At 43.4% G+C, this 209,161-nt stretch overlaps 6 protein-coding genes and 1 non-coding gene across 21 annotated transcripts; 4 read left to right on the top strand and 3 right to left on the bottom strand.

Annotated features, from left to right (window-relative positions):
• The first annotated feature begins 3,440 nt into the window (after window positions 1–3,440).
• Window positions 3,441–12,213, top strand: atg9a (ATG9 autophagy related 9 homolog A (S. cerevisiae)). 2 transcript variants are annotated; one of them, XM_053845138.1, is made up of 20 exons: window positions 3,441–3,587; window positions 3,833–3,870; window positions 4,407–4,558; window positions 4,682–4,725; window positions 5,316–5,380; window positions 5,477–5,626; window positions 5,822–5,963; window positions 6,200–6,340; window positions 6,417–6,537; window positions 6,600–6,775; window positions 6,851–6,973; window positions 7,824–8,011; window positions 8,302–8,455; window positions 9,195–9,374; window positions 9,590–9,802; window positions 10,457–10,683; window positions 10,757–10,874; window positions 11,033–11,288; window positions 11,352–11,482; window positions 11,561–12,213. In XM_053845138.1, exons 3-20 carry the CDS (start codon window positions 4,456–4,458, stop codon window positions 11,567–11,569), a joined length of 2,541 nt encoding a protein of 846 aa, XP_053701113.1. In that variant the 5' UTR covers window positions 3,441–3,587; window positions 3,833–3,870; window positions 4,407–4,455; the 3' UTR covers window positions 11,570–12,213. The 2 variants fall into 2 exon arrangements, with proteins under 2 accessions (XP_053701113.1, XP_053701112.1); XM_053845137.1 differs by lacking the exons at window positions 3,441–3,587; window positions 3,833–3,870 and adding an exon at window positions 4,021–4,158.
• A 967-nt stretch (window positions 12,214–13,180) lies between these two features.
• On the top strand, window positions 13,181–13,253 carry trnak-uuu (transfer RNA lysine (anticodon UUU)). Its single transcript has one exon. It is a non-coding gene; the product is annotated as a tRNA-Lys (tRNA).
• Window positions 13,254–13,353: 100 nt separating this feature from the next.
• LOC128747122 (uncharacterized) lies at window positions 13,354–30,724 on the top strand. 2 transcript variants are annotated; one of them, XM_053844725.1, is made up of 10 exons: window positions 13,357–13,909; window positions 14,124–14,217; window positions 14,291–14,409; window positions 14,473–14,521; window positions 14,590–14,674; window positions 14,859–14,962; window positions 15,032–15,437; window positions 17,151–18,484; window positions 18,639–28,911; window positions 29,001–30,724. In XM_053844725.1, the coding sequence occupies exons 1-8, from the start codon at window positions 13,860–13,862 to the stop codon at window positions 17,153–17,155; spliced, it is 912 nt and encodes a 303-aa protein (XP_053700700.1). In that variant the 5' UTR covers window positions 13,357–13,859; the 3' UTR covers window positions 17,156–18,484; window positions 18,639–28,911; window positions 29,001–30,724. The 2 variants fall into 2 exon arrangements, with proteins under 2 accessions (XP_053700699.1, XP_053700700.1); XM_053844724.1 differs by having other exon boundaries at window positions 13,354–13,909; window positions 15,032–18,484.
• Window positions 16,234–46,938, bottom strand: LOC128747121 (microtubule-associated protein futsch-like). Of its 4 annotated transcripts, none has more exons than XM_053844720.1 (23): window positions 46,549–46,938; window positions 32,979–33,117; window positions 28,557–29,803; window positions 26,151–27,034; window positions 21,106–25,805; window positions 20,999–21,037; window positions 20,805–20,923; window positions 20,563–20,737; window positions 20,288–20,427; window positions 20,021–20,147; window positions 19,911–19,946; window positions 19,555–19,697; window positions 19,358–19,484; window positions 19,140–19,285; window positions 18,635–18,761; window positions 18,540–18,566; window positions 18,364–18,476; window positions 18,088–18,220; window positions 17,881–18,020; window positions 17,657–17,780; window positions 17,421–17,579; window positions 17,180–17,342; window positions 16,234–16,635 (listed from the first exon to the last, which is right to left on the bottom strand). In XM_053844720.1, the coding sequence occupies exons 1-23, from the start codon at window positions 46,857–46,859 to the stop codon at window positions 16,547–16,549; spliced, it is 9,408 nt and encodes a 3,135-aa protein (XP_053700695.1). In that variant the 5' UTR covers window positions 46,860–46,938; the 3' UTR covers window positions 16,234–16,546. The 4 variants fall into 4 exon arrangements, with proteins under 4 accessions (XP_053700695.1, XP_053700697.1, XP_053700696.1 ...); XM_053844722.1 differs by lacking the exon at window positions 46,549–46,938 and adding an exon at window positions 44,553–44,803; XM_053844721.1 differs by lacking the exon at window positions 46,549–46,938 and adding an exon at window positions 41,824–41,943.
• A 1,475-nt stretch (window positions 46,939–48,413) lies between these two features.
• ccr6b (chemokine (C-C motif) receptor 6b) lies at window positions 48,414–51,291 on the top strand. 2 transcript variants are annotated; one of them, XM_053845473.1, is made up of 2 exons: window positions 48,414–48,507; window positions 50,114–51,291. In XM_053845473.1, the coding sequence occupies exon 2, from the start codon at window positions 50,124–50,126 to the stop codon at window positions 51,189–51,191; it is 1,068 nt and encodes a 355-aa protein (XP_053701448.1). In that variant the 5' UTR covers window positions 48,414–48,507; window positions 50,114–50,123; the 3' UTR covers window positions 51,192–51,291. The 2 variants fall into 2 exon arrangements, with proteins under 2 accessions (XP_053701448.1, XP_053701449.1); XM_053845474.1 differs by lacking the exon at window positions 48,414–48,507 and adding an exon at window positions 49,986–50,041.
• Window positions 51,292–57,187: 5,896 nt separating this feature from the next.
• On the bottom strand, window positions 57,188–93,226 carry LOC128747489 (peroxidasin homolog). 2 transcript variants are annotated; one of them, XM_053845409.1, is made up of 23 exons: window positions 93,026–93,226; window positions 81,397–81,468; window positions 79,874–79,945; window positions 77,566–77,637; window positions 74,323–74,394; window positions 72,913–72,984; window positions 72,204–72,373; window positions 68,668–68,785; window positions 68,435–68,604; window positions 67,756–68,028; window positions 67,406–67,681; window positions 66,226–66,338; window positions 65,931–66,087; window positions 65,136–65,244; window positions 64,023–64,180; window positions 62,844–63,850; window positions 62,280–62,776; window positions 62,078–62,212; window positions 61,477–61,685; window positions 60,318–60,435; window positions 60,128–60,251; window positions 59,814–59,927; window positions 57,188–59,427 (listed from the first exon to the last, which is right to left on the bottom strand). In XM_053845409.1, exons 1-23 carry the CDS (start codon window positions 93,220–93,222, stop codon window positions 59,272–59,274), a joined length of 4,461 nt encoding a protein of 1,486 aa, XP_053701384.1. In that variant the 5' UTR covers window positions 93,223–93,226; the 3' UTR covers window positions 57,188–59,271. The 2 variants fall into 2 exon arrangements, with proteins under 2 accessions (XP_053701384.1, XP_053701385.1); XM_053845410.1 differs by lacking the exon at window positions 77,566–77,637.
• Window positions 93,227–94,394: 1,168 nt separating this feature from the next.
• Window positions 94,395–199,833, bottom strand: myt1lb (myelin transcription factor 1-like, b). Of its 8 annotated transcripts, none has more exons than XM_053844270.1 (22): window positions 199,561–199,833; window positions 199,075–199,297; window positions 160,944–161,045; window positions 157,966–158,011; window positions 156,356–156,389; window positions 129,115–129,578; window positions 124,242–125,405; window positions 121,179–121,313; window positions 117,457–117,547; window positions 114,320–114,427; window positions 113,455–113,681; window positions 112,721–112,998; window positions 107,669–107,896; window positions 105,436–105,551; window positions 104,176–104,244; window positions 103,850–104,062; window positions 101,107–101,328; window positions 99,858–99,952; window positions 99,467–99,570; window positions 98,874–98,921; window positions 98,173–98,235; window positions 94,396–96,981 (listed from the first exon to the last, which is right to left on the bottom strand). In XM_053844270.1, the coding sequence occupies exons 4-22, from the start codon at window positions 158,009–158,011 to the stop codon at window positions 96,841–96,843; spliced, it is 3,846 nt and encodes a 1,281-aa protein (XP_053700245.1). In that variant the 5' UTR covers window positions 160,944–161,045; window positions 199,075–199,297; window positions 199,561–199,833; the 3' UTR covers window positions 94,396–96,840. The 8 variants fall into 8 exon arrangements, with proteins under 8 accessions (XP_053700252.1, XP_053700251.1, XP_053700245.1 ...); XM_053844274.1 differs by lacking the exon at window positions 199,561–199,833 and having other exon boundaries at window positions 94,397–96,981; window positions 103,850–103,933; window positions 104,000–104,062; window positions 199,075–199,473; XM_053844272.1 differs by lacking the exon at window positions 199,075–199,297.
• Between the last annotated feature and the right edge of the window lie 9,328 nt (window positions 199,834–209,161).

The following is a 209,161-nucleotide window of genomic DNA, read 5'->3' as shown; positions in this document are numbered from 1 at the left end:
CAATATTATAATGTGTTTAATATCATTAAAACTGGCTTGTATAGCTCCTCCTTGACATTGTAACATAAATTAAACACATGAGACTGGAATTATATTCCATTATGGTTTTATTATTGATCAATGAATCTGTTCATGAATGGTGGCTTAAAAAGAAAACTGAATTGGAGTGCCCTTGATTTTGACTATCTAAATTGATTTCATATCTGCAGCATCAGATTTGACTTCAGACTTCATTAAAAGAAATGTCTAAATGTAAAGAGAAGAGGTAAAATGTCAACATGTCCTTGCCTTCATGCCATCAGGAGCAGGCATCTTTATGGCAGCGTCAGTCAAAAAGCCCCCAAGGGACGGAAATTGATATCTAGATTGCACACTCAGACATAGGCAGGATAGGAGCAGTTGGAGCACCCAAAAATCACACACAACATGCGATGCCCCCAAAGGCACCGGTTTGACCAATAGAATCTGAATCAGCCAGATGGCTGCTGTGTGTGTGTGTGTGTGTGTGTGTGTGTGTGTGTGTGTGTGTGTGTGTGTGTGTGTGTGTGTGTGTGTGTGTGTGTGTGTGTGTTTCTCTGTGAGGAAGCCAGGTGCAGCCATCAGAAGCCCTGATGGCAGTGTAGAATACAGTAGTGTGCATCACTTGTGTCCCCCTGCAGCCCTGGAGGCCTGAATGGGCCTCCTGAATGTGTGTGTGGGCTGTACCCTCCATCATTTTCACGGGGACATTTCAAAAGCTACACTCAACAATGGGGCCTCTCGCTGGGTTGGACGTGTGTAACAGTGGCGGGGGGTGACTGAAGAAAACACATATAAATGCACATAAACACATAAATGAAGGCACGAAACTTTGGCTGTATGCTTCCTTCTAACCCCCAACCCAGAGGGCATGAATTATTTAACTCGTTTATATATATTCTGAACCACAGGAGGGCGCAGCGCTGACTGTATTAGGCCATTTATGAATAGTGAAACAATCATGAAACTTTAATAAGTATGTACGTACAAAGCCTCATGTCCTCATGTGCCAGTCAACGGAGCAGTAAACCAATTCACATGGAAGTGTTATGTTAGCTGGAGGTTGCATCTTGAGGTCACTCTGCTCTCTGCACATCCAAAGGGAAGTGTTTGGGTTTTTGGTTGGGCAGCCAAAAAGTCTTTTATTCTCCATCTTAATATGGCTATGAATGACAACTGAAATAAATGGTCAAAATGGCCGTGAGATTGAGTATATTTATTCAAAATTAGGGAAGCAGAAAGTGTGTGACTAGCAATAATAGGGACTTTTACTTCATTTAATTGACAGTAACCTTTGACCCGTCTTCCCTAAACCCACCTTAGACACCTGGAGAGTTCTTAGTCAAACAAATAAAAAGCAAGGGAATGTACAGGAGCTGAAGCTCCTTCTCAGCTCTTGTATCTCCGGGGGGACAATCGCAGCGCTATTTCACTCTCCTCCTACACATGTGTGATGTCATAAGATCTATATGAGTCATGCTATCAAACCTGGCAAAAGCATGAAACAAAACACCACTTATTTGAAGGCAGAATATCACCTTACTTTCAGATTACAGTCCTTGATACAACATTCACCTTCCCCAACCACGTTTAGAGAAAATACTTGTGGTGCAGAAAATTATGGTCAGGTTCTCTCAAGAAAATTATGGTTATTTAAAGAGATATTTATTAGCATTTAATTATGAAGAAAATAGTTTAGAGAGTGAATTAATATTTCTTTGTAGTTGACATGTTCGTTGCTACCTTCTTCTTGCCTTGGGTCAGTGTTTATACACGCCACCCACATACAGGAATCTGCCGCGTCAAATTAAGCATTTCCATTAAAATGATCTCATCTTGATTCCCCAGTGCCTCACTGCCATTGTTGTATCCCCACCTGCCACACCCAACCCCCCCCCCGCCTGGCAAACACAGCATTACTCACCGGCTGTATCGCAGCATCACAGACCCTCACTAAAGCAAATGAGCTGTCAATGTCGCCCCCCTGGCTCCCCACAGACGGAGGGGTAATTTAATCGGCCAGCTATAGTCCGCAGAAAGTGAACACAAAACAAATGATTGGTTAGATTTGGCAATAATAAGTGGAAATAAATTAATAATAAAAAAACACTTTTCACATCAAATGAAGTGATGATGAGCAAACAAACCTTCTCGACAGGCAAGTCACTTAATCCTTACAATGTTTTGCACTTTTTATTCAAGTAAACTTGAAAAGCTTCATTTGATGGACAGATTGATAAGACTAAATCGCTTATATCATAATTTCTCTCTGATGTCTATGGGCAGGAACTGTTGTGACACACTTTCTGTGGGATTAAGTTGAATGACGCTTAATCCTCATCACAACAGATTAAATTACCCAGATCACTATAATAACTGGATTACATGGACTCCCGCCCCCTGCCCATCAGTAAACATGACTGCGCTTCATAAAGTGTAAAGCAAACAAATGCCCAACATGGACTTTTTGAGTGGGAAGGTGTTCTGATACAGGCTTCTAGTTTGAGGCTCCAGTGGTGAATCTCAGCAATGACACTTAATGCGATAGATAATCAGGAGAGCAGCGAGGGACATTGGTAACCCTTGACCTTAAAATCAACACTGTAGGAAAGCAAAACATTTGTGTAACCCAGAAAGGTATTTTTTTAATCAGAAAAAAATAAAATACTGCAGCAGTAAAAGTAACTGTTTTTCTCTCTAAGCCATCATTTGTTTTAGTTTATAACATAATATTATATGATTTAAGAATTTATAGCTATTATAGAACCTATCTATTACATGGCACAATCACTACACATTGGACGCTGTTTGGTTGCTTCACCATAAAACAAGGATGTTATATGAGCTTTTTACATCATATGTCCACTCTTGGCTTTATATTACCCAGTGCGAGATGTTTTTGATCCTATAAAACAGTTTTAGTTTATTTTTTCATCCTTATATTCCCCTGTTAAAAAAATTACATTTGTTTTCCTAAATTACATTGATATAATGTTCATGTCCATCTCCTTTGAACACAATTTACTGCCACATATGTTAAACAGTTTCATCTTCAGGAGGACATAAATATATACATTTTAAGTAATTAGATCCTTGCCCACAGAGGGAAGGGAGGAGAGAGGAAAATATATATATATTTGTAATGTATTTTGTATGTATGTATTTGTAACGTATTTTGTATGTTTTTTTTTTCATTTTCATAGTTGATTCATTTTAATTTTAGAATTTAAATTTTGAGTCCAGCCTGGTGCACTTCCACAGATGGCCAGAGGATGTCAGTATTACACGGTAGGCCTCGCTATAGGGCGTGTCACAAGGCATCCCCAATGTGCGCAAACCCAGGTATAGCCCGCCTCTTCGCGTCTCTGATTGGCCTCTTTCATTTTCAGGCATGGAAACGTAAACCTCATTGGCCAGTGACCAGTCCGTCACGCGTGACGGAGAAACAACATCGATGGCTGTTGTGAAAATGAAACCGATCATGTATGACTTCTAAGAGGACGCGGACGATCCGAATACACGGCGTAACGACGACATTCACCCGAGTGACGTGTTGGCTGAACGGACTGGTCAGTGTGAGCTGCTACTTAACCGGAGAATTCTGTTAATGGCGTCAAATTGCGGCCTATGCTGAGTGTTTACGCTACTAACTCGAATCACTGTAGGCTTCGTCAGTGTTTACACTTTAAAGACACCAACATAAACGATTCAAATAGTAATATATGGAGTCATTGAACTATAAGTTTAAACGCTAAACTAAATCCTGCTGTCCTTTTTTTTTTTTTCAAATAACCTGCATACTTCTTGTGTTCAGCTCGAAACATCTGGGAGGAACCAGTAACAGCAATGGAGGTAATATCGTTTGCATCTTACTAAACCAGTCAGTTTGGAATCCATTTTTAAATAAAGCACTGTTATTTCCAATATGTTGAGTCATAAAGGACGTGGCGCTAAAAGGAGGCACAACCTGAGTCATAAAGTAGGAAGCTGCTTTTGAGATAGGTCTGTGTAGTGTGAACTGTAGCGCACAAATGTGTGGCTAAAGATTTGCGGGGAATTTGCAGGGACGTGCATTTTTACAGTGAGAATGTTGTCAGATGTGGAGGACGCTAATCCAGTGTGTCAAGACTGTGGCACCAGGTTTGACAGTATTAGTGAGGAAACTATTGGTGTAGGTTTAACTTGCGACAGATTATTTCATAAAAAAGAACTGGTTAGAAAATTGTGTTGGCCATGCTCGAAGGGAAAAAAATCTGGTTAAAAATTGAAATAGACTTTTGAATCACGTCTGGTTTGTTCCATCAACAATTTGTTTGCCATTTCAGGTGCATGATTCTGTGTGTGAGTTACCTTGTCAGTTGCTAACTTTGTCTTGTTACTTTCTCAAGGCTGCAGCCGTGTACCTACACACTTCTTGAGACCAAGGCGGCCGTCACCATGTCACACGTGGACGTAGATTATCAGCGCCTGGATGCGTCGTACGGCGACGATGCCCCGGGAGAAGAGGACCTGTTGATGCACGTGCCAGAAGGAGCGAAATGTATGTCTCACCTACACCAACACAATCATAGAAATATGTGATGATTGGAGCTTATGTGTGATTATTATGACACCATTTCTATTTTTATTCTAAAAAGCTTGTACTTTTTAACGTGTCTTGCAGCTCAGTGGGATCACATTGAAAACCTGGATCTGTTTTTCCAGAGAATATCCTTTTCAATGATGTCATTGGTTTTATTATTGCTTAGTCATGAAGGTGGTAGCTCCTCACTTCAGAAGGATGAAACATAAAACCATTTAGAACAATTAAAAAAACAGAAAATAACTACAAAAGCGCAACAATACAATTTCTTTAACTCTTATTTACATTATTGGAATCACAATATGTTGCTGTGAGTACGACAATGTGATATTTGTTCAGAGGAGCCATTATTTCAAGGAGAATAAAAAAATCACACAATACCGATGCAGTGCTATGAGCATGAAAACAAGCTCATTGTTATAAACTGAGTCCAGTTTCACCTCAGCCACAGTCCAGCAGAGGAAACAGCTGCTCCTTATACAACTCCAGTGTACAGAAGGAGGTCAGTAGTATTAACCACAAATCACAAAAGCAGCAGACCGATATATTATATAAAATATTGGTCAATACATTATTGTGCAAACAAGATTTATTTTTCTTACTCCCCTATAGTCAGTGACTAGCACTGACTATGGTGGAGTACGATACGAATAGTGGTTAGTTGCAGCCTTAAATTTATATCTTTCTCAATTGTTCTTTCCTTGACGTCTTGTACGTTTATAATCTGCATCAGAAAAATGGATTCACCTGCATGCTGCTAGGCGAGATCTTTGAGCTCGTGTACGTATACGGAATGTTTGATCCTGAAAGATGAATGTTTATGAGAGTGGAAGGAGGTAACGTTCTGCTCGTCTGCCTCCCCCCTTGTCCATCCAGTCAGCTGCTGTTCGTGGTGGGCTTCACTGTATTCCTAGCCAACTGTGTAGACTATGACATCCTCTTTGCCAACAAGTTTGTGAATCACACAGATTCTTCGAAAGTCACTTTGCCTGATGCTTTCCTCCCTGTGGACGTCTGTAGTGCACGGTGAGGTTTTGAATTACTCTCTGTTTACATGGCATGGTATTTGTTCCAACTGGATTTGTGAGCTTGTGTTATTATGGTGCATCATGTAACAGCGCCCTCAGTGGTATCCTGGAGTTGCTTTATTTACAGCTTGCATTTGTTGCTGAACTAAATAACCGGCATGTTATACAATGAAACCCTTTATTTGTTCCGCAGTATTACAAACAATGCCTTTGTGATTTTCGTGTTGATCATCTCCGGTGTGTTCTGGCTTCACCGGCTGGTGAAATTCATCTACAATGTGTGCTGCTACTGGGAGATCAGATCATTTTACATTAACGCCCTCAAGATGACTATGGTAAGAATTTATGGTTGTTTCGCATTAGTAAAAAGTAAAAAATATTACTTTTAATATTTAAACCAGATGAGATGATGGGCCCAGGAATTTCAAATGGGAAGTTGTTTTTAGTTTTAAGCCAGAAAAATGAAAGATTTTTCGAGATCTCACTAGCACTTCTAGAAAAATGACTTTTTCATGGCAAATATGAGGGTAATCTCCATGCAAACTATTGACTGAAACTCTGAACTTTTTAGTCAGAGCTTCCTTATGCAACGTGGCAAGAGGTCCAGGCCCGAATAGTTGAGATCCAAAAGGAGCACCAGATATGCATCCATAAAAAAGAGCTGACGGAGCTGGACATTTACCACCGCATCCTTCGCTTCAAAAACTACATGGTGGGTTTAGGGAACTTTATGAGACTGTGAACATGCGACTCCAACCACGGCCCCCATAATGCAGTTTTCTCCTCAGGTTGCTATGGTGAATAAATCACTGCTTCCTGTTCGGTTTCAACTCCCCGTCCTTGGCGACGTAGTCTTCTACACTCGTGGTCTGAAGTACAACTTTGAGCTCATCTTTTTTTGGGGACCAGGTATGGTAGTTGTACGTTTGGTCGAAACCTAGTATCGTGCCCTAATATCTTTTCATTTTCAGGCTCTCTTTTTGAAAACGAATGGAGCTTGAAACCAGAATATAAACGAGGTGGTAATCGCCTGGAGTTGGCTGACAGATTAGCATCGCGAATCCTGTGGATCGGTGTCGCCAATCTGCTGCTGTGTCCTGTCATTCTTGTGTGGCAAATCCTCTATGCCTTCTTCAGCTACACTGAGGTAGAGTGTTGAGGTGACGGCTGCCGCTGCTTCGATTGTGCTTGTCAACAAGCCGCAGACTCTCTGTGTTTGTAGGTGATCAAACGGGAGCCTGGTTCTCTTGGGGCGCGACGTTGGTCTCTCTACGGCCGGTGCTACCTGCGCCACTTTAATGAGCTGGACCATGAGCTCATGTCACGCCTGAGCAAAGGATACAAGGTGAGCTGTTAACTCATCTGTCTCATAAATAAACACCAATTATGTTCAAAACATTTCTGCTCTTAGCCATTGATGACTGTTTTTTGATGCTGTCGGTTGTCGTGTAGCAGTTTATGATTCATGTTTAGACTGTTACTTGTTATGGTGGGGTGTAAATTTGTGAATGTCCTGCATTGGAAACACATATAAACAGGGCCCCTTCAGTAGCATCCTGCTGCTCACTGACAAAATAAGTGAAAACCAGCTAATATATGAAGCATGTTTTTATAGTGTAAATTGCCGTAACTATGTTTGAAACATTTCCAAAGGCTTTTTAATACGAATACTTTTAATACTAAAACTCCATCTAAAAATATTGAACTTTGCTTAGATACTCTATACAGATACTCTAACAAGGCAAGACCAAAATGCTTGACATTTGACTCAAACTTGACCTTTTCACTGTGATAAAATAAATAAAACTTCAAAAGCAGACTGAATGTGGGTTTACCTGTGGTCTGAAGGTTTTCCCTGCCATTCAGGAGCCTCTATGTCGAGTCTCCTGTGTGTCTGCTATAGAAACTGACGCTACCGCCACCGTCTGTCCGACTGTGCTCATTGCATGCTGAAAAATGTAGAAAAATTATGGATAAAACATTGAAATGACAGCGGGGATGAAAATAGGCCCCACTGCCTTTTCAGTTGTCCTATTGTCAAACCAAAACTAGTCTGAAGATCATCGACTTGAGTCAGCCCCTGTTAACTGACTCGACTGGACTTGTTGCTCTGAAAACCTTTAATGCAAAAATATTATCTATATACAGTTGTTTCCTCTAATCTGCTTTGCTCTTCTGTATTTATTATCTTCCAGCCAGCATCCAAGTACATGAACTGCTTTCTTTCACCGCTGTTGACAGTGGTAGCCAAGAATGTAGCGTTCTTTGCTGGTTCTGTTCTGGCCGTGCTCATCGCGCTGACAATCTACGACGAGGACGTGCTGGCAGTGGAACATGTCCTGTCCTCCATCACGCTGCTGGGAGTGTGCATCACTGTCTGCAGGTGAGACACTCACATTTAAATAATGACTTCAATGGTTGAAAGTGCTGTTATGCCAGTTGTTGCTGCACAGTTTGCCTCGTTTTACTCATAATTGATCCGAAGTTAGCTGAAAAATCCAAACATAATTTGCTGTCTGAAAATCTAGATCTTCCTGGATTAGATTATAGTAGTTTTAAATGCTGAATACTGTTTGTTTTGATTAGTTATTCTGCACATATGTTTTTCACCTCTTATTCCAAACGTGTTATTTAATCATCAGTAACAGCACACGGCTCTGTTCTGTCCTATAGGTCTTTCATTCCAGATCTGAACATGGTGTTTTGCCCGGAGCAGCTGCTGCGAGTCATACTGGCTCATATCCACTACATGCCCGACCACTGGCAGGGACACGCTCACAAGTACAAGACCCGCGACCAGTTCTCACAACTCTTCCAGTACAAAGCAGTGAGTTTGTGTGTCTGACTCGAGTGTTAAGCTGTGTCCCATTCCTCACCGTAACACTCGCACTTTAACACTAGCAGTTGGTTTTGAGTGCCCTCCACTATGAAGTGTCCTCCGATGACGAAGTGAAGTGATTGACTTCCCTAAGAATTGGGACAACACTTCACGATGTTACGCTTTACACGTAATGTAAGTGAACATGCCATGCGTAAAGACAACGTGTGAATGGCTGTGTAGAGTTATGTTTCCTGCATATGTGTATTGATTTGGAATGCCGGCGTTTTTGCAACCTCTTGCATCAGCGCTGATAATCTCACTGGGTTTGGTGAACCAGCGGAGAAGAAATGGGTGCGTTGCGGTGATAGATTTGTTAGAGGTATGACAATGTTAATGTTAGCATGGATGCTAGCCGACTGTTGTTTATTAAGAAGAAATAAAAACATACTTTTGTACGTCCATGTTGCATTGGCCATGTTGTCAGACATGGTAGACCATTTGTGTTGATACCATGTGATACGACAGAAAGTAAACAAGCGGAAGAGTAATCCTTGTCCACTTCATTTCAACTCGGTTTGTTCAAGTGGTGAACAGCGAGTGCCCTTGGTCTTAAGAGTATTGGGACTCTCTCACACTTGAACGCACACAACCCAGTGTTAGGGTCAAAATGAGTGTTAGGGTGAGAAATGGGACACAGCTGAAGTCTCTCCTGATGATCTGTGTTGACCTTCCTCTCATTTGCCAGGTTTTTATACTAGAAGAACTTCTTAGTCCTCTGGTGACTCCCATCATCTTGATCTTCTGTCTGAGGAGAAAGTCGCTGGAGATTGTTGACTTCTTCAGGAACTTCACTGTGGAGGTCATTGGTGTAGGAGACACGTGCTCCTTTGCTCAGATGGACGTCCGGCAACATGGACATCCTGCGGTGAGCGAGACTTGTAACCTCACTTCTGATCCATACCTGGTCGTTGGTACCACAGTGTGCCCAGTTAACTTTCATTTTTGGACTCTGATCTGTTCTCTCACACCATTTCATTCTCTGAAAACCTTGTTGGAGTGACTAAAAGTTAAGTGAGGGTTTGTTCCCTCAAATTGCACTGTCAAAATTCTAAATGTGTTGATCTCTGTCTCCTCATCCAGTGGATGTCTGAGGGTAAAACCGAGGCGTCCATCTACCAGCAGGCCGAGGACGGGAAAACAGAGTTGTCCCTGATGCACTTTGCCATTACCAACCCTCAGTGGCAGCCGCCTCAGGAGACCACACACTTCATCAGTCAGCTGAAAGAGAGAGTGCAAAGAGAAGCCACTGGGACGTCAGACATCATCCATCCACTCTCTTACTCAGAGTCAGAGGTATGGACTCTCTAGCCCAGTATTACTTGAGCTCAGTGTGCCATACACACTGCTAATAAAGTCTGAACCTTGGCCCCAGTCCAGTGGCTTGTAACTCGTGATGGGCTGATAAGGCTCCCTATTTTCAGGGGCCACTAGATGGCACTCTTGGGTAAAAAATGATGTGAGGTTTCATTGACATGGTTGCTCACATCCAATGATTTTTAGAGCACAGGTTGCCATCTAGTGGCCTTTTAACAAAAGGTGTTGAACATTATTAATATTGGGGTTTGTTTTGCCATTACCCAGCATGGAACGGTCTGATTTATTATCCCCTATTTATGCTATTATTAACAAAGATAGTCACAGGTGTAGTTATGCCATGTTGTTATAAAAACAAGCTTGTGTATTTAATAAAATGTATGTTCAAATATAAACCGTAAGAGAACTCAAAAGCAAAACATGTATGTTGAACAATACATTTATTCATTTTTCTGAAATGTTTTTAAGATATTTTTATTTATGGCTGACCCACACATTTTTTTTTTAATTTTACAAAGTACGAAATAAAATTTTTGGTGTTATGAACATTTTTAGTTTTATAAAAACTAATGACATCACGGGCCACACTAATCTAATGCCTCCCTCATTCTCTTTTTTTTTATTTTTGTAAAGCCAAGGAGCCTCATTGCAAATCTTCTGGCCGGACCTTTGGGCTCCGTCCATTTCGGGTGCGACACCTCTCTGACCCACCCTGCAGCCACTGGCGTCCGAGACGGAGCATCAGCCTTGCAGTCTCTTTCACCTGTCAGCAGCAGCATTCAAATGAAAGCCAGCGCGGGTCATGGCCTCAGGACCTTCGGTCAGACTTCAACCGTGAGCAGAATGATGGCCAGCTCTGGGTACTGAGACAAAGACTTTCAAACATGCCTGTAGAAGGGGCTTTTAATAACGTGGTTTTTCGTCTTGCCTCAGGGCCGATGCTCGGACTGTGAGTTCTGGGAGCAGTGCGTGGGAGGGTCAGCTGACTAGCATGGTCCTGTCTGAGTATGCGTCCACTGAGATGAGCATCCACGCTCTTTACATTCACGAGGTAAACAACATCTTTTTATTTATTTATTTATTTTTAACTCATTTGCATCGTCACTTACATTTACATTTTGACCAGGGTCTGCACGAGTGCAGGTCTGAGGCCAACTGAAGTTCCTTCACACCTGATCTTGTTTTTTCTCATGTCTGCGTGGCGTGCAGCTTCACAAACAGCAGTCCCGGAGCGAGCTCTCTCGTCACACCTGGCATCGGCAGGATAGCGACGAAAGCAGTGACAGCATTCCTGAGGAGGTGAGGAGCGAGCCTCACAGGAAGAACCTCCCACGTTCCCAGACCTTTCCCATCATGCCAAGTCCCAGCGCCATTCCTCCTTCTGCCTCAGCCTCTGGCAATACTTCCGCCAGCCAGCAGGAGGCTTCGCCACACAGCAACACACAGCTGCTGAGAGCGGGGACAGGTATCAGCGCTCCTCGAAACTTTTGAGCTGACGTTATTAATCTACATGTCTCTCTGCCTGCAGGAGCTGCTGGAAATGTGGGCGGCTCAGTTGGAGCAGCGCTTGGTGGTTGGTCAGAAGGTGCAGATCTCAGACACCATGAGGCACTACCAGAGGAGAGCTCCGAGGACGACATGCCACCTCATATTCACAAGGTCAAACCTGTGCTTTTAACAGCTTTTTAAATCTCTTCTCTTATATTTGTCGCCTCAATGACGTGTGTCTCCCTTCAGGTTACATAACGCAGCTGCGTGAGCACGTTCCTACTACTGACCCCCGAAGAGGAAAGAGGAGATTTCATCAATATATTCAGTCTATGACAAAAAAACTCATGTGACTTTTAACGTTAGAATCGATCACTTTCGGAAAGGGAATGTGTTGCTTTTAAGACAGAAGCCTTCATCTTTTAATGTGGGCTGAAACATGAACCAGCTCACTTTTAGAGAGTTCCTTTAACATTATAAATGTGAAGTGCAATTTCTTTTTTTTTTGTTAGCAATGGTTAGAGGGTGTTTTTTTAAAGCACCGAAAATTTCCCAAAATATCCCCCGAGCACAAGTGCATGGTTGTCACCCACTAATGCCACGAAATGCTCATCATTTTTTATGATTTGGTTTTCTTTCATTTTTAATTGTACAGAAACACTTATGCACTTTAATGTTTCTTGAGGAAGGGACAGTTGTGTTTCTGTTGTGTCAAATGTTATTTATCAATCTACGGTGCCACAGTGACTGATGTTTCATGGCGTCGGCGGTAAGGTGTCAAATGCCTATTTAAATGAGTGGAATAACAGGTTGAGGCAAGTCTATTTTATTTTTCTGCCTGTTTTGTATTTTACGTAGTATTTTGTACAGATGTAAATCCATCCATTAAATCAACAACCGTATTTTGTGAAGGGCATTTTTCCTTGATTTGAATGTAACAACTGTTATCGGGGCGTCATGTTATTGATTCTAGTGATAGGTAGATGAGGTGTCATGAAACAGTGTCCTAATTTTCAGTGACCACTCGGTGGCGCTTTTGGTTTATAAAGATTCCAATGAATTCATTAGATTAGACTGCCATCATCAATACTGGCCTCTGAAGAAAAAAACAAACACCTGTGATCGGTTTGACTTCTTCTGAGTTGGAAGTGTCAACTACGTCGTGGTTTCACAGTCAAGTCATTTTCTCCACTTGATATGAGTGAGGGCATTAGATGGAGATTCTCACTCAAAGTCTACTTTTCTACTTTTACTCTTCTTTTAACACAACAGTATTTTTCATCTAGTTGGCAACAGCGAATTGAAAAATTACACAAGTCAACAAACCACAAATGCAGAAATGTGTTCTTTCAAATAACAATACACAAAATCTAAACATTTAACAGCAAAGGAATGAATAATGATATGATCACGATACTTTATTTATTGACGTTTGTCAATTTATTATCGACAGTTATCAGATTTAACGAATTGTGTTATTTACATGTGTACAAATAGTTAATAAAGGCTCAAAATGGTACAATACTTCAGTGAACTCAATGAGCACTCGCTTTAAACAACTTCCTAAACGCATAACCTAAACAGTTCATACGATTGAAATATGAAGTTGACGAAATATTGGTCAACACACAATTCTCACCGGTAACTATCAGTCACTCCTGAGTTTGAGCGTCCGGCTTCGCGGCTAATGCTAAGCTAACACGACACGAACGAGTGTCAAGGGAGGCAACACTCCACTATACCCCTTTTCTTCGTGTGGCTCGGCTTAACGTCATTCCTCAATAGAGAATCGATACACATGAAACGAAAATATAGAACAGATCAGTAGTAAATGCCAATATATATCCGGGCATGTTACCACTGAGCAGGGCCCGGATAGCTCAGTCGGTAGAGCATCAGACTTTTAATCTGAGGGTCCAGGGTTCAAGTCCCTGTTCGGGCGTCTGTTTTTTTTTTCTTTCAACCAGGGCGAGTTATTGTTACTATCCAAAGCGAGTTACAGATACCTTTAGAGTAACGATAACAGTGCGGTTTTTAGTTCATGTAATATCGATCTTTGGTGACTCAAAAATCAGTCCGGGGAGATGTTACAACGACATGATCATGAGGGTGGAAGTGAGTGAACAAGTAAAAGCAAATTCCGTTGACCAACGTGGAAAGAGATGGCTGCTACAAACACACGTTAACGTATTTCTTTTTTTATTTAAATTATCAACAGAATGTGTTCTGAAATAATTTCTTTCAGTACGAGGCCATAATTCCAACGTCTTTCGGTTCCTTGAACGCACCTCGCTGCCGTGGCTTGGCGCGAGGATTCTACACCTGGAGCTAGTTAGCATAGCCGAGCGTTGAAAGAAAGAAAGAAAGAAAGAAAAAACACTTTCTTTCATCAAACCGATACTTTTTCGTAGCATATATTTGTTAATTTACAACCAAACGATACAAACATGCCTGTCGCTTTATGCTAGGTATAAGCTAGCACGTAGAATTCCACAACATTAGTCAGTGAATTCAATATATTTAGCGTTTGCTAGCAAGTTCCTAAACTATGAACCACTTGAGGATTATTAGAGACGTACTCCACGCAGCTGAAGACAGGTAGGTTCTTTTTTAAATGTACCCTTTCTTTAAATAGACATAGTTCAAGAAATAAAGAGAAGAACAGTCCTTATTTGTCTCGAATTTGTGTATAAAACATACATCATGTATGTTGGGTTCTACCAGACAACCTGAGGCGCATATGTGAACCAAAACCTAAAGTTAAACTAAGGCTGCTTTTGCATGTTTTCTCTAACTAATCTTATTTTTTCAGACGGTCTGGCTCGTACAAGCGTTCCAGGCCTCAGTTTCTTTCTCAGGGAGCATCCCAGGATAGAACCAGGTCATCCCAACAGAACTCACTGGAGGCATGTGGGGCTGCATCATGTCTCCTCACTGGGAGCCAAACATGTACTAAACAATGGTGTTATTACTATCTAGGGCAGTGGCCCCAAATATTCTGGCCATCACAGCGCAAGGCCTCCCTTGTCCGGCGGTTCAAGAGACACAATGGACTTCCTGGGTGCGTTTACTGAAGTCAAAAAAGAAAAGTCTGACAGGTAATGTACTATATTTACTCATGTATTTCAATGGAATCTATCATGAAGTCTGTCCAATCATAGTCAAGTCTTTGCTGAAGAATGTCGGCATATTCAGGAAACTTTGCACAAGGTAAGTTATGAATTACTGAGTTGTTTTACTTCTGAATTCTTGGTGTCATCTGATGCTCTTATTTTCAGATCCAGCAGTTTGTTTCTGACACCAAGGAGAATAATTCGATAAGCAAAGGTGTTCTGGAGAAGATTAGTGATCTGTCTTTGGCCGGTCAGTTTTGAATCACAACTGTTTTTTGCTTTAAAAATGGTTTCCATGCCGTTGAATTCAAGACTCGACTAGTTTGACATTTCACAAGGTAGTACTTATTTAAGATCACTAGGTGGAGCCATTTCTGTGTGATAAGTATTTTACGCAGTAGTTGAGTTACTGCTGAGTAAATGTGATATTTCAGTGCAAAGCGGCCTGAACAGCCTGTGGCGTCACATTACCGGTCACTTGGACGCCTTATGTGACAAAGTGAAAACTGTGGAAGAAATTGACGTCAGAATACAACAGGTAGGTGAGGAGTTCAGGTTTGGTTTTGTCTAGTTTGTTCAACTGATATTTAATAGCTTGTTATTTCAGAGCCAAGACGCCATAATAGACCTGGGACAGAAAGTTGAAAGTTTGAAAAGTGCCATGGAAAGTCTGAAGAAGGACCAGGTGCAGCAGCGGGAGAAGCTGGAGGAGGTGTTGGAGCAGCTCAATACTTTGGTCTCCGAGTGGTTAGCTAAACCAGCCAAGGCTGTGATGGTGGACAAAGCGGTGCAGAGATCCCCTGGAACAGACGATAGGCTTAAGGTTCCACACGGTGAGATTGAAAACATCCCTCATAGTCCTCATGTCTGCGTCGCAAAGAGAAGATCTCGGAACACCATCAGGAAGAGCAAAAAAAGGCCACTGGTTCTCCAGGGTGATGAGCCACCTGATGTGGCTCTGAGCAAACCACCTCAGAGCAGCCAAAAGGACTTGAACGTGAAAGGTAACGCAGGTGGGTCACCGGGGTCCAGAGGGGCTGAAGGCTCGGGGCGTTTCTTCACCTATATAGGCTGCTGGTCCTCTGACAGTGACAGTGACAGTCGCGGTCAGGGAGTCAGCAGAGACGTCGCAGCTTATGGCACCTGCCTGACCCAGACTCGGAGGGGTTTTAGATGTTAGCCCTGGTTCACTGAACAACTGCTGTATTATTCACATGTTCCCACAAGCTAAGGAAAATAGCTGGCACGTCTCTGCTTTTTTAGTGAACGAAATCAAATGCATATTTAAAAGCATTAGCACGTGAAGGAAGACATTTGTCATCTCAAAGCTTAATAATATATTTCGCCCCTATCCAGGGCAAAATTCCAAGTTTGAAATTTCAGTTTTATAGGCAAGCAAGAGGAAGAATTTGATGAGTCATGAGTTTTGTTTGAAGACTCCAGTCAATCTGGTCCATGTTTTCAACCTTCACACCTGGAAGAAGCTGCTCAGTTAAGATTAAAAATGATTCTGGTGAAATTGGCGTGTTCCAATTCATTCTGGATATATTTGCCTGATGAGAAAATGTATTTCAGTTACACCTAGCGGCCGATATACAGACTTCAACTCGCCGACAGTGACAATTGATGAGCTCCTCAAACAGCAGCCATGCGTTAATGACGATATAAACTAACTGCTTTGCATCATCCTCTTATATGACGTCATCACCCCTCGTCTTTTAGTAGGGAAATAAAGATAGCGCTGAATCATCTGAAACAAGTTCTCCCCTAGTGACTCACAGCACAGATCCATGACAAGAGAGACAATTTTCTTATTTTACTTTATTCTGTAACAGATTTCTCTTGTACATATTTACAAAATCTGGCAGCATATTCATCACTGCTGATCCACGTTGCTATCTACACACATTTATCCTAAAAACTTATCAAAACTGTACAGTGGAGTTACAAAAATCTTTGGAGTGGAGGCAAGACTTCATTTTGTACAGTTCACATTTGATTCATGCCACACAGCTAAACTGGTGCTAGTGAGTGAAGGGATCTACATCTCCAGGTCTGGTGGTAGATGTCAAACATGTTCTATATAAAAAAAAGGAATTCCTTGAACTAGCAATGTCTGTGGTCAGAGAACCTCTACAGTCCAGCGCTGACTCAGCTTCCTTTCGTCAAATGAGCTGAGAATCACTTGGTTCTTGTCGTACTGATGGCCTCCTGCAACACCAGAGAACATTCCACATGTAACACTGCTTGGCTCATGGAGAGTCGGCGCCTTTTCCCATCTATTGTGCAGTGAAACTACCATTTGCAAGTCAACAATTCAAGAGGAAAAATGCAAGAAAGAATATAATAAACTCTCCTATCGATTATATTAACACAATATATACTTTTTTATTTGACATGAGACATGAGAATTTCTTCGGTTAACATTTTACATACATTCAAGTAGTTTTCATACCTCAACTAACCGGTAAGCTTTTAATGTTATTTTTCTTTGAAATTTAAGACGATTCTCGTGTTATATTTGGGATGAATTGAACACATTTTGTGAGCTAATATTTTAGGATTACATCCAAAAAACACCCAAAACCCTTTTTCCCCAGCAATACAAAATTCTACCAGCAGATGGCGCTGTTTGGCGCTAGTCATAACTGAAGTAAGTTGTTGCGAGTCTCAAAAAATGTATTTGATGCCGTCTTCTTGTTTAAAAAAAAACTCTCCTCCCATAGAGTGATGGAAAGGAGCTGTGCTTTCTCACCTTTGACCTCCAGCACCAGATCAGGCTTCAGGTGGTTGTGCACCCGACCGTCAGCACTGATGTTCCACAGCTGGTTCTCTTTTCCTCGCTCGGGTGAAACACACAGCCGGCAGCCGGCCATCAGCACGGTGCCGGAGGTCTCCAGGCTACAGTCCTCCAGCAGCTGCACACAGAGATCAGCGTCAGGTTGAACTGGATCACTTCCAATTTCCACAGTGAAGCACAATAGCCGGTCCAGTACCTTGCAGGAGAGGTGACCGTCTCGATAGAGCCACACCTGCTCGATCCCCCTGGTCTCCTCCAAGGCCTGGACCCTCATCAGCTTGACATCGTCCAGCGTTCCGGTCAGTGACATCAAACCTCCTGACTCCTTGTTGCGCAGACGGACGTTGGCAGGTTTCTGTCGGTCAAAATGTTACTGTTGAAACCACAGCACAGCTGAATCCATGACTCCAGTTGTGTTTCTGTGCTGGGTACCTGGATCAGCGGCCGCAGAGATCCGACTTTGCTCCAACCGGTGAGCTTGAACCAGTCAGTAACTTCACCGGGCTGCAGCAGAACCTGCCGGCCTCGGTAGTTACTGCCTTCGTACAGAACCCACCTGCAGATGAGAAATTCAACAGTTAGAGTCTGCCTGTAATGATGCATTGCTGCCAACAGCTGCACCCTGTAAAGGGGCACCAGGAAAGCGAGTCACTTACACGCCGCCCTCCACCACTAGGGAGCGTATGTGTGCATCAAATCCCCCATGCAGCAGACTGACAGCTCCGCCTCTGAACACCAGGCGGCGCCCTCGGCAGCCGACTTTGCTGAACAGCACCACGGAAGGTAGAGACAACTCCTGCACGACAGTTCAGAAGGATTAACGGTGATTTCAAACACACACGCACTCTCACGCAAACACTCACATGTCCGACAATCTGTACGGAGCGAACTCTGGAGTCTGCAGACTGGAAGCCCATCAGCTCTGGATTGGCGTAATCGCCCTCCTCCAGCAGGTACGTTTCCCCTGTGAACTGGTCGCCTTCAAAGAAAATCCAGCTGCAATACACATCACAAGTCACAGCACAGTTACACAGCAGGAAGTTGAACCAGGACAGTCCAGCAAGACCATAAAAATAGGGCAAAAATATGTTTTAAAATCAATATTTTTTACAAGGTCAGAATGGAACGGTCGATCTCACCTTCCTGACAGAACCCTGCATGACTGGATATGGAATTCTTCTTCTAGAGCTGCTGCGCTGTCTTCTAAAACCAGCCGCCGACCTCGGAAGTCCGGCTCGGAGAACAGATGCACCTGGACAGGTAGACACACTGGCATGAGCGAGAACACACATCACGTGACAGGAGAAAGTCGTACCTTGGACGGCGCCCCCATCAGTGGATCCTACCAGATCGAATAGAAAAGATGAGCAATGACTGAAGCAAACAACAACCGAGTCCATTTGTTCTTACACAGAAGACTGGCTGTATGGACGCTATCTTGTAGTTCGCTGCTCCCCAGTCTTCAGGCTGCAAGTACAGGCCTTTCTCCAGCACGTAGAGCTCACCACTGAAGCCAGGCTTCTCAAAGGCCACCCATCTGAAAGTGACGCATCAGGTTGGTAAGCTGCTGCTTTCGTATCTTAAACGCTGCCTAATGAATTGAGCATGACGCTTGTAAAGCTTGGTTGTTAGAGACATGACGTGAATCCATGCTCTGATAAGTTAAGTAAACCTCAGTCTCATGGAAAGCAACTAGCAAAAGAGCTTTCTCATTGGTAGTCAGGCGTAATGCAAACACTGTTTTGTGTTAATCAAAGGCGGCTCCTGTCCCAGTCGTAAGGGTGTGTCAGTCATTCGTTGTCATGCATCAGCAAGGATAATGCGAGTCCAGCTGTTTGTGAAGCCTGTTCTGACGATCAAAGTGTCCCTCAATAATGGATCAGGTTCTTTTGTCTTCTGTCATTGTGTCACTCACACTCCCGACATGACGTTAGCAGACTGCGTTTTCATCCCGTGGCCCATCTCCTCTGTGTTGAGAACCGGACCCATCACGTTCACACTAAGGCCCAGTTCGTCCAGGTTCTTCTCAGAGTAGAGTTTCATATGTGGGGAGAGAAAATCCTAGGGAGAGCAAGAACAGCATGAAGCCTCTCGTCGTGTGTTAAAAATCGATCAAGTGATCACGCAAGTCACCGTGAGAAGAGGCCGCAGTGACAGCAGTCCGTCCTCTGACGCTCCCCAGTCGCTGCAGTGAGGATACTCCCCCTCCTCCAGGAGGTACTGTTGCCCCGCAAACTCAGCCTCCTGGTATCCAACCCACCTACGACATGACAAGTACTTAGGCCTGCACCTCCCAACTGTCTCAACTGTGATGACGAACGATCACTCACAGACCACCCAGGATCTTCAGGGACCCCACTGTCGGGAGCGTCCTCCTGCTTTGTTCATCGTCCAGCTCTGTGCTCAGGTCGTACAGTTCCTGGTCCACTTCAATAGTCTCTCCAGTGAAGTCGGGTTTCTCGTACAGTATTGCCTGCAAAGTGGTGCCTTCATGAGTGTGGGTCATTTTCTGTTCAGACAATCTCTAGACTGCGCTGCTCTTTAGGTGGAAAACCTCACTTTAATGTGTTTAAGTGAAATACTGACATCTACATGGCAAAACAGTGAACCACAGACACTATCTTGTTAAAGTTTTAATTCAATGTAATACATTTGACATACATACATACACATTTGAGAAACCCACCTTAACCTCCTTCGGACGTTCGACCCGGATCGGCCCCTGCGAGATTCACAAGAGCGTCCATTAAGTGCTGTAATATTAGGAGTCAGACATGAATATATTCTTAAGCTTACTATTCTGAGAGGTCTGATTGAGCCAACGAAGGGTTGGGGGAATCCCCAGGCCTCGGGACAGGGGTACTCTCCAGCCTCCAGCACGGCTAAAAACCCCCCAAACCCGGGATCACTGTACACCAACCACCTGAAGACATGAGGAGATTTAGATGACTAGCTGAACTTGAAAACCCTTATTGTTACTTTTATTTACTTGTTTTTAAAGTGGAGTGAACTCAACATAGCTGTGAAAGGTGCTCAGTTATATATTATAAAATATATATTTACACTCCAGAATGGACTTTAATGGAGCCAGTAGTCTGAGGAAGCCCATAGGAGCCGATCTCCACTGTGTCGTCGCAGTATGACATCACTCTCCCCATTCCATTGACCTCTGCAAACAGGTCGATTCTTGGGAAAGTGTAGTCCTGGGAAACACAGGGGTTACACCGTTAATGTTAAAGAGCAACATATCAGTCCCTTTCATTCCGGTGAAGACTCTTGAGCATAGACGCCGCCATCCTTTAAGAATCACGTTGGTCAAGCAGTGGTGAGATCCTCACCCTGACTGCCAGTCGTAGAGAACCAATAACCATCGGTGACTTTGCTGGTTGACCCATCTGGTCTGGGGTGCTGGGAGCTTCCTCTTCTGCCCACATGTTCTCCAGGTGCTCAGTGGGACCCTCCTCCAGGGCAATCACTCTCCCCTGGAAGCCGGGTTTCTCATAGAGAAGCCAGCTGCAGTGGGAATAAAACATCCTGTCAGCTCGGTCTTCACGAGTCTTTCAAGGCCTTCGACACTCACCATCCTCGGACGACCCTCACAGATATGACCGGGGACAGCTTCAGTGCAGTGGCATCCTCTAAATCACCGTGGATTTCAAACGCTTCTCCTTCAAACGCACCACGCTGATGTATGACAATCTGGAGACATGATTGACAGCCCAACTGAAACAGCCATTTCTAATGGATCCTTGCTATTCAGTCACAAAGTCCTACCTTTCCAGGTCTTTTGTGGAAGCCTCTTACTGCAGGAACCTGTGTGCGAGTCGGGTAGACGGAAGAATTAATATTAATATCCCCATCAAAAAAACTGAAATGCCCACCTTCTTCTGTGAAAGCTTCTTCGGCAAATTCTTCCGGACGTTGTTGTCGGGGAGAAAACGGTTCCCCCAGACTTTCTTCTCTTGTTTACTCTTTTGGTTCAGGTCAACCGTTGTGTTGAGAGTCTGTTTAGTTGTGGTGGTTGTTGTCGGCTCTGTTTTGCTCACCTTGAGGGCCGGGGAGGTGGAGCTGACCGTGGACCCGTCCACTGCTTCTTCACTTGGACCTCGAACTTTCACATCCTCATGATCTGTCCGGGCGCCATTCACCTGTGGCTCAACAGTCATCAGTCCAAACGAGGTCGACCCCTCGTGGTTGTTTGGAGAAAGTGGGCTGTGTAAATCTGAGGCTGCTTCCTTCTGACCCTTCCTGGAGGTTTGTGGGGAACTGAGCAAGCTGGACAGAATTGACATCCTTTCTAGACGGGACTGTCTCTTTGGTAGCTCTGGAATCTCTCTCTTCTCCTCTTCTGCCACGACTGCAGCTTCGACCTTGCCGTTGACCTTGGCATGCGAGTCAGGTTGGTCAGTAGGTGGTGGTGTTGAGTGATCTTGTCCACGTTTCTCCGCTGACCTCCCTTCTCTGTTGGCTGCGTTTTGTTTGATGACCATTGCCGGTGAAGGATCTCTGGTGCTTCTGCCTTGTTTCCGTAGGCCGAACTGAAATTCGGCAGGATCGAACGCTTTCTCGAAATGATCTTCTTTGATGGCCGGCATAGCAAACGGAGGGGAGGGAGATTTCTTCCGAACGTGGCGTTTCGGAGGCAGTGAGAAAGGAATGCCGCCTTCTTTGATGCTCCGGATAAAGTCGTCCAAATCATCCTCGTCCACAGATTCGTCCTCGCTGGCCGACATGTTGATTCGTTTTTTGCTTTCTTTCTTCTGCTTACGACTGTGTTCCACGTCCAGCCAGCTCGAGGGAGCTTCACTCTGAAGCTGCAACTGACTCGTGCTTGGAGCGAGTTTCAGGGAGTCCGGTACTTTTACAATTTTTTTCTCAGCAGTTGGAGCAACCAACAAAGTCGTATGAGATTTACATTCAATTGTATTTAGCACAGGTTTTGACTCGTCTTTGCCGCCGCCGACCGCTCTGACCTTCTGCACTGACACTTCATCATTCTGATCGTCTTTGTTTTGGTCAACTTTACTCTCATCTACAACAGAGTTTTCCAGGATTTCGACTCTAGATACAATGATGTTTTTTGTGGGTTCCTCCATCCGAACATTGCTGATCTCAACGGGCTTGAGGTCATTTGGTTCTTGAGACTTCTGCTCCACTCTCACCTGGGTATCGAGTACAGATTCATTCTGATCTTCTTGGTTTTGGTCAACTTTACTCTGATCTACAACAGAGTTTTCCAGAACACTAGATACAGTGATGTTTTCTGTGGGTTCCTCCATCTGAACATTGCTGATCTCAACGGGCTTGAGGTCATTTGATTCTTCAGACTTCTGCTCCACTCTCATGGATTCATTCTGATCTTCTTGGTTTTGGTCAACTTTACTCTGATCTACAACAGAGTTTTCCAGAACACTAGATACAGTGATGTTTTCTGTGGGTTCCTCCATCTGAACATTGCTGATCTCAACGGGCTTGAGGTCATTTGATTCTTCAGACTTCTGCTCCACTCTCATGGATTCATTCTGATCTTCTTGGTTTTGGTCAACTTTACTCTGATCTACAACAGAGTTTTCCAGGATTTCAACGCTGGATACATTGATGTTTTCTGTGGGTTCCTCCATTCGAACAATGGGCTTGAGGTCATTTGGTTCTTCAGACTTGTGTTCCACTCTCACCTTGGTATCGAGTACAGATTCATTCTGATCTTCTTGGTTTTGGTCAACTTTACTCTGATCTACAACAGAGTTTTCCAGGATTTCAACACTGGATACAGTGATATTTTCTGTGGGTTCCTCCATCCGAACATTGCTGATCTCAACGGGCTTGAGGTCATTTGATTCTTCAGACTTCTGCTCCACTCTCATGGATTCATTCTGATCTTTTTGATTTTGGTCAACTCGACCCTGATCTACAACTGAATTTTCCAGGATTTCAACACTAGATACAGCAATGTTTTCTGTGGGTTCCTCAGTCCAAACATTGCTGATCTCAACAGGCTTGAGGTCATTTGGCTCTTCAGACTTCTGTTCCGCTCTCACCTTGGTATCGAGTACAGATTCATTCTCCTCACCAACATCTTTCGACTTCAGATCAGTTTGCGTCATGGCTTTGTCTCCTTCAACACTCATGCGACACTCAGAGTCCTGTCTTGTCTCTGGTGTTAGCATAACCTCCAGGTTTGTTTCAGCACCCTCCTCACGTGTAGCACTCAGCTCAACACCGTCAATGCGCTTTGGCTCATCTGGAACTTCTTCTGCGACGATTTCGTCAGGGAAGGTTACAAGCTCAATGCTGTTTTCCTCTGCGTTCGTACCAGTACATGTTGCATCTGAAACAACGGGAGTGTCCAGTGGTTGTTGGTCATCTCGCATTTTTGCTTCATCCTCAACAACATGCGTTGTTACTCCAGCATCTTCTCCACTCCCTGTTTCTTTCACACCACCCTCTGCAACATCAGGTTCACTGTCCTGGATTGTATCCTCAACATTTGTTACATGTTCGTCATTCGGTTTCTGAATCTTCTCGTGTTGCTCGCGGACTGGCAGCTCCTTCACCAGATCGTTTCCATTCACATCTTCGCTTGCCAAGATTTGTTCTTTGTTGATTTCATTATGAGCTTCAACTGACTGTTGGTTTTCCAGAACTTCTTGTCGACTTTCATTACTGACATCTGCCTGCAGACATCCAGAGTTTTCCACCGCCTCCTTCATGTCTTCGAGATGATCAATTGATGGCTGCTGGTCAACATTCATCTGAGGAGCCACCTGAAGAACAGGGTCAGGGTAAGGGTTGGCAACCTCTTCGTCTTCAGATGTTTGATCCTCAGATTCACTTTGGTGGTTCACTTTCAGCTCGACATTAGAGGTTGAGCTTTCAGATACTGTGTTGAGGCTTCGCTCATGGTTCGCCACATCAGATAATATAATCTGGTTTTCCATGTCCCCCTTTGAAGCTACTAAACTGGATGTGTCTACTTTACTTTCATTAGGCTGAGCTGACTGTGTTTCCTGCTCCTGTTTGGACTTGGGAGAGTCCTCCACATCTGATTTTGTCCTGCTTTCATTTCTAACTTCAGCAGTAGGTGGTGGACTTGTCTGCGGAGAATCCACAGGATCAATGTGTGTCACTGTATCTTTTATACCCAGAGTTTTCTCTTCCTCGCTCACAGACTCGAATGTTTTCTCTACATTCTCCGTCGCTTTGGTGCCATTTTCCTCCACGTGGGGCTCAAGCTCTGGGGAGTGCTTTTGTTCATCCTTAGCCTCGATGTTGAGCTCATCCTTCTCGCTGCCATGCCCCGAAGTCATCTCCTCATTTGAGTCTTCTGGTGCTTTGTCTAGTAAAATGGCGTCTTTGTCCAGCTGACTTTCAACATTCTGCGGTGGTTTACAGACAACGATAGGCTCTGACTGAACATCAACGTCAGGATCCCTACAAGCTTCGCTCTTGACCACATTACTCTCTGTGATGAGGTTACCGGTTTGAGTTTCAGGTATTTCACTCTCCTCTTGCACATCTTCACCAGGCATGTTGGCTGAGATTCCAGGATCTTCAGGATCAGACCTACTTGAAATGGTTGTCATGTCATCTCCCAGATCGGTTTGCTCACCTTGGACGTGTTGGGATGATAAGCCTGTGGCCTTCTCAACATCTGGTCCCCGACACTCTTCCTTCTCCTCACTTTGAATGACCTCATTACTTGCTGTGATGACATCAGTCTTTTGAGTTTCAAGTATTTCACCTTCACCAGGCGTGTTGGCTGAGGTTTCAGCTTTCTGATCTTCAGGATCCGAACTATTTAAAAAGGTTTTCATTTCTGCTCTGAGTTCAGTTTGCTCACCTTGGAGGTGTTGAGGTGATGAATCTGTGACGTTGACCTGAGCAGGTTCCTTCTCCATGTGTTCCGCTGGTCGACATTTCTCCAGGTTTAGATCTTCATTGCTTTTATCTGTGTTTACCTCCACCACCACTGCATCGTCTGTTTTTGGCTCAGGCCCTTCAGGTTTACTGGTGTCTTTTGGACGCTCTTCAGATGCAGCTTGTGGTTCCTCTTCAGTCTTTATATCAACAACGCCTGCAATAGACTGAGGCTCTCCATCAGTTTGTGTTGTTGTTATCGGCTCATTTTCAGTGATATTATCATTCAGAGCTAACGGTTCCCTTTCCTGCTTCACTTCCGCCTCACCCTCAGCAGAGCTTGGCTCGTGGCTCGATAGTTTTTCAACATGCTCTTCCTGTTTACAGAGAGTTTCATTGCTAGCCTTTGAATGATCCGCAACACCAGCGGCTGTTCTGGCAGTGGTTTCAGCGACTTCTTTTGGTTTGGACGCAGCAGAAACCTCAGTGGTGGGAGGCTCTTGTTTTTTAGGTAATAATTTATCTAAGATTCTCTGACCTCTGGTTGGAAGTTTGCTCAAAGGTGAGACATCGCTATTGTCCATGGCCACTTTCTTTAGGGGTTTGTCTGCGGGTTTCTGCAGCTTCAACACTGCTTTCTCAGTCTTTGTAGGTGTGTCACTGGGTTCCCGCCCGTTGGCCACCACTGCAGCCTGTTTGGATGTCTTGCTTGACAAAAGCACTCCTGTTTGGGGAGGAAAAGAGAAATGATTCATCTTCACCAGAACAAAAAAATGCTCAGATATGGAATCGAAACAAACAAAGCAGCAGATAACTGTCAACTGAAAGTGCTTTGATAACTCAATCTGTGTAAGCTCACTAGCACATATCGACCTCTTTCTGAAAGTCAAACCTTGTTCAAATATAGTGCAGCAGTAAGTCTGTGTATTGGCATGCAACAAGAGAACCGATGAGCGGATCGACCCTTGTGTCACACCGGCCACAGTGAGGAAGCTATTTTACTTCCTAGCTCAACCAGATTGAAGTGAAGAATTCAATCACAGTCAAACGACACGCTTCAGTGTCTCACCTTTGTTGGTGCTTTCAGACTGTGTTTTCTCGATGACCTCTCCCTCCACTCGTGCCCCAAACCCCTTTTCTTTGACTCCATCTGAACATCTTCCAGCCTCAGCTTCACCTGTCTCCAGCAACTCATCGCTCTTCTTCCTGGCTGGTGATGAAACCGGCAGCCGACTCCGGGATGCCAAGGAACTTTTTTCCAGCTGCTGTTTTTTCTTGGCATCCGGATCGTCGGTGTCTGTTTGCAGTGTGCTTTTCCCGGTGCTGTGTTCCTCACCACCGTTGAGCATCTTAACTGAGACTTTATCATGTCTTGGCTTCAGGTTAACCTTCTTTTTGGTGGTTTTAGGAGAAGGCTCTACTTTTACTTTCATTGCTTCACTGGTGTTTCTGGCTTGCTTCTGTGTTTTGGAGTCATCAGCTCCTAATGATTTATCTGGTGTCTCCTGGGATTTTAAATCTGTGTCAGATGTTGGCCTTTTGGGGATTCTGGACTTTGACCCGAGTAGAGTTTCGTCCTTTACTGTTGCCGACTTAGAAATGCTGCTTTGTTCCTTCAGCAGCGGCGTGTCACCGGAGGCTCCTACTTTTATGGAGCTCTTTGTCTCTGTGGTCACATTCTTGGCCTTCTCTCCACTGGCTGATTTCGGGGTCTTCAGTCCACTGACAGGGACATTTCTGCTCTCCGCTGCTGCCTTCCCACCTCTTTTAGAGGCTGTGCCACTGGCTCGCCCCATGGACACCGTGGACCGCGACTTTGCTCGCTGCATATCTGAAGTTTCATCAAAGACGTCTGAGTCCTCGCTGGTTTCTACACCTTCAGGAGTGCTTCTGTCAGCTGTGATCGCATTGGCTTCCTGTGGTTTCCCATTGTTTTGGTGGAGACTGGGCGATCTGAAAGGAAAGGGAGGGACAGCCATTTTAGAATTCACACAGAAAACTAAAGTTGTGGAGTCAGTGAGAAGAAGAATGACCGTAAGTGCTGAGGAGCAAAGGCAGTTGCCTCCAAAATCCACATCAGAAGAAGGTATGAAAATAATAATATAGAAAAACAGTGCAGTAATCTATAACTCGAATCAATGTCAGGTGTCCAGATTGCTATGTCAAGGGGACTGAGGTCAACACCAAGGGGCGGCCATCACTCTGTCCTCGACTCGAACGGTGTCACAGGTGGGATAGGAACTGAAAGTGCATCAATGCTTATCAGTAAGGTGCTGTTTTCATGAGAGCAAGCGACCAAGTGCGCAGTACAGATGGACTCGCACGAAGGACGACTTCTCAGCCTTGACCAGGCACACTCGCATACCGATGGCTCGGCTGTCGTGACTCCAAATACATGTAAAAGTGGGGAATTGAACTGTACTGTCCTGTAATAACTGGTTCTCCGTTTCCCCAAATGTTCTTTTCCTTCAGTCATTTCGTCATGCTAAAGTGGCTAGAACAAATGTGTAAGAGCTGTATCACCTCAGTTGTTAACGAAGCTCTTAATTGTATTTTTCAAGGCATTATGAGTCATTATGAGTCACTCTCTCCTTGTTCCTCTTGCAGGTTCTGACTGGATTATACTTTCACAAAATTCCAATTCCATTAACATGTTGATGTTTCAGGTTTATAATCATCATATTAAAAAGATGAATCCATTGCATTACTACTACTACTGTACTACTACACACGAACACTGGCTTATTATTATTATTGAGATGGCAAAAGTAGGTTTTCTACATTTCTGGTCGATTAAAGGCATGAGTTGCTTGATCATTGACTAAACTGACTCAGTTTAAATGCAAAACTGTGTTTAATATTAAACCAGTGTTAACCTGTTTGCAGTGGCATTTTCTATTCATGTGTAAAGAGAATAAAAATCACACTCGGCACTACCATGAAGTAACACAGAAATAAGCTTCAACATTGTATTTTTGCTGTTAAGACTCTCCGAACTAACTGTTTTTTCATATTTTCTGTCTGATGTTTTACCACCTGGAATGTACAGTAAGTCGTTTTTTTCTTCTCCTCTCTGAAAAACTTGTCTCTGACAGCAACGCTGAAGTCAAACAAAAGTGTGTACAGTGAGTTGCTTGTCAGGTTCCGTAATGACTAACACATTGAGGTAGGGAATATACTACACTAAAGGCAAATACTAGCCTCTCAGCTAGAACTGGGAAACATGCTTCTGGTCAAGTGAAGTAGATTCAGCTGGGCGCTGAAGCGGCTCTTTTTTTTCCTGAGCAGATGTACAACATATGAATATTTCAGTGCGTCAGTGGAGGTTTCACTGGTATTGTTCACCTCAGGAACAATGGGTCCCAAGAATTTAGAGCTCATGTTGCAGCAGACTTTGCTGTTTCTGTCTGCACCAGGTTCAAAGAGGCTTTTCAAAAGTAACCACACAGAAGAAAAACAGGGAAGAGAAACTCACCGCTGTGCTACTGTTGTGTCCAGAGTATTTGAAGTGGAGTCTCTTTTGTAATCCCCTGCAGGCAGCTGATCCTCGGCTTCACTTGGCTCGGGGCTAACGTACACTTTGTGAGCAAAAACCTTGCTCCTTGAAGGCAAATTCACAGTTTTGCGCGTCACTCGGATTTCGTCCGATTTGCTTTTCTCCTGAAGGGAAGTTTGTCTTGGGACTGCAGTAACAGGTTCCTGTGGCTGTGGTGTTTGGACCTCCCCTTCGATTGCTGCCAAGGCAGACTCTGGCCCGGCGCCCTGTGCCAGGGTGGAAGAAAAGCGGCGTGCTGTGCCCTCAGGCTCGTCTTCAGGAATAACAGTGACAGGTACGGCCAGCACGGGAGGCGAGTCAGCTCTGGAGACCTCCTCCCTTTCACTCATCGGATCCTTTTCTTTCACCACCTCCCTCCCCCAGTCCTCCTCCTCTCCCAGGTGCGTTTCCACCCAAATGGCTTTGTGAAGATGGCCAGGTGATTCTGCTTCGGGCTGCTTTTCTGGCGTGGTGACGCTCTCTCTGGACAATATCCGACCCCGAGTCACTGACTTACTGCTCACTCCTTTCTCCCCCTGTTTTTGTGACCCAAAAGTGATCCCCTTCAGGATGCTGCTATGGCTCTTCTCTCCAACCTTCACAACTGTTTTCTTTGACCCTAAGCTAATAGAGGTCAAATTCGGCGACCTTGGCCCCCCGAGTGACTTGGTTAAAGAAGTGGGAGACAGGCACACGGCAGCGTTCTTGGTGGACTCCTCTGTTTTCTTGTCATCCAAATGAAGCTGCAGCCTCTTGCTGACCTCCTCCACCACTGACTCGGCAAAACCAGCCGAGGAATCAATGTCCAGAGCAGAGGGGCTGTCATTCCCGGAAATCCTTTCACCCTTGGCCGTCACCCTGCTGAGGCTGACCTCCCGCACGCTGCTCCTGCCGCTGCTGTTGCTGTCGGCGAACGGCAGATCTGCGTCGTCGGTGAGCAGCGAGGCCATGCTGGACCCGCTGGTGTTCTGGTTGCTGTCCTCGCCATGTCCAGGCCACGTAAACTCTCCAGAAGGAGTCGGAGTCTTCAGCCGGTCGTCGTCTTCTGGCGATTGTGGAGACAAGGGGGACTTCGGAGAGGTGGCTTCGCTGGAAGAAACGGAATTCTGGCTGTTCCGGCTTTTTCGTCTTTTGGGGTTGAAGAAACTGCTGAGTCGGTCCAACATCCCTTTCTTCTCCTCCCCATTCTGGAAAAGGGCGGAGTGAAAAAAAAAGGTTAATGTTGCTGGAAATCTAACAGAAAGTTCCTTTATCTTATTCCTTTCATCTGAGGCAATAAAGGAACTCGCTGGAGAACTGAGGTAGACTGTCTGGCCTGGGCCTCTTCCCTATTTTCAGTCACTAGTGAAAGACGGTGACCATAAGTGTGGAATGGAATCAGACAGCAAAGCTCTTCCTCCACAAGGATGGACTGATCCAGAGTCCTTGCATGATGTCGGGCCAGTTAAGCTAAACCCTATTCCCAACTGGAACCATGGCCCGGGACTTCCACCGGACCAAAACCTTTCCCACTGTCACAAGATGAAATCCATACGAACTATGAGCAGAGGCTGAGCATTCCCTTGACATTCCAGCACCAGGACCGAGCTATGATGATGCATGGGTGAAGCAAGTATTTCAACAGTCTATATGTTAAACTGATAATGCTGGAGCTTATCTACATCCTTGCAACATCACCTGGATGGCTAAGATACTTGTTGCTCAATAGTGTCCCCTAAAGCTCATCCCTCCAATTTCCATCATGCCATTTCAACAGCTCAGGGTTGTGTGCTACGTCTGATCCGTAGATATTATATTTTCGGGGAAAACAGGGCAGACAATTTCCTTCTTGGAGCTGAACAGGAAGAGGTCAGACACAGCCCTGAGACAGCAAATAAGGAGTCAACAGCTTGTGTCAGTTAAACACAAGTCAAATAAACAACTGCAAACAAAGGTGTAAAGAAGAATACTGTTCTGAAATGAACTAGTGAACATAAAAAAACAGCTGCCTAAGACGGGTACTGCTTCATGGCAAGTTTAATGGTTACAGTTTATCACAGCAGAGAATTGTATAGGACGAAAAATGAAGCACAAAAATGAAAAAAATATTTCATGTAAATATGTGAAAAAACAAGCGAAAATTCCAAAACCAAAATAAACCCACTATGAATCTCAAGTACACATTGAGTACATGCCATATTCGACAGTGGGATAGTCAAATGTCACTTCAGATTATGCTCCAAAAACAACCTTTTTGTTTCAAGCTTTGCTTTCCTTTGATAGTTATTCTGTCTTTCTCTTTGATGTTCTACTCGGCCTTATAACTCCTACAGTCAAACTAGTCACCACAGTACTGACTGGCAGGACCGCGGTGAAAAGTCTATGTAAAACAAGACAGAAAAGAAAAGTGACTTTACGTACCATTTTCCCTTCCCAAGTTGAGTCCAATGTCTAATTCATACTCCCAAAGTCAGAGAAGGGCTGATGTCCCTCGGAACAATGCTTTTCCTGACAGTCTACTGTGAACACTGGCTTCAAGTGCTGGTGCCTGTGTCAATAGCTGACTGCGTCTTGCTCGAGGGCTCGGCCATTTGCATGGTAGTCACGGTGCGAAACAAATATGGGTCGAATTGCAAAACAAGCAAGCCATAAGGTGGAAGTGAACAGATCGCAATGCCACGCCCTGGATCATTGTGAAGTGAATCAAAAGTCATCCGCTATCACAAGCAATCTCTGGAGAAGAGGAAGACCAGGCTGCTGCGATCGAAGGTCGGAGCGCGGAGCAGGAGGACAATAAAAGTGAAGCGCTCAATCACGGATGGCCACAAAAGGGCAAGAGAGATTAAATCAGAGCAGGACGTCACCAAGGTGTGAGACTGCGCCCCTGAGTAGCTTCCACTCATTCAACTCATCCCACAGTCCAACACATAAAACTAGCAAGTATCCTGGGTTTACCTGACCTTCTGTCCCTCACAGGCAGTTTTTAGCATTAGCGGCGTGTTTACCCAGAGCAGTGATAAATGTCAGGTAGGTGGAGAGAGAGAGTGCAGCCTCACGCTACTTCAATAGCAGTCACATGATGGTCCACTTAGATAGCAGGTAGTGTGGCTCAATGGCGCTTAATCCAATCCATGCGTGGATTATTACTGGTGTTCCAATTTGAAATTATTAATGACAATTAAATCCTATGGCTGCTCCGAGTCTGTAATCCAGCAGAGCAGGTCTGACTGGTTTGAGGTGAAGGAAAACAGCCCTGGGATGATGAGATCCTGTGGGATGAAGTGCACGCGTTCTCAGTCCCCGACACTGAACAAGGGATTTAGGAAGTCACATGTCTGGTAGAGCAACTTCAAACACAGAGGCTCCCAACATCTATCTAGTCTCTGCTTTGCTTTGGAATCACAAGGCGGGCAAAAATCACTGTCACCTTTGGCATTTATTGCTATTGCATTCTTGATATTTTTATTATATTTTATTCTTTATTTCTAGATATTGTGTTGTTAATATCAAAAGTTTTCTTAGGAGAACGTAGCGGCAGGAAGTAGTTGAAGGCCGGCACTGCTGTTGCTCTCAGTGAGTCTCAGGGTCACATCTCACATTTACACAAGGAAACAAACTGTGAGTGAACTGTTGAGGGATCATGGCTACTTTACAGTCACAGCAACACATCAAAACTTGAAGTACGTTGTTAGCGTGCTAGTAGCATGCTAATGCTAATCAGGGCACAAATAATGTTTAAGTACAATGCATGACTTTTAGCCCCAGAGTGCAAACTACACTGAGCATCAAACCCATCTACACTAACAGTAAATATGAATACATATTTAAAGATACGAAAACTATTCCATTTCCAGTTCACTTTAAAGTTTTCCTTCAACCAATGACAAATCTCTCATAAAGTTCATAGAATGGTTTAGATCTTTCAAACAAGATAAGAATTCTGAATGAAAAGAAAACAACTGAATGATTCTACTTCTCTACTCTAAAACAAACCAATGTAAACAGTTTAAAAGTTCCTTTGAAACTCTGATGACTTGTTAAGAATCTATCAGAAATCTGTGTTTCTGTCACTTCAAAATAATTTTTAGACTCATTTGTTAGCAAAGCATGTATTCTGTTTTTAGATTCCATAATGATAACTAGTAAAAAAAAGCTCTATATTTGATGAATTGTTTTTTTTTATTTAACTCATAATGCATGATTCATGTGGCGTAAATTTCTAGCAAACTTTTTCACTAAATTCCCTCTTAAATAAAATCATAAAAATGCAAAGACATCATGACACGTTTCTAAAAATAGAATGAAATATGTGGCATTAGCCAGTGCAAACATACATTCATTCAAACAACTTTAGCGCTCAGGAAAACTTCAATGGGAACCAACCTTGAAGAATTTGGAGGACTTGGGACTCATCGGGTGATTCATGTCGAAGCTGATCACAGAGTTGGACTCCGACTGTAGGTCCCAGTCCGAGTCAGTCCGGAAACTGCACTCAGTGGAAACACTCATCTGGTCAAAGCTCCTGGTCAAGAGAGGCAGGAAACAGAGGGAGAGAGAGGGCGGGAGAGGAGAGGAGGGTGGGGGGGGGACGGTCAGGAGGAAGTTATGTCACGAGGCTTTGTTTACTGTATTTATTGAAATTCTTCAACAAAGTGAAATATCGGCTGGTTTCATGCGACTGAATGAGAGAGCGGAATCCGACCCCGCCTCGCTGCTTTAGCTAAAAACACACAGACAGTTGGTGGGCAGAGCAATTAGAGCCACATGGAGGATTGTGGCGCACGCGTGAGGCATGACACGGCTTATCTGCCCAGTTTGGAGCGCTGCTCTGAGAGCAGACGACTCACACCCAGTCTGGATCACAACACTCCCAACAGACAGCCAGACAACATTCCACCTTGGTAAACAAGAGTGGTTGTTGTTTGCCTTCCAGTTTGGAATATAATGGTTAAATTTGACAGAGGCGCTGACTTCCAGGAGCCCTCATACCTGACTTATCACTGAGATATGACAAACTTGTGAAAGCAAATCACGAGAAGTGCAGTAGGAGAACAGGTTCAAGAGGTCAGAGACCGACTAGTTAGTGCTGAGCTAGCCAAGTCTGCAGGTGGCAAGTTGGACTGTGGACCGTCTCCAGAAGCTTTTGTCAGAGAAGCAGTTCCGCTCATAAAATTTGAAAAAAAAAAAAAATATATATATATATATATATATATATTTTTTTTTTTTTTTCCTTTTAAGATTTGCTGCTTACCAAAGATACCGAGGAGGATTAGGGCCAGAGAAGAAAAAAAAATAGCAGAGGTCTGACTTAAAGAAGACTTGAGAATTCTCACTTTAATCTCAGAATTTTGACTTTAAAGTGAGAATTCTGATTTCAATTTCTCATTTCAAAATCAGGCTGCTGCTGCATGAGCTCCAACAACAAATCTACACGTGGGTGTTGTGCTGGCAAGTTCTGCAACACTACTGCCCCCTGCTGTCTGCAAGAGCACATTGCGTCAATATTTAAAAGGGTATCAAATGAATCCACCTATCCTTTTATATTTGCAGCCAGGTCTGAGTCGTGTGGGTCCAAGGCTCTCTCTCCATTACACGATCCAATTACATACATAAAGTGAAATTATGTGGAAAGAAATATCAGTAAGGGGGGAAATGAGCTGCTTGGCAGAGGTCTGCGCTCTCTCAAGTGCTTGTCTAGATGAACATGGATTGGTCCAGACGTCTGTCGACATAGAAGAACAACTGAATAAAACAGAAGGAAGTGAAAGTCCTGGATTGCGAGGATTACAAAAACATAACTGTTTCAATAAGTACGAGTCGAAACCATAGTCTAGTCATAGAGTCTGAAGGTAGAAATCATTTTACTTTCCGAAATATGACTGTGTGGCGAGGACATCACAAATGACGCTGAAGTAGGTCCGTGTCCTAGGTAGGTCCGAGTAGAGGCTCCTGACCGAGTGTGGAATATTGTGTGTTTAGTCAGATCTTGCAGAGTAAAGTAAAATACTTTACTTATTTAAAGACGCTTTTCTCAACAAGACCAAGCCAGAGGGTGAAGACTAGGTCAAAAACTGTCTTGCGATTCTCTTGAGCACCAGCAGGGGGCGGAATAAGACCGATAAGAACCCTGTAGGCTGCTCAGAACTAACTTGATCAAGTGCTATTAACATGACAAGTTGCCTCACTCTTTATGTATCCCTAATAACATAACACATAAATGAATACACAGAATGATTCTATGTTGGGGGTGAACACCGGCAGGTGTGTTGAACTTCCTGCAGATGATCTCACCTCATTTGATAGTCATCGCTTCATAAACCAAACAACTGTGTGTGTTGAGCCGGAGCAATATGAACCCAACAAGGATGTGATGTGTAAATGACAAGAGTACACATGCACATATCGCCTTCCATCTGCTTTATTTATTTGTATTACTGCAGTGTAACTGTCGTGCACTCGGACACGCCGCTCTAAATGAAAAAAAAAAAAGTGCCATAGTTGGTCAAATGACAAGGCAGCTGCTTTTGGCTGGCAAGTCTGATGGTGCATCTTGCAGTGAGCGTAGGAGCGAGCAACAGGAAGCAGACCTGGCGAGAAGCTCTCTGGATCAAATCCAGATCACCTGGTTGTTCCAGATTTTAATGTCATGTTTTTGTTTTGCCGTTGTATGTAAGATGACGATACGTTCTTGTGCGCCACTTTCCAACAGATAAACTTGCACCACAACACCGCAGCCAGTTGACAGAAAAGCACTCGCATTTGGAATCGGGGCTTCATGCTGAAGTGAGGACGAGCAGGAATGTGACAACACGGGGTTAATTTGTCGGCTGCCTGTAACGGTCTGAAGCCGTCGACGCCTCCAGCATGTGAATTAATGTCTGGTCTGGCGCGGGATTTCACATGTCGGATGTCTGCAGCTGCAGATGGATGACAGCACTTTCACACACTCCAAACTGTAATCCTCAGAAGAGAACTTGACCAAGGTGAAGCGCGAGCTGTCTCAACACCAGCTTCCTTTTTGAGCAGTGAAGCTGGTGGTTGAAATGACTGGGTAATGTTCCTGCAAACAAGCGTCCTCACACCGATCACTCCGGGCATGTCTTCACCTGCCTGTGCATTCAAACGGCGGCTGATTCACAAGCTACTTAACCTTACTTTCACCACCATAAAAACACAGCACCTCGTTCGATTCAACACTAAGCTGCGCTCGGTCGTTCAGTAAGACTCAGAAATCTCAGCAGACAAAGAGGCAACTTTGAAAATAACATCAGACGATTTACACTGTCACAAATGTTGCCACAGAAACAGCACAGAGATGCTGACTGTCTTCTATTTAGACTGAGAAATGAAATAAAAATGATATACCTCCTGTTCCCTTTGAAGGATAAAGGGGGCAGAGATCATCTAAAATATTTTTTTTTTCTTTATTCGTAGACAGTATTGCAGAAAAAGACACAAGTGTGATGAACAAAAAGGGGTCAAGCTAAGAGCCTTGTGGAACTCCACATCTTGCCCAAAGGGAATAACTGAATAACATGCAGTGATCTGTGATGTTCAATGATCCAAGCGCACAGATCTATGTTCAGAACCAGCGGGACTAAAAAAATGGAACCAGTCTTGTAGTCATTAAGAGAAAGTCAAGACAAGGTCAAGGTTATAACAAATGTGGATCGAAAACCGACACGAATTCCAGAAGAAAACAAGCCATTCGACCTATTTGAAGTGAGGCTACCTTGCTAACTACAGCACTGACCCGCTGCTCCTTTCAAGCCTTCGACCTTTGACAATGAGGCCCAGGAGGTGTTAGCACCAAGTCATGAAAGTGGGTGGAAAAATTGTGAAAAACGAATGGCAGGATCGGTGACCTTTGACCCCGGGTTTTGCAAAGGCAACGCCTTCAGCTCTGCACTTTTATTACATGATTCCGAACAGTGCCAGTGGTGTGAAAATGTTCCTTCACCCGGTGAGAAGGGACCCGCTGCGACTTGTCCGTTGTCAGTTGCGCCACAGACAAAAGCTTGGAGCTCACAACTGCACCACTGATGTTTACTTTTGTTTGTTTCCCCATGACAACTCCACACTGTCCCCAAAAATTCCTCTCGTGAAAGATGCTGAGACATCAGTCTGCGAGTCTCTTACTGTAACTCCGCCAGAAAGTTCACAGCAACGCAACGCTTCTTATCAATGTAGGTCAAACTGATATGTGGCTTCCAGTTCGCTGAATTTAGCGCCGTCATCGGAGGCGTTTAGCTCGGATCACATGATGTTAGCTTGCTAGATTATCGCGCCTGACCCCAGCTAACCAGTTCATTGTCCTTTTAATCTACACACAGCATTCGTCCTTTGAAGGAGGCTGTCCTTTGTTCAGTCGGATGAGCAGAACTGACCTGTATTTTTGCCACTATGGGCCAAGTGGTATGGATTATTGCAAAGTTACTTTTATTTTGACTTTGCAACAGATACTGTACTCAGTCTTGACAGACTTTGGAATTTCAAATTTGGCACGAATGTCTACTATTTGGCAGATTTTAAAGCTTGAATTAGCACAGTCATTAAAATTACTTTTGTGCACGTTGGACTGGCAGAGGAGATGAGTAATGTAATGAAATTTCTGATGTAAATTATTAGGCAAAATATTGACCTTTTGGTGTGAGCCTTTTAATAGATTTATGCAGAAAGGACTGTAGTTTTGAAAGTAGACATTGTTGACTTGACTTACTAACTCAAGTAATTCAATGGTTGGAAGGAATGGAAGGAATAAGATACTGAATTAAATATCATTTTTCAAATGGAATATTTTGTGTTTGCTCAAGTTTCTCTGCTCCAATCTCTGTGACTTGAATAATATCGCAGACCTGAATGTACCGTAACAGAGCTTTCACCACATAATATTGTACTTTATTAAATTATTTTACAATTTTATTATTATTTTATTATTACTTATTATTTTATTATTACTTATTTTGTAAGTATTCATTAAATCACAGTATTCCTTTTTTGTAGTTTCACAGAAAACATACTAGCACCTTAAACATGCTAAAAAAAAACATCAGAAGTAAAATGCATTTTTAATATATCTCACCTAAAAAGGGATTTTGGTGATTTTGCAAGATTAATAACTGGATAAAGAACGCAATACTATCCAACATTTTTCAGGCGACCAAGTGAACGAAAAACTCTTCCAAGTGTGTGCCATGTAGAGCAAGTCCATACTGGATACTTTGCTGCGGTAGCTCTTGCTTCACACCGCGTGACCTCCCATGAACCCGTCAGCAGTCGGGACAGGTAATACGTCAAGACTCTGAGAAGAAGAATGTTCATATTCTTAATTCCACAAATCTGCCGCCCGGAACAGCTGCAGCTCTATTGTTCTTGCTCTGCTCCTGTAGCTATGTTTTCAGATCACGCCTCGACACCGAGCCACCGTCTCCAGACGTGTGCAGACGGAAGAGGTGCAGGTCAGGATGTGCTCCAACACAAATTCGTAATTGGGTGACAACGTAGCTGTGGAACACACTGGCACACGCGCTGGAAAGACCTGGATTCTGACTCACCCTCGGCTGGGGTGAGTCAGTCGCCCTCTGAAGGAGGGTTTGTAGTTGAAATTACGGGAAAAAAGGACCACAACGGAAGATAAATGTGCTACTGTGGGGATGGGACTGCACAGCTGGTGCAGGGTTTGTGCTTCCAAAGTTGGTGCGGATCCAATCTGAGCGGATCCTGACCAAGAAAACCTTTTACTATCCAGTGCATGTTTGCAAAAACTACAACTAGCACTAATAAGAGTAGCATGAGTGTGAGTTGGATGCGATAGTGAGAGCCAGCGGGTGTGTGTGTTTGGGAGTGCCTGGAACAACTGCAGCCGAGTGCAGATGTTGGGCGGGTCGGCAACAGCCAGTCGGCTGCAGCTGCTGGACTTCCCCAGGGTCCAACATGTGCGGAAGCTTTTCATGTGCTGAGGCTTGATCGGAACTATTACAATCAAAGACCTTTCATATATTATACTTTCATCTTTAAGAGTAACTGTATAAAAGTTTAAATGTTAAAATATGGTCATGGGGGCAGCAGTAGCAGCACAGAAGCCCAACGTTGGCTTTCTCTGCTCACTTCATTGACTGAGTGAAGCATTTTCACCTCAGTTCACTTTCATTTGGCACCAACTTAAACCCTGCACGCGACAATCACTTGCCTGTCAGGTGGCCTCAAAACACAATTCCAAGTTTTAATAACAGGTTGTTACACAGCATCGGCTGACCGGAACAACACAATGACCCACAATACTCTTTTATTTTCCAGTAGCAGAGGCGTTGCATAATACCAGCGGGACAGTCAAACCCACTCCCTTCATATGCAAGTGCTCAAGTGCTCATGTAACCTTCTTCATCGGAAATCCAGCAGGTACACATTGTTCAACTGAAGAGCGAAGGAAGGCTGTGTTTGCTTTTCCTCATGTATGCTGTTCGCCTGCTACGACTGTGGCGCCACTAAATGAGCAGGGAACAAGTTGTTGTGATGCAAATTTAATGTCACGCACAAAGCATTTTTCAAGCTAAAAGCGCTTCCTATTGTTGCTAAAGGTGAATATCTGGTTGCTCCGGTCGCAGGTGCTGCACATGCTATTATTTCAAAACAAAACGCATTATTCAGAGCTGAGCTGAGCTCGGTTTCTGATATAGAATCATCAGTCATATGCATACAGTGGCTCTCTGTGGTTTATATCAGACCACAATAAAGGTGTTGTGGCTTGTCCTCAGCAAACCTGCGGGCAAAACAATAACGTAGCGATTGTAAGAAGAGCTTTGTTCAGAAGACTGAGAATGTGTGTGTGTGTGTGTGTGTATTTTCTGGATAAGTTTAAGTTTCACTGGTTTGATTCGGCCTGCGATGATCAGTTGATGTCATCGATAACGTTGACAACAAAAATGTGTCGATGTCAAAATCTGTGCGTCGTGTTGACCGCAGGATGGGCATCGAGACCTGGTTGTTATTATGAAGCAGTGAGAAACATTAAGGAATCATTCAGACATGTTAATTCCTGCTCCTTTAACTGGTTCCTGACTGAGGTCCGACGCCAACTGGCCACCATCGCTGCGCTCCCCAGGCTCTGCGTCACCACCTCCGGCTGACCGCCACAGTCACAGTCACGGAGGAGTTCGAGCGGCAACGGGTCGTAGTGTGGCTTTTTTTGTTTGCAAAGATAACGTGTCTTAAGGATGAGCAAACCCCTTAGACACCATGGTAGAATGACGAATGAGTGTTCCATGTTTGGTCTGTGACACCACTCACCCTCGAGCTAACAGCTAGCATGTCGGTTAGCACGGAGCTAACTTGTAAGAGGAGAGTGATTTGTTTTTTATGGTGTCACACACGTCACATCTGCGCTACGAGAGTGTTTTTTTTTACAGTAATGTATTGAAGTGTCCTCGGTCTCTCTTCCTAATAATAACCAGAACTGAATTGATGTAGATGTTGATCAGATATTTTACATGGGATACATACAGTATATGTATAGTGATGATTTTAAATTCTTCTCTGTCCACTGGTTTATGCTTCATGCTTCACAGGGTTAATACATGCTCCTGGATTATGTGTCATTACGTTAATATACTAGTCTAATAATGTATGGTGTCGGAGTATCACAGTGAGATGATTTGAGCAAGTTAGTTAGTTGCTGCCGTTGACACGATTATGGTGTTTGTAGAGAGGGAGAGAAACATGACAGGAACATGACAGGAACTGCTCGCGGAACTAAAGTTCGCTTGTGTCGCCGGACACCTGATGGGACAGACTGGGTGACAGCGGTTGCAAATGAGTGAAATCTGTCATCTGACATGTCAAAATTCCCCTCTTTGCTTCCTTGTTTCTCAGTCGCTTGTTGGCTACATTCAGTTCAAGCTAGCTGCGATGGAAACAATTTGTGGGAGGACGTTTGTCCTTTCAGGGGTGAAAAGACTTGATCACTAACTGGTGCGACTTACACTCCGGAGCAAGTTACAGTCTGAAAAACACAGTATCTTGAATCAACAGTAAGTAAAAAGGCCTGACTCCACAGTTGTTTTTGTAAAACACTTAAGCAAAGACTCCAATAACAGCCGAAGCCCTTTCACTTGATAATAACAGGTGAGGCTGTTTGCCTCCAGGTGTCGACGCTGTTGACACCTGATTATGTAAAAGTAGATGTGACCATGCAGGTGGATTCCAAGCGTCAGTCTTCCTGCACTGTGGCAGCAGGAGCGACATGCCTCAGAAACATGCGACTCATTAGCTCGCAGAGCGAGCGCCTCACGCCAAAACAGAACTTCCCTGGTATAGACATTGATTTCGAGGCTGGTGCTGAAATTCAGCACAAGTCACGTGACTCATCGCTGCTTTCTGGATCGGTGGTTTTGACGGTCAAATAGCACGGCTGACGACAGACTGGTTCTTCCACAACTCATCATTAGAATGGCTAAAACCTGACCATTTTGTTATAGATTCAATGAGACGCGTGACTATTACATGGCTCATTTCATGAAAGATCTATCTGAGAGTAAAGAAAGACATAGGCAGCGGTTGACTGCTTTGATGTGTCCACTTTTTAAATCTCCAATGAGAGTGGTTACATCACAACAACCCTCTTCACCTGTAGGGTTCACGTACTTTGGCTTCACTGACTCACATCACTATGAAAGGTCTTACATCACAGATTGATATCGCCCCGTCAGCACCAGCCAGCTGGATCTGATCAGTTTGACGACACGTCCGAAACTCCCCTTCAGGACTAGCGCACAGCTCGAGTTACAAAATCTTAAATAAAAAAAAACTACTTTTCTGAATTCAAGTTACTTACTGTAAACTATGTACTGTAACAGCTCAGGACCTCTTAAACAGAAACATAATCTTTTGGTACGCCTCATTTGAAAAGCCTACATCTCCTCATTTTGCTTTTAGCTTCTCCCTTCAGGGGTTGCCACAGCGGGTCATCTTCCTCCATCTCACCTGTCTTCTGTCTTCTGTAACTTCACCTGTGCACTTGGGCCCCTCTCATCACACACATGTATTCCGTCTTACTGCAGCTAACCTTCATTCCTCTCCTTTCTGAGTCATACCTCCACCTTTCTTTCGTATCTTCCACTTGCTCCCTGTTCTCACCACAGATCACAATGTCATCTGCAAACATCATCATCCAAGGGGCAGCACACCTCACCACTGTCTCACACCTGGAATACACTGCACCACTCCAACATACTTCTCTGCCACTCTAGACTTCCTCACACCACAACTCTTCTCTTGGCACTCTGTCGTACACTTTCTTCAGGTCCACAAAGGCACAATTCAAGGTTGGATATTGATCCTAAGTAAAGAAAAATAAATTGATGGATCACATCAGTACATTTATTTCATCACAGAGAATTGTTCAGTGCTTCCACCTGTAGACAGGTAAAAACATTACTGTCTGTTTTACAAACCACTCATGTCCAGGTAGCTCCAGAACAAGTTACAGAACTTTGCTGAGCCCATTAACAGATAAAGAGTCGATCATCTGAAAATATGAAACGCTGGGTGAGGCTTTTTTTTTTCCGGCGAACTGCATGAGAAGAACAACCTGTTTGAGGCCCTCAAGCTTTGGTTCCAAAAAAAACAGCCAATAAATTATCGCAACTATGAAGAATGTCTTCTCTGATTCGGGGGAATTTTGCTGAATAAGTGAGATAGCACAACCAATGAGGAGATAATGATGAACTGAGGGAACTTCAAAACAAAACATTCATGGATTTGCATGGCAATATTGTCTATGGAATTTTGTATATGGCTGCAACTCTTGAGCAATATGGTGTGCAAGATTAGCGATGACTCAGTTATCCAATTCTTTCTAGTGAGAAAAGGTCCGTACAGTTCTGGATTGGTTCTGAGCAAGAACATCGTCGACTGGTTATTAATCATGTGAAAACAAGCACAAAATTTGGGCGTATGAATCATCCTGCCTCATCCACACTTCGAACCAACCCTCGCCGAGACGACCTAATAAACAACTTCATCATCCAACTTTTATTTGCTTCTTGGATTACGCTGGCAGAAACTCTCATGTCTTTTAGGCAGTTCTGCTAAAAACAGCTACGAAAAACCACAAACAAGTCATTGTTCCAGTATGGTAGCTGAAATAAATATAGTCGAGGAGCTTGCCCTGAATCACCACTTGTCTTCTCTCCGAAGACTACCAGCTTCCCCAGTGCAGTTATAGAACCAAATTATACCACGAGACAACGAATAAAACCACATGAAACCTGCCCCTTTGTTCCTTAATGCCAGCTACACCAGAGGATTTGGTATGCTAAAAAAAAAACTTCACCCAGGAACTATTATTGAAACTGGTGGCGGCTGAGTTTCCCTGGAAACACGGGGGGGGGAGGCATTTGTGTCAGATATGAGTGAGTCATGTTATAAAATGGAGGAAGGGGGGAGCTGCCAATTTCACTTTAGGGCAATACAAGTTCAGTGAGTTACCAGGCTCCGGGACATTGCTCTGTTAGCATGTGTTTAACAGGTCGGCGCTTGCGGTGAGGCGAAAAGGTGTTTCACCTTTGTGTTTTTCTTTGGAAAAACTTGATGTACTGGAAGTTGGCAGTAAGGCTGTAGGCTAGTGTTTTACTAGCTCTAGCACTACTGCACTGCCGTCAAAACCAGAAGCTGACCACTGCGAAAAAAAATCTTTTTAGATTTAGAAATTCCTACTATTTCTGCGTGAGCTTTCTTCACTGACAGTTGCTCTGAGATGCTGTGCTACATCCTCAGATGGCATTTGACATGGCAGTGACAGTAGCTGATGGCCGTCTCTCTTGAAACTGTTTCATGATGAAACTTAGTGGAGTGACTCCAACATCATTATTTGTTTATGTTTAAATATAATATATATAAGTGTAATATAAGTGAAGAGATGAGAAATTCAGTGTTTCACATCTCTGATAGAAGCGGCTGGTGTCTGACAGACTGCTCTGCCAGTTTTATTTAGGGGTTAAATTGAGCCGTCCGTCTGCTGTATCTCATGTCTCTTAACAGTTGACTTGAACTATGGACCAGTCTGGACACATCATTTAGTCATATTCTATTCTTCAAATCATGAGACAAACTGTCAGTTCTTTGTCTTGTGTGATTAAAAACCTTTTCACAATTCCCTAAAATGGTTGTTTTCCATTGCTTTATTGAAGATTTCACTAATACTTTAGAATTTGTTGACGGTCCCTAACTCATAGCATTAGCGCTGCCTGTGAGAGTGTGTCTGCGATCAGTGAACCCAGTCAGTAGGGGAGTGTTTCGCCGAGGCACCAGCGCAGCGGGAGACCTGCATGTGTTGATGTGAACCAAGGCAGACGACCGTGTCAGGAAACCTATGAGGACCACTCCATCTAATAAAATAAACACGGATCCAGAGAGTCAGAGTCGACCAGTGTCATTATCAAAGGTTCCAAACAAATCAACAACGCCGAAAACATAGCCAAGGCAAAGGTCCTACTTAAGTAAAAAGTATTGAGCATTCGTCCAGTTACATACCATCATACATACCATACCATCTCCGCATGTCTGAATATGCTAACCAGTTAGCCTAAGAAACTGCAGTGCCCATAGGAAAGCAGGTCCAAACTCCATAAAGGACTCGTTGTTGATCTGAACACAGATTTACCTCTAGCTGCCATCATGACTTCAATAACAGCGACTGAAGTCAAGCTAGCTAGCATGGACAATGGCATGACTTTAGCATCAGCCGTTTCCTATTCTGGAGTTTCATTTCATTTCAGAGTTAAAATATGAAAAGTCCACTTTCTTGTGGCGCGACGTCACAAAAGTTAGCTCCAGTCCACATTCCGTGTTGCTACAAGGTCACATTAGAGAGTTAAAGAAAGTGCAGAGACACACATATCTCTTCCAAAGATTAGATTATTTCACAACATATCAACTTCGTAGCAAGAGAAGAGAACATACTGCAAATGTGACCAGCTATCAAGTTGGAACAGGTAGCACTTTTCCTCGCTCCCTCAGCACATGAGTGTGTGCATTGTGACATAACTCAGCCTGAAGACACTTATGAGCTCATTCCTTTGTTATCTGAGAACATAGACCAGAAGAGCCGCTGCTGTTTGCTTCTTCAGACTGCTACGATGACCCACACACCCATGTACGCAAACTTACAATCTGAGTTGCAGCAGTGTCTGCTATGTCAAATACAATTGCTTCGACAAACAACTGATAACCGTGAGGCAACCTCGCGGTGGTTTCAGCAGTGAACAGACAGCAGCTCAGATTCCTCTAAACAGGCGAGTAACGGTCAGAAACAAGAGTGAAACGTATTGAAAAATGAACTCAAAATGAACTATAGAACAGCACTTTAGTCAACAAATGTTGCTCATTTAAGGTATGACTTAAATGTGCTGGAAAGGTGATCTGCATATAGAATTATCAGGTGTAAATACACATCAATATAAAATGGTGTCGTACATTTCCAAAAATAAATAAATAAAAACAACAACTGTTTCAAAGCTAAAGCAGTCATCACCAAGTGCAGCTCATACGCAGAGATAAATGAAGCGACAACACAAATATTTGACTCTACGTCAATGGCACACATTTAGAATCGCTGCATTGGTCATGTTGACAATGAACCAGTCGGGATGTAATATTAACCCAACTGTGAAGCGCAGTGGCGTCACACCCACAAGGCAGGTTTTCTTTCTTCTGTACCTGACAGGCAACACTCATAACAAAAACACCAGTTAATCTGGGTCAACCTGCCGTCAGCACTAGTCGGAGGATGACTCCGATCACGGTGAAATATCGAGGGAGGGTTCATGAGAGATCTGCGGGAACCATTAGAGTAAATGAGAAGTTGTGAAAACACGCCTGTCAGAGCCATGTTTAACTTGTCACTCACCCAGAGCGAGTGGCAGCAAGAGTCAACCGAGTCCACATCACATGATTCTGTCACATCGGATGACTAATTCCATTAACAAAGTCAAACAACATTCAACTTGGACTTTACCACCTAAGATTCTGCCATTAATGCAACACATTATTATAATACATTTTGCAGTCTTTTAGATGTAACAAAGGTTTATTTCAGAAACTAACAAACCAGTCTAAGAAAAAGCTTTTGAAATTTCCACTTGAAAAGCCCCTGATATTCCGATTTTTTTGCATGTTTTTTAAATAAAGGTCGTTTTTTTAAATTCAAGTCAAAGGATTATTCCACTGTTGACTGGCGCAACCCGAACTTGAGCGCACGCTAACCTCATGCTAAGTCACAGGTGAAGTCCTTGAAGCAAAGTTCATTTCAAAATGGCATCTGAGCTGACTGGGGCTCCTGAGGGAAACACCTAAGGGCCAAATACAACACTCATTCTGTGTGATGTCAGTTGAAATACTAGATCAATAAATTAAGGCCTATTAAAAAAAAAAAAAACAGAATATAATGTAGTTTTAGTGAGATTAAATATTTGAATTTCTCAATAATATTTACATTGTCAAATTCTCCAACTGTAAGACTAATAAATGTTATATAATTAATATTTCTTAATCATTCAATATTACATTCATTTTAATAATTGATCGTTACGTTTTTAGATTTTTTTCATATTGGGTTTGGTAACACTGTTATTTTTTTCTTTTTTATCTCCATGAGTGTATTGACACAAGTGGTTTAGCTGATGATGCTAACAAAACTTGACATATGAACATGCGATCATGCGTTATTTAAAACGGTTTATGATTTTAAAAGTACATTTCGAAACGTACGAAAAAGTGTAAGACCATATGCTTTAATAGGTAAATATTAGTTCAATATTTCGTGTTTGTTTTTGAGCCATACAATAAGTTGTCAACAGTGAAGTGTGACCATAAAGAGAGACTTGGGACTTGAAATGGTTTTCATGGAGTCATTTCATGAACTTTAAACAGGAGGTAAGAGAAACCTGTTGATGCTCACATGCTGCTGCTGAAGCTGTCCAGCTCGTCAGCCTCGGACAGGAAGACATCTCCACCTTCCTCTCCTTTCTTCTTGGACTTCTTTCGCTTCAGCTTGAAGGACAGCATCCGCTTGGCCTTCTTCTCCTGCGGTGAAGTCGGGGCGAGTCCCCCGAGCAGCGTGGCGGAGTCGGGGCTCTGCGGTGAGGACAGCGAGCTCTCCCGGGGCGCGGTGGCCTCTCCATCCCTCGCGCGCTTCTGGTCCTTCACCTCCTTGTCGGGAGACTTGAGCTTGAACAACTTTTTCACTTTCAGGGTTCCGGACTTGCTCATGTTGCTCCGAGGTTCGAGTGGGTTTCGCGAGCGTTCCGCCAAAGCAGCAACGAATCACCAGGAGAACCAGCAGAGCGGGTTGCTGCGGCGCTTTGAACGCACCACCAGGTGTTCGTGCAGCTGGAGGTAACCATGGGAATCAAGCGCACTTCCGCCCGAGACCTTCAGAATAAAACGCAATACATCAATGAACGGAAACGTCGGAATTAAAAAAAAGTTTAAAAATGTAAACAACAACAACACCGAAACATTACAAACACTATACAACATAAATATAAAGCTAAAATATGAGCGTTTAAATGTGAAACTCGCGCTGCCTGCGCGCAGAAGGTGTGTGCCCAGCAACCAATGAGCAGCCAAGAGGTTTTTCCAGTCACATAAAAGTGGAGGTTTTTCATGTGACTGGATTATTTATTCTCCACCTCCTGGAAACAATGTGGCATCCGTACCAAACTTGTCAATGATCTCAGTCTAAAATGAACAGACATGCATGCTCTAAAGACATGTATCAGGAGATACATTCCCCCATAGAGACAACTGCATTTTCTCCGACTGTTTCCCTTTTGTTATTTGTGGTCATTAGAAGCTTTCCTCTTCACCGCATCATAATCAGAAGGTGGGTGGCGGGGAACAACATAGAGGTATGCCCTTGAAGGCACCATGCTGTAGATGTCCTCAAAAGGCAGTGAGTAGGTCATTCAAACTTTCTCAGCATAAAAAAAGTCTGCTCCATCCTTGTGAGTGGCTCTGCCAACTGGAAACCATCTAATCCAGGTAAGCATAAGGTATTCATCCTCTGGAGCTAAGATACCCAGGAAATGCTCCTGAAACCCGTATCAAGCCCATGAAAATCAAAGCACGACCTCGGTAACTCTTAGGATACTCACATTGGGGCGACAAGAAATGGTACACAACACGACTCTTGCCACTGAAACTGAAGCTGGGCCTAGTGTCCTCCCACGAAGACGACATGTTCCTGCTCCCAAAGCAAATGCTTCATGGCCAGGATGGAATCCAAACCCCAGCACCCCCCAAAAGTGGAAAACCCTGGTCTGGATTGATGTCAGTCGATGGCCCCATTGAAGTTGGGGTAACCACCACAACCAAGACTGCTACTGTTCAGGCACAGAGACATGTCAACCATGAGAACGGAGGGCCACCAAGCATCCCCCACCTCACACCCCTGTAACATTACTCCTTTAAAAAATGATTCATGTGTTGCTTGTATCTTTGATGGATTATCATCGTCGAATTTGGTTCACTATAAATGCCAATTCTACTGCAGAACAACAGCACTCCCTAGTGGATAAAGCACGCACCGGTAATTATGTTGTAATCCAATAATATCTGAAAGTCTGTTATAGTCACAAAGGGAGACATGACAGTAATATCAGTGATTTTTCAAGTGTTGTGTCTGTGACTGACTGGTAGACTGGGATCTACCAATTGGGTCTTCAGGCAAGCACACGTGCCAAATAGAGAAGCTGACAACAGAGGCTGCAGTCAGAAAAGTAGGATGTGTGTGGCCTTAGAAATGCTCACACACTGGTGAAAACAAAATCAGGAAGACCTGTGAGGCAGTTCGAGTCTAACAGCAGCAGCACAACTGTGACGCCGGAATCTCAGCTCTTCATCCTCCAAACGTCAAGTAAGAGAATCCTCAATATTCTTGAGATTTTGAGAGAAACCTCAGTTTTAGTCGACTGAAAACCACTTAAATATTTTCCTCCTTGTGCTATGTGTCATAACCTGTGTGCCCGTAATTATGATTTGATCTACCTCTGCCGCTCCCCGAGTTCAAAACTCTGCAATTAAGATGAAAAGACAGGATGGAACTTGATTCCTGTCAGTGTTTTTTTTTAACCTAAAACATTCAGAGTAGAACAAGTGAAACACTGCTGACAGGCTGTTCTCGCTCAAGAACAAACCCACCGAAACGTTCCTCAATAATAGTGAGAAAATATGCTCATTTTTTTGGTGAATCTGATGGTTAAAAAAAATAAAAGCTTTTAAATGATCAATTTAGGGGAAAAAAATGCAGGAAGGTTGTGAGTTCAAACCCAGCTTTGTAGCAACTCTGAGTTTGGATGAAACTATGAGCATCCAGAGGCCAATTCTTTACTTTTAATAGTGCGAGTGGTTTGTCTCCATGTGTTCTCGAGTCACGCGTCATGCTAACCAACACGTGAATTGAATAACATCTGGTTTTGATGAAGACAGCAAAAATTTCTCCCCAAACTTTGCATGCATTTCTGCACGTGTCTACTTTCACTACTGAAAAGGAGATTTTTTTTTCATGTTTGTGTGCACCACACCCTAAAAAAACCCTCAAAATAATCTAGTGTATATTTCTCCTGATATATATCTTCTAGTGAACCAAATCCTGTTTGCAGTTCTTCAGGGTAACCAGCCCCTGTTCTTTAACATTATTGACACAATATCTCACAACATTAGATGCAACTCAGCATCTTCTGCTGAATCTAGGAGTGTAATGTGTATCTTTCCCCCTGTGTCCATTTCATTTTTTCCCTTTCAACATTATAACATTGTCACTTTATTAAAACATGTCTTCCTCGTATTAGAGTTACATTTATTGTCAAAATACAAGTATAGTTTTGCAGAACAACATTTGTTCATAGGCAGTTTCAGATTTCTCGGCACACCGTCGTTTTTGGGCACGTATGAGTGACGGCTCCTTCATGGACTCAACTGGAGACTTCATAACACCTATGAGCCCACCAAACCGCGGCGAGCGATGACATATAGAGAAGCCAGAGTGCTGCATCATTTTGTTTTTATAGATGTTTGCAGAAGGAAGTTGGAGCACATGCAACACAGGCCTCAACAAACAAAAAGCAGCAGTGAACAATGAACTTTGAGACTCTATTTTCACCAGAAAAGCGCACATCTTCGTGAGACAGAGATCAAAAACTATAGTTTGAAACCGCCTCCATCCACCAGAATGGTGTCACTGGTAACCACACTGAGTGGTGAACTGGGACATCAGGTGTAGAGAGTTCACACGTTTTGCTGACAGACACTTTATTCTGCCAACGAGGCTGTTGTTTTGACGCATATGCTTGGCAATACCATCAAAGGAAAGAATGAGACTTTCATTCAGGCTTTGAAGACGCATTGAGCACTTACAGTCAGACACTGCTGAGGAGCTGAGGTGTTTCTGGGTATGGCCTCCTCCCTCTTCCAGTTGGCTTGAAATGCAAATGAATGTGTGTTTTTTTCCCTGTCCTGCTCAGGTGTTGGAATATGACTACCGCCACCACAACGCCGGACTACTCTTACGAGGACGGCGTCGGAATGTTATGCAACATTGAGCCGGATCCTGCCGCGGAAATAACCCAGACGATCATCCACTCCGTCATCTGTGCCTTCGGCCTCTTCGGAAACCTTCTGGTCATCACCACCTATGTGTTCCACAAGAAAGCCAAGACCATGACGGACGTGTACCTCTTCAACGTTGCCATGGCCGACCTGATCTTCGTGGTGGCTCTACCTTTGATCATTTACAATGAGCAGCACAAGTGGTTCATGGGCACCGCGGCATGCAAGATCCTGAGGTCGGCGTACAGCATCAACCTCTATAGTGGGATGCTCCTGTTGGCGTGCATCAGCGGGGACCGTTACGTCGCGATCGTTCACGCCAGGCGTTCCTTTGGCTCTCGCTCCAGTGCCCTGATCTACAGCCGGGTCATCTGCCTGGTGGTCTGGCTCTCCACCGCAGCGCTCACCTTGCCCACGCTCATCTACACCAAGCGCTTTGAGGAGAATAATGGCAAGGCCTCCTGTGAAATGTCCTTTGACAACAATGAGACCGCCAAGCTCATGAAAGTTCTGGTTCCAAGTCTGCAGATGGGTGTGGGCTTCATGCTGCCTCTGGTGGTGATGCTGCTTTGCTACTCCAGCGTCGTCTTCACCCTGCTGAGAGCGAAGAGCAGCCAGCGGCACAAGGCCGTGCGCGTGGTTCTCGCGGTGGTGGTGGTTTTTATCCTCTGTCACCTGCCCTACAACGTGACTCTGCTGGTCCACACCACAGTTCTATTCACCCAGAGAGATTGTGGCGAGGAGAAACTGAAATTCCAAGTCCTGACCATCTCCAGGAGTGTGGCCTACCTCCACTGCTGCCTCAACCCGATTCTCTACGCCTTCGTCGGAGTGAAATTCCGGGCCCACTTCAAGCAGATAATAAAAGATTTGTGCTGCTTCAGCAAATACTTCATCTCATCCACTCGCGCCTCCAGAGGAACGTCCGAAATCTGCATCTCGGGCGTCAGGATCTCTGACGGCTCAAACCATGTCTCATCCTTCAGTGCATAAAGTTGTTCCATGGACTAAGGAATGTTTTTCTGTATAAAATTTGCTTTATTGCGCAAATTAACTTGTAATGCAAAAAAAATAAAGAACCAAATAAGGCATCTGTCTGGGTTTAAACTTTTTTTTTTTAGGTTAAAAAAATGGTAATGTTCTGCCCTCTAGCGTCCACCACCGCTAACAGCACATACTGTCTTACTGACCCAGAAAAACATGAGAACACAGCGCCGCTGACCTCGTCAAAGTGTGACGCAATCTTATCAGACGGAAAAAGTGAATACAGAGTTTCCTATTGAGTAAGAGGAAACAGATGACTATTATTCTCTCTGTCACTGGCTCAACTTCATCAGGCGCCGCATGATGAACTCACCTCCAATGACAAGATCATCTGAGGCTCCTCGGAAGAAAAGAACCCCGAAATCTAATTCAGTTTAATGTGCAGTTGTGTATATACACTCTGAGACAGTGGTGGGGGCAGCAGCTGACGCAAACAGGCGCAACCTCCGCAAGATTCTGACGCGCTCTCCCAACAGAAGTGGATCCCAAAAATAATTTCCCCAAACTACTTGATCAGTAGTGGCTTCCTCTGGTTCTAGGAGACACACCACCTTGTAAAGTGGTTTGGCTCATTCCAGGTGAGCCGTGCCAGCCGGCTGTAAGTGGCGACAGGCCCTTAACTCCAGATCGGCTGAACATGTCTTCATCTCAACATCTGGAGCTGTGCAGTGAAGTCACTGTTTTGTCTGACACTAGCGACGTGATTCATCCTCTGGTGTCTGTGCTGTCGCGACAGAGGTTGGCACAGCTGCCACTCGCGAACCAGATGTTGCCAGGCAAAAGGATTGTGTCATTTGTGACATTGCCTTTTGTGTCACTAAGTTTGCGAATTGCAATATCAGCTGAGAGGCAGATGATGTCAGTGAGGACCGCGAAACCAGGGAGGCAGTCAAACTTCATGTCTGAGTAGCGGAGGGATTATCGCACGGGTCAGACTGGGCCCTGCTGGGCTGCACAGAGGAATCCAGGATAGTTACGTCACGCTATTTCTCAAAACAGTCACTTCTTTCTTTTTTTCCAAGCGTCATTATTTAATCGACAAATTGTGTTTTGTCCAGCGCCAGAAGGTTTTAAACTAGACAGGCAACCTTAGTCAAATCCAGGTGCTGAGAACCGGCCAAGCAACTGAGTCATGACTGTAAATCAGCTTTTTCCAATGCTGGTCCAGTGCACTTCCTTCTGAGCTTCCAAATCTGAGCTTTTATTCTGAAGACGTCTGTAAATAACGTCTGAGTGATGTTCAGTGGTTATATAATCTGAGATACCACTCAGGGAAAATAGGACTGTTTACAGGCTCCTGGTATCTGACACTGAAACACTTACTGTCGTGGCAATGTTGATCTCACAATAGGGGGAGACAGATAAGAAATACCTATCGCCAATATAGTCATAGAAAAGAGTAATGTATTTTCTCATACAGTGGTACCTCAGATCTCAACCACAATCCGTTCCAGATGGCTGTTCGAGCGATTTGTTTGAAAGCTGAATCAATTTTTCCTATTACAGTTAGTGGAAAAAGAACTAATGCGTTCCAAGCCTTAAAACAGGCTTCTGTAGGAGTGAATGTAGAGTGTCTGCTGCAGGTGCGCTGTTCCTCTATGTGTGTGGCCGCTGCATGTGGGAGGGGTTGCCGAGTGAGTGACGTCTCTCCAGAAGTGAAGAGGTGCCCGGTGCGTGTCCAGCTCTGAATGTGCGCTTCTGTGCAGTTTGGCTGTGACAAAGTCATAAACCAAGTCACGCTCTGTCCCAGACTCGCCTCATCGCTGTCCCAGCTCCAGCCCACAACAGGACATCAAACCCTGGAGTGGAGGTGTGGAGAGCGAGCACCTCCCCTGTGACACTCTACCACGGTCCAGTGTGAAGACAGGAAAGGTTTTACACCTCAATATGAAGAAAAAACAGTCAGTAAATGTAGCTAACGGGACACGTCTGCATACAGAGTCTGCGTCATACACAATAACAAAGCACGTCGTGGGTCAGCTGATCGGTCCGCGCACGTTATGTTTTTTCTGGCTTTTTTCGGGGGCGTTCGAGTTCTGGATTTTCGTTCAAAAAAATCTCCAAATTTTTTGTCCGGGACGTTCGAAAACCGAGGTACCACTGTATTTATTTACATCATGATCCACATAGTGTGAAGATAATATAGCATGGAGTTTTAGCATCACAAAATGAAAAATAGGTTCTGACCGCCCCCTGGTGTCAAAGAACACCGCTTCGTACGAAGTACAGATAATTTGGGAATAAATTCGATTTAAACAACAAAACATCAATAATGATCATCGTTACATGAAAACAATAACAATACATTAAAATAATATATAATTTAAAAAAAAACTTTTTTATTTTTATATTGATATTTCTACATTTTTAAATAATACATATGAATTATAGTATATTTAAAATACTTGAAACAAGGTATGAAATTAGAAAATAGATATCAATATAAAAAAGAACTGAATTTAAGATTTTTAAAAGTCACAGTAAATCACAGTGTATTTACAATTAAATCACCTATTGAAAGGCAAAACACTGCAGCACACACAACTATTTTATTTGACATACAAAACATTGATTATTCAGCTACACTTTTTGTGTAGCAGCACCTCCACTCCTGCAGGGGGCAACAGAGAGCAGTGATAGAAACTGTGAAAGAAGTTGGCTCAAAATCAAACAAGCATACGCGGCACCCTTTCTTGAAGTGTTCTGATCTTAAATTTTAAGTCGGTCAGGGGCCTCGACATATAAATCAACTCATTGTTCACGGCCCCAAATAGCCATCTGTGGTCATCACTTTGAAACAACACAGTGGGTTATAGAGCATGAAAGAACCGCGATAAATGAGGGACGTTCGGGACAAACATGCGCATGTTCAGACAGTGAATGAGTCTCAGTGAGATGTGAAAGAACAGCTATAATCTTGAGTGGAGGGGACTTTTCTGGGACAATGGGAGGCCGTCTGGAGGATTGTCAAGTTCACAGATGGAGTACCACCAGGGAGGAACCTCCTCGGGGGGCGATTACTGCAGCAAGTTCCATGCCAGCTTTGATGAGCTCCACTTTTCCACTGGCCTCTTTTTTGGGGGGGGGCAAGTCTGGGAGAGAGAATGTATCTATCAACATCAATCAAGTTAGTCATCGGTTCCAGAAGATCCCGACCATCAGAGCCGCGGAGGCTTTCAGAAATGTGAGCTAGATCACGCCGAGGCGAACCATAAACATCTTCTGCGGTCACTTCTTTGGGTTTTTTAAGGTTTAAACTCAGAGTCTGACATGTTTAACAAGTCTGGGACGGGGAGAGGACTGGTGTGTGAAGCGGGGAGAGGGGGGGCAGAAGATGGGGGGCAAGGCGGAGGAGGCTGATTGCTGCGGTGGGAACCCAAGAAAAACAAAGGAGTCTCAGTGATGATTGTGTGAACCTTCTGCCCATGTTGTTTCTTCTCAAACCAAAAACGTTCTTTTCTCTTGCACCGTTATTCACTGGGAGTTTTTATCACCGAAGAAACAAAAAAAAAACTTCGATTTCAGTTTAACGTTTCAAACTTACCTGTGTTTTCCTCATGTCAACAGCATCAGTCATCCCACCAATAACAGCGTTCTTCCATGAGGCGTCGACCAATCAAATGTGAATATCGCGATATGCAAGATGTAGATCTCGCCTGAAAACAAATATGGCTTCCACGATCACGGAGCCGCGAGTCCCTGAAGCCAAGAGAATCTATGAACTTCAATCTAATTCAGGGCAATTCATGGAAACAAGTATCATGGCACTACGATGTTGGGTGTCCTGCTGAAAAAACAAAGGGTCCGATGTCTCCTGTTTTTCAGTGTAGGTCGACCGTAGGACGCCCAGACGCCCCTCGAGCTAGAAGCCTGCTTTCTGGCCAGTTAATAATAAGAAACAAAACCATCTCAGCCGTCTTCAGCAGCACAGACCAGGCTTGACAAATTAAAAAAGTAGTTTAGAGGTTGAAACATCGTGTGTCAGATATGGAAGCCCATTTCCGCTAGGTAAGAAAATGAAAGAATAAAAGCTTAAAAACATGGACAAAACAGCTGGGAACAAAAAATCACCAGAAACAGCAAGTAGTCATTATTAAAAAACAAATACACATTGAGATCGACATGATATGATTCATACTTTTGAAACTTTCATTTATTTATTTAAATAGTTAGGACATATTTTTCTTTCTGAAAAAAAAAGCCTTTCATTTCCTCATGTATCATTCACCAAGCTTCCCATGACAATCTCTGTCGCTTAATAAAGTCACCTTCAATAATTTAATATAGAAGATAATAATAAGAAAAAGCAGTTAGAGATGGGCCACGTATTTTTCTGTGGCACAGCCGGAGAGGAATTCTTGTGTCTGGCCAGTTTACTCTGCTGGTATGCAACAGAAGTAATGCTGCTCTGCTTCAGAGCAGGGACTCCATCCAAGCACTTTCTGGCTCTCAATCTGATCCAACAACCTCGGAATTCCATCTGCACAACTACTGTTTAGGCCAGAAATTGATTTAAAATACAGTAGAGCAGATGTGAGCACTGTTTGTTCTAAAAAAGCCTAATTCAAAATGAATTGGTTAAACTAGACAATTGTGACATTATTAGTATTTTCATCTATCTAAAAGAGCCGGTTAAAAAATCTCTGTTTATAAACAGAGTCTCTGCTGCGTCATTGCTAAAACCCCTCATAAAATAGTAACCAAAAGCATGTTTGTAACACCATTTCAACACCTGAAATAATATATATTCTTACCTGCACCTAAAAAAAGAGGACGACAGGTGATGGATATGTTCTGCTTCGAACGCACCACGAACTGCGGATGTTTATCTTTATTTATTTCATCCTGCATTTTTTTTGTACTGCCATTGAGATAAATTGTATTATTGTTGTGCATTTTTCATGTGTTTATTCCGTAAGTATAGGATTTTATTCATTAAAAAAAACAGTAAAAAAAAAAATATATATATTTATAGAATTTATTGCGTGTAAATTTCGACTCATAAGGTATAAATTAAATCATTAAACATATTTTGAATAGGGGTCAAACAGTGAATTTAGATTCAAATACAAAACCATGGAAAACTTTATCATTTGCAACAGATAAAAAGTTGAGCTGAGAGCTGAACCTGTTTCCCTGCTGCGGGACACACTCTTTCATTCTGGATGTGAAAAAGACTGAAAGCGAACTGGGCTCAGGTGTTTTCATTATAGGGGTAATACGTGGTGTATAATGTTTCACAGTGTCCGTCAAGTTCTAAATCACTCCCTAAATGGTCGAAACTTCTAAGTGCCCCTGAGCAAACGCTCCAGAGGTTAGGAGCTCCTGTCTTTTCCGGCCTGGCAACAAGATGAAGGTTCTTCTTTTCAAATCTGTGCAGACGCTGGAAACCTCATTTCCTGACCTGGACTTGTACCTGGAGGCTGCCTCCTTCTACAGACAGCACCGGGACCTTTGGGACGGCCGTAGGATGTAGCTGGAGACGGGGCCCGGGTGGAAGGTGGTGTTGTCATCACGCCTTCAAGCAAGACGTGCTCAGAGTTGGAAGCGTCCAGGTTTCTGAGGGGAAGACGGGCTTCCAGACGCGTGTTCGCAGACTGGTTCTGTGAGTGCATGGTCTGTCTGGAGGAACAGGAGAAGCCAAGTCAGCTGAGAAGTTGTCAGGTACCTGAAAAGTAGGTGAACGGACTGTGGACCATAAAACATACATAGTGTGACATCATCAGCAGGTGAGAATTTTCATCCATTTCTTGTTATTTTTGGATGTTCCTTATATTGTAAGGCTCATTCTGAGTTTGTGCACATTTCGGGGGCATTGTAAAGGACTGAAAACTGCAAGCATCATCTGTACTGTGTTATTTGCTCTGGATTTCTCCTTCGGTCAATGATCTAAACAGCATCACAAACACAAATCCAATGTAGTTATTTTTTTATTTATTGTCGAGAGGCATACATTACAGTGCAAACCATTCTTTGGCAAACATACAATACGAACGTCATGACAGGTTCAGGTGTATATCCACTTTGACCTCGGCGTCGGTGGAAGCACGTTCAGTCTTGCAAAAGCAGAGCATTCCACCGACACGCTATTTTTAGGAGGGACATGTCAAAACTAATACAATGACGACAACATGCGGAATAATCTCATCTGGTAACAAAGACAATCTCACAGTGGTTTGGCAGCCTAAACTTGGGACAATGAGCCAAAATGCATTGATGCTGTTACTTACTGAATAATAACTAATATAAAAATACTATATTCTGTTTAAAAAAAAAAAAAACCATGACTCGTATATTCATCTGCAGTCCTCAATGAAATTGCTGGTTAAATATGTGAGCGTGCAGCGATGGTCACTTTTCACTTCTGAGGAAAAAGTATAGGAAGAATACAAGGCAAAATAAAATAGGAAATATTGCCAAAAGTAAACAAGTTTCTGTTACGGGGTTGCAGTGTTGAGGGAAGCAAGCACCAGGCTGTGAGTGAGTGGAAGCTACAAACCTATCCAAACCCATTAGATTACTCATCCCGCCAGTGTGTCTGGATCCGCTGGCTTCTCCGAGTCTCTCCCGGATGACAGAGCCCGGGAGAGTCCAGACACACAAGGTCAGTCACGACCCAGATTCAGGCAACACAAAAGATGAGAACACCACTCATCTGCTCCCAAAGAACCCACATCGATTCAGTCAGCCGGGTTCACTAAGTGAGTGAAGAAGGCAATATGACACAAATACTACACAATAGCACCCATATGGTTGTCGGAGTACAAACAAGCATGTGAGGTTTTCGACGTCTCAGTACACGAGTACACACATTTGCATAGTACAAAAGCCGTTGAGCTCTATATTTACGAGGACATCTGTACAACCTGTATTTACACACATTTGCACAGATGTGGACGTGTGGCGGGTTCACCCATGTGATCATTCGTTTGAAACCTAATGTGTCTTCTAGGCCGCACAAATCCTCGGTCACACCAGCCTCACGTACGCCCTCATATGGCTTCCATTAGAGTGGAATGAGGGTCAGAGGGTGAGAGAGGCCCGTCCTCCACATACACACACACACACACTCGGCTGAATGACGTCACGCTGCAATGAAAAGTTTGGAGGCGAAACACAATCTGGGTCGACATGCTATGTTAATACTGCACCAGAGTTAATAACACAAAGGCAAAAGGTCGCCAGCATCGGCGTGAAAGTCCTTCAACGGGATGGACTGGGTGGGACGAAGACTAATACTAGTGTGTGTTTGTGCGGTCGGTTCTGTGGCAGATATCCGGGCCAGCACACACCCACCTGTACGAATCAAAGTGATTCTACTGCACTCAAGAGGGAAACGTTTGGGTTAAAAAAAAAAAAAAAAAAACTCAGTAGATAGAGACAAACATTTTCAAAGGGCTTCACATTATGTTCAAATGCAGGCATTTTTTTTTTTTTACAATTCCTGTCTGGAAAGAGAAACCTCACTAAAAATCACTGCTCAGTCCTGAAGGAGCAAGAAACACACACACACACATATATATATATATATATATAGTTTGCTTTCCATACAAAAGACAATACTTTGAAGGTTCTTTGTTAGTGATTAAATCATTCATTTATAAACAAAGCGGGTAAAATAGCACCAGTATTCGGCATCTCTAACCTGAGAAATATCTGTGAGAAAAAACAAAAACGGCCGCCTCCTGGTACTCCGTCCCTCCCTGGTTCCGTCACTGCGCAGAGGATCTCGATGTTCCACTTTCAGGGAAAGGAGAAGAAGTTGGCCCAACTTGTTTACGATCCACATATCCGTCTGCCCGTCGGAATAAATCCGTTTAGTGATTGCTGGCAAGGAGCCAGCGGATTTATACGTCTCCGGTTCAGGCAATGAAAACATAAAAAAAAAACCTCCCCTGATCATAGGAAATGAATATAAAATAAAGATGAGGCTATAGGGTCTGATGAGGCTATTGATGGTCAGCCCAGCGTGCACAGTCTCGTCCCGTCCGGATGTCTGTGTGCGAGTTTATCGGCGCGTCCGACAGGCTCAGCCGTGGCGGACGCTGGATTGTCGCTGCTGCTTCTTCTTCTTCTCGTGACTCGCCTGTTCCAGACACACGGGGCAGCAGGAGCCTTTTAGCTTGACCGGCTGTTTACAATCTGTGGATGGACAGGACTCCACGAAGCAGGTCACTTGGGCATCCTGGCAGGAAACAGATTATCATGTCAGAACCTCCGAACAAGAGAGCAAGCTGAAGCGTGTGGCAGTGCGCCAGACTAAACTCAGGATTAGTGTGATCGTCGACGGGTCACCGACTAGCTACGGTTCGTCGTCTAGTCGGCATATGACGTGAACGGGTAGACAAACCATTTTATTTGCTGAAAATGTGTGTGTCCTTTGATGCGGCCTTTGATGTGTGAATCGTTTTGTCTTATGCATTTCTTCTCTTCTCTGTGACAAATTTGCGAGTCGACTGTTGACGACTACGTTGTCTAGTCAGTGCAGCCGAACATGGAACTGTGCATACACACTCAAGGGTCTCGTTCGACCCTGAAAGATGAGCAAGACATGAAGTCTGCGGAGCATACTTTGCATTCACATATGGTGCAGGGGTCGTTCTTCCAGCGCTCCCCGTCCGTCCGCTCTCGTCCCTCGTTGTCAGTGCAGTCGGTCTTGCTCAGACGGGCTTCAAGTCTTTTAATCTGCAAATTGGACAGGAAAGGAAAAGTGGAATCATATGTGGTGTAATGTACTGAACACGAGGCAGACCAGGCCTGACATACACCTCCATGTTACCTTAGAAACTATGAAGTTAGAGACACATTTTTGAAGATATTTTTTGACCATTTCTCTCAAATCTCGACTGTTCTTCGGTGACAAGAAAAGAGGGGGGAACTCAAACCTGCTTTCGTAAACTGGTGATTGTCTTCTGCATGTCCAAGACGAAGTCCTGGAACTCGTTGTTCTCAGTGCTTTTTTTGGATGTCACAGTAACATTGAGACGTTCTCTGGTCTCCAGCACAGTGCTGCGAACAGAAGGGCGACTTGTTAACACACCTGATGTGAACGGTGAAATCACACCTGCGACTCACTTGCTGCTGAGGTCCTTGGTGTTGACAGCCGGCTGACTGTCTTTGTAACTGTACTCTGTTGACCTTCTCCCTCTGAAGTGATAGGACAGTGCGTTGAACTGGCCCTTGGTTCTGCAGTCTAATGGAGAGACAAAAAAAACTATAAGGAAAAGTCGCAAAATATATTAAATTCCGACACACTCTGCGTCTAAAGCGCCTTTAAAATGTCAATCTGATTTGAGTGCTGCGGTCAGGTGAAGGAAAACCTTGATCCTTTCAAAGCAGGGTTGCTGTAAATGGCAGCACATAACCGGTGATTAGAGCGAGACCTGGCTGCCTGGAGAAGATGTTATCGTAGGGAGAGGAGGAAAAAGGAGTGAGGATATTGTTTGGCTTCTCTCGCACAAAGTGGCCCTGATGCTGAACCTGTGTACGTCTGGGCCGCTTCCTGTGTTCCTGAACATCGAGCGGAGGAAAGGCAGCGTTGCATGAGATGCATGAAGGAAAACAGTGTATAGACTTAACCGGTAGATGGTTTTCAGTTGTTTGTTTCCTGCTGTTCTTTACTTTAATAGTTAATAGTTGACAGTAGACAGAGTTCTACGTAGACCAAATATGAATTAGAAGCATTGCTATAAATAAATAAATAAATAAAGCTGAAAAAAACGCATTAGTATAGTATATATAGTATAGTATTTTTTCTTCAACAATTTTAAGTGATGAAATACAGCTAAAATATCTTGGTAACAACACAACAAACAAAAAATAGATTTTAAAAAAATTATAATAAAAACGTGACTAAAAAAACTGAAAACCTTACATTAAAAATTATGCTCAAAATGTGGTGTATTATTAAGAATAAAGCCAAATAATGTCAATTAAGTAATAAAATTTACTATAAAAAGTATTTAAAAAATGATCAATTAATTAATTGGAGCTTAATATCATCAACAAAAAAAATACAATTTAATAAATGAACTTTTAAATATGAATGAAAAATTATAGATTATAAGAATGATGGTGGGGCCTTGGCCCCTTGAGTCAGGCAACGGCTTAAAGCGGATACAAGGTCATTTGTGTACAACTCCTTAAATAGACATTTAAATGCGTCTTTATGAGGCACATAATCTCAAGTGTACGCTCAGTGCATGAACAGGCCGAACAGACAGGCGAGTCGTACCCTCGCAGCAGTCCTGCCACATGCGCAGGTCGATCTGGGGGACGTCGTCACAGCTGCCGTAGCCGTGCGGAAGCTCTGCCACTCTGAAGACGTCGTGCTGGATGCGAGTGATGTTGTCTCCGTTGTCGCACAGCACTCGGGTCAGAGAGGCCTGCTTGAGCTGGGTCAGCTGCGCAGGGGTGAACACGCCGGGGTTCTCATACCAGAACCTAGTCAGGACACAGACTTGTTTCAACAACTTGGAGCAGGAGCTTTTATGCATCGCCCACTCACTTCCAAGTGAGGTTGGCACAAACATTGATACCCTGAATAGTATCAACACTCAAACTGATTCTATGGTGAGAATACCATAGTGTCAAAAAAATACGATCCTAAGTCTCCAGGGCTTTTGAAAATACACAGATATTTGGGTTATTTATTTTGTATTGAAGTGAAATCAGTCTTGTTTTTTATTGTCTTGCTTTTAATCTGATTTAATTATTTATTATTTAAAGCTATCACATTGAGTTGGCAAGTTTAGCATCATGACTCTTCCAAGTTTAACGTTAAAACCCAGTTCATCCTGGTGATATTTGCGATGGTGGCGGTGTGGTTTCTGTACCTGTCTCCGTCTCGCAGACGTTTGAACTGAGCTGCCAGCAGACACATGAGCGTCGGCCCCAGTCTACTTCCTGGAACCAGATCTTCGGCCATGAGAGCGGGGAAGAGGTCCACGTTCAGGGGGGTTCCGTAGAGTCTAGAAAAGACGACACATCAGAGGGTCAGGTTTGTTTATGAGTCGACAAGTGTCGTGTGTTTATCACCTCTGAAGCTTCTCTCGGACGCTGGGATTCTTGATCTCGTTCCTTAGGTCATCAAAGGTCTGAGCTGAGGTGAGGTTACAGAAGGTCCTGTAGTCGTTGTACGGGGGGATGCCATGATCCCGTCCCCGCTGTATATTCATGGCGGCGAGGTCCAGCGCCACTGCGTGAGCCATGGAGAACAGTCTCTCCGTCAGCTCGGTGTTCAGAAGCTGAGTGGACACACGCATTTTGCCGGCGACGCCGAAGAGCCCGCGAAGCAGCGGGTCGATCCCGCCTTCGTTCACGATGCGGAAGGGAGAGAAGAAAGCCCGGTGAAGAGAAATGTGTCCCTGAGGGATCGGCTGGAAATCCTCGTCCAGCCGGTACAGTATGGGGTTGATGAGGGTGTGGCCGAAACGAAACGCAGCAGTGGCGAAGGCGTTGAAAATTCCAGAGTTCACATTCGGGTCGTATCCCGCGTACTTGCCCATCATCTTTACGCCAGGCTCGCCGAGTATCTGGAGGGAGGAAATGAGAGTCAAGCGAATACATCATTATTTGGGAAAGTGAGGATAAATGACTCACTTTTGGCAGCCAGTGACTGTAGGTGATGTGCTGCATCTGCGCCCCGACAATCTTCCTGGCTTCATGGTAAATCGTGTCTCCGTCCCAGTGGGGGTTCAGCCTCAGCAGCTCTGTGGCGACTCGGTTATGTTCCCGAAACCACACTGTGTGCATAGCGGTCAGACCCAGCTGCTCGTTGGCGCGGTGGTCTCCCGCTAGGAAGCAAGGAATGGGACTCTCATTCTCGTCCCTCATGCACTCGGTGGGAGGCCCGGTGGCGAACGGCAGGAGGGGTTTCCCCGTCCTCTGGATGATGCCTTGCCGCAGCAGCCCCCTTTGACTGGCCAGATCCCGGATTTCATCGGACTCGTGCCGGGAACTGCCGTATACGTTGGAGGCGTCGATGTACGAGGTGAGCTGGTTGATCTGCTCCCGAGGATAGACGCTGTTCATGAGGAGCGAGGTCATCCCGCTGCCGCACACGGGGCTGGAGCGCACGAAGAACATGCAGCGGGCGCCGCTGCGGAGCTGCCGCTGATCGTTGGGGGGGAACTGGATCGGGAAGCAGGGCGGGTCATTGGTGCAAGCTTGGGCGCACAGCTGGCCGTCGGAGAACCGCGACTGGCTGAGCGCCGCCACGGTGGAGTCCAGATCGTGGTCAAGAAACTGACCCCACTGCATCAGCATGTGCGTGTACTGGTCGTCGGGGGTGATGGTCTCCGTTCCGATCATTATGGTGGACACGAGCCTGGGCAGCGGCAGCCTGAAGCCGTTATGCTGGCGCTCATTGGCGCCTCGCGGCAGGTTAAAGCCGTTATCGTAGACGGACTTCAGGAGTCGCTCGAAGGCTGTGAGCGAGGCGCCCCACATGGGGTGTTGAAGGTTGTTGCAGGTGCCGTCGTGCGTTCGGTACTTCTGGTGGAAGCAAATGTCGGAGCAGTTGTTGAAGCGCCGGTGGGCGGTGCAGCCAGATAGGTTGGCTATCACGTCCAAAAAGCGAGGGGACACAAGGTCGTTGTAGCGGAACGCTGTGAGAGCGGAAAAGCAAACGGTCAGAAGATCGATAAACCAGAGATCAACACCCTGAGATCAAAGGCAAGGACGGAAACAGATCGGGATAGTGACAAAACAGGAAAATGGACACATCGGATGCTTGGATCAGGTGCATAGGTGGAGGAAAACAGTTTCCTAAAGCCTCACCGGTTCCATTGGTGTCAACCATGAGACCTTGGTTGACGTGATTCTGGATCAGAAGGAGTGTCTGCTCGAAGATCTCCCCAGCTCGAGCTTGCTCCACGGTGTAGGGGTCTCGCGGGTAGCGGAAAAGAGCAAGGAGCTCCCCTGGGGTCCGAGGCTGACTAGAGGGATGAGGGTTGGAGGTGTGGGGAAAAGAGGGTGTGACAAGGAACACTGATGAAGGAGAGAATGTTCAAACCTATGCAGCGACATGTTGACATCTGTTCACGCAACACATTTGTGTCAGAATACTAACAAGTATACCAGTTGCACTCAGCAGCATGTGACACATGAGCCACCAGTTAAGGAGGAACTCTGCCTGTGTTTGCCATCAGAAGGGGATTTGAAGAACCCCCTCATCTGTCATGAGGTGACCGGAGTGTGAGGCAGTGTGTACTTGTGTCCTCTTCCTGTGCGTGTGCTTGTGTGGGCAGGCCACACGCGTGCCAAGAACAACACAACTGCAGACCACATCACTCAGCAGCACGGAAAACAACTCTCATGTAGAGGCGCCTACACTTGACACAGATGGAAAAAAAGTCATCATCGCTTCTACTATTGTCTCAATATGTTTTTTTTAAATCAGGAAATAGGTATTCTTCTTATGGGAAATGTCAAGTGAAACTAGTATAAATTCAAATAACCTTACTTATAAATTAAGGCTGGGACTTTACTCAAAACAAAAAACAATTGAAACAAAGATCTGCTCCACATTATACAGTATGATGCCAGAATATATTTATAAATCAAATAAGCAATGTATTTAAAAGCAAAATAATTTTCATGGTTTTGTTTTGACGGTCATTTTCACTTCATCCACATGTTCCTTTTATCTCTGGTGCTGTTGATATCAAATCCTCATGTCACTCTGAGCAAAAGCCAAAGATAGTCCAGGCAGCTCTAGAGTGACATTTCTATATTCAAGATTAGTGAACAAGCATCTGTCCAAAACACACACAGGGAGATGATTCAGTCTTGGCTGTGATGGTAGAAGAAACATGAAACGCTGCCAGTTATGAGGCCGATATTTCGATCCTGTGTTAGCTTACAGCCATCTGCGAGCTTGTCACATCTTACCCATCAAAGAGTCGTCTCCTTGTCGACTCGATTGCGCTGTCCACGTTTCGGATGGCCTGCTCGATCGACGTCCTCACGAAGGTGTCGCCCTCTCTGCTCACAGCTGGAACTGCGAGACGGAAATAAGGAGTCAGGAAAACGCTGTGCGAACAAGCTCCTGGTCATTTCTGTTTCAGCGTCCACCTGCGAAGCTCCAGTGAACACATTCCTGGCACCAGCCTTACCCCGGCGAAAACTGCACGACTGCGAGTCCAACAACAACTGAGCGCGCTGATATAGTTTATGGCTCCCGAGTTGAGGGCTGCGGTCTGATCTGAGTAATCTCAGCAAGAAAAAAACAACAACTGACAAAAGGAATCTGGGAGAAATGAATAACTCTGGGCGCTGCACTGAGAATATTTACACACCACTGACCAGATAATTCACCAAGATTCAGCGGTGGGATTACAGAATAGAACCAATTCAACAACAGAGAATGTTTTAATTTTCATTTCTGAGCCCGAAGTGAGCTGAGGAAAAATATCTTGAGAAATACTACAATCAGAGGAGGGACTCGGTTCATTGAAGTTTTATGATAAATTAGTAACAAGTTAATATTTGACACCACAATGAGCGAATTCATTCATTTAGTCACCTTGAATATGGATGTTTTGCTTATGAAAAAATAAGAAAAGTTAGATGTGATGGACAAATTATTTTTGACCCTTATTTAACCCAAATAAACCTATTTAAAGTCCCAGCCCGAACAGTATACAATTCTGAATGAGGTGTGCAGAGGAGTGCGATGGTCATTACCGTTGACGGTCAGCACCATGCCAGCAACCTGATAACCAATAGGGTTCCGGGCAACACATTCGTAGCGGCCAGCGTCAGCGGTGCCAACGTCCTTGACCTCCAGGTAGCCCTCCACGCTGATGTGGAACTTTCCACTCTCCGTCACCTGCACGCCATCCTGAGGAAGAGAGGCTGGGGGTCAAAGGTCACGGTACTGGGGGACCATCACATTCTCCGATCGACGGGCCGAGCGGCGAATGAAAGCAGCGGTGAGGCGCCGACGCCTTTCTAAAGCCCCCCGGACCGGACGTCTAACCTTGTTCCAGGTGAGGACTGGCTGTGGCTGACCCTGAGCGCTGCAGGGAATCTGGACGTCCTGGCCAGACTCCACCGTCATGTCCCTTGGAGCATTTGTGAAAACAGGCGTTACTGAATGAGTTAAACATACACACACATGCGCATGTGTTAATGATTATACACCGGCAGTGGACATGTCATTTTTAGAAGTCAGTCAATGCAGAAAAACTAAAAATCTCATTTTTTAAACTCCATTAAAAGGTCTGCAAAACATTATGCAGCTTTAAGTCAAAGTGCAGTTCAATGGAAGCTGAGTCCTTCTGAGGAAATTGTGCGTCCGCGACCAAAAACTGCTTTTGATTTGTGTCAAGAGGGTTTATTAGTGGCATTATTTCAAATTAGAAACATTAACTGAAATAAATGAGTCCCACACGCTCAAGTAGAGTCACATCCAAGTCAAACAGCTGTTGGTCATGAACGTACCAAATCAGAGCGCGGCCGACAATGTTCGGCATTGTTCTGCTGTGACTCACTGGCCGTCCGAGCCGCTCAGCAGCTGAGACCTTGCCGTCGCACCTGGGAAATCCCCGCTTTATAAGAGTCACTTTCAGAATCGCCGAGCTCTCATTACCCCACAGTAAATCGGTCTTTTTTTTGAAACGGTACACGCAGTTTCACTCCTCCTACATCGCAGCAGACACAGGTATGTGCCCACAACCTCTGGAACAGCAATAAAAGAGGAATTTGTTCATCCCTGCTTTCACTTTCCTGTAATGTGCAGTCTTTTCTCAGCACTCCAGGGATGAGACAGAGCAGCGATGCACACTTGTTGCATTTACAGTACCTCGGCAGTGAGGGGCCATTACGCAACATGTACTTTGTTCCATGTTAACAGCCATTACTACATGGAAAACATGGTGTCATCTCAGGATTACAGGCTGCCATACTTTACAGGCTAAAACCTGGCCTGTAATTTCAGCGACGCACACACCCTGTGGATTTACATTCGCCTAAGAGTGAGGGGACACCGGTTTACCTCATGTATAATCTGACGTTCTTATGAATGAAGTCACACAACAGTTTGACTAAAATAACCTGAAAATTGGGTTGATTTTATCCCATTAAAATCCTCAGTGTCATGACACAGAATATGCACAGCCAGATCAAGACAGCGTCTACCTGAGCCGCTGTGCTCTTACCTCGCTGCTGGATGCTGAGCTGCACCGCGATCCGCACCGTTCCCACAGGGCTGACTGCCTGACACTCGTACTGGCCCTCGTCATGAGCAGCCACCCGAGTGATCCGAAGCGTCCCGGAGGACAGCACCACGTGGCGCCGGTCCAAAGGTAAGGAGCTCCCTCCACGGGTCCAGGCGATGACCGGCTGAGGATTCCCTGTCGCCTCGCAGGCGAAGTCCACCGTGTGACCCTCGAGGACGGACTGGTCCTGAGGTGTGACGGTGAAGTGGGGCACAGCTGGAGAGGCAGCAAACACATGAAGAAACACGTCTCAGAAAAACCCCAAGCTCCACTAAGACTGGACCAGCCACCTTGCACGATGATGTAAGCGGTCGCATGGATGGTGTCCACGTTATTGGACGCGAAGCATGTGTACTGCCCGCCATCAGCCTGGACCACGTTTTGAATGTAAAGCCCTCCCGAGGGGGTGATGTTGATGCGAGCGTCGTTGGGGAGCGGGGTCCGGTCTCCTCTGGTCCAGGAGACTCTGGGCTGAGGTTGACCGGTCGCGCTGCACTCCAGCGTGACACTCTCGCCAGCCAGCACTTCGGTGTTCTGTGGCTGGATCACAAAACTTGGCCTCGCTATGGTCAAAGATGGAAAAAGAAAAATGTGAGTCAGACTAAAACAGAAAACCCTTGACGCTACTTAAACTCCTGGCCATATTTGGCAAGTGACAGTAGAGTCGGAGGCAAGTATGTACACAGTGGGAGCCTAAATGTTTACAATCACAGAGACAGGAAACGGACAACAACTGCTCCTAACAGGGGAGGGGGCTGCGCAGCAGAGCCACCCATTACCCTGGTGATGACCCCAGTTCATCTCCTTCTTAAGGCTCCCACAATTGCCCCAATAACACGCCGGCTTACAGTGTGTGAAAGTTCCCATCTCCACCCTTGGTCTCCGGTAGTTCAGGTGTTTTGACCTAGTTGAACAGTGGACTAAGCAAATGCTGCAACTTTTACGACAGCTACACTTTACAGTACTCACAGGGAGCTCCGAAGTATCTCAGCGTGACTTGTGAGGTCTTGACCTCTCCGGCTACATTTTTGGCCATGCACTGGTAGACTCCTTGGTCCGTCTCCCTGGTGTCTTGGATCATCAGAGTCCCATCCTCGAGCAGGTTCAGCCGACTGTCATCGCGCATATTCAGAGCATTGCTGCAGACGGAACAGTGAGGTTACTTCACACTTCAAATACTACATTAATGAAGCGTTTCATACTTGTTCCTGAGCCAGATGATTTGTGGTTTTGGGTTGCCTTCTGCCCTACATGTAAAGTAGACCGTGTTCCCCGAAGTGACGTCAACGTCCTGGGGCTCGGAGGTGATCCTGGGGACCTCTGGTTAGAACAGAATTATGAACGTCCAGTCAGAGAGGGGCGAAGAGCTTGGACCAGGGAGACTCAAAAACATTTCAACAGACGGTTTTAAAGCCAAAAAAGAACATTTTATCTCATGGTAAGAACTGTAAAATGACTCGAATAAGCAAACTAAGAGGATAAATCTGAACTTTGAACTGTTCTACAAATTTACATGAACACACATTCACGACTGGACTTCAATAATTCAGTTTCTCTGCCAACTGATGAGAGCAATGTCCAGGTGTTTCTCGCTAGTCTGGGTCGGACTGAGCAGCCTGGTGGTCTCACTTGACAGCTGCATCATGGTTTTGAATTAGACTCGCTCTAAACATGTGCCACAACACTCCAAAAAGAAGCTTTTTAGTTGAAATAAAATGGTTTTCCGGCTCATTTTCTAATGTGATAAACACTGAAGAAACCAGGCTGCAGAAGCATGCATGAGTCTTGAGCTGTGAAGCTTGGCTACACTGACAAATCAGCTGTGTTTGGGCAGCCCTAGTGCGTGTGAAGGCCCGGCTATTTTCTTCGATGTGGTGATGTTCAAGTCAAATCTTGTCTGTAGCGACACAGTCATCAACACAGGTTAAGGAATAACAGTACCGGGACCATAAATAATGGGGTGGCAGGTCTATTGAGGGTCCAGGGCTTCACGCTCTCACATGTCAGGCGGACTTCAGCTCTGGACCCCGGGGGAGAAACTCAAATGACTCTTTAATTCCTGCCACTCTTTTCTAAGAAACAAGGTTAAGATACGGACTGATGCTGGAGTATTATAGAGCAGAAATCCACGTCTATAGTGAGTCCATATTCGGCTACGAAAAAGCAACCTGCACTTTTGAAATACTTCTAGAATGAAACCAACTTCATCACTAACCTTAAACGGTCTCACCCTCAGCCAGTCACACAGCAGCAAACTTGAATTGTTAAAAATCCAACTTGCTTCTCTGTGATATTGTGACCACATATATAAATGTATGTGGCTTCCTATGAAGAGTTTGACCACAGAGTTTCGTGACAGACCGACCTGTTAAAATGCAGCCTGTGTTTCTCTGACCACATCTGGTGGACACATTTCAACTTAGACTCAATTTGCATCCATGTGATGCGAGTTCATCTGTGCAGCACCAGCAGGAATTTCTTACCCCGTAAAAACAGATCAGAAACTGTTGTTACCCCATGTTAATTATTGTAGTTATAAAGTGCAACGGCCTGGAAACCTGTTGGTAGAAATGAAGAGAGCGTCTCGCCTCCCCGAGATGTTGATCAGATCATCGCAAGCAGGGTGGCTGTTTTGACAGCTGCAGAACAATGGTGTTTACGGGGGAAACACAGACGGATGTTTGGAATGACAAGCGCCTCTTTCCAGCAGATTTTCCTCCCATGCTGCAACGCTGCAGACTCAGATGAGGTGACGCAGGTTAGAGTGAGCAAGAGCGGGCAAGTCGGGGCCAACAAATTAGCTGCTGGGATTAAAGTGTGGTTGAGTTACAGCTGCATGCCAGGCTCGCACTTCCTGACGCGGAGCAGTGAGAGCTGCGGGACACACTCGCTGCTAACCACCTGTTCCTAAAACCATCTGAAAGCTAGCATGGACAAACAGTAACAGGATCCGTCTTCCCAAATTGGTGCGACACACTTTAAGATGTTTTTTTTTTTTCTTTTTTCTGAAACTGAAAGTGGCTTTGCTGCAGCGATTTGGCAACACGACACCCTCGCTCTGATGGTGGAACAGTTAGACTGAATGAAGTGTTGAAAGGCTTGAGAACGTTTAGATTTCACGCTTATGACTTCCAGTCCAGTGCGCGCTAAACGTCAGTGAAAAAAGCCAATCACCAGCGCGTTCATAAAAGCAGCGCGCAGCTGCTGCAGGTGGGGGTCTGCTGGAGGAGGGGCCTGGGACACATCTGGTGGTGTATGAGCAGCGAAACAGCTGCAGACATCAGACACAATGAGAGGAGACACCTGTGTGAGCGAGTGGGTGGGTGAGACAGGGTGACTGAGCTCTGCGACAGGTAAACAAATGGGCAGTGGTTTAGGGGCCTCTGCTGCAAGCAAATGATGTAACTGTGACTTGGCACAGTTACTTCTATGTAGTCTGAGAAAAGTATGTCTCTGGCCTCACGACTTGCTTCCAGCTGGATTTCTCCTCCCAGGAGAATAAGCACAATAAATGATCTGCTTCCTTCATGTCTTATCAACGTGGCTTAAGATCACCACAGCTAGCTCCCTGCCTAGCCACTCTCAACACTCATCGGCTTCTTACTTTGACAGAGTAAGGTACTGCTTTTCATTGAGTCCTATTAAAGAGAACTGTAGCAGTACTGCTCTGAAGCCAAGGGGTTTCAGCCTCAGCGCTGCGTTGGTGTCGTAAGGAAGTAGGGACGACCTTTGAACTTTGCTGGGCAGTATCTTACTACGCTGTCATGTTTGTGTACTTCGCCTCACTGCCATCTTTAGTTTGGTCTCCAAGCGTATTTCATAGTTTTTAAAAATTTGAAACATAACTATAACTGAAAATATAGTGCAATATTTTGACAAATAAAAACAAGACTAAATGGCTGAAAAATAAAAAAGTACAATAAAATGCCTCTTATTTGAATATCATCTTCACTTCAGCCACATGTCACTTCCAGTCTTGCATTCTTTAGCGCAGCTTTGGAGTCTGACACAGAGGAGGAGACAATGGTTGGTGTTACACCGGCGGATTCTGCACCCCTGCCGAGCACCGTGTCCCAGCTCAGCAGGAAATACATCGCAAAATAATGTATTTTTTAAATAATGAATGCACGCTAAAATCACTTCAGTGATGAGTTTAAATTACATTTTATGCTCATTTGCTATCAAACATGTTCTATTTCTGTATTTGCTAGAGCTTGATTTTCATTCTGGGGACTTAGTAAAGTGAATATCTCAAGAAAACAATGACATTTTAAGGTAAACCATGCACTCATCAAACACGGCAGTAATAGTCTGTAGTCACTGAGTTTGTGTTGCCAAAATCGTGGTGAGAAGGTTAAACAGAATTGTATTACGAAAAAGCGAACGAAATAGAATTTTCAATGAGTAAAACTGGACTCATGGATGGATGACTAGACTAAAAATACATACATTCCAGTCCATGTTGCCTAAGTGTCTGTCTGAACCTGCCTCAAGACAGATACTGTACTTCCAGGTAACACAGACATTTATCTCTTCAGAAGAACTGTCTCCGTGACAATGGCTCTTGACTGAACCCACAGTTCATTGTTGGGCATTTCGGCACATTATTGTTGTATTTTTTATTGTTAATAATCGTGAAGCCTGAGTTACCAAACCTTTCACCTTTTTCTTTCCATCACCCAAATATCTAAACACAAAGAAGGGAGAAAAAGAGACAAAAAAAGACTTCATTCCATACCACAGTTGAGCTCCTCCGCGGTGAGCGTGGCCACCGATCGTCCCTGCAGACGGCTGGGATAGTCACAGGTGGCGGCAGCTTGAGCATTCCCTGACTCGGCGTACTGCTTCAGCAGGTCAGCCAGCCAAAGCAACTCGCAGTCACAGTTTAATGCATTGGAATCCAGCCGCCTTTACACATAACATGGAGACACAAAGGGAGCATTTAGCCCTAATATGTAAATTGGATAGCTAGACTCTGGCGGATCGTGCACTGAAACACGTCTGGCGTGGCTCGTGGGAGCAGAGCTCCGTCTAGAAAGAGCAGGTTTTATCCCAGCTTGGACTTTGCAGTTACATGACATTGACACTTTGCTTTTTCACCATTTGAGGTGGCCGCTTTGCGGCTTCAACTGCAGTTCTATTCTTTTATTTCAAGACAAGAACTGTGGAGAGTCTAAGAATGAGAGATTGACAGGAGCACTTTTATCACTGCAATACCTGCTAATGTGAACGGCAGGAGACCCTAATAGAGAGCAGGATATGACAAGCTCCTGGCCGCGTGTCTGACAGAACTCCACTGTCGGCCAAAACAGTGTGAGAGGAGCGCAGTGTTGTTGCACGTGGTATTTAACTGATGAACAATTGATACTTGCTGTAATAGCAGCCCGGCGGGAATTAAATAAAGACTTGATTTGTCACACAGCTGTTTCAGGAGCTGGCTGACTTACAGTCTTTTCATGGCCTGCAGATGAGAGAAGGTTCCTGGTACCAGCTGGGTGATTCTGTTGTTGTGCAGGAACCTGAACACACACACACACACACACACACGTATCAGTCATAGCTGCTCAAAATAGGTCAACTGCAGCTGGAGCTGACAGACACAGTCAGGAACAAATATATTGTTTTTCCAAAGATTTGTTGCTAAATCCTAACAAGCAAGAATTGAGAAATTAAATCTAGAGAGAGAACATCGGGTCATTGGGGGCAAATAGGAACCAATGGCTGCACTGCTGCCTTTAAAAAATAGTTTTTACAGGTCTATGTAGCAACAATATATTGTACTCTTGATAATTTAAATTCTTATCACAACATCTACCATTTAAAAAAAGATGTCTTTTTATTGATAAAAAAAATGCCCATCTCAAAATAATATTTATAGTAATAATAATAATAATGGAGTTGAATTGGAATTGTTTTATACCCATGAAGTCAACAGCTGCATTTCTCATTTTTCTGTACATTAAAAAAGAATTGAGCCCATACGAACGAAAGAGCAGCCAAATTAGAATTAAGTTTAATATTTCTAATGGCAAAAATTCAGACAGCTCTTGCTCGGATGGTTGAACATCTAGAAGAGTCATTGACACAGAAATTTAAGACGAAGCAGACCTTCTTGATCATCCTCTAGTCACACCTTCAATGTGAAGCTGGTTGGTTTGCCTTCAACATCTCTGTTCCATCACTGTCTCACCGGGCCACTCATTTCTGAGCTTGTTCTTTCTACTCATTCCCAATGTCGGGATCCTGTTGTGCATCACTAACCTAACACAGATGCCACCACGAGCAAGGAATCGACCACATCGCTGTTTAATCGAGTCCTTAAAAAACTTGTCCATCATGTAATCTGTCATTCTGTACCGTATCTGTTTCCGCTGCGCGGCTCTTTTCATGCTAACAACACCCAGATGTGTTCTTAACCCTAGAAGAAACACTGCAATGATCACAGCAGAACCAGAACAGTGGAACTGAAGCTGAATAAAAGTTAAAATAGGAGACAAAGTATTTCTAAATTAAGTAATTGTAGCCTCTTAAAAATATAAATGTATATGTATGACAATAATCGCAGCAAGTTAAGTACGCTGATGATGAACATTTTTTACTTATATATTTATTTTAAAAGCACTGGGGGAAAACCTTTCACTGATCTACAGTCATTTGAGCTTCAGATCAACTTGACATAGTTTATAAAAGCTAGATAACAAGACTGGTTCACACTCTATTGTAAGATAAAGCAGTATCAAGATTTGTCTTTATTCCCAGAGGGTCAAAGCACACAGTGTTCTTTCGTGAAGCAAGGTCGTCGTCTGCTGCTTTTGGTCCCACTTCAGTCAATGAAAGCAAATGGAGCTGGCACTTACAGCCGCTCCAGCTTTGGTAGATGAGTAAACGATTCTGGCTCCAAAGAATCGATGTTGTTGAAGTGCAGATACCTGGAACGGCAAGTCATAGACAAAGCATGAGGAGATTAGGGATCAGAGCGTGACAAAACACAAGTTCCAGTAGGGAGCAGGTTTAATCTGGGCTCACTGCTGAGAGCACGGCTGAGGGTGAATGAAGACGCCACGATGCTCAAGCTCAGGGTGCAAAAACCAGCTCATGCAAACAACAAATAAATCACACAGGAGGGAGAGAAGCACACAAATGCAAACAATGAGAGGGGAAATGTCAATGGAATTCAGTTGATATTCCCACAATCTGACTCCATCTGAACACCTTCAGCAACAGGGCGTTCGTAGGGTCCTCTTTGCTCCATCAAGACCAGCTGGGTGGGACTTCGGGTGGAGGCGTTCATGTGTCTTGCTCATGAAAGACCTGAGTGACAACAGTAAAGAGGGTCTGTTTTTGATCTACCTATCCATTAACCTCCCCTAGTTCTCCCCAAGAAGAAGAACTCGGTCATCCAAGAAAGCCATTGCATCACTGGACGCCCTTGGTGTCGTGTTCTTTGTACGACTAACTCACTAACTTTTTACCAACTGATGTCCTGTCTGAACAATCCTCTGTCCTGAAACTCAAAGCAATACTAAAGTGAAACACGGAACAGCTGTATATATGAAGTGGAGATAATGCGCTAATGTTTCCACAGAACATCTACAAGGGAGAGTGTGGTCAGATTCAAAGATAAGAGGAAGTTAAATAACAATGAAAGGATCTATTTTGACTTGTTTTGAAGTCCATAACGCCACAGCTAGCATACAACGTGTATGTTTGACAAACAGCATTTCTGAATCTATCACTGTAAATACTATTCTATTATTGTAAAAATAAATGAAAATTTATAAAGCATGTTCCATCTTGTAAACACTTAGTACATTTAACACATTAGTTTTTGACTTTATATTTGAATTGCAATTGGCCAAAATGTGGTGTGAGTCCTTTGATGTGTCCTTTGTGAAATAGTGCCATACTTTGCTTGCGGTGGTCAGATCACCTCAGACACAGTATTTCTCTCCTGTTACTGCGGAATGTACAAGAGAATGTCAAATTCAATAGTCAAGTATAGTCTACTAGTTATTGCAGTCTTAAATTAACCTGACTTTTCAGGAGACTATTCACTGTGAGGATCTATCACCCGTAACAAAAAAGATTTAAAAAACAAAAAAATGTTTATTTTGCATCAGTTTGACAATAGCACAATAAATCACAATGGTGGCTATATTCAAGTTTTTATATAGCTTAACAGAATTTAAACTTTATATAATATATAAAAATATTATCTATAATAACTTGTAACTTAATTTAAACTAAAGCCCTTTTAATGTCTTGAAAATATAAGACAATAGCGAAAAACATCCCTGAACAAAAGCAAACAGATGCTTTTGTTTGCTTTTGTACAGGGATTCCTCCATGTTTGTTGTTGTTGTTATCATCCTAGCTGCCATGTGTCGTGTGCATCAGTATATATATATGTATATATGCCCTCAACATCAAGAGGAACCAGCTGAGGTGGCTCGGGCATCTGATCCGGATGCCCCCTGGACGCCTCCCTGGGGAGGTGTTCCGGGCATGTCCTACCGGGAGAAGACCCCGGGGAAGACCAAGGACTCTCTGGAGAGATTATGTCTCTGGTCTGGCCTGGGAACGCCTCGGGTTCCCCCGGAAAGAGCTGGAGGAGGTTTGTGCGGATCAGGAAGTTTGGGCTTCCTTGCTCCGAATGCTGCCTCCGCGACCCGACTCCAGATAAGCGGCAGAAGAAGGTGAAGGTATATATAAATATATAGTGGTGGGACTTTTGTGTTTTTAAAGGATCAGCATATTGTGCTAAGCATTTTATTATTATATTTAATTTATTTCACAATAATTCCATGACATGTACCATTGTTATTGGTTCCACGAGTCCCAGCAGACCCTCAGGAAAACCGCTCCCCAGCAAAAAGGGAGGCTTCATTAAATAGGTGTACAATCTGCTTTTTGCCTTAAGATATCGGTCAACTGTTGCCGTGCTGATTTTTTTTTCCCCGGACATCTGACTTTGTGTTTTTGGGTGTTGGCTGAAGTATTTGTTGTAGGCAGGCCAGTAAAAAGAGACAACAGAGTCCAGAGAGGAAAAGTCGTGACGTTGCCAAGAATAAACTCATTTCAGAGTCACTTGATCATCACCCCTCCCCCTCTGGCAACTCATCCTGGGACCTGGTAGGGCAGCGAAGAGTAGGAAGAGGGACAACTTTCATTCATATTTCTGTCTGGTTTTGGTGGGGAAAAAAAAAGAATGCTCGACACAGCGAAATACAGAAAGGTCATCGAGTTTATCACTCCCTGCGCACACAAACATGACTCAAGACTCTGGCATCTGTGGGAACTAATAACGCAATGAGCCCCAGAACGTGTCACCCACATATAAAAACCTTCATTATCAGGGCAAATTCAAAACATGTGCCAGGCACCGTGCCCAGTGGGAGATGTGTGGAACCGACATTTGTTTTCAGCTCATGTCGTAAGAATGAGATACAGCGAGGCTCCTCCCGAACTCTATTTTTAAAGTGCAGAACCGTAACTACAGCTTCACTGGAAACAGAAAATATGGAACATGACTTGAACTTAAAACACTTGATTTTTATGTTGAAATTCCAACCCAGAACTGTTCAAAAGTAGCCCTGATGAGTCACAATAAATCATAACTGGGTCAGGTATTTTGTAAAAGCAAATAAATCAGAGTCACGTGACTAAAGGAGAGCAGAAGGGCGGCGGATTCACGGCGCAGAATAAACACCAAGCATCTGTCTGCAGCTCCACACAAGGAGCATGTTGCCAACACTTGGTTCCCACTGCTAAACGCCGCGCTGATGCATATCTGACAAAGTGGCCACAAAACATGCGATTCATGCACAGAGATCAAAGGGGTCAGCGCTGCAACGGTGGGTGCACACATGGCATGCGTGGTGAAAAGAAAAGTGGAGGCACACGGAGGGCAAAATGAGGCGACGAGGCTTCGCGTGGTGACAAAGAACTGGTTTCATCAGAGCACGGCGCAATTTAAAGAGATTATAACCGACGACTCCACAGTCTGGTGGTGGACGCAGCCGTGTTAGAAGGAAGCGGACAGACAGTGGGACAGAGCAGGAGGGGCGGAAGAAAGGGTGGCGAAGGTGATGGTCACTTACAGTTGCTCAAGAGACACAAGCCCCTTAAACGCTTGTCTGTCAATTGATTGGATTTCATTCTTGTACAAATAGCTGGAAGGAGAGATAATCGGCAACATTAGTAACACACACACACTGAATCACCTTGATTGTGTTTGGTTACCGTGGAAAGTACCTGATGAACTCACCAATGTTCTGATACGTATTAGCGAAGCACAGTGTTTGTCAGATTTGCCACTCGCATGGAGGTTATTTGACAATAATAACACAGTAATTGAGTCTCATAATTTCCAATGCCCACTAGCAAACTAGAGCATGATATCACATCATATTTTGGTCATAAAGTTTCTATATAACAATTTAAGATAACCACAAATATCGGCAAATAACTAGGCAAAATGATCGGCACTGTGCATCTCTAATAGGTAGTGTATCAGCTGTTGAGAAGGACAGAAGAAATGTGTGCAGAAGTTGGCGAGTGAATGCTGTTTTGCAGTGTTATGATCACATGAGTAGAGTTTAGTCACACCGGACATAATTCAAGTCAGACTCCCTGAGAACAACTGTGTCATGGAAGTCCAGACAAGCAACCTCCGAGGAAGAAAACAGATTTTTAAAAAAATATAAGAATAATAAAAGCATGACATCAGAAATTCCTTTGCATATTCCTCACTGACACAAATCCTTGCAGCGCGGGCATGTTCCCATACGTGTTGCGGAAATGTGACACTAGAAAAGCAAAGGCTCGCAGCTGTCTGACCTTTCATCTCCAGTCGTTTTACTTCACTTTCCGCCATCATGCTCGCGGAGAAGGAGATTGAGATAGAGATCTCGGAGTCACGCATGTGATGCTGAGCTTCGGAAAAAATAAACACCCTTTTCATCGGAGCATGCCGCTTTGGTTGGAGCCGTTTCAACGCTATCTGGTTTCTCCAAATAAAAAGCTCTCGCGTCAAAGGCAGAGATCAAAGGTCACGGATGTCAATGATGTTCAGCAATAATCCAGTCCAGATTACTTAATAGAAACAGATAGAAACACTCAATGATAGTGCATTAAACATGATAGCAACAGATGCAATTTAACTTTTACCACAGGATTTTTTTTTGACATATGCAGTATATTCATGACAAAAATATTTTTAAATTACACCCTATATTTTGCAATGACTAAAAAGTAGACATAATTTATGAAACATGTTATTTCGGTTTTTTTTTTCTTTCTTCATTTGTCAGATAATTTCTTATCTTAGATGATATTTTTGATATTTGTTTTTGATATTTTGATTTTGTTTGCATTTCATATCACACACATCCAAGTGTCGGTCGAGGTCTACTATCAAATGTTTACCATTTGGCTGAGCTCGCAGTAAACAGGTTAAATTACCTGCCAAATTGTTTTGTTTAAACCATTTTCACAGACAATAAGCTACAAATGATGTATTTCGAAAAGGCCATGATCAATTTGTAGTTTGTCACTAGGAGTTAAATCAAGTTGAAACTACTAAAACTACTGATCTACTAAAGCATGGCAACATATTGACACTTGTCAAACCATTAATTTATTAATTCCACATTTTTTTCTTTCATATATTGCAAAACTAAAAATATATCATGCAATGTTCATACAGTTCAACTAAAAAACCTAGTATTTAAACGTCTCTTGCACGTTGTTTAAGTAGTACATTGAGTGAATACAAACAGTCTGAATGCATGAGTGGCAAGAAAACCTTCCGTGACCCCGTCTGACCCCTGAGTTAGGACGGTCGTGGGAGAAGGCGCCGTTGTATAACTTAGGATAGGGAGTTGACTTGTCTGTGATTTAAAGCAAGTCGAAAGGTGCGACTAGAGATACAACAGCCTGTGGCTACACAACACTGAGTCAGCACGGGGGTGAGGAGTGGTGGTGGGCTGGGAGAGACTTTAGATAAACTTTAAAGACAGGCCCGTCTCTAATTAAACCTGCCCGTAAATAGCTGTGAATTACAGTGTGACGACACGGGATGTATGTCGGGAAGGGCTGTGTTCAAGGGTCATCGGCGTATTCGCTCCTGTAGCTCTAAACCAAACCTGAGTTCCGCAGAAGTTTCAGACAACAGCTCCGTCTGTGTCCAACAAACCACATCAGAGAGCGAGTCATCTATGCCGACGACGTCTAAGCAAACACAACATTAAGAAATTCCAAGGACTTGAGAACCTTTCGCCACAACAGACTGTCTAGACACGAAACAGATCAGAGAAAATCAGCAAAAAGCTCTTCTGCTGACTCAGCGCGTGAAAGACACGACCCGAGTACAGCATTGTATCCATCAAAAAGAAAAGGGAAACTTACAGATATTTGAGGTTTTCCAAGTCTTCAAACGCCCCCCTCGGGATTCGTCGGATTTGATTATTATTGAGGAGTCTGCAAAGAAAGCCGAGTCAGTGGGGCACTTTTATTGTCTGGTAACAAAGTGAGCGACCACAAAATTGCACGTCTGGCGATTTGGCGCGGCTGTCGATCAAACCACAGAGATATATTCTTGTAAATGGAATCTCTCACAACATGAAAATGGAGTAGCATGAAGTCATTATATTTCAGCAGACACGATGAATTCAATACCAATAAAATAGACACAGACAGTTTTGCGAAGGCATCCTTGAATTCAAAGGAATGATTTTGTTTGAGGCGAAAGGTGTGACGCTCAGAGACAGTAATAGATACGGACGCACGATAAGGCTTAGCCTAGCATTGTTAGCTAAACTGACGCTAGCTGAACGTAAAAAAAAAAAAAAAAAAAAAGGGGACGCAATGATGCTGATTTTTTGTGTGGAAAACAGAGCAACATCGGAAGAATAAAGTGATTTAAATGATCCTTGCTAGCCTCCTGATGATGCGACATAAATATAAATATCAAATGTAATCCTGATCAGCGCGGCATCATCATCGCATTCATATTCGCGTTGATCCATTAGGTAACCAATTTATTGGGGCACGCCTATACAAAAGGTCTCCCAAGGATAAAAATATTTGATCTATTTTGAAAAATTACAAAAAGTTGGCGCAATTTTTTTTTTTAATCCATCATCCAGTTGAACAGAAACCTATTTCGGGGACAAAAAAGTGAAGTTATGGAAATAATTCTGTTCAATAGGAACAAAAATCTCTGGTGTGAATTCAGACGGTGCTCCTTGTGTCAATCCAGAATCATGGTCCCAATAAGCATCGTTCTTAGCCGCGCATGTGTATCGTCCAAAGTACGGTACATTCACACTGGAACAACATGATCTAATGTAGTAAAACTATTCTACAAGTGTATGACAGCATAAGAGTTTCTTACTCGCACGAAAGTCCTGACAATAAACATGGACCAGCCATATCATTACAGCTGCCTGATAAAATGTTCCAATTGTGCATCCAAAACCTCCACTCTCACGGGTTATTCTTGGCCATCGCTGATCGAAAGTGGCAGCAGTTACTACACATGGCTGTCCACTATAAACCTAAACATCTTCGCACACAAGTCTCAAATCACAGAGCTTCAAAGAACAGGTAGTGGAGAGGCAAATATTGAAATAAGGTGAGGTGCGATCCACAAATGAAATCCGGGTTTGAGCGTGTGAATCCACCAGCTATTGACCTGGACAGACGATGGCTGCCCACTGTGGGAAAAAGAAATTCCTCACCGATGCCGCTGCTGACCTACATGTGTAAAACCACAAGAATTCCCCTGCACGTCTAACACAAACAGAGGAAGTGACAGTTGTTCAGGGCGAGCGCCGCTTCAAGTGCCTCCGACCGCCAGCAGGGTGAAAATCTTCCGACCTTTGATGAACATATTTGTTTGTGCATGAGGAACCAAGGCAAAGACTCACAGTGTGTTGAGGCTCTTCAACCGTCGGAACGATCCCGGCTGTAAATCCTTGATTTTGTTGAACCTCAGGTCTCTGGAAGAGAAGACATTGTGTGTTGAAGGCAACTTTTAGTGTCAGGTTTGTTGACACTACTTTAGCTGACACACCTTAAAAGATAAAGAGAAGTTTATTTAGGTGGGTTTGGTGAATCCATACAAGGCTCCTAACAAAGAAAATGATGTTATACAACTGAGTGATTTGGCTGCCAGGAGACTGATAAAGCACTGAGAAATTCATCACCCTCCTCCTGCAAGATAACCTCCCACAGTAACATGCAGCGCTGTGCACGAGCATTCCTGTTGGCTCCAGACTCCACTCCGTAATAATGCAAAACGCTCAAGACAAAAAGGCTCTTCACCACAACTCTGGTTCTGAATTCCACCCCGATCCCGCAGAGGAAATCAAGTTTATCAGCCGTATTTCATCACAGAGAACAGCATATGTGCGTTTATGAATCGTACCCCTCTTATATTTCGGTGAAACTATATGAGCCAAATAACAAAATGAACTGATTTCATAGCCAGTGAAATGTTTATGAGACGGTCAGCCTGTAAAAGCTGCCACATATGGATTCAATCAGCGTCTTTCATATACTGGTTTCCTTTTTCTGAAGAGTCCAGACTGAGAAACACGCCTTTGTTCTTCGCATCCGTTTTTAATACCCTCATTGAGAATCACTAAAACATAATTGATGGGCTGTTGCTACTGAAAAAGTGTGGCGCATGGGCAGCACATGCAGCCACATTCATTGTCAGGGAAGGTGAAGGGTCGCCATGGAGGGAACAGGGATCACTGCGAGGTGAAGAGGTACACCGCCTTCAGGGAAATATCTCTCTGAGTGTTTGGGCCCGGGGTGGAGAGTGCGCTTCCCAGGCGTGCTGAGGCGAAGGCTGTCCTGCCTACTGCCTGCAGCCGAGAGGGGTGAGGGCACGAGGGGAGCAGGGGGGAAGAATCGCAGGTTCAAGCAGCACTTCTACATGACAAAGCATGGAATTTTTTCCCATGCATTCCATTGGTTTCTTCGCCCCCAAATTAACCGACTAAAAAGTGCTACAGAACTCATTGAGTAAATATTTCGATCCAAGTATATTTTAAAATTTTGTTGGTGAGCGACTTTTGAGAAGTGGCACAGAGTCAGAGAAGGTTCGGCGCCCAGTACTGACAATGGGATGCCAAACTTTCAGCTACAGGGATGCCTTGAAAAAAAAAAAAAAGAGAAACTGGGCACCCAGTTTTTTCAGAAGGAAAAAAAAACTCCCTAAATTTCTGTTCAAGTCCCGGGTAATTCCTCTGAATTATAATGCCTTCGTGGAACAGCGACATTGCAATGGCTGGGGCCATATTTTTAACATCATAACATTTGCATTCGAAACTATAAACAACAGTTTACAACACTTACTGAAAGCCTTTTAATCTGAGGAGCGTTTTTTTGGATTCTATGGTGGTAATAAGTGTTGCTGAACCGGGAAAAAAACAGAAGAAAGTCAGCATTAAGCAATCCACTAGGTTTTCCAAGGAAACGCTGCTGGAGGTGATTAAAAAGAAGATGTTTGTTTTCCTAGACTACAAAAAAAACAAAACAAAACTTGCATGCCCACCTGACGCACCTTGACTGATATGAATCCAGTTCAATTTGCATTGCGTACTGCTTCATTTAAGATACTTAAAAGTTACATTTAAAAGGATAATTTGGCCTTTAAATAATGTTACACAATGATATTTTTTTATCAGTAATAATTTGTGGAAAAGCACATCTTCCAGCAAAATTTGTTACGCTGTTCATACTGTGGTTTATTCTTTTCAAATGATATTATTTTCATTGTTAAAACAAGATCTGGTCCTCATAAAGTCTTCCCCCCTAGACTAGGCAAAAAAAATGTCATTGCCATGACAAAAACTTTGCTCTATTTGCTCCTCCAAATGCAGGGTGTAGAATAGTTATGAAAGTTCTGGGGCACCCTCTTAAAGTCGCAAACTAGAAAGAGAACAAATGAAACATTGTTTATTTCACTGTAGGAGTGTTCCATCTGAAGGCACAAGAACGGATTGTGAAGAGACGTGGCGCGCGTGAGAGTGAGTCAGTCAACAGCCGGAAAAACATACAGGAAGGGAGCTGATCAACGCGAGGCATTCTTCAGCTGATGGCCATTGAGTGACCACTTTATTTGTGTCGCTGAGACGCTGTGCAGGTTTGGCATTTTATCACGTCTTATCATGCGTGTCCAGGGACTCCTTCGCTCGGTTAGCTCCGCTTTTAATGGCACTGCACCAGGGGGACTATAAATCAGCCAGATACGATCCAGGTGACGGACGAGAAACCATTTCTTCGCACTCTGTTAAAAGGAGGTATGCAAGTATGCAGGTCCCTTAAATCCATAATGAGGGAACCATGTGCGTTCCAGGAGTGAGGACAATGTTAGCGGCAACTTCTTTAGGAAACCAAATGAATCATACGGATGTCAGACAAACAAGAAAGCACAGAAGACAAATACATATTAAAATATCTATTTTAACAAAAGTCGGTGGGGAGGAGAGATACAAAAAATACGGATGCACAAAAATACTTTAAGAGCGCAATATTGATATTTCATTGAGAAATAGTCTGACATGTTCGTGTTTTTCCAATGGCTAGTGTGAAATTACCGGATGCAACACCTCAACACGAGAAAACAAATTTAGTTAGCAACACAAGTTCCCCTAAATTATTACTTCATTTTACATTATTGCCTTACATTTCAGCAATCTCCAAATATTTAGCTGCATAGTTTAACTAAAAAAACTATATTACCTAATGTATAAATATTTCTAATTGACTGAGGCAACTGTTGGACTGTGAAACATTCCGAAATAACTGCACTGAATTATTCAGTTTTTACAAAAATAATATGATACGTGCTGTGAATGACACAATTTTGATTCCCCACTTAAAATAATGGCTCTAGTAAATAAAAAACTACATTATCCTGGTTCACAATGTATCGTAACAGCACTCCTTTATCAGTATATGTACTGCATTACCAGATTTTGGCCAGTGCACATCTTGCGATACAATGTATATCCCAATACAGGAGGGTTGATATGATACATTGCGACATATTATGATGCTGTAAGTTCAGCAATATCGTGTAATGAGAACCATCTTTTAAAGGAGAAACTCAGATAATGCGGTACAATATCATGTGCACAAAAAAATACTGTTATATACATATATATATATACATATGTAAAACTTTATAGTATAAAAATGTCACAAATGCAGCAACATATACAAGTATCTATGTATTAAATATTGATACAGACAACTTAAAATATCAAGACAATGTCACACAATCACGTACTGCCATATTTCAGTAAAAAATATTGATTCAGTTTTGCGGAATCAAGTATCTATATGTTCTTACTCATCTAATACACAGCCCTGTTTGCTCCTCAATAACTCCACTAAATGATGGATGAGGATTTTACTATATCATCTACTGGCATATATGTGTGTTCCAACATGTTTCAAAAGCCTGGCTGACAAAGGGAATGAAGTATTTCTTGAATAAAATACATCCTGAATAGATTCTTCAATCCTCAAAGAGGTAGATGTATACCACAAAACAAAAGGGGCACCGGCAGATGAGGCTGTTCTGACTGAATCGACAGGGTAATGCTCGGCTGGCCAGCTGTGTTTTGAGAACACTGTCATAAACAAAGACTCAACTCCACTTCTCAAACAGCCGAATCAGAAGTGCTGCCAAAAGTATTTAAAGATGGCCATGTAATGCCCAAAATGAAAAGACTTCTGCGGTCGGTCATTGAGAGTAAGGAGCGGAAAGAAAAGCTCAGTTGCAAAGAAAATGTGATTAAACAAGATTGGACAACAATGTCCGCATCAAGAGATCGAACTGAAGAGAATAGGCTTCTTTAGCTTACACAACATCGTGTTCCCACCAGTATACTTGTTTATTTTTCCTTATATAGGCTTTGTTACTTGATTTTTCGGTTCCATTTAGACACTGTGGAGTTAGCATAATTTTTATACAGACTAAACATTTCTGAATGGAATGTGGAAAGTAAACACTAGCTGGTTATAATGTTGGCATATGTTGACGCTACAAAAGCATAAATGCATAAACACAATGCAAAGCGGATGAATAATGCCTTTCTTGGACCAGGAAGAGCAAGAACATTGGCCACAGGAACTGCTTGAATTCAGGCACAGACCAACACCGCACACTAATCCGGTGGGTTTCATGGTCGACATCAGAAGGTCACTATTGTACTTCAGATTCCAGCTCCAGGGGGGGCGCACGGATTGCTACGTTCGACACGCTCAAAGTCGCCATGACAGAGAGTGAACTTTTGGAATGACAGGAAAGTGCTGACTAATCAAATCGGAATTTTATGGTCCGCTATAAAGGAGGCAGATCATCGAGTGTTCTCATATTAAACATGACCACTAGAATTGGACTTGTTCATGCTGACTTCCGAAACTTCTAATAAGAGTGATACAGCGGGGAAGACAGTATGACCATACCTAGTTTAGAGCCCCCTGCGCTCTTCTTTATAAACCATATTCCCAGGATCTCAACATGAAATTGTGGCTCGAGACGTGGGTTTGCTGAATCAGATGCACCCAGTTAGAAAGGCCACTGTCTCATGATATCCTTGAGCTTTGTCTGAACCTTAACATTGCAAGGCCTGCAGTACATAGGCCATATAAAGTATAAAGCACAGGAGGTCCTTTCTTCCTGTGGCAATAAAACTGTACAATTCATCCCTGAAAAAAACGACAGTGAAGGATTCTTTGGCACGTTTTTCTGTTCACTCTGTCCTTGAATCTGCATTTTCTTGCACATTATTTCTAAACTCTTCTGTATTACTTTTTGCACTTTATAATATTTCTTTTCGTTTCACTGTGATATGTTGTGTACAGAGCATGTTACGGACATAATTTCCCTTGGGATTAATACAGTTTTCTGATTCTGATATCCATCAAATGACTTGTGAACCGGCTGTAGTCCCATTTGCCCAAGTATCGAGTCCATCATGACTTATGCAATGGGCACTCCAGTTTTCATGCCCTCCTTCCCTGGTTATTCAGCGGCCCCCTCCTGATTTAAGTCAAATTACTGTGCGATTTATGGGTGGGGTGCAGCGGCATCAAGAGAAGCTCTTGAGGCGCTGCCCCTACCACAGTATTCACTGCCGTAAGCAGTGACTCGTTGCTTCATTCAGACATCAAATATGGTTCAAAAGAAGGTCACCATAGAAACTACACATTGCACTCACAAGCTCGTAGTAATAGCTAATGTTATTGATATATGCTGAACTACGCCTCCAGACAAAATCCCGTCCCGTAGAAGGGACGATAAATAAAGCATGGGAACTCTGCAATGGCAACAATGTGTTGTGATGCCGAATTCCCCCACAAGCGGTTGGTCAGATGCCCTCAACATGCTCCATACCAACACACAGCAAGTTCATTCCAGCCTTTACATTGATTTAATATGTAATATAACATTACCATTAAAGGCTGAAGTCCAGATCCTGAAAATGAACCTAAATCCCTATTTAAGCACCAAGAACGGGTTAAATTCCATCAATTACTTGGACTGATTCTTTCTTGTAATTTCTATAGAAAGTCTGTGATTCAAGAATTACCAATGAATTCTCGCCTCCCTCCGCACTGTGAAATGGAGATTACTCTTTCGAAGCCTTCAGACTTGCATGATGTCATTCCTATAAAAATGTGCCGGGCTTGGGAACATTTCGGAAAAAATATTGGTCCGCAGTCACGTCCGGAAACGGTCACAAGCCACAGTAGAAGCTCTGCATTACGATTCTAATAGATTCATATTTCCTAATAGTCTTCTGTGTATCTTTTAGTGAGATTTAGTTTTGAAGGTGTTGATGTACACAAAGCCAGTACTAGTTCAGAACCTCTCCGCTTCACAGAGCTACAATCCTGCAGCGCAATAAAAACGGTCATAAAACTTCACCACTACTTTGCCGAACGTCCTCCAGGCTCAGAGCCACCAGAGTTCCCATATTTATCCAAGATACATTTCCAGGAAGTAATTAAGGGGAAAAGTTAAACATAGGCATTTAGAAAGAGGTCAGCAGAGTTCCTTTCAACAACTTTCCTGGGCTGAATCGTGCTGAGTAAATGGGCAAATCTTCTGGGACTTTGCATTCCATAAAGCAGCAAGTTCCTCGAAATGCCTCGCTCTGGCAAATTCCACACTATACAACTCCACTTTTTCCACCGTGACCCAATCATACCGCCGTCACTCAAGACCTGACAGATTCAGGAGCCGCTGCATAGCGAGAACGGCCGGTCACAACAGGTATTCGGGGTTGAGTAAGCCCTCCGCAGTGAAGGTCGAGGCGAGCAGTGAAATCAGGCCACGGTGACACTGTGACGCCCACACCCTCCCGGTGAATGGATTAAAAGCCTTTCTGCTCCCACAAACACACACTTGACTGAAGCATTCGTGGACAAGCACCACTGACTGACAAGACAGACAAATGAGTCCGGTCTATTTCAACATTCATTCACTTGAAAGGCCACAATGAGCTTTTACAAACCCAAATGACCCGTTGTGGGTTGTGCGTCTGGGCGTCCACCCGTGTCCATAAATAGAAGTGGTCAGGTAAGTACCTTTTTTTTCCACATTTCCCGACTAATTTTAAGTCCAACATCCATCCTTACATCTCCTGAAGCCACACCTCCAGAGCAACAAAGCATTGACTTGTTAATGTTTTCAAATGCCTCATTCACAGGTAAGAAAAAAAAAACATAGGTTTGTTGTTTCAAGTTGTATCTATTGTGCATTACATGGATTCCCACGGCGCTATATCCTTCAGGTGGTCACCCACACAGGAGCTGCTCCAGGATTCTGTATTCTTTAGCAGTAATGCCGCCCTACACTCGGCCTGCACGATATATCGCTAAAAAAAAATGGCAATTTTGATTCACCCTTGTGTCTGATTTAATTTTCAATTAACTTTGATTCGTATTTAATTTACAAACCGACTGGATTTGCATCACAAATGCTACTTTCCTTTGTGAGTTCTATACTCTATACACTACTTTCTGAGTTCCCATGACGCTCATGGCTCCACCTTCAGCCAATGACGAAGCGCACTGTCGTCACGTGTTACACTCGTGACGTAACGCGGTAGTGATAGAAACTGAAGGAATATGGATGACAAACCCGGGAACTAGTTGCGAGAATCAGCCCACCAAACAGTCTCAAAATGAACTTGTACCTGAAACTGTTGAAAGGTCCGGAGTGGAAAGTTTCATAAATGCAGTGCTCTCTGTCTCGGAGTCCCGCTACAAGCAGCCAGTATGTAAATAGTTCACAGACATAGCAACTGCGACGTCTAACATCAAATTACCAGTAAATGTTTTTTTTTCTATTTTTCCCTCCTTGAAGAGGTATGTAAAATGAATAAAAATGAATACCCTGCACCAGACTTTTCGCTAAGATTTTGAGACATGGTGTTCCAATATCTGTCATGGGGGAGAGGCAGGATGATCGCTATGTGTTGCCAAAGAAACCCTCCAAAATAACACAAGGATTTTAGTACGTTTTGTACACAAGAATTTCACAGTTTTCTTCCCATTAACAGTATCAAACATCCCATAAATAACAGCCATGGCTGCGTCGGCCAAGTCATTGTGAATAAACGAAAGATTTCACCTGAAAACGAATATATGGTGCCCACAATAGCAAAGGTGTAGGTCCACAAAGGCGTGAGAATCTGCGCGTTTCGAGGTAACTTGACAAAATTACTGGATAGAAGCAGTCTTTTTAAGGAAACCAGCGGATTTGTACTGTGATCCCAGCACTGTACATGCACTCATGATCCGAATTTTAGGGCAACCAATTTCTAGTCAAGCCCCCCCCCCCACCCCCCAAAGACGCCCTGACGCCTCCACACTGAGATTTCACCCCTCTACACTTCAATACATTGTGGAAGTGAAATTTGCAATATCATAGGTCCCTCAGTGTCAGTCAATGAAATTCCAAATTCAAATCATCAAGGACAAAAAATGCCCTTAGGCGTTCACCTAAATAACACCTTCAACACCGCTTCCATCAGCCAACATGAAGATATAAACAAAACAAAACTGACGGAACACGATCTGCGACAGCAGGAGCACAGCAATACCTTATCTCACTTTTTCCAATCCTAACCAAGAAAGCAACTGGCAACGGCAAATAGAATACATGAACCCGAACTCACTCAACCCTCGAGGCAACAGGTCATCCACTGAAACTACTTCTTTAAATTCCATACTTTAAAACTGCATAAGTTGGGAGCTTGGGAGAACTTCTACATGCTGAACTAGAGGAGACTCTGGCACTCATCAGCCCTGCAGATACAGTACACTGTGTATACATGAGTGGGTACTCAAACCTTCTCAGAATGTGAGCTTCAATGGCTCCTGCAAATCTTTCAAGACTCATTAATCTTCCTTCCCATGGTGCGAGTGCAGGGAAGCTAATGTTTTGAGTAACGGACCAAACTGTAGCACCTCTTTGTTTCCTGCGGTTGGACTACAGTAATATAACTGGATACAGAACACACACAGAAAACACTGAATTCAATTGAAAAAATATTGAAACTAAATGAGACGTTTTAACCACCAAACGAACAGGACCAAACCTAAAACAACTGCTAAACTATTTTGTTTTTTAATTGGGGAAACTTCACCTCCTCTAAATTCCTTACTTGAAGTGTCATCATGGCGTGGAAACATGATTTACCATCATGCCTGAAGCAGACTGTCCTTGGAGAAAACAGCTGAAAAACACATGCATGCCAGAGAAAAAGCAGGAAAAAAAAATCTGGGAAAAACGTCTACATTTTTTGGTCCAATTGTCATGCGGAGAAAAAAAAAAACTGTTGGCGCACTGCCGCTGTGTAGTAAGCCAAGACTGTTTAATCTCAACTGCACTGACCCAGAGAGCAGGAGAGAAGGAAGTTTTAGGGAAAAGGACAGTGGTGTGATGAATGAGGGAGTCTCATAAACGCCCTAAGTTTGGATTTATTTCTACTCCTTACCAACTCTATTTCTTTGCAGTTTCAGGTTATTCCAAGAGCTGGCATTAAGGTTCAGAAAGAGAGCACCATTTAAAACTCAGTTGCCCTCCCACTTTAAAAAGTTGATGCCCTATGGCAACACCTCATTTTTATTCTCGACCTGGAACGGGGTGGCAGGAAGTTCCATCATGTTGTTGATAGTAGAGATCGCAAACAGCGCCTTTGTAAACAGGACAGCTGCCAAGCCAGAACAGCTGCCGCAATACAGTCACACCATCCGGGTGCGTTTGGTGTCAAGTATGGGATGGCTTCCTGTCAAAAATGTATCCACCGCTAGCCTTTAAAGGTGTCGCTGCCAGCCAGTGAGATTCGACGGTGAAGGTTTAGTTTAGCACCATCACGCTAAAATAAACCTTCTGACTGTAGATTGGCCACCAGATGCCGCTATATACCAGCGTACTCTTGGTGGCCTAGCTTCAATTGAAAATCGAGCGTCCATTTTTTTTCATGTTTTGCAGACGCCCAGACTCCCTCCTTGCTAAAAGTCTGGCTACTTGGGGTGGGCACTTCTCTGTGCTTATGGTCTGCGGGAGGCAACCAGAGGGCATAGAAGAAACGGGGAAAAAGCACTGGGAGAACTGAAAGGAATCCTCAACCTTCAGGCCGCATCCTCCACTCTTCAAGAGAAGACCCCTGACGTACCGGGGAGGCGACAAATGACACGGCTTCAAAGCTCACCAGATGAAAGCTCTGCAGCTCCGGTCAGCCCTCCAGCGGATTTAGCTTCATCCTACAGAAAACCTAAACAATCCTTTTACAGCAGTGCTTTAATGGGGGCACTTGGGCCGGGCAGACCCACAGTCAGGATCATCCAGGACAAGGCGAGGCGGGGTTCCTTCAAAGCTGCTATTTTAAGGTCAATTGTTAAGTGAAGTGTGATTGCAGAGGCCAATTCCAAACAAAGGGCCCGACATATTTGGGAGATTGAACTGATGTGGAACCCTGTTGGCTGGAGCCAACTGTGTAACAGGGTCATCGCAACGGTCCATTTGACACCTAGGGCACTTAGCGTTTCCCAAGAAAGAAAGTGTGTACTCGCATAAACTCAACCTAAATACACAAATAATCCAGCAGTTCTGTGATAGTTTCATCAATATCTGAAAGCAGCTCCACACAACACTCACTCACTTCCTGTTTACTATCCAAAATAGCACGACTGAGATGTTCCCAAGATTGTCCATAAACGCAACAGACAAGCGTCTATTTCGGGATTGGATGTTAATGACCACAACAGGAAAATGGTAATTGGCTTTCCAACTTATACAAGGGACAAATTCTTCGGTTGTGTGGAGGGACACTCCAGCCACCACATAGTGCCGTAATGGTGTTGGAGGAAAATAAAACCAGAGAAAAGTCAGAGTAAATGACAATAAGTTCATGAAAACTGCTTGGTGAACTCCCCACATCAGGGTGATGTCATGCTGCCCTTGAGCAACGTGGACTTTGTGCTGCTCTTGTCAGATGGAATTAAACCACACAACTCTGGGAGCGAAACCTCAAAAACTGATGATGTAATGACTTCAGCTGTGCACTCCTTGTTGGGTCACACGACACCAATTTTGCTAGGTGCTCGGTTACACATCATGGATGTTCTACTGTTCTTCAGGTATCAACACATTAAAGAAAGAGCAGAACTTGGTTCTGCTGTTACTGTACCAGCGTCCATTAAATCCTGTCTACTACACTGTATTGATGACTCGTGCAACAACCTACAGCCCCGACTTTCCAAAATTCAACCAAAAATAGCTTTTAAAATCTCAATTTGAATTGTCATTTAATTGTGAAAACATGAAAAAAAAACTCTCCAAAACTCATCAGAAGGTCATGAAGAAGGTGAGGACGAGCAGTTGACCTATGAATGAATGAAAAAAGAAGCGTCCACAGAACATTGCCAGTTCCTCACAATGGATCTTGAGACACAAACTTCAGTAAGATGCACAATAATACACTTTTATGACTCATCATGTTTGCACTGGTGATGGACAGTCACAGGTGAGCAAGTTGAAAAAGTGTGGACCCCCCAATATTTGTGTTCCGTTGAGTTGAATTTCCAAATTATTTTGCGTTATATCTGCAGTACAGAGTCTGGCTTCAGACCTTAAAGACACCCCTTAAACTAGCGTCTACTTCCTTAAACTCCAGAAAACTTCTCAGACAATGACCCACATCCCCAGCTTCATATAGCCACTGAGAAAGCACCAGTTTCCACCAGGTTTAAAGCGGGGGTCTCCGAAGACAACAGCTCTGACCCTCCACAGAGCTGATCCCTCCTCCAGCTGTGTGACCCCCAAAATCCTGATCATGAACCCCCGCAGCTCACTGGCAGGTGCCACCAACGACCTCAGAAACCGGAGCAACCGTGAAGCGAGCGATTCTAAACGAAGCCAGATGTTAGGAACGTCAGACACCGGGCTGCTTCCACCTGACCCCGGAGCCGCAGCTGGACGCTCCCACTCCCGTTAGTTGTGAGGGGAAAGTTACTCACAGAATGGTGGTCTGCGGAGACACTGATGGAACCGTCTCCAAGTTTAAATGCATACATCTCACGGTGGTCCGGAAGCACAGGCAGCGGCTGGGACACGAGAGCGCGGAGTGCGCGCCGACGAGGAGCAACAACGAGGCTGCGGCGAGCAGACGCGGAGAGAAGAGCGGAGCAGCCCGCAGCGCCATTTCCAGCGCCATTAACGCCGAGCAGAGCAGCAGCTGCAGGCTAACGGCGCTAGCCGGGCTAGGAGAGGGAGGGAGGGAGGGAGGGAGGGGAGGCGGAGAGAGGCGTCCCCCAAATCAGTCCGGGACTCCAGCGGAGCTGAGTCTGTTAGAACCCGAGCCTCACCTCAGTAGAAACGTCTATTGAAGCCGGGAGCAAGGAGGAGAACACCAGTTGCACACGTCACTTTCCCCAAAACTACTACATCTGATGGGAACTTTTTCAGAAATCGAAAATGTCTTTGTACGTAAGTCATCCTGCAACAAATAACGAACCATTTTATTGTATTGTTTTTCTCGGTATAAATTATCGTTCAGTAAGCTCAGCTCAAATAAATTCTTAAATATAAGAAAAAAAAAAAAAAATCAATAACAAATAAATACATTAAAAAAGAGACAAAACATGTCAATGAGTGTATTCATAGCACCTAGAAATACAGAATATGAATACATATATAAATATAAACATAAATACGTAAGAAATAAATAAAATAATTTAATAAATAATAGAGAAATACATTAAAAAGAAGAACAAAAAATGAATTAATTAATAGAACTCAGAAATAGTATTTAAAAGTAAGGTAGAAATAATCCTCTTGCAATATTGAAAATTTGCAGACTCATTTATTTTTAAGTTGTATCTAAGCATCGATTTTCATTTAGTTGAAGCATCACAACATTTTTAAATACATTTTAAATACCTACATTTCAATTGTTTTCTGAGAATTTTACCTCTATATCAAAACAGATATTCGTCACCATAAATACATTAAAAATATGTTTGTAATTGTTGTTTCTCCTCGGAACAAATGTGATTCGAGTTTTTTTTTTCCATTCACATCATGTTCCCTTGTTAATTAAAATAAATACAATGTCAATAAAAATGAATACAAATTAAACATGTAAATGACTCAAGAGTGGATTCATTTAATGCATCTAATTTAAAGTCAGTTGTAATGTATTCTTTTCATTTTCAGATTTTATTTACGCAGTAATAAAATACAATGATATGGATCATGCTCAGAAATAAACCACATATGATGCAGAGTGTGCCTCATGTTCTTTAATATAGCGCCCTCCAGAGGCAAAAGATGGTGGTGTTGCTACTGACTAGATCATGTTTCTTAAATTGAATCAAGAAGACTGCCAACTTTCGCCATCGTCCACATTTGTTTTACTTCTCTTTACACCCGTCCAAAAGTATCTCACTTTACTTTGAGTACCACGTTATATTAGTTTGTTTTTGCTGCCGCCACGAGGCAGGAAGAGGAATTACACTCTCGAGGCCCTTTATTCCTCCTGACTAACGCGATTGAAAACAATAAAGGACGTCGTTCTACAGAGCTCTGGCAACACATTTTTCCTTTATTCAGAGTAAGATGTGTCAACATCCAGCATGACAAAAATTGTACAAAGTTCACAATTTATAAATTAAATATCACAGCAACTTGTGATCTCACACATTTATAGCAAAATTAAAATGTCAACAAATCCATGCTGTGTAGTACAAAAATAAATCAAACTTCAGTTCCACAGAGAGCACAATAGTTTATACAAAATCCCGTCTTTGTTAATGGAAATCAACCAGCTGGAGGGAAATAAAAGCAACCTCGGATGGATTCACGATATTTCCGATGAGAACTCTAAACGTGTGACCTGCCTGGATCCATCACAGAAATGAACTGGAAATGAGAAATAAATAAATGTACCACCGTCGTACGAGCAGCCAGTTTGTGCTTTAGAATCCATTTTCCATTTTCAACCGATGATGAGAATTAATTGAAAAACTGGTACTAGCTATTACTCTACTGAAGCGTTACTATATTGGCGAGAAAGCTGCAGACACGATGCTGTGGAAAATGCAGTCATGGACGATGAGTCCTGGAAGAGGACGGGAAATTACAATAGATGAGATTAAATCTGGTGGACGACAAGCACCTTTTATTAGTTCTCAAAAAGGCAAATTCAGGAAAAAAGGTGGCTGCTATCAGCTAGAATGGATGGAGGCGCGAGTACGACGCCGGCGTGTCACATCATGAAGGTCTGGTTTCACCAGCGTAATTCTGCTTATTTTTTTCTTCAAAAACTTGAATTGATTGACTACTTTATCCTTTGTACAGTGATTAGATATAAAGTGCTGCTGGGGGATAACTTCATCTTCCTAAAACATAGCAAAAAAAAACCAAAACAGAACATTAATAATGTTTTTACACTTGATAATAGCCTACAGTAAGAACTGCTATGGTTATAATCCGCCTGATTTCAAGTCCAACTCTTCCTTTGCCAGTGATTCTACATCCACATCTCTCCGAGCGGTGAGTTGCTCCAATCCTGTGCCAAAGAGGTCACCTGGAAAAATTGCACGCCGCCGTATGTTAAGGATAATATCTTCAAGGACAAGTGCAAAAAGTCTTCTGGCACGTAAGTGGGGGACAGTGACCCTGTAAGTCCCGCTGTCTATAAATACTCTTTACAAAATCTTCGGAAACCCTCCTTTTAATCTCTCGGGTTCTGCCTCTGTAAAAACATCAAAACATGGAAACGAAGGTGTCCCTGTGCAAAGTACAGAAAGAAATGAAGTCCAGTTTCCTGCTCCTTTTTTTATTTTTTAAAAAGAATTCCTCGTATTAAAAGATTTGTATAAAAATCATTATTTTACATATATTAAAAATGTCGCCCGCCGCTTTTTCCTCTTTTTTTTTTTATGAACAAGAAATTGCATATACCCAACCTTTATATTTTCTTTTGCAGATTGCATCTTGTCAAAATCTAAGGAAGTGATTTTACTCGTGGTATTGCTCCGACTTTAGTCTAGAAATTGAGCAGATTGGATTTCGGGAAGAAAAAAGGTCTCACTCTTTCAAAAAAAAAAAAAAAAGTCATTGTCTATTCACTTGTTATTATTCTCTGGGAATTGGTCGGGATCGCCACCATTGGGTTTCCGTGTGATGATGTTTACGATAGAACTGTTCATTCATACATTCATACAAACATCATGTCAGTTTCCTCTCAGCACCAATTGGAAAAAAAATCCCCCCACCTACAGCGATGCATCTTTTTTTTTCTTTTTTTTTTTATCGTCAAACACAAACATTTCTCAAGCATTGTCAGAAAATAAAGCGATTGCAAACCAGTTCTTGCTTTTGAACAATCCACACGCAAGAAGAAGAAGAAGAAGTAGAAGAAGAAAACATTTAAGTCCAGAAAAAAACCCAAAGGAAACTCGTCCTGCAGCGTTTGAACGTCACTGTCCTTTTTTTTTTTCTGTCGTCAAGCGATAAAAAGATGTTACTGTTACATTACTGTTCAGAAATATACACTAAAAATGTGCATACATGAGCAGCTAGAAACGACACTATGTCAGCTCTTATGAAAACGTACAAAATGTGAATGTCCTCAAAAACTAATCCGCTGCTTCCTCTTCGCTCTTCAGAACCCGCCACTCCAGAAAAACAAGATCTTTATAAGCTTAATACCTCTTTTTTGTCGAAGGAACAGAAATATATAACACTATGTCACTGCTCTGATTCACCTGCAGAAGGTAAGTTGACGTCCCACCCTCACCCCGCCCGCTCCCCCCGCCCCCCCGGTCTGTTAGACTTGGATCCCTTGAACGGCTTGCTTGATGTTTTCCAACAGGGCTTTGTTTTCTGGACTCTGGTACTGGTCCTGGTTGCTGTAGATGTCCGTCAGTGTGGTCACGTAAGCATCGAAGTTCTGATCGATCGTGGGCTCCTGCGGCAGCAAAACAATACACGTCACTTTCATCTGAAGCTCACTGTGTTTGGTTTATTCATTTCTTTGAGAGTAAAACTCCAAATATTCAGAGTCCACTGGTGCGCTTCTCTCGCGGTACAGTAGCTGTGTAGGGCAAATGTCAATCACAATACAGAACGCATGATAAAAAAATGAAAAGCTAACGTGCGATTACAAAAATGAACTCACAGTTACGAAAATAAATGTGCTATTTCAAATATGAATGTGCAGTTACAAAAACTACTGCGCAATCACGAAAAGGAATGACAGTCATGGTATAACAAAAACAAATGTGTCATTTGGTAAACAAACATTTTACGAAAATGAACACACAATTATGAAAATTGACGTGCAATTCAGTTAGTGTGCATTTCCAAAAACTCTCAACCGCAATTAAGAAAAAAAACAAACAATTTCGAAAGTGAATTCGGAGTTACGAAAAAGAATACAAAAAAAGAACTTGCGATTATGAATATGACCGTGCAATTACGGATATGAACTTGCAATTACGAAAAATCACTTCAAATTACAAAAAAGAACTTTTTACGAAAACAAACAATTGCGAATATGAAAAGTGCAGTTACAAATCCAAACGCACAATTCCGAAAGCAGATGTGCAATTGAACATGCAATTACAAAACTGAACGGACGATACGAAGCGATTAAAAAAACGACTGCAGGGTTACGAAAACTAACACGCTATTACAAAAACCAATGCACACTTGAACGTACAATTACAAAAGGTGCATGACCATGCTGTGAGACGTGACACAGAGGTCTTATGAATTGTCTGTTTACAAACAGTTTTATCTCATCACTGGCATCTACCTGCAAGGCGGGGCAGACCCCTGTGCGTTTGTTTTTGTAAACATGACTCCATTGTTGTGGTTGTGCTTTTTGATTTGCCCTGCAGAGCCACCGTAGGACTCCGATGTTTGAACCTAGGTGAGGTCAACATGATGACCACGACAGTTTATGCACCACATCCGGGTTCAGAACAAGTGAGAGAAACAGGAGCAGGTTTCGACTTCATGAGATATTAAAGAGGAGGCAAAGCTCACGACAGAGACGATGTGTTTCTGAATGTTAGACAAGACCAAGCTGAGCTCTGAAAAGTGGCAGACTCGCTCACAATGGACTGAAAGCTCAACACAAAAGAAGACGCCTTACTTGCTGGTGCAGCTGTAAGCAGTTGTTCCTCATGGGAGGCTCTTTGTGTTCCAGGGACTTCTGCTGAGAAAATTGGAATCTCTGTCAGTGTCCACCTGCTTCTGAACCACCTTCACCAGAAATGCATGGCACAGCCTGTATAACCATCTGAGACTTGTTCAACATTTCAGCAAGATCTTAACCACTTTCATTCTCTCCACTGCCTTCTCAGGTTTTAGATCCTCCCCACCGTCAATAGAACAACGTGTCATCTACAAACAAGTTTGTTAAAGAGGGACGAAAATACCGGAAATAATTACGGAAAAAAATCTCACAAGAACAGAAGAGCGCTCAGTTAAAGTATCTATAGCAGGAAGAAGTTATTCATGAGGATGGAAGCTGACATGAGACACACAGTTAAACTCCCAAGTGTGGTGGAACATACTCCTTCATCTCCATGCAGGCGTGTCAGTGAATATAGGCAGGAGATTTGGCAGGAAAAGCGCGGCAGTCCTTTCACAACTCCCTCTCACAGTTTGGACAGACAAGCCGTGCTGCACATTTTAGGATGGAGCATGCACACTGTGCTAGTTCGCCATGGGCTCGCCGTTCCCGATGGCCCTTACCATATGAGGGAGCTGGACATTAGCTAAACTGTTAATCAGTGACTGGCTGAGGTCGGCCAGCTCATGCAGCAGAGATTCATTTTGCTGTTCAATCACCTTGTTTTCATCCTCTATGGACTTCAGGCTGGACTCCATGGTGGTGATCTGAGGAGAGGAGGACGGAGGTGTTACAGGGCGGCAAGGCTGGAGGGCTGTGTTCAGATTCAGATCACGATTTAAAAAAAAAAATTAATAAAAATAACCAAAAAATACAAATTTAAAAATTCAAAATAAATAAGAAAAGCATTACACAGCACTACAAATAAAATCACATTTTTTTACTCTCATAAAATAAATAAATAATTAAAACTAAGATTAACTGCTTTTGTGTGTTTTTGACTGAAGGATTTATTCTCATATTTATCGATTAATTTCATCACTATTTAGTAATGGACTGACTTGTGGGGCTTCATGGTCCCCTGTATTCATTTCCAGAGCCCACTAGATGGTACTGTCGGCTCTTGAATGTTGTTCTTAAATCTTAAAGCTTTTTCAAAACAGAAGCGCCACCCACTGAGCTCTGAAACTCAGGTTTCATGAAGCCTCAGAACCGCTGTTTCCTGCGGCGGTCCACAACTCGTGGGTCGGCCCCCCCCCAAAAATGGCCCCTCTGATTGGAACCCGAGTCTTCACACACGTTCGAGCTTCACCTGCGTTCTGAGCTTGATCATGTCGGCCTCCACCTGCGAATTGGTTTCACTTAAATCTTTGATTTCGTCGTCCAGCTGCTTCATGTCGTCTTCGTGCTCCAGTCCTGCGGAAGAGGGCGACTCATTAGACGGCGTGACGATTGAAAGCGACACATGTGCGGACGCCGAACTGGTCACTTCTGCAGGCGGACTAGCAAAGGTCATTCTGCTCGACAATCTCAGACAAATCGCATTAAGATCATGTCACATCCGCTTATGAGATGAAGTCCGGCTCGGGAGGAGAGCCACAACCTGGTGACATCAGACAGGCAGTGAACCAGAGGGTTTACTGTATGTTCTGTTTGGTTTTCGCTCCACTTCTGTTGTGTTGCAGAGGGAAGGCTGTAGTTACCGTTTGTGGAGCGCTGCTGCTTTATTGTCAGCATCTCCACCCCGGAGAGCCGAGCTTTCCTCATGGCAGAGGTGGCGCGTGGACAACCGGACAGACTGTGGGAGAACAGAGGACTGAGGTCAGAGCAAAACCACAAGTCCACTTTGATTTCAAAATGCAACACATTCAATGAGTAACTGCCATTTTTACACTATCTTTGTATCTAAAAATGAATAAAAAAATAAAAATTCTGACGAAAATATCATGTAACAAAGTGCCTTTTCTCTAAAATCATATATTTACCAATAGTTCTGTAATCTATATATTGACTACTTCAAAAAAATCTTCCAATATTTATGAGTTATTCTGAGAATCTTTAAATAAAATGAAATGATAAAATCAAACAACATATTTAAAGAATGTAATGTGATAATGTAATTAAAATTTCCCTTATTTTATAAAGTTTAACTAAGAAAAGACAAGTTATATTTAAGAATATACAGTATTTGATTTGTCCTACAGTGTTCTGGCCTGACAGCACCTCACAGTATATAGGAAATCATTGCTTCCCACAGTGTTCCAGGTTCCTAGGTTCGGCACAGGTTCTTCAGAAACCGGTTCCATTTGTCTCGGCCTGTTTTGTGTTGTGACTATAGCACATGGGGCAGAAATGTGTACGGTTTTGGGAAGCATGAGGGCGGTGACAATGGAGCGTACAGTAGGTAGCGTGAGGGACCTGATGTTTCACTGATGCCGGGTGTCTAGCATTGCTGGTTGGGTCGTGGCCCATTACAACGATGAAGTACAAGAAAAGAGGACTCCAGAACTATAGAAAAGTTTGTTTTCGTTGACCAATTTATTGGCACCAAAGCTGCGTTTGAAAGTGACGACTTAGGCTGTGATGTCTTGTTGCACATGGTCTGGGTTGGGTCAGTTATTTTGGCCCATATTCAGGGGGAAACCCAAGAGGAACCGATCTTACAGGATGTGATTTGGTCTGTCTTTGTGGGGTGTCCTGAACGCAGCTCTGTCGCTCTCTCAGTCTTGGTCTTTGTGTATTGTCTCCAGGATTCAATGAACACTCGCACCTTTTGTCATGTTGTAAAATACATCGCTCAGGAAGGTACTGTAGTTTTCGTCGATTCTAAATGAAATGGTTTGAGTTCAGCATGAGTGCACGTCATGTAACTGTGAATTTGTGTCATTCTATATTGACCTTCAGCGATCTTTAGGAGAGGTTCTAGTTTTTTCTGCAGCAACACGGGCCCACCTGCGATGCGTCAGGAAGCTCCCACTGACGTGACCCGAGCCGTCGCAGCCCGGCGTGGGGCACGACATCCCCTCCGTCTTTCCGGACTTCCATGTGAACTGGATCCCGTTCAGATACCCGTCTTTTTGCCTCTTGGCTGCTATGGGACATCCCGACGCGCTTCTGTGGGAGGCGTACTTCCCCGTCACGTGACCTTGGCCATCGCAGCCTGGAACCGGACACCTGAAGGCGATAAAATCAAACGCTGGTCAGGTTTATTGATCCCTCTTTATTTCTTCTTCTTCACACCAGTTAAAGATTTGCCATCACTTTTATTGGCCCGTGAATCCAACTCTCATCCGTCCTTCATCATCTGTCCTGACACTCGCCTTCAGTGCCAAAAAATGCTCAGACCTCTTCCCGGCTTGTTAACAGTTAACAACAGTAGGTAGCTTCATAGCTTATGGATGAGATTATATCTTAATATAGCTTCGCCCCTTGCAGCTTTCCCTCTGGTTAATAACTCACCACATACCTTCTGACTTTTAAAACATTGGCCACCATTAGCATTCATGTTGTGCTCTAGTTCTGTTAGCATCATTCGTGTTTTTGGACTCTGGAACCTTCTATTGACTTTCATGTATATTCAGTTCACTATAAAGAGCTTACACAAATTTCACCAACATATTGCTAACTGCATTTTCTGTCGCCCAACTTACACTTTTTTAAAATGATTTAAAGGTATATTTAGGATATAATGATAAATAATAAAAAAATATATTATCGCCATTACATGAATATAAATAATTAAAAGTGACATTGAGAGGGAATATTACAAAAGGTGAGCACAATGTAATTGTCAATTTGTCTTTGTTACTACTGCAAATCTAAAAATAAAAAAATTCTAGAATGAAATCGTGTCTTTATTTCTCTTTTTATTGATCTCAACTCTTCATTCTCAGGTGTTTTCACAGAGGATCTTTAATTGTCTTAACAGTTTTAGTCCCCAAAATCATTCTTTGTTTTAGAGCAGAGGCTCAAACCGACCCAGTGAGTGCGGGTTCTTCTTCCAACCGAAGAGGCTGAAAGAAAATCCTGCAGCCACGGTGGCCCTCTGAGGACCGGTTCGAGACCTCTGTTTTCAAGGCTCAACTGGTTTAAGACTTCCAAACACTCACTCATCTTATCTTCAAATGTGTATCTGTTGATCTGGCACAGACTCCATTCAATCTCCAACTGAGTCCAGAGTCTCCTGCTATAGCTGGAGGCCCCTGGCATGCCAGATTCCCTTCTATTATATCATATCATACTTCTTATAATACCTTGCTAGTAATAGCTCTCAATCTAAAACCCACATTGCACTGCAGCAGCTGAAATTCAGCCGACAGTTAGGAGCTGAATCGCATTAAGTGCGTTTCTGTTATCTGCTGTCGCCGTGTAAACAAACAAAAACTACGGTTGCAGCTCACACAGCTGGCTGGTCAGCACAGCGGTATATTTATAGAAGCAGGCTCTCTGTCTCACATTGTGGCTGCATTTAATTTACAAACACACATCCCCTCATTTTGACAGCATTACCCTGCATATCCATCCTCCGACAGAATGATGAATTTAAGAAAGGCTAAGTGTGTTGTTTGTGCTCTGCACCACCAGAGAAATCAATGCGGCTGCAGGCCAAAAAAGTCCATTGAGGGATTTAGGTAGTCCAATCAATCTCTCTTCTCGGTCTCGCTCTCTCTTCCTACCTGTGCGTCTCCGGGATTTCACCAGAGACTGCACAATCTCTCTGCTCTAAACTGCACTTCTGAAGCTTCCCCTGCACCTTCATCCAGCAAGGAAACTTTAAATCTCTCACACATTCATCATGGTGTCTGAGCGAGACCGAGCCAGACACGGAGTTGGTGCAAATAATATAAGGCTATTACATCGCCATTTTAGACCTGTTTTTAAATGTAAAAATATATATACAAATATATATACAAGCAAAGAAACCAAACATGAAAATGATTCCATCAGGAATATATGACAAAAAACTAAAAATATGTGACGATACAACAGAAGTCGATCAAAGTTATCTACCGACTTATAAAGAATTTGTCAAAAAATGGTAACAATTTATATTGGGGAACACATATTAACTATTTATAAACTCATTATGTGCTTATTTATCATCAATAATCAGTTATTATGGTGTTGTTTACAGCAAAATCTTGTTGACTAATTCTGGATGAAATGGAATCAGGCATAACAAGACACTAATAAGCAGTTTAGAACGATTCATTGCAGGCCAATAAGCTGCTAACACACATAAATACGTTGTTTATTAATGGTAAAATATGTTCCCTAATCTAAAGTATGACCCAAAAAATGGCAATAAATAAAAAGCTATGCATTTTTAGAAAGTTGAGACCTTATTTATTTATTATTATGGTTATTACTATTATATAGACCACTATTCAATAAAATGTAAAAATAATTTAATAATTATCTGACAATGTATGTGAAATATTTAGTCCCGTGAATTTAAAACAATATATTGACCAAGCATAAAAGAAATATCTGTTTTTGAGTGAAACTTCAAGTTTGAGTGAAACTTCAGAACTAACTTGAACACATCATTCAGCACTTTCTGAGCTTTAAAACTTTGGGCTTTAAAACTTTCCTTTGGAGAATCTGCTACACAATCCTCCATGTCACTGGTCGGAATTTCCCAACCCAATACCAACACTGTGATTTGACCATGAAACTTGTGAGGTCAGAATACCTGATAGGCTCCTGGTCCTCCTTGTTCTCTTTGCTGTGGATGATCTTGATCCCACTCTTTCTGGCTCTTGGACACCCTGAGAGACTGTAGAAGGAAGACAGCCAGTTAAAACCCTGAGAGAAGACAGGAGCCGTGTCAAAATGTGGGCACCTTCTGTGAGAGGCGTAGTTGCCAGTGATATGTCCAGAACCGTCGCACCCTGGTGTCGGGCACCTGGGGCAGAAAACACAACAAAGGGCTCAGGGTCTTCGGGGAAACAGTGTTGGGGAACGGGACGACGACAGATCAATCTTGAAACCACGAAGGTGACTCATCACACGCCTTACTTGAGCTCTTGCGCGTTGTTGGCCAGCATGCTTCGGATGCTTTTGTCTGCTAAGGGACAACCTGAGAGACTGGAACACACCGACACAACAGAGGAACGTCAGGAGCCGTTAAACTTGGGCAAACAGACACAAAGTATTGGAGCGGTGAAGTCATTTCTGATGTTCATATCCTACCATAACACTGCTCCCTCTAATGGGAGTCATGATCAGTGAACTTCAAACACACTTTGATTCGCCACCTATTCTTACAAGCTGCTCTGTTTATTGAAGCTAGAAGCTTGTCTTGTTTGAACCCGTGTTCTAATCCGTTCATGTTAAAGGAGTTAAATCAGAGGTTTCCTGGATGAATAGTGAGATTTTAGTGCGACTAAAAAGTTTGAGTCCCGTCCCAGTAAGGAGAGAACTACAAGGGAAAATGAATCTGAGAGTCAGCCTGCAGAAAAGTGAGTCACGCCTTCGGTGTGAGGCGAGATTGTGGGGCACCTGTCACCAGATAGACAGATATATGAGCCCACAGTGTAATGCAAACATAAAGAGAGCTTTTCTGCTGTTTCTAGCTTCACAGTCTGCAACTGTGCTCACGATTTAAAACAGTTTTTGCTTAGATTTGACTACTAAATGTGAAACAGAGGCTGTAAAAAGAACAAATCAACAGGAAGCCAAAGCTTAAAACCAGAGGAGGATGTTTCATAAACATGGCGAACAGCAGAGGCGAAGAACAAGATGCAAACAACCAAAGAGCCTTAATCCTGAACAAGTTTAACGGGGGTGTTTGGAATTACAATACACAATGTTCCGCTTAATTTACATCAAATTACTTCCGTCGTCTTCGCCTTGATTGAGATGGCTTTTTGAAAAGTTGGAATTAAGAGTCGCCTCGCCTCTAGATTTCCATTTATTTTCATGCGAAACAGCTTTGTGAAAAATTCCCAAGCAGTTGACACACTTATTTAAAGTGTCAGTTCACCTGATGTGGAGCTATAACTGTTGCAGTTCCTTATGGGGGTGATGAAAAACTTTGTAGTTATTCACTTTTAAATGCTTTAATAACAGGACCAAGAAATAATTTTCTGAATTGATCAGTACACTCAGATAAGGGGTCCTCAATAGACCCCCAAAAATGCGCTAAGAAGTATTGTATCAAAACCTTCACTGAATAAAACCCTGAAACATTTGGAACTGGAATTATCATGTCGTGCTCCAGTAGCATAAGAGCGGGGTACAGTACGGACAGATGTAGAAGAGATGTGGAGCCCTTACGCTATCAGGTCCTTCTTGCTCTCCTTGCACTGGCTGTACTTGGGTTTGGGGCTGGGCATGTTGACCTCAGTGTAAGCGCGGTCGTCCAGCAGGTCATGGAAGGGATCCAGGTCATCCTGATGGAGAGAAATCTGTGAGCAAAGATCCTTTAAATAACACCACATTTATTCCACACAAAGAACCGGCTGCAATTCCCCCCTTTTATCCGTAGATGGCGCTGTGGTGTAGAGCCTCTGCCACTGCTGGTTTAAAAGCTTTGTCTGCAGTGCATGCAGTGGGGCCACAGCGGCTGTTGATGCAAATCCTCTTTTTCCTTTCTTCCCTGCCCGCAGTGTACGTACAGTAATGCCCATAAAGAGACAGGTCCAGATACAGCCCAAATTATCCAGCGCTCAAGCTGTCTGTGAGAGTGTCTGCTGGGTCAGCCAGCCAGCTCCTCCAATTAAAGGAGCCCAGGCTGAGAGGCAGACAGGCAGGCAGGGGAATGACACATGCATACACACACACACATATATATATATATATAGCAGAAAGTAGGCGAGGAATGGAGCACATATATATATATATATATATATATATATATATATATATATATATTTATTTATTATATTGATCATTGTATATATACAGTATACACACACACGCATGCCTGCCACTTTCATGGAGACAAGGGAACAGACAGTCCCGAGACATGCTCTCGCACAACACATAAAGAGTGCACGAGCATATGCCTGTGCACGCCGACAGATGCACCCAGCAGTGGTGCATTGATTTCCAGCAGTTCTTTGATGAGATGAGCTATTCCGATTCTCTCCCAAGGTGCTGCTTTGCATAATTCATTTTGGTGAGGAGCGAAATGTAAAAACAGAAAGGCAGCATGTGGGGTGCACGACACAAACACAGCACATAGCTAAACGCTGACATCCATTAACATGCAGAAGGATGCTTCCCCCCTGCCCCCCCCGCCAGAAAAGCTCTTAAATATGATTTTCTCATGATTTCAATTATCACCGAGCGTCAGACTGGAGGAGGCGGGAACGAAGAGACAGTCAGAGCAAATGTTTGACTTGGACACACCGTGTTGAATCAACGACGAGCGGCAAAACCCCCAAATACTTGGAGCTTTACTCCAACCATCTTTTATTGATTGAATTTTAACTTAAAGTCATCAAACTCTCTCGCAATAGATGCATATAATGTCAAGAAAATTCTGTATAACTAGTGCGTATCTTAAAGCATAAAACTCCATCATAAAAGAGTGGATAATAATGAGTAATACATTAATTAAAATGTGAGTTATGCGAAGCATATTTCTTATTTTCAATTTAGGGGGTTATGAATTTAATTACCAACATGAATACAAGCAGGACTGCTTATATTTAGAGTATATTTTGTTATATCTCTGAAATGCTCCTGTTTTTATCATGACTTTTTTCCATCTTTTCAGAGTGTGTATTCACGTATTTATCAGACTAGAACAGACCTGGTAAAGGTGCGGCCTCGGGGCCTCCTGTGGCCCTTTGACTGTAATTACGTGGCCCTTCTGGAGTCAGAGTAAAACTGTGAAACTGAAACTATTTTTTTTGTTTGTTCATTGTGAGTTCAACTCTAATATACCTGTTTTATTTTATTTGTGTTTAGTCCCTCAAAATACAATGGAATTGAAAATATATTTCGAAATTCACACGACGCAAGAATCTTTAAGTAGAATGTGTTTTATGTAGTTTATTAATAACACATAATAACCTTGCTTTTTTTTTCTTTTTCTTTTGATTCCTTCCGTTCTTCTGTTCTGTTATTCCGTTGTTGTGTTCCCTCAGTATGCAATGTGGCTCCTGAGGAAAATGCAATTTTCCACCCCTGCAGTTGTATTCTTCAAAGTAACTCAGCAATTTTGGACAAAAAATGTCCATATTCATATGTTTTTTTATGCATGTTAGTTCATAATTTTCTGATCTTATAAATAAATAAATAATACATTGATTTTTTTCCAGCAAATTGATTTCTTTCCACCAGTCTTGAATGGAAGGGATCCGATATAAAGATCTGATATAGAAACATGTTTTGTTTTTTTCTTGCACATTTTTTCACCCACCCCCACAAATGGTGAGCCACTGTCGCTCTTGGCATTGAGCGCCACAAACAAAGGTGTGTTCACCCCTCGCCGAGCTGAACGTCACGTACATGAGGGAGCACACATTGACAGGTATCATCCCGACTGGCCTTGCTTTACCTCTTTATCGTCCTCGTCTATGTGTTTGATCTTTGTGTAGTCTACGGGCAGGTCCCAACAGTCGGCCGTGTCCCCCATGCTGTAGCAGCGGGAGCCCAGCAGGGCGGCTTGCCTCTGGGGGGACATGGGCTCTAGAGGGGTGAGAACCGAATCCCCTCCGACGCTGCACAGACGCTTGGTCATACTCAGGTCCAAAGTACCGTTCTCATCAACATCTAGACCGGGGCTCTGGAAGATGGTGCGTGCGCGGGTCAAGTCGGGTCAGTGTATGTGGGTCGAGTGGAGTGTGAGTCAGGTGGTGAAGGGTAAAAGGAGAACACATGGAGGCACAGATGGAGAGAAAGGATAAAGAAGAGAGAGACTTTGGATTAAATGGCAGTTGAACATTCATATTCTTGAACAAAACATTAATGATAAGCAGGTGCAGTAATAATACTTAAACAGCCGCTCACACGTGTCGGAATACCCTTAGCGCACAATTGTATAAGACACCCCTCTGTGAGCCTGCTCCTTTCTCTTCATCTCTCTCTCTTTCCCTCCATCCCACCATGTTGTGTGAGTCCTCCTGGATGCTGTGCAGAAGGGCGTGTGCGTGTATGATTTTGTGTGTTGTCTGATGTGATGTGAGCAGACATCGCAGGGAGGGGAGGGGCAGAGTGCAGGGACAGAGGGTTAGGGGGCGACAGTGTGACGGGCGGCAGTGGCACTAGAGGAACTCCACTGCTGTGAAATCCAAAAATAAAGGATGAAATAGAGAGCTGTTTCCGTCACAGGGAGAGACTCTGCATCGGAGTCAGAGTTACAGCATTGATGTTGGGTGGAGTCTCCAGAGTTAGTTTGTCATCGGAGTTCACAAGGGGAGAAGCATCGCGCCATGTTTAGGGTCACCCTCAGCTGTCATCCTGCCACAGGCTTGGTGACCCGGGTGTGCCCACAGGTGAGTCAAACGTAGCCTAGCTTCCTTCAGTTGTCAAACACTGGTTTCTAGAACAGTTAAGTCCAGAATCATGCAGTCAGATGACAGACTCCATACTGAACCCAGCGGTGCTGAAGCTTTTGCAGTTCCTCCATGGTGACAGCAGAACTGGACCCGACATCCCAATTGTTCTATTTTTGGTATCAATCTGTTCAGTCCTGAACCATGACTCTAGTCCCTACAGACACTACTGCAATGACAACTATAAACCATACATGGTATTGATTTACAATGTGTAGTAAAATAGCATTTAAAACGTTATTGATCATGAAAACGTAAAAATTGTGGCTGGAAACTGCATAGTGACCAGGACATGCCAGCCACAAATGGATAGAACGGTCATAGATGATGCTGGATTATCAAGTGATGATGCTGGACACAGTTCTGCTAAGCGTTCTCATTGTACTGCATAGTATTACTCCAGGTCACCTGCTACTTCCACTGTGGAGATGCCACAGGAACTCAAGTGTTTGCTTCAGACGTGTTGGACCCTCCCTTTTTTGGGCTGAGATTAATTTTGTTTCATGAAAGTCTGGACTATTAGTTTACCCGCTGCACCTGAATGTCACAACTACCACGACTTTATCAATTTTCGTCAATAACGTGATCTAAAATCGACTGAAGATTCCATCGGATGAAAGCAGTTGCGGTCAAAATAACAAAAGTTGCTAATGGCAATGACTTAAATATTTAACTGAGAAATGGACAAAAATGAATTTGCTGAATAAGGAATTCACCTTGTCTTTTTGGACCTTCACAAAGCGATACATCAGTATGCCGTGTTTGACACCAAGACAACTGAGGCCCAACATTTCAAGCTGATGGTGAATTGACATCATGATTTGCACTTATTCACTTCAGGAATGAGAGCTGTAAACAAACAACGCACCCTGGAATTCTTCTGGTCCTCCACTTATTATCTCTCTGGACTCCTTCATCTCATCTCCCCTGTCCGCCTCATTCCTCCAGGCTCGCCTTCACGAGCAGGATAACCCGGTTTAATGCTGATTCTGACCGACAGTGTCCCGAGGGAAGGATGGTGTCTGATGCCAAAACCCCTGTGACGCGCTCTGACTCACTGGCACGAGGTGATACATTCGGAACTCGGCACGAATGCCACTCCCGACTTCCACGAGGAGGCGATAAAATAAACACCTCTGCTTTATTATTCTGCGGAGATGTCATTCATCAGCGAATGAATGGACGATAAAAGAGCCAGTAACAATACGAGGAACGTGAAGGTGCTAAACACAAATTGGATCTGATACTGTTGGAGAAAACAACTCTGTCAAATACAGGCTAATGCTGAGTTTATCTGTGGTTTTAGGTGGCTGAAACAAGATAGAGGGGATAATCTACAAGTGCATGCATCACCGTGAGTCATCTCATGAATATGCCGGATGAACTGCCCCCTCCTTGTCAGCAATTGCGTTGCATGTCACCGCCCAATTAGCGCGACCCACCCCATCATATCAAATTAATGAGGATGATGTGTGAGGATGCGCCACACCTCCTTCATTAGAATGCATCTTTCCTGTCTCCTCTGGAAACCCCTGACCCGCGTCGCCATGGTAATGCTGCGAGGAAGGAGGCCGCAGAGCAAGAGGTCACTTGCTAATTTGAGGGAAATTACTTCTGCCCACCTATTGCAGTCTTAAAAAAAACCGCCTTTCATGAATAGTTGGCTCACTATTTAACTCAGTTTCTCTTTGCTTTGTTAAAAGTGCGTTTTTTATGAGTACTGGGCTGTAGTGTTGCCATGGGTTGAAGAAGCAGGAGGTCCATCGCAGCACAAATCTACTGTACTGACCCCAAGAAGAGACTCACTCGGTGAGAGACAATTCTATTGGTATCGAAAAAGAAATTTAGAAAGCCTGGATGACCACCTTTTCATGATAGCAATGAACAAAAAAAAACCCACAAAAAATAAGCAATTTATTAAATGTAGGCATTTTCATGATGTCATTATTTTTATTTTTTTATTTTAAAGGATATGATATTTGAAATATAGTTTGTCCCCCCCAAAAAAATTAAAAAAAATAAAATTATTATTTTTAAAATGTATTATCAATTGCGGAATCTCCATCTCAGGACTAAACAGAACTGTAATCCCTTCAAAAAAAATCTCAGTCAATAAAGCATTGAATGGACAGATGTCTTTGAAAGAAAGAAAGTGTCGCTTAGCTTTAAAAAAAAAAAGGGAGAATGAATGTGTGTGTGTGTGTGCAGGTTCATCAAACACGGGGAGGAACGCTGCGTGCCACGAGCTGAGGTGTTGAGATGAAAGAGGATGAAGAGAAAGGGGGGAAAGCTGTGTGAAGTCTTCCTATCCTGCCCTCAGAGCATCCTGCCTGTCTCGCCTTGGAGCAGGAGGACAGACAATGAAATGATTTAGGGAACAGAGGAAGTCCTGGCGGCTGCAGGCGTTTCTTCCAAGTTTATTCCAGCCCACGCTTTCTTCACCTCCACCTTTCTCTTGTCCCTTTTAGGAGCCTCTCTTCCCCACTTTATTTTCAATTTTATCGCCGCGTGTGCTGTCAACATTAGCATTAATCCAGCATTAGGGCGCCGCAGTGCGCTCTCGTTCTGGATCCCATTTTCCAGCTCGGCATCTTTGGCACAGATAATACCAGAACGGTGTCACCTTATCTCCTCAGAAATGACACACTGGGCTCACGCCGTGTCAAACGACGCCTCGTCCTGCTCCTATCTGATCCCCAGGTGGAAAATAAAAACCTGCCCCGCTGTGACCCGAGTGTAAGACACATACCTGGATCTTTGATGGGATGTCTGTGTGGGGGTATGCATGAGGCGCGCACAGCCAAAATCTCCCTACTGTTGTCAGTTTTCACAGCTAACGCGGGAATAATAAGGAAGGCCCAGAGATTATCTCGCAGCGGAGATCTGTGTCCTGACAAGGTGAAGCGAGTGCAGTAGTATGAGGCCGCAGTGTCGGATCAGGAGAGGCTTTTGGCTTCCCCACTTTGTTCACATGATGGTGCTCTAACCTCAACACAACACGATAAGCGAATACTATCTCTGTCCATGGAGGGATCGCAGAGGTGAATCAAAAAGATGTTACAGTTTAAATGTGAGGAGCTCATGACCGTCTTCAAGAACTCTCCAGCAGGTTTTTAAGAAAAAAAGTGGTGACTAAATGCGACTTGGTGACACTCGAGACCAAGGCGACTTCCTCCCACCTCTCAGGTTGTGTTAAAAAAAGTAGGGCAGACTGCTGGGGGAAGGTCTAAAGTTAATATGGCGGATGAGAGAGGCAGAATTGCAGCCCTTTTTCTGGAGTTGAAGTGTAAAAACATAGTTGGACGCCACTGTATGCAGGTCCAACAGATCCTTCAGAGGCACTGTCAACTCCCTGAGTCTTAAATTCCTGCAAACTATGACCAGCTTTCTTCCACTTCACCTCTTTTTAATGATGAATTTTCCCACACTGCATACGTCAATGTGAAATCTGGGCTCTGATTGGTTAACACATCACGACTCGTCAGTGTTTGATGTAACAAATGTCGCTCCGAAACTTCGCTTGAAATTCACTAAAGCTGTGACCTTGACACCCCGAATGTGCTACATCCCTCATGCTTTTATTGTAGTGTGACATTTTGTCGCAGGTAATCGCACCTCTTCACTAACTTTATATGCAAATCACTTTCTGTGCGAATGTACAGTTTACAGTTAACAACTGAAACTTTGCCTCACAGAGAAAAAATGCCACATTCATTTCATCAAATCAGAGGGGGAGGCAGTCTGGTCCAGCAAACTGGGGGGGGGAAGCTGGGGACACCCTGGACAGGTTGTCAAAGGGGACATAAAGCCAGACAACCCATGGATTCATGGAAAACTCAAGTTGGATTCAAACCCTTTTTGTGTGGCAGCAGCACTACCCTCCATGAATTCCATGTCATGAGTGCAACTGTTTCAGTCATTATCGAAGTGAATTGTACGACAACACAGCCAACTATAACAGAAGCGAGGCATCAATCTGTTTGCCTTGTGTTTTTTTGAGTACTAAAAACTGGAGCTCATTGATAAAGAAGTGTTGGGTGTGGATGTGTTCCCACCTGCGAGCACAGATCAGGCGCCTTCCCTCCCATGCTGTGCGGCATCTCCCTGCATCTCGTGGACAGGTTGAGGATGGCCGTGGCCGCCATGTGCGCGGCCTCCATGTCGTGGCTGTAGTCGAAGCTGCTCTTGCTGCAGGTGCTGCTGGCGCTACTCCCGCCACCTCCTCCCATGCCGCCGCCTCCGCCGCCGCAACTGTGGCTGCTGCTGCTGCTGCTGGGCGCGTAGGTGCTGGTGGTGCTGCTGGCCGAGCTGGAATTCTTGCAGTAACGTTTGGCTGCAGGACATAAAATAGCAGACGCGTGGCATCATTTGGATGTGTTTACCAAGGACTATCGCTTAAATGACATTCACTGTGCTATGAATAGAAACCAAAAATGTCACATTAGCCCAGAAATCTGAGTTAACTATGTATAGCCATGTCTATGTGACAACAAGCTTGCTGTAAATAATGCATCTTTAAATGCGAGTCATCCGCTTCTGTTCCTCTCTAGAATGGATTGTAGGGGAGTTGAATGTTGTCGGACTTGGGGCGGGTGGTTGGGGACGCCACACACTCGTGTTTGTATTGGGGAAGAAACCGGAGTCCTGGATTCAAACCCGCGACCTTGTGAGACAAACTAAACCACCTTGAATGGAACTATGGTCACGTGTATAAGCCTGGTAGCCGTGTGTTAACATGCTAAAGAGTTTTACATTTTAAACATGACTTCAATCTGAAATAGGTCCGTACCATCATATCCTTTGGGGGACGTGTCCCTGTGCCCGTGAACTTTGGGTGCGATGGCCCTCTTCCCGTACACTTGGTGGTTGTTGGAGCTATCGAAGGCGCCGTAGTCGAAGCTGGTCTTGGAATACTTCTCCAGCTCCTTGGCCAGGTTGGAGCGAGGCGTGCTGGTGGAAACATTGTTCTTGTCACCATACTGTGGATAGTCCAGTTGTTTGACAAAGCACATAGGCCTGGAAAATAAATGACCAGGGGGTGGAAGTTGGACCGAAGCACTCAACATTGCCCAAGGGAAGAAAGGGGGATGAGTTGAAGACGGGCAGATGCACAGGGATGGGCAGACAGTTGGTACTTTGCGATTAAAAAATGGAGATGCTTCAGATGTTCTGATGCGAGATCAGTGCTGATGGATAAGGGTGTCCTCTTTAAAAAACATTTAGTGTTGCATTTCTTCTTTTAATATTCTCCTCTTTCATTCATTCCCCGACTCAAGTCAGTCGGCGTCACGGGATGTTCAGTTAGATATAAATATGAAACCTACAATTACTTTTGACTTTTCATCCCGGCGTTTTCATGACCATCAAAAAAAAAAAAAAAAAAGCCTTTGCTGTGACAAACAAGGCGAATTCCAGGGAAGAAAAAGAATCTAATAAAGTGATTTGCTGCGAATAGTGAGAGGGGAAATGAACATGCAGGCCGTTTGAAGTAGTCTCAGGGGGCCGAGGAAGATAAATAAAAACACAAAAGCACGACTGAGAATCTCTTTTGAGAGTGAAAGGACGACGTGATGGAGACTGATTTATTCATCATCGAGCAGTTGTCTTTCATTCAACTCAACATTTACTATGGCTGCAACAGGAGCGTGAACTACCTTAAGACTCGGTCTGATGCCTGACTGGACTTGACCCCGTCGCAGTTCTGGTGCTTCTCTTGAGCTTTGGCCAGTTTCTCTGCAGCCGCAATCGGACATCCCGACAGACTGGGGGAAGAAAACAGAGCTCAGGAATCTCAACAAGAGCTGAGTTTGGAAACACAGACATGCGAACATGAATACGAACATGGAGACGCTTCTCGACGAGACAAATGTACTGCGCGGCTCGGGGGCCACGTGAGGCCATTTGAGATACATAACATTCATGATACAAATGTCTAACTGCATTGCATCAACTTGTACTCTTAAAATACATTACTACTTACTCACAACAGTTACTCACAAAATATGACACAACTTTGCTTTTAGTTGTCTCAGATCTGGCTGCTTTGATTTTTCTGTTTTTATTCTTGTCGTCATTTAACACACTAAGAATATTTTTGAATCCAATTAATGCTTTCAAAGTAGAATAATAACCCTTATCATTAATAACTCTGTAATAACCTTCAAATCTTACTGCAATATTGTTACATTTATTCCTCCCAACTTTCTGGATTTTAAATGAAAAAAAGGCCTGTTTGACAAAGCTACGCACAAGGAGAATGCGTGAAAATTAATTGAATTTTGAGCTAAAGGTTGCTCGCTCCTGCCGGTAATTCACTTGCTACTATTCAAGTTTTCCTTACTGTAGTCAAGACTGCATCGAGACCAGAGCATACTGAGACAAAGACCACGTCTGAGAACAAACTGCATACAGTATACAGATAGACATTATTTCTTACTTCCCAAAAACAGTGGAACAAAACAGTAGTTCGGTCTGTAGTCAGTTTGGTCTTGGTCTCTCCGTGTGTCGGCTACAACTGAAGTCGTATTAATATTCCAAGTTACTCAGCAGTCTGTTTGTGTATACAGCAGTTGACCTGCTTTCAGAGTCTCATCGACTCCAGAGTTGCGCTCTCCACATCCATGTGGCAGCACATCACGTTTCAGATAGAGGTGCCATCAACTTCCCACACGTCCGCGCCGACTTCCACGCTGCTTGCCACATGTTGGTGTGCAGTACTGTAGAAGGCTCTGACAACTAACTGACCGAATGTGACAAAGGTTCATGTTGTCATCCTTAACCTCCATTATTCTCCATCTACACTGTCAACTCCGGTGTGTTCAGCAGCTCTGACAATGGCCCCGAGCGAGCGCGGAGTCCAGCAGCACCTGTGCGCTCCAGTGTTTGGCATGTGTGAGGGCTTTTTTTTTTGTAATATAATAAAGGATAAAGTTTAGATGCATATTTAGCTCCATGGCCGTGTCACTAAGCAACAGCTCGTGTCCTCGCAGGTCTGCACCTCTGCTGTCACCGCGGCTGAGTGGCAGAAAGGTGCTAATGGCTGCTGCTACGCCCCGACTCCCCGAGCATCTGCTGCGGGTGACACTTCTCTCTCACCGTCACCTCTGCCTGTCTGACAGCGCTGGCATGAGGACCCTGCTATTTCGGTGTCTCTCTGCGAAGCCGCACCTGATAGATGCCACTTTTTGCCCGGAGCTCATAAATGATTTATACCGGGGAATGTGAGATTTGCTGCATTTTAATCGGCACCGGCTCAACAGCTGTATATGAATTATGGCCGAGTGTCTCGTTATACAAGAAGGACTTTATTATTAGTATTATTTTTTTGGACAGCACAGGAGCCATCCTTGCTGCATTCCTTCGATGTATTCAAACCATTCCTGGTTAGTTTTAGACTCTAACTTGAAATATAAAACAGGACTTCTTGAATGAATGGCCCTAATGCCTTTTAGGGAACATGCTGCTGCAGTGGTGGCGAGGAAGTGGTGACCACCTAACCTGAGGCCAAGTAAGGACAAAGACCAGCGCAAAGATGAGGCTTCATGAAACAGTGTCCTGATTTTCAGAGGCCACCAGATGGCACTGTCTGCTGTAAAATGTTTGGACTTGAACCATGAAGCCTCACATAACTCATCAACCCATCACTACAGAGCAAACAAAGACATAGGCAAGCCCAAAAATTAGATGGGGCAAGACCAGAGCAACCCCTAAACTGAACCACTTCCCCAAATCTGAGACCAGATGAAACCTAAATGCAGTTGATTCCTAGACATATCAAGAGTTTAAAGGGCGAGACTGTGTCAAGACCTAGAAAAATGAGGGACAAGATCAAGTCCAAATGCAGGCGATAACAAGATAAGACTTAGATGAGGAGAGACAGAGTTGAGAGCACACCAAGACCAAGACTTCAGCGAGGTGAGTCCGTGTCCAGACCAACCTTAGTACTGAACACTTCGAAGGTGCTGTAGTTGTAGCTGGATTCTGTCCAGCTCCTTTCTCTGGTTTTAGCATGTACATTCTTCTATTTGCCATCCAGACAAACCTAACCAAACCACCAAAATCAAATCCGTCCCGAGGATTGAGACCAAGTCTCGAGAAAGACGTGGTCTTGAGACAGAGACCGACGTAGCCTGTGGTGATCTCCAAGGTGCAGGGCCTCAACTGCAGAAGGATCATGAGCTGGTCTAACAGCTGAAGAAGACAACTGTTCTCTCCTTTCTCTTGACCATTATCCAGGATCCTGTGGACAACAGTTCTTTTGTTTTGGAAAGGTCTACCACAGGGAGTCCTCCTCTTCAGCCTATCAATTGCCCTCTTTTAACGCTAGCCTCTTCATTTACCAGCTTCCCTTCTTTCATCTCTAACATCCTTGGTCCAACATTGTGTCTCCTCTTCATATATCCAAACCCTCAGGTCTCAAAGCTGCCTCCCTGATCTACATCCTTCCAGAGACGCTTCAAACCCACAGCTATCAACGCTGCTTTTTTCCCATTTTTTTTCTTCCAAATTTATTGAGATAAAATTGGATTTAAAATTCAATAAGTTCACAGAACAGGAAAGGCGAAATTTTGATAAAATGACTTGATACATTTAGAGTAAAAGTCATTTCAGAACAGGTGATCACGAGACGCTTGTGAGACATACTTGTGTCGAGGATTTCTAATGTCTCACTCACTGAAAACACGCAGACAATGACAATAGAAAGCACAAAAAAGTGATGGAAACAGAAAACCAAAGCGAATCCGACGGTGAGGAAAATGAGGGAGGGGCTTCAGTCACAGCCGCCACTTACCTTCTGTGGGAGTTTCGGTTGCTATTGACATGGCCGCGTCCCGTGCAGCCAGGCGTAGGACACTTAAGAACATTCTCATACATAGCCACGACTTCGCACGGACAAGAGAGGAGTGAAAGACAGGGAAGGTTAGGAGCCCCTCGCAATCACGCAAGAGCTTTATTAGTCTGTGAGCAGCCTGACATTATAAACATCATTAAGAAATGAGCTTGTGTGAACTCTGGTGACCCCGTCTTCATTTTAATGAACACCCGTTTGAAAGGGCAGGCGAGGTTTCCCGCCATATTGCTTCCAATTTCCAATTAGTATTCATGGAATATGCACAGTCATGAATAAAAACTGCCATTTAAGTTCCACAAAGAAGGACGGAGCTGGAAGTCACACAAGTGGAGGGAGGATTTTTTTTATGTTTTTGGGGGGGGGGGTGAGGGGGTGGGAGGAGTGTCGAGCAACTGCGAGCAGTCATGCAAAACACAAGTGGGGGAATCAATGAAAGAAGCTGGCAGAAATCAAGCGCCTTGATAGAGTGTGCTTTGTTATGGTCTGTCAGTTGTTAGGCTGCAGGACGCGCTCTTCAATACCATTTACCATTAAAACAGTCCATAACTGTCTCACGTCCCCTCGGCGACCGGCCAATTAGATTAATGATCTATGGACGTCCGAGAAGAGCCGCCGGAGATGCGCAGGCATGGCTGCGGCGGGAGGGAGGGGTCGGCTCCACGACCGGAGCGGTGCCGGGCCAAAACCCATCGGCATCAGCTCCATCATTATCACCCCCTTAAACTTTAACCCCTCATCATCCTCTTTCCTTTACATACTAATGGGTGTTCTGTGGAGGTAATTGGACGGAGTCTGCCACCGCCACACGCCACAAGCCAATACATTATGCATAATGCACTCCGTCCCCTCGGATGAGGGCAGGGAATGAAAGGAATATGTCCATAGGTAAAACGGTGGCGTTGAATCGGTGGACTCAAATGGACATGTAATGGCTCTCAAATGGAGAAAGAACAAGCATTTTAGACTTCAAGTTTGTATTTCTTACAGTCTTATTTAGTCTATACCTTTGACTCCCTGCTTTATAATAAAATAATAAGGAAAATAATAAGGAAAAATGAAGAAAACGGAGCATAACGATAGGAAATGAAGTCAATAATGAAGTCAAGTTCCTGGTGCTGTCAGGCTACTGAATGTTAGACAGTAGCTGCAATACAGTTTATTTGTTTATTTGTACAACTTCTGGACTAGTATTTATCTAATATTTATTTATTTTTGGACATATAGTTTTGTTTTTGGAAACCAGAGGCCTCAGACCGAAATTTTGTTGCCATAATATAGTGATATGTTTTTGTGCAATGACAATAAAGAAAGTCTAAGTCTAAGTCTAAGTCAATAAAATCAAATGAATAAATAAGCTACTACTACTACTATGACTTGAATTTTATGAATTCCATTATAGTGCATCTCCACGTTTGTATTTGTAAAATGTAAAATTATGTATTTTATTTATATATTTTACCATATATTATATTCAGTAACTGAAGTAATAATTTCACAATATGCTGAAGATTTTTTCAGACCAGTTAAATAATCTAGTCTCGTCACATATTAGGAGAATGTGACTGATAATAATAATAAAAATAATAATAATACTAATACTACTACTAATAATAAATAAATAAAAATAAAAATAAAAATAAAAATAAAAATAAAAATAAAAATAAAAATAAAAATAAAAATAAAAATAAAAATAAAAATAAAATTTTAATGACTATTATTTTACATGAATATTAATTGCCCACAGGGAAATATTTTTCAGATTTCTCCACAAATAAATTGGAGATTCCTTTTACAAGTTGAAATGTGCACTACTACTACTGCAACTGCTACTATTTGAGATTGACATGATGCGGTCATGTGATTCAGACGTTCAGCTCTGATGCTGAATAGCTTCCTCTTTTTCTCATGTAATACAACAAATAAATAACACGGTGCGAGGAACGATCCCACACCAGCAGCAGATGTGCTACAAATTAAATGTTTATCAAGACAAGAATAAAAAGAGCTTCGGCGAGCAAACAAGAGAGGGAATTAAAAATAATTTTGATTTAATTAAATCATAATTTTTCAAGTGTCCCAAGAAACTGACTGGCTGCTCTGTGAGATTTCACAATTAAGTGAAGCTTGCGCATTAATAAAACATATCGCTTCCAGTGTTTTAATACGAGGAGATGCTGTCAGGTCGACTTGGGACGTGTCCTCTGTGTAACCTTTAACCTCTCATTTTCTCTCGCATTTATTTAGACTGTTTGAGCGAGCCAAACATTGGGGTGAGGACGCCTGTCCATCATGCCTTCATCCTCTCTGGTCTCATTTCTGGTCTTCTATTTCGGCTTTGTGATCTGTGTCAAGTTCAGGAGGTCCGACCGACGTCTCATGTCTGACTGACAAGTTCACATCACAGCCGGACCTCTGCGCGAATGAGGCGAGTGCAGAGAACAAGACTCATCTGTGACACCGCTGCTCTTTACAAGCCGCTCTTTAATGGAATCTAATTCCTCTGCCATTATTAAACCCCTCTTTTATTTTCGATTGCAGTCCGGGTCACGCCAGATCATAACTTGATTTTCACGCTGAGTTTAATGAAACGTGTAAATGGGGCTTTTTATTGAGAAGTTTGCACAAGGTGAATGAGACTAAATAGCCGGGGTGAGATCTCTAAAAGGGAAACTCACTGTTCATTCAAGGCTAATGTTTATAGCCACTTCACTTGATTCGTGGCTCATTGATACGACACTGCCAGTCTATTCTTAGGACTTAATTGAGCGAAGGATGCAAATAAATGAGTCCGATTTATAGGACGGACCGTGTTGTCTCCGTCGGCGAACCGAGATGTACGCATGCTATTTTTCAATGACAACTCAAGCGTCACTTTGGTCATTTAAACTGTGATTTAGAGGTGTTTTAAAGAAGATTGAAAGAAAATAAATGGTTAAAATTTTGCATGAAAATCATCTAAAACCTTTAAACTAAATCTAAATTTGGACTTTTATTGTCTTCATTTCCAATGTTCTAGTCAATATAACTATAGTACAATAATATTAACAAAATAATATTTATAGAAAAGATAGACAAAAGTTATGGTTGAAAATTTATATAAGATCTTTAATTTATAATTCAATACTCCTTGAACTACAGTGCCAGGATATCTATTTATTTATTACTATTTTTACGACAAACAAAAGGTATTAAAATAAGCTCCGACATCCTGACTTTGACCGCAAAGATGTGAAAGTTTGCTCTGCCATTTGCTCATGCTCGCAGTTCATGTGATAAGAAGGGATTAAAAAAATAAATAAATATGAATATGTTGGTTGTGCTTGAATGCTGAAGCATGCAACGGGTTAATAAAGCTTAGATAAGAGAATCAAAAGTGGAGTTTCAATCATGGGTCCTGCGGTGAAGAACGTCGCATGCATCCGTCAGTGACTGAGCGCTCTTGACCATCCAAGCAACGTCAGTGTCGCCGTTCACACGCCACTAAATCCTCATCTCCCAACTCATCCACACGGCACACTGGGCAAGCAATCGGCCAGCAGAACTATGGCCCCATGCAGGAGGTCACGCGACAGCACAGCTGAAAGCCGTCACCTCAAAACACACTCTAAATACACGGCACGACAAACATGCAGTTTCCACGTGGTGAGATGTGTAGTGCTTACTCTCAGGGGGGACCCTGTCTTTGTGCGGGCAGCCCGACAGGCTTCGGTGATGGGGGTACAGGCCGGTCACGTGACCTGTGCCGTCACACCCGGGCGTCGGACAACGGCTCTCCTTCTTGTCAGCACGTGATGCATCTGAGCAGAGAAAGAGAAGTGGAGTGATGTAAAACTGTAAAGTGCAGTAGAGGGCTTTAAAGAAGGTTCAAACAGAGCTTTCAAATACACAAATACAGTGAACGACAAAGCACTGCTCTCCATCAGGACCCTTCACTTGCATGTTGTTGAGGTCAAATCTATCGTCTTTCTCCTTCCCAAACTAGGTTCTTCTATTTCTTCCAGGCCCACATCAGATATGGTTTCCACCAAAACACTGTGATACCAGTGTGTGCGTGCCAACTGGCAGCGTTTTCAACAACAGCCCTCCATTTTTAGCCAAAACCTTGAACTTTTGCGAACATAGCTGTCAAAGTCAAGGATTCTTTATCACAGGCTTTTCAAATCTGGGCTCTTCAAATTGATTTAGAAGCTTTAGACCATTTACTAGCCATCAACCAAGTCATTTCTGCCACTATAGATTTCACAAGTTTATAAAAAGACAACTTTATTTGGAATTGATTCTGTTCCTGTCACCTCCCCCAGCTATTCAAGACCATTCAAAAGGGGCTATCTCTTCTGTAACCTGAATCAAGGACAGGTGGCGGTAATGTAATAAGGGGCCACATGTCTTCATTTGGAAACTGAAAACCCCAAAAAGAATGAACCTGACTTCAAGCAAACACTGTTGGGGCAAACAATTGTAAACGTTAAATGTGCTCAATATATCCGATGAAAAAATATACGCAGCATTGTTACTTGAATAGCATTTGTGTTAGTCGTTTTTTCATTATGATTTTTTATTTTAATTTTTTGGAATGTTGCGATGCTTTTTTTTTGCGTTTTATCATGTGAGGTTTTGGTCTGCCATACCTGGTTGGGACAAAATCGGTATAACCACCATCAGAACTCATGGCTGCGATTAATAGTAAGCTTTTGTATGGACGCAGAATCACAAGGGAACATGAATGACGTGGGTAAAAGAGCGGAGACCCCAAAATAAAACCATCTATCCGCAAGGGAAGTTCAGGAATACCAGGCATCAGTTTGTGAGGGAACAATGGATGGAATGGACGAAGGTCCTGCTGAGTGTTGAGGGGCTTCAGGGTGAGATAAAAGGTGATTGTGTTGGCAGTGCCACACTCTGGGATCGCTTCCATTGGTCAGGTTACGGGTCGCTAACATGCGCCCCAAGAAGGTGGTCTGCCATTTTTTCCCCCCTGGTGGGTCAATTCCAAGACGACGATTTAAAGAACAGTGCAGCAGGTAGCTCAGGGATCATGCCACATCCCTTTAGATTTGAGCAACAGTAGCTGTTTTATCATTGAAATGCCGCGGCGTGTCTGGGAAAGGCATCGTCCGGACACAGGACTCCATTTTGTGCGTGCCTCATTATTACCCTGACTGTTTGCATTTGGGCGAGTATCCAGTTGATGATTCCCTTCAAACTCGCACGCACACTTACATGACGTCCCCATGTGTTTGCGCTCCGCACTCCCATTGCAGTGAGCGGCGGCGGCCAAGTTGAAGCGTATTAGAAAGCAGGGGATATTGATTGTGGCCGTGGACGCCGCACGCTTTGCATAGCAAATGGCCCCCATTACCATACCGTCTCTGGATAATTAATGTGCAGTCAGTGCGCCTGCCGTTCGTTATCGCTCATTTTGATACTCTTCAATTTTCATCTCAGCCTCGTGCTTCCAGCAGGAAACCACCCCGCGACGGCCGTGTTCTGTTTTATAAGTTGCGCCAGAACGGCGGTCATCGAGCGCCTGCTGCTATCGTGGGGAGACGTTATCGCCCGTGTCTCATCCACTCATTATTCCGACATTAGTGGCGCACATGGGCTCTTGATATTAACATTTGAGTGACGTGTATGTCGCAGCTGTGGGTTCTGTATCTCACCGTCATGATTTAGCACTGTATTATTTGTTGCTGTCGTCTAACTAAAAACCGATTTATATTTCTGAAGAACACATCAGGTGAAGGCTTGAATGAGGGTCAGTGAGCAGAATGACAGGTGTTCATGACCACCACGGTGGTTTAGGAAGTGAGTTTGGGGAGAGTTTACAAATACATATCCTTAAGATACTGGACAGCAAAGAGCGAAAAAAAAATCATCAAATCTCTGGTTAGCAAAATGAAAAATTGTTGGAACAAACACGCCAGTGAGCAAAATTCCAGTCATAAATAGAAGAAAAATTCATACAAATATACGATAAAACACAGACGTAAGAATGAGAACATCCTCCCACCTCGCAATTGATGGAAAGGAAATAGGCATCATTATCAACCCAAAATTCCTCCTTTACTTCCTCCAAAATGAATTCATCCTACAGACAGCAGACCGCTGTTTTCTAGCCTCCTTTCCCCAAGTGCCCAAAATAGGTTTAAAAATAGGCAGCTTTACCCCAAGCTGCATGGCAGGGATGAGATTTGCGGTCCTAACAGGCCGTGCAGATTGCCATTACTTATGCCTGACAAGCCTACCCTCTGATGTTTCCATGCTGGCCTATTTTAACAACATAAGCTGATGCTGCCGCTCCTGCTGCTACGAAAATGTGACTTTCCAAATTGGGTGAAAAAAAAAAAAAAAAAAAAAAACATGTCCTGGGGGTACAGTAAGGTTCCCAAAGTGCATGCGGGACATCCAGCTCACGCACATAAAGAATACACCTGATGTTCTTTATATGAAATGTCAACGGCAAAATGTGACCATCTAACACATCAAGTTGCAGATGGGTGGCGCCAAGAAAATGATGCTATATTCGTCACTCTCACTGAGACGATGATCAAGGGGGTCATACCATTTTATCACCAGCAGGGTACGACAAACAAGAGGTAGTTAGATTATATTCCTCGGATAGTTCAGCTTTATTTCTAATCCAGGGAGAAAACATAAGATGGCAAAACTATAAGACGACTTTCCAGCTGATGTCTGTTGAATGTAAATATGGACGGGACACTCACCTTTGTGGTAGAAAAGCTTCTTCATACCCTCAGGAAGTCGTGCCTTTCGTTCAACACCGTAGGCATGTCGCGGTCCGTGCTCGTCGTGGTGGTACCGCACTCCGTCTCTTCTGGCGGCCTCGGCTGCCATTTTGTCCCGCATAGCTTTGGCCCGTTCCGACTCTAGTGCAATGGCCTTTTCTAGCAACGAGAGATTTCCCTTCGTCATGTCGAACACCTCCTCCGATCGGTCCGACGTCACCGAGGCCGTGTCCTCGTCAAAGTCCCGGTGATGGTTGTGGTATCGATCGCCCTGCGAACAACTGGAGAAGGCCTTGGATCGCGGGCTGAGCTGCTCCTCCAGCTTCATCAGATTGTCCATGTCGGAATAGTTCCTATTTAGCATTCGCCGGTCCTCGTGGCTGTGATGGAAGTCGTCGTACCCGTGATGCGGGGGCTGCTGATTCACATCCCCGCACTGATAATGATTTTGTTGGGACGGCCCGTTACGGTCAGACGTCTTGGTTTCGCTCAGTTTGCGAGCCAAGTCGAAGCATTGGTTCCGTAGGCACTCCAGACTGCTGAGACACACCTCCTCGTCACTGTTCTCCAGTCCATTCGTGTTCTTTAACTGTCCACCACTGCCATTGTGTGCACTCCCACCATTGTGAGAACAGTCATTATTGTCCTCGCCAGGTACTCCCTCATACTCCTGTCCGTCCAAATTGTCAGACAGAACCGCACCGTGGCCTTGAGCCAAAAGTTTCAGGGAATCCACCGTCTCTCTAACTACATCACTATCCACGTCTAAACTTAGATCCCCTCTTTGTGTTTCATCGCCCTCTTCTTCCTCCTCTTCTTCATCCTCCTCCTCTTCGTCCTCCTCTTCTTCCTCCTCATCTTCTTCCTCTTCCTCCTCCTCCTCTTCCTCTTCCTCCTCTTCCTCCTCCTCCTCCTCCTCAGCGCTGTGCGAGGAGTTGCTGTTCATCTCAGATTCGGTCAAAGCCCGATTAGCAGCGTCCTCTGCGATCTTGCCAAGGTTGAGCAGAGACTTGGCCACCAGTTCGTCGTAGTTCTCGTACTCGTCGTTGTTGTTGTCGTCCTTCTCCGCGGTGGGGCCCGGTTTAGTGTTGCCGCCGCCACTTCCGCCGTTGTCCTCGCCGCCCTCGCTCATCTGATCATCGTCTATTGGAAAAGAAAGAACAAATGTCCTGTAATTTCATTTCCTTCATTCTATTTTACTGCTAAATCAGATTTCTGAGTTCAGTCCATTTAAATTTGATAAAGAACTCTGGTTCCACCAATAATTTACTTTGAGACTCTTAATAGCAGCTGCTGCGCAGAGTGAATCGTAAAAGGGAAATGAAATATTGAGACAAAAAATGTTTCCGAGGAAAAAGATCAACAAAACATTGTATTCATTCTGCATGTTCTGATGGCACATTGTTGAAAGAAACTAAGCAGAGACCATTTTTCCCTCCAACAACACATCAATATATTGCAGGCTGAAGGCAAAACTGAAGCCCCAGTGTCATGACAGTTATGTTTTAAGACGACTACATAATTTAAGGTGAGTCAGAGGTTCATGAGATGTTACAGTTGATGTTACATGAGATGTTCTTCAGTTACAAGACTCAGTTTGTAGTGACGAAAGAGCTGAGCCAAAATACAAGTTACTACCTCCACCTGTGGCCGCAAGGTTTGGGTAGCGACTGAAAGGTGGGTAACACGAGGTGGAGACTGGACTCTCTTTTAGAGGTAGTGGACTCATCTAGGACAGACTCAAAGTGAAACTGCACTCCACAAGGCAGTGAGCTAAAGCATCATTTCAATAAGATAAGCATTGGAAACTTGTTGAAAAATTCATTGAAATTTTCTACCATGGAATAAACAAGTTTTCCAACATTTCATCTTCAATTTAAATGCAACCTGAAGAGATGTGAAGGGATGATGAATTTACTGTGCATTGCATTTTACTGAACAAACCAGTGACATTACATTCATTCAACAGTAAAACAGCACAATGATCCGTTACCTCAAAGATGAACCGGTTCATGATCTAGTTTGTCCGAAGAATCCCTCTCACCATCTAATTGATTTTGACTGCGAGAGGTGAGTGAACCTCTTCTGTCAGTAATTTCAAGCACTCTCTCCTGGAGCACTTGCAGTCTCCCCTTTCACATCTCGACTAGCTAGCAACAAAGTGGCGTCGGGACCCATCGCACGTCTCGCCACTTTTAACTTCCGACACGAGAAAAAAAAAAGCATGATGAGTTGTGAAGAATATTGATGCAAATACCATAATGTGTGTGAGGATCCTGAAGAGAAGGGCAATCGGGATGCTTAACCCTTTCCCCTGCACCTTCTATGGCCATTACCTCGCATTGCTACTGAGTCGCTACAATTGTGGCTAAAATGCAAGGAATTTGAGACTTCAGAGACATCTACGATCCAGGTGTTTTTATCTCCTTCAGACCAATTCCAATAGGGACCAGTGTCGAAACTTCACGAACAAACATGAGCCCTGACAGCCATAAAACCCACCATTTTCAAGGTTTAGATGTTTAAAATGGAGAATATTTTCAGCTAAAACCTAGTTCTTTTCGGCAAGTTCTAAACAAGATGTGGAGGGAAACACTCGTGTCTACTTTTTATTGTCCTCAAATAACAGTAAGGCAACGCTGATCCAGGGGGGTTAAGGGCTTCGGTGGTGCAGCGAGAGGGAGCAGTCACAAATGAACGGGCACACATCTTGACAGCAGAAGCCTCGCTGCACAGACCTCTCGCCCCAAGGGCTTAATTTTTGACGCTGAAGCACCCGACACGTGGAGGCAATTTGAGGAGCAATCAAGGTACACAAAAGGGATACGGAAGCGAAACAGATTAAGGGAGGGAGACAGTTGCGTCCCTTGAATTGAAGGTGGATTAGCCACAGAGATGCTCTTCCCGCCGTGAAACACAGAAGCTCCGGGACGCCGCCTCTATTACATTACAGGTGATAGGAATCTGTCCAGTGGCCAGAACCGCTGTCTCGGGATGAGCATATACGGAAATGTTGTCCAGCCTTTCTCACTGCGGCAGATTAAACCGCCGTGGAGCATTCTAATAATGCAAACAAGATTATGACTGGAGTGTTGAGGTGGGCTCAGAGAGCTCATCAAAACCCACCCTGCCAGTGACTGCGGCACATTGTGGCATGTGTGAAAAATACCTGGTTATCAGCTACAAAACACCGAGAGGGAGGCTGTTGACAGCTTGTGGCAACCGTCCACCGTCTCAGTGTTAAGGCCTCCTCTGTGGACTCTAATGAACCAGTCAGTAGAGATGTTTTCACATGTCTGCAAGAAAATACGGCTGCTGAGATGCCACATCAACACTTTGGGCGGGCAGAGCGCCGCGCCAAACAGGGTTAACACACTCCTCTCTCAGACCTTCACTTCTAATTGGACTTGAAGGCACTGTCAGGTCCAATTGTGATGCGGGGGTGCAGAGCAGAATCTGCTGGAGAGAAACCTGCCAAGTCTGGTGCAGGGCAAATAGGGGGATGATAGCATATGGGGCGGATGGTTCTCAAATCCTGGTCCCAAAATCTAGATGGAGTCTTGGTAATCTTGTGGCTATCACCTATAGTGTTATAAAATATGATTCATAAGACACTCAGTATTCTGAATAAAGAAGCTCAAGGTTCACTTATGAGATTTGATCCAACAGCAGGAGAGTCAACAGCTTTTAAAGTATTAAATTAAATTGTGAAACTTTGGGTTTAAACTTTAAGATGGTGAAATAAACCATTGCAAATAATGGTTACTTGGGGAGGGGACATTTTTTTAAGGAGAAAAATAGTTTTTTGATGAACATTTTGGCAGGAAAAATATTGAAAAACAAGTGAAAAAGGTACCGGGATTCATGAAAAGAATTAAATAAATATTTTAAAAAGCTAAGACATTATTAAGAAACTAAAATATAAAAATTATGAAACGAAAATTTAGAGGAGAAAAAAAGTGTTTTAAAAATGATACTGTTCTGAAACCAAAAAGAGTAAATGAGATATGTATTTATATTATAAGCCTGACACATTATACATTATAAACCTGAATGTGAATGGCGCCAGAGGGGGGTTGTGGCCAATATACCAAAGTAGCATCGTAAAGCAGGCATCAAATTATTAAAATAAAAATTGATTCAACAGCGCAAAGTTGGTTGTGGTTAGCTTTAGCCACAAAAGGTGTTAGTCTATTGTTGTTGACTCTATTGACCCTCTGATGACCACAGTTTCTCAGGGTCCAGGGGGACAAGAGTGCTTGAACCAAACACATAAAATCGATACACAAACATGACTACATCTCAGAAGAAAACATTAGTACATTATAGCCATTAGTATACGCTCATTCCCAGCCAGCCAGGGCTGTAGAGAGTCAGAGACTTCTCAGGTGAAAGGTGAAGAACACTCCAGATCTGATGTTGGTCATTGGTGAAGCCGAACAAAATGAACAAATGGATCATTTGTAGAGTCACTTTTTGATTCCAGTCTTCAGAGTTCGCACCATCCAAAGCAAGAACAATGACGCTGAACTTACCCAAAAGTCTATCCCACTGTGCAGGAACGTTTTCACCAAATAACATTAAACATGCAAATGAATGAGTAACATAAAGCAAAAGTATCAAAAGAATACGAGATCACAGACACGCCGTGGCAATCTTTCATCTCATTCCAATGCAAAACACCATCAGTGTTTGAACGTGTCCAAAGTCGGCTCATCAAATATGGAAATGGAATCCACACAAATGCAAATGTGGGAACATTCAAAATGTTATTTTACATGCAGGAACCTTTCGGGCGTCCTGGCGTGAATAACAATTCGACCAAAAGGACAGAAAGAGGAGAAAGTTTCACCTCGCCCTCGACTCTGCTCTCCGTCCTCCTCTTCCCCTTCTTGGTAGTCCACCTCCGTCACTGCCTCCTCTTCTTCCTCTTCATCGACCGCTTCATTTTCCCTCTCCTCCTCTTCCTCATCCTCGTCCTCCTGCTCGACCTCGACCTCTTCCTCTTCATCCACCTCCTCCGCCTCCCCTCGCTCCATCTCCCCCTCATCTTGCTCCATTTGCTCCTCGTTGTAGTCCATGTAACCTTCGACTTCCTCCTCTTCCTCCTCGACCTCGCCCTCTTCCTCCTCCTCTACGGCTCCCTCCTCCTCCTCTTCCTCTCGGTCGTCCATCTCCTCGGTTCCATCAGTCTCGTAGCATTCCTCCATCGTGGAGTTGTCCATGTCATCTAGGTAGCTGCTCCTTTTCGGCGACGTTTCCAGGGTTTGCCTGTCGAGGCTCTTTCGCTTCTTTGCCTGCGGGCAGCCGTACACACTGCAGAGGAAACCAAAAGATTTTGAGCTCAGATGTGGCTTTCTCATGATCATTAGTTTAAATTGCATCATGTCATCATGGCATGCTATCCTGTCATCTTGCTCTCCAGTGAGGTACCTGTGTTATGATCAGTGCGATGAACTAGTTGAACAAGGTTTATAGTGTCTAAACCAGTTTGGTGTCAAAAGCATGGATGGATTCCTGTGTGTTGATGTCTGTGTGCTCGGGTACTAGTCCACGTCGGCACAGGCGCGCTCAATAAAAACCGGCGTTGGAAGTGGGATGGAAGGTTGGATGCTAGTGTTGTAGTCTAAACCACCTAACCTGGCAGTAAGTTGGGACCACAGCATGCAGAGACCAAGACCAAGATATTGAGAGCCTAACCCCACAACCAATGGAGGGTTGAGACCAAGACTGAGTCCAAACTGAATACAGAAGCATAGGTCGATGAGTCAAATAGACACGTATGTATTTCTGACTGGTGGCCTTGCCTTCCTTAATGGTCTTGACTCAGTATCAGAATCTCAAATCCTTGGTATTGGACTGGGTTTCTGGCTGCAGTCTAAGGTTTGGTGATCTCAACTACAACACAACACATTTTCAGGAGTAATCAACAGGAATAGTCGAGGAAACCTTGAAGAGTTTCGGTACTTAAGAGGACAAAATTTGAGGCTAGGTCACTCTGTAAGAAGGCTTGAACTCTGCGCCATTCTTCGGTTAAGAAAAAAAGTAAACCAAAATACTCAGCTTTGTCCCTTATTGTCTTTGTTGAATCCAAGAACAGGACCAAGAAGACACAAAACCCTCCCGCTTCTTTTATTGTTAATACTTCACCATTCTTCATTTCCTCAAACAGGAAGTAGTTTTATTCTTTCTTTGAGTCACATTTATTTATTTCATTTTAGATGACGAGGACCTATGACTTTAACCAAACACTTAAAGCAAGGAATGATGGAAGTAAAAGGAACCAGGGAGGTTCATGGATGTGGCGACTGAAGACATGAAGAGGAGGCTTCTTTTACACTTCAGAGCTTCATGCATGTGGTCAGAAACATTTGACATGAAACGTCATCGGGCATAAAAGTAAGAGGGATTCTCCGCTCTGTTTCCATTTCTGCGGCCTTTTCTGAGAAATCTTTGGGCAATAAGCCAAAAAAACAAGCAAGACATGTGAGCATCGTCGGAACACCCACGTTTGGGTGATAGCAGGAACCCACCACTGGTCTTGTATCACAACAATGGTACGTGTTTAGCGATTTGATTTAAAAGGTTCCGTTTGCAACCTTTCAACCCCACAAAGTCGCACACGACTCATACGTCACAGAACCAAGACTAGCCCTTTTTCTTGGGGAGTTCCGCTCATGAGAACGCTCGTGTCAGGAGGAACAAAGCCTGAGATTATTTCCACAGTCATTTATATTCAGGAAACACCGATTTGGTCCCGAGGCGATAGAAAATCAGACTGATACGCCCTTGTTCTGATGTGAACCCAGTGCGGCAAAACACGTCGGCATTCTTTCGAAAAAGAGGCAACCTGTGTGCAGATTAATTGAATCTCGCTACGCCGCCGCAGATTTTAATGTATTCTCGGAATCTCCTCGGTTACACAGGGACAGATTCTAATCTGATTATCTGTGTATTCGCCCTTGGTATTGATCACATGGGCTTAATCCATATCGCGGGTTTGAGACGTTCACACTCCAGGCACCTCACACCGCCGTGTGAGAGTGCGTGTGTTTGGAATGCTAATCTTTGTCAATGGTAGCGACAAATAAAAGTGTTGTCACTTGACTGTGGTGACTTTTCAAAACAGCCACATACGTAGTTGTCGAAACCTACTAGATACAAATGGCAGGTGATGGTTCAGTTCTCGTTGTAGTTTAGGATTTGGTCTACTCCCTCAACAGTATTGCATTTAAGGTCATATATATAGAAGTGCATAAAACCTATATGGAGGTCCAAATCAAGACCAACCAAAACCAAATCTTACTAACCAGCCAGTGCCCTTGAATGATGCCAGAAACGTTTTCTTATCAGTCCAGGTTTAGTTGAAATAGTCTGTCTGTGAAGGAACTATTAAAAGCCGGAGCATTTCGACCCACCATTCTTGGGCCAAGACAGCGGTAGAGAGGGACGATGCTCTCTGTGTGGGAACAGCAACACGATCGGCTGATGCTATGAGGAGTGAACAGGCTGGTAAATAAGGGAGGGTGAACACCTGTCCTGATCCTTTTGTTTCCCAATAGGTAAGTCCAGCACCTGATAAGGATAAGCCTATTGAATCGGTCTATGTTTCACTCTTTCATACGGACCTGTTGGTTCCAACTGTGTCTCCTAGTTGGTACAGTCGGTTGTGATCACCCCATTCTATGGCCCATTGACCTTACTGTATATATGGGTATGCGTCTAGGGTAACCCATAACCCTTGATGGCCCACAGAATGTGGTGTCTGGGTTGGGGATAGGGTATGAATGGGTGGTATCTGCGAGAAAAAACCATCTATATTGAGCCTTGAAACAAACTCCATAGAGGTTTGGTGAACCAGTGAGCGTTTATTTGCGAACTTGGTCACATTATAATCTGCACCAGGGCCCATTGTCTTTTGCCGGGAAATCCTTTGGATTATGTTTGAGATATAGAGACGACCAGACTTCTAACCTAGCGGGTAACAAGTATCAACCTTCATTTATTAGCTTAACATGGAATAGCTGAAGCGCAGTTCAGTTTCAATTTCATTAATACAATTTTAATATTCTTCTCCGACTTCAGCGTTGCAAAAATTGTCCTATTATTCAGAGCAACGGAGTAATTCAGTTTGTGTATTTGTGTCCTTCTTACTATGCTGCGTTGTGTGTGTGTGTGCCACACAGCCTTTGCCACTGTCAGAATAAGGATGAGCTCTGCTGAGTGTTTTGGCCATCAAATAAACTGCCAGTCCAGGCTCAAGTGTAAGGGAGCTAAACATGTTCACTCAGCTGTGAAATCTCCACCACCGTCTATTTTTACAACCTTTGGATGTTCCTGTGGCTTGGCACTACTTAGAGGAAGACCTGATGTGAATGAAGGACACAGACCTGTGAGAGAGCAGTTGTTGTTAGTCAGCAGGTGAGGAAGATACACGCAGTGGTGAATATTTGCGGCACCAGCCTACTACTTAGCCGGCTTTTCCTCCTCTCACCTTTGCTTATGAGCGCGGTGCTCTGTTGCCTGGCATGTTTTAAAATGTGCTATGAAATTACCTCAGCAACTGAGCGACAATTAAGATGTTTTCAAGATCAAGAATCAGGTTTTTAATGATAAAAATTAGATGAAATATTCTCCTTGAAACAAAACAGATTATTTGTTCAATCTCATGCCGTGAATGTGAGAATATCTGCAACTTGTTATACCTGGGTTCCTTTCCAGGGTGTCCCTCACCGGGCTTCAATTTTCACCACCGTCTAACTCTGGTTAAAAAAAAAACCCAACTGACTGTCCACAATAAAAGGCCACTCTGAAATGTGCAGTTTTTTTTTTTTTTTCTTTTGCTTCATTGGGGGTCTGGGGTCTCAGAACCAGTTACTATCTGGGGTGACCGCCATTTGCCTCATGCAGTGCAACACATCTCCTTCATATAGAGTCTATCAGATTGTGGCATGTTTGTCCAATGTGGAATGTTGGTCCACTCCTCTTCAATGGCTGTGTGAAGTTGCTGGGTATTAGTGGGAACTGGTACACGCTGTTGTATACGCCGGTCAAGCACATCCCCCAGAACTGGGTCATTTTCAGCTTCCAAGAATTGTGTACAGATCCAATGCAAACCAATTGTTTCAGCAGCTGTCTGAGTGGCCGGTCTCAGACGTTCTTGGAGGTGAACCTGCTGGATGTGGAGGTCCTGGCTACACGTGGTCTGCGGTTGGATGTACTGCCATATTCTGTGAAACGCCTTTGGAGACGGCTTATGGTGGAGAAATAAACATTCAATGCACGAGCAACCAATCTGCTGTCAGCACGCCAATTGCACGCTCCCTCAATACTTGCGACATCTGTGGCATTTTGCCGTGAGACAAAACTGCACAATTCAACGTGGCCTTTTATTGTGGACAGTCTAAGGCTCACCTGTGCACTAGTCATGAGAGTCAGCTCAGCATCTCCATATAACAAAACATTAAAGAACTTTATTAGGCACATTCATTTGTTTAGTCATCAAAAATGGATTCAATGTATGCGCGCTGCAAAAAACCCTCCAAAAAACAATACTTTATATTTGAGCTCACAGATGCGACAGTAAAGACGGTTCTTTATGAAATGTTTTTGCTGACAAAAGCACGTTCAGAAATGAGTTGCTTATTTCATTGCGCATTCTTTCACATGTCAGAACGACTCAAATTCGCCACGACCAACCTCCTCTCCGCCGCGGCGGCTTCGGCAAAACAATTTTTGTCCCTTATTTTTCATGAAAGAGTATCTCCCATTGCACACACCATCCATCCTGCTTCCGCTCCGCTGCCTCTGTCCTCAGTTCTGAGCGTCCATCAGTCAGACCAGGTCCTGGCTCAATCTCTCCCGGCCCAGAGAAGCCTTAATGGCCTGACTACCTCTCCCCCAGCATCCAGGGACTCATTTCATTAATCTAAGCCCACATGGAAACTCATTCCCTGCCTGACAGCCAGACCTCTCCCTCTGGGCAGCATGAAGGTCTGTGGGACAGTGAGGAGGGATGGAGGGCTGCGCTGCAGCGCTGTGATCAATAGTGTTAGTGACCAAACACCTCAAAAGCACATTAAAATGCCACTCATCCTGCCCCTTCTGTTCCAGGACCCTCACCGAATAAATCAAGGTGCAGTCCCAGCAGGTTAGCAGCTGCCAAGGCAGGCGGGGTGGCAGCCGAAACACAAGCTGCTTTTCTTTGTCTCTCTGGTTCTTCTTCTCCTGCTTTCATCTCAACATTAAAAGCTTTCCTGAAGAGCCGGTTGTGGAACGTTCTTAAGAGTCTCAGAAAACTTTTTTCCCCCCCGCATCATTAACCAACAAACACTTGCTTACATGACATTTCATAAACACATTTTTGTTCCTTGAATGCTACATGGATTGAGCGGCATAAATGGCCAGTCAACCTTCAACTATGATTCACACTCTGAAATAACTTCCAGCATGACTCAATTATCCCGTCACCATTTTGATGCTTGAAAAATAATTACAGATGGAGGGTTGGAGCTCAATTATATTTTAAAAACCTGCCCACCATTGTTGTTGTCTTTTCAAAATGCTGCTCAAACATACAGAATTTTACCATTTATATCTTCAATACCCCATTGAAACGCCTTATATAGTTCCTTCAGCCGTCAAAGCAAAAAGACAGCAGGCTCTGAGTCTGGTTCTTACAAGGTTTCTGCATCACATCTGATGCTTTTGTGACCTGAGGTAGAACTATATCATGGGGAAAAAGCAACCAGACACCAGGGGACTCCTCATAAAAGATGTTGGAGTCATGAATGTTATTTATTTGTTGTTAATATTGTCAATCATTATGACTATTTATGCTGCATTTCTCACAACAACAAATGAATTCAAGTGAAACATGAACATGCTTCTTCTTTATCTTCAGGAACAAGTCCTCCACCTGAGCCTATCCCACTCCTCACAGTCACATCTTCCTGTCCTCATGAGGTTGACTTCCTCCTCTTCATCTCCAACATTCTTTTCTTTCCTCTCCACCTGTCCAAACCTCCTTGTCTCCTGACCTTTCTCTCCTAACTTCTCCACAATCTGTACCTCTTATTTCTATTCTGGTCCTTTCTTGTCACCTCCTCTCACCTTCCTGAGTCTTTATATTCCACAAAAGTCCAAAAACTGGACGGAACACAATCTGCACCCACTGCAGATCTGCCATACCTGCTTTAAAACATCATGGCAGTGACCGCCACTGACCTATAAAACATCCCTTCTACTGTCTTTTGTAGCAGATGAACTGTCCACCCATTCCACCATGACTGCATTCTCTTCTTCACCTCTATTTATTTGTCTAATTCGATCTTAAATGGAAGTGAAAATCACAACCTAAATATTGACAGGAGTTGACAACCGTCTTTCAAGACGAAGAACTGCAACTAGGTAACGGAAAAATAAGACAATGCTAACGTGAAGTGCGTAACTGACTCACTAATGCCACCAGGGGTCGCTAGCGAACCTTTTGTTTTGTTTCGCTGTGTCTCCCTGTGGTTAGTCATTTACACGGGCATCACGCTGGTTGATGTGGTTTCATGACATGGTGTCCTGATTTTCTGAGGCCACTGGATGGCGCTGTCAGGCTGTAAAATGTTTGGACTTGAGTTACGTTTTGCATTTCATTTCTAAACAAAGAGCGCCATCTGGTGGCCTCTGAAAAGTAGGACACTGTTTCATCAGCCCAGCGATACAGTTTCATGATACCTCATCTATCCATAGAATAGAATATAAATATGTTTAAATAATACATACACAAACAGTTGTATGGTGTTAAATGCTGTTTTAAAACTTTGGAATTGAATTTTAATTGCTCAAAATTTAGTCTGCAATGTACATGTCCGAAGTGAACTGGTGCCATGTTTTGGGTCACGATGGTCATGTAGCCATTTCTCTTAACTTAATAGTCCTCTAGTTGTTGCAGCCCTAAAACATCGATCAGCACTAGCAGATGTTTTTTTTGGTAAATATTTAATGCAATGTTTCAGAAGTTAAAACGTTTATTTCAGTCTCACAGCTTCTTTGGTCAGGATCAAACACATACCAGAGTCAAACTAACCGAAACATTCCACTGCAGTGGCTCACCAGCCTGCAGATATTTGGCTATTTACAAGCTGTGGCTCATTAAAAGACACCGCAGAGCATCTTATGTAAATGACTTTTAATCGTGTTAAGAGTTGTTGCATACAGTAGATGGTGGGCCTCAGGTGTCCTCGTGTCCCTGAGCTGTCAGGTGCTTTTTTTTTTTTTTTTCAATGTGGTTTGCCCTGATGCTGCTGAGCCCCGCAATGACTAAGCCGCAGGAAGCCTCCACAGCTCCAGCATCCCACGTTCTCCTGGCTGTCGCTGCGTGACCTTGGATACAAAGTTTGTCATCACAGGTGCTACATCCCACTCACTGCACTCTGTAATTATAATTCCAGAAATAATTTCCTGGCGCTTAAAGGAGGATCTGTCGGCATTTTAGCTTAGACGGCAAAAAAGGCGCCTGAATTCTGTGGTGTGCTGTAGAAGACGTGGCAATGACACACTGAACTAGACGTCCACAATATGCCAAATTTGCATTACAAGCAGTATTTGGACCGGATTTATTTCACCGAGGGAAGTAGGACAACATCACTGATATTAAGGGCCGATTTACAGAGGATATGGAAGTGGGAGGGGTCAATCCAGCCACACGGCGCAGTCTCTCCTGTCACAGAACGGTGCTTTCTGATATCACTGTCAAACAAAAAACATGCCGCACACAGGAGGCAAAAGATGGATCGATGTTAAAGCAGGTAGAAATCTTTTCTTACATTTCAATGTCATGGTTTACAGCCTCAAAATTTGGCAATGGGTTTATGTTACAGATCACCTCCGAATTACAAGTGACATCCGACTTACGACTCGCTCGACTTATGTCCACCCGTACTTACGACCACGGCCAGCTGATGCTTGTTTTTTGAATTCAATGTCTGGCACCGCAGCACGTAGCAGTCTGGCAACATGTATGACAATTATGGCAGCCAGTCGACATCGTGTACGACAGTTACAGCAGCACACTATCCCAGCATCTCACTCACACACAGCCATCTACCACAACAGTATTACCTATAATTCTCGCGTCGGCCATTTTGAATGGCATTCGAGTTGCGTCCAATCCGACTTACGGCCGGTTGGTCGGAAACCAATCCTGGTCGTAAGTCGGATGAGACTTGTAGACTCAAAGTTATGGTCCCGCAAGACGCTTCTCTTCGGAAAACTTTGCCCTAAGCCGAAACTCAGTTACAAAATAGCAACTATATTAAAGACAACATCAGACGGTGCTAGACACCAGGTACGAAATATAGTTTGGAAAGTCAGACTGTTCCTCTGCCATTTACAAAATGATTTTGGAAACTGACCGTCTACACACTGCTAGTCTATGCTCAATAAACAGGTGTATTCGGCGACTCTTGTTGACTGACGCCGTTGCAAAGATCACTGACATTCGGCTTGGATTTTTCCTTCACCCCATGTCTCTCAGTAAAACTAATCCAATCAGAATACAGCAGTAAAACTTCAACAACGCAACACCTTTTTTTTTTTAATCCTCACAGTGCTACTGATACAAGAAAACTGTCATTTTCAAAAGATATTTTGCAATTGTCAGCATCAACATTCTTGTCGCATCTCATTAAAAAAAAAGTCTAATCGGCTTTTTACTCATTAAGCTCAGTAAAACACAATACATTTAAACATTTTGGGGTTTTCAACCGCGTAATGGCGAGGTTGCAAAGACTTCAAGTCACGAAACAAGAGCGAGAGACCAATTTCGGGAGCGTCCCTGCGAGCTGGGAGGTTCGGCGAGAGCTCCCGTTTGGCTAATTTTGGGCGACAGCTGAGCGACTGCTGGAATGCGACAGCGTTCCACGGCGCCTTTATTAGCAGTCATATTAGCGGCTGTTCTCAGCAGGGGCAAAAGCTTTAGCCAGTCATTAGCATCACGCGCTATTTGTCTCCCTGACACCGGGACGAGGCTGCTGATGCTTCTCTCCTCTCACTCCTGCTTTTTCCTCTCATCATCTATTCCTGTCACCCAACGCATCATCCTTCTCCCTCCCTGTTCTCACCCATCATAACATCATCTGCTCCTTCTCCTCCACTTTTGTGCCCCTCCTCTGCATTTATCTCGGGGTATATAATACCCAAATCCCTCTTCACACCAATTCCTCTCTCTATTTCCCGACTGACTCTCTGTCTTCTCCCTGCTTTGCCACTATCTCCCCGCTCATTGTTGTCTCCCTACAGAGATGCAGGGAGTGCGCCACGTCTGGTTGTGCCCCCTATCCAGCAGGAGGATCTATAGATATGTGTGGCAGAGCCCCGTCTCCATGGTGATAGCCTCCAGAAATCCATGAGGGATTCATCGTCCTCACAGCACAGCCAGCGAGGAGAATTTTGACACAAAGACAGACAGCGAGAGAATGCGAGATACGGAATGGAAATATTGGCGATATAGAGACAAGATAGCCTCGATAATGCACGATATTATGCATTTGTTGGACAAACAGTGACAATATATGGTGCAGGAGTTTGTGTGTGCGCGAGAAGAGGATCATTTCAGAGCTGTCAGGCTTCTCCTGCAAGCAGGGGAGAACAAAAGACAGTGCCTTGGTGCAGGAGGCTCATCTCATGGCAGACGCTGCAATTTGGGGCGTTTTCTGGTTGCTCAGGCTCCAGCTCACATATCAGCCACTATGCCTGGTTCTCACACACACTCCAACACACACACAGAAATGTCAGTTCCTCCCAGAACTTCCACGCTGTCAAAAATAATCCCACGTCAATGAAATAGATGTTTATGAGCACATTTTTTTTTCGCCGAAAAACCTTGTAGTACAAGCCAAATGTAATCTCCTCCTGCCTAATAACATTTCCTCCATGTCCACAGAAACAGAAACAGACGGCCTTTAAAAAAAAAAAACTTAAGGGAGGAAGTTGATGTGCGGCGCAAGCAGAGTGATGGTGGTTGGGAAAAGGTAAAGTTACACTTCGCTGTGTTGAAAATTAAACTCAAGGGTGCAAAGTGAAGGAGCGTTTCTGGGTTCAATTTCCTGCTTTGAACCTGCAAAATGTCTGATTTTTAACCTCCAGAACTGATGGAGCTGGTGGGGGACTGGTTTGTAAAAGGCTTGGAGGTGAGAAACCGTAGCCTTCAGAGGGGTCTTCAAACTGGTGGAGACGTAGAAACATGAGATTAACCATTTGTTTTTTTTGAAAAACTCCATTTTCCACATGTTCCACATGTTCAAACTTGTAGTTGATGGAAGGAGTCATGGTGTTTCCAGCTCGTGTGACACGTAGCCTTTAAGCAGATATCCATTGTATCTGTTTTAAGAGAGTATTTCAGCAGTTATAAAAATATAGTATCACACTTTATCAATGAAGGTCCTGGCATGTAAATGATGCTTTGCATAGCTGTTAATATGAATGTGTCTTAACAAAGAGAAATGAACATTTTTTCAACTTCATAAGGTCAAAAATGATGTATCCAAGTGGTCTCATATGACAACTAACCACCATCTAAGTCTTTGAGAATTTTTATTTAGGCAAACTGATGCTAACAGCTGTAGTCGTGAACGCCTCCACCAGAACAGTCCGTCTCTGTTAGAGTGAGACACTATATTACTTGCATATATTTCATGTCAACCCCTCCTCATTTGTGTCATCGCCAGTGTCCTTAAAGCGTCGCCTTCATTCTTCCTGATCCTCAGCGCGGGACTGGCAGAGGATCTTGTACTAAGCCGCTAAGACTTAACATGACTGAGATGTAGTACAGTAGCAGGCTTTATGATGCCGCCAGCATCTTCCTGCGTTTCATCCCGTCTCCGTGCTGAGACCTCAGCTGCTCCCCTTTAGCTCCTTTTGTTCCTCGCTGTCAGGACTCCGACCTGGAGTCTTGCGGACGCCACCTTCTCAGGGGCCGTCGTAAACCCCGCTGAGGCTGCTCACATCAAGGAGCGGAGCCGGATTGGTCAGCGAAGAACAAAAAACCTGGCTGTCGCTGAGGACGGCGCCAGTATAGCAATATCACCCGCCATCTCCTTTAAACATGGATATTCAGCTGAAAAGACCTCAACCGACGCTGGTCAAATTTGGTGGTTGGAAGTCTCGGGCAGAGCTGCTCTGGGTCTGAGCTCTAATGTTGCTATCTGTCATCCTGCAGCTGAATTCACTCCTGGATTAGCAGGTAAGGAGTCTCTCCACCAATGTAATGACTTCAATCAATCACGGCGGCTCTGACACACACGCGCGCGCACACAGCATCCAGCTAGTTAGCTGTAGCCCGGCGGACATCTTGGAGACGAATCGCCCTTTTCCCGCTTCCCAATTTGTCTCAGTAATCCACAGCAGAGGTTTAGTCTGAGCAGAGCAATAAATAAACGGAAGACAGTGAGGATCAAGGATCAATGTCATTGAAACATCCCCCAATAATGAACTCGCCGAGGTCAATACTATAGAAGTTAACAAGATCAAAGACTTGATCAAAACATTTTCTCCTTTTATCTAACATTTTCTAGTCGTTCATGTAGCAGTAGCTATGGCCTCAGACTATATACCATTGTATTACATGAAATTGAAACAAAAACATTCAAGTTTTTTTACTGACTGATGCTTCAATTGTATTTTTTTTTTATAAATATAGGATAAATTGAATAATATTCATTTACATTCATATATATAATATATATGAATTTGAATAAATATTATTGGCTGTCAAAATTGTAACTAAATATTTCATCAATTTATCACGACTAAATATGATTTTTGTTATACTACTACTATTATTATTAACACTACTATAAAACAATGTTTTTGAAGTAGTGGACTTAATATTTATTTGAGTATATGATATTTTGGTTGCTGTTCATTTTATATTCATTTTCCATTCAAAGAAAATGAATAAAATATTAAATAATAAAATATAATAATAAAAAAATAAAACATTTTCCTCCTCTGCATCTTATCTTATGGATATAAGATTTTGTTTTCCAAATCTTTATAATTTATTATTTTTCCAAATTCTTTGTCATCGATGAATTTTACCTGTGACACATTGCTCTTCTTTAATATCTGCTCATCACATAGCAATAGGCTTTATGATATCACACCCACACAAACATTTTATACACAAGTTCTCCAATGAGGATTTGTGTTTATAGCCACTTAGAAAACAACTAAGAAAGACCAGTATGCCTCTTTGTTTGGCAAATTTTCATTTTGAAAATCAGTTCAAACCCATATCTTCTTCATAAAAATCAAGCTATTAGAGTGAGCAGAAATGTTGCCATTGAAACATATATTAATACACATCTACAATATTTCATACAGGCACGAATGCAAGCCATGAAAAAAGCAGAATGTGCCCTTCAAATGCTGGACGGGGCACCTGGACCTGCGTCATATGCATCTGCCCAGCAGTGGAGGACGACTGCTTGACATTGATGTAATTCAGTTGGCAGCTTCTCTGCGGGGTGGACTGGCTGGGGGTCGTGGCAGTTCAGGGGTTATAGGTCAGGATGTGCAAAGCCCGGAGGTGGCCCTAAGCAGCTGCCCACCCCCTTCGCCCCCCACCACTCTCTCCATGCCCTCATCCCCTGGCACGCTCCACACTCACTGCACATGATCAGTTATTCCCTTTCATGTCTTTCCTCGGGGAGATTTGTCAGGAAAAAAAAAAGTGTAAACACCACCTGTTTATCTGACGCTGGTTAATGTTGGGAGATAGTTTGCAGGCTTGTCATAATTTGCACAGGAGGCATATAAAAGGTAGGAGTTACAAAGGGAAAATATAAGCAAATGGCATCGGAGATGAAGGCAGGATGAGAGACATCCGCCGCAAAGTCAGCCTGCTCTTATTCTAAGCAAGCTTCAGAAGTCGCTTTAGAACGCCATTATGAGTTCACATTAGGACTGAAATGCACGTCTAATCTGTGATGTACTGTGTTGCATTTAGGGTTACTTTGTGATTTGCACTCCCTTTTGTTATCCCAAGGTCTTGCTCTTGCCACAGATTTTCTTCTGCAAGTGCAGAGTCTGCTTTGTATAGCTGAAGCTTTGTTTGGTTGTCTTCTGCTACGATTCCCCTCATCTTGCCTCTCGACAAGGTCAAAACCCGCGCATCCCATCGACGTGTTTCCGTTTAAAATCGATCGGACGTGATCATTTTTTCAGCCGCTCTCTGTATCCCCTCGCATCTGTTACCCAAGCAGTTAATGAGCAAGCTTTGAGTTCCTCATCGGTTCTGCCTCAAAGGCTCGGTTTTATCTCGCCACAGTGGGGTAGCCCTTAATCTCAGTGGGGAGGAAGCATGTGATGGAACGTACAGTTCTGGATACTGTACGGTCTGGTTTGAAATAAACAGGTGTATTAACTCAGCCCTTTGGGACCATTTCACTCACCAAATTCTCAAATATTTTTCATAGATTTTTGTCAGGATTTACGGGGTTAAAATCCCAAGAAATGTTTAATGTTGGTGTCTTTGGCAGGGAGGAAGTTGTTTGAGAGATTTATGCTCACACGCCGTTCCTGTCCCTCGGTAATTCTGGCTGCAGCTTCCTTCAGAAATGTCCTCCTCAGGTAGGTAGTTGCTCTTTTTGTTTGCTGCAATGTGCCTTTTCAACTAGAAATAAAACTTCCATAAACTATCTTTGGCTCTCACAAGTGAGGGATCGACCCATGGTTTGGTGCAGTTATGAGGAGCCAAAAGATTTCACCGACTGATCTGGTTCCTACACATAGCTTTGGCCATTGACTTGGGTCAGGAAAGAAACAAGAAGCTGATTCAAAGTAGAACTTCCCCTCCTCAGCTGAGGTGGCTTGAGGACCTTTTCAGGATGCCTCCTAGATGCAACGCTTGTGAGAGGAGGAGGAAGGGTGGAGACCAAGATGCCTTCTCCCAGAAGAACTGGAGGGGGTTTCTCAGCGTCTTTGCTCCAGCTGCTGCCTTGATCTGACCTCGGATCAGCGGTATACGATGGCAAGATTCGCGTGGCTCTACTCCAAGTGTTGGGTGGAGGACAAAGCCGCCATATTCGACAGAAAGTAAACAAACATCCAAGTAAATGTTGTCTTGGCGACCACGCTCCTGTCATCTTGAGGAGTCTGAAACAAAAGACTAAACATCACAAGCTAGCACTCGTGCTGACGAAAGACTTCGAGCAAGAGCTGACAAAAACATCCAGCGCTTTTCTTTCCCCCCCCTTCAGCCCACACTGCCTTTTTGGTGATATAAAGCTTCCCCATTAAATATGGAAATTTCCGTTTCGGTGACAGATACTTCACAGAGGGGGGTTGATGACATAGACTGTGTTTTTTTTGGAAAGGGAAGTGGCAGATTTTGATTAATGCGACCTTATCTGGTCGTGCACATGGAGGCAGTGGAGTTGCTGAGCTTGGTGGGGGTGGATGTTTCTTTTCCACTTCCAGGCTTGTTTCCCCTCACTGCCTCAGACCGTTTCACTCACTTGCACTTCATTTCTGATGCCGCCTTGTTCCAATTCTTTTAGCGCCTCTGATTTTTTTTTACTCATCCTCAATCTCTGTCATCCCACAAGCCAGCAATATAGGCTTTAAAGCCATGCCGTCACACGGTTTAATTTCATACGCCTTGGATACTTGCTTTTGGTTCTACAAGTGCCGGCCCCGCTTCACCTTTCAGTCCTCTCTTAAACCAGCGTTTAATACAAAACTACAGATGGTGATGGCACCAGGCCCCTTTTCACCTCTTTGGGGTACAGACACCAGACAATTTTCCATTACAACCACTTCCTTCCCTTAATTTTCTCATGCAACTGTCCCTTATTTTCCCTCCCCTTCCTTTCCTTTTCAGTCCTGGCAGCCGGCGAGTGAGACGCTGCGGTGTCTTACCATCGTTGTTCCATCACCACCTGGCCCACTTCCAATGCTTTTAGTGAGAGCTATCTGTCAAGGCATGAATAATACAGGCCCAAGGCTGCCGCAAGTTTGCTAGCTAGCTATGTGGAATCCAAATGAGGTCTACAGCAGGAAGAGAGCACTTGACTTTTAGCTTGCTGCCACGCTGTCCCTATCAAGGCAGGCAATTACTCAGCCTACAGTCCCAGCTGCAGCCAGCCTGCACAAACCGACATGTCTGCCCGCATAGGCACATGCTATGCTGGGAAGGTATGCACATGCAGCAACAAAACAAAAGTTTGTTCGAACCCCTTTCTTTGTACAGCAGTTGCCAAGCAAGACATTATCAGGATGAAAGCCTGAATAGTGGAGGTAACATCACCTCAGTTCAGTTGTACAACTGGACAAAGACCTTAAACCAAACAGACCAACGCAGTTTCTCTCCCTTCTAATCTGCTTGTATTGTGAGATAATAGATTTGATAACTTTTCTGCAAAATAAGGGACATGAAGAAATGAAAACAAAATCATACACTGAAAAAACATGGCTCATTTTCACAGGAGATAAAAAGCACAATTCAAAGGCTGAAGCCCACATGACCACATTAATGGAGCAAGGAAAATTCAATTGTCCAAAACAATTGTCTTTAGAAGTCTTAGTAAACCCAGAAGGAGACATCGCTAAACAAACAAACAAAAATCGGATCAGTGGTTCTGATCTGACAAACCTTCTCCGAGCTTGCTGTTCACCAAAAAGGGTCCGAATGTCGCTGAAATAATAATAGTACGAAGCATTTGGTCCTACTTTTTTGGTTCTAATTTTTCAGTTCTCCTCCACTATGTGCCTCCTCGGCTAAGACGGTGGTACGTGTGGCTGAGACTCACAGCTGGGAAGGCCTGGAAAGCAGTAGAGCAAGTTCCTTACAGGTTCTTTATTGAGACCATTGTGTACATTCCCTCTGGTCTCTTCCACTTTCGTCTCTTGCCTGTGTATTGACCACCAAATCTTTCACTTTTGAGTCTTTTTCTTAAGTTCATTGTCAAACTCTACAAAATTGGAGTTGTTCATTGAAACTTTCCCAGTTATAATTTTGCGCTCGTGAATTTGGTCCACTAACAGAAGATGATTCAAATTCATCCCAGATTTTTGTAGCGATGGCGAAGAAAAAACCCTCCCTCGATTACACCTTCCCCCATGCGCTTCCTGTCTTCATATGTTGCAGAGTTTTACAGTCTCCACTATACTCTGCTTCTATGCTGAGGTTCTCTCTGGGAGAGATCAGAGGGACAACACATGTGGTCAGGTGTTTAGGAGACCAAGTCAGAGAGGCTAGATGGAGATGGTTTGGACATGTACAGAGGAGAGAGAGCCAGTACATTGGTGGGAAGATGTTGAGGTTGGAACTGCCATGCAGAAGGTGGAGAGGAAGGTCAAAGAGGAGATGTATGGAGGTGGTGAAGGAGGACATGAGGTTTGTAGGTTTGAGAGAAGAGGAAGCAGAGGACAGGGTGAGATGGAGGAAGATGATCCGCTGTGGCCACACCTGAAGGGAGAAACCAAAAGGAAAAGAAGAAGGAGAAAGTAGGCTATACTCTGCTTCTTCCTGGAAGAGCAGGACTATGGCAGCGATGACAGCTGGACCTGAGCTGAAGCTGGCGCCACATTGATGAAACTTTGCTCAGCCAATCCGTGCTCAGGACACTGAACCGTGTCCTCACGTGGTCAGTAGCAAGACAAACAATCCCACTAAATAATGAAAACTCTGTGGCAGAATTTCACATGTACTTGCATGAGACCAACAATTTTACAGTGGAAGTGAAGTTATTACTTTTTACGTACTGAAGAAAAGCAGCAATTCGTATCCAAGGTTCCTCCAACAGAAGAACCTCAATACACGACTGGATTAGAATGATCTATCAATCCACAGGCAAGTGACTTCATCACTTCTTATCTGTTGATGAACAGGAAACACATGGTCCACCTTTGTCACACTCGCTCTTCTGGGGTGGCAGCAGGCTGAGAGGTCTATCACATGTATCAGGCATATGACACATGTACAGTGGAGTAATTAGCTTTGCACCGCGGCATCCTTCGGTGACGGTGTGAACCCATCCATCTTCTCTCCCAGTCATATTTTATCGCAGTGTAATTACTGACTGCTTGGCAACGGCAGGATTCCCAGGTAAAAATAGTCATACGGGATGAGAGAGTTCTGCATGTGTGACATGTGTGCTGCGTGCCGACGTGCGTCCAGGTAATGAGACCTTGTTCGTGATGCTTCAGAGTTTCTTATTAACAAATAATAACAAGCAGGCTTTGTTTTTTTTTTTTTTTACCTCCCATCTATTATTCACACCTCACAGATTTACTCATGATTCATTCATAGGAGCATCTTGCACAACCTAGAACCCACGTCGACCAAAACATCACCATCAGATGGTGTTCCATTCCCAAACCGCTCGCAGGAAGTCGCCGGACTACGTTCAACGGACAGGGCTCTGCGGTAAAACAACATCTCGACACGCAAGTGAGAATGAGAGAGCTTTTTAAGTGGATGACTGGGATCTTGTCGGATCAGTTACCAGGGTGGTGGCGAGGCCATTCTGCCATTCAACCTTCCCGCTGTGAAATCAGCGTGACGTCCTGTGTACTTTAGCTGAAATCTCTTTGTGCTGAAATTGCCAGGCTGGCGAGAGGCACTCAGCTGGGAACGCTGTTCTACATGTGAAGTAGGTTGTGCGCGTGTATGTGTGTGCCTTGTATGTCTACATTTGTGTCAGCTGGCTTCGTGCAGACGAGAGCGCACGTAGGTGTGAATGCATGCGCGTGAAGCCGTGTGCTGCCCTTTCCTCCTCTAAGCCGATCTCACTCCAGGTGGAGAGCCTGTTGTGAAGGCCCTGCTCCAGTGGAGGGCTCTTCAGGCCAGGCTGGCACCACTTTAGCCCGAGAGAAAGTAACTTTCCACTCTACCACCTGTCTCAGCTGCACACGCAGTTAGTGGACGATCACAAAGCCAGCACAAGTGATTGGCACCGGCTAACAGGAAGACCCTTCACTGTAGAGATTCAGGCTGGGACTGAATGTCAATACAGTAAAACATCACAGCACGTGACTGACCAAACTGATTCAAATTTTTCAAAAACATGCAGCCACACAAGAGGGGTGGTGTGTACAGGTTTGATGTGCCCAAGTAACTTAAGTTGCTGCGTTTCTTAGTGTTTATTCTGTGAATGTGTTTTGACCGCTGCACGCTTCCTGGTGCCTTCTGCTCTCTTACGCTTTATCTTGACTGCAATGAGCTACTGTTTTTCGTACTCCATGTGCATGTGCATGCAAGTGTTTTCACCATATCATTTCTGTTTTAGGTTCCCCCCTTGGTTCTGTACAGGTGCATCTGTCCCAGTTCTGTGGCGCCCTGTGTTCTCCTCATCATCTGCTTTGTGTTTGTGTTTAATAAACAGTGAACTGCAAACCCATCAAACAAATGGTGTTTGACCTATGGGCCCATAAAACAAAGCATTTGAAGCTCCAACCTGGAAGTCTGTTTGTAAAAAAAGTCACAGATTGAATGCACCCTTAACAAAGTTCCAATGTCTTCTCCTCTCTCGGCAAATCCCATCAGCAAAACAAGTCATCCACGCTAACAGATGAAGGGCATCCTCTAGTCCAGGGCTGGGAAAACCGGTCCTCAAAGGTCCGATGTGGTGGAGGCGGCTTTTGTTCCAACCCACCAAGCTCACACGTCTTTGCCAGTCCGGTCTCTGAACACAGTCATCAGATGACTCTCAGTGTGGTGTTGGTCCACTGTCTGTCAGAACCGTCGCCCTACCTTGGTCTCACATGCCAACCTCTTCACTTTCTGCTCACCTACAGGTTGAAGAGTAAAGACCGCTCCATGCCGCCTTCACTGGCTCAACCGTGGCCGCCGTGAGACGCTGAAACTCCGGCTGCTCGCCACTCAGATCACTCTGAGTGCTTTGAGAGCAACAAACCGTGTGCGCGTGTGTCTGTGAAGGAGCGAGTAAATAGCATCCCTACTGTAGAGATGGCATTTAAGAGTCCCTCTCTTTCTGCACTTCAATTGTACTGCAGCCCCATTTCCTCGGTGTCTGTGCGTGTGTGTAGCCGCAGATGTATTTTTCAAAACCGTTCCTCCAATCATCCCAATGCTCCCACGCGACTCACCCTCTACCTTTCTCTTCTGATCATTTGCTCATTCATCATGCTTTCCTTCCTGTCCTCTTGCCAGAGGTCTTTGCAAAGGTGTAATTTAGCGCCTGCTGTTCTCTAATTTTTACCTTAGTCAGAAGGGGCGTGGCCGGCCCCCTGACACCGCAGATACAATCTGCCAATCACTTCCCCCGGCCAGGAAATTGCGTTCAAAGTGAGAGTAATCATTAAGTCTGCCCTGTGTGGGTTGAATTTTACGCCTTCTTTGTTTGGCGCGGAGAGAAATAAGAATTCGGCAGCCAGGTTAGATGGATTTATGAGGCTTTCATTATGGCAAAGAACAAATGTGAGGTCTCCTCTTCTCACTCGGTGTGAAATCTCATCTCTATTCATTCCTTCACCTTTAGCCTCCGCGTGTGTTCGCGATACAATTGGGCTTATATTCAGACAAGTGTCTCTGGTTTCACTGTATAAACATGGGAGAGCAATCTGAATTACACCATCAAATGAAACCTGAAGACAGATAACACAGTAAGTGAACCAACCTTTGCGATGCTGCTCAACTTTGACGACAGAATTTCCCAGTCAAAGAGTCAAGGAGAACATTTAATGGCTCCCCTGCTGGCTGAAGCAGGGATTGCAGGGGCCCAGACTGCCCTCAACCTTGAAGTCCCTTCAGGAGACTTGAGGATTTATCTCACAGGTGTGCGACAAATGGTGCCGGGCAGCACAGATTCCTTGTCATTGATCAGGCCCTTTAGCTCAGCTCTTCTTTTTCAAGGATGGATCAGTACGTCAGCCACATGACCAAGAGTCCACCTGTCAGGCTCACGCTCCGTTCTTCGTGCACATGCGAACAAGACCACAACATACTCAAACTCTCTAACCTTAAGTAACTTCAGAATGGACAAAGACATTTCAATGAAAGCAGACAACAGTCCAAGAAATTGATGTTTACATTTGGTGTGCACCAGTGGTCGGAATCCAGGTGGATTTAAAAGCAAGGGTCACCAGCTTTTTTCACCTCCACCTACAGTCCGATTGAACGCCTTTGAATTTGGCTATTCATGACATCAGTGACATTTCAGACAGGTATCTAACTGAATAAATTGATAAAATAATAATAATATTGGGTTAAAAAAAATACAACATGACTGTATCTATGAAGTGCTTTTATATGTCATCAAAATCTAATTGAAAATGAAAGAGTTTTTGTGCCTAGCTGCTCCAAAGTTGGTCCTAAAATTCCCCCTAATATCTTCCTGCAAACTCAGGCTGATGTTTTACTGAGCGTTATTAACAATTTTTTTTTGTCAGCAACACCATCAAAGGCTCACGGCACCCGATTAACACAGGCAGGAAAATATGATGCAATATTTCATGAATCTCAACTGTCCCTCTGGTTTTGCTTGGGTTGCTAATCTGTGCGCTGTCCCCACTTTGACCCCCACTAGAGGGTCCACCGGCTGTTGGAACTTTCATCCGCTAAAATGCTTCAAATTTCAAATCAGAGATGGGAAAAAAAGGGGTTGAATTATGTAAACTTCTTATGGAACCACCCCCCCTTACTGTTCTATTCCAAAGAAAAGATGTTGTTTTAGACCCTCATTTGACTTTTAAATGAGGAATCACTCAGCGCAGCATGCCAGGATATTACTATATTAGTCTTCAAATCCTGAGGATTTTGGCAAAACTGCAGCTGCGGTGGGTAAGATCATAAGAAGTGCATAAAAAGTTTACAAGAGCAAACTAAAGGCATGTCAAAACTTGTGTTTTTGGAATGTGACTTTCCTCTGTATTGTTTAAATTCAGAAAGAAAGAGGGTGAAATTTATGAGATATCAAATTTGAAAAACTTACTGGGAGAAGAGGGTGGGAGAAGAGAGATGTTACATTTAGACAAAGTAGTTATTGAATGAAAATATTCAACTAAAGAAAACTGCTATTTAGTGAAGGGACTATACTGTGTCTGTCAGTTTTTGTCACCAAGAAAAAACAAATAATATGAATGGATCACACCTGTTATTGAGTAGAGTAAACAGGGACTTGTGACTCTGTTAGACTGACTTTACAGTATTGTCACTTTAAACATGCAATAACTGAACCACTAGTTATTCATTATTGAGTATCATAAGGTCTCACCCGGTGTCGACACTTTCTTCAGCTACAGAAATATAACTTATCAGTTAGTTATCAGGCCTAAAGTTTGGGTCATGGGGTCCTGATGCCAACTCGAATTTTCTGCACACCTTTCTACCCCAAAACAAGACAAAACATGCTCTTACTGTATAATATCCCCCCAAAATAAAAGGAGTCCAAAGAGTGATTTAACGTTCCTTAAGAACACAAGCTCTCTCCTAACACATTGACCAATGTTGACGCACCAGTCAGCCTTCCATGTTGCATGCTGATGCGTAGACATTCGAATCAAATCTTTCCCCTCCTACGGCATTTCTTGACCTTCAAAAAGAGCGGTTGGGTTTAGGATGCGGATGCACGATGGTGATGGTGGAAACCTTGGTTCTATGTAGTACTTCTGCTAGACTAGTACTTATCTATTATTATTATTTTATTATTATTTATCTATTTATTTATTTATTTTTGGACGTATAGTTTTGTTTTTGGAAACCGGAGGCCTCAGACCGAAATTTCGTTGCCGTCATATAGTGATATGTTTTTGTTCGATGAGTCTAAGTCTAAGTCTACTTTATGTGACCGTTGACTGATATTGCCATTGTTTTGGCAGCATAAGTCAAGCTCATGATCACATGAACATGAACTTGAAGAGCCGCAACCTCTTTTTCTTCACATGTTAGACACTCCAGTGAAGCGCTGCTTGAACCACCAGAAAATGCCGTGGGAGGGGAAACATGCAACGTGGACACCTGTAAAAACGCTACGTCTTAGGAGTGAGAAAGTGTTGTCCTCAACAACCCCCATCTGACCAAAGCATAACGTCCAGTTCAATGGGGTTATTTATTTATTATGAGTTATGGAGTCTGTTTTAGGTGGAATTATTTGCTTCAATTGAAATCAGTCCAATTCCTTAAAAACATACAGCAAAACACGTTTCTTTGAAACAATTGTTTGTCCGTAAATTCTCCCGATTTCAGGCTGTCTGTTCCACTTAGTTCAGTCATGTACTTTCAGTAAATGAAGATATTTATTTGCTACCGTCTAATGTTGTATATTTCGAACTAGAGCCCCCATTTCTTTCTCATCAATATCATTGTGTTTTACACCAATACTCTTTTAAACATCTCCTGAGAGGTTTGTTACAGATAAAAGACGACTCCAATGAAAACTTGTTTGGTGGACCCAAATTTATGTTTAGAATTAAAACCTGCTGCTGGGGGTTGTTGCATGTCAGGTCTTGTGAGTCGACGTCCGCGAATCCGCGACACAGCTTGTCGGCATGAGCGAACTCTGCTGGTCTTTATTTTTCATGTCAGTACTAACTAGATGATTCCGTCTGCCGAGTGACTCGACGACTGACCCCCCCTCCCCCTCCCGCCGAAGCCTTGGGATGGTTACTGGAGCCATGTAACAGCTACTGACATGAACACCATGTAGGTTAAACTCAAGCTTGGGTTGGGAACGACAAGATCCCTCATTAGCTGCTCTTCATTGACGGCTGGGATTCGATCCAACTGCTGCAATATGCAGATTTCTGCAGTTGTTTAAAAAAAATATAGCCTTTAAACATCCAGATGACTCTCCAGTCAGATGACTGTCTTTCCTATTAGCATGCATGGAGTCGAGCGCGAATCCATCGCCGCGTAATTGATTGTAGAGTGCTCTCACGTGCACACGCGCGCTCCCTCGCAGTGGCTGGACGAGAGAGTCTTATGGCATTTTCGGGGCCTCGGTGGGCATTGAAACATTCAAAGGCTGCGTGCGAGGCGGTGAGCGGGAGGGTATGGCTGCATCTTAAAGATGGGCGGTGTTAAAAAAAAATAAAGACGGGGGTCTTATTAACATATTAATGACCCCACCTTCCAACGGCTTCTGTCGGCTCATCCAAACACTTTGATAAGTATGCAAATGAGAGCCGCACCATCTGAAGAGGGAATTAGCTCTGCCAGAGACAGTGAGAGACGGGAGGGGGAAGGAAGGAAGGAGGGAGAGAAGTCAGCAAGGAAGGAAGGAACAATGTGTTCGCAGGGGATGAGGAAGACCAGGAGAGGAGTGTCAAGATGAGAGGGAGACAGGAAGGAGTCGCAGGCGTGCCGATGAACTGATCCTGATGTTTGTTTTGCTCCTCTTTAATTATCTGGCGAGCGTGCTGCGTGCACGCGCTTGCGTGCGTGTGAGCGGAGCGCCGAGGCAGAGAATGAGAGAAAAACCTTGGTCGTGTTCCTGCTCTGTGATCGATACGCCAGCCAGCCCCGCAGTGACGCGAGGAATGGCTGCAGGGGCTCAGACCGGTGGGCACGCAGGATGGAGGAGCGGGAGAGGGGTGGTGGTGGTGGGGCCGGGGGGGGGGTGTTGAGGGTACGACCCTGAGCAGACAAGAGCAAGTAATTATAACACAGACCGATCTCTCCTGCTCTATCACCGAGAAGAACGGTGAGTAATAAGGATGAGGGCGAGCACCGCGGGAACGCCTGTGTTCACATGGGCGAGACAAAGGGAATGAGAAAGTGAGGGAGACTGCCGCCGTTTTAATGTCGGAGGTTCGCCGGAATTCACCGCGTTCCACAATTACGTTGAATAATTAAAACGTTTCATTAACTCGATCACTTGCCGCGCCGTGTTTTAGCGCCGACACGGCAATTAAAGGCAGGTGCAGGGCGCCGCCACTCTCCCGTTTGGCCAGTCGGAGGACAACCTTAAGTCCTTTGTGCGGGAGCCAAATTCCGACAGGGGAAAAACGAGGGGCTTTAGCTGTTATCAACCTTACTTAAGTGTTCTCAGAGCAAAGCTCACCGGCCCTGACAATGAAATCCTTGCGCTCAAGGTGAAACTCTGCAAACCAGAGAGTTGATTTCTGTGTTTTTTTTTTGGTTTGGCAGCACAAATAGTTTGCATCTGTAAGCCAGCCTTAGGCGCCGAGACGTCCACCGCTGCACGGAGACAAGATGAGTAATTTCCTCTACTGTTTTATTATATCCCCCCAAATGATGGAATCCTTCCTGTGAGCCAGATATTCATCACCTCCCATAGCGTTGGATCATTTTCTACTTAAGGATGTGATAGTACAAAAAAAAAAGAGGCTTCACAAATCTTGGCCTTTGTTTGAAATCAGAGAGATCCCACTTCCTGCATCAAGGCCGTCATTAGCAGAAAGCTGTTATGTAAGACGGCCTGTTTTTTCCTTTTAATTGACAAAAACGGGGGAATATTCTGATGCTTTTCATGGTGTGCGATGGAACATATGCGCCCCGATAAACACGATTATCTTGACTGTAAAAATGCAAATGGCAACTGTGGTAGGCAATGTTTATGCAGAGCAGAGCCCCCCACCCTTTGCACTGAAACACAGCCTTTGTTATGATCCTTCCTCTTTCTTTTTTTTTCTTCTCCCTATGAAAGACATTCAAACATGTAATTGGACTCTTAAATAGGAGGTGAAGGCATTGCCATTGACGCTTTTCACGCCGGGATCCCTGTTTAAACGTAGCGCTGGACAAAAACCTGCGCCGTCTGCCATTACGGTTCGCAAAAGCCAAACTGCGTGACAGTGATTTAATGGTTGTGAGTAGCTTTACGGTGCTGTAATAGCTGGACAGGTTTGTCGTCGTGCATCGCAATGGTGCACCATTATCAACGGATTCTGTTTTGTCACAACAAGCGCACCATCAAAGACAGTACTGAGGAGTTCCAGGGACTAGCCACCGTGCATTTCTGCGACTGCTATATACTGGGAAGCTACACAGAGGAGGACACAAACATGACAGCGACAGCCCCGTGGAAAGTGAAGCGTGTTTGTCCCGGAGACTATCAGCTCTCGTGGGGAGCGGCCACTGAGCAGCATTATCGACATTATAGACGCCTCGGCCTGGAGATAGGCTCGGTATCGATCCTCTGATTAATTACTATCTGCAGGCAGCAGCCGAGTGAGTGAAGACGGCGAGAATGATTGAAAATGGGCAAGGGAGGGTGAAGCTGGAGGACTGGACAGAGAGAGGAGCAGGAGTCCTCCGCAGATATCAGTGGAGGCTACACAGTAATCTCCCAGGTAGAAATATTATTTATTGATATATAGGTGGGCAGGATCCCTTATCTGGACCGCAACCAGCTGCTCTCACACACCGCCAAGGACAAATGAAATTCATACATTGGTGAGCCGAAACCAACTGGCAAAGACAAGCAGAGGACACAATGCTCGTGGAGGTCCAGCTGCACCCGACACAGCTGCTAAGTAATGGGACATATTTGTTTATGCTTCAGATGCCGTAGTCATAATTCAGACAACCTTATTGTGAGTACAACAACCCTTTGGTGGAACTCAAGGTCGGCAGGCCACATCAGGTCGGTGACACAATGACGTATTTAATCCATCTACAGCCATATATCAATCCCATAACACTCAGCAACAATTTAAGCTCTCAGCTTAAGATGGTTCGGGAAAATAAACGGAAGCTGAGAGTCTTGGATACTTCAATGCTGATGTAAACGCAGATTACTGTAGTGTCTATTTAAGCGAGGCAGGCATGTCGCCTCACGTAACAGGCAACAAGACGCTTGCAATAGTCCCTAGCTGGGCCCAGTTTTATGCCGACAGAATGCAGCAGAATTCCAATGTGAGATATTCTAGCCCCTTCAACAACAAGCAGTTTGTTCGGGCAACGAAGGGATCATAGAGGGAATGATCTGAGACATGGTGCCTCATAAAGCAGAGGTACTGAAGGAGGGCGTCTGGGCGTCTGCAAAACATGAAAAAACGGACGCCAGATTCTCGACCGTAGCTTGGCCGCCAGATGCCACCCTATACCAGCATAATCTAGCGGCCAAGATTTGGCGAAGAATTGGATGTCCATTTTTCATGTTTTGCAGACGCCCAGATGCCCTCCTAGCTAAAAGCCTGCTTACTAGTGAGTTAAACAGTCCACATTCTGGGGAAATGTCTCCAGCAAAAACCATTCTTCCTCTTGTCAATCTGCATTTCCCATTAGAGCCTGCCAAAACGAGTAAACCTCAAGTCAGACCTTCATCCCAGCCTCCATCATGAACCTCAGTGGTTGTCTTCCTCTTCTCCATCTCCAATGTTCTCAGTCCAACGCTGTCCTCTTCTCCATTGTTTCCAAACTTCTCCCACTGATATACTCACTTCTGATGTGGCACTTTCCAGCCACGACCTCAGTATCTTCACCTCTGACTCCTCTAACTCTGACTCTGCAAACCACGCGCGCTGCTGCCAAAACACAACACCTGCTAAACTTTTTGGAGAGCGCTCTCACAGGACAAAATGTTTGCAAAGTCCTAGCAAATTGGCAAAAGGTTGGAGTCTTTACTTGAAATTGTATTCAGTTCATTTTATCATTACTACATTTTTTTTTTTTCTGTTGCTGGAGAGAAACTTTTTCCGCGTCTCATTGGAGATAAAGTGAATGGATGCGTTGTACCTTCCACCCACTCACTTAATCCAACACAAACTTTTCAGGCTGTAGGCGTAGAAGGGAAGACAGCGCGTTGTTCTGCATGGCTAATGAATTGATAATTGGCTATCGCGCTACATATCATTAAGCGCACGAGACAAAAACAGAATAATTTATCTAGAACGGTTAGCACATAAAAAAATGGAGGAAAACGTCTCCTTTAATATTTAATTGGGGGAATTATGTTGCTGTTCGTGCTGCTATCTTTAGAGGCGAATACGTCCAAGGAGAGATGGGAAGCTTCAGGAGAGCAGAAATGATAATGAAAGGGTTTTTAAAAACAGCTAACCCACACACTGCTCGCCAGGCTGAACCTGATGTCCTGTACAGATGTTGTCCGTGCGCTGCTCTCTTCGTGCGAGTGCTGGTACACCATGCAGAATGAAATTTAAATATCACTGACCTGAAAAGTTCTGTTAATGCTGGATCCACAGGCACTACAGGAAAGAGAGAGGGGGAGCTGTTAAATTATGGAACAGGGACTACAACAAGATCTATTCCAAAGCATTGATGTATCTGTTCCGCGTACAAATATTTTTTTTGTTGGACAGTCAGATCAGTGAGGAGTGGGTGGATCAGGTGAATCGAGTGGCTTTGGTGTTAAAACCCGAGGCTCCTCAGAATTTACTGCCCACTAACACCACGTATACGTCTAGCCTGTAGTGTACGGCAACAGTTGAAGCAGAGCCAACGGTGCGAAATGTCCTGGATGAACAGCGTTGGCTTTTGAGAGTGGAAACCAGGATGAAAAGAGATACCTGGAAAACCCCCAACGGACTGTATTAGGGAATGAACTCTGTGATCATTTTGTTCATCCAATAGCAGGACACACGCTTGAATGGAGACGGAGACTTTTGAAAACAGTTGAAAACAACAATATGCATAAATAATTCTGTAATATTTGGGCGTGTGAATGCTAGATTTCTGAAAATTAGAGGTCACAGAAAATGAAAACCTTGAGAGTCTGCTTGAGGGACACAGTCCAGAAACCAGTTTGGAGATCTAAGCAAGGCGGAATTAAATATGAATCAAGGAGACTTCGATTGGGACGCAGCCTTCTTTTTTGAACCTCAATGAGGACGTCTTCTTTGGTCTAAGAATATTTGGGGTTTGGATTTTCACATAAAACATCCATATCTGTTTAAGTATAATTTAGATATAGAGATTTTCAACCTGCTGGACGCCATTTTCAGTGGGACGCTGGTCCAACAATCTGCTTTTATTTTGAAGAGAACTGAATTGTCATGGAGCGCAGAGCTAGCTTGTGGAGGTACGTTCACACCGCAGTTCTCACAACACCCAGAAACCAAACCGACTTTCTCCTGCCTCTCAAATTGTGAGGAAAAAAAGTATATCGATCAGCTGGGGACGGGACCAAAATCAATGGAATCAAAACAATTCCAGGTTTGAGCATTTGATGTGAGAAATGTCACCTGAAACAAGCCGTGAGAAATGCACCTCTACACACTGACTCGCATGTAAATCATTGGCTTTTTACTCATGTAGTGCATTTGGCATCGACATTCCTCTACTAGTTTTCGTGAGACATGCCGTCTCCTTCCTGGAACCATTCAAGAGAGCTCCCTACTGCTATGCCAGCAGGAAAAAATACAAAATAAGTTTCAATAATGAAACTTATTTTGGGTTTATGTCAAGTGCCAACTGAATTTCTTCTTCTTCTTTTGGGTCATGACCTTTCATCTGGTGGGGATGAGGGTCCTTCACCTGTTGTCTGAGTCATTCGGGACAAGACGTGTCGTCAAAAAGACGGGTGGAGAAGGCAGTTCATTCACGAAACATTTTATTTCACTGCGACGTGTGAGGCTGCTTTTAATGGCTTCTCCAGGATCTTTAGAACCAGAGCCAAAATAAATCAGAGGGTGCAGTAAAAGACGGCAGCTCAAGTGTGACAGTTTGGGATTTGTGCAGCGGTGTGTGAATAGTATGTATGTGCGTGCCTGTGTCAGGGGACTGAAGGTCACCCTGAATGGCTATGTGCATCCGTGCAGATACCTTTGGAGCGTGTGCGATGGCGCTTATCGTCTGCATCCACATCCATCTGCAGAAAGGCACAAACAAGCTGTTCAACACAAAAGGCCGCACAAAAGTGATCTTTCATTTGGATACGAGAGCTCTCTTGTCGACCCGCGACTCCGTCTGCCAGACTTGAAGGACTCGCAGGAAGATTTTCTCCGCTTTTTATTGTTGCGGTTTAGGATCTATAAGTTCTTTTCCATAAATGCGGTTTGGCTGTGGAGTTTTGGAGTGACCATGAGCACGTTGTGAAACTGCAGTTGCTCCGCTGCACCAGATACAAGAGGTGGCACTGTTGGCATTCTGCTTACATCTTACTCACAAGTGAGTGCTGCAAAAACAGTTTAAAACTTCACAAGTTAAAATGAACCTGATTTGTTTGTTGAATTATTCAGATAATATGTTTTTGTTAATGAAAATATGATGAAATAATTCAAGAAAATGCATCAAAAAATGTCATTTAATGGCCACGATTTCACTCCATGGCTGTTCCATACATACAGTGACTTTGAATGCTACAATTCTTATTCTTCTCGTTCTTTTTTATCCATCAAATGAGGATCAGACGGCCATGGCCCAGCGAGATGTCTTTTTATTAAACATGATTTATTCACACTACGCTTTCCGAGTCCTTCAGTCCTAATGGTGTGTTTCTTTATGAATGCCCATAAATGTTTCAGCCAGCTTGTAAATCTTCACTGAGAAGTCAGGAGGGAACAACTTTGAGTGTTTTTGGGGCGCGTGGGGGGGTGTCCATGGACGTTTTTACATGTTACATGCTGCCAAGAAAAGTGTGGAAATCTTTCTTCAACACGGTCATGAATTCCAACTAACTCAGGTGTTTTATTCCCATCATGCTTTGCAAGCCAGGCGAGGATACCTTCAGTTGAAGTATTTCATTGACTATGTGAGTATTTATTTAAATTTCAACTTCAAACTTGATGCAAAACATTACAGAAGGCTAGTATTGTGTCTATTCAACTCTTTAACAATGGAACTATGAATATTGAAACTGCAGCCTTTATTATCTTTTGAACAACAATAACAGCGAAAACATAAAATAACAATTCAAATAAATGTATTACAGTCGATAAACAACTAACTGAAAGATTGACACGCCTAAAGAAAAAAATGAAAAAGATGGGTAAATGCTATTCTGTAGTTGAATTGTTATCCATCTTTGTAGTTTTTATCTCTCTTCTTTAGACTTTAGAAGGTGGTCAAGACCACGATGGTGTTCCGAGCATTTCACTGCTTCACAGCCATTAGCAAGAGATATTGACAGGTAGCAGAATGAAAAGTGGATTGGAGCGTGTGATTTGAAGGTCTTTTTCTGTATGAGAACTATAAACACATACAGTAGCACCAGTCACTTGGAAATCCATTGAATAACGGATCAACTGGAACAAGAAATAGGTGAAATTCCTCCCTGCCGTCCACTAAAACACCACTGCTTTTGTAGATTTTCATTCTGGAGTGAGATCTGTACTCATAAATAAAGGTAGTTCCTCGCCTTGGACTTAGAGTAAATATTTAAAAAAAGGTAAAAATGCATTCTCAAATTATTACTCATGACGTGAGTCAGTGTTCTTCGCAATCTTACTGTCATATTCCCTTCTAGTGCTGCTATTATATGATAATGGAGTGTAAATTTAATTATGATGAAGAGAAATTGATGGGGTTTGTGTGGGTTTTCGGGAGCTGGGGGGCGCCCAGACATCTGTCAAAACAATTCACTTTGTTATCACTTTCCCTTTGTTTTCACCTTGAAGTTTGGGGAGAATGCATTTCAGGCATATGGCAGCCAACCCCACCCTCCGTCGCACGCACGCTCACACAGAGACGCCGGCGCACATTGGTATTCCGTACAGTGGAGGAGTACAGAGCCACCAAAACCACGCTGCTGGCATTATCGAATTTCGCTGCAAATAGGTGTTTACGCCATGCATCATCTAGTGACAGCAAACGTGTGCCAAACCAATGCTAAGTGCATCTGAATTAGTGTGAAGAGCAGTGGAGATCATATCTGAGTGGGCACCCAGGGAAGGGAGGGGGCAGAGAGAAGGAGAGGAGGGGGAAGATGGGGAGCACTCTGTAATAGAAAGAACACGGAGGAGGATTTTTAGTCACTATTTCAATTCTCAGCTTTAATTTCGCTTTAAAGAATCCCCACGAATTTAATCTATACAATATGGATATCACTAGCAGCATCTTGCTCTCCGTCCAAACCTGCAGGTGGGTAGATGACAAAACTGGCGGTCTACGTTCACAGCAGACGAATAAATGTCCTGAAATGGTGCGCTAAAATTGAAACATGGTGTCGGTTTCTGAAGCGCAACATGAAAAGCACTGACACACCTGAACTGAAATGAACAAAAATGAGGGGAAAATTTAACGAAAAAGGCAATGGCAGAGGAAAAAATAAGATTAAAAAGTAGAAAAAATATGAATGGAATGCAAACGCAGAGAATTATATCAGAAAAAAAAACATAAGCCTTGGGCTGAGGAACCACAGAATAAGATCGGGTTATTTTTTTGGCATTGAATTGTCATTGTAATGGGCTTCTCTACTTATTATTTGACATGATCCCAAAGCAAGAAAACATATTTTCATCAATGCAACCTAAGAATGAGAAGTTTTGAAGATATCAAGAGAAGGAGCCACAAGTCACTCTCATGGCATATGAGGTTTCATGATACTCTCTAAGCTTCAATCTTTGGATTTGAACAACCATTTCAATGAAATCTCAGATCATTTTTAGACTGAGAAAGCCACCTATAGACCTCCTCAGCCCATCATGTTACGTTTGGGTTTCAGAATTTTACAATGGACTTGAATGGATCAGCACCAAGCATCTTCCTGTCCATGGTGAAAAAAAACTGGTGTGTTTCATGACCCCAGTTGCTGACCAGTCAAAGCGACACCTGAAATGAACGGCTCAATGCGGAAACTCTACCTGAAATGGGTTGGGATTGTGACGCGTCTTCGATCCAGACCTCTGGCTGTCCTACTGTGGCTCAGCTGGAGAGGCTCACCGCGTCTCCCCCAGACTCATTTTCTACACAGGTGGAAGAGAAGGAGAACATGCATCATTAAAGTTGCTCCGGGAACAATGGCACTCGCACAGCCAAAAGCATGAGCTGGAATGTTCCTCCTCTCCTTTCCACTCTGGGCTCATGAATAGTCATATAGCATCAGCTATGCGGCACACGCTGAAGCAGGCGTTGATTCCCGCCGTAGACGCGCTTGTCATATGCGAATCCTTGGCAACATGGTGTAATTAGTTCGATCTATCATCCTCTGCAGGAAGTGGGGACAAATATAGCTAATGATCCGTGCCTGCCTCCGTGATTTCTCCCCTCAGCTCGCCATTCCTGCACGGAATTAAGCAGGGTGGGTGTGGTTTCATCTCCTACACCTCATAAGCAGACCTTATCCTCACTTCACCCGCTGGAGCCTGTTGTTAAGATGAGAACAGCCCTCCACAATCAACTCATATTTGATCCCAAGGCAGGATAAATAAAAACAACAGCTGCTCTCTCAGGACAAACACATCCACGGACGTCATGTGAATCCTCAGAACCCTGTTGCTTATGTAAAGCTGAGCGCTGGTGTGTAGTTTACTTTGAACTGGCAGGGGGTTTTTATCATTTTTTATTTTTTTTTAAAGCTGCGCACACGCTCTCAAACACGCCTCAGCAGTTGGGGCCCATATGTTTGCAAGAGTTGGTGGAAACGGCGTCACATAAAAAAACGGATTGTAGGTGTGCAAAAGTTTTGGATGTCAGCTGACCATTTAAAAAAAAAAACAAAACTTGGTGGTTCAGAGAAATCGAGACAGGACTGTATCGTTTCCGACATAATTCTGACATCACTTTAACAATAACTTTCCATGCAAGCTTGTATCCAAGACTTTAGCTCAGCTCTATTTTTACCTCCTCTCACTCTTGAACAAAATGGTCTCAGACTTCCAGAAACAGATCCTTATTCCCTTTAATGCGGTCAACGTGACTATATTGTCTGCAAGAAGCAGAGGGAAAAGATGGAGGCCACCACAACCGAAAACCCTCATCTGCGATTCAGCCTATAAAGATTATGATCGGAACCAGCTGTCTGCCCTTGAGGAACTATTTGCTGAGGAGAAGATGGTGGCCGATGAAATAGAAACAGAGATTTTCCGGCAGAAATTAGCCAACTACTCAAACAAGAATATTTTAAGAGTCTCTCAAACCTGTCACCAGGTCAGCTGATCCTCAATGTTAGAGGACAAACGTCAGCATGGAAGCATTCTTTTGCTCTCCAGTCAAGGAGTTAGACGAAAACCAAAACCAATCGAGAACCCGGCTCTGAATCTTTTTCCTCTCAACGCATTCCTCAAACCATAGGAAGATCTTTCCTTTGCCGGTGGTGCTCCACCAGCTGTAAATATTTCATCCACACGGTTTCAGAGGAACTTCAACAGCGAGCAGCGAGGAGCGACAAAAAAAAAAGTATGAAACACATGTAGCTATATGTGAGATATGCATTCTGGAGTAAAGCGGGTGAGGAACAGAGACGGGAATGATTTCATCTCCTCTTTTTCTCTACCGGTATCAGCAAGAATGTAGGTCAGCCAGCCCCAGTCACTATCAGAGAGCCCGGGAGAAGAAGATTGCCGTGTGTCTCTCGCTTGCTCTCCCTGCATCTGCGCGTGTGAGCGTACATGCGTGTCACATGAATAAAGCATGTGTCTCTCTCGTAATACTGTGTGCTTTTTCACTGTGTGGCCTTGTCCTCAATTGTTGTATATACGTTTGATTTTTTTCTTTTTATTTCTGTCACAGAGTTCAGTGCTCTGTCCCCACACAACAGGAAAATATGCTTTGTTGCCATTATCGATACAGACATTTTCAGAGTGGTTGGTGTTGTCTGAGAAACTTGTATGGATGAGAAGTCTACCAGTCCTTGGTCATATACAGTGAGCTGGAGAGAGTGTCAGTGTGTGAGCTGCCCACTCCAGGCTTCCATTGTTGGAGCTGTCCTTGGTGCTGAAAGTCTCGCATTAGTTGGTCAGGATCACACAATTCCTCATTTGACCCAATGGCTGTGTGAGTCTCATCAAGTTAGACAGTAAACATGCTGCAACTCTACGGAAGAAGAAGAGGAAATCTTTTAATTTCTCCCTCTTTTTAATGCTTTTTTTCTTTCGCCCAGACAGAATTTGATTTCCATAGCCCTGTATGTAAACTGAATTGAGGATTGAAACATACAGAAAAAGCACAAATGCAGATCACTTGAGAAATCTGAGTGGATCTTTAGTGTTTATGACCGTGTCTTTACACCTCTTTGTCCACCTCAGAAGGTTTCTGAACATGTTCGGTTCTGACTCCGAACTGTACCAAGGGAAGATACAACGACCCCAACTTTCCCAGGTGTGTAGGGCAAGAGGTGGTGGACTCCCAGCAAAGGTTGACAGTGCAACCACAGGCAGAAAAAAGGCAAACTCTCACACTGTAATTTAGTTGTAATTACTGCACTGTCCAGAATTCTCTACAAATAGATGTCTCACAAATTAGAGGACATTTTGACATACACGTCTGAAGCAGCGATTTTTCACCCGTTTTTTAAAAATGATGTCTTACAGCTCGTATTTAGCTCAGCATTTTTTTTGCTGATAGAAATAAATACACTCCTCAGCTTCAGGGACACACATTGAGCACTTTATTTTTCTAAACTATGCTACTCAAACTTTCAAGTATATGACATAAAATTCCTCACACATTTGAAGTGATAATCCTCCTGCCGTACATCCTTTGATCACACTGCTCTCAACCGCCATCACACCCAATGATGGCGAAACCAGCCGAAGAACAGTGAGGAATGTAATGGTCAATTTTTGGGGATGTGGCTGGATATTTGTGGAGGGAGTTGTTGGATTCTTCACATGTTTGCTTGGTTCCTGCAGCCAGAAAAATGCACGGCGATCAGAGTTTATAAAAGCAGGTGCTGGTCGAGGACAGGTGTTTTTTCTGCTAAAACAAGTTTGATAATTACACATGTTTTTCAAAAGGTCTGGAACAAGATTATTTTGAGTTAGAAACTGTCATTATTTTGTGATCTGTATATACCTTTCTGTCTTCACACAACTTAGATAAGTCTTTTTTTTACCAATTATTTACAAGCTGGAACACAGTAATTTATAAGAAATATTTCGACATTACAAAATGGAAAGAAGTTGTAGACAGTTCAAGCACTGGACAATAGTCAGAAAAGTATGTGAACTATCTATGTTTTAAACAGGAAATATGACCAGTTACTTTTCATCATTGGAAAGATATTTTAACCGAGAGAAAATCTCGTTGAAGCACAGAGTTTTCAACAAAGTTTTGACAGTAGCAGCAGCAGCAACGCAAAACTGTGAACTTTTAACTCATACAGAACAACTCTAGTCTGCCATGGTCTTCATCCAGTTCGCTTCCAAGTTAGTCTCTCCATTGCTCCACCCACCTGCGTCACTGTCACTGCGGTTCTTAAAATGTGGCTGTGCAATGATCACAATATTGACATGGACGATGGATGATCCGGTTTTTGGCACACCTTAAATAAATATTAAAACTGAAGCTATTCCCTCCCACGTGAAGTGACCTCCGGATTTGGTCCCGAAACCCTCATGTTTCTCCAAACAAAATGCCCAGTCAGTCATTTAAAAAGAGCTAAATCTAGCCTTGCCAGAAAGTGCTCCATGTATTGAGCAGTGTAATAATATTATTTATGTAGACGCACATGAATTAATTGTTCCATTACCTGACGTTATCTTTTTATACCTCTGTGTTGTACTGACAAAGTGATTGACTGGCTTACTTTAATTAACAGGTCGAGATCAGGAAAAAAAAAAAACGTCGAGGTAATGAGTGATTTCTCAAAAGCGTGAGCAGCTTCTCCGTACTTAGAATTCACAGCCGGGTGAAAATGATGTAACGTCAGAAAATATTGTGTTTTTCTTTTACTGCAGGTATCAAGGAAACTCCGTCCAACAAAATATTTCTGGAATGGTCCGTGGGGCCACAGAGGTTCATGGGTGAGGGAAGCTGTCAGGTAGTGAAGTGGTCTTTCCTGCTCCCATCAAAGAGGACGAGTGAGCCGAGGTAAAAGCCACTGTCTGACCTGTGTTTCTTTTTAAGGGCTTTACAGGTGCTCTCACACAAATACTCACACACTGAAAAACAGAATACTTAAGAGGAACAGTTGCAGTTTCTAGCAAACACAGTTTGGCACTTCCACATCTGAGTCTTTATGGACCCTATACATTTAATCATTTGCAGGGTGTGAAGCCGGTTTAAGCTTCAACAGACAAAAGAACAGTGGCAAGTCCTTTGAAGGAGGACAGAAAAACAAGAATGAAATGTATGTTTCAAAACAACTGTATGGCACGGTTTGTTTAAGTTCTAAAAGTTCGACTGATACAAATACAAACAAGTAATTTTAATGTTTCATCACGTCAGAATATTGTTGCAAACTGAATTAACTGCCAAAAAGTAAAGTATCTTTTAGACTTGGGATGTTAATGTACAAGTATTTTGGTTTTGAACTAGCAACCTCAAAGCTATGACGCGAATGCATGGTCAGCTTGTTCTCTGACATTAGAAAACCAGCTGAAATCCAGCTCATACGGAGATGTGTTTAGATCTGATGACAGATCACGTGGCCTTGTGGTTTTCATTTGGATCAGAGATGTTTGCCAAACAGGTTGTCTGATTTATTCCTGAAGGCCAACGCTGGGTCACAAGCTATTTTTTCCCATCAGGAACTTAAGAGTTTTATCAAGTTGATCTGCTCCCTTGTTTTCATGTCCAGTTAGGTGGAGACTCCGGGGCAGACCTGACTGACCTCGGTATTCCCTTAAAAGAGCTGGATGAGGATTCCACTTTGTAGTGTGGGTCACATTGTTTTGGCTGCTGGCCGGCACAGCCTTGACATTTCATGGATGGAGTCAAATGCCACTCATCCAGCTTTCCTTCCTCCCTATTTATCTCATTTGCCCAACCCACTGTTCAACTCCAACTTGATGGTCACTTCCTGTTTGGAGCCTGAGTTGAAAAAATCTTCCTGGTCTGCCCATTTAAAATTGCTTTCATCTCAAATTTATTGAAGATAGAAAATCAAAGAATATAATATCATGTTGCTGTTGAAAAAAAAAAAAGATCCCACCACTGCATTTTATGTATAGTACAGTCCACTCATGAAAAGCTTCCCCTTGTCATGTCTGTTCCTTTTTGTATTTTTCGCTCGTGCTTTTATTTTGTTACCCCGGTTGCCTTTGTTTCCTGTTCCTGCTTTGTCTCTTGGATATAAACCTGTTAACGTCAGTCCTGTTTGCCAGATTGTTGCTTCTTGTTTCATTGAGGTAAAACTCTTTCAAGACTCCCGTGTGTTCGCTTTACTCCCTGACCTTTTCCAGATTTTTCCTCCGCACTGAATTCCTATTCTGTCGCCGCCTTTTGTTCTTCCTTGCTCCTCCTGTGTTTACTTCCCTACTCTCAATTCAGTCCGTGTGTGAGCTGTTTATCTAAGCCTCACTTTTTAGTTATAGATCCGTTAGTTTACCCCTCGTGTGCGCGAGTGCGATTAGCCGCTGCCACCGAGCGTTTTCAGTTTAGTGCCACCACCACGTTGAGCTTAACTCCGGGTGTGTGTTTTCTGTTCTCCCATTTATATAGTAGGTTGTTGAATCTAATCCGCCTCTCTTGTTTTCCAGATTCACCCCGTTCCTTGTGCGTTATTCCCAGTCCGCGTTTTGGTTCCCGGCGTCCTTAGTTTCTAGTTATTTGTCTGTTTGTACGTTCCAACGAATACATCTTTGTAACTTAACCACGTCTCTCGTGCCTTCTGCCGACCAACACTTCCTGCACTTGGGTCCATCATCCAGCACTATGACACCCCTCACGCTCATGCGTTGGTAAAGATCCACGCTTCTTATTTCCAGACGCCCCTCCTTCTTTGTAGCAGAGGTCGTCTATGTATGGATGTGGTAAGGTGGAAATAATACAGCGCAATCCGCCGCCGCAATTACTCACAGAGGGGTAATCACCGGCACAATGCACCATGGTTTGTCTGCCTGGGAGAGAGTGAAATACTCAGGTGAGGCGAGGAGCCAGACAGCAATCAGCCCAGCAGGAACGAAAAAGAGAGAGAGGAAAAAAAGAGAGGCGCGGAGGAGAGAGAGAGGAGAGAGCAAAGGGCCGTTCCTTTAATTTCCAAGGGAGAACCAAGGCCTTAATTACTGGATGAGTCTCCTTCTCTCCTCTTCTTTCCGCTCTGTGCCGCTTAAAAGGTTGTGCGTCGGTGTGTTTGTCTGATGGCGGACAGCAGCCCATTATCACGGACAAAAAAAATAAGCAAAAAGGGGAAGACTCCAATCACCTCTCGTGACCGACAGGTAGTGAAATGAGCAACACAGTGCGGAGGCATTGTGTACGTGTTGGTGAGCCATAAAGGGAGAGGTGATCTACGCCTTTAGAAGTGTTTACGGCATCTCTCATCCCCCCGGCAGCTACGGAACACCAAGGTCGAAGAGTGAGACAGTCAACACTTGAAATAGCCACAGGAAAACGCAGAGCCGCACTACCTATAGAAAAGTGCACGATCAATGCCGGGCTGGATACGACCGCAGACATGAGCGCTGCATGTGCTGCACGGGTAGTAAGATTTATTCAAATAACCCTAGAGCGCCCGACGGAAACCTCTTTTTTTTCGTGAAAAAGAAGTCCTGATAGCGTGAACTTTAGGTATTGATTTGAACTCCAGGAAGTTAGCAGGTCAAGGCATCACGCTCTCTCTCGAAAAAAAACATTTTATCGGGTCTTTGAGGGATGACAAAAATACGCACTATTCAAGGAGTCAGGATTATTTGGAAGTGGACTAAGATAGATTTTGTTTGAGTTTTGATGATTTTTTTTTAAAGGCTTTTCTGCATCTCCTGTAGGTGCTCGGTAATGCTACTGCCACCTGCAGTACGACAGAGCTCACTGCACCCAAATCATGTCAATAAATAAATCAGAATGAGGCAAAAACTGAGTTGTAATATCAAGTTATAATCGAGTCTATATTTATTCTACCAATGGTTTCACCATGAATGCCAGATTTTAATATTCTTTATTTTCTTTCTTTTTTCATAAATTCTACTGAATAACATCTTTAAATATTTTCCATTTCCATGCTTTCTTTCTACTTTTTTTTTGACTGTTTTGGTGGTGGCGTCAGGACTGCAGACCTTTACTAGCATCCTGCCACCACAGCTTCAACTACACAAGGAAAAGAAGCCAAATAAGTCCAGGTGTCACTAAGAATAGATGTTTATTTGTGTTTCTTTTTGTGACAAATGTTGAAAAAATAACTGTTTTGGCTTGGAAGCCATAACAGCCACCGTGCTGCTCAACTGTGGATGACTAGGCCCAAAATATTACCAAATAATGAACACAAATCAATATATACGGCTTGTTCACAAGTGCCTATCGGTGACTTCTGCCTCACAAAACCGTTATCCAGCCTTCAAAAAGCGACCCTGATAAGAAGGTGAATTGTATAAAGTAGCTGAAGGACAACTTCACTCCAACGAATTTCGTCTTGTTACCACATGCCCCCGAACGTGTCGCTTCCTGCTAACTCGCATGGGAGCCCGCTAGAATTCCTTCCCCAGATATTGTTCTCCCCTCACCTCACCATGCTATTGTCTACCGCCTGAATACCAACGACGCAGTCTGCAGGCAGACTGAAGTCACATGACCGTATATGTCCCGAGGCTTTACCCTGAGATGCAGGAAACAGATGCAGCGCACACACACAGAATCGGCTCTATCTCTCGACATAGGCGACAAAGCCGGCACGGAGCCAAACTCACCGCATCATGATCACTCACATTCAGATTTATACACAAGCTAATGGCCACAGATGCATTCAGTCTCAGCAGGGTGCGAGACAGGACCGGAGAGGAAGACAGGAAACACCCTCTTCCACTGTCTCCCCCCCCCCTCCAGTTATTACTTCAGTCAATGGAATCATTTATTTGAGAACATTGATGACCTCACACCTCGCAGGAGAGGAAACACGCCATTCCCTCAGACTCTCCTGTGGGAAGGCACCGCACCCTTCATTCTCACACAAACACATTCGTCACTGACAGGGCTCCGGGTATCCTCCGGCAACCCAAAATAGCATCCTAAAAGCCAAGGATGCGACTCTGCAGTCCGAGATTTTCAGGTTCAAGAAGCTGGACGATAGAATATGTTTGGATGAGGAGACAGTGCCGCGGAGGGCGGCTGCTGTTCCTCATGCTAAACAGCTCATCAGCTTGAAATACTCGCTGAGGAGGTCGTGCTTCGCTGTCAGAATTATGGCGCACGGAAATAAAAAGGTGCAACTCGGGGAAGGATCCTCCTGTTGAACCTAATATAGTAGAAATACTGAAAGGCAGATGCAGCTTTTCTTTGGATCCTCTTGAGCATTGTGAGGCTACACATTTCCCTGAGGGGCCAAATGTATGTGATCATGGAATAAAATGCTCATCCATTCAATATTTTAGAAATAAAGAGAGGGCTCAGGATATTATTTAAAAAATAAAGAGCGAGGATGGGATTATTATTAGAACACTACTAATCATTAGGTTTTATTTATTTATAGATATCCAATGTAAGCTCAATTCATATTCAATAAATATGTGGAAAGACAATAAAGAATATACATTTTCAAATCTGTTCCAAAGGTGGATGAAAATAATGAAAACAATATGCTCAAATATGTTCTTTAATAGCATACCTCTGGGATAGATCTAACTCAGTAAATAAATAAATATTAAATAATAACACAGGTATGTATGATATACTGTTTTTTTAATGTAGCCTCTTATGGTATGCCAATATTAAATTAGCGCTATTGAACCTACTACTCACACTTAACTGTTCAACAGTGAAATGAAAGTCCAAAAATGAAATATCCACAAAAATACAGCATATTTCCATTCATTCAAAAGTTTTAAAAAAAGGAAATAATTGAATAAAAATAATTTGAACAAACAAAAATTTTTTTTTTCTAGCTATCTTAGTCATCTGCCATGTGCAGGACTCACGTGTTACTCACAGTTATAAACCTACCCATGTAGGTTAGAATGGCAATCTGGTGGTTTCTGAAGAAGCTTCATTTGATCCTGGTTTGGAAAAGAGCTCTTCATGTGAAAATCTTCACAAAAAAAAAAAGACAGTAAAAGTCCTCAGTCACAAATGGTTTATGAAAAAATATATCAATAAAATATACATTTCAAAATAGAAACTATAAACTTAAAAATATATATGGGCTATAAAGGCTCTTATATAATCATGAACTATATATATATATATATATATATATATATATATATATATATATATATATATATATATATATACATTTCTGCATCACCTTCACTGTTTCAAACTGACCTCAACATGCCACATAAACGCTTCTGCTGACATTTTTGAAGGACACATTTCGCCACAACATTGCAATATAGATTCTACAACGATCCACTGCACTTGGCTTTGAAACAGAATGACTTCTCGCTGCACTGCAGTGAGATCAGGCTGCAGAAAGACGTGGGTCCAAAGAAAGGAGAACATCTGAGCCTCAAACACAGAAAATGAGCAGCCGCTCGACGGTTTTTCAAAAAGAGGTTGAAGAAAATTGAAGGACTATTGAAAATTGAAGGATATATATAGCTATATATCTATATATTTATATTTATATTTAAATAAAAACAAAGTTAAAATCTGAAATTTCATTTTTCAATAAATGGAATTTGTTTAACATAATTTATTATTTCGTCATGTTTATATCTCGGTTATTGTGACTTGTTTGATTCAATTTTTCCGAGTATTTGTTTAATCTGCTTTTCACCTTAAATGTCCTTATTTTGAAATAGGTCCATTTGAAGAGGCCCTCTTATGTATTTCCCCCAGTTCAGTTATCATAGCTCACATACTCATCGAGTTGCATCGAAATAGGAGTTCTATCTAGTTGAAGTGTTGTGCATCTACCTCACAAAAACACTTCTGTATCTCGCAGTAAAGCAAAGACGTCGCACCATGGAGTGGATCAGCGAAGTGGAGGACATGTTGATACAGTGTGGAGTCATCGATCCCGTTGTCCTTTGTGGGTTCACAAGCGCTCAGTCGAGTTTAAAAACTAGGCAAACAAATGGGATAAAACATTGTTTCACAATAGGCTTGTACCACAGAAACTTTTTTCCCCACCAATTTTGCCCATAATAATCTGCAATAAACAGCTTTAAAATCAAGTGACCAACTTAAAAACATGCTCACTGTGTCGCGGATCCACTCCAGCTTTAAGTGACACTAACAAACAAAAGAACATGTGCTTGATTCCGCAACAAAAAGCAGTGTACAGTTCCGGCAACGTACTCTTTCCCTGTTTCCACCTGTTGTTGAATATGCATATACGGGCTTTGCTGGGTGGACGCCAGGGAACTTGCGATGTTGATATCACACCCTGTACGGCGGCGTATCAAGGTGAGAGCTGGAGCACTTCTCTGAATGTATAGATGGTCTCAGGGCCTTGGGTGTTGTATAGGAGGCGATGTGAGTGGGAGAGAAACAATGTGTGCTGCGGTGGAGGGAGGAGCTGGGGCATGTGCGAGGCTCAGGTGGATTGTGAACTCGGCAGATGGACATTTGGAGCAGCTCTGCACCCCGCAGCGAAACGCACGTCCTCGTTCACACCGCACACACTGCAGCATTAACCTTGCGTAACTCAAGCCAAGAAGACTCCTCGTCAAGTCACGTTCCCATCCGCTCCGCCCACGCGGTCGACTCGGTTCCGATCGCGTTCTTCACTTTAAATTCTGACTATTTAACTTCGACCTGCAACGGAAAAGGACACAAATCTGGATCCGTCTCCCGAAAACCATTTGAAAAGTTGTCCCACGGCCCGTCCTTCCCTCCACCAGCGTCCCTGACATTTGTCTCTGTGGCTTCTCATTTTGAACATGTTTGCCTTCCCTCACCTCGCCATCCCTCTGTTTGCTAAACGTCTCTTGTCTTTGTGGGCCAGCTGGGGGACGGAGGGATGAAGGGCTGTGATGGGCTTTGTGGACCGCGGCTGTGCAGAGCTGCTCTCCCTGAGGAAAGTCTTCTGCCAGCCCAGTGCCACAGATCAACAGTCAGTCAGCCAGCCGTGCACTGACCTCATCCCCCACCTCTCTCTCTCTCTCTCTCTCGCTCCCTCTATTTCCGTCTCTCTCTCTCGGCCTTCACGCCAGAGGCACTCGCTGTCCCCGTGTCTCCTTCCTACGCCAACTGCCTGTCCTGCTACCAACAGTGCATGTCTGTCTGCCAACTGCTTTTCTGTCTGCAGCTCCGCATGCATGTCTCTCTCTCTCTCAGCCAGGTCGTCGCTCCGTTATTCCTCCAGTCTTCCCTTCCTTCTGCCTGCCTTTGTGTCTGTTTCTCTTTCTGCCTGCCTGTCCATCTGCATGCCTGCATGCCAGCCACTCTTCCTAGCCAATACCTCTGCGCTGGAAAGCCAGCCAGGCTGTCAGCCGGTCTGCCAATCTGCCCGACTATCTGCCTGTCTATTCTTCATCTGTTTCTGTCTCTGGCTGTTTACCTGCCTCGCTGTCCATCTGTCTGTGTATCGGCTCGCTTGACGACTATGTCCAGGTACGCAAAAGTGCTAACTACAGCAGAAGACACAATCTCTAACTGTACAACAGGAAGTGGAAGGAGATTATTATTATTTATTTTTTTTTTTATTTTGCTTATCAGCTCCAATACTTTTTTTTTTGTTGACATACTTTAATATCAAACATTAAAATACAATTTGATTTTAATCTTATTTCTGTAAATTTAGAATTATTTTTTAACTTTACATTTAACATTTTATTCCATTCATTCACTTTGTATTATTATATCAAGTGCACACAGGCAAGAGGTACAATTTCCATACTGTGTGTTACATGTGACTTTGTCAAATTACATTTGTTTTTTTAAATTATATATTCAAACTGATTTATATTTGCAGTAATTTGGCTACCTTCAACAATATTTGAATCATTTAATATTTCCTTATAACTTTAGCACTTAATTTTCTTTATAAAACTATTTTTTTTTTTACCATATTTGTTTCTTTGTTATGGTATTTTTTCTGACACATTTCTCCTCCTCCCGCTCTCATAACTCATGTCCATATTGGAAGAATGTGCTTTGTTGTGTTATCATTAATCATTGTGCATTCATTATCATAAATTACTCCTCCAATAAAAGCGCGTCATCATGATGTCCCATATTTGTGAAGCATGATAATTGAATCTTCAGTCACCTGACTTAGCAGGGAGGAGGATGTTTGTTCTGGATTGTGACATCCTGCCGGGATTTCTCCTTCAAATATGACATAACTTTGCAAGCCCGAATGTGAGCTGTAGCTTTCCACTGCCAAAGCTCCGTTCTAGCTTGGCACTCCTTTCATTCACTGTCTCCCCAAACAGGAAGCCTGAAGCTCCCCCTTGTCTTCAGACGCTTAGTCATCTAGCCAACGTCCAGCTAATAGTCTTCCTGTCTGCTAAAGCCCTTTAAGGAGCGCGGAAGATGTTTGCTTCATCCCTTTCTCCTGCTGTCCCATCCTGTTCTCGTCACAACGCTGGGCTGTGCGCTTGCGCCTCAGTCAAGGACGAGTGTTGTGGAGGTAGAACAAAAGAACATGGGAGAGGCAGAGGGGAGAGAGAGGCCTCTTCAAAGGATGTATATCTGTCAAAACCGTGGTTCTGACCATAGGTGATGAAGGCTGGTGAGAAAAAATGGTTTTCATTAACCTTCACTTATAGTTTCCTATGTCTTTACTCAAGTTCTTTTGATCCCTTCCAAAAAATCACAACTGAGTTCATAAAATATATGGTAGCAATAATATTTCATAACAACAATAATCTAATGATGGTATATATCAATAATGTGTATGAGGAAAATGCAGTATAATATAATAAAAAAAGGAAAAAGGCTCCACATTTAAATGAATCTTTCCCACCTTTATCTGAACTGAAATGATTTCTGTTGAATATGAACAGAAATAATTTCAGTAACAGAGCAATTCATCTTTTTCAAACACGATTCCAAGTGGAAGATCGAAGCTGCCACTTTTCAACGGTTTAACTTGATAATGCTTGTCCTTGTGGCTGCACTAATAATTCATTAAATTGAATGCAGCATTGAAAAAAAAAGATCTTATTTTTCTTCAGTTTTCAAACCAAACCTGTTTGATTTTGTAGCTTTGTTGTCATCCAGCGATCCCAACCTGCATCGTTCATTTGAATCTGCGTGAACCCTAGAGTCAGTGCAGTTGGCGATTGTCAACAAGCCGCCAGTTTGAAACACCATCGATGGGTAGGTGTTAATTGGCTACATGCGCCACACAGATGGGAACCGTTTTTTTTTTTTTCTGTCTTTTGGATGAAGGGGAAACACAGATGCCGAGAACTGGTTTAATCCATTTAAGAATCGAAGATTTTAAATCAATTGATTTAGTTCACATGGCAGTCTTGAGCAAAATTTGATTTTACGGACCGACTCAGAAGCGCTAAAGGTTTCTGCATATCATGTGTATATTATATATATATTATTTCAATATTCCTTCATGATCCAAGTATTTTACCCACAGGGCCATGTGACTAACACTTACACAACAGTTCATTCAAAAAGTCAAGTTTTATGACTTGAACACGAGGCCAAAAATGTTTTTAAAAAATATTTTACTATTCTATGTTATGATATAAAAAAGTCAAGTCAATAATGAGCATAAAGCATGATAAAAACAAACTAATGAGGAGTAAAATCAATACTACACTATCTATTTTGATGCTGCTCAAGGGGGATTTGAGGAGACATACTGTACAGTGTTTGTCAAAGGGCACCGATGTCTGTTTCAACGCTTTTTGAGGTCCGGACTGGAGGTGTTCATAAAAACGTGTTGCACCCCGGACAGGACACTTCAGTCCTCCATTAACCTCTGCACGCTTATTTGGACCGTGGGAGGAAATACGAGTGCCCGGGGGAGGAAACCCACGCACGCACCAGGAGCACATAGAAGCCCCTCGCTGGAAGGACCCAGGTTCACTCCAACCCAAACTGAAACTGAGGCAGCAGCTCCAACTTCCGCTCCAAACGCTATATTTGTCTCACCTCTGTAGCCAAGCAAGCCTTCAGGGACTCATCCCGCTTTGGGTTAGCATTAGCTTTCAGACAATATGAGCCAAAAAAAACCCTTCTCCACTCACCCAGTCCAGCCTTTGTAGTAATTTTACAAGGCGCACCTTCCCTCTACACGGTTTTACGCTGCTCAGGCGTCTTCTTATTGACCACAAGTGCTCATTATTTCACATCCCAGTAAATCAGACACCTTGTTTTGGCGTTCCTCTCGCGACAACATTTCATCCTAATGGATTTAATGCCGCGCTCTCTTCTTTAGCAGCGTCAGTATACTATTAAAATTCAATGTGACATCCCCAAAAAACAGTACAAACGACAGAGGAAAGCGTGTCTCCTCGGTTGTTCCTTTCTTCTCTCTGTCACCTCGGTACGTGTTTGTGTTTACAGTCACTCCCACATGAAGCGCGGCGCTCGCTGTGAGCACATTTAAATGCCGCTGCAGCTAGATAGCTAATCCCTGTTGTGGATTGGCCCAGTTAGTGTTTCCCAGATTTTTGGAAGCTGGATGAGGAAGGAGGGGAGCGGGGCGGAGGGTATCTCTCTATTTATAATGCTAAACCTGGCCTGTGTTTCTGCTGCACTGATAGATGTTATCTGTGTCAGCCTTTGTTTCCCTCTCCCGTTCCTCTCAGCATCATCTGCCGCCCGCTCTCCTCTCTTTCCTCCCATCCGTCGCAGATGCAGCGAAGGCAGCTGTTTTAAAGTGTGCCCAGTTGAAACCCCTGTGCATCTGCGTAGAAATAATGATGCACCATCCTCCGCTCTGAAGGAGACGCACGGCGGCGAGGAAAGAGTTAACCAGCAGCCCGGCTCCTCTTCCAGCAAGCTCCCTAATAACCACCAATTATTGGACTGTACATCGGCGTACAAGAAGAGAACGGTTGGGAAAATAAAAGAGGTCCTTGCCGCGTTAGCCGGGGCTTGTTAGCTCGCAGGCACATCGCCGGCTATCTGGGTAATATTTACCCGACCAGAGAGTGGCTTAAATGAGCTCCCGGATGATTTACAATGCCAGTGTTTCTGGGACGTGATATAGACGTCGACGGATCAAGCCCAAACGTGCCGGGTGGCTGTCGGCCGCGTCACTGTCAACAAAGAGAATGACAATAGGCAGCCGGCGAGGGACCTCATTTAAGCCGGCTAATCAGACATGGCTGCGCTTCGTGCAAAGGTGGCGTCCTCCTGAGACCTGAGCTTTGGAGGCTAAGGGGTGCGTATCATCTGACTCCGCCAGCGAGGATGCACCCAAACATGGGGGCTGAGGGAGACGGAGGCAGGCTGTGGGAGCCGTGGCTGTAATTAGTTGCCCTGAGCTCGACGCCCACACGCCTTGGATGAGACACCATTCAGTCCTGCCTCCCGCCGACAAGCTGGCTCCAAGGTGCTTTAGCTCTCGCACACACACACACACACACACAAACATGCAGCTTTTCCACAAGACAAGCGTACAGCGGGCAACCACGAGTCAGGCTCATAGCAACTTCAGTGGAACGCACTTTGTTTTAAACACAATTGATCGAGAAACTGACCGTCTTAAAGGTCCAACGTGACTGGGGGAGGTAAGTGTATCCGCAATCCGAGAAGAAAATTGAATTAAAGTACAGTAACACTAGGTCTCACATGGCAACCAACAAGACAGCAAAACACAGTGATGACTCTCCAAAATCAAATAAAAAAAACTAAGCTCTTTGAATCTTCTTTTACCTGGGACTGAACTCTGTCTATTTTTTTTTACTACGCAGTCAAAGAGATTCATAAACGTTCACAATATAACAGTAATAGTGCATTCTCCTGAAAGTGAAGGCAACACATCAGCTCCGATCCATGCATTTGCATTACAACTGCAACATCACTGTTGATGCTGGAGGTCGTATTCAAGATTGAACGGGTCGCACAAGTTCACCGTGACTATAACTCCCACTGTTTCCAGTGTCTTATTCACAACTGTGTTGAACTTACTTATGTCGAACAACACAATTGAGAAATTCAAATAACAATAGCAGTTTCTTCAGGAGTCAAAGCTCGTGCTTATGAAGTAGCTTAGCATTAAAATGTTATGTATTTATCAAGTTGTATTTTAACAAATACGGCCGCCTCGATTGAAAGCAATGACAAAATGGAAGGGACTACAAAAATGGCTGCACGATCCCGACGATCCCCTCAATCCGACTGCGGTCCAATATCAAACCCGACACAGATTTATCAGTAACAAATAAAAGATGGACATTTTCAATATATAACACAGTACCAGGTGACGACTTCGACATAGACGCAGAAATCGCTTTCACCGTTTTTGGACCGAGTCTATCGATTGTTTGACTTATTCCAAAGGGCTGTGAATTTTATAAAGTTGGATTCACTCCTTCAGTGAGCAAAACAATTCACAGTTGTGAAATGTTTTCCTGCATCAAGAGAATTTGGTAGAAAAAAAAACAAAAAAAAACATGTCAGCCTTTGTGGTCTTAAGCTCAAAAGGTGCCCCTTTCCCTCACAACCAAAAGAACACTTCCTCAGGTGAAGACTTAACAAAGAAAGGAGGTCAGAACTCGCACCATTGACCACATCATCTTTTGTTTCAGCGACATTTCACCAATCTAAATCTACGGCTAACTCTTAGCATTCTCAAAATCAACTCAAGTCAGACTTGAGGCACATCCTGACTCTTTAGCAACATTGAATTTTTCACCTCTTATTTCATGTACTTGAATCCTTTTTCAAACAAGTTTGCTCCGATGACCAGCTCATGGAAGTGGTCCATGTTTTGTTGACCAGGACGATGACCCCTCTTAAGGTCTGCAAACTATTTTTACAGCTCAAATTTAAGCAATCGCTTATCTTCAAATGTCGACATCATTTGGCGCAGAAAGATACGGAAAAAATACACAGAGCGACACCAGCACACAAAATCCATTCGGGGCGCGGAGCTATCTCAGCCTGTCTCTCCATCTCCCCTGGTCCACAAGAGCAGAACACACTGGTGCGCTGGCTTTTGACCATGGCAATTTTAATCAGTCTTTTTCACACTTCATTGGGAATTCATCGCCCCCTCCCCCCTTTAAACATTGTTTGGGTGAGTTATCAGCGGCAGGCAGCATATCCGGTAATTATACATGCAAGGTAACGCGGGGAGCTGAATATTTCTGCCAAGTGTATGTGGAGCGGAGCGGAGCGGGCGGGCACCGCTGTCTGACAATGGCCGCTGCATTCTAGATTCCTCAACCCATTTCTGCGGAACATGCCCATAGTTCTGACATGCAACCAGGTATCTTCACACAAAAACAGGTGAAAATGGTTCATATTCAGACACAGGAAGTCGACAAGGAGTCAACAACACTTTATTTATGACCATATTCTTCCTCACTCCAAGAGCAGTAGATGCTTTGCTTATCTCCCAAGCACAGTGGTGTTGCATTCAAGGACCTTGTCTAATGTCTAAATCTCTAATATATTAAGAGCCGACAAAGAAACCAGTGGCTTTATTCCTCTGTTAAAATCCATGAATCAACTTAGCCACTTAAAGTATACATTCCAACATCATTTTTGAGGACCCGATCCATTTTGGCGAGCTCACGTTATGATCCGTGTCCCGACAAAAAGTGAGGCCGACAGAAGAGGATTTTCATTAAAGTTGCAATCGTCATTTTCATCTTTTCGCCGGCTGAGTCCCAGCAGACGAGGAGTTCAAGTGTTTCAGCACATTACGCACTAGAATGTGTTACAAAGGCAAACACGAACAGAGTAGATCGCTAAAATTTTGATGGTTCAACATGTTTGTTTACGGTGTGAGTAAGAGGCCAGCTGTTAATAGAGCCTGCAACACACCAGCTGAACCAAAAAAAAAGAAGGATAAAGACACAGACTAATACCAAGCAAACCACCAGCAGTCAGACACGAGTGGATCCTCGGGGGAACATAGCAGCGGAGGCATAACAGTGACTCATCCAAACGGTCACAGAACACACACACGAGCACAGACACACACGAGCACGGCGGCCAGGCTGTCAGATAGCATCAGCAACCAGACTATGGAGTACTGTTGACAGGTGCGGCCCGACAGTCACGCACACACACACGCACACACACACCAGCCAGCGATGTCCTCAAACCCCGCGTCTGACAGGAAACCACATGTGATAATGTACCCTTTCCGCCGACTCTGCATGTGTGTGCTTGACAAAGAGCAAGGGGCAAAATGTGAGGTTGTATGTTTTGTCAGGCCATCGACGTATCTCACGTCTTAGTGTGTCGCGTCTGTGTGTTGGAGGTTTCATCTGCATCTTTCATCTGAGGGAGGATTCTAACATAACGTATGTTACAGGCTATGACATATTTAGCAATACAAAAATCCCTACTTTACTTATCATTTCTATTGACTCTGGCTACTCTTTTAAGTTTTAATATGATTTTTATTTTATTATAATAACATTTTTATGTAAATCCAGCATTGCAATTTCACAATTTTCTTATTTTAGTTGATTAAATTTTAATGTCACATGAGTTTTTGTTTTTTATGTTTACACCTCAGACTAAATTTGGATTTCAATGAAGCTAAACATTACAATGAATGGTGTCCTGGATTAACATCTGAAGACCTTTGACCTCTACTGCTGTCTAACTGCAGTTCTGTTGACCAGCTTTCATGCTTCAAGTCGGGTTGTGTAAGCGAGTGCTGTAACACTGCTGCCTCCTACTGTCCATAAAACTCATTTATAATAAATGATATCAATGATATTTAAAAAAAATCAAATGATATCATAAAAAAATCATTGTTAAAAAAGTAAGTAAAACTAGGACTATAACATTTGGGTGAAAAGATCAATATGGGTGGAAACAAGCTGCTTGTCTGAGGTCTGTGGGTGTTTTTTAAAATTAATAAGAAATTTTATTGCTAGTATTTGAATGTATGTTTGCTAAAAATGAAGCCTGGAAACATTAAGAACAAATTCTGAAGAGAAATTGGGGCAATCTTAAAGCTGCTGGTGTTTTGGGTTACTATCTAGGTGAAAGAAATAAAGTGTTGTTTTCGGCTTGCTAAAGAAGATGGCTAGAAACTGGGATGGTCAGATACTACTTGAAGGCATCAGTGTTCCACCATCTCATGCGAGACCAGGACAATAACTTGGGGTAAAAATCACATTATGGCTTGAAAGGAGCTGCTTGGTGGAGGTCTTAAACCATTTTGCACGCTGCATGGATTTCCATTTGGTGTGCCTCTAAATGAAGCTCGGCCAACTGTACCTTCGGCGTAGCTGTGTTTGTGGCTCTCTCAAAAATATGTTGCTTCACCTGCACCCATCTCAGATCCGACTGTCATGAGAGAATGATGCAGAGACACGCAGGCACGTGCAGCCCATTTAAACACACGAGCAGATGGACCGACACACACACCCAGGCGGGCATCTACGCACAAACAATAGCCACCCACACCCGGGCACATTAGCACACTTCATACGCACACACCCACAGACGTGTGCGGCCCACTCTCATGCCTCTGAGCAGTCTCATCCAGTTACTACAAAGCCCACCAAGAGCTCTTTGCAGATCAAATAATCATCTCCTCCATCTGTTTCCATTTCTCCGCTCCAGCTTGGTTGAAGCGTCCTACAGACCCTGTTAAGAATCGCTGCATCCAGGGGCAAAACTCTTCACTCAACCCCCTAATTCAAGTTAACCCCGTCCAAAGCACTGGTGATGAGTGGAGCATATTAATCGTGATCTGTTGTGCTCATCAAAGACAGCGCTCTCCACCAAATAAAATAATTCCCGACAACCAATTTAGGCGTTTTTTTTTTAAGTTGAGTCGAAGCATTTAAAATAGTAGAGACGAGGTGTCACGCTCAATCACATTTGCTGCCAGACAGTCAAAGAGTCGAAGCTAGGTTTTATCACTGGCACAGTTTTAGAAAACAAAAGGAACAAAGACGACGTGATGTCAGTCTACCTTTTATAATCCGTAGATTTATTACAGGTTGAGCAAATGAGTCTGTGTTTGGCTTTGAAGCCACGCACAAAACACATTCGATTATCATCTTCCTACTTCTATGGACCTGCTACCGAGTGTAATAGTATTAACCTTAGGATAAAACTGAGGATGCTTTGCGTAAAAGGCAATGTGCAATGCTTCCTGAGGGACTTTAAGTTGGTGGAGTTGAACCTTGTGGAGTCACTCCCACCCCTGGTAACGTCCACTTGCACGTGTTGCATGTCGCTGTTGCAGTCGTCGGTGTAAGGAGGGTGACATGTTTTCACAAAGCTGCGCATCCGCTGCTAGCTGCTTCCATGTTATCTTTATGACGGGCGCCGCGCGTGACGTCAATGTCAGCACTAAACATAGATGCTGGATCGGGTTGATACCCGATACCCGGATCAGGATCGATGGATCCCCAGACACAGTCTCTTATCAGCAGAGTATTTCAAGTGAACCACACACATTACAGACTGTTGCAGGCCTCTGATGTGTCACATGCATCTGGTCACAAAAGGCCCACTAGCCTCAGGTTTGTGCAATAGAACAAACAAAAAAATGTTTTGGATGTAAATGTATTTGTTGACTGCATACGTGGAAATACAAAATCAAGGCCCATGCCAAATAATGTGGCCACAAGAACTATATACACTACTTATGAACACGGCCAGCAGATGTTTTTTTTTATTTTTTAATTCAATGTCTGGCACCGCAGCACGTAGCAGCCTTGCAAACGTACGACAGTTACGGCAGCACAGTATCCCAGCATCTCACTCTCACACAGTCATCTACCACTACAGTGGTAACTATAACCCTCGCATCCTACTTATGTCCAACCCGATTTACGACCAGTTGGTCGGAAACAATCACGGTCGTACGTCGGATGTTACTTGTATTGGTTTTATAAGACTGAAAGATGTCAATGTCGTGACCAACCGATGACAGCAATCGAGCGTTCAGTGGGGGAAAGGGATACTTTCCCTCGATTTCCACTCTTTTTACTTTTTTACTTCCTGTGTTATTGATAGTTGAATAAATACAGTATATTTCTGCTGTGCTGTGACTGTTAGGTTTCACTATATGTAGTGCAAATATACTACATTCACAGACATGCTGTATGCATGAACTATATCCTCCACTACTACTGGTACTGGTACTAATGGTACCACTACTGTATGCATGAACTATGCCCTCTACGACTACTGGTACTGGAACTACTTGTGTTTGCATGAACTATATCCTCTACTACTACTGGTACTGGTACTACTAGTCTTTGCATGAACTATATCCTCTACTACTACAGGTACTGTAACTAATTGTACTACTACTGTATGCATGAACTGTGCCCTCTACTACTACTGATACTGGTATTACTAGTATTTGCATGAACTATATCCTCTACTACTACTACTGGTACTACTAGTGTTTCAATGAACTATATCGTCTACTACTACTACTGGTACTGTAACTAATGGTACTACTACTGTATGCATGAACTATGCCCTCTACGACTACTGGTACTGGTACTACTTGTGTTTGAATGAACTATATCCTCTACTACTACAGGTACTGTAACTAATGGTACTACTACTGTATGCATGAACTATGCCCTCTACGACTACTGGTACTGGTACTACTAGTGTTTGCATGAACTATATCCTCTACTACTACTAGTACTACTAGTGTTTGCATGAACTATATCCTCTACTACTACTGGTACTGGTACTAATGGTACTACTACTGTATGCATGAACTGTGCCCTCTACTACTACTGGTACTGGTACTAATGGTACTACTAGTGTTTGCATGAACTATATCCTCTACTACTACTGGTACTGGTACCACTGGCACTACTACTGTTTGCATGAACTATATCCTCCACTACTACTCAAGACAACATCAATTTGAATGGTTCATTTTTTGCCTTTAAAAACTCAAATGATATTTTTGATTTTATTCCTTACATCCTACGTTCAATGTCTCCAGTTTGCAAAAATGAAGTACATAAGTGAATCCTGTTTCAAGCACTTGTCTATTTTTATACTGAGAAATGTACAGTGGAAATGAAGTGCACATTGACTTAATTCAATAGATCATGTGGCCTCTCTCATACCGGGCCTGATATTGAGCCTGTGAAAGAATGTGCCATCTCGACTTTGAGCCGTGGAGGAGGGGGAGAAAGGGGGTTTTTTGGTCCCTGTTATGCAAGATGGAAATGAGTTTGCCACGCTTTGCTGTAGCTAAGCTATTTTGGAACGGCTCACATCAGAAAACGCTGGGCCGAGCAGCGAAATTAGGTCACTTACATGAGCAGGGCAGTGGCTCCTTTTTTGGGGGGGAGCAAGGGTGGTGACGACTGAGACTGGAGAATGTGTGTACAAGTGTGCTTATTCAAAGCTGGTGGCGCTCCGAAAGGAACACGATATGGAGGGCGAACACAGGCGGGCGTTTTAACAGTAGACCTGGCAATGACCTGAATTCGTGGCGGCAATAGCAAGAATCCAGAACACAGATTTTTCTCCTGCATTTTGTAGCGGATCAGACCACTCTCTTTGACTTTGTCTGTGCGCAGACGCTCCTGCTGCCGAGTCTGATTTATTATTCAGGGGAATGTGTGGCACAATTGGCGGGAATGAGGAGCGATGGCATCCTCCTTGTTAACAGTAAATATGTGATCCGTCCCCCTTGTTAACCGCTGAACCGAGATGAAGACGTGTCGGAAAAACTTGCATTCAACCCCCCAAAACCCCCCACGCCCACCTCGCCATTGCAGTTATTTGAACTAATCATCCGCAGGGACGGAGGAAATCCTGCTACAGAGACGAGTGGAACAACGGAACTGAGATGCTCTGCAGAGAGGAGGGGCCGAGGGAGGGAGGGGGGGCTGCCAAGATAAAGCAGAAGAGACAGGGAGAGGGTATGTGAGGGGATAGGAAGCGCTGAGAGTACTGCGTGTGCGGTTGGTATGTTGGGAACCTTGTAGACTCTGGGGGTGTCTTCTCTTTTGAAGGCGCACACCTCTCATTGGTGGCAGGTGGGTTTCACACGACAAAGACAACGTATTTTAATAAAGTTGTTGAAATGGAACTTGAGCTCACAGTCATGTCAAACTCTACTGGACCACAAGATCACTTCATATTTATGAATAACCTGTCAAAGAGTCAGATCTACAACAACGGCGTCCTGCCGTCTAAAAACCAACATGGCGACCTGTCCAGGGTGTCCCCTGCCTTCAGCCCCTGGCCAGTGTGACTGGTGTGTCATACGTAACCACGGAAAGACTTGTATTAACATAGTGCTCTTCAAGTCTTGCAGTCTCAACATGCAAGTTTTTGGTGCCCGATGTAACAACAGAAGGTCCAGTTGGTAATAATAAGGTAATAAGTGGAAGAAAATGAATGTAAGATTTACCTGTAAAAAAATCCTGCAGGGTGATCATAGAAAAGTAAACTCATGCGCTGGTTCATTTTGTTTAAGAATATGGGCCTCAAAATTGGGAGGAGGACCCCGAGACAATTACGGTTGTTTGGTCCTCATTGGCATTCATAATTCGTCTTAGGCCTTCTGGCTAAACACACAACACGACAAACATCCGCTTCCTCTTTACTGTACATACCAAAAAATGAGCACCAAGGCAACCACAAGAACCACATTGTTGATCCCCCTTCATTGCCGAAAGGGTTTCAATGAGAGTCTATTTATCTTGCTTACTACTTCCAACTGTATAGTAACTTTATTTATAGTTTTCTTTTTCTATTATTTTCTTTTATCATGTTGACACGTCCTACTGCACATCAGGAACCTGAACGTCCATCTTGCGACAGAGAAGTGAAGTTAGTGTGTTCTCCCAGTGCAAGCCTATGACACTCTGGTTTCCTCCCACAGTACACAAACAGGGCTTCAAGAAAAGAAAATAGAACTGCTTTTTGCATGGAAACCTGTTAAACTAGCAGCAAAATCAGGATTGTTTTTGGACTATTTAATGCCTGTCTTCCATCACAGAAGCAGAGTTTCGCAATAAAACACATAAAATACTTCATGTAAAAAACAGTCAAAGTGAATTGTTGGCGCCAGTTCTGAAGCTGCGCATAACACTGGCTAGCTGGGAACAAAAGCGACAAGTGAGTGAGTTCTTTCACCTGCAGCACGTTTGGTCTCAGATTAAAAAAACTTCTCCGCAGACGCCGCACAATTAATATCCCTGCTTTCTAGGAAAGTATCGATCCATGTTCAAGTTGTGCCTTTGGGCCCAAAAATTAAACACCAACCAACAATAACCGAGCCACTTTGACAAAATGTCACACAACAAAAAAGCGAACGGCGAAACAAAACACCGATCGACTTGCACGCACGGCTGAGAGACAGATTACCCAAACTGCCTCTCTAATTCCAGACGCTGTTAAATAGAAGAGAAATTAAACGTGGATCGGTGGCGCATTTTGACCACAAAACAAGCGTGGTGATCAACTCTGGATTGTTGCTCCGCGCGCCAAAAAATAAAGACATCGATCGGTGTGTTTTTGTTCACAGGGAGCGCTTGTCAATATTTAAGGTGCCATGTTGTTTTGCATGGTGATAGCGCCTTCAACTTCGCGTAAACACTTACCAGCCATTTGTGCGTGAGTGTGTGTGTGTGTGTGTGTGTGTGTGTGTCAGCCCTAAGGAGGGGTTGTGCTGCTGTCATGCAATGACACCTCTCATTTGCTGCTGTCCTGTGAAGCAGAGCTGAAGGCAGAGGTCAGGCCACCCTCACAGAGACGCAGCGACTCAGAGCACATCATGTCTCCTGCCTCCCAACGCTGTCATATAGGGCCAACACACACACCAGTCGCTTTTACATTCACACAATTTAGCTGCGCAGGAAAAGAGGATTTGGATTATTAAAGCAGTTCAGGCTGCCTGAATTTCATGTTTAAAGGTCAAGACATCGTGATTTATAGATGTCTCCCATCATGTTAGTGGATTTCAGAAAAATATATTTTCAACAATATGGTTTTTTGGAATTTTAGGTGGGTGACATATCAAATATATTAAACAGGAATATGTTTAGCCCCATAACAAATGGACAGAATATTGGACAAAATGAAAACATTACTGAGAGTCATTTTTTAAATCGTTTTTTAACATGGAAAGATGGAAAGAATGTGGAAGAATAAATAAGAAAAAAATGACTACTTTGTAAAATTCTGTACATAAAATATCCAATTTAAACAGTAAAAAAAAGAAGAAACATAAATGAATGTACATGAATTACATATTTTGATCATAAAAGAAGATTAATAAATTGACAGATAAATGTTGATAGCTTCTTAAAAAACACAAGAAAACATAAATAAAAAAGATAAATTCATTAAATGTGTTTTAAAAAGCAAGATTTGTAGGAATTTAGTTATAAAACACGACATTAATAAATGGGTGTTTGAATTTGAAGAATACAGTAAAGGCAGCACATCAGTGTATTGAGTTTGTAACAAAAAAACAAAAAAAAAACAAAAGCAGAAATGGAAACACTGAAACTCAAATCATTTTAAATTGAAATCAATTGGTAATATATAGAGAAAAAAATAACTTGCAATATCAACAAGGAAAATTCAAAATGTATAGAAAAAAAAAAGGTAAGGACAAATAAACCATAAAAATATTGACTCATCTGGAGAAGAAAATAAAAAATAAATAAATACATGCGTTTTAAAAGTGTAAATAAAAAACATAAAAATAATATTAAATGAAATTAAAATTGGGAAAATAGATAATTTCATGCTACAATCTGAAAACCGATTTATTACAAAAGAATGTGACTAGGAAATTTAAAAAGAAACAAAAAACAACAACAGAGGGGGACAAACGGGGACAGTGTGTCTCCACTTTGTTGTGGTTTTCAAGGCAATAAAGTTGAGTGTTCTTCCTCTTATATTGAGCTAGAATTCATTCATGGAAGTAAGGGACGGCAGGCACCGGTCATTTGTCTCCATCAATCCAATAGAAGTGTTGGTTCTGCCAAAAGACCTCGGCTAATTATTTGCGCCACAATGACGCTCGGAGCAAAGTGCACAAACAAAGAAAAATGACACAGTGGAGAGCATTGGCTCGGCGTCTATAAAACCAACGCAGGAATTCGGACTCCGGCACCACACGGCGGCCATGTTGCCCCCCTCGCTCGCCATGCTCCGGGAGGCCGACCATTCGCTTCGACCGGTGTCACACGCCGTCATCAATTACCCATTAGACAGTGTAATATTCGCCCAATATTGCCGGCGTGTGACTGGGAGATTTTAGAGTGATCAGAACCGACAAATCTGATTTACAGCGCTGGCATAAATAAGGAGATTGTGCCCTGCTGATTGCCCTGATGAATAATGGATGCCTGTTTGGTAATCATTTTCCAATATCACATCACTCTCCCTCTGATACTTGCTTCCCTTCGCTTCCTGCGCTGCATCTCAAAGCTGAAAAAAGTCCAACTTTTTACATTAAGGTGCCTGCCATTTATTATTTATGGGTGGAGGTAACACTGACCACAGCTCTCAAGTCCGCGTCGCACCGGCGGACGACAACATGCACCGGGATCAAGTGTGTTTCACCGCGAAAAAAGTAGGTTCACGGCCGAAGTTTCTGTTCACTGACAGACGTTACTGCAACTCCCTGCTAACAGTGCTAGTGGAGAACCTAAACCACAAAAGCAGCACCTTTGGCACCGACCTTAACAAAACAAACTCGGTGGCGTGGTGCTAGAATTCAGCAGTTTGCAAGTATAATTTGACATGTGAGCCAAGACGCAGGCAAAAATAAAAAACAAATACACTGTATATAGAACAGATATGATCTTTGAAAATATATGAACAATCATGATATATATATATATATATATATATATATATATATATATATATATATATATGCATATATATATATTTGCATTATGAATTAAATTATATTGAAAAAAATCAGGCTGCGTTTGAGATATTACAAAAGACCCTATATAGCAATTTCCTAAAGGGCCACATTATAAACTGTGACTGTTGCGAGGGGCCGCCATGCTAAAAGGGAGGCAGCGATGACTAAGAAACGTGACAGAAAAAAAGGAGGTAATGAACTGTTAAAGAGAAGAAGAGCAAATATGGCATGAAACCAGTAAAAATACACTTAATATGCCTTTTAATTTCAGTATAAATAACAATAAAACTATATCACAAATATCTATGAAATGTTAAAAGGAAATCAATTTCAAAATATATTTTCAATTTTCTTTAAATGTATTTTGAGGAACAAAAAAATACTCACTAAAATGGTGGATGAAAAGAAATTTTTAGTTCTGAACATGTTAGAATTACTGTTGAAATAGTAGAGAAAGAAACTAGACAAAAATAGTCAGAAAAATGACGACATACTTACTTACTACTCTGTTGTATAGTTTTAGTCTGTTTAGTTTAGGGCCGCAAAAACACAGGCAAAGAGCCGCATAAGGCCCCCGGGCCGCACTTTGGCCAGGTCTGCCATATGGTATACATGAATACATATACTGATTTAGAATAGAGTATTTATTACTCCAGCAACTTTGCATTGTTACACTTTAAGTAAGTAAATATATATGTCAAGATATTTGCTTCTAATAATAATAATAATAATAATAATAATAATAATAATAATAATAATAATAATAATAATAATAATAATAATAATAATAATAATAATAATAATGTTTATTATTATTGCTATAATAAATCAAAGTCATAAAAGAGGAAATACTAAAATAAATAAATAAGTATTTCATTTTAATAAACCTGGAAAGCCTCAAAAGATCCCTATGCTGAGTGAAGCTGGAGAAAATAAAATCCTGATTTATGCCTCGGTAGAGGCATGATGATTCATCTGAAGCCGCAAATTAAAACAAAAATGAATATCATGAACAGCATTTCATTGTAGATTTATACTGTAGTTCCAAGCCACTTGTGTTTATGAGGCTTCCTCTTCCAGCTGGGACTTGTACGTACTGTATGTAGACGGTCTAGTCTGATCTACTATCCTCAGACTGCGATGTTAACCCTTCAGTGACACCCTTCAGCCCATTTCATCCAAAACTACGAGGATGGTATGACAACAACAACCACAGCCTGGAGGTTCAAAACGTGTCAGTGGAGTAGTTACTCTGTAAACAGCTGCTTCTCATAATATCTTTCAAGACACAGTTGTGCTTCTAATGGGGAAAGGCCAAACCAGGTTATGAAAATCCTTATTTACAGCGAGCTGCTCGGCTGTGTGAAGTAGGTCACAGCAGCTCGCACAGTTTAATGCTTCTCTCCTCAACGCTTTGTTTCCGCTCAGCCACGAGGTGGATTTTGACAACAGTTCAAAACTGTTAAGGTAATCGACGGTGTTGGCTCTGAAGGCTGTTGATACACAGGTCGCAACTTTTTCGTCCAATTTCAGATGTCTTGTGATTTGCGAGTACTAAAACATGACTTCTCATGCTAGAACACAATTTATCAAGATATTTATCTCCATTTGTTGAAGAAGAGAATGCAATTTTGTAAATATATGTACATATATATATATATATATATATATATATATATATATATATATAGAGAGAGAGAGAGAGAATATATATATATATATATTCTATATATATATAATATTTGTTAAGACTATATAGATTTATGACACATAATCTATTACATTATGAATAAAATAATGTCGTAAAAATCAGGCTGCATTTGAGATATTACATATATCTCAAATGCAGCCTATATATATATATATATATATATATATATATATATATATATATATATATATATATATATATATATATATATATATATATATATATATATATATATTTATATATATTTATATATAATGTTAAATATATACTTATTTAGCATTAGTATTTATCCCACTTTCAATCTGAGTTGCTGTGATTTTTCCTCACATAGAATGCTGTGAATCACACTGCAGCAGAGACAGGTGTCAAACATTGAAATACACTGACACCTCTTATTATTGACACCAAGTTGCATATTTTGAGGGTTTTCATGCCACATGATCAAAATGGAAGTCGCCATGTTGGAGGCGCTCGACAGGTAAACAAAGCTTGAAAGCACAGATGAAACTGGTTCATCATCGCCGTGTTTTTGGCTCTGACAATTGGTCAATCGGTGAAAAACCATTGGGAGTGTCATCACTGCCAGGAGTTGTGATCAGTCAAGGAGAACAATGGCCAAAGCTGTCAGAGGAAAGTGGACACTTGCGGATAGACAAGCTAAGATCAAGCTAAAGTTGAGGCAAAACCTGGACAATATGTTGGCAATATGCATAAACATTTACTTCTTAATGTTTTTAACTGTAAATGTACAAATGTAGTTGTATTGTAGTGGAAGAGAACTTGAATCATTTGTATCAGAACACAGATGTAGTAGAGGAAAAGCTAGTTAACACATCAACTTGAAATAAAATGCTAAAAACATTCAGGCTTTCAAGGATTTCAAGGATTTCCACCACAGATCAAAACCAAACTTGTAGAAATATAATATAATAAATGTAACGCTTAGGTGGTTTCTCCACCGCGGGTTTACCGCCAATATTCCTGCACATCCAGGTTACTTTCCACATCGTGACGTCAGCGAGACATTCACTATAGCTATCGGTTCATTTTGGAAAACTTCGTAAGGGATGAACATACTTTAATAAAACTGCCAGTGGTAGATGGAAGCAGGCAAAATGACAAGTTATTAGATTTAGGCGGTATTCAGTCGATTCGTTCGAATTTAAAAGGATTTATCAATGGGAGCAAAAGCGCATCCAGTCATGAGTCATGTCAGTGGTACCACGGTTTTTGAATGTCCCGGACATTGAACAAATCAGAGTTCCAACAAAGATTTTGAGATTTTTTTGCTTTGAATTTCAAATGAAAATCCAGAACTCGAACGCCCCCGAAAAAAGCTGGAAAAAACATAACGTGTGCGGACCGATCAGCTGACCCATGTCGCGCTTTGTTATTGTGTATAGCGCAGCCTCTGTATGCAGACGTGTCCCGTTAGCTACATTTACTGACTGTTTTTTCTTCATATTGAGGTGTAAAACCTTTCCTGTCTCCGCACTGGACCGTGGTAGAGTGTCACAGGGGAGGTGCTCGCTCTCCACACCTCCACTCCAGGGTTTGATGTCCTGTTGTGGGCTGGAGCTGGGACAGGGATGAGGCGAGTCTGGGACAGAGCGTGACTTGGTTTATGACTTTGTCACAGCCAAACTGCACAGAAGCGCACATTCAGAGCTGGACACGCACCGGGCACCTCTTCACTTCTGGAGAGACGTCACTCACTCGGCAACCCCTCCCACATGCAGCGGCCACACACATAGAGGAACAGCGCACCTGCAGCAGACACTCTACATTCACTCCTACAAAAGCCTGTTTTAAGGCTTGGAATGCATTATTTCTTTTTCCCTTTCATTGTAATGGGAAAAATCCATTCAAATTTCGAACAATTCGCTTCTCAAACGGCCGTCTGGAGCGCATTGTGGTCGAGAACCGAGGTACCACTGTATGTCAATAAAATCCGTGTTGGCTGTGTGCATTTTTTGTTTATGACTGTTTCTGTCTTTAATTTACGTTATGTTTGGAAGTCAAGCGCCGCTAAACTGGACAGTTTTAGTGTTGTGCCTGGGTGACCTCACCTGAGTCTCCTCAAGACGTCGCTCCTCTTTTAGATTGAATCTGTGGTTATGGAATCTCTCGACAGCTATCATGGCTGTTTACGAGTTGGATGAGACATATGCGACTTGTTCGACGTGTCTGACAGCAGTGGATCAGTGCGGGTGAGTCTTGTCCCCCGGGGTGATGAATGTGTGTGGGAGGCTGTTATGCCACAAGGTGAAAGTGTCCATTAATCAGCCCCACTTCCTCCACTGCCGCCGCGTTCCCATTACCAGCTCACTCCAAGCAGCCTGATTGGTTTTTAATTGGCCTGCCCGCCAGGAGATAGATCATGTGTTCCCCCGAAGAGAGACGCCGAGGTGTGCGTGCGACGGCGGGAAGCCACGCCATCACCAGAGGATGCCCTCCCTTTGGTGAAATTCCTTCTATTCTTCAAAACAAGCAGCGCTTCTGGGACACATATATATCATTTGAAACACACTGTCACCATGAAAATACAGCTGCGGGATCATCGTCCGCTACGGATTCACCGCACTCCATCGCGTGACGGATCCCCAGCCTTGTGACTGAGCTCTCCCTCATTCTCCTACCGATCTGAAGGCATTTATTCAGATGTTGCTCTCACCATCACTGAGAATGAGACCAAAAACCATTTCAGTTTTACTCTAAGTGCAATACAAAGACAATGAATTACTTAAAGAACATTTATTTTCACTTATTTGTCTTTTTTTTTTTTGGCATTTTGGTTGTTATTTTCCATTATCACCTCTTATGATTTAAAGTAGCGGTCACACATTGGTGCCGCCAGCTTTCACCAAGAATAAATAAATCAATAAAACTATATATATATATATATATATATATATATATATATATATATATATATATATATACTTAGAATTTGTGAAAATTGCTAATATATTTATTGTCCGAAAAAATAAAAAATAAAAACAAATTAAGAAAATTCCGGAACACAATTATGGATCTGAATAAATTTGCCATAAATGAAAAAAAAAAAAAAAGAATATAAATACATTTGAAGAGCGAACTGCAAACCTGTTAAACTTGTGTACATGCCAGTTTTGGTGAAGTAAAGTCAGAGCATGAATGAATGTAGGGCTACTTCCTGTGTTTTTTTTGGGGGGTCTGCACTTTCTCCAGCACTATAGACATGGCACAGTTAGTGCCTCTGAATATCAGCACCTGGACAGTTCCACAAGAGAAAGAGACCAGCACACGCATATTCTCTTTGTAGGAGAGAAAAGATCGTGACGTTCTTTTTGGTAAATATCTTTACAGAAGGTCAAAGGTTGTATCACATTTCCACCTCAAAACATGACGTCACATTTAAGCTCCGCGGAGCCTCCATTTTCTGTATGTATTCTCCAAAAACATTTCCGTCATGAAGGTTCCCATCGTGTCTTGACATAGTTACATGAAGCCCAAAATAGAAGCCTGGCCGAAGAGTGCGGCCTAGTCTCTTTCCCTAAATCCCGATGTGAGCTGTGAGTGATGAATGTGGCATAATTAATAGTCTGCATGGCGCAGCGTGGCGGGGATGCATGTGTGAAGGACACGAGCGCAGCTACATCTGACACTGAGTAGACGTCAGTATTGACATTATGTCTGCTGAGATGGATCAATCCCCTCCCTGACCTAGCTTGACACCGTGGACGAGAAGATTGGAAGAAAACATTGATCCCTGCTGGTGGATTCTTTTAAGGATACATGCTCACACTAACAATCGCTGTCTGCCCGCTCCGATTATCACGACGGAGATGAAGGTATGGAGAGGAAAACCTGACAGTAGGAGTCACGAAATGAAATGCAGAGCAGCCTGGAGTCAAGGTCGGGTTGGGAGAGGAGGCTGGCGTGTAAGCCCGACTTAGTCTTCACGGTGGGAGAGACATGCAGGGATCTGCTCTGGGCTGCGGAGATACGCGCCTGGTCGGGGAGTTGGAACTATCTACTGGGACCTGCTTCTTCCAGAGCAGCTGAGGTCTCTTCCACAGGGAGAGGAGCTGAGGTCACGCTGGGTGACTGAACGTGGGGAGGCATGGAAGGGAAATGCAGAGGTGCAGACGTCGATCTATGGTAAACACCTCATCTGAGGTACAACATTCCCATTCAACACAAAAAGCAACTGCGTTGGATTTTAACATCCTTTATGGAGGCTCTCCCCCTTAAAATATGAGCGTGACTACAGCAGTAAAACGCTGGAGTGATGGGAGGGTTGAGTTTCAACATTCAACATCATAACACACTCATCACACAGCTCATGGAAGAAGACACATTCATTTCAAATCGCGAGATCAAAACAAATAAGGATAAAAACTACCACTGCTCCTGCTGTTTGCAGTACTACTACGACTATTGCCACCTCTCTTGTAAACATTTAGATCATAGCTCCTACTACTGCTACCATTGCTGCAGCTGCACCTAGTACTGCTACTGCTGATACTACGTCAAGTATCACTGTTTCTGCAACCACTTCTGTAGGACCAAATTCTGCTTTATCATTGCGTCTGGTACCTTTCACACCGCTACCATTGCTATGCGGAAACGTCTTTACTAATACTATGACTATCTGTCCAACAATTCATCTACTGCTTCTACTACCTTTTGTCCTGGTATTACTGCTGCGACTACCTTTGTGCTTTCATGACTGCTGCGCCGACTAGCTTTACAACTGTCGTTTTTTAACACTTATACTACTGCTAATACGGCAGGTGCTGGTATTACTGCTTCTACAACTTAATTACGACTGCTATAACTCTACTACACACCGTCTGTTCTCACTACTACTTCAGATGATGCTACTCTTACTGCTAATGCTACTACTACCTGTACCACTGTTGCTTTTAACACAATTTCTACTGCAACTACTGCTTTTAGTGTTGTTTTTTCCTGAATATTTGTACTGCTTCTGCTACTCTTCTACTGCTACTCTTACTGCTAATGCTACTACTACCTGTACCACTGTTGCTTTTAACACAACTTCTACTGCAACTACTGCTTTTTAGTGTTGTTTTTTCATGAATATTTGTACTGCTTCTGCTACTCTTCTACTGCTACTCTTACTGCTAATGCTAGTACTGCCTGTACCACTGTTGCTTTTAACACAACTTCTACTGCAACTACTGCTTTTTAGTGTTGTTTTTTCATGAATATTTGTACTGCCTCTGCTACTCTTCTACTGCTACTCTTACTGCTAATGCTACTACTACCTGTTCCACTGTTGCTTTTAACACAACTCCTACTGCAACTACTGCTTTTTAGTGTTGTTTTTTCATGAATATTTGTACTGCCTCTGCTACTCTTCCACTGCTACTCTTACTGCTAATGCTACTGCTACCTGGACCACTGTTGCTTTTAATACAACCTCTACTGCAACTACTGCTTTTAGTGTGGTTTTTTCAACTTGGTTTTTGCTACTCTTCCACTGCTATTCTTACTGCAAATGTGAGAGCTACTGCGATTAATACTACTCCATCTTTACTTGTACTATGTCAGCTACAGTTGATTCTCCTTCTACTTGTAAACAATGCACTGTAAGCGCAAACAAACATGGATTGTTATACAATATAAATGGTAATATAACTGTCGTATTGTGCAGTGTGAGGTTTGTTTAAGACTGCCCCTGTTGTACAAGTATGTGAGTGTGTTTGCGTCTTCTGCCTGACTCCATTTAGAGTCCCATTAATGAGAGGCAAACTCCAGTTTTTTGGGCTGCGTGCTGAATCGAGATCTTCCAAAGGGAAGTGCAGTGTCATGCTCAGACGTGCCTGCCCTGGCGCTGCAGCCGTCGTGCTGTAAGTATGTCCAACTCCACCACCTCCACCTCCACCCTGCATGGAGGGATTCCCACGAGGCCTTTTATCGCTCATTCATTAGGCCGCAGCAGAAGAAGGGACACGGTGGAAGCAGCGCCCCCATCCTTGCTGAGAGTCATGTGGACCTTAAATGTATGCGGCATTGTCTCAGCGACGCACACATCATTTCCTCTGACCTTACAGTCCATAGTCATCAGTCTCATCAACACCCAATTTCCTGTCCCCTCCAGCTCGGGATCTCTACCACCTCACAGACAGGAGGGAGACGTGAAGGGCGGAAGGAGGGGGTTCCTGCAGTCGTGGTCTCAGTGCGAGCCGGGTAGCGTGCTTTCCCTCTCTAATTTAATCACATTGGGCTGTCTCCCCTGTCCTCGCTTTGCTCAGCAAAGCACATCAGGCTCTGCGGTGGCAAGACATGCGCTAACACACTCAGCGGCAGTTTCCTCCTAACAGGCAAGACGTGTCCTTCCCCTTCCAGCTGAAGGATCAGCCAAGAGAACATGACTTCGCCTCATGCCAAGTCAGCATGGCGGGATGGTGCCATGTAGTGACACAGTTTGAGACACCAGAAGTGATGCCGCTCCAAGACCACGGCTGAACGCGGAGTACACTCTAGGTTGTTCATGAGACGCATCCCCAAATAACCTGGGGTTCATGGGCCAGGAGGATCTTCGATCTTGGGTCAAAATCCAAACCAATTATCCCAGAATTCTCTCGCTTACTATGGAAACAAGACTAGATTCCGAACAAATCCAGTGATATAGACCAAAGATTCTTATACAAGGGGTTGATATACCTCCATAAGAATCCCACATAGAAAGTACTCAGCTGCACTTGGAAGTTCATTTTACGATGCCCAAACTCGAAGTCCGTGTGTTAGCCGTTTAACACCGATGGCGACCGGTGAGTGCGCCAGAGTGTGTGCGAGAGAATAAAAGAGAGGTCCGGTTTATTAGTGGCAGTAAAAAATAACAGTCCACTTACAGTTTGTCCTCAATAAAACTGCCACGGCGTCTAAGTGTCCAGGATTACATTTTCTGTTTGGCTTCACATTTGCTGCGTTAAGTCCACTGGTGCTTCGCTGCTCACCGACCCGTCCGAGCTCAGCTTATGAACACAGGGGAACTGGGGTGTTCATGAGTTCAGTACTTAGAACATGAAGTCAGGCTATTGGAGATAGCTGAAATTTTGGAGCTGAAAAAGTTTGAATTTGAAGTCGGACTAGTGCTTTATATCATTTGATTTACTGGGAAAACCCAAACTAAATGCTGAGTCAGTTGGGTTGACAGTCAATGAGGGCTACAGTGATCATTAAAAATAAATAATATACTTATTTATTTATCCTTCAGTTACAACCATGCATGGAAGAATGAGACTATATCATCTGCAACTGTTTTCCAACCAGTATTTTGAACCCCCACCTTATTTACATTATATTACTTGGACGAATTACATTATTATATATTCTATTATATATTTTAATGATACAATAAACTTCAAAAAATACATTTGTAAATATTGTGGAGCATTAATATTAATGGAAATCATTGTAATATTCAGTACAATTGTGAAAGCTGGACGACAAAGTAGGATGAATTAATACAGTTCTATAAGTACAAGAAGCATAACTTTATCAAGTGTATATGAAAAGACAGTGAGGCATTCTGACTGCTAATATTATTAGTTATTAAATTAATATTCCGATTGGAAAGCATCATGAGTCCACCTTTGACTAAGAGCACCACATGCTTCATTTTTGAGGTTAGAAGTTGGTATATAACCAAATGAAATATCATTTAAAATGTGTCATGCCATCGTGTTTATGTCAAACTGGGATAATGTCCTGAGTTTCCTTCCATCTCCAGTGGAAATCACTGATCTTGACATGAGAGGAGGCAGTTTGGCGGAGGGAGAGAAAACATAGGCAGCTCCCTTTACTTCCGTTCTTGGGCTGTCTTGACAGAATGAAACATGTTGCGGTGCATCTGCCATCTGCTGTGTGTCTATAGTATATGCCACCCACGGGAGCGCACACAAAGAGACGCCACAACATCTGCATTGTCTGAACGCAGTAGGAAACGGTGTGTGGGTTGCGATATAGACCATGGGGACGTGCGTGTGATGTGTGGATGCAAACATCTCTGGGTTTTTTAAGTTTCCTTCCAACATCAGATCCCCCGCCGCGTTTGCTTCCAGTCGGCGGTGATGCCTAATGATGTCATTTTCACCTCTGTGTTGTTGGAATGACAGAATAAAGAGAGCAGAAAGCTGAAGTTTCTGTCCCAAATGGTGAACTGAAGCACAGTTACTGGCCTCATCATTCATAACTTCAGATGAGGAGGCACAAACTTCACAGTCACAGCGTTTAATGAATCTGGAACTCATGAGGACAACTTTGATTCAAAGCTTCAAGTGTTGCAGTGCATTATGGGTCATGAGCGTGGAATAAGTTTGACTCAATACAGGTAAGTTGCTGTGACTGGGTATCAGGTTATTGAGTGGAGTCATGTTGCTTAGTTCTGGTGCTGTTCCACGCAACAAAATGGTCCAAAGTCCCAACTGATTCCACAACTTCTAAAGTGACACCTTGTTGCATAACATCTCCAACATGTTGCAAGTATGAGGTGAGAAGTTTTGAGGGATTTGCATGAGAGCTGCTGCTTCGACAGCTAAAGGATGACACATGTCCAAGACTGACCCGCAGAACCAGCCACAGATGAAGTCACTTGAGCGCCACCTTAGCACTTTCACTCCTCTTCAGGATGCACAGATAAAACCAACCCATAGCAGGGAACTTCTCTGGACAATAAGAGGAGGAACAGCCAAAACATCACCGGACTTTGACTCTTTCAAAACACATTGTCTCTTTTTCTTCTAAAATCGACTGGATTATTAGTATTTCACTGTAGCTTTTTGTGTTGTTAAGCCAAAATGATGCACTTAGAGGATCATAAATGATGATTTATTTAGCGTTCTTTAAACTCTTTCCCCTTCTCAACTAAACACACAGTACAACTATTTGAGGCAGCAAGTTTGATGCTGAATTCAGAAACACCATGTCCCCCAAACAAACCCACAAGAACACACCAATATTGGGCCGCACGCTCGGCAGAAACACCACAGTCAGATCCTTCATAGCAAGAAGTTTCCACAGCATATTGTTGTCATAACTTTTGGGAGCTCCTGCAGCACAGCACGCAGATTCAAAAGCAGCTACACGTCACGCAACTTTACAGATCCAAATGAATGAATTCGGAGAACCAACAGCTGCTCATCACAACACTATCAGCACCAAGGAGTTTACAAGACTTCCAGAGCCGCGACAGACCAGCATCACCCAACCTCCTCGCTTCAGCCATGAAACCAGACTCCAGAGAAGCCAAGAAGATCAGAAGCCAGCAGAAGAAGTTACCTACCGGCTGCAGTCTTCTCTGTAAACTTTTGCTTCCTCTCCTGTTTGTCCACAGTCTCCCAATTCACTCGCTGATAACTTCAGCTCGCGCGCTGCACGCGAATCATTTTTACGACTTGAAAGATGACAAGGAATGAAGAGGGAAGGAGGAAGGCAGAGAAGGGCGAACAGAGGGATGGAGGAGTCGAGATAATGGTTGGAAGGCAGGCGACCAATGGGCCTGGAGCCTAATGGAAAAAGGGAATCAGGACACACCAATGAGGCAGAGCCTGGAGAGAGAGCGCGCGCGAGAGAGGCAGAGCGATGGTGAGAGAGGAAGCAGGGAGGAGATGAGGAAGACACTGAAAGGGAGAGAAAGCACACAGGGAGAAATAGAGAGAGGGAGATGAGAGCTGTGATGTGTGCGGTAGGTGGAGGGAAGCGAGCATCCCAGGCGAGATGGAGAGACTGCAGCTCCAGAGAAAGAAAAAGGAGGAAGGAGTGGACTTACCCTGGTTGGCGCTCGTGGCATCCTTTACACACTCCACCAACACACACTCACGCACCCACCCCTGCGATAGAGGCGCACGCCGTGATGCTGCCGAGACTAACCAATAGCAAAAACAACAAAGGAGAGGACTGCCAATGCCGACTGGTATACCCTAAAGCTAGCGTGAGTGTGTGTGTGTGTGTGTGTGTGTGTGTCGGGGAGAGAGGGAGGGAGTGTGTTTGTTCCCTCTCCTTTTCTCAGCCCTGTAACTGGTTTCGTCCTCTCTCTCTCTCCCTCAGTCTGTGTGTACTCTCTCTGTACACTGTGCATGTATGTCCTCCAATACGTTCCCGCTCCCTCCTTCTCTGCCCTCCCTTCCTTCTCCTCTTATACATATATTCAGGGCTGCAGACTGTCTGCTCCCACTTCTTCCCACGGGCCCCGGGTGGAGGCGGGGAGGGGTGGGGTGGGGGGAGAGACGGGGAAGAATACAGATTGGGGGGTTGAGAGGGGAGGGAGGAGGGGGTGCGTGTGAAACAAGTGCAGTGGCATCGGCGGCAATTTATGGCTCTGCCTTTGGGCGCTGGGCTACGGGCTTCTCTCTTCGCTCGGCCGGCGAGAGATGAGGGGACTCACGGAAAAACACGGAAAATAAAAGGCGCGTGAAACATGCAGAGGGCAGGGAACACCATCTCACAGTTATGACAAATTGAATCTTGAAGGACGGAGGAAAGCAAAACTGTTTGGGCGCTTGGGGTGAGGGGCGGGGACACCCTGGAAAGCTCATCACATCGCCTGTGGGAGGAAACAGGAGTGCAAAAGAAGACTGTTAATTTTGTACAGTCCAAAAAAAATTCAGTAAATTTAAGTGCTGTAGATTGTTTATAAACATCTCAGTTTAATAAATAAAAACCAAGAATAAGCACCTCCTTCACTTATAAAACATAAATATATTTTTATAATAAATATAATAATTGATTTAAAAAAAAATGACAGCACATACAATATTCTAATAAAATTAAGAAAAACAAACTTAATGTTATAAATAACACTGATATTAGTAACAGTTAATACGACTTGTTACTAACTTAAAACTACTACTATTATGAGATTTCTAGACTCACTGAGATGAAACCTACCAACAAAAACATCTGCAAATTCAGTCAAAGCAACTGAAGAACTGATTCATTTCAAGTCAAAAGCAGGAAATTAGATGTTTTTAGACAATGTTTTCTATTTAAAATTAATTGAAAACTTTAGCTTTGGTGGCCATGAATGCAACTATTTTACCAAGTTTTCACATCAAATTCATAGATTTGTACCTTGCATAAAATTCCATTAAGATTTGACACAAATGATCGCGAATGTCCCGAACTATCAATATACTGGAGAGAAGTGAGACGGATCCTGCATAGTTTTGTTAGACAAAATATGCCTTACCTCATCATACTGGGGGTAAATGAAAAGTATGCTGGTAGCTGAACTGCAAATATGTTGTGCTGATGCTTTCAGTGTTTCCAATCCCAAGCTACATTGTAATGGAATGAACTGCACTCCTCCAGTCGTGGTTCTCCAAACTACGGTGGCCTCAGGAGGACATAAGTCGAATGTTACAACATCGACATATAACCCACACTAAGCTATGTTTCACATGCACCAAAGGAAGCTACTTTTTCACTGTAGCTTTACAAAACCTCCTGCAAAGTAGCTTCCCAACGCAGTCAACACATCAAGGTCCACGGCCAACGTGACCCTCACAGAAATGAAAAACAAACCCCCCCAAAAAGGCAAAAATCCACCACAGGCTCACAAGACTTGGCAGGGAGCTGCAAACGGAAAGTCTCATGACTGAAAGCGCCTTTCCTGGTCCCCGGCTGCTGAGCAGCAGAAGATGAGGGAGCAGCAGAGGAGATGAAGGAGACCCAGAAAAGGCCACGCGCTCGCCCAAACACCGTCTTTACAGCCGTGGCCGTGGAGAGCGGTGACATCCGCGTGCACTCTTGTGTGAATAAGTCTAGGAATGAGCGTGTGATGATTTCCATATTTGCCCTGCCATGTTGATAGAGAGAATGCTAATATGATCCCAGAGACATCATTGTAATTTGATTATAAATTAGCTTCATTTTCTTACCGGACAAGACGTGATAATTCATTCATTTGCCACCAGCAGGGGAGATCCAGCAGCAGCCGCAGCAGCAGCCGCAGCAGCGGCGGAGGCGGCAGAGGCTTCGGCAGCAGGATATAGGCGGCGTCCATACGAATAACGCTTTCAAATGGATTGACTTTGAGTCACGTGCCACGTTGTTTTGACTCCGCTCCACAACAGAAAACAAATCAAATGGCATGGCGCGGCGTTTTGCAGAACCAACACTCTCCAACAATGCTGGCAGGCAGTTGAGGAAGACATGATAAGTAGTCTGGTGCGTTGGGACCCACATGCCCTTCAGGCATTCAACGCTCGCTGTTTCACATTCGTATTTGGCTATGCTAATGCCAATCAAGCACAATTAATTTCACCCACGTTCCAAAACAAACACACACACAAAAAAAAAATATGTCGATGAATGAGGCTCGGGAAAGTGATGCTCAAGCAGGAGTCGAGGTGTCGCCGTAATGAAGCCGACTTTTGAAAGTGCACTCATTAGACCGAGGATTTCATGGCACAGCTGCAGTTCTCTCCTCACGTGGCTTCTGCCTATATATGAATAAGTCATCGCCGCTGAATTTCATAAAAAGCTTGGTGACCTTAAATGAATTTAAGCCGCGAGTGAGCGCTGCACACGAGCAGCTAGCACACGACGCCTTGAGTGAGTGAAGACTGATGATGTGTTTGGGGAAGTTAAGTCATTTTAGCTGAAATATTTTAAAGTAAACGTCAAGAAACTAATGTAAACAGCTGAAAAATAATGATACATAAAAAATAATAAATATTAATATTTTGAAAAGGTGTGTCCCACAAAGGCAGAGCAGAGCTAACAAAGCTTCATGCTGACATGAAGAGTTTATTTTTTAAAGCTTTGCCATGTGAACATGAAGGTCCATAAGTTCCATCCTAAAAAAAAACAACTTTTGTATGACTTTAATAACAAAAACAATGTGTTATGTGTAGTATTACAAATAAAATATTCCAATCCTATATAGAATTAATATGAAGTTCAACTTTTGTTTTTTTTTGGAAACAAGTTGCCAAAAGAACATCAGAAACAAAAAGGTGAACTTTAACTAAAAGATAGAAAAATATTGCAAAAAATATTTCAGCCATAAAAAATAAAATTAACAATTATGATACAAAAAAGTCCACATTATTATATGATAGCATTATATTACTGATACCATTATATTACATTGGTGTTTAGAGTGACTAGAGTGTTGAGTAAGACCCAGACAAAAATGTACAGACCTACTCACTACGAAGTGAAATGACTTAATATTTGCTTTTCAGACAAAATTTTAAGCTGCTAATGTGAAGCAGAATATGAAATATGTGATGCTATCAAGCTTCCTATGACTAGACACCACTATAAATACTGCCATTTTGAATTATGTTTTCGAAACTGTGAGCTAATTTAGTTTTAGTATTTTATTATTTTTCATTTGTTTTCATTTTCACAAGGAGCAGCATCTCTCAAGTCAAGTGTCCTTAAAGGATAATTTATAGAGTGATATGAGAGCTCATTTCAAACTCAAATGCTAATATTATTACTTGAAGTTTTGTATTTCTAACATCCCACCAAACACGTCTGAAAACACATTTAATAAAACACCAGATTTGGGAAGCACGAAAACCTTCATTTCAGATGTGAGTGAAATGAAATGTTTCCCTCGATGTTGCTTCAGCGTTTACCAATAAATCTAAAACATATGAGGCATAAAGTTTGACTTCATTAGAACGGTCTGCTGCAATAAATTCTCTCCATTATGTGCTTCACAAACAAAACAAGATCATAAAACTAATAGAGCAACTGTTCTCATTTGAAACCGCAAACACATGTTCCTGTCTGATGGGTCAGCAGAGACTTCAGCACCACGGACAGATCCAGACGCACTCGGACTCGCAGTGGAACACTGCGCCTGTTGAAGTTTTTGCAGGTGAAATCATTTTTGAATGGGCACTGACAAGAAGGTACTAATTTCGCGTCCAACTTTTTAACTTTCTAAATAAAAAAATAGACAATAAAATATCATCTGTCCACACTTTAAAAAAATGAAGTAAACCATTTATTAAACTGTAGAACTGATGACTTTTTCATGTGCGCAGAGAAGTGTTGCGACATATTTTTAAAGAAATTTAAGTCCCAATATTAACAGAGAGAGAAAATAAAATATTGTTTATAGGAAAATTAATATTAAACGATACCATTTCAAATTGTAATAGATAAATACATAATTAAATAAATGAGATGAAATACACCAAAACTGTTGGTTTAAATAAGCAGTTGCATGAGAGATACATTTTAAACTTTAAATTAAAAATATATCTCTTAAAAAAAAAAATAAAAAAATAAAAAAAAAACAGCAACAACCGCCTTTATCTCAGAAAAAAAAAATTTTTTTAGATGGTCAATATAAATCATAAACATTGGACGATCTTTTTCAGTAGTTATTCTTTAAAAAAAAAAAAAAAAAAAATATATATATATATTTTAAATAATTTATTACAGAACTATGTTTGCTGTATAAAAGTAAAACACTGAAATGCTTAAAAAAAAACCCAGTTATAAGTGATTTGAATAATATATATATATATATATATAATATATATATATATATATATATATATATATATATATATATATATATATATATATATATATATATATATATATATATATTAAATTGAACAACATGAACATTGAATTATAATATGGTGGTATAAATCTGCAAAACAGAAATTTCAATCATGAAAAATACATAAAAGAAGAAGTTGACGGGAGGCATTCAAACGGCGGAAAGACCATGCTTCCTCTGGAGTTTTGGCATAAACTGTGATTTTAAAAAAGGTTAGTCCGCGTATGGGTGCATCACCTGAACACAGTTTCATTACCAAACTGGGAAACAAAATTATGACAAACCTCCCCCTATAAATAAATACAAATCTGCTCTCGTCTTAAACAGACTCAAGATTACATTTTCCATCTTCCTGTCTCAGGCTTGTCTCCGGGGGGTTTTGGATGGAAGTGGCGCTCTGGCAACCTCTCCCTCCCAGAACCTCTGGCTCCAGCTGACAGCCCACACCCCCCTCCCTCCATGACTGACACATCTGCCTAAAGCAAAGTGATAATTTCATTTCCTAGCACCATCGCTCGCCTGAAATTCTTCCATGTTTTTATTTTACGCTGGATATCAACCAACTTAAGTTTGCAAACTGGCAGCGTGGTGTTTGATTCTGTTTTTAAGACGACCATAACAAGCCGGATCTCAAATAATCATTCTGATGCAGATCTCGGAGGCGACAAGTAGAGATGCGTTACAACACACTTTTGGAATTTAAGATCCAGCGTAAAGTCATCATCTCTCTTTTTCATCTTTTCTCACACTTTCTTTTCCCTGAGAGCTACAAATAAAAACAGTAAAAGCCACACCAATCATGGCTATATATATATATATATATATATATATATATATATATATATATATATATATATATATATATATATATATATATATATATATATATATAGACAATAGAGTTCAGGTACTGTTTCTCAGGGTCTTTTGCTCTCGAGTGAGGGAAAGCTGTGTGAAATTGTCATCTCAACCAAGAGGTGAGAGCTGAGCCAAAAGACAAAAGAGTTTTCCTGAAGTGGCTGGAGTCTTCTTTAAGGCCTGTAGCGCTACAAAATGGGAGGCAGATTTAGGGCAACATTTGCTGCATCATAAGCAAAATCCGAACTCCAGACAGAGCCCAGCTTTTACAATGACATAAGCAAAGAGGGAAAAGTCATCATCAAGATGAAGAAGGTGATGGTTGCAGCAGCTGGAATTCACGACTGAGCAAGTGGATAGAAGGATCGGAAGGACTACAAGTCAGTCTATCAAACCTGCCTTGCTGACTCGGCACTAACTTTAGCAAACCATCCTCACTCACATTTTGACGTTGGGAAAGTGGACTTTTGAGTTCTATACTAACCACAAAGACAGTCTTCAGTGTAAAATGTTACGCATAGGTGTTTCAATGGAAAAGAAGAATGTTTTCCTTCTGTAGTGTCACAAGCCTTTACGTGACTCTCCTCCCGAGTGATGGTACTAAAAGTCACGTTGAGTAAATGGCACTGCCTTTTGATGGGCTTCAGCAATATTAAACACAGAATGAATGGAGGCCATACAATTCCCATGACCCCAACCTCTCTCTTTTTTTTCCATGTTGGAATGCCAATGCGTCAACATGCGACGCTAAAGGCTGCCTTTTTCTTCAGTACATGACGCAAAAGGCAACATTTATATGACGCCAGGGGAGTGAGGATGTGTTTATACACGGCCCCACCAGACTGACCTACGCTTTCAACGTGACTTTAGAGTCGACTTGAAGTCGGCTTGTTTGGTGTGAGCGTACCTTCTGAGATAAAGTCAGGAGCTCAGTCGTCTGGGGGAGGTTCAGAGTAGAACGGCTTTGTCCTTAGGTTGAGAAAGAAGGGCGAAATCAGAGGGAACTAAAGTGAAATCTGTCAAGGTTCCGAACGACACGTCTCTGAGGATATCGCTGCTCGTCTTTAAACCCAGTTTCCCATTCGTCAAAGTGAACACTGGGGAGGGACATCTGCGGGACACGTATTAGAATTCATCAAAATAAGCTCTGTAAAATGGGAATAAGTGATGTTCATCTCGATTATGCAAAAACTTTTGAGAGAAATTTACCAAATAACTTTCCATGCGAGCGAGGAATACAGAATGTCAGGAAGCTCAACTTGTAGCTGCAGGAAGGATGGAGGGATGCAGTGGAGGTTAGCGTTGCTGCGGTGAGAAAGCGAGCCGGGCCAGAGAAAGGAGGAGGAGACGGAGCGGTTTGGGACTGCAGATGATAGCGTGGGAGAAGGTGAAGGCTTGCTGTCGAGCGGGACTGAGGGAGAAGAGCGGGTGTGTTGAGAGGGGCAGGAGAGAAAGTGATACCTTCAGGGAGGAGAGGCTGCATTGTTGGTGCACTGGGAGTAAGAGAGAGGAGGAATAACAAGATCCGACCGCACTGTGTGCTCTCCTGCATGTGTGTGTCTTGGAACGGGATGACAAAAGTGTCAGACATGAAAGACTTAAGTCCTATGGGAGCCGCGTACACGCCAGCATACACACACATTTAAATGTAGGCAATTCCCTGAATGTAAAAGGGAGCATGCCTGGTGTCAATTCTGCGCATAGATTTCTATCCTTAAATGATTTACATTTTGCCCGGCACCTTATTAAATATATATAAAGAGGAAGAGGCTCAAGAAATTTGTTTGAGGACAATGTTTTTATTGAGGCGGAAGCGTGAATGAGGTGAAGAGAGAAAGATGAGGAGCTGCTCCTTTAAGTGTGAGGAGCTCAGTCAACTGCGCCCACAAACTGGTGACAGAAGGTTTTTATTTTGCACTCATAGCGCAGTTTACAAGTCACTCAGTTGAGATTTTAACTGTTGTTTTAAGGCACAAAAGATGAGTCAAGAGGAAGAGGGAGAGCTGGGATGAATATGGGAAAAGATGGGGAACAGTTCAGGGTTGTGGCGGGGCAGGTAAGGACACAAGGGAGAGGGTGAGAACACGTACAATAGCAGGTCTGTTTTCTAGAGCAGTGCAATGAAACAAGGTTGGGTGGTCAGACAGGGAAGTCCGTAGACAGCCAGGGGTGAGGAGCACTGGCTGGATGAAGAGAACGTGAGGTGTGGTGAGGTTATTAGCAACAACAGTGAGACTGATCAGACTGAACAATGGGGAGAAAATCCTGGCCACGTCTCTGCAGCGAAGCCTCTGCTTTCAAAGGCTGAAACCTGAGCCTCTAGAGCGCACATTTTCACCATATCTCAACAAAATCCTGGACAACTCTGTTTCTTTTATTTGATAAAGTTCACCAACAACTTTCAGAAAACAAGTGGATTTAACTCACCCAGCGGAGGCTGCTTCATTATCCTCTTTCCTCCCGAAGGCTCCTCATTCTGCTTATGAATTATGCCAAAATGATTGAAAAACATTTGTTCGTAAATTGTTGAAAAACACTAGATGGTACATGAAGCGGCACAGAGGTTTCTTGCTCAGAGAGGAGCCTCTTCAGGTCTGAGCTGGTTTGACCTGCTAACCCCGAGAAAACAGTGGCTAGGAGGCAAACTCTCAAAGTTCTTCAAAACTTTATGGTGTTTTTAAACATATCTCGTGTTTCTGTTTTTTCTTTTTCTACCTTTGGCCCATTTTAAAATGAAACCCCAGGTCGGTTGTTAAAAGTCAAAGCTCGCAAAATTCACAGCCAAGTTGACTAGAAAAACACAAACAGGCTGGAGATGAGACTCATGGAAACACGTCCAAACAAACCTAGAGACCAGACATTTTTAGGGAGCCCGACCCAACCAGGAGGCACAGTGGGAGCCGACTGGCTCATGTGAATAGGTGACCTCCACTAGGAAAAAGGCCATTCAGTGGACTGATGGCATCACTGTCAAGTGTTTATGAAATGAAATGTGAGGGGAAAAGGCAAAGCTCTCAATTGACATTCCTGTCATGAAAAGGAAGGGTCTATGTTGCAGATGCAAAAGGACGAAATGAAGAGGCTGAACTCCCCCTTCGTGACTGGGTGAGGACCTCGGTCATCCAGGAGAGGCTTTAGGAAGGAACTGCGGCTCCACCACAGCAATAAAAGACAGAGAGGTGGCCAGAGAAGGAAAGGAGAAAAACAGGAAATTTGCTGGAAATCCACAAGCCAAAAGCTGCGTTGCTCAGTGGCACCATGGAATGGCCTCGACTGGTTGAGATACATATGGATGCATAATACAGATCATCATTTTGGTCTTAGAATTTCAAAATAAAACCCGAACATCGCGGGAAGCAGAGCAGTTTGTGGATGGGGAAGAAGACCTGAGGAGGAGCCAACCATCACCCACTTTTTTTTGGGGTGGATTTTATGGGATTCTAGTCTAGAAAACACCAAACCAGGAAGTGAAACCAGAGTGATGCGACCACGACGAAAACAATATTTTGGCTCTTCATCTGTCACATTCAGACCAAAAGACTGGGTGCGCCCAGGGTAGCGCACGGGCGAGAGTGTGAGTCCAAAAACAAAGGCTACACAAAAGGGCATACATAAACATCAGATGTTTTTGCATTATGCAAACACATGCACACATTCAAGCTCGAGCAGATACGCATCCACACACACACTCTATTTACCTCACTCACGGAGGTAAGATCACGCATGGATTCACCCCCTCACACACACTCTCTCTTTAGTCCCCAAATCTGTGGCATATGACCTTCTGTGGGACAGATAAAGAATGTGCTTATCAGTCATGCAAATGAGGCTGAATTCATTTTCCACAACAGATGGCCCCATAGATAATGATGATGGAGGAGAGAAAATTAAATGTCTCTCGCTCTGTGACCATGGCAACCGCGCCTCTGCGGTGTAATATCAATAATAAGTGTGGCACATAATAAGGTTGTCAGTC

The sequence above is a fragment of the Synchiropus splendidus genome, chromosome 16 (genome assembly GCF_027744825.2).
Source record: "Synchiropus splendidus isolate RoL2022-P1 chromosome 16, RoL_Sspl_1.0, whole genome shotgun sequence".
In the NCBI taxonomy this organism is placed as follows: domain Eukaryota; kingdom Metazoa; phylum Chordata; class Actinopteri; order Syngnathiformes; family Callionymidae; genus Synchiropus; species Synchiropus splendidus.
This window is presented reverse-complemented; position numbering and strand designations above follow the sequence as displayed.

Bases quoted from the DNA above. Each gene is read 5' to 3' on its own strand.
- atg9a (XM_053845137.1), top strand. From the start codon at position 4,106: ATGTTGTCAGATGTGGAGGACGCTAATCCAGTGTGTCAAGACTGTGGC. The intron at 5,381-5,476 runs GTACGTATACGG...TTGTCCATCCAG, and splicing joins GGCGAGATCTTTGAGCTCGT to TCAGCTGCTGTTCGTGGTGG. The intron at 10,875-11,032 runs GTAAACAACATC...CGTGGCGTGCAG, and splicing joins ACGCTCTTTACATTCACGAG to CTTCACAAACAGCAGTCCCG.
- LOC128747122 (XM_053844724.1), top strand. From the start codon at position 13,860: ATGAACCACTTGAGGATTATTAGAGACGTACTCCACGCAGCTGAAGAC. The intron at 14,218-14,290 runs GCATGTGGGGCT...ATTACTATCTAG, and splicing joins CCCAACAGAACTCACTGGAG to GGCAGTGGCCCCAAATATTC. The intron at 14,963-15,031 runs GTAGGTGAGGAG...TTGTTATTTCAG, and splicing joins TTGACGTCAGAATACAACAG to AGCCAAGACGCCATAATAGA.
- LOC128747121 (XM_053844720.1), bottom strand. From the start codon at position 46,859: ATGAGCAAGTCCGGAACCCTGAAAGTGAAAAAGTTGTTCAAGCTCAAG. The intron at 20,148-20,287 runs GTAAATATATAT...TCATGTCTTCAG, and splicing joins ATTAAAGTCCATTCTGGAGT to GTGGTTGGTGTACAGTGATC. The intron at 19,947-20,020 runs GTAAGCTTAAGA...TGAATCTCGCAG, and splicing joins CAATCAGACCTCTCAGAATA to GGGCCGATCCGGGTCGAACG.
- ccr6b (XM_053845473.1), top strand. From the start codon at position 50,124: ATGACTACCGCCACCACAACGCCGGACTACTCTTACGAGGACGGCGTC.
- LOC128747489 (XM_053845409.1), bottom strand. From the start codon at position 93,222: ATGGCGCTGGAAATGGCGCTGCGGGCTGCTCCGCTCTTCTCTCCGCGT. The intron at 64,181-65,135 runs GTAAGATGTGAC...TCATCCCTCTAG, and splicing joins AGGAGACGACTCTTTGATGG to TCAGCCTCGGACCCCAGGGG. The intron at 62,777-62,843 runs GTGAGTCATTTA...TCCTCCCTCCAG, and splicing joins ACAGTCACTGGCTGCCAAAA to ATACTCGGCGAGCCTGGCGT.
- myt1lb (XM_053844270.1), bottom strand. From the start codon at position 158,011: ATGGATGTGGATGCAGACGATAAGCGCCATCGCACACGCTCCAAAG. The intron at 101,329-103,849 runs GTATTCTGACCT...TATCGCCTTCAG, and splicing joins GAGGACCAGGAGCCTATCAG to GTGTCCGGTTCCAGGCTGCG. The intron at 98,236-98,873 runs GTGATTGAACAG...CAATTTTCTCAG, and splicing joins CCATAGAGGATGAAAACAAG to CAGAAGTCCCTGGAACACAA.